The sequence below is a fragment of the Tachypleus tridentatus genome, chromosome 2, assembly GCF_004210375.1.
Source record: "Tachypleus tridentatus isolate NWPU-2018 chromosome 2, ASM421037v1, whole genome shotgun sequence".
NCBI classification, from domain to species: Eukaryota; Metazoa; Arthropoda; class Merostomata; order Xiphosura; family Limulidae; genus Tachypleus; species Tachypleus tridentatus.
This window is the reverse complement of record NC_134826.1, coordinates 82226875-82497437: the sequence shown is the minus strand read 5'-3', so window position 1 is coordinate 82497437 and position 270563 is coordinate 82226875. Positions and strand designations below refer to the sequence as shown.

Sequence of the window (270563 nt, the reverse complement as noted above, 5' to 3'; positions counted from 1 at the left end):
TCTCACGTCCTAATCCTTGCAAATGAACTGTAGCAGATTAGGTAAAGATAGTGGTTAATTCGCCGAATAAATTAGATTTCAAATCAAAGATACTTAATAGAACAGAAACTTTCCACCATAGAATAAAACGTATTCTATTAACGTAAGTAGGATGCGCATACCACCCAAGAGGTTAAAAACATAAACAGAAGGATTACGTGAGGTTCATCTCAATAATCCTTTCAGCTGGAATAAAAACAAACCGTCATCAGGTAGTTTATCTTCCCTCATAGATTAAATATATGATATAACTAACTGAGAAGTGTTATGTTATTAAAATCCCAAGTGTGATTTTGTCAGGGTTAAAAACGGGTTTTCATAAATAGGGCTATGCTCATACATTGGGGCTGTGTGGTGGGGAGTGGGGTTTTTGATTCTAATATAAATTGGTTTCATTTCGACCTTTTGGGAAGAAGTATGATGTCCCCCCTCTACATTTCCATCTCTGATTTCTATACTATGTAACGATCCTCTCCTGATATAATACCTGTAAAGAGTGGCGTATTTTGACGAGGTGGTGTACCTGTATCTTATAACAGATGATAATGGTGTACTTGTATCTTATAACAAATGATAATGGTGTATCTGTATCTTATAACAGATGATAATGATGTACCTGTATCTTATACAGATGATAATGATGTACCTGTATCTTATAACAAATGATAATGGTGTACCTGTATCTTATAACAGATGATAATGGTGTATCTGTATCTTATAACAGATGATAATGGTGTACCTGTATCTTATAACATACGATAATGTGTACCTGTATCTAATAATAGATGGTTATGGTGTACATGAACGTATGTTTTATGTATAGACTTAAATAAGACACTAGGGAAGTACATCTAACATCATTTGTTTATCGTATGGAAATAAGGTTTATCTTATTTGTATTTGTTCCTGCGCACAGCTCAACGAAGTGCTATCTGCTTTGAATCCTCTGAAGGGCCTTAACCACGAATGTTAGGGTTATAGTATCTGAATCCTTCCGCTAACTCAGAGATGATAGAAAAAGTTTACCTAAGTATTAATTTTTTATCCGCTAACAAATTGTTTATCTCATTACATCACCCGTTAAAAATTATCTTAAATATCTGCATCTCCCGGATTTCAAATATAAACTTACTGACTTCTTTCGTTTGTCATAAGTTCACATTTTTTGCCTTTTCTAACTTTGGCTTTGTATTTTGCTAAAAGCTACTCTGGGGATCTCTACGCTAGCCATTTCTAATTTAGAAGTGATTGGCTCGAGGGCAGACACCTCGCCAACATCTTTCATCACCAGTTTGACCGTCGGTTTTATCAAGTATCTACGACCTCAAAGTGAGGATATCGGTTTTTGGGAGTGGGGGTGGTCATGATATAGCTTCAGCTTTATAGTTATGGAACGCTAACCTCAATTTTAATAATAAGACTTGTTTTTAAGACCCAGAATACAACTAAACATTGTCTTCAAAATATCAAAGCTGTATTCTTTTACTTTTTTTTCACAATCTTAACTTCGTGTTCCTTTTGGAAGAGTAAATCAAGCGTTGTCGGCGTGTCAAAGCTTTCGCATCGTTTAGATATTAGTAAAGGTAACGTGAGCCGTTGTCACCATAAACGCCGACAGAGCTAAAAATTTAAACATTTTTTTTGTCAGTTCTACTGTCAATATTCCATGGTCTGTCGAGTATACAACTCCAAAGTTACAATATAACTGAATTATCTAACACTTCGAGTTTTTAAATGTTCGATAGTCTTTGTTTGTTTTTTTAACACGATACGATAAAGGGTACCACTATTTTTTTTCTATTGTCGGGAAGAAACAGAGCTGTTAGTTTTTAAAAGCTTCGATTGTTTCTCTGTATTGTTTAACACTGAAAGCGGCGATTGTGTCGCTTCGTTACACGCCGTTTTCGTATGAAATACACTTCTTAGTGTATAATTATTGTTGTTGTAAACACAGATTCGTTTTGTTCTAAACAAGACACTTGCAAAGGGTAGCGAGTGTAGGAGGTGTGTAAATAGATTTAAACTTGTTTAATAGCAAAGGGTAGCGAGTGTAGGAAGTGTGTAAATAGATTTAAACTTGTTTAATAGCAAAGGGTAGCGAGTGTAGGAAGTGTGTAAATAGATTTAAACTTGTTTAATAGGAAAGGGTAGCGAGTGTAGGAAGTGTGTAAATAGATTTAAACTTGTTTAATAGGAAAGGGTAGCGAGTGTAGGAAGTGTGTAAATAGATTTAAACTTGTTTAATAGCAAAGGGTAGCGAGTGTAGGAGGTGTGTAAATATATAGATTTAAACTTGTTTAATATAAATGTTTGTTTGTTTGTTTTGGAATTTCGCACAAAGCTACTCGAGGGCTATCTGTGCTAGCCGTCCCTAATTTAGCAGTGCAAGACTAGAGGGAAGGCAGCTAGTCATCACCACCCACCGCCAACTCTTGGGCTACTCTTTTACCAACGAAAAGTGGAATTGACCGTCACATTATAACGCCCCCACGGCTGGGAGGGCGAGCATGTTTTGGCGCGACTCGGGCGCGAACCCGCGACCCTCAGATTACGAAGTGCACGCCTTAACGCGCTAGGCCAAATATAAATGTAATTTCCCCGGAGTTGGGGCCGAATGCAATATGAAACAAATGGTGTATCAAAAATAATGTATTTTAGAATAAAGATATAAATTATTTGGCCCGGCATGGCCAGGTGGTTAAAGCACTCGATTCATAATCCGAGGGTCCATGGGTTCGAATTCCCGTCACATCCAACATACTCGCCCTTTCAGCCGCGTGGGCGTTATAATGTGACGGTCAGTCCCACTATTCTTTGATAAAAGAGTAGCCCAAGAGTTGGCGGTGGGTGGTGCTAAACTAGGGACGGCTAGCGCAGATAGCCCTCGTGTAGCTTTGCGTGAAATTCAAAAACAAAGCAATTAATTATTTAATAATTTATTTAACGTAAGTTCTTTTGCACAGGCTATCCAGAAATTCAATATGTATAAATAAATAAATATATATACATACATAAATAACTGTGAATAACTTTAAATTTTTCTTTGATAATACAATTATAAAATAAAAAAATATATCGCGTACTTTCACTTTTAACAAGAAAAATCCACAATTTTTGCTTTTATACAACTTGACTTATTTCCCCCAATAAAGATTCGAGACCACCTGGAGGGATCACTTGTTTTAACGAGTCGCGTCAGTAGTTAATAGTCTGTCAGTCAGTCAGTGAGTAATAAAGTGACGTCACATAAGAAATGTTTTGCGTTGCAATTTGTACTGTCCTGACGTCAGTAAAACGTGCGCATGTCACAAATCATGAGAATTACCCACTCTGAAAGATATTGCACACCATAACGTATGAACTTCAAAATAAAGAAATAAAAGTAATTTTATTCTTAGCTTTGGTTTTATTTACTCTTAAAACAGAACACTTTCAGGAACCTTGCAGAAGTACATCTAGTTTAATATTTTCTGTTCACCCTTTTGTTTGTTTTATAGCACATACACATTTCTTAGACGGCGTAATTTTGCTTAGAAACTTAAAACTAATTATATATTAGCATATTTTAAGAATAAACATTAACACTATAATGTAATAAGTAAACGGAACAGCAAAGCTCTTGTTTTTTAACAGATATTCATATTGAATATTTGTGTTTTTTTCGTTATATTAACACTACAAAATAATCTATAAACATTTATTTCTGAACGAGGAACCTAACATGCTCGTCCTTTTATCCGTGGAGACGTTATATGTGACGATCAATTCCACTATTCGTTGGTAAAGAGTAGCCTAAAAGTTGGTGGGGGCTGCTGCTGGCCGTTGCTTTTCTTCCCTTTGGTTGGCAGTTCTTAATTAGGGACAACGGCAGATAACCTTAATAGCTTTGCCAGAGACAAACAAACAAGCCATTCGTAATTAACTTTGTATTTGTTAAGCCTAAGTAATGCGTTATTTACACTTTAATATTGATATTAGTAACGAGCGATAACGTTACAGAAAAGTGTAGTTATTAACGTCTACTCTCCGTGTGTGGTTGATGCATGGTCGCTTTCAAAAGTGGAATAAATAAATAAAAACAGTCAACGAAGTGTAGGACTTCAGTCAGTTTTCTGCGTCTAGATTTCATTTTGAAGTTATGACGAAGTTCGGTGCCACAGACATCCGCCGATTTCGTCATTTTCCAGCCTCCTAGTGAGATCTTGTGATGATAACTCTTTAAATCGTAAGACGTTTCGATTTCGACGTACTTGAGTGGTTTGTTTTAAATTTCACACAAAGCTACATAAAAGCTATCTTTGCTAGCCCTCCCTAATTTAGTAGTGATGAACTAGATGGGTGGTAACTAATCAACACCACCTACCGCCATTTCTTGTGCTACTTTTTCACCAACGAATATTGGCTTAAAAGAAGAGTATGTTCAATGAAGAAGATTCGAACCTGCGACTCTCAGACATACGTGAACTGAAAGATTTAAATAGGCCATAAAAGCATTGCCAAAACATCAAATGCACGTGAGGAGAGTGCGTATAATAACTGTCAAATTCGCTCCGTATAAATAAAATCGCATTATATTACTCTCATGGTTGATATGCTGAACATGTTCGGCGATGGGTATCGATCCCACAACCCCATGATTACAAAACCTATTTTTTTGAACCATCAGAATTCAATCTACGTACAAACGAGTTTAATAACTGTCTTTAACAAGTTGGTAAACACTTTGGCTAGTATGAAACAGTAACAGCCACATATCAAGTACATATAACTAATCTCATAATACACATTTATTTCTCTTGGCTGAAACTCATTTAAAAATCGAACAAATTATAGGTACTCATATGAATACTACTGCTACATGGAATAATTTAATACCTCAATATGTTTTGAAAGTATGAAAATATCTTATATCGAAACCATCAGAATACATTATTAACTTATGCTTGTGTGATGAAGTGTTCCCAAATAAATCAAGAAAAGCAGTTTTTATTCCTATTTATGAAACTGGTAATACATCGCACATGAATAAATATCTAAAAAATTTGTTGTTGAATGTTTTGTTGTTTTTTTTTCAAAAATAATGAAAGAATGATTAATTATTTATAAAATTACAATATTCTCTCTCATAATGAGTTTGGTGTTAGGGAATTGCACTAGTTTGGCAATTAATAAATTAATTAATACTTTTTAAGAAGAATTCAATAGTAATCTTAAAATTATAGGTGTGATTTTAGGCTTAGCTAAGGCCTTTGATAATGTTTCTCATAAATTGTTGTTTAAATTAAGAGCTATTGGTACTCGAAACGTTGTACTGAAATTATTGACAAGTTAGCTTGCGAAAAAAATCAGAAAACACGGATTAACAATAAACTTAATGTATAAATAAAAAAATTATTGTGGTGTTCTAAGAGGACTTTTCTTAGGCCTATTTGCGTTCCTTATTTACATAATAACGTTGGTAAGTAACGCAAATACAGCTACGTTTGCGATTGATGCTGCATATTGTTGTAAAGTATACTTGGGATGGTGTATTTCAAAAACATCTCAGGAATTTTAAAAAAATAAGGTTTGTTTGAATAATAATAATTTAACTTTGAATTCATGAAAAAATACATCATCCTTTCGTGTTACGTAATTAAAAAAACTGAATAAAAAATTAAGCATATACACTCTGTGTAATTCAGTGAAACATATTGCAATTTTCCCAGTTTATGTGTAATGATGAAAATTAGCGAACACGGACCGTGAATCCGAATTTTCGTGGTTAGCCAAAAATGCTCTACATACTTTGATGTCGTGTGTGCGCTATAAAAGTATGAGTCAAACCCCACTATTTGATCAAAGAATAACTTAATGGACAGAATAAGCGCTGTTAACCTATGAGTTCCAAATTAGGATGCACTAGGAGTGAGGGTAATATGGTTCGCTTCACTTTGTTTCTTCTTTGTGGGTATTTGGGTATGTTGGATTTTTGATACCCAGGAGGGTCAGGTGCACAAGACACCTTCCTCCATCTACAACTATGTTGTTGTAGTAGTGCTTTTGGACCAGAGTAACCCACAGTACTCGGGCTCTTTTCAGGGTAATGTCCATGTATTGTGTTGAGTTTTTTTTTCTTCTTTTATATATATACATTTTCCATTATTACTTTTATTTATTTTTATCTTATTTTATTTTTTAAAATCTCCCCTCCCCCCAGTGGCTCAGCGGTATATTTGTGGACTTACAACGCTAAAAACCAGGTTTCGATACCTGTAGTGGGCAGAGCACAGATAGCCTATTGCGTAGCTTTGTGCTTAATTCAAAACAACAACAATCTAAGTCTATTTATATATATATTTAACGGGAAAAAAGAGAAAGAAAGAAAAAGGAAGAGAAAAAATAATACAAAATAAACAGTATGAATATTATACTAGTTTTAAGCGTCTAGTCACTCTAGTGCCTGGTGGCCAGCTTGATTTATATTTCTTAAATATATATTCATAGGAGAGAGGTACTTAGGACTATGTTCATCATGTACGTAGTATCTGTCGAGATCACACGATAAATCATTTTTATGCCAATTCTTGTTAAAATAATTTAGTGCATTATGCGAGAGTCTTACAGATATTGTTTCTATGTTTGTATACTTGTGTATGAATGTGGATGAAGTACTACGTGGTACTTTGTAAGCTAAAGTTAAGACTGAATTTTGTATTTTTTGTAGTTTGTGTAATTGTTTTTGTGTTATGTTTATCCAGACAGGAAATGCGTATTCTATTATAGGTCTAACGTATGTTCTGTAGATTTTTGTTATATTATCGGGGTGATGTTAGTATAATTCTCTGGGTTTGGTTTGTTTTGAATTTCGCCCAAAGTAACTTGAGGGCTATCAGCACTGGCCGTCCCTAATTTAGACTAGAGGGAAGGCAGCTAGTCATCACCACTCACCGCCAACTGTTTGACTACTCTTTTACCAACGAATAGTGGGATTGACAGTCACATTATAACGCCCCCACGAGTGAAAGGGCGAGCATGTTTGATGTAACACGTATTCGAACCAGCGACCCTCAAATTACGAGTCGAATGCCTTAACCAACCATCTGGTCATGCCGAACCTCGTTGGACTGCCTCGTAGTGGAAGATTAGAAATTTGAGGCTGGAGCGCACCATGATGTTGTGTCGCCGAAGAAGGCATTTTACCACAACTTTTCTAGTCTATTCAGCATTGTGACGGGTACCAACTGTTAGCTAGGGGCTGATGGACTGGCATCCTGTTTTGGGGAGGGGATGTTAACATTCTCATTCCCTTGTGCTAATTAAGCCGAGGTTCAACCACTCCGGCAAGGAAGGGATTTGACCTTGACCTTGATGGCCAAGAAGTTCTTCATGCAGTTTTGAGAAACTTCTGAAATAAAAACAACAATTGATATTCAAAATGCTGTTAATCACAGACTGACATTTCCTCTTTTGGGAGCTGCAGAGATTTTGCACAAAGTTATATTTTCTATTAAAAAAAAAGCTCGAATAAAAGGCGACAAAAATTATAAACGACCATGAAATTGGCAAACTACAAGACCGCGGAAAGAACGCGTGCATAATTGTTTGATTTTTTTAAATTACGCGCAAAGTTACACGAGGGCCATCTGCGCTAGCCGTCCCTAATTTAGCAGTGTAAGACTAGAGGGAAGGCAGCTAGTCGTCACCACCCACCGCCAACTCTTGGACTACTCTTAATGAATAGTGGGATTGACCGTCACATTATAACGCCTCCACGGCTGAAAGGGTAAGTATGTTTGGTGCGATGGGGAGTCGAACCCGCAACCCTCAGATTACGAGTCGAACGCCTGGCCATGCGGGCCTAGTTAGGTCAGACAAAATGCCATACTGAATTTTAATAGCTTGAAATTAGTTTAAAGCTTTGCTAAGCTATGATAAAAGGACTTAAGAAACATAATTTCTGTTATTAATGTGCTCAGTAATTTTGATTAATGGAAATAAACTGTTATGCATTAACTTATACAACGAGTTATTTTGCTGCGACTACTGCTTGCATCGGACCCTGATTTTTCGCGAAATAAGCCCTCAAGCTTACCGTTGACCCACCGGAAGCATTTCTGGAAAACAGACGGCCGAAAGTAGCCTTTCAGCAGAGGAAGTATAGAAGTGGCGTGACCACATTTGCCCCTAAAAAAACAACAAAAAAACTTGAATTTTCTCATCACAAAGTTTTCCAACAGTTTTTGTTTGTTTGTTTCGTTTTCTCTTACTTTTTCCGTGAGTAAAAGTCATATAACACCAACAAAGGGTGATTTGTTGTCGAGGTCACAGAAAATGACGTAATGGTGCACGTGCAAGTTTTGCTATAGCTATGAAGAGAGTGTGCATAATTATGAATGCTCTTAACCGTAAGCGCTTTATGTTTTATGCATCGGAAAGCACGAGTACATCTGTCAGCGTATGTATACATTCTTACTTATTTACCATTTACCTTGACACACTTGTGAATCATTCAAAATTATTCTCTGTGACAGAGAAGACGAAGTGTTATTCTTAATTTAGTATAATTTTAATACTGAAGACCTAATTTCGCTATTCTTTTTTACTCTCCAACTCATTTTATTACTACGTTGCGCTTGTGTAGAAGGGACAGACAGAGAAATACAACACATAATTATTAGCGCGAGAAAAATAAGTGAGTTATCCAATGGACGTGACAAGTTTTGAAGAAAGAATGTATCCCAATACAACAGAAACATAAAATCTCTACATTATTTATATAATTAGTTATTTAGTAAAATAAAGTAGAGAAAGAGGCTGAAAGTAGTTAAACAAGTATTCTCTGACTTTATTTTTATAGTTTTGTTGTTGTTTATTATTATTAAGCACAAAACTACATGCCCACCATGGTTATCAAAACTCTGGTTCTTGTTGTATGGATTCGCAGACATCACTAAGGCACTGGTGGTGGGGTCTTATTTATACTAAGATGTAAAATTCAAGACAAATAATTGACCATTCACCACTAGTTAATATTTTGTGTCAGTCTCAGTTTCAAACATCAGCTTTGCCTCGTTTTTTGTGTTATTTTCTTTTCTTTGTGTTTTAGGAAGCAGTTACTTTCTGTGTTTTAAGTACCACTCGAAACGTAACTCTTTTTAAAAGTCTCGAAATAACACTGTGGTATTATACGTACTGATCCAATTGTAAACAACGTAAAAAGCCACCTGCAATCACTTATTGGAGTCTTGATATATATTACACAGCTGGACTGTTTGCAGAAAGCTTCAGTGTCTTTCTTTTGTTCTCACTTTGCTATAACACATTTGCTGATTACACACCCAGTGACACACTGTACCGAGTGTGTCAAATAAAATCAGTGTATAAGTAAACAAATGTAATAGTGTTTTACTGATCTGAATGTTCTGAAATAACTGAAATCTCAAACTGGACTGGGAAACCTCGAGCTATTCAGAGGCCTGGTTAGCAGGCAGCAACTGAAACATGTATATAGCGTGTGGAAAACACGTCACTAAAATTAGCTTGGTTCCTTTCGCGCGGATTTTTCTTTAAAATACTTCATGAGCTAAATCCGACAAAAATTTTCATTCACGGAAACTATTTCAATGCAATAAATATGTGATTATGCCGTTTTAAAAATTATATATATATAGTGCTATTATGAACTTTTCTGTCTTTTGTTGTTATCGAACATGGAAGAGATTTTATTTTTTTAAAGGATTTTTGAGTCGGAATGGAAGAATGGAACCATTGTCAATGGAGACGACAAACAACTTTAGACAAATGTTTATTGTGCAGATTAACCCTCGTGTAGCTTTGCGCGAAATTCAAACTAAACCAGATGTTTATTATTATTATTATTCCCTGCGTTTAGTAACTTGTGACGTTTGTAGACTTTTCAAAATGTCGTAAGTCGAAACGTCAGGTGGTATACTAAAAACATTTATCGCAAGTTATTCTGTTGTCTTCTTTGAAAATGGAAGGGTTTTGACTGCATCAAAATTTTGAAACATCAGAGTCTGAATAAATCAGTATTCTGTAGCTATTTTGGTCACATCAGTCAGTATATTTCAAGTGTTTTAGAAATTACTTTGTTACAGATCCTCAGATCGTGCTGGTTGTGACTAAAAACCAACCTGCCCAGTAATAAATCGCATATTCTAACGTTGTCGACACGTTTCTTGAGTTATGGGCCAAACAAAACATATTAAATCTAGTGTCATCTGTTATCAGAGACTACAACCTAACTACCATTGTTAACGATGAAATATTAAAGATATAATATGCAATGTGTGTATATATATATACAGATTTTTACAAATCATGGTCAACCATCAGAAAATGAACATCGTAATTAAGGTGGTAGCGCCCCCTAGTGGCACAGCGGAATGGCTTCAGACTTACAATGCTGGAAACTGGGTTTCGATATACGTGGTGAGCAGAGCACAGGTAGCCCATGGTGTAGCCTTGTGCTTTACTACAAACAAAGAAACCTAATTCCAGTATTTTGTTTTTATTTCAAATAAGTTGATCAGTATAAAAATGTCACATAAGTATAGGATAGATTGTAGCTTAATTTATATTCTCATAAAAGACGTTTCCAGAAAATAGGTGTGAAGGTAGACTATATATCAGAATTTAATTTCTATTTACGGGTCTGATACAGGAAATGATATTGGAAGTGGAATATTATAAGTGGAAGAGGACTTTGAAGCCAACATCATCCCAAATTTATACTAGCATGTATCATGTGTAGACGGTTGTCAAATGATAGTTACTCCAAATTTAACAAAGAACTATCCTGTGAAGCCAGTTGTGAAATGACAGTTACTCCTAGTTTAACAGATAACTATCGTGTGCAGCCGGTTGTGAGTCGATAGTTGAGAGAGAGCAGTAAAACCAAAATTAAGCTACTCGAGTGAAAATGGTATAATTTGTTGTTTAACTGTATCGTAGCTAATACAAAGAAAATGTATTTTCAGAAACACTATATATATATATATTTGTTTTCTGAACGTAAAACTAAAAGTAGCTCAGAATGGAATTTTTTAGAATTTAATAACACACATCCTTTCGATCAGTTAACTCGTCACGAACATCACTTTGACCGGTTAACTCGTCACGCACATCCTTTTGATCAGTTAAATCGTCACGCATATCACTTTGACCGGTTAACTCGTCACGCACATCATTTCGACCGGTTAAATCGTCACGAACATCACTTTGACAGGTTAACTCGTCACGCACATCCTTTTGATCAGTTAAATCGTCACGCACATCACTTTGACCGGTTAACTCGTCACGCACCTAATTTCGACCGGTTAAATCGTCACCAGATGTGAAAAGTTATTAAAACTGTGTTTCACCAAACTGCCTGTTTTTCAGGGAATAGTGAATGCTGAATTTATCTATTATACGAAAATATTTGCAAAACATATTTCAACCGATGAATATTTTTCTTGGGTGTTTTGCATTACATGGGCGGATATTGTAATTAGGTATTTCTTAACCTAGTAAAATGTAAGTAGCAGCTTTCTATACATATATACAGGGTTAAAATTTCGCTTTCTTTTTCCAAGAAAAAATTAAAACCGAATTCCAACTCACTGAATGTCACTTGAATTATAGGTTAAATGTATGTAAATACAGTGTAGCAGGGTTATCTTGTCATATATACATATATATATAAATTTATTGGACTGGGATATATATATATTGGAGCAGGATTACTTGTTTATTGGAGTGGTGTAGTTACGTATATATATATATATATAGTTGAGCGGGGATACCTTATCATATATACATATATATATATATATATATATATAAGTTTTTTAGAGTGGGGTGGCTATCTCTTGCACCAACTTTCCAAAACAAAATCATTAGTTTCGAAAAAGCGAATGGAGCGTATAAGAATGATAAGTCTTTTTATGAAACTTACTTTGTCAACAAAATTCAATAGGAAGTCTTTGGTCCAATTCTTTGAAGAAGTCCTCATTTGTTCTCTTTGTGTATCCTCCCTTTTCAAGTTGAGCTTTTAACTTGTGTAGGGAAAAATATTAAGTTTAGGGACCGTCTATAAAAGTACGACCACCAGAGTGTTTGTGTCATACGAACAAAGACAGTTCCAAACTCTGTTCAGAAGCGTGAAGGGTTGTCGAGTAGACCCATTGTGTGTATTTGTCCATCATGCATGATGGTTATCTTTCTAAATTTACTGGTGAAACACCTGCAGATGGGGCTAACAAACAGTTGTGAGGTCAGTAGCATGTCCTTGAGGACTGAGTAACTCATGAAAAAAACCTGCTATCAAAGATTTCCGCACTTTGGCAATAAAGTTAAAATAAAAAAAGTTTTACTCTCCACACACTAAAAAAAATTTTTAGGCAATGTTTCACCATTACGGCTTCATCAGGGGTAGTAGTAGAAAAGGACTTCATCAGGGGTAGCTGAACAAGAACTATACAACTAGTTCTGATGAAGTTTCAATGGCGAAACTTTGACTGAAACAGAAAGGTTTATTATTATTGTTATTTGGAGAGAAGTTATTTTCCTTAATTAATTTTATTACCATAATGTCTGAATCTATCCAGCATACACTATCCAGTATACACATTTTCCAGTATACATTATCCAGTATAGACTAGAAATTATGAAAACGCTAATTTACATCAACTCATAAAAGTAGAGAGGTTTCATACTAATTAAACAGATGAGTGCAGATTTTTTTAATCTTACACACGTTAATTCATGCAAATTCACCCAGCTATGACCATTATCCTAATATAATAAACACATTACTGAGAATGTTTTAAACAAAATTCTGTTAACCATCAGAAAATGGACATCGTAGCGAAGTTGGCGACGCCCCTAGTGGCACAGCGGGATGTCTGAAGATTCACAATGCTAGAAACCGGGTTTCGATAGCTGTGATTGGCATAGCACAGATAGCCTATGGTGTAGCTTTGTGTATAACGTCAAAAAACAACATTAGGCGGTGGATACCATGAGTTTGTCTTCTTCGGGTATACCTTTTCACAAAGAAACTTGTGACCTTTTTCTATAATCCAGGAGCTTATGTCGAAATATATTATGTGATTTCGTAATAAGTGAAAGTGAATAATTAAGAAACGTTACCAGTTAATTGTCTAATTAATAAAATACTTCAATATTTAATTTTTTGTCACTTTACTCATTTATATAAATATTTCTTGCTACCTCATAGTAAATCAACTTCATAAAATAGCATAAAGATTGGATAGATTTCACATCTGTAAACAGAATAAAATTCACCTTATTATCTTGTAGCTATTGGCCCGGCGTGACCAGGTGGGTTAAGACGTTCAACTCGTAATCTGAGGGTCGCGGGTTCGAATCTCCGTTGCACCAAACATGCTCTCCCTTTCAACATTATAACGTGATGGTCAATCCCACTATTTGTTGGTAAAAGAGTAGCCCAAGAGTTGGCGATGACTAGCTGCCTTCCCTCTGATCTTACACTGCTAAATTAGGGACGGCGAATTAGGCCCTCGAGTAGCTTTGCACGAAATTCAAACCAAAACCAAACCTAACTCTCCTTGGATTTCACATTTGTGTCTTTGGGATGCTGCTATCCTCACTTTTTGACTGTTAAAACATCTTAGCGATTTTGTTGTTTTGTTGATTCACCGGAACTTGAATGACTTGTTGTTTTTTCAAAACTATAGGGTTTACGTTCGAATCGGATTTCCATAGAAGTCTTCTGTATTTTTACATTTTTTTCATTTTGTGATGGCCCGGCATGGCCAAGCGTGTTAAGGCGTGCGGCTCGTAATCTGAGGGTCGCGGGTTCACATCCCCCTCGCGCTAAACATGCTCGTGGGGGCGTTATAATGTGACGATCAATCCCACTATTCGTTGGTAAAGGAGTAGCCCAAGAGTTGGCGGTGGGTGGTGATGACTAGCTGCCTTCCCTCTAGTCTTACACTGCTACATTAAGGACGGCTAGCATAGATAGCCTTCGAGTAGCTTTGTGCAAAATTCAAAAACAAACATTTTGTGATGGGGGTTGGGGTGAGGCTGAATATCTTAGAAGGAAGTTTTATATTTTTATAATTTTGCTTGCTTTTCAGCAAGTCACAAAGTTTCTTGGAATGTTTGAACACTGGTCAACTAGATATTATTCACTGTAGAGCAATAATTGTCATTGGTATGACCACAGGAAACATTGGTTGGTGAAGACGTGGTAATTGTCAATTTCGTCAAGAAGTTCTACATCTAATTAGAGCACTTATTATTACTATTCGTGATAAAAACACCTCACAGCCTCGTAATGGCGTGGTAGACGACCAGAGCCGTTGTTCAATGTTCAGCATGACGAAGTGCTAGAGCATCATGACATCATTACTAACTTTAGCTGTCACCATAGTAATAAAACAAATAAGTTTGCAATCCGACAGCAAGTAGCCATTTTGAATATAGAAAAAACTTTGTTAAGTTATCTATCATGTCATTTCAAGTCTGCAAATTACCATTAACATCAAAAATAGCCATACAAAGTGTATTTAGAACTCTCTATTGAAAACTTCCGGTGACCACGTGTTCGTTAATGTTCCTTGTGGTTTTATTGGTACCTGAGTTAAAAAGAACATTATGATAATTTAATAATAAGAAATTCGGAAAGCACGGCTTATAAACTTGTTGAAGTGTTTATTTGGTTTGTGGGGGCATACTATAGGTTTCGACAGAACATTGGTTTCATTGGTGTTTTCACCAAAACATATTACGCTATGACGAATGATACACATTTATCAGTGTTCGATAATTTCAAGTTTTAAAACATATCTGTTCCTCTAAAGATGGGTATATCTGCATGCAGTATAAAAAATATTTTCAGTTCCGATTCTGACATCACAAAACTAGGGTTAAACATGATAAACTTCGATGTTATGAATGACAACACAACTGGTTTATTTTAAATCCATGAGAAGAATCTATTTACTAAACTATATTAGCCATTCGTTACATAGGAATTGTCATTATCTTAGCGAACTCTGATTAAATGTGGCTAAAACAAGACATACAAGTTTTCCTTTAAACAAAGACATTGACCAAGTTGGTATAATTTTAGTTCCACAAGGTTGTTGTTCGGTATTATAATAAAATAATTTTAATCGAAGTAATAAGAAATATGACACATTTTTGGCATAAATGAGGGGAAAAAACCCTAAAGAAAAGATTGTATCTATTTTTTAAAATAACAAATGATTTATCGTCTTTGTTTCATACACTGATTAATGTCCGCTTGTTGTGTTTGCGAGATAAATAGTAATGTCGTAGCCATTGGCTTATAGTTCCCAGCAAATTGTTAGGCTTGTGTGAAGTTATATCAAGATATACATACACCTGTGTAAATTTGAGATGTACTTTCCACATCAAAAACTTATTGACTGTTGGTCTAACTAGTTTCTGCATGGCCATAGGAACGTCGAACTCTTCCTCTGGTGCTCATTTAAATTATTTCAAATCTTTCTTTTTTAATGAAAACTTTGTCTACCAGCAACATCGAGTCAGTGGTACCCTGTAAAAGTGTCAAGTAGATCTGAAAGTAAGTATTCATGAATAGTAACTCATAGGTTGATTATATTCGCTGAGGGATGTGAAAAAGGAAGAGAGATGAAAAGTATCAGGTAAAGATAGCTTAAGCCTATAAAACATGGTGAACTAATTCACGTCAGTGAAATCAGTCGTATCAGCTGTAATCCTTTCGTTATTTCTGGCCACTTTCCAAGTTTTTCTTAACAAGCACAAATTCACTGACAGCTTGAGCGAATATGCGGTAAACATATCTACATGTTTATGTTACATCTGCAGATCTTTTATCAAGCCAGTACATCCACAAAGTTCCTAGCGACGTGAAACTGTATTTTGTGTTTCCTATTTTTTAATGCATGTCCAATGTGTTATTAAAACAGTGCTGTCCGTACTGTTGTGAAACTATATTTTGTTTCACTTCGGAATTTTTATTTATTTAATTAGCTAAGTAAATGAAGTCGCAGATCGAACTATATGAGTCTTTCAAACATTTCCCACGCACAAAAAAAAAGCAAAATAAAATACAAGTACAGTTGCGTATATTATCAGATATAGGAACAATAGCTTTTATCTTCATTTAGAATAGATACATTTCTTTTCTCTATGATAAATAATTACAAAGGACAAAAAATACTTCCATAAAACAGTTCGTGAAATTACAAAGCTATTTTTAAATATAAATTATATATTATACTTCGTATATATAAAAATAATTTTTGTTATGTTTGTATTATGGCATTTGTAATACATTTTTCATTATATATTAAGGCCCGGCATGGCCAGCTGGTTAAGGCACTCGACTCGCAATCTGATGGTCACGGATTCGAATCCCCGTCGCACCAAACATGCTCGCCCTTTCAGCGGTTGGGGCGTTATAATGTTATAGTTAATCCCACCTTTCGTTGGTAAAAGAGTACCCCAAGAGTTGGCGGTGGGTGGTGACAACTAATTGCCTTTCATCTAGTCTTACACTGCTAAATTAGGGACGGCTAGCACAGATAGCCCTCGTGTAGCTTTGCGTGAATCTCAAAATCAAACAAATCATTGTACAGGGTGGCTCGTAAGTCCCTACCCATCCATATATCTTATGTATCCAGTATATCTGTGTGGAGTCAACAGTATTATTGCGCTCATGTACCCATGTACTTGTCACAATACGCTCTTTAAGTGTAAATGGGCTTACATCGGACATATTTCTCTGAATAAAAAGAAACAAATTTATAATACATGCGTAATTGAATATAACATAATAACATATGGATGGGTAAGGACTTACGAGCTACCCTGTATGCTTTATTTATGTTATTATCTATGCATGTGCTGCCCTCTTTTATCTGCTGTTTTAAATATAAATTTGATTTCATTTATACTATTATCAGTTCTCAGTGGTACAGCGGCACGTCTGAAGGCTTGTAATGCTGAAACCAGAGTTACAATACTTGTAATGGACACGGAAGAGAAAGCCCATTGTGTTGCTTTTTTAACAACAAATACACTATTATTGTCAACTGGTTACGAAAAGAAAGCAATTATTTCAATTTATAGAATACATCGCTTTGCGCATTTATTTATTTGCGTCATGATTTAAAATGTGTCATTACTTCGTTTAGACAACTGTATCAGTCCATGTTTTGAACTATATACTTTGATAAGGATTAATTGTGATATTGTGTTATTGGCCTTTGAAATAATTTTTTGTTATGACGATCATTTTCAAGTTGTAAACTTATTAGGATAAACAAGAAAGTAATTAGCGTGTAAAGGGTGAAACTGCACCCCTACCATTGACTATCAGGCCTACTTTTCGATTTCAGGAATTGGTATGTAATATTGTCGATGTCGGTGTTTTTCGCGTAATTTTATTCATTTTGTTGATATATATGCCTGAAAGTTATTTATTTATTTATTGTTACATTTATTTACGTTTGGCTTCTGAATTTCGCGCAAAGCTACATGAGGGCTATCTGTCCTAGCCATTCATGATTTAGCACTGTAAGACTAGAGGGAACTCAGCTAGTCATCACCACCCACTGCTACCTCTTGGACTACTCTTTTACCAACAAATAGTGAAATTGATTGTAAAATTATAACGCCTCCACGGCTGAAAGAACGAGGGTGTTTGGTGTAAAGGAGATTCGAACTCGCGACCCTCAGAGTACGAGTTGAGTGCTACAACCATCTGGTTTCTTTATGTTTCATTTTTCACAGTCCTTAATTTTTATGTTAGCGTCATAAAGTCGATGAGCTAAATCCCACTCAAGCTCAGTTTTTACACATAATACTTTAAGAATATTTATATAACAATTTTGTTCATGGAAGGAGTATAATTTATTAAAAGTTCCAACTTTAACCACTCGCTTATTGAACTGTAAATAAATGTGTATAATGGGTAGAACATTATTTTAAAGAAATTTCAAATCGTATGAAAAGTGCAAATTAACAATTAATAATGTTTTAATTCGCATCCGCGCATAATGTACAATTATTTTATTTTGTGTTTAAAATGAAAAATGATAGTTTAAAAGGATTTGTAAAAATTAAATACGTTAAATAGATACTTGCAGATACAATGTAAGTCTTTTATCGAGGGAGGTAAAGGGGGCGTCGATATGAAGTTTCAGTGCAACATGGTTTTGCGTTCCATTTGTTCGAAATGTTTCAGAGTTTGAAGTGAAATTGTGTAAAGTTGGTCCTCAGAATATCACGACTGTTATGTGTGGCTTTTAAAATTACAGTATTTTAATGAAATCGTACATAAAATATACTTCTTCATTTTTGAAAGTTTTAGGGTATTTTTTAATATTAAGTTCTTAAATCCTAGTATTCAAAAATTAGTTCAATGCTAGTTATCTCTGCAGAATTCTCTTAGTTTTGTAGTAATTTAGTAGATTTATTTAGGCTAAGCTTGAGTTGAAGTAACATAACAGTTTAGTACTAATAGAAAAAAAAATAGGAACAATAGTCTAAGATGTAAGAATATAAATGAACAAACTTATGTGTCACCATTAGTATTGTTTGTATTACGCAGTATTATGGTTTTGACTTACCTCATGATTATATATTCACCTTTCGGGACTTTACCTTTATAATTGTATCTTTAAATTCATTTTAACAAAAATCGATTTATCCCATAATCTAAAGAGCATGTTTAATATTTATTTCAAAGAGATAATAAGGGGTCATTTGATCTGTCTAGGCCTTTCCATTTTTTACTTATGCTATCATCCTATTTATTCTGAGTTATATAACAAAAATTATTTGTCTGTATCCAGTTCAGTTCTCTAAAAGTAAAATGCCCAGTCTCCTTCTAAATTCTTCCATAAATTAACTACCCTGTTAAGGAAATAGAACTTCCACAGATGTCGTTTCTGTGTTGTATTCATAGAGATCGTGTAAATGTTATTGCGTCAGTGTTCTATGATTTTCTCTGCTTCTACGTTTATAGCATAGAATGATTATGCCCTATTATACTGTTAGTATATGACTGTTTGATGGCTGACCTATTAAATTTTCTCATGTTTTCATAATATTTCTGTCCTTCATGATTCTAACACAGGTTAAGCCTCACATGGGATATTGTGTACAATTTTAGCTTCCTTGAAAGGGAAAGAGTTTGGACTAAGACTGGTGCTAAGTTGATTCTTAGTGTAGGATAATCATCGTTAGAGATAAGTTAGGATATCTTTAGTTATTTATCTTGAGAAGATAAAAGTAAGGATTCATGTACTGAAGTTTTAAAATAAAAATAATATTGTGCTAATTTGTATCCAGGTTATCTTTTTTTTTTTTCCAGGTTTTAGATTTGTGCCCTCTTGTCCAATTATCTTTGGAATAAGCACAAAGAAATTGAAGGACTTTCTGTATCCTATCAGTTTTCCAGGTAATTTTACAAGCTTTACTAATATCATGTTTTATTTTTCTTTTGTCAAGAGAGTTTTTGACCTATACTTTTAAAGTAAACCTTCCATCTACTAAATCTTCCCAGTTGCCCTCTTCCAAACAGTTAAGTTTTTGTCAAGTTAATATCCTTTCCTAGTTAAGAACAACAAGTGTCAATGGTATTCCAAGAGAGTCTAAGTAGTAATTTGTATTAATAAATAATTACCTATGATTTGTAATTAATTTTCTTATAAATATGCACTAAAAATTAACTACTAGCAATGGTTTGATGGCATGAGTAACATATACATGATGTGCCAAAATCTCTCATTACTCATGTTAAAATAGACTTCAATACCTGTTGTAATTACCCTTTTACAATGCACTGACATGTACACAGTACACTGTTATGAATTTTTAATGTTATATGATATGGTAGCATTTAACAAAAGTTTAAATTATTAACAAAAAAACAAAGGGTAGTTTTGAATTTTTATTTTTGTCAAGAAGTGGTTTACATATGGGAGCTGATAACTGTATAATTAGGTATGAACTTTTATTTGTTTGGATCAAAATTCATTATATTTTAGTCCCTCCCTTTATAATAAGTAGCTACTATACTATCAGAAAGTCTGTTTTGGGTAAAGTAGTATAGGCCATTGAATTGAGATGTCTGTCTGAAGTGTAAAATCAGATTATGGGAAGTAAGAATGTGGATTAGTAACAAAAAAAGAACAAATGCTTCTTTTGTCTTTATCCAACACGGACCCCTAAGACACTCCTCCAATCTATCCTTCAGTGTTACAGCTTTTACCATAATTCATGGAAACTTATTTAACAGACAGACCATCCTGAAAGTAAAGTAATACTGTTAATGTGTGTTAAATATGCATCTTAATTTCTGGAGAGCTTAAAAACTCATTTGTATGCAGGTATTCCAGTCATTTAATCATCTGAATCTCACATTCAAGGATTAAGTGACTAGAATACCTGCATACAAATGAGTTTTTAAGCTCTCCAGAAATTAAGATGCATGTTTAACACACATTAACAGTATTACTTTACTTTCAGGATGGTCTGTCTGTTAAATAAGTTTCCATGAATTATGGTAAAAGCTGTAACACTGAAGGATAGATTGGAGGAGTGTCTTAGGGGTCCGTGTTGGATAAAGACAAAAGTTTATGATTTGCTATAACTTTTTAGTAGAAAATTGGAGATCCTAAATGGACGAACTGTTATCCCTTGGATGTAAGTACAAAGTAACTTGAATGAAATTGTTTCTAGTCCAGTTAAACTCATTTTGTCATAATTGATTTACCACATCTGAGTTTGGAAAAGCTTGTTCTAAATTAGTGGTGATTGACAAAGTCATACTTTTTTAATAAAACAAGTGTTAGGTGACAACACTTCTGGTGTGTTCTTGTTTCTGTATTTATTCCAATGTGCATTTTAGTCATTTTTCACAAGAGGGCCTGTAATTTACCATCAATTAAAACAACTTGAAAATCCACAGTTTCAGTAAGTCCCTTAAACTCACTGTTGATAACTTATCAGTACATTATGGGAAAATGAACAGTGTGTTCCTGTTGCTTGAACCACTCATCTATAATTCAATGGCTGTGAGAAAATATTTATTTTAAAAATGATCATAAAGTTTTATAAAATACACAATGTAACACAAATTTTGTTCCTGGATAGTATGTGTTATTTCTTAATTGCTTATGTTATAAAAATACAGAAAATGGCCATTATTCCCTTCAAACTTTGCTTTTGTAACCTGGATAATGAAATTTAGAAATTAACCTTTTTACTATGTAAAAACTGACAAATTCACACATTTTCATTTACATAAGGTCTGAATAAAACAGATTATAAATCAAGATTTACATGTATTTATACTAAAGTTGTACAAAAATGTTTAGAAGTGAGTAGTTTTTTGAGTTTTGCCTCTGTAATGTAAATCACTTTCACGTATCAGCCCCCAAATATAGTCTCCCATCATGTTTTTTGTTATACACTCCCAGGTCACAAAAGCAAAGTTTGAAGAGAAAAATAGGTCTTTTCCATTTACTTTAGGTATAAGCAGTTGGAATATAACACTTTCTGCCCAGGAACAAGAAAAAGTAAACATTTTGTTACAGTGTTATCAAGGATAGGTTTACCAGAGTTTTGAAAACTGTACCATTTTTTTGAAAAATCAGACCTGCTTGTTTTAAAAAGATACCAATGATCTTCATCTTTTCTGCAACCTCCCTTACATCTACCAGTACCTTTACAAAGCCTTTTCATAAATCATGTAGTTGTGAATGAGATCTTGATTTTGTAACTATAGAATAGCTCACTCTGATAAGATATTTACAACCACTTGTTGGCAAGGTTGATATTGCAAAGCAAGTAATTTTATGCCAAAAATCTGATACTTAATATCTTGGCAGCAGTTGTAAAAGCTTTGTCTTCAGCAGTGGAAACCAAACCGTTGTAGATCTCTCTGTTGTTATCAGACTGCACAAATGGCAAAAGCTCCATTTTCCCATTGCTTGTAATTAAAAGCTGCTAAGATAACTGGAAAAAATATAGCAGTGTATAACTCAATGAGTTGAAGCAGAAAATTAACTGTTCATGCCACTATACAGTAGTGTGTCTGTCTGTTAGTCAGTTAGTAGACACTAAAATGTTATAAAGTTTGCTCAATATTGCAGGTTGTATTGTTATGTGCATGCCACAAACCATGAGAAGAATTGTGCACTCTGTAGGTTACAAAACAACATGACATATGAACTTCAAAAGCAAGAAATAAAAATATTTGTTACTATTAATTTTGGTTTCATTTACTCTTGAAACAGAACACTTTTAGGGACCCTGCAAAAGTTCACTTTGTATAAATACCAGGGGTGTAGATTCTGGAGGGGATGGAGGGTATACATCCCCTTTCATTTTAGGTGGGGGGTATGGTGAATACAATCATCCACCCCTACAGTTTGGTCTGTTGAATTGTTTTATTGCATCACAGGCCTACAAATTGTGTGTTTGTTCTTCTGATTCTCGTGTTCTTACCAATTGATTTACATAATTAGGACTAGATGTAGGCTTTTTCAGTAGCTGAAATGTATATCTTTAATATAGGCGTGCTTCTAAGCTTTTTGATCTAAGCAATAGTTCATAAGTATCAGTCAGTAGGCCTAAGTATACATGCAAGTATCATGGCAACAAGATTACTCTGTGACTGCATGTTTACAGCTTTCAGGTTCACGTAATCAGAGATTACCAATTTGCAAATGGAACAGTCCACATAAGTAGTTGCAAAAATCATCCCATCGGTTATAAAAAAAATCTACGCCCCTGATAAATACACAGTGTGAATCAAATAAAAGAGTGTCACTGCCTTCATGCAACATTTGGTTGAATTATTTAAGATGTTGTACATGGAATAAAGTTTTGGATTTGGAAACCGACCACTCTTCTTGACACTTTTTTGTTCTCTTATCCTATCAAGGTTTCATAATTCTTTCAGTGTATTAAAACAGCTTTGATCACACTGGTTTGTCCCTGTGTCTTTCACTAATGAATATCTGAGGAAATTCTGATTGATGTTGGTCTCCCCTTCTTTAGTCACTTCAGTGTCTGTGCCATCCTGGATTATTATTGTAGTTCTGTGTTCCATTTAACTTGTATCTGGAATGTGGATGAGCTCACTTGAGTAACATTTCTAGCAACAGTCAACTCACGAGTCTGGGTTCTTTTGAGAGTTATTCAGTCAACTTATTTTTGATGTACTTTCTCTGTTAGTGATTTATGGATTTGTTAAATAATGGTTATTGTAATGTATTTTTGCTGTGACAAAGTGAACCATGGTTTAATATTCAAATTTCCAAACTTGTCATTATTCCAAAAAGAGCAGTATTTTGATTTTTACAGGTTATTTCCAAAGCAATAATTTGTTTCAATTATAGCTAACAAGTGGGTCAGTGATAAGTTTGAAGACTTGTAATGCTGAAAACTGGGTTTTTGTACCTGTGGTGGTTGCAACAAAGGCAACTCATTGCATAACTTTACACTTCACAACAAGTAAATTTTCAACACAGCTTGTGTGAACTACAGGAGAAGTTTCATACTTTATTATTTTGGTTTTGGCTGATGTTTCATTTGAGATTCTGATTCTGTCCACTCTTAAAGAGCCCCCAGACAATCTGCTGGCTTCCTCTGAGGTTTTTCCAGTGGTCTTCCCTTTGCTAACAATGAAGAGGTTGCTATGCCAGAAACCTTGCATTGAAAACAAATCAGAATTGTGTGTTGAACAGTAGCACCCATTGTTGAAGTGATCATTGTTGTAACTTTCATTTTTATGAACTTAAAACGCATTGTGTGCAAACATTTTTATGCTGCAAAGTTGAAAACAAAATTATAGATCTTTGAGCTTGTGTCTTGCTTATATATAGTTCTGTGTAATATTTTTCAGAATTTTGTAGACATTTAGAGCTAGTCTTTTTTTTTTAATATTGACATTTCTTTAAACATCTTGAAAAAAAACATTTCTATTGTATAGAGAGGGCTCAATCCTTGATCTGCCATTGGTTAAATTACACTGAATCTCATCTTCTAAGACAAAATATGTTTAAGCATCTTTGTTTTCTGTATACTAAAACCTTTGGAAATTTGTTTAAAATTATCTTAGAAGTATGTTCCAAAAAAAACTTAAAAAATGTGTAGTGAACAATATAATCATAAAATTGTTGAATAATTACATTATTTGCTATCAAATAAACCTGATAATACTGTATTCCTTCTTGTCCATATTTTTTTTATAGTTTACATAAAATAAGGAGATCTAGGCTGGTGACAAAAACATTGGTGTATCTAGTATGTGAGACATTCTTTAAAATTTGTGATCCTTAATCAGTAAAGACTAATTGAAACTCTTAAGCCTGTTATTTGAATTTTAGAAAAAAAGTTATAAGAACCTTGAGCTACTTCATTGTCCATGTTATCCCAGTTAGTAAATTAATTTTCCAAGAAATAAACATGAAAAATAAGATAAGAGTTTAAAGGAAACAAAAACTAGTTTAAATATAAGTTTCAAAGAAACATAAAAAAAACTTTTGGTGAGAAAGACTTCAACACACAGTTTTAATTCTTTTTTTCTTTCCTGCTGATTTTACTAAAAATTCACTTTGGGCAATTTTTACTACACCTACATAAGTTTAGTTTTTGTTTTTTGCCTTTTAATTTTTGGCATAAGTCTGTCCTGTGGTAGAGCCCTAGATTTCAAGAGTTGACAAACCAAGTTTAAATCCATGTGATACCATAGAATGTGGGTATGTTATAAAAGTGACAGTCACTCTATTAGTGTTGATGGTTGCCTTCCTTATAGTCAGTAGTTCACATTTAGGGATGGCAGCAGGTAGCTTTATTAGCTGTGCCATAAATACAAGTAGTTTTCTGTCTTTTTACTTTTTTCTTAGCAAAAAGATGTAAAAAATGCAAGTTTTCAGATTGTAGCCAAGCGTAATAAAAATCAGTCTTTTTACTACAAAGAAACTTTTGTTAATTATCTAAAGCCTCACATTAATGAAGTGTAGATTATCTATGAAACTTCGTAAAATATTTTCCAAAAGAAATATTTGAAAATTATTTAAGTCTTATGTTGGTATTTGAATTTTTCCTGTAAACTAACAAGACTTCTGATTCTATTTTGACAGTCATGGAAGACTACAAATTTCTTTTCAAGGTGGTCCTGATAGGAAATGCAGGAGTTGGAAAAACATGTATAGTACGTCGGTTTACACAGGTAAATTAAATGGCACCTGATAAAAGGTTTGGTTTTACAGCATCCATTTGTACATTTACATGTTCATGCCTAGATGTTTTATGCATTTTGAGGGTTTTATTTGCCAGATAACTTTGGTGTGAAAGGCTGTTTATCCTTAAGCTATACTATTGTAGCCATCCTTGTAAAAAAAATACATAAGAAATGTAACCAGACCATGCTTACAGACATACTGTGCCTTTCCCTGAATTCCCCATACTATATTTGTTGCCAAGTAAAATCTCCTCCCCTAATGGTGGCCCTCTGCTGGTACAGTGGTAACTCTACGGATTTATAACTCTAAAATCAGGGGCTCAATTCCTCTCCGTGGACTCAGCAGATAGCCCTATGTGGCTTTGCTATAAGAAAACACACCTTCCCTTAATGGTCTCCTAAAACATGAGACACTACCAAGTTATTTATTCTTTATAAAAAATATTTTCTAAAGATTTTTTATTACCAAATCTTTTTCATTAGCATCTAGATCTGAATGTTTTATTTTTGTACTTTTTTAAATTTACTCTTATGAATCAGCATACTGGATGTGGTTTTTTGTTTTGTTTTTCAGTATTTTGTAGAATTTTGATAAATAGTGTTTTTGCTGGTAACGGATTCTCTTTTATTTTATTTCATAAACTTTGAACAATATTGAAAGACAAACAAAACACCTTGGTGTTTAAAATGTTCAATAATATTTGTTAATGACCAAGGATCATCTGAATTTGCTAAAATATTTTAATCTGATTCTGATTACAGCTGTTGTTTCAAAAGGAATTAAAGTAGTTTTTCTTCCATAGTTTAAGCTACAAAAAAAACTTCATGTGTGTTAGTTTTTGATCATTTGATAATTCTGTAGTAGCTATATGCATGAAACCTTTAATTAAATATTAAAATAATGCATTAAAGATAAACAGCAAAAAGTATAAATTGATATTTTAACATAATGCCACCAGGTTACATAGTTATGTGAATTTAACACTTGCATTCATATGAATGTTTCATTTAAACTTGGGAGATGTAAGAAAACGAGTCAATTTGTTCATCCAAATACTATTGGACCAATTCATGCTTACAAGGAACATACTAAGTGGGGGGACTTTTTAGTTTTCTTACATAACTTCTCAGCTACTTTTAGCATATTATATATAGAATAGAAAACAAATCTTACTGTATGTGAAATTTCAAATAAAAATTGAGTACTTTTGTCAATGAAATATAGAGTTAGATAGTCCTGAAGCAATCACATAGGAATTTGTAAAGCTTGGTAAACTTGGAAAAATTAAGGGTTCAAATTTCCAGATTTTGGCCTTTTTAACATCATATGAAAGTTTAATTTAGCATTCATGTGTTAGTTTTTCTTCATTCATAAGAGTTGTGCCACAAAGGTAACATAGTAGAGCACTTAAGCTTGAGTCCCATTAGAATGATGCAACTGTTCTAGATATACAAGAATCAACATGACAAAAAGTGTCATCACTTACTTCTCTGTACAGGGTCTTTTCCCCCCTGGACAAGGAGCCACAATTGGTGTTGATTTCCTTATCAAGACTGTGCAGGTGGATGGAGAAAAAGTTAAGGTATTGTAAGGAAATGTGATTCTTATTAAAGTTGTAAACTTATCTGTGGTCTGTGTTGACTGTAGTTGTTGGCCACCAGGTGAGTTTAGACTGCACACTATTGAGTTTCAGTTATATATTTGTCAAGTTTTAAGAAAACTTCAACTTGTGCATATGTGTATAAATAAAGAAGTAAGCACTTCAGTATTGTAATGTTATCTAGTGGCACAGCTGTAAGTCTGTAGGCTTATGTTGTCAAAAATTGGGCTTTTGATACCAATGGTAGACAGAGTACAAGTAACTCCTTGTGTGGCTAGCTTTATGCTTCACAAAAAACAAGCTAGTATATGTCTTAATAACCTTAAAAATATGTAATTACATGTTTGTTCCACCTCCTACTCCTCCCCCCCCCCCAAAAAAAAAAAAAAAGTGATGTAACACAGTATACTTCTGGTGGGGATTATTCAAGGTAATTAAGTAGAATTAATGGAGGAAGGAAACTTGGTGGGTTCAAGGGCCATCCTCAGAGTTTGTTGTCCAAGCCTCAAAAATCTTCTCTTCCATACTAGTAATGTCCGAAAATGAAATACATTATCTACTTCTTGGTCAACAAGTTCAAAATCTCAATATATATATTTAGAATTATAGAACTTGTACAACCGAAAAGTCTTGGAGAGTGCTTATAAGCTAATTAGAAGTACAATGTTAACCCTAAGATATCACTTAACCCTAGAATTATTGATGGAATCCATATGGATCTCATCAGAGTTTTAAACACATTTTTCTAAACTATTTAGCCACCAAGTTGCTTGTGGTTTTGTGACAATGTTAGTGACACCAGCTACATGTGAATCTTATTTTTGAAAAAAATTATACAGAATTACGTCAATACAATAATCAGTACCAACAATTACAGTTGGGCTTCCTTGGGTATTTAGAAAAAAAATGAGTGCTTTTATTTCTGAACAGTTGTTTACACTAAGTAGCAGGATAACCAAAAGTTTCAAATTACTCTACGATACAGACCTCACCTTAATAAAAAGTATAGAAAATAAGTCAGTAATATAGGGATTAAATAGCAGTATAGTTTTCAACTGTTTTTTATATTTATCTTCTGAATATATTAATTCATTGAGTGGATAAGTAAGTTTTGGATAGGTTCTTGAAAAAGTGTCAATTAGCTACTAAAAATGAAATTTATTATTCAACCTAGTTGCACTTTTGCTCAGTGCACTGTACTAAAACAGGAAATTGAAGAATGTGTGATTATCACAGAATGAAGAACATTTTTTGCACTGAACTTATAAATGTGAAGCCAGATAAATCTGATTATAGCATCTACTGGTTTAATTATAATTTGTACTTTATACATGATATAATTAAACTGTTATTCACACGTAAGAAATGATAGTTATATGTAAAAAATCTTTAATTCCTTAGTCTTATTTTAATTAAAGTATTTGTGGTGAAAATATTAGTAAACATGGAGGGTGAAAACACGTATAATTTACTGATTGATTTTAGTGAATTAAAGATAATACACTGTTATATGTAAATTACTTGTAAAGAAATGTACAAGTTAATGTGAAAATTGTCATTTTCATTATAATAGTTCATTGTATGAAAATCTTTATTGTAAGTTATAATGTGTATTCCTCTTAGAGACGTTGCACAAATATATATTTGTGGCTAAGATCCAAGTGTTATATCAAGATCATCTGTGTATGTACATTTCCTTGTACTTTTTAGCTTCAAATCTGGGACACAGCAGGTCAAGAAAGGTTTCGTTCCATCACGCAGAGCTATTACCGCAGCGCTCATGCCTTGATTTTAGTTTACGAAATCTCATCACATTTAACTTTTGATTGTCTACACAGGTGGTTAAAAGAAATAGAGCAGTTTGCAAATCCTAAAGTACTGAGAATTTTAGTTGGTAAGTACATCTGTTAATTTTCATTTATCTTGTGTTTTTATTATGGGTGCAGATAAAACATAATTCAGTAGTAACACCAACTTATTATATAATTTCTTTCTCACTTAATCCACACTGTACACTGTAATCTATAACTCTTCTCCCCAAAGTTTTCATCTCTAACTTGCCCCATCCTACCAGAAGGTTTTCAAAATGTTTGGTTGCTCACTAGTCTTGTATCAGTTGTCTTTTTCTCTCTCTGTCACTAATCCTCAAATTTTAGTTTCAGCCATTATAGCTGTTTTAATCAAGCTCTCTTGCCTGGTTGGTCTCAGTTTGATGACCTAAGAATTTACTGTACATTAAAGAATAGCAAGGTGATGGTTACATCAGTAGTATTTTTCTGTACTAAACCTTCTTAGTGATTTAGTTTTTTGTAGTATTCAGTTATTTAATTCCAAACAATTTGTGGGAATTGGTCTTATTTCTTCAGGTTTTTTGATGGTTCATCTTTTATCTTATGAACAATGAAGTAATTTTTCACAAAAAGTCTAGTCATACCAAGTTTATGTTAAAAATAAATCAGGCTACAAATTAATATCAACAGAAGTGAAAACTATTCACAAGTAAGGTGCCACTAGAACAACTTTGTCTAAACTAAAATACAAGTAAGAATTTGCTTGTTATAGGCTTGGTAAGATATAAGTATATACAATGTTGATTCCCCAGACTAAATGTGTTCAATGTTGATTCCCATCTGATGTATTGGATTAAAATATACAGAGAAGAATGTGAATATATATTTAGTGCTCATTTTTAAATATTTCAGTTCCTCATTTTTGTTAAATGAAATGTCATTTCAAATGTTAAAGCAGATTCACACTACATAGTTTTTCTCTTCAAACTAGAAAGAACTCTTCCTGTTCTGTGCCTTTAAGTGGAAACAAAAACAGTTTTAAAACATGAAATTTAAGTATTTCATGTTACTAATATCTGTTAAAAGAACCAAGAGTATCTGTAAGCATCAAGTGTTCTTCACTGCTAGCTTCTACCACAAAACCTAACCATGAGTAGACATGTTCCATCCTCTTCTCATTTCATTCTCAAATTACAAGCCTTCTGATTTACTGCTGAAAACCATATTTGATACCTGTGTTGAGCACAGCACAGATAGCCCATTGTATAGCTTTGTGCTTAACAATAACAAAAAAACAAACATTAATGTGCACACAGTATTTCTGTAATCTAAAGTTACACCCGTATGTATGTATGTATATATATTTTCTACATTCTTCATCCAAATGAGATTTTTAAAATCACTAGTCCCTACTGGATCTGATGTCACAATTTATGGGGTTTGAGAGTGTTAAGTCACTTGGGGCTACTAAGTGTGATACTTGTTTATTGTGGTATAATTTGGATGATGGAAAAAAGAAAGTGTTCCACTTTTCTGACTGGTAATCTTAGCTCATCTACATCAGTCTCTTTTTATACAAGAATTGACAAGTTCCAGAAGTTCAAAAATATATCTTTCTACATAGATTGTCACATGTTGAGACAGACCATAATTTTCTATTTTTGGTTTTCTCTTCTTTCTTTTTTTTTTGACATTGTGCAGGATTTTAATCGTCAAAGTTAGAATTTCTTTACAAAGCCCATATTTTTGACCATTCTAAATGCCGTGTCATTATTTTGGCAGAATTAAATATATCTTTGTAAAACTTGATAACTTTGCAAATGTAATTATTTCAGATGAGAGTACTCTTTACTTTTGTTATTTTTTTACAGTAACTTAAGTGAGTTTCAGGATGATACATTAACCTGGATAAGAGTATTATAGTACTTTTTACACTGCTGTCTAGAAGTTAGAACATAGAAGGATGAGAACTTCTCTTTAGTAACCCGTTTTGTGCCTTCTTGGCCTATTGACCATTCGTGAAATCAACACAAACGTGTTGATAAATAACTAGAAATATTAATTTTGCATGAATTTCTGAATATTATGACTTAAAATGTATTACATTTTCTACCCTTCTCTGCCTCTACTTCCAAACACTGTTGCTGACTGGGGACACTGTTGTACTTTACATAAACTTTCAGATTTATTTTTCATCCAGACCTATTCTTATCCCTCAACTAGGATGAAATAAGCAAGTTAATTTTCTAGTAAATAAAGTGAAGTGTGTTAGTCACTAAACAGATGGAACACATTAAAATAAAGTGAAATGTGTTAGTCACTAAACAGATGGAACACGTTAAAATAAAGTGAAGTGTGTTAGTCACTAAACAGATGAAACACGTTAAAATAAAGTGAAGTGTGTTAGTCACTAAACAGATGAAACACGTTAAAATAAAGTGAAGTGTGTTAGTCACTAAACAGATGAAACACGTTAAAATAAAGTGAAGTGTGTTAGTCACTAAACAGATGGAACACGTTAAAATAAAGTGAAGTGTGTTAGTCACTAAACAGATGGAACACGTTAAAATAAAGTGAAGTGTGTTAGTCACTAAACAGATGGAACACGTTAAAATAAAGTGAAGTGTGTTAGTCACTAAACAGATGAAACACGTTAAAATAAAGTGAAGTGTGTTAGTCACTAAACAGATGAAACACGTTAAAATAAAGTCAAATGTGTTAGTCACTAAACAGATGAAACACGTTAAAATAGTCAAATGTGTTAGTCACTAAACAGATGGAACACGTTAAAATAAAGTGAAGTGTGTTAGTCACTAAACAGATGGAACACGTTAAAATAAAGTGAAGTGTGTTAGTCACTAAACAGATGGAACATGTTAAAATAAAGTGAAGTGTGTTAGTCACTAAACAGATGGAACATGTTAAAATAAAGTGAAGTGTGTTAGTCACTAAACAGATGGAACACGTTAAAATAAAGTGAAGTGTGTTAGTCACTAAACAGATGGAACACGTTAAAATAAAGTGAAGTGTGTTAGTCACTAAACAGATGAAACACGTTAAAATAAAGTGAAGTGTGTTAGTCACTAAACAGATGAAACACGTTAAAATAAAGTGAAGTGTGTTAGTCACTAAACAGATGAAACACGTTAAAATAAAGTGAAGTGTGTTAGTCACTAAACAGATGAAACACGTTAAAATAAAGTCAAATGTGTTAGTCACTAAACAGATGAAACACGTTAAAATAAAGTCAAATGTGTTAGTCACTAAACAGATGGAACACGTTAAAATAAAGTCAAATGTGTTAGTCACTAAACAGATGGAACACGTTAAAATAAAGTGAAGTGTGTTGGTCACTAAACAGATGGAACACGTTAAAATAAAGTGAAGTGTGTTGGTCACTAAACAGATGGAACATGTTAAAATAAAGTGAAGTGTGTTAGTCACTAAACAGATGGAACACGTTAAAATAAAGTGAAGTGTGTTAGTCACTAAACAGATGGAACACGTTAAAATAAAGTGAAGTGTGTTAGTCACTAAACAGATGGAACACGTTAAAATAAAGTGAAGTGTGTTAGTCACTAAACAGATGGAACACGTTAAAATAAAGTCAAAATGTTAGTCACTAAACAGATGGAAACACGTTAAAATAAAGTGAAGTGTGTTAGTCACTAAACAGATGGAACACGTTAAAATAAAGTGAAGTGTGTTAGTCACTAAACAGATGGAACACGTTAAAATAAAGTGAAGTGTGTTAGTCACTAAACAGATGGAACACGTTAAAATAAAGCCAAATGTGTTAGCCACTAAACAGGTGGAACACGTTAAAATAAAGCCAAATGTGTTAGTCACTAAACAGATGGAACACGTTAAAATAAAGTGAAGTGTGTTAGTCACTAAACAGATGGAACACGTTAAAATAAAGTGAAGTGTGTTAGTCACTAAACAGATGAAACACGTTAAAATAAAGTGAAGTGTGTTAGTCACTAAACAGATGAAACACGTTAAAATAAAGTGAAGTGTGTTAGTCACTAAACAGATGAAACACGTTAAAATAAAGTGAAGTGTGTTAGTCACTAAACAGATGAAACACGTTAAAATAAAGTCAAATGTGTTAGTCACTAAACAGATGGAACACGTTAAAATAAAGTCAAATGTGTTGGTCACTAAACAGATGGAACACATTAAAATAAAGTCAAATGTGTTGGTCACTAAACAGATGGAACACGTTAAAATAAAGTCAAATGTGTTGGTCACTAAACAGATGGAACACGTTAAAATAAAGCGAAGTGTGTTGGTCACTAAACAGATGGAACACGTTAAAATAAAGCGAAGTGTGTTGGTCACTAAACAGATGGAACACGTTAAAATAAAGCGAAGTGTGTTAGTCACTAAACAGATGGAACACGTTAAAATAAAGTCAAGTGTGTTAGTCACTAAACAGATGGAACACGTTAAAATAAAGTCAAATGTGTTAGTCACTAAACAGATGGAACACGTTAAAATAAAGTCAAATGTGTTGGTCACTAAACAGATGGAACACGTTAAAATAAAGTGAAGTGTGTTGGTCACTAAACAGATGGAACACGTTAAAATAAAGTGAAGTGTGTTGGTCACTAAACAGATGGAACACGTTAAAATAAAGCGAAGTGTGTTGGTCACTAAACAGATGGAACACGTTAAAATAAAGCGAAGTGTGTTGGTCACTAAACAGATGGAACACGTTAAAATAAAGCGAAGTGTGTTAGTCACTAAACAGATGGAACACGTTAAAATAAAGCGAAGTGTGTTAGTCACTAAACAGATGGAACACGTTAAAATAAAGCGAAGTGTGTTAGTCACTAAACAGGTGGAACACGTTAAAATAAAGCCAAATGTGTTAGCCACTAAACAGGTGGAACACGTTAAAATAAAGCCAAATGTGTTAGTCACTAAACAGATGGAACACGTTAAAATAAAGTCAAATGTGTTAGCCACTTAACAGATGGAACACATTAAAATTATCATGCATTTAAAATAAATGCTCAAAACTGAAGTCACAACTTTGACCAAGATGTCTAATGAAATGAAAGCATAAAACAATAGTACAATAGCTGTGAAACTAAAGTGTATATTATTCTATTTTTTTCTTAACTTCAGGAAATAAAACTGATAGGAAGGATAGAGAAGTCCCAAACCAAATTGGAGAAGAATTTGCAAAAGCTCATAATATGTATTTTATTGAAACATCAGCCAAAGATTCGGACAATGTAGAAAAACTCTTTCTAGAAATTGCAGCTCAACTAACTCGAGAGGCAAAGGCTACCAGGGCTCAGTTCAATAATTCTGAACTGATTCAATCATTTGGAAAGGAAAGGGAAAAGACAGAACATCACTGTTGTAAGTTTTCATGAGAATGTGTGATTACAGCTGTTGTGAATGTTGATAAAGATTTATATATATTTATATAAACTGTCTAGTAGTCAACTGTAAATAAAGATGGCCAAGTATTTATCTGAATAGAAGGTTAAATGTTCCTAGTATTAGCATAACCAGTAAAATTTCAGGAAGAAACTAATTGGAAGTGATTGTATTTTCATCATTCATCAGAAATATTCAAAGAATGCAAGACCTTTCTGTAAGTGAGGATTTGTAGGTTTACAGAAACCATATAGATGAGGTTTTAGAATTGTTAGATGCTCTGCAGTGAAGAAGGTTGTGTAATGTAGAATACAGTACTACGTAAAGCTATATTTGACAGACATTTTGATACAAAGTGTAGCATTATGTAGATTTTACCAGTTTTGGTTTAAATGTAGCAGAAGCAGTTATTTAATTGATGGTGAAATTGTGCAGCTAAGTGACAGTTAATGAAACTAGAAATGGTTGTTAGTGGAAACCAAAAGAAACTTTTTCTAAAAGATATTGAGGTGATTAATAATTATTTTGTACTTGACAAAATTAGAAAAATAATTCCATCATATACATTCTTAATATGAACAGTTTACATATGAATTGTATCTAGGTAGATCTGGATAAGTGCTATATTGAATTTTCTTGATACTGTAAAGGTTTTTATCACTAAGAATGTTTTCTCAACCAGATCATGCTGATAATGTAATCCAGTATTTCAGGTATTTATTTTTTCACATTCTTTGTTCAGTATTATAGTGAATTGAGTACAACTTAGTTATTATTTTACCTTCCTTTATATTTTTATAATTGATTTTTTCTTAATTGTTTAAAGCTAAGTCTTGTAGCATTATGATTTTTACTGTTGTGTCTCTTAACACCAACAAATTAATGTGGAATTTGATATTAGGTAGCGTGTAGAAGAACAACAAAAAAGAGGCTATTGTCTATTACATAGTTTCAGATGAAAGTTAATTCTTCATTGAATACAATGTGTGTTGCTCACTGGGTGAGATTCCAACATTTCTTCAAGTTTTGTTTCATCACTTCATTCTATAAATTTATTCTGCTAAGAGATTGTTTCAAATATGGTTTAAAAATGCTTATACATGTACTTACTATGCACACTCTGTTCAACGTCTTCTAGTGTGTTGAACGTATATTTTTACAGTGACTAAAACTTGTTACAAACATGAAAGATATCTAAATTTCTCATCTTTCATTAAACACAAGTGAACTGTTTTTTGGTTCTCAATTTTTGACTACTTATTTAAAGGACTTTGCAAAGCATTAGTCTATGTCAAATTAGGTATAATCAGAAGTAATTCTGTACTCCAGTAACCTATATTTTTCTTTTACATACTTGTATGTAGAAAAATATTTTTTAGACTTGGAATTGAGACAACAGTTTTAGTGGATCAATATTTTCTGGTGCCACGTACCTGTCATTTAGCTTTAAAACAAAAAATCATCAGTTGAAAATCATGCTTTGACAACTAATCATACTCATCTAATTAAGAAATATTCAAAAGTTAGGTTTTTGTATACAGTTGAGAAGGTTGATGAAATCCTTATAAAATAATTCTCGTTAAGTCAGGTGACTGACTCGACTCTGTCCATGAGAGTGAATTTATTCAAAGGTATCAGGATAACAAACAGCTTATCACAACTGTATGTTTCACTGTACTTCACAAAAGGAAAAATGTATATACATTTCAAAATTGACCCTTTGTGTTACTGTTCATAATGGGATTTGACCAAGGTTATTAAGAAAAGTATATTAATTTTTGGAAGATAAACATTAGCTAGCCACCTGTTGCAGATAAAGGCTAGTTCTGTAGAATGAGGTGAAGGTGGTGTTTTCTTTTGTAGTGCTGTATGTATTGATTCTATACCAAGTATTGCATGTGGAAAGTATTTGTTTCTCCAGGTCACTTACACTGTTATATTTTTACTTTATAATACACATTTTTTGTTTTTTTTTCAACTATAATTATTCAGTGCTTCAGGATTTCCAAACTAAAGCTACATGTGAAACTTACAAACTGTATTTTTTTGTTAAGATTCACAAGGTATGTTAATGACCAGCTAATCAACTATGTATGTATGTGTGTGTGTGAAAGGCATTGCCAGAAAACTTAGCATCACTGTTATACTTTTCCTATGTGAACGTGCACTGTAATACAGTCCAGCAATTACTGCATTTTTATTTTAGAAAAATTAAATTTTAAATTGTTGCTGTTACTGATTATAACTATGTAATACATTATATTTAAAGTACACGTTACCATAATGAGGACCAAGTGTCTGCCATAAAAACACAGAGCAAGAATTGAATTTACCGTAAACACATACATAGTTGACATACATGCTGCTACTTGTAAACACGCACACAGTGAATATATCTGTTGTAAACATTTCTTAAATAGTAAATCTTATGACATACGTTTATTTCAAGACGTGTAAAACTTGACGACTGTACTGCAGTTTTTCTTTTTAAGTTTATTGATATGTTTATAAGACAGAGCTAAACCCAAAGAATAAGAAAGTTACAGTAACACTTAGAGAGACCATGTTTAATGTTTGCTGTCTTCAACCTCTGTTCCATAAAACATTTGTAAGATACATCAAATTTAGCAACTTGTTGATATATATTTGCTTTCAGTGGGGTCCACATACTGTATTGTATTAGCTAATTTTATGTTTTGCCTGTCAGAACACAAACTGCAAAGAACTGACCAAAAAAGCTGAATGAAATATATGTAAGAAAGATATCAAAATATAGCAGTGATTAATGGAAATAATTATAGTATTTGGTGGTACTTTTGCTTGCATTATTAGGGACCTCCAACCATCAAAAAATGGACCAACAACTTGTTGCATAAACAGTTAAGCAAAGTTGTTTAACTTTTTCTTCATTTCTTGATGTAGATGATTAAACATCTACTAGTTGAAGTAATTAGGTGGATATGCATTGTATATTGACTTGGTCTGTAATGTACGTGTTTGTTGCTTGTGATCATATCGCAAAGAAATAGCTTTAAGACTTCTGTTCTGTATAGTACTGAGATGAAACATTTTAAGTTGTAAAGATAAATATTTGTTGTTGTTTTTAATTGAGCTTGTGTAAAGTTAAAACCATTCTGTTCGACTAGGAAACTTCTTAGCTGATGTACAACAATCAATAATTTAGAAAATGTACATTTCCTTTACATGATTGGAGCCAGTAATGCTTGACTAAGTTTCCTTTCTGTGTACTGGAGAAATTAAATAACCTTATAATGAAAATTAAGTATGTATAATCCAGATTCATGTTTATACAATACATCAATACTAGTGTATTTGGCATATGACCGTCTATGAATACCTCCTCGTGTTTATTTGATTAATATCTTAATATGGCTACTTAACTTTCTATATATGGTAATGGTAGAGGTGTATTGTAAATTTATACAGCAGCACATCGAGGTTGAACGTCAAGGCTGCATTTACTTGTTAATTTGATTTACTGTACAACATTCCACTGGAAAAATCAATTATAAGATTATTTATAGCTATACAGAATGTTATTTTAGTTTATATGAAATAAAAGATGCTTTTTGGTGTATTGGTGAACTTATCAAAAAGTAGAACCACATTTCATACATCTGATTAATTCTTGTGAGCATGTCCAACTCTGACAAAAAATAGTTAGAATCCAACTTCACATATAAATGGTGCACTGAATTTCTGAGCATCTCTTTAAAAGTGTTTTGATATTCAGAAGACAAAAGTTAAATTCTAAAATTAATACACGTCAAAAATTAGTATTTGGATACAAGCAACTACAACAATTATTAAAGTTCATAGTTTGATTCCAATGAATCAATTTTTAAGTATTGTGTTAACAAATTTATAGTAAGGTGGCAATGTGAATGGCTATTCTTTTAACAATTAGTGGGATTGAACATAACTATATAACATCCCCACAGCTGAAAGGGCATGTTTTGTACACTGGGAATTTGAACCCTACTTGTAGTAAAAACATGCAGAATAAAATATCTAGTCATACAATCATAGTCTCATTGTTAACTTAGCATCCAGCCAAGCAATATTTACTTTGATTTTTTTTTACTAAATTTACTTTATTTAATCAATTTCAAACATTACAATTTGAAGAAATGGTTGTACATTGTTTACAGTATGTCAGTAAAACTCTAAAGTATGTGAATAAATTGTAAAAAATAAATTCTAGTTGTAACATCCATCATGAATTGGAAGCTCATTCTATTTTAAATATTTGACTTTTGGTTCTCTATCAAATTAGCTAGTAAAACAGACGTACATACTTGTGTATGTGTGCATGTAATAAAAAAAAACTAATAAACACAAGCCTAATTGAATAAACAGATCATTAGTTACAGCCTGTATACACTTGATATTTTGCTACAACTAACTGTTGTGTAATAAGGAGGCACTTATTTGCAGAATATTTATTCAAACTACCAAATCTTAGTTATTGTTGGATCAAAGTTCCATAAATATCTTAAACTACAAAAATGTATAATGTGAAAAACTTGGAATAAATAGAAAAAATATTACTGAGTTCTATTACAGTATCGCAGATCTTGAGTGACACTAAAACATGTGATCACATCCCTGGTTAAAGCCAGCCAGAATACTTGACTAAGTGAATCAAATAACAAAGTTTACATAAAAAGTTACTTGTATTCTTAAACGTTCTTTATCAATAATTTCCACACAAATTCCTGAACTTCTCGCAGTGATTGTGAAAGTTGAGTAAAACATTTTAAAGGATAAAAATATTTGTTGTTAATTTACAGAAAATATATTAAAATCAAAGTTGTTATTCTGGCTGTCCAGTGACTGTTGGAATGCCTTTGATTAACATTGAGATCTTCCATGATTACATTAGGAATGAGATTGAAAGGAAAATAATGCACAAAAATTAACACACTTTTAGATTATTTACCATAATATATGTTCAAAAAACTACAAGAATAAGGAAACCAAATTAGAATAGTAATTGCTATATGTTCCTTAATTGTGTTGTACAGCTCAAGATGTTAACCAAGCTTCAAGAAAGTTCTAATTTAAACGTTAAAATCTTACATCATAAAAAGCAATTCACAAACATCATGGGACTTCTACAGCGGTAGCAATTTGTTTGGAAATCCCCTAAACCAATCAATTCAAAATGAGACAAATTACAAAACTCCAAATGTTGATACTATCTCTGAACCAGTTAAGAAAAGTTTGTTAATAAAATTATACCAGATGATCAACTGATTTGGTTATGTACTTGAAATTAATTTATCTCACGTTTTCAATTACAATCATGTACATGATGTTAAGTAAAGCATATTTAAGTTTACAAAATCCAAATTAATCATTTTTGTGCCAATTTTCATTGAGGTCAAAGGATCGGGAGTGAATGAAATCCACAGCAGTGAACTAATGAATACTTGATAAAGACCTTAAGATCCAAGAGTCTTTTTGAATTAATTTTGTTTAACAAGGATCAATAACTGCAATGAATATTTCAACACAAAATTGTTCTAAACAAAATACTGGATAAAATGTTGGTTTCAACTGCATTAGGGTTATTTTCAATGATCTGGTCACAGGAGTGAAATTGCCATCAATAAGCCTTGTAGGCCATCTTATCTTTCTAATAGCTTTTTTTACATGTTAAACACATTCTGACAAATACAATATGCTCTTTCAAGTATGTTAAGTAATGTGTCCACCATATCCTTTCAGAACATCTACTATTATAATACATATTTCATTCTAATCACACTTTGAACGTTAGTGCAAAATAATGAAACCTACCCAAAAAGGTTAACAACAGCTATTCATATGGACTTAAAAATGAATCATATAGTACATGTGTATTAGACAATTACATATGTTACTCTGCTTTTCTAATCTCTCAAGGAATACAACCTGCTTTTCTGTACAACACATACACTACCAGATTTAAACCAGTCAATATAAAATAACACTTTGTTAATTTTCTCATTAGTGATACAGAGCTTCATTTCATGTCAATGAACACCTCTTGGTTATTGGCAGAGTAAAAAATACAAGAACTTTTAAACAGGTTACCTTAAAAAAGGTCACATTAAAAAGTAATATGAACAACAAGTCTACAATTTTCCATAATATTTGTGTTTAAGTACAAGATAAAGTCTCTCTATATTTATATTATCTAGTTTTAGTGAAAGCATTCATTGTACATGTGTTTGGACATTACATTAAGGGTGAATTAAATTGGGTTACAGCTTGTTCATCATGATTCCACTGCCAGACTTTTGAAATACTTTATAAGTGTCCACATACTGGCAAAACATCACAGAAATGCATCAGGGTACATAAAAATGAACATTTTAGGATTTTTTTTTTTACTGACCCGCATTCAAAATTTGATTAAGTTGCCTTGTACAAGTATAATTCATTTATTAACCTTCTTTTAATGTAACAGGTTATACTGAAACCAATCCTCATTCTTGATAAGCCTAACCTAAAACTAACTTGCCACAAAATCTAAACAAATGTTTCACTACAATTTGAGGATTTTAAGCCTCTTAGCAGGCACACCATACTTCCTCTTCATATGGAGAATGAGTTGGTGCTGAATATTTATGTGCACAGTGAGACTTCTTAACAGGAATAGTAAAATTTGATGTACCATTACCACCCACGACCTGCTTATATGGTGATGGTGGCATCAGTAGCCTTGAATTTTTTAATTTCTGAGCCAAGGTCATAAAAATTGCCTCTACATGGTCTGCCCCACTGTCATCTTTTGCAGAGGTTTCAAAGACTGGCATGCTGTGGAAATCAGCAAATTTCTGGGCCATATTTAGGTTGACTACTACCTGCTCTTTGCAATCACATTTATTTCCAACAATAATACGGGGAATACTGTCATTCAACTGATTCTCCTCACATTCCTTTATCCAGTGTGGTAAGCTCTCAAATGTGGCAATTTTAGTAACATCGTACACAAACACAACAGCATGAACATTCCGATAGTAATGCTGAACCATGCTTTTTCTGAATCTCTCCTGGCCTGCAGTATCCCACAGCTGCAACTGCAAAAAACATGAAATACATAAATTACATTTTCTCAATGGGTTCTTACATTAATTATTTAACGTGACAAAATATTTGCAATGAGAAAGAGACAAAAAAGAAAAAGAGCCTTCATGGTTTTTGTTTCAAATGCAGTGTTTAAATTTTTCTGAAACTTGTTCATGACATATTGGTCACCATAAGTCAGGGATCTCAAAAACTGGTAATTCACAACATGTAAACAGAATAAGCTGAGAACACACACACACACTGGATTTAAAAGTACACTAATCCACCTACCCTAAATCAAAACAACCCTATAAGCTTTCTCATCAAAAGTTATAATGGATTACTTAACATATGCACTTTTAAATCTCAATGACCATGAAAATATTTACCCTTGCCCTGTGAGGGTATTGTAAATGGATCCAGGTGTATTTATTTGTGTTTCTACGAGAGTATCTCAAAAACAGAGAGACTGATATGAATTACAAGACATTATTAAGTACAGAAAGATCAACTGATTTACTCAAACACGTAATATTTTTATAAGTATCTATTGGGGAGATCTCCTCCTATAATACATGTACAAAATACCTAAATTGTGTACACAAAAAACACAAAACAAAACATCATAAAAGGTGCAGGGTACTTAACTGCAACACACATAAGTACTGTAAGATATCAACATAGCAGGTACAAACACTACACACAAAACTATGGAAATAAATATATGGGTTATGGATACTCAGTTCTGTTGAAATAAAGTAATAAAAGGCATAAAACAAACTTAAACATAATTTAAAAAAACATGCTAAAACCTTCAAATATAAAAAAACAACTTAGTTTATGTTTCTGGGTAAATCAGATCTCTATGGAACAACTGTATCAGACATCTACACCAAATTAGTAGAGTAGGCATTAACAAATGATTGTTTTTATGACATTAATTTAGTAAATCATAATTCTGATTAAAGTGTTATACTTTTTACACACCAATCAGTATATCTAATGCTTACAGTTAATTAATTATATTAATTGAAATAACCATCCAGCTCAATTTACTACTGCTATGATGATACATGTATTACAACTTTAATGAATTGGCACTACCAGGTGGTAAGATCTAATACAACCCGTGTGAACATCTACTTCCAGATAGTATCATCTGACACAGCCTGTGTGAAGTCTACTACCAGATGGTAGCATTTGACACAACCAGTGTGAACACCTACTACCAGATGGTTGTACTTGATGAAACTTGTATGAAAGTTTACAATAAAATGGTAGCATCTGGAACAATTTGCATGAACAGCTGCTACAAGATACCACTAATATTAATAAAAATGGTTGCTGATGTATAAAGCTCACATCAAAAGCACATTCAACATGAACCTTTGAGGTAATTATCAATAAATAAATCTTAAAACCAGCCCCTTAACATTCCTATACTTACCAAGTTTTTACTTATTTAAATTTACTGTCTATACAACATCTGAATGCAATCCATTTCAAAATTAAACCACCCTAATAGAAAAATAAAACTGTCTTAGTTGAAGATGACAGTTTTAATTTGACAAAATTTATAATTTTATTCTCTAATCCTATTATTTTCATTGTTTAATATGAAAATATATGATTAATTATCACTATCAAGTTCCTCTACAGTCTTAAAAACCTCAATCAGATCTCTTCGAACTTCTTTCAAGAGAAAACAATTTGAGAGATTTCAACCTCTCCTCATATGACAAGCCCTCCAATCCAGGCACCATTATAGTAACCGTTCTCTGAACCCTTTCCAAGATTTGATATCTTTCCTTAGGTAAGGAACCAAAGAACTGAACACAGTATTCTAATTGCGGCCTCACCAGTGACCTGTGCATTGAAATTATAATCTCTCTAGACTTTAATTCAATATTTCGATAAATACAACCCATAATCTTATTTGCCTTACCACCAGCAACAGCACACTGCTTGGATGGCTTTAGAAACTGAAGAAGTGTTACACTAAGATTCCTTTCTTTCTTAACATTGTTAAGGTTATTCTCATTCAAATTATAATAACCCACATGCAATATCTCGCATTTATTATAATTAAAACCCATCCACCATTTATTTGCCAAACTTAATACGTGATCTACACCCTTTTGTAATTCAGCAGCATCCTCTTCACAGCCAGCAACACCCAAGACCTTAATTTCAGCAATTTATTTAGCATTTCTTCATCTATATCACTGATAATAAATCAAAAAGAGCAAAGATCTTAAGACTGAACTGCATTTGTAACAACCCTCTAATTTCTTCCATCCAGCCATTTTTCTATCAAATTTGCTGATTTATCCCCTACTTCTGTTGAGAAAAATATTTTTACAAGCCTTTCACATGGCAACTTGTCAAATGCTTTCTCAAAATCCAGACAAACCAAATCTAGACCATCTACATAATCAGTAGCCTCTTTAAAGAATGTCAAAAGATTTGTAATGTAGGATTTTCCATTAATGAAACTATATTGATTATCCAATAAAATTCTAAAATGTATTAAATGATTTTACAAAGCATCTCTTTGTGGACTTTTCAAAACATTATCCACAACTGATGTAATACTAATGAATCTGTAATTACTGGGACAATTTTTATTATCTCCCTTTTAAATAGGAGTGACATAAGGAAACTTCCAATTTTCTTCTACCTGCCCACTGTTCAAGGACTGCAAAAAAAATTATTAAGTGACTCGCATTTCTAATCTTTAACCACCTTCAAATCTCTTGGGGAAACATTATCTGGCTCAAGAGTTTTATTGTTTTCTTAACCAGCTCAGATCTAATGCAGTCATCTTGTTTGATCTCATTTCTATTTATCAACTGTTCAAGATGTGGAATAATGCTTAAACCTTCATGAGCAAAATTTAATAACCCAGCCATCTCATAATCATCACATACTGGCCTTTCTTTATCATCTCTTAAGGGTTTTACCCAATCTTAACATTTTGTGTACCCTTAATGCATTTAAATAAATCCTTGCTGTTAATTTTGACATTTTCAGCCAACCTTTTCTCATACATCATTTTTGATGTTTAATTTTCTGTTTCACCAAGTTTCTTTATATTTTACAATCTTCTATGTCTCTTGTCATACCAGTCAATTTAAATTTTCTTATATTTATGTTGCTTTTCTTCAATTTTATCTCGAACTATTTGTGAGCCAACCTGAATTATTACTTGCTGATACACTTTTCTTTCTATAAGAAATATGTTTTCCTTGACTATTTAAAAATTTGTCATTAAAAGTTTTTGACATTTGATCAGTTTCTCCAAATAACCCAGCTTCCCAATTCACAACAGATAATTATTGTCACATCCCTTCCAAATATGTAACCAATCTATAATTATTCCCAATTTACACATACAGTAAAACATCGAAGCTAATGAATCAATGATCACTTGCACCCAGATGTTCCCCAGTTTCTACCCTCTTGATCATTTCCAAATTTGAAATTGACAATAACTCTAAAATAGCATTGTTTTCAGTAGTAACCTTGACTAATTGGTGAAAAAAGCCATTCTGAACAGTTTTGAAAATCATTTTTCCTCATCATTTGACTGTAGTATTTCCCAATCTGTATGCCTGAAATTACAGTCTTCCATAATTGTGACTTTATAAACAGGTAATATCTTACTTTCATTATAAAATTTTTTGCTAATTTCTCATGGTCATGCTGATTATCAGTGACTGGTCATTTTGAAAGGTGCAACAATTGTTGCAGTCAGTTGTTTACCACCTTACAAACAGTTTGCTTGATGACTCATTTGAAGTTGTGTTTCTTGAAAACAAGCTGGTTGATAATTTGATTAAAGAGGTGTTCTGTTGATTGCAAACTCTGTAGGTTTTAAAGCTGGACTAATTAGATATAACATCTTGGCAATAAATATGCAGATCAGTCCAATAGAACTCTCATTTCATTGATTGTTGTATGCAGAAGCATTTCTGAAACTGAATGCCCTGGACAATATAGGAATCAGTAAGCTGTTGTAAGGAGGTCACAATATAATAATAAACTTTGTACAGAAATTTCCTTGAGTAATTGGTTAAAAAAAACATTCTGAAGAGTTTTGAAAAACCTTTTTCCCTCATGGTTTGACTCTAACATTTCCCAGTCCATATGTCCAAAATTAAAATCATCCATAATTAAGACTTCATTAACAGCTGAAATCTTAATCTCACAGTAAAGTTTCTCACCAAGTTCATCAATATCATTTGATGTTCTGTAACTAATTCCCACTAAAAATCTTTTTTTTCTCTCTTATATTTGCTAACAGAAGCCCAAATAGAATCAATCTCCTTGCTGTTATCCTTGATATCCTTAATTTCTTCAGAATATAACTCACACTTTGCATATAAAGATCCACTTTCCTCCCTTAATACTCTATCCTAATTAGATATCCTGTAACTCTGTATTTCAAAGAATGTTCTGTCATTAAAATCATCTACATTTAACTATGTTTGAGTTATTCCTATTAAATCAAAATCCTCCATTCCTATCAGTGCCCTAAAATCATCTATTTCTTCTAGCGTTACAACAGTGACAATTCAGCCTACCCTTATAACTACTGCTGTACTCATTTCCTCTGCTAAACTTTTCTATGCCTTTTAAATCTTTTTGTATTTAGTTTTTCCAGCCCTCACCATTGTCCAGTGTTATTTTAAAACTCTCCTTACATCTGAGTTAATAGCCTTAACAAACAAGCCAGCATTTACTCTATTTAAATGTAAACCATCGATTCCAAAAAGCTCCCATCTACCAATAAATTCACAAAAGTCAACCAGCCAATCTGCTCATCCTTACTCATTAAACCTAAACCTAGAATTTAGCCCTAGTGTCTTACTTATAACTTCACCTCAACACTTAATCCTGGGTAGTATATCTGACAGTATTGAGTTATGGCCCGTTTGTTTAAATCCATTTACTGACCCTTTGCACATATTAATTAGACCCTCTGACCTTACATCATTAGCCTCTGGAAGCACCATAAAAACTTAATCACTGCTGTTCCTCTTCATATCCTTTGTTTAAAAGTTAATGAATGAGCCAAAAGGGCAAAATTATCTTTTGTTACCCACCATTTCTTCCTTATTTTTATGATAAAGAAGGTTTTATGTACTTAAGTTACCTTAATTTCCTCTCCTTCAACTTCAACAATTCTTTCTCTGAAGTCAACTCCAATGGTTGCTTCCGTTTTGGCCGGAAACATGCCGCTACAGAATCGATATGTTAAGCATGTTTTTCCAATACCTGAATCTCCGATAACAATAATTTTAAAAATTTGCTTCTCCTTTTTCCTGCTGACCATCATTTGAGAGGTTGGTTTTTGTCTTGCAGCCTTACTCATGTTGGTGGACATAAGTTGAGCTTTATATTCCAAAATAAGAAAATACTGTTCAATATCAAATTAATTATTAAGTGATCTTCTATATTTAATAACATATAGTTACTATATTTCATCTTACATAAAAAAACACTGCATATGAATTTCATGGTATGCTTTCTTTAATGTACTTCTTTTTCAACACTAAAAGTTTCCTACAAAACTGAGATTAAAACACATATTGATAAAAACATGAAAGAAAACAGAATAAATTTATTTCATTTTCAAGACTTACACTTACTGATTAATGGAACATTACGATTTAATCAAATTAACATGTGATGTATGAGCAGAATATTAATTTAGCTGGTAAAATTACTTTTTCTTTCTTGTACCACCAGTTCCATTCTTTTGTTAATTTCACTTTGATTTTATTTAATCCAGTTTTTACTTTTAACTACTTTGATAGTCTGCATGAGACCTGTTTGTGTGACAGAATTAAATAAACAGAAACGCAAACTTTGAATCTTACTATAACCTTTTGTAGTTTCAATGTAACTATATTCTTTGAAATATATTTACTGTTGAGCCAACCTGAATGAACCTTTTCTACTCATTCATCAACATTTACAAAGGAATGAATAAAGAAGTTAATCAGTATATTTCTGAGGGAGGTGTAGTTAGTTTGTTTTGACTGTGGATGGAACACTTTATGGCACTCAAATAAGGAGAGAGGAGATTAGTCAGAGTAGTGTAGTTCAAGGTTCTGGATAATGTAGAATCTTAAGTATTTCACATACATTTCTATTTATGCTTGTGAAAGAGATGCATACATTTTAGTATTATAATTTTAATGCTGTTCCTGACTTAATAGGAATTAGTGATATGAAACATAGTTATGTGTCAAGGCAAATGTTATACATGTACATTTTGTATATGTGTATCAGGTCATCCCATAATAATTTGTCCAACAATTTAATACAAAGGCACATCATCATTTCTGTCTTTGTAGAAGGCTTTAATGACTAAAATATGTAGTAGGACATATATAAAAATATTCAGACAAATAAAAGAAACTAACCCAATTCCACTTTTTCAGATCATTAATCAAATAAACCCTTTAGAAGATGGATACGTCTAATGAGCACATTAGGCAAATAATGCTTTATGAATTTAAAAAGGCAATAGTGCAGCAGAAACTACACGAAACATTCAAGGTATTTATGCTGCAGAATCTCTCAATGAAAGGAAATGTCAAAGGTGGTTTCAGATGTTCAGATCAGGTGACTACAGCTTAAATGATGTGCCATGTTCATGTCATCTTGTTAAGTTTAATGATGACTTGCTGCTGGCTGCACTTTATGAAGATTGTGCTATAACAGTTGCAGAACTAGCACAGAAGCTTAATTCAACCAATTCAACAGTTCACTGTTATCTGCAACAGCTTGGAAAAGTGTCAAAACTTGGGAAAATGGGTCCTCCATCATTTGACAGAAGCCAACCTAAGAGCAAAAGTGGACTTTTGCACTCTTCTGAACATAACTCGTATTTTTTGGACAGGTTAGTGACTGGATATGAAAAATAGGTATTTTATAAAAATGTTAAGTGCTGCAAACAATGGCTCAGTGCAGGTAGCCTGGCTAAAGCTCAGTCCAAAATGGACCTCCACCCCAGGAAAGTCTTGTTAAGCATTTGGTAGGATATTGTTAGTGTGACCCACTTTGAGTTGCTGCCAATCAATATAACAATTACATCAGACTTCTACTGTCGATAGTTAAAGAGCCTGAATGTTTCACTGAAAGAAAAGGGTCCTACTTTGATCAGTCATAAAGATCTTGTGTTACATCAGGATAATGCACGGCCCCATACAGCAAGGATCATATCTGTAAAGATTAAAGAGCCAGACTGGGAAAAACTTCCACATCCTCCTCATTCTCCAGACTTTGCCCCATCTAATTATCATCTATTCTAAAGTTTACAGAACAATCTTGATGGAAAAGAGTTTGGAACAATGAAGATGTCAAACCTACCCTCTCTACATTCTTTTCCTCCAAACCCCAAGAATTGTATAGAAGTGGCATTCAGAAGCTTGTGAATCATTGATAGGAAGTATTTAATAATAGTGAAACATACATTATTGAGTAACTAGCATTAAAAGCATTTGAAATCCTTTCTCTTTTCCTGAACCTAAAATTGGACATTACTTAAGGGATGGCCTAATATATTACAAATTGGGTTTATCCTGTAAATGAAAGTTTTTCAAACTCTTTTTGTTAATTTTGTTGGTCACCCTTTGAAAATATTTAAGGCTGTAAGGACCCCCACCACAGGATGATAACAAATTTCTGTACAAAGTTTATTATTATATTGTGACCTCCTCACAACAGCTTGCTGATTCCTATATTGTTCAGGGCATTCAGTTTCAGAAATGCTTCTGCATACAACAATCAATGAAATGAGAGTTCTACTGGACTGATCTGCATATTTATTGCCAAGATGTTATATATAATTAGTCTAGCTTTAAAACCTACAGAGTTTGCAATCAACAGAACACCTCTTTAATCAAATTATCAACCAGCTTGTTTTCAAGAAACACAACTTCAAATGAGTCATCAAGCAAACTGTTTGTAAGGTGGTAAACAACTGACTGAGTTATTTGTTGCACCTTTCAAAATGACCAGTCACTGATAATCAGCATGACCATGAGAAATTAGCAAAAAATTTTATAATGAAAGTAAGATATTACCTGTTTATAAAGTCACAATTATGGAAGACTGTAATTTCAGGCATACAGATTGGGAAATACTACAGTCAACTGATGAGGAAAAATGATTTTCAAAACTGTTCAGAATGGCTTTTTTCACCAATTAGTCAAGGTAACTACTGTAAACAATGCTATTTTAGAGTTATTGTCAATTTCAAATTTGGAAATGATCAAGAGGGTAGAAACTGGGGAACATCTGGGTGCAAGTGATCATTGATTCATTAGCTTCGATGTTTTACTGTATGTGTAAATTGGGAATAATTATAGATTGGTTACATATTTGGAAGGGATGTGACAATAATTATCTGTTGTGAATTGGGAAGCTGGGTTATTTGGAAAAACTGATCAGATGTCAAAAACTTTTAATGACAAATTTTTAAATAGTCAAGGAAAACATTTCTTATAGAAAGAAAAGTGTATCAGCAAGTAATAATTCAGGTTGGCTCACAAATAGTTCGAGATAAAATTGAAGAAAAGCAACATAAATATAAGAAAATTTAAATTGACTGTTATGACAAGAGACATAGAAGATTGTAAAATATAAAGAAACTTGGTGAAACAGAAAATTAAACATCAAAAATGATGTATGAGAAAAGGTTGGCTGAAAATGTCAAAATTAACAGCAAGGATTTATTTAAACGCATTAAGGGTACACAAAATGTTAGGATTGGGTAAACCCTTAAGAGATGATAAAGAAAGGCCAGTATGTGATGATTATGAGATGGCTGGGTTATTAAATTTTGCTCATGAAGGTTTAAGCATTATTCCACATCTTGAACAGTTGATAAATAGAAATGAGATCAAACAGGATGACTGCATTAGATCTGAGCTGATTAAGAAAACATTGGGAAGTTTAGAAAACAATAAAACTCTTGAGCCAGATAATGTTTCCCCAAGAGATTTGAAGGTGGTTAAAGATTAGAAATGCGAGTCACTTAATAATTTTTTTTGCAGTCCTTGAACAGTGGGCAGGTAGAAGAAAATTGGAAGTTTCCTTATGTCACTCCTATTTAAAAGGGAGATAATAAAAATTGTCCCAGTAATTACAGAATCATTAGTATTACATCAGTTGTGGATAATGTTTTGTAAAGTCCACAAAGAGATGCTTTGTAAAATCATTTAATACATTTTAGAATTTTATTGGATAATCAATATAGTTTCATTAATGGAAAATCCTACATTACAAATCTTTTGACATTCTTTAAAGAGGCTACTGATTATGTAGATGGTCTAGATTTGGTTCGTCTGGATTTTGAGAAAGCATTTGACAAGTTGCCATGTGAAAGGCTTGTAAAAATATTTTTCTCAACAGAAGTAGGGGATAAATCAGCAAATTTGATAGAAAAATGGCTGGATGGAAGAAATTAGAGGGTTGTTACAAATGCAGTTCAGTCTTAAGATCTTTGCTCTTTTTGATTTATTATCAGTGATATAGATGAAGAAATGCTAAATAAATTGCTGAAATTAAGGTCTTGGGTGTTGCTGGCTGTGAAGAGGATGCTGCTGAATTACAAAAGGGTGTAGATCACTTATTAAGTTTGGCAAATAAATGGTGGATGGGTTTTAATTATAATAAATGCGAGATATTGCATGTGGGTTAGCATAATTTAAATAGGAATAACCTTAACAGTGTTATGAAAGAAAAGGTTCTTGGTGAAACAGCTGATCAGTCACTAAAGCCTTCCGAGCAGTGTGCTGTTGTAAGTGGTAGGGCAAATAGGATTTTACATTGTATCTACAAAAGTATCGAATACGAGTCTAAAGACAATAGAATTTCCTTTTACAGGTCACTGGTTAGGCCACAGTCAGAATTTTGTGTTCAATAATGGAGTCCTTACCTAGAAAAAGCATCTAACTGTTTGAAAGGATTCAGAGAAGAGTTATTTTAATGGTGCCTGGAATAGAGGGGTTGTCATATGAGGTGAGGTTGAAATCTTTCAAACTGTTTTCCTTTGAAAAAAGAAGAGTTAGGATGAATTCGTTTGAGGTGTTTAATGTAAAGGGAATTGATAGTGTTGATGTACCCTTTTTTTTCATATTTAATACTGCAAACAGTAGTACTAGGGGATACATCTTTACCTTTTTGATAGGGTAGGAGTCATTTTCAACTAAACAAGTTTTATTTTTCTAATAGGGTGGTCAGTCTTTAGAATTGTTTGTCTTCAGATGTTATAGAGACATTAAACTTAAGTTTGTTTTCTTTTAGATAAAACTTTATAAGTATACGAATGATAATGATTGGCTTTATGTATTCCTAAAATTATCTTAGTTTAGAATGTGGAACAGCCGAGATGGGCCAAGACGTCCCATGTTCTCCCAAAATGTTAACTAACACAGAACACTTCATTACTCGTGTTTCTTAAACTCCAAACTGAAGTAATATCGAAATTAATTGAAACTTATAGAACTCACATTACTAACAGAAAACAAGTAATGATACTACTATTAATATTAACAATAACACTAACAGTAACATTTCTAACTAATGTAAGTTTGAAAATAAATTAAACATATAATTTCAAACTTTACAGAAGTACTAACTTTAGTTCTAAAGTTCGCATATATTACAGTTTCTAAATTGTAATTTTTAGACCAGAAATGGGGTTGGTAACATCTTGCAATCCCATATACATTGATTTTCAACTTACAATGCAATAAACAGAAAAACTCTGGCCTATATCAAACTTTGTTATACGATTTTATCAATCCTGCATTTATTCATGGTTAATACTGTCAACTATTTCTGACACACGTAAACAGATCAACGTCAACCACGTTAGAAGTTTTTAACGCCCTCTGTCGTTTTAATGTTGTTAACTATATTAACTATCGTGGGCAATTACAATGAAAAGGGTGTATATTATTTATTTTTTTAATATGATATTGCACTGTTCTTTATACCTACGTATGCATAAACCACTTTCTATTTTTTTTTAAATATATGCTATCAATTAAAGGATATTTGTGAATTTCCTTATTATTTCTCTATCGAAATCGGACACACCAAAAATACTGGAAATGTAAAAATATATATAACTTTGAATTCTTTAGAAAATAAAATGAAAACAGACGGTAAATAAGTTACAACTGAACACGACAGTGTAAATGAGCGAAATGTTTAATTATATAATTCAGTTGTAACTCACTAGTCCGTTTCTGTTCTTGTTTGAAGTCCACAGCTGGCTCGGACACCAGGTGGTAAGAGATAAAACGTACACACAGGACAAACACAAAAACAAGTATCGTGAAATATCACACTAGTAAGACAGACCACGCCGTATTGCGGTACACAACAATCTTTAGATTTCCTACGTCAGCATATTTTCCAATAAACATATTCAAAGAAAATAAATCCTGATTCTTACTAACTGTATAATATTTTGTATCTCTCACAACAAATATGACGCAGAAGACGTGGCACAAAAACAGGGCCAAGCAAATATAATTTAACGAAACAATCATTTTATGCGTAACCTCTGTATAGCCAGGTGGGTTAAGGCGTTCAACTCGTCATCTGAGGGTCACGGGTTCGAATCCCCGTCGCACCAAATATGCTCGTCCTTTCAGCCATGGAGGCGTTATAATGTGACGGTCAATTCGACTAATTATTGGTGAAAGAGTAGCCCAAGGGTTGGAGGTGAATGGTGATGACTTGCTACCTTCCTTCTAATCTTACAGCCCCCCGCTAGTACAGCGGTATGTCTCCGGATTTACAACACTAAAATCAGGGGTTCGATTCCCCTCGGTGGGCTGAGCAGATAGCCTTTGTGGCTTTGCTAAAAGAAAAACACACACTCTAATCTTACACTCCTAAATTAGGAACAGTTAGCGCAGATAGCCCTCGTGTAGCTTTACGAGAACTTAAAAAAAAAACCAAACAAACAAGCTCTGTGAAAACGTAGAATGTTAATTGAATATTGCTACAGATATATATCACAAGTATAACACCATTTGATTATATTTTAAAACGCAACCCAGAAATGCGCAAAAACAAAAAATGCCGTTAAAAACATATATAGTCACGAACGTTGTATAATTATATACTAGCATTCGTACAATGTTGAATATAACCCATGTCTTCTGTATCTCAGGTGAGAATGTGATCTTTGAGTCTTTGAACTCATAATGGACTGAACCAAACTACGTATTCACTAACTGAATGCTGCTATTGGATGGTAGTGATAAAATTAAATAAATACCATACAACAAAACCACAGGTAAACCAACGTAATTCAGAATACTATTACTAATAGCAGAGAAATAATGTATAAGGTATGAAAGTAATATATATATGGAAATAAATAAATAAGTAAAAATAATTATGTTCCCCAACTGTACATAATGAAAAACAATCTATTATCTTCCCTCTGATGCAAAGTGCAAAGGTTTGTTTGATTTGTTTTGAGTATCGCACGAAGCTACATGAGGGCTATTTGCGCAAACCGTCTCTAATTTTGCAGTGAAAGGCTAAAGGAAAGGCAGCTTGTCATCACCACCTACCGTCCACTTTTTGGTCTACTCTTTTATCAACGAATAGCGGGAATGAATATCACATATAATACCCTCACGGGTGAAAAAGTGGGCATTTTCAGTGGTTGTTGTTTAGAATTAAGCACAAAGCTACACAATGGGCTATCTTTGCTCTGCACACCACGGGTATCGAAACCCGGATTTTAGCGTTGTAAGTCCGCAGACATACCGCTGAGCTACTGGGGGGGGGCATTTTAGGTGGAAAAGGAATTCTAACCTCAGATCCTCAAATTACAAGTCAAGCTCCCTAACCACCTGGTCATGCCGGGTCAGCTGCAAAGGAAGGCGCCAAAGAAAGGGCGCCATGTAACTTATCACAGAAAGAAAATCTCTTAAAATACTACAAGTTTAAGAAAGGTTTAGCAAGTATAGGCAGACTAAAATAATCTTCATTATTTTAAAAGCTTTTTCTGTCACACTTAGTTATATTAGAAAATAAAACAAGTATAAAAATAAATTTGAAAGAAAGATAAATAGAGAAAGCGCTCACGCCTGTTCTTAAGGATATCAAGCTGAGAAAATTAATTGAACGCTGGAGCGAGAGACGAAGTCACATGGTAATGTCCACATGGTTTTCAAATGTGACGATTAATGTGACAGAAGGCAAACAAGTTCAAAAACAAGAATAACTTTCTTTACTGGCAAAAAATCATATTTTCGAAATTAATTGGAACGAGTTTATTTAGTGTAATGCTATATTTGTTGGAAATAATCTGTATATTTTAATTATAATGGGAAAAATATAGGAGTTAGGTTTGAGTTTTTCAGTTAATAGTTTGGCATGGAATGAAAAATATTGAAATGTATTAGAAACGAGTATTAACCTGTTCGATTGTGAAATAATTACATCTTGAATGAGTATTAAAGATTACAACAATTCAAAAAATGTCAAGTTGACGTTTCATTAGACATTTCAGGTTCCACGTGGAAAAGACTGTTCTTTCAAGTTCTGCACTATTGAAATAAATTAGATTATCTATATTCTTTCATAGATTGTTTAGGCAGAGTATTCTTGTTGAAACTTTATAGAATGGACGGCAATATATTGATAAGCAGAATTATACTGAACCGGGTTTAGTGATTGTCGAATGAACTTTTCTGTGTTTATTTTCTACGGAAGAGCTCTGGTTGGAACGAAACGCGTCATCAGTATTGAATATGTGAAATATAATGTTTTTTTAAAATATTATTACACACTATTTTAATTCTTTTAACTCCTTAAGGGACTAGATTAAGAATGTAGTGTTTCAATTTGTAATGTTTTATGACACGTATATTGTAGTCGTTCTACGACGGATTGTAAAAGGCATACAAACACTGTAACAATTATTTTATCAAGTGGCTTTATAAATAAGTGTTTGGTGCACTCACCCTAGCCCGAAGACTTCTTGGTTGAGAGAAACACGTCGTCGGCAATGGATATGAAAACTATAATATGGGTGGAGTACTATTATTATACATTTAAAAACGTAATAGGGCTAATACTAATGTCTTAGAACTAAATTTGTTTATTCTGCTCTTCATCATTATAAATTTCTAGTGCAACAAATCTTGATCGAAGTATGCACTCTTCTCTAAGTAAAAGTACGTTACATCTAGATATATTGCCTTGTTAAAGGTGAATTTTACAGAAAAAAGAAAACTTTGCAGTCAAAAGAACTACTCAAACTGATTAATTTTGCAGGTCCACATTTTTTATGAAACATATGTGCTAATAAATGAAACATAGAACTTGGTGCAGAAAAGCCCTTTCCCAGCGACAATTCGAACGTTTTAGTTTTTATGTTTGACGCCAGGAAAAAGTACTGTGACGTAATAGTTGCCAAACAAACCTCCAACGCCAGCGCGTTGAATATAAATAAAAACATGACCAGTGCATACGGAGAAACAGAGGCGGAGTCTGTTTTGACTTTGTGTTCTAAACAGTGTCGAGAAGCGCCATATCAATTCGGAACTGTGAGTCATACTGATAGCGCCCATGCCGGTTGCGAGTCGGTCATACCTCCAGTGGAAGAATGGTAAGCCTAAGTCATGACAACAAATATGGTCTGTATTATTTCACGTGCAATTTTAAGCATCTCAAAACCTGTCTGGTGTTTATAAGTTATTGGTATCACAGACTGGGTTTTATTTGTTTATACTTTGCCGACTATGATAACTAATACTCGGCCCTTCCACAATCATTGTACCTGGTATTTATGATTCATAACAAAATGAATTTCAATTATACATCACAATTCTGTCTATAAAATCAAACTAGATGTAGCAGTCTGAATAGTTAATTTATCTTGAAATGTTAAATTTGAAAAATGAAATTCTTCAAACTTTTCCATGTATAAAAATGACACAAAAACATCTACAGAATAATCTACCAACTTTTAAACTTGGAATATACTCTATTTGGGATAGATTTGTCCACTGTTTAGACAAGGAAATCAAGGTTTCACTGACTTTCAGGTGCCACAAATGTAAAACACGCTGATGAATGTGAAATGTGTATGTCTAGTTGCATTCTTCAAAAAGTTTTACTTTTTAAATTATTATATTATACTAGTTATTGTTTATGGCTTTAAACTGCACACATACCTTTAAGCTTGTTCTTTTCGTGATGGCAAGGGATGGCTTCAGAGGGGTGGAACCTGTACGCTGCAGGCTGAGATCATTCCTCAGCTCTACACAAGGAAAGATGGTGGAGACAATCTTGTCTACTACCGATGGTTTATCAGTCTCAACCTGCCTGGCTTGAAAACCACGGAATCCAAAACAGTGGGATCCGACACAAAACATGAGCGTTCAAAGTGATCTTGACAAAGCTTTGCATGGTGTGAAGGAGTCCAGTTCTTCTTATTGACCATCCGCACCCACTGTCGCCACCTTGCCGGTTCCTTCTCCTTGAACGGAAACGAAAAGAAGCTTTTGCCCGATACCAAACCGTTTTTACAAACATAAGCAACGCAGTAAACCATGTTATCATAAAATAAACATAAAGTAGCAATATCAAGACAAAAAATAGTCTCACAAAGTATGTAACCCGAAAAAAGTACCGATAGATTTACATAAAACACCAGCATTGAAAGGAACACAATGGTCGGCGCGCAACGAAGCGTGTTTGGCAACTATTACGCATATTTTGTTTCATTTTTTACTCAAAAACTAAAGTGTTTAAAAATATGGCAACCACACAGGAATTATATCTAACCAAAGTACAGTTTCTAAGGCAATTATTAAATTTATTGAAAATTCACCTTTAAAGCTGACCTCGCGCTGTAAGTAGGCTAGTTTCTGAAGGCGTTAAAGAAAAAAAAAAGAAAATTTTCACCTACGATTTGAAATTATTAACGTATTTTATTCGTACAAAAAGCCATGTTTCATTATTTTCCAAGTACTGTGACAACTTTTTAAAGTTATACCTTCTATAGAAAGCATTTACGAATTTATTTTGTTTTGCGTACATTATACCCTTAGCCTAAATTTAGTTTGACTCTATGACTCATCGGTGACTTAAACCTAAAGGTTTATATTTATAATACTGAAAACCAAGTTGGCACAGCAAACATTGCCTACTGTGTAGTTTAGCGCTTAACAACAAGTGTTAAGGTTAATAATACGCATTTTATTTTTAATACGTCCCTCAGGAGTCAAGAGGTGTCTTTACACTACAAGTTGTTGAATAGCAAAAGTAAGTTCAATTTGGAAACACCTAAAGAAAGTTGTTTTAAATGCATCTTTTCAAGACAATTTCGAGACAAGTTTTTGTTTATTAACAGCTAAATTTTAAAGTGAAATATAGCATCCTTAAATCTCCATGCTAACTAGTACTAATGTCTACTTGCTGGGAGTAAATTCAGTGTATATCAATAAAGCCACATTCTCAGCATAATTTATTAAGTAATTGTCAACCTTTAATGCTTCTGTTATCACCTTTTTATGTTTAGCTTTCAACTGAGATACGAACTATTTTGACTGCGTTTTGGTAGGGAAGATCGAGACTTCAAGATAGTCAGCAGTAGGATGAGCAGACAGGAACATTAAAAGCAGCTACAAGCATAATACTGTATCCAGTTTATGTAAATATCTAGCAAGGTGGTTCTAAACGATTCTTCAATATCTCTACATACTATTTGGAGATTCCATACTTCTTGTGCTTGACCTTTAACCTCTTGATGCACTGACAGATTTTAATAATTTTACCACTTCAATCACTTTTCACAGCCCTAAAGTTAAAATAATGCGGGAAACTCGTTACTTTTAGTTAATAAACACGTGCAAAAATATTATTACAAGTTAAGAAACTCGTTACTTTTAGTTAATAAACACGTGCAAAAATATTATTACAAGTTAAGAAACTCGTTACTTTTAGTTAATAAACACGTGCAAAAATATTATTACAAGTTAAGAAAATCGGGATTGAGTAGTTTTCGTTTGTTTGTTGTTGTTTTTTCAACAAAAATGTTCCTTTCTGACTTGGGAGCAGCTTGTTAAAAATATTTCACAAAAACTCTAAAGGTATATCATATTTTATATCTAAGTCTAATGCTATAATCTATACGACTTAGATGTATAATTTAGTTCAATGGCTAAATAATATATCATGTTAAAAATAAGTATTTATTATTTTATATGAGTTGTATGAGATGAAGCCCGAGATTTCTTTTACATCAATACCAACATAAGTACTTGGCAATACCAGCTTAAAAAGTAATACTACAATTGGAAAAGTGGGCTGCTGAACTCCTTACTCAGAATCACCCTCATTCACGAGACTATAAATTTCAAATGTCTTCCAAAATCGAACCATTTGGAGGAAGAGGTTGAAAATGCACCTGCCTCTCCTATGTTCTCAACGACCTAAAAACCTGGTGCCGAACGAACAATTCTTGACATGACCCTGAAAAGGCGAAAACTTGAATCAGTGTTTTGTATTAGAATACTGACAACTGCATTTGGCAGTTTTTAAATCATTGATTCAGGAAGAAAGAAGGGGTAGAAATTGTATCTGACCCTTCAAGGTCTTGAAGAACTAAAACTCCATTGTCTAACGTGATGATTTAACTGCTCATTTATTTAACTCATTATTTGAAGAGAAGGTTAGTTGATTACCTTTACCGACATTCGATGGGATTGGTTGAAAAAAATCTTCTGATCATAACTTGTGGTCACAGATAGATGGACAGAAAATCTCGCTTTTTTAATATATAGTTTTCTTAATTACTTGCCAATTCAAATTAAATTAATAGCATTTTCACCCACCACGCTTCACCATTTTATTGTATTGTGTCTTTACCAGAGGAAACTGTTGAAAGACAACGGCAGTCGATGATGTTTTATTTTAATACAAAATGTGTTTCTATCTTATTCTAATATTAAAGTATTTATTCTGAACTTATTCTTTCTTTTGTATATGTGCAGTTTTCGTGTATTGCATGGCCAAAACAATCATTAACTTGATTTCATTCTAAAGCTTCCTTTGTTGTTTTTGGAAGTGGATAATACCTATCACTGTTCTAGTAAGATATTGGTTAATACAACACGTTGTATAAGAATGTTCTTCAACTGTTGTACATGTGATATATAGAGATTAATTCTCAAGGAACATTACATTTAGTCAATCTTATCTCGAACATAGTCTAGTGGGTCTTGAACTTCAGCCTACTGAAGTCATGTGGTCCAACAAAGGAGACCATCTAATGTAAGTAACAGCAAGATACACACCGTGTTTTGTGTTGAATAAAGATTTTTTTTATTTTGTATCTCACGTTGTTTCAAGTCTCATTGCTTTATTTAAGTTCACGCGATTAGCAAGAGCTTTAGTTCTACTCAATAATCAATATTTTGAGTGAATCCTGTGTTATCTAGTAGACTTACATAGATCTAGTAGACCTATTCGATATAATTCTGAAGTTTAGTCAGTTTATCCCAATATTAGTGAATGAATAAACACGCTCCTTAAATATTAAAAGCGAGTTGTTAGTTTTATTATTAACGTTAGGTTTGTATCTTATACGTTTACGGTATGTTTACTACTGTTTTCCATTTGTAAGATTTAAGAATAACATTTATATCAAGTCATGTAGATTCTGAAACGAAATAAACTTTAATACGCAGTTTATATTTATGGCAAAGTTCTTTAGGAAATCTTTCTGCCACCTTAATTTCAAGCGAATGACCAGAGGGAATTAGTAACACTCGACCATCCACACAGAGGAATGTATTCTAAATCTTAATATTATTGACCGATCTAGTTTATTTATTAGTGTTATTCATTTTTATGCAAAAATACTCGAGAATTATTTGACGTAGCTGTCCACAGTTTTAAAGATGTGTACTAGAGGGATGTCAGCTGACCAACGCTCCCCACCAATAACTCTTGGGCTACTCTTTTATCAAACGAAAAGTGAGATTGGCAGTTACATTTTAATGCTAAAAGAGCGAGCATGTTACATCGACTGATATAACCATTGAAAAGCTATGTTTGGAAACATTCAGGGTTTTTGGCCCCAGGAAGTGCAGATTTTCAGACACCAACATGGAGTTGAAGGCACAAGCAATAGTTGTAAGAGGAATAGGCTGAATACAGACACTAATTGGCACCTTGTCTGATGGATGCTCATCCAGCACAGTCCAACATATTTCATACGGTCACTAGCTAAAACAGCTTTGCCGTGGGCTGGACATATGCTACTTCTATAACAATCCCTCCAAATCTTGTCAGAAATGCAGTGATACCCCCCCCACACACACTGTTTGATTGCCTAAAGCAGAATCCTGAAGAGTGAAAAACTGAAGTCGAGCTCCCCACTCCTATTACTAAAACTGTCCTTGACACAGAATGGCCAAAGAATTAAATCCCCAGCATATTTAACGTCACAAATAAATTTAGAATTATAGTCATGTAGTCTACACGAAACTTATACCAGTCAAAGTGGATGTAGTTAATATGAAGTGATTTATGACTTTGTTCAAAGATAATACTGAGAACTTGACTGAGTCACATGACTTTCTAACATCTCAGTTACTTAAACTGAAATATATTTTTTCACCAACACTAGTGAACAGTAAAAGGTCCACCAGGTTTTCTTCTGGTTTTGTGTACACGCTGTAGCAGCTCCCTGTCTTTTAATAATAAATCACACATGTATATTGTAATTTTGGAACAAATTATATATTCATGTATATATATATATTCTTTACCTCCATCGATAAATATACGGTAGGCTATGTTTTGTACGTAGTTTTCTATCAGATGTGTCACGCCTCAATATTTCAAGTTACAATTCTTTATTGGCCTGAAACTATGTACTCTTAAATATATCACATTTGTTTATATAATTAAATATACACAAATTATTTTAATATGCAATGGCAAACGCCTGGTGTTGTCGCACTAAGGAATCCCTCATCACTTAAAATGTATCTCAAGACGGATGGTATGGGTATTAACACTTTTACTAATAAAGCAGAGAACAACGTTTCGACCTTTGTAGGTCATTTTCAGGTTAACAAAGAGAGAGTTTACAATTGACCGTTGCCGGGTACATATCATAGGGGCGAGAGTGCAAATGGGTACAGTATTGTAGGGAGTGTTGCAGGTAGATGTTAGCTTATTAATTAGTATAGGTATAAGGGTGTTCCTTTATAGTGGTTTAATTTTGGATTTAGTTGTTGTATAAGTAGGCTTCTTTGATTTTGCGTTTGTTTATATTTGTTTCCCTACTTGGTATCTGAGTGTTGTACTTATTTGAACTGCAGTGTTCAAAAATGCGTTAAGATGTTTTTTTTGTGTGTGTGTTCTTTGAATGTGGTTTCCATTTTTCTACTTGTTTCTCCAATATAAAAGTTGTGGCAGTTGTTGGATTGTATTTTATAAATTATGTTGGTTTTGTGTATGTCAGTGTAGTTTTTACATATTATGGGCTTTAGTTTTGTACCAGTTTTTTGAATAAACTTGGTGTTTACTGGAATGTTGTATTTTGTTGTAAATTTTTTTCCAAATATTGGTTATTTTTCGCTGATGTTGGGAACATATGGTATGCAGCAGTAAAAGGTTTTGTAGTTTGTTGTATCTTGGGATTTATTGTTGTTTGTTTATTATTGGTCTAGGTGTGTGTGTATAATTTTTTCCATGGTTTTTTGAGGAAATTTGTTGATGTTGATGAAATGTTGTTTTGTTTTGTCGATTTCATCGTTAATTTTATCAGGTGAACATAGTTTTGTGGCTGTGTTTATTTAGTTTCTTAATATGTTGAGTTTTTGTTTTGTTTCATGTGCTGAGTCCCAGGGAATGTAATAATCCAGTATGGGTGATTTTTCCATGGATTTCTATTTTGAATTGAGTATCGATTCTTGTGATCCTGAGTGAAATGATATTTGGTTAGTTTGTTTGATTTTTTGTCTGTTCACAGGTGAACTTAATGTTGGGGTGTATAGGGTTAACGTGGCTGAAAAAACTAAGTGTGTCTTCTGTAGATGTGAATCCAACAATTGTATCATCAACATACCTGTACCAGTATTGTGGTATGTGTAAGGCTGAATTGATCGTCTGAGACTCAATCTGTGTCATAAAAACGTTGACTAGAACTGGTGACACAGGATTCCCCATACTTTGTATGTAGATTTGGTCATTGAATATAAAGTTAGTTTTGGCGGTGGTGAATTCTATAAGGTTTGCTAATTTTGTTGCTGGGGTGTGTATCAATGGGTTGGGGTTTTGGATATAAAGTCCTAAAGCTATCTTGCAGGTTTTTTTTTGTTGTTGTTGTTGCTAACCTGAAGATGACCTAAGAAGGTCAAAACGTTGTTCTCTGCTTTATTAGTAAAAATGTTAATAACCCATACCAGCCGTCCTAAGATACAATCAACATCACTGTCAGTCACGTTTTCCACATGCGCCCAAAACTGCCAATCACCGCTTTACAAAGTTTGGATATGTCCAAATTGAACAAAGGTAAAAGTAATCATGGATGTGAATAAAAATAAACTGACTGTTCGGCAATAAACATCCACTTAGAACGCAATTCATGTCGTCAGCTGCAAAATGTACGAATGCACACCCAGTCAAATTGAGTACGTGCAGAAAGAGTCATAACAAAGATACTTCCACCATCAGAACATAACAATAAGCCTAAATCGCGATGGTTATTCCGATATTACTGGCATCTAGAAGTTGCTACGTTAGATAAACAAGAAAAACAACTGACACAGAAATCTATTTAAAATTATACATAACTAATTTTTTGTTCTGTGTTAGTTAGAACAAGTATAATTTTCTTCACTTCAGGAAGACTGATGAATACCACCCACAGTATCAGGTACAATCTGGCATAAGACACAACACAAAGTTCCAGTAACTTATGCTAAATATCGAAACTTTAATACAGGCAAACATCCACCAACATTAGCCTTTAATGATTGCAGAAATATTTCAGTGTGTTTGTTTGTCAGAATGTCCAACCATTATCCATTGTCACTTTTCTATGACTTAACGAGTTTTGTGCACTTTGCTCCAAAGTTATTTCTTTACAATTCCCTAGGTAGATAAAATGATTATTGCAAAACATTATACTAACATTCCTCATTATACTAACATAACCTCATAATATAACGTATGTATAACCTCATAATATAACGTATGTATCGTGCCATGAACATTACTCTATAGCTCAATAAACTAGGAATGCCATTTACTTACACTCATCGGTTTTTCAGTCAATTGACTGTTATAGTTTATTCTGTTGCTACTTTTCCATTCCCTCCGCCATTAAGGTTTACTTGTTTTACAACCTTGTCATAACTAATTGGTGGTGTAGTCAGCTCCTTTCCGTCAGCTGATACACAGCTGTGCAGCTAAGAAGCTTTGTCCATTAAAGGAGGTCCCCGTCTTCTTTTGAAGGTCTACAGAGGTGTTCATCTTTACAAATACAGCATCATCGAGCCGAGGTCATGGTGGGATGACCTTGTATGTTTGCAACAGTTTGAAATTACATCCCAAATTGCTCTTGGTTACCATATGAGGTCTCAAAGCTGAAGATTTAGAGACACACTCATTTATAGAAATAGATCGCCTATGGGCTAAGGTCACATTGGGATGACTTGGCTTGCAGTAACACATGCTATTGTTCGCATTAAGATAATGTAGTACGTGACACCACAAATATATTTTTGTCATATTCTGTCATTTTCTCAACCATTGGACGTCTTTTTGGAGAAGTTTCAATTTGCTTCTCCAATTTGGCAAACTCTTGACCAACTCTAATCCAACTGGATTGTTGCAAGATGTCACCTGATTTGACTGATGATGATGGGATAAAGTGCACCGATCTTCTTTCAGTGTGTGCATCTCATTAATCTTCTCAGACAAGGCTTGAGTGGGCGTCTTGCATTTTTCAGGCTCACTACCTTGGTATCTCACTGAAAACGTTGTAGCAATAGACTAGAGGGAAGGCAGACAGTCAACACATTGTCTTAGACCACTCTTGTAAGGCCAAATAGTGGTATTTTACAGTAATTCTTATAACCCACCTACTGTCCCAAAGTCATAGTGTTATTTGGGGGAGGGGAAACGGATAAAACCATGTAGCCTCAGATCCACAATCTTGCATTCTAACCACTTAGCTATGCCCACCTCAATAGAAAAAGAAACACCTACTAATAATAAATCATTATTTTTAATGCTATTTTTAAAACTTATATGTTGGATATCAGAAGACGTGACATAAATAGACGACTTTGGTATGTTCAAATTCACATATTTCTTCCAGAATGAACCATAGGATAACTGGAGACTTTCCAGGACTTCAGCTGAGTTGACTTAAAACAAGAAACTGACAACTATGTACATAGTAAAACAGTTTTTATTCAAATCATCCAGATATCAAATTAAAAGAGTGTGAGACACTTTTATAGTAGAAAATATGTGGAGTTAATTAAAATCTCTTAAAAGTAAGGTTAAAAGAAGTTCTCCTTGATTGGGAAAACATTACATATATATATAATCAATGTAATTCTTCTCAGGCCACAAGCGATACCCACTTGACTGACAATCATTCTCACAGCAAAACAAGGGCTATGACAAAGTTGGAACATCACCAACCTTGCCAGTGAAAAGATCATTGTCATTTTCTATATCACAGCAATTTTTCATACTAGAGAGTACAAGTGACACCTTTGTTGACTGACCTAGTTCTGTGAATAACTAGGACGAGAGGAGCTAAACTTGGGTGACATTCCGTTAGAACAAACTCCTCGATATATACATAGGAATTCTGATCTATTTAATACACAACCAAGCCTTTAGGAAACGCATGATACTCCTTCGTAACACACCACCATTACCTAAAAAAAATCTGCAAGTAAACAAGAAAAGTATTGTTCGCTGGCTTTTAAAACTGACAACTTCATTATTTTGTTATTGTTAACATTTCATTACAAGTCTTTGTTAACACACAGTCAAAAATGTAATTTTAATAGTCTTTATAGACGTCTTATGAGATTCAGCTAAGTAAAATTTATCCAGTTTTCTAATAAGGCACCTCTATAATCCCGAAATTAAAGTCTATGACTAATATCACGATGACTAGCTATATTATGGTGAAGGTCAAGCTAACAGTACAGTAATAGAATTGAGTTATTGCACTACAAAAATAGTTATTTTATCTTTATTTACTAGAAAATGTCAACCGTTTTATATAAGTGCAAAGTTCTTCTATAATTTATTTACATTTAACTAAAAAGAAACTGCAGATAAGACTGAAATATCTGTCACACTGCTAAGAGAAACAGTTGATCATCAGCTTGAAAACTTTGTCAAACCTATATTTTAAACAATATATTTTTTAAATTACAAACAAAATATTTCTCTGATTCTTTTTTTTTAAATCTATGAAACACAGTCAATTCGTTGTAATCATAGAATGCTTTAGACATATAGCTATAAGGAATGAAAGACTGGCAGTAAGGCATCTGCAGATTGGTTCTTAATCTTTGGACTCAGGCCATGAATATTTGTTTGTTTGTTTGTTTTTAAATTTCGCACAAAGCTACTCGAGGGCTATCTGTGCTAGCCGTCCCTAATTTAGCAGCGTAAGACTAGAGAAAAGGCAGCTAGTCATCACCACCCACCGCTAACTCTTGGGCTACTCTTTTACCAACGAATAGTGGGATTGACCGTCACATTATAACGCCCCCACGGCTGAAAGGGCGAGCATGTTTGGCGCGACGGGGATGCGAACCCGCGACTCTCAGATTACGAGTCGCACGCCTTAACACGCTTGGCCATGCCGGGCCAGGCCATGAATATGAAACAGTAACAGCAGCGAGAATGACAGGTTCAGATAAATGTTAGTTATTGAAGGCAGAGCAAGAAAAGATAAAGAGAGAGTTTGTTCGTGTGTTTATTTAGTTTCGCGTAAAGCTACACGAGGGCTATCTGCGCTAGCCGTCCCCATTTAGCAGTGTGAGACTAGAGGAAAGACAGCTAGTCATCACCACTCACCGCCATCTATTGGGCTATACTTTTACGAATGAATAGTGGGATTGAGCAAAACATAATAACGCCCTCGTGGCTAAAAGGTCAAGCATGTTTGGTATGCTATTGATTCGTACCCGCGACCCTCATATGACGACTCGAGTGCCCCAATCATCTAGCATGTCCGGGCCAGAAAGAGAAAAAAAGTAGTTGTGTTTGAGAAGTTTGGATTTTTTCTATAGATAACGCATGCTGTACTTAGTAAGTTTAGGAAATCTAATACTGACTAAAGGTAAGACACTTGTATGATGTTGGTTTCTGCTATTTTTGTGCACGAAAGGAACAAAAGAGGACGCTTTTGTAGTTGTACTACTTTTTCTGAACACTCCGAGTCATTCACCCCTGTTAGTGAACTTGGTCATGTATTATACATTTACTTTGCCATCTGTATTTAGAATCTGTTAGCTGCTCGTATATTTGTAGCTTGATAAACATTATGTGTGACGCTTCGCAAATTAATTAATTCCTTTATCGAGAATAGAATTGTGGTACTTAGCTGAAATTTAGCTCAGCTCGGTAGTCAGGTTGAACATTTATATAAACTCCTGTGCAGTAGAGGTTTATGGTGCATTGTTTCCTGATGTGAGGTTGTGGGATCACGTACAACAATTATAAATAAATAATAGCTTAAGCTATGAAATAATTTTTTTCTAGGTAAATGAACCATTATTATAATTTCTTTATATGTTTTGGATTGGTAAAGCTTGAATTTAATCAGACACTGAATCTATATAAATATAATAGTATTGCCTGTTGTCTGCTCACGTAACTACTTCCCACGGTGTGGATGAATCTTTACAAAAATTGGTATAGAGATTCATTAGGTCCGTGAAGGGGGTTGGGGTGGATACACAAACTTTCAGTTTTACATTTTACGTTTCACGGTATTTTTGGGCGTGTCCTACAAGTGCATCCCCTCTTGTGGATGGATTTTCCTCAAATTTCTCATGAAGATTAGTTGGACCCATGCAGTGACACGTGACGTCTTTTGAGATTGAACGTAAGAAATATTTTATACGCAGTTATAGGTAGTGATCGTGTTTCAAGAAACAAATATTTAACAGCTTTTATCGATTTCTCTTTCCATACACTGTTTATCTGCATGAAAATATACTCCCTTGTTTCTATGTAACAATATCCTCATAATTACGGCGCAATAACTTTAACAGTTGAGGTAAATAAACATATCCACACATCTCTGGGGTAAACCTAAGTCACATAACCTTATTCTAAATGTCATGATCCGTTCATTCTAGTTGCCTTAGTGTGTTTTTTTCTTGTAGCAAAACCACATCGGGCTATCTGGTGAGTCCACCGAGGGGAATCCAATCTCTGATTTTAGCGTTGTAAATCCATAGACCTACCGCTGTCCCAGTTGGGAACAGTTGTTTTAGTTGTTCGTACTCATGACGACAAGATTGAACCTAACGACACACACGTTCGATTAATTTCCGAAACTAGCACGACTAAACCTTAGGGCTCTGCATGGCAAGGTGGGTTAAGGCGTTCGACCGTAATCTGAGGGTCACGGGTTCGAGCTCCAGTCGCACCAAACAAGCTCGCCCTTTCAGCCGTGTGGGCGTTATAATGTGACGGTAAATCCCACTTTTCGTTGGTAAAAGAGTAGCCCAAGAGTTGGCGGTGGGTGGTGATGACTAGGTGCCTTCCCTCTAGTTTTACACTGCTAAATTATGGACGGCTAGCGCAGATAGCCCTCGTGTAGCTTTGCGCGAAATTAAAAACAAACAAACTAACTAAAACTTATTATGCTTCCCGAAGAAATTCATGTGTTGAACTTTATTTGGGCAGTTGTAAAGCTAAAGAAAGTAACTGGATTGTGTTTGCATATTTATCTTCGAAACTCGTCACAACATACTTTGTAAAGTGCAATTGCGTAAGGAAAACACCACAGCTAATGGAAATAATTGCACTTAGTAAGTGCAACCAGTCTTTGACATTTCTATAAGTTGGTCAAGAAGAGAATTCACAAAGGTTTCACTTAAAGAAACTCGTTTACTGTGAATCGTTTACGAAATTTACTTCTGTGATACGTAACGGTAAAAAGACATAAATTGAGTTTTGCGTTTCGTTTCTTAGAACAACAAAATAAGAGACGTAATTATGTTTAGAAAATAACGTCTACTTGATGGACATGTTTTACCTTTTTTGCAGTTCTGGTCTGATTCACTTACACCCATTTTCAAGCAGGTAGATAGAAGTTTAACGTGTTTGCATATAAATCAATTATTTAATGACACATTTTAAAACAAGTTATACATTTTATTCATAACAAGAAAATTACTAGAACACTTATCAGAATAATAATTATACACGTACGTTGGAAGAAAAAGAAAACAAAGACATCGATTACTTCAAAAATACCATTTTCTCCTCCCTCCCCCCTTTCCAAGGAGAAATGTTCAGTCACGCCTACTTGGAGTTTTTTTTCTTGCACGGGTATTAAATGGCAGCGAAAATATTGGCACACTTACCACCAAAAGAGAAAGTACTGGAAAAATTAAACTAATTTTAAAGTAAAAAATCCAATAATCAAAAGATCTTGGGTTATCATATTTCTTATTTTGTGATACGTCTAAGTGATTAAAATAGTATGTCAAGCTTAAATAACTTTTAACTTCTAATGTCTCAGTGCTAAGGTAAATTAGTGGGTTTTGATACCTGCAGTAGTCTGAGCACATATAGACCATTGTGTATCTTTGTGCTTTACAACAAAGTGACTTTTAAGGCAGCGGGTATATTTATGTTGAATTTGAATACCTAAACCAAAAGCGCTTCTGTTTTTATATTCGAATAGCAACTGAAATAAATAGTTGTCGTTTTAAACAGTTTCTATCTTTTTCTTTCTTTCTAAATCTTTCGCAAAGCTATAAAATGGCTACATGTCCAACAGCCATCACGGATATTGAAACCTGGTTTTTAGCATTATATGCCTTCAGACTTAGTGCTGAGTCACTGGGGATGGGGTGTACACGTAACCGTTTCTAATTTTAGACCATTAGATGAGATTAAAAGCAGATATCCATTGGAACCAACCACCACCTGTTAGAGAACACTAATCTGATCGAATAATGAGATTTAACCGCCACGTTTGTGTAATACATACACAGGGCAGAGTATGTTTTTCAGACAACAGTTAGGAAACTCTGATACCTGGGATTCATAGTCTGATTACGTTAACCACGGAAAACGTCCATTCTATGTTTTCTTTAAATAAAGACTGTGCAATTATTTTATATTATAGTGGTTTATTTCAAACAGGTAAGAATAATTACTTACTAAAAAATAAAATTATTTAAGAAAACGATAATTTTTAATTTTCTCAAAATTATAATTATTTATTATTTGCCAATAATATATTAAATAAATAACACTACTGTTTCAAGTGATTACTTATATAATATATATATATATGTGTATATACATATATATACTTTGGTAAACAATGCTTTTCTGCGTTATCAGCAATGCAGAGATTTCTAGGCCACACATACATCCCAGTACTCTAGTACGGACTTAAGGCCTCATGATAGTTTTAACTACAAAGGACGGTAGAAAATAAATCCTTCTTCCTTATCCTCATCATTATTATTGAAAAAATCTGAAAAGTTCAGTTGTACGGGTTTGAAAGGTTCTTGCTCATCTTCAATGATTCCTCGGGTGTCAAGAGTATCATCTTGTTCGTACACACCACCATGAAAGATGAGAAATCTATTTCGAGGAATGTTTTCAGGATCCAACGAGTCACCCTTTTCCAAGTTTTCAATTAGTCCATTTTTCTTATCGCGGTCGAACTCCACGATGTTTATTCGTTTTTCATTAAACTTGAAAACCTTTGGGTATTCATCAACGTTTTCATTACTCCCGAAGATGTTGGACGTTGTAAGATACTCCAGAAGTGGAGAAGACAGTCTTTGGCTTTGTTTACCATTATTTTGTTGAAAGCCAGGTGAAAGCGGTGCTTTCTGTCTGAATGAGTCAGTTTGTTTAGGTGGAGATTTATTTGCGTGTCTTCGAGGAATGTGATAAATCGGTATTACAGCTGGCTCATATGGATTTTGTGGATCTTCCCTGACATCCAAATGTTTCCTAATATAAGGGCTGTTATCGCTATGCGCAGAGTTTCTATTTTGTATTAACCAATTTTTATTGTTTTGGTTAGGATTTTGGAGTCCGTATTCTAGTATGCTGCTTTTGAACCTATTATTCTTATTTTCGTATCTTTCACGGCTGTTTGCATACTGTGGTGAGTTGTACACAAGAGGGCGACGTATGGCTGTTGAAGGGTTAAATTTGTATGAGCGTGGAGTTGAATTAGGCCTAACAGGTTGAGACGGTTGAAATTTAAATATTTCTTCAAAACTGGAGTGCTTGGGAAAATCTGAAAAATCTTTTAAAAAAGATGAGAATCCTTTGCCCGGTTCCGCTAAGTTTTTCCTTGGTTCAAACGTTCTACGATACTGAAATCTATTTGGACTCGGGTTAGTAAGAAACAAAATTCCTTTATTTCTGTTACTAGCCTGCGGTTGCTCTTGTTGACTGATATGGTCATCGTCCGCTTTGGTTTGAGTTTCACTAGGCTTTGGATTTGAAGTTTCAGTCAGACCTTCGCTTAGCACAGTTAGTATTACCAGAAACGATACCTGCAAAGAGTGAAATAAAATCATAAATTAAAGTTAAAGATCCGTTTTTGTCCAAGAATAAGTCAATTAAATTTAAATTATTGAAGATAATTTCAATTTCTTTTTTAATTTTTAGGCAAGTACATTTTATGTAAAATCGTGAAGTAATAGTAATATATCTGAAATATGTGTTAATATATGGCCCGGCATGGCCAGGTGAGTTAAGGCATTCGACTCGTAATCCGACGGTCGCGGGTTTGAATCCTCATCGCACCAAACATGCTCGCCCTTTCAGCGGTGGGGCGTTATAACGTTCAGTCAATCCCACTATTCGTTGGTAAAAGAGTAGCTCAAGAGATAGCGGTAAGTGGTGATGACTAGCTGCCTCCCCTCAAGTCTAACACAAGTAAATTAGGTACGGCTAGCGCAGATAAACCTCGAGTAGCTTTGCGCGAAATTCAAAACAAACCAAAACCTTGTGGCTGTCACGAAAATGTTCGCGCACTTTACTATCTAAATGCGCAAGCGCGGGCATTTTATTTCAATGGACGTAGACAAACGACAGATGTAGGTATAATTTTGTAAATATTTTATACAACATATAAGTTTATCAAAGTTTGTAAAAGGTGTAACGTTAGGCCGTACAATAACATTATAAGTTCATTTATTACTAATATTAAGTATGGTAAAGTTTAGTCCTAAGTAACTAAATAAAAAAACGTACACAAGTTAGTGTTAATTTATTTCTATATCGAATATAAGCTGTACTACTTAACAACCTTTACCAACGTTAAGCCTTAGACAAGTGTACTTACAGATTTCAGTATCTGCAATTTTAAGTATTTTCACGCTTAAAACAAGTGTACTTATACATTTCGGTATCTGCAGTTAGAATTGTTTTGTATTATTCTACAAATCCTATATTTAAAGAAGTATTGTTGCAGTAGACATACTAATTTGACCGCAGATGTTTTACAGAACTCTGCTAGTACATAAATACAATTATTCTTCCATTATAGTAAGATATTGACAAAAAAACAGACAGTAAACGCAATACAGTGCCTTCTATTTATAGTGAATATGTATTTTATTTACTTCTCATATATAGTTAATTGTTAATTTCAAATGAAATGTGTACAAAAGCAGTGTTTTTAAGAACTACATGTTCTGTGGCAAAAGCCATCCTTCAGAAGGTATTTTAACAGCAATACGTACCGTAAATGGTACATATAGCCGTGTTAAGCTGTTAAATGTCTAACATAAATAAAGCTTCTTAGACGTCATAAATTTAATGAAACATGACGCAGGATTGCAGATATAATTAATTCCAGAAGGGAGTTGTTCGATTGTTTTCTAATTCCATCATCTCTACCAACATACTGGGAAGTTTACCTGTTTCATCCAAATACACTGTGGAAACCTAAAGGGAAAAAAACCAAAAACACTTCAACTAAGACTGGAATATTCTTAATCCCCTCCTCACTGTAAAGAGGGGGATGAGGTCCTATTGTTATGAAAATGTTTTACCTTTGATGAAACACAAACGGACTTCCTTGCCATTTCTATCGCAGTATTAACATTAGAGCACCATCTGGAACGACTAGGAAGTCTGTATTAACATATGGGCGCCATCTGGGATGATTAGAAAGTCTGTATTTACGAGAAATTGTAGATCTTTTACGTTAATGTCTGTTGAGAGATTGAAGCTCAAATATCATTTAAAGTTGGAAATATGTTGTTTCAATGTTCCAGCTAAGATGGACATAACCTATGTTGTAAAAATAAAAATAAAATGAGATACTATATTAGATGTTATAATGAGACCTATACGAAGACAGACAAACTATACAAATACTGTACAGCAACAATAAACATCTTCTCCATAGCGAGTGAAGTGAGATGATACAATTAAAGATATGTGTTTGAAAAGAAAGGTTTTTATTTTTCATCAGTTTTTGAGATGTTATATCCTGCCATTAATTACATTAAATAAGGTATTTGTTTCACGTTTTCTTTTAAACCAAAGCATTCAACTGTCAATCTGAAGGTCGTGGGCTCGAATCCACGTCAAACTAAACGTGCTCGCCCTCTCAGCCGTGATGACGTTCTAATGTTACGATCAATCCCACTATTCATTGGTAAAGAGCATCCAAAGAGTTGACAGTGGATAATGATGACTAGCTGCCTTCCCTCTAGTCTTATACTGGTAAATTAGGGAAGGCTAGTGCAGATAGCTTTTGTGTAGCTTTACACGAAATTCAAAAACCAAACCACACTATGTATTACTGAGTAATGCCGTGAAATCTCCCTTACAAAATGTTTATATAACTCATAGCTGGCTAGGAATTAAATATTTTCTGATGCGAAATAAGGCTGCTTCAGTTTTCTTACGTCAGCCTTCCTTTTTTAGTTTTTACTAAATTATTCTCTGTATAGTTTATATTTTCTAGTTAAGTGAAGCCTCCAGCAACAGACCAGCAGTAACAAAATATTTAAAGCTGTATTTGTGCGCACTGTTTATTTCTAAGTTTATTTTGTGTGTTCTCATTTTAGTTTATACTTTCCTGGAATATAATTATAAAAAACAAAATAGAAATAAATCTTCTTTTCTTCGTCGCTGTTTCCTCCTCGTATTTAATAAAAGAGCACAATATAGGACAATGTGTTTTTATTGTATCTGACAAACAGGTACCACCGATAAATTACGATGTGATTATTCTAAGTTGAATATTCACGTTCGTCAGAATAGGATAAACATCGATGGAACTATTCCAGCTAATTGTTTATTAATTAGTATTGTAACTTCGACATAGCATTGTGATTTTAGAACGACATAATAATCTGTTGCTATTCATGTTTGATTCAAACAATGCAACCCAAGATGATAACAATCTCTTTTTATTAATTTTTTTTATTTTTGTCGAGGAAAGAGATTCTTGATTTTTCTAACCAATAATCACTTTAAATTACCAATAATTAAGTTGTTTGTTAATTTTGTTTTCATCATAAGTCTATTTGAAATGTTTGATTAAGTGAATCCGTTTAAGTCAAATATTGATTGAGAAACTTATCATTAAACATACAAATAATTACTGCTATACATCATTTCAGCACATTCGTCATGGATTTCGAGCAACATTCCATGGTCGTAGAGCGACCCCTACAATTAAAAACCTGCTTCTACTCACTCATTAACCTTTTTCATTCTTGGAAGTTTTACGTATGGAGACATATGATTTGAATTGTTCAGAAATTACTTCCACATGTCTGCTCATGCCGTTTTACACTGCACGGTTTAATAGTGTAAATTATAGCTCATAATAACCAAAAGTGGCGTTCTAACTTAGTATTCCAGTACTTATCAAAAGACGTCAGAGAAAGATAACTTCGAGGAAATCTACTTTTGAGCATATGCACTATCTACACGCTCTGGTTCATCTGAGACAAAGCTTTTCCTCTAAACTGGCATTCTTGTAGTATATTGTCTTTATGTTTTTATAACTAAGAAAAAGAAAAGGCAGCAACCTCGTTACTAAAAACCAGTTTTCCCACGTTTGTTTTGTTCCACTGGAAATTCAGTTGTCTTGGTACAGTGTTATACAGGTCTGCTATTCGACTTAAAATCTTTCAATACTTCTCACAACGATAGGCATCTTTCATTCATGGGTGTGTTAAGTCTTATCTGGAAAATATAACTTTTCTAACGTAAAGTGAGAAAAGTAGGATTTACCTTGTCCAAATAAGTTCTAGAACATCCAGTAATTGCTTTTTATCCAGTAATCTGCCTCTTCATGGTAATGAGGAAGATATAATTGGTGATTTCAAAACGATAGCAGTTAATGTCTGCCTTCCTACACAATCTGAACCGGTCTTTGATCGAAAAAGTGAAATAAAAGTTGAACTTGTTGATGGAGGAAGTTAAATAGACATATGGCTTGTTAGTTGAAGAAGTGAAGTCAAAGAATTGTCAATTGAGAAATTTACTTAAAAGTAGGACTTGTTAAATCCGTCTGTTGGGCTTTCAAAAAGTAAACTTTTATGCATAAAGAATATTACGTAATTGTTTGTTTTGAATTTTGCGCAAAGCTACACGAGGGCCATTTGCGCTAGCTCTCCATAATTTATCACTGAAAGGCCAGAGGGAAGGCAGCTAGTCATCACTACCCACCGCCAACTCTTGGACTACTCTTTTACTGACGAAAAGTGGGATTGGCCATCATATAGTAACGCCTCTACGGCTAAAAGATCAAACACGTTTGGTGTGTTTCGTATCCGCAACCCTCAAAATACGAGTAGGACGCCCTACCCACCTGGCCATGAGAGGCCATGTTGAGTAATGTCAGGTGGTTTTATTGTCCATTGTATGTGCTTGACTTCCTAAAATATTTTTGACAAATCCAGAAAAAAAAAGAAGATATTATATATAATTTTATCATGTTTAGTTTTTACAAAATAAAACATAAATTTTGTAACAATCAGAAACAAAAGCAGACAGAGAAATTCTATACCCTCGCCCAGTCGCACTTTTCCCTGATTGCACACATTTATATTGGATAACGTAAAACTTCATCTTCGACAACTCGGAAAATCTTTCTCATATCCAGAATGATCAACAATCCAAATTTTATTTGTCCTATGATGTGGAGTCATAACTTTAACGTGTCCATAAAATTTGGTACACATTTGATTACACTTTACAGTTATTAACCGAAAACTATAAAAAGTGTTCTAAAGTAGTCCAGGATCCAGATTCGGACCAAGTTTGGCGAGGACAAAACGTAATTTAAAATATCATTTAGCAGAACGTAAAGGACGTGTATGAAATAAGAAAAAATTAGCATTCAACCATACTAGAAAATGTACCAAAAAAAAAAGAAAAGTTTGAATTTCGCACAAAGCTACACGAGGGCTATCTGTGCTGTCCGTCCCTAATATAGCAGTGTAAGACTAGACGGAAGGCAGCTAGTCATCACCACCCACCACCAACTCTTGGGCTACTCTTTTACCAAAGAATAGTGGGATTGACCGTCACGTTATACCACTTCCACAGTGAAAGGATAAGCATGTTTAGTGCGACGAAGATTCGAACCCGCGACCCTCAGATTACAAGTCAAGTGCCTTAACCATCTGGCCATGCCGAGCCTAAGAAGAAGAGAGAGAACATAAAATATTGTGAAAAAAAAACTAATATTAGTTCAGTCTAAGGGTATTGGAGCAAATAAAATCCGTGAATATTTAGAAATAATAAAGGTTTAGAAAAAGATATTGCGTGATTAAATAAAGACAAAGGTCCGGCGAATATCTGTCAGAGATATGCAGAAATGTTACTAGACCTATCTAAGAATGAATAAACATAGCGTTTATGTCTTTCTTGCACGTTCACTCGAGATGATGACATGATAAACGTTGAAACATGTAAGAGTCCACATTTTAAGTTTTTAATATTGTATCGAAATTAACGTTGCGTGTTTTTTTTATTTATTAAATTCACATTACACGCAAGTACCAAGAAAATGATATCTGTCTCATAGTGTGGTGTATAAAATATTAACTTTTGTATGTGGGTGTACCAGTTTTTAAGATGGCCGTGGAAACAGGTGTATGTATACACACACGCAGATCTGATTGTAATACTCTCACCCAGCGAGGATAAAAACACGAGGATAGGCATTACAAACACTTAGAGAACTACGCAGTAATTTCTAAACAGTGAGTATTATAAAATGCAAGTGGACAACTAGTTGTGTTACAAACATAGGGTAAAAAAGAAACTACATTATGAACAGTAGGTAGCTGAACAGCGAGGAACGTAGAATTGTGTTATAAACAACGAGTACGTGTAGAAAGAAGTGTTATAAACTGTGTGCACTGGAAGACTGAATAGTGAGTAACTGAAGAATAACATTATAAACAGTGAACACTTGATGAACTGCATTATAAACTACTAACACTTAAGGGACTCCTTCATAAGCAACGAGTACTTGAGGAGTACTTTATTTTCAATAAAAAATTTAACGAATGTGTTAGAAAAGTGATTTTTAATATAGGTGACCACATTTTGTGAGAGAAAATTGTGTTTTACCTTATACAAACTATACTGTTATTCTAATGGTCATTACTGCCCTAGCGCAGACGGTAAATCATAAGGTAGACACACCACCAATATGAAATACAATGAGTGAAGGTCACAGAATATTTAACAGTTGTTCTAATGCTATAACGTAAAAGACCTGATCAAGGTAGCAGTTCTTCTAATGTTCTAACCAAAAAGGCCTGATAAAGGTAACTGTTGTTCTAATGCTATAACCAAAAACACCTGATCAAGGTAGCAGTTTTTCTAATGCTATAACTTAAAATGCCTGATGAAGGTAGCTTTTGTTCTAATACTAACTTAAAAACGTGATAACAGTAGCAGCTACTCTAATACTATAACTTAAAAAACCTGACGAAGGTAGCAGTTGTTCTCATGTTATAGCCACAAAGATCTGATCAAGGTAGCACTTGTTCTAATACTAACTTCAAAACTTGATCACGGTGGCAGTTGTTCTAATATTAACTTAAAAAACCTGGTCACGGTATCAGCTGTTCTCATGCTATAAAGAAAAAGGCCTGATCAAGGTAGCAGTTGTTCTAATATTATTTTAAAAGACCTGATCACGGTTGCAATTGTTCTAATGCTATAATCTGAAAATAAATCTATATCTATTTAAATATCTTTTAGTCCTTAAAAACACGAATCTTATCTTTATTAAAAAAACTTCGTTATCACATAAAAATATTCAATGAAATATCCCTTTTTCACACTAGCAGCACAAGAGAGTTTGATTCAAAACTTCTCGGTGAAACGCATAGCATGCTGTGTTCACTGCGTGAAAAGATTTACTTTATTTGTATGAGCAGAACTTGTGATCATGCATTCAGTGTACCTCGAACATTTGTCTCTTAGAACAGCGATAAACAACCGTTCAATGTAGTGTTTATTCTATGTGTTGGCAGTAAAGCTGTTTTTCTGAGCCACGTATAAACCCGTAGAACCAGTGCAATGAGAGAAAAATGAGTGTATTATCTACCGACAGGGGTCTCGTGTATCTCATTTTTTGTTCCTGCACCCGTTATGCTTTCATTAACCTCATAATGCGAGTATTTCTTAAGTTCACCTACTTTGCAATGTCATTGGAAGGTTAAAAATAATTCTAAATACAGACATATGGGTCTTTTGAACACGCATATACGCATGCCCCTGTTTCTATAAACCCCTATACAGTTTATAAAATATCAAAATTTTTCTATTGAGCAGTTAATTCATGAAGTTTTTATTGCATCACATTCTTAACATGATTATTGAATGTTGGATTAACTGAAAAATATTATCTGCTTCAATATTACGTGCACTACACGCTTCGAGCAAAAAGTACAACTTGTAACTACAACGTTTCAGAATTCTATTTATCTTTCGGTTTGTACCTAACTTGGCCTTTATGACTTTATATATCTTCCTTCGTACGTTTCTGTCATTGTATATGTACATCCATCTGGTTTGTCCGTATAATGTGTTTTTCAACAAGATTCGAAACATATTAATTGTAACAAGAAACAAAGTTGGCCACTTGAAGAAGGATATTTGCGAGGCAAAAACCATTCGCAATTCGAAATACATTTAAATCGCAAATGGTCCACACTAAACCTGTTTTTGTTCTTTTTTTTAGAGAGAGTAAACAATACATTTCTATTAATATAAGTATCAGGCTCGAGATTACAGGTACGACACCTTCACTTACCACGTAATGTGCTCCTGCCATGTTTTTCCTCCACCTAAAAGAACCACATGTGGCGAAAGAGAAGATTATAACACAGCAACGTGTGATTTGTACTGTTTAATTCTCCGGTAGAATTTACATCAAGAATATCCACATTGTGCACTACCACAGACATGGTACGAGTCTCAGGAAATGAGTTTCCATAGTATTTTAATTTTACAAGTAACTCATAGCGACGTAACTGGACTGGTCTTTATCGACGTGATGTTTCCACAACACTACAGCAATACTCATAACTTCGTGTGAGTCTCTTATAATGCTACTTGTGCTGTGTCCTAGTGTTGACGGTGGTCAGGTGATCGTCGTGATATATATACATATATATTGTTGTTTTTTTCCTCTTCACTGTAAGGGATTAACAATACTAATTTTAGTGGTGCTCACGAGACTTCCATCGTGCCGCGTACTACTTGTTTGGTAAATTTACAACACGTCCGTAGCAAGCAGTCTGGTCTTTAAATTACCTGTCTAGTTATTGGTTCAAAGCCAGCCGAATATCCTACTTCATTGGCTGGAAAGAAAAAAACAACCGAAGAAACACGGTTTTACTTATATAGGTTAGTGGCTATTAACGTTTTGTGATCTATGCGTCACGATAAAAACCAAAGAGTGAACGACGGGAGAAAATTGAAATTGTAGCTAGAAGGTAATGGTTTCAGTCTGAAATACATTTTGTATATAAATTGTAGCTAGACTGTAATGGTTTCAGTCTGAAATACATTTTGTATATAAATTGTAGCTAGAAGGTAATGGTTTCAGTCTGAAATACATTTTGTATATAAATTGTAACTAGAAGGTAATGGTTTCAGTCTGAAATACATTTTGTATATAAGATGAGAACACGCTTTCCTTAAAGAAGATATTACCTTAGTAATAAAACACACCTACATCCTTTGTTGCTGACAATAAAGATAGTTCAATCTTAATAAACCAAATACTTATACCTCTTGTTGCTGACAACAGAAATAGTAAAGCCATAATGAAACACACCTACATCTCTTGTTGCTGACAACAGAAATAGTAAAGCCATAATGAAACACACCTACATCCCTTGTTACTGACAACAGAAATAGTAAAGCCATAATGAAACACACCTACATCCCTTGTTGCTGACAACAGAAATAGTAAAGCCATAATGAAACACACCTACATCCCTTGTTACTGACAACAGAAATAGTAAAGCCATAATGAAACACACCTACATCCCTTGTTACTGACAACAGAAATAGTAAAGCCATAATGAAACACACCTACATCCCTTGTTGCTGACAACAGAAATAGTAAAGCCATAATGAAACACACCTACATCCCTTGTTGCTGACAACAGAAATAGTAAAGCCATAATGAAACACACCTACATCTCTTGTTGCTGACAACAGAAATAGTAAAGCCATAATGAAACACACCTACATCCCTTGTTGCTGACAACAGAAATAGTAAAGCCATAATGAAACACACCTACATCCCTTGTTGCTGACAAGAGTAACATTATAGACATAATGAAACACACCTACATCCCTTGTTGCTGACAACAGAAATAGTAAAGCCATAATGAAACACACCTACATCCCTTGTTGCTGACAACAGAAATAGTGAAGCCATAATGAAACACACCTACATCTCTTGTTGCTAACAACAGAAATAGTAAAGCCATAATGAAACACACCTACATCCCTTGTTGCTGACAAGAGTAACATTATAGACATAATGAAACACACCTACATCCCTTGTTGCTGACAACAGAAATAGTAAAGCCATAATGAAACACACCTACATCCCTTGTTACTGACAACAGAATCATTACAGTCATAATGAAACACACCTACATCTCTTGTTACTGACAACAGAATCATTACAGTCATAATAAAACACTTATAACCCTTAATCCTCGCTGATACAGTAGACTTCCATTAACAACTGTGATGAGTGGCTAGCGGGTTGCAGGCCATCGGTAAAAAAACACAAGCCTGGCGCTCCTTGTATGCAGTGGAAGTGTGGGCCTTCATCCCGAACTCACTTAAAGTTCTGGGTGATAGGTTTAATGTCTGGGGTGTATTTTGTTTCCAAAGATGTTTCAAAATTCGCACGGTTAAAGGACCCAGTGACGTGACTGAAAAGTTCCTAAAACTAACTAGATTTATGCTTTCATTCTTTTCATTTCTCATGGTATGAACTCCTTTCACAAGCTGGCGAAACCTGATTATAATTAATTATACTTGACATAAGTTATTATGTTAGGGATTATAATTAATTATACTTGACATAAGTTATTATGTTAGGTCTTTAGGGATTTTCGAGAATTAGAAAAGTGTACAGTAATAGGTTTTCAATCGCACTATATTCACCATATCCATATAAATTATTGTTCTAACAAATGGCCTATATAGATAGCGTTCCAACGACTAGTGACCTTAATCTCAGATAGTCTGGGGTCGGCCGGTATTTTTGTAAACCAATGATTTTTTCTCATAGGTGGCTGACCCAGTCAGCAGTCATAAGGGATAAGTATGTTTCACGACGGAAATTTTAATTCGCGATTATCAGACTGAGAGTCCCAACCATCAGGTCATGCGGGGTCCGAGATTAAGAACGAGAACATTAAATCAGCTGTAATAAATATGTTTTCTATTCTGACGTATCATGAAAAGTACACTCCTTACACGGCCCGGCATGGCCAGGTGGGTTAAAGCGTGCGACTCGTAATCTGAGGTTCGCGGGTTCGCATCCCCGTCGCACTAAACATGCTCGCTCTTTCAGCCGTGGGAGCGTTATAATGTTACAGTCAATCCCACTATTCGTTGGTAAAAGAGTAGCCCAAGAGTTGGCGGTGGGTGGTGATGATTTGCTGCCTTCCCTCTAGTCTTACACTGCTAAATTAGGGACGGCTAGCGCAGATAGCCCTCGTGTAGCTTTGAGCGAAATTCAAAAAAACAAACAAACACTCCTCACATTTCGAGTTTCTGTTCTGAAGCTGTGATATCACCAGTTCACTGTGAACAGGGGTGTCGCTAATAGTCTGCACCCTCAATGTTCAACTTGGTACAATCTTGTGAAAACACTGTTAATTCCTGACATCCATTCGTTCACGAATTCCCCCCCCCCCAGTGGTATAGCGGTATGTCTGCAGACTTATAACGTTGGAAACCAGATTTCAATAATCGTGGTGGGTGGAGCACAGATAACTCATTGTGTAACTTTGTGCTTGGTTAAAAATAAACATTTGTTTTTGTATTTTGTGATCCTTACGAAGCCACATTTATACGTCAGAGTTATATGCACATATGAAAATGGTCGATTTGTATTCTTGGGGTGTCTCTTTACTTATTTGAAAGCTACATATATATATTGGTTTGGTTTGTTTTGAATTTCGTACAAAGCTACACGAGGGCTATCTGCGCTAGCCATCCATAATTTAGCAGTGTAAGACTGGAGGGAAGGCAGCTAATCATCACCACCCACATCCAACTCTTGGGCTACTCTTTCACCAACGAATAGTGGGATTGAGCGTCACATTATAACGTACCCACGTTAAATGGCGTTTCAGGGCGAGCATGTTTGGTGTGACGGGGATGCGAACCCATATATACATAATTATGATAATAACAAAACTTCATACCTAGTCCTTCTTTTTCCTTTTAATGCCACCCATTGGAAGGGGTTATCCAATAAGAACAATACAACCTAACCTATACTGGGTTTGAACTTCCTTCAGCTTGTCTTTTTAGTTTAGATTTTATTTAATCACTTTCGATTTTTTTATTGATTATCTTGTTTTCCACCCACAACCTCGGTACATGGTCCCTCTACGTCGTTTTGAGGGTACAAAGAAGTTTCACTCCTGGCCATCTTTTGACATAGTTTCGATGATACCTAGGAATGTCGCTCATAATATCTTTTTGTCCAAATACAGGTCATTCGCTATAATAATTACAGTAATAAATATTTACAGTTTATAAACGTAAGTACTTTTTTTTAATATTCACTATCTTCAGGAACAAACAAAAAAGTTACATTTTATGAAACAGTTCTGACACTGCATTTAATTTCTATCATTAAAATTGTGTAAGTAAAAAAGCAGAACAGTATATTGTACGTCAGATAAACATACAGTATCAAGCTAATATCGACAGTGAAATCTGATTTCTTTGTTTCTGATCCTGAGTCCGTGCTGTCACGCATGGAACGCACAGCTGATCTCACGAGGCCTATATTTGAGTCGCTTATTAGATGTTTTTAATATTAGGGTTAATCGAACATTAACAGCTATATATATATTTTTATTATTGTCTTAATGGTTTGATAGTCAAAGTGAATGGATTGATATTGTTTAAATAATTTAAAAAATGATATATTTCATACTTAAGATATTTTGCTACGTTTTATATAATTACGTTCAACAATTATTTGACTTATATACTGCAAACAATGCAAAGCAGTAACGTATCCTTACTCTCGTACACAATATAACTGCAAGGAAACGGGTCAGGTTAACTAAGAAACTAAACACCATTCGTATACTTTCACACCCATGTTATGGGTGTTGTTTGCAGCTATGTTTAAGACAAAAGAATGAAGGGTGTGATACCGAATGAGGGAAAATGAGTGCAACGTGCAAAAAAGAACAAAACACGAGTGCGCGCAAAAGTGCACGCGCAGTCTGCTTGAACTGTTTTGACGGAGTAAGAGATCGCAAACTGAGGTCATATAATTAAAGTAATTGTTGATAACAAGGGCTATATGAATGTTTTAAATATTATAAAAACAGAAATAAAGAAGGAAATTAATGTATTAAAACAAAACGTGCTGATGAATGGAGGTAAATGTAAACGAGAAGAAGAAACGAACACGAGTTTAAATAAAGCGTTGTTTTTGTGTAAAGCCATATAATGGGCTAGGCATGCTCTGTGCATTGCGGAAATCGTACCCCAGATTTTAGCGTTTAAAATTTATAAACCTGCCGCTGACCCCCCAGATAACTACGACTGGAAAGTTTCTTTGCATATATTCACATTGTTTGTCTTTCCGGATTCCTAGATTTACGTATACGAAACAACTTAAACTTAGCATCTAGTTTTAATAAAAAATGAACATGGTGAAGCGTTAAACAGGTACACGTTAGAGACATATCAAAGTTTTACATTATTTGAACTTTTCAAGACACAATATTCGGTGAGGTTTAATTCACATTACAAGGTAACTGACTAGTACAACTGACGAGTACTAATAGAAACTTTTGCAGAGCTCAAGGTATTAACAAAAGAAAAGCTCTATTAAGTTTAACACTTATCACATTGTTGAAGTTAGACGATTTTTGTTCACTTTTTACTGGGTTACGGTTGTTATTTCTGAGGCTTTGTACCGGTAAATTAAATAAGAACTATATTATTTAGATTTTGATCTATATATATGTTTAAAAAACGAAGGACGTTTTACAAGCTTGAGCTATGACGCGCTGGTCAACATTTTTGAGGAACGTGTGAGAATGTTCCTACCCTAAAGATAATAACATGTAATTGAGTCGAGCGCGAGTTTTAAACACGACCAAATATTTCACCTGTTTCTAGGAAATTAGAACACAGTATTTTATTTACTATTCTGCTGATTTTCAGTCAGCCTATTTACTATATATAGTGGTCACACTATACTTACCACTTTAGAGCTAGCCACAGAGACTAAACTACTACAAGTTGTTTAAAAACTAGGATTAGGCCTCAAATAAGACATTCGAACATTTAACGTAGGTTCAGAGTCATGGGAAGAATGGAAGCCGACCAATCACAGCTTGGCTATAACTGACTCTCAAGTGTCATCAATTGAATGTGGAACTGCTTTGAAACCAAGTTAATTAACAATGTATTTGTGATATTAAAAAATTGTATACTTTTCGTATTTTTTTCATATATCTCTTTCCATTTTCTTCGAGGTTTTATTTGTTCATTTATTTGTAGTTAAGCCCTAAGCTGCACAATGCCCAACCCGGTTTCTAGCGTTATAAGGCTGCAGTCATACCGCTATGTCACTAGGAGGCTCTTCACGATTTAAAGCTGGTTATTCTTTTAAAGTAAATTACTTTATTAGTTTATTATTTATTCCACGACAGAAATGAATTCGCGGTTCGTTGCAGCAAAACGCGGTTTGCATTTACAGTAATTGTCTAAGTTATAAGGGTGGCAGTCAAATTTTACTATTCGAACACACCGGGCCAAAACTTATTATTAGCTACTTTTATTAACTACTTTCCTTCTAGTCTATCAACTCCTTTCTGTAGTATCCAAAATAAACAAACCTATTCGGTATCGTTAAGAAGTCAGAATACCACCTGATCATTCTGTTAAATCACACGCTCTGACGTTTGGAAGGGTAATCCGTTAGGCTAAATACTACATGTTTTTGTCGTTGAATACCTGTCTTACATTTATGTAAGTCTAATTAGGTGGTGATCTGCCATGGTCTGTTCACAGGAGCATTATAATGTCACAGCCAATTCCACTATTTCTTTGGTAAGTAGCCCAAAGGTTGGCGGCGGGTGTTGTTGTCTTAGTTACATTTCTTCTAGTCTTTTACTCCTAATTTAAAAACAGCTATCTGGAGAGGATATGGGCTCCGCCAGTTGGCCTCGGCACTAAATATATATATATATATGTGTGTGTGGTCTAGATTTTTAAAACCATTTTAATTTTCGAGTGTGTTTTTTTTAAGAGCATAAGAAAGCGAGCCGAAATTTAATGATCCACTCAGTTTTATTTTGGCTAGCTACGAACCAGTTGTATGGAATGGTTTTGTTAAATTATTACAGCTAACTAGTTGATTCGAAATAAGAACGAATGGTCTCGAATCGGTTTAATTTTGCTTAACTAAGCGATAAGTCTTAGGGCTTATAACGCTAAAATGGGATTTCGATACTCATGGTGAGCATAGTACATATAACCCCTTGTGTTCACCAATAAACAAACACAAGTTTCTGCAAGTTTTTATTTCTGATGACATATTATGTTTGTTAAACCAACACTTCACTTGTTTGGCATGTGAGACTAGATATGCACACTTCACTTCGAGGTTGAATTTCGTATTGAAAACCACTCGTTCTTGAGATTGTTGAAATGAAAGATAAGTGTATTCAATAGATTTGGCGCTTACTGCACACTTACACTGTAAAACGAGGAATATTCCACCATTACAGAAAATAGAGACAAGATTTTTTTATTCTTTTCGTGGCCTTGTACTCTGGGCGCTTTAGTCGCAATCTGCGGGTCACAAGTTTGTATTCAATCACTGAACATGCTCGAACATTACAAACCATTTAACTTCAGCAAATTAACTTCGGACGTTAATATTTCTATGAAGACATTGTATAACTTTAGCTATGAAAACTCAATTGTGATCAGAAGAGCCAGCTAGCTCCCCGTTGAGTGAAGTGTACCTGTGTATTAATTCAGAATTAATTTGCTAATTGTAAACTGTCGATAAAATATTCAGTTTCAGACCAGATACAAGACTCAGTACTGTTTGTAATACTTTTGTACATAAATCATTATTCGCAATAACCGTTATTATAAATTGTATTATTGTTGGTATATTAAAATATATTTGTATTAAGAAAGAAAACTTTGTGTATTTATCTTGTTAGCAAATATCATAAATTTGATACATATTGACATTTAATTAATTTATAAGTTAACATTTAACCCAGTTTCATGTTATTTTAAATCATAATACCAAACATAATAAATTAGAGGTTCGTCCGAGATAAATTATAATGCATAACACCTCGTCTTCATTTTGTCTTCTTCTGAAAAAGATATATACGATTGTCTAAGGTATGTGAAGTTAGAAAGGTGTATTTTTCACAAGCAGTAATGCGACCTTTGGAGTTAATCACCTCCCTTGTATTTCATTAGGTAAGGACTATTCACCAGGACTTCTAGCAGTCCTATAAAATGTGTTAAGTTGATTTTGTATTTTTTAAGGCATTAAAAATCTTAAACTCACGTGTTTTGGCTTTTGAGGTCTTAAAAAATTCTTAAATTTAATTTTTGTTGGTATTGATGCTATACTTTTCGTAACTTTGGTTTGTTCCACGCTGCACCTATGATTAAGAACCTTACAGTACGTTCCATTCGTTCCCTCTATGCCTATGCGAAACTAGGAGCACAAAATCGAGTTTTGCTTGTTTTGATAAACGTACGCAGTGCTTCTTATGCAAATGGAGGGACTAGGCCTATCGTGCTTAATACATATCCAGCTTGATGTGTTGTTGTATAAGTCTTGAAATTTCAATGGAAGAAGATGAAGCAAAATTCAACATAATAAATAAGTAAATTCTCAATTATGAAGTATTTTTATTAATATTTCTCTTGTAATATTGTGGGATCCAATAAATAGCATACAAATACATGTCTATAGGTTTTTAATTTGTCTTTAGCCTGGTCTTAAAAGTTCTAAAAAGGTCTTAAATTTAATTATATCAAACTGCTCGGAATCTTGTTTCTCTGGGTAAGTCGGACATTCAACAATTGAAGTAGCTAACGTGAGTCTTATTCAGTTTTGTGTACGATCTCAGTTGAGATCTCAGGAGGATATAGAATGTGATAAAATACAGTTTAGATTTTTAAGACCATCAAGTTAGCATTAATTCTGAAGTAGAAGCAACTGTACATTGTGACAAGCTAGGTATGCATTTTCACTTTATTTACCTTAAACTTCGATTGTTAACTTTCTCAACACTTCAGTTAGTCCAAGAACACAGAATTATTTCATGGTAAATATCTTTTCGAACTTTCCGTTATTCACGGACCTCTCTTGTCACTTTGAGTGGAATCAATCTTACTTGAAAGTACCACACGTACACCGTCTTCTTTTTTTATCTCCATTTAATGTATGTGTCCAGCCGTAATTTAAAACATGACCAAGGAAAAAACAAATTGATTCTCAAGGTTTTCTAATTGTTGTCAATTTCAAAAAGAAGTGTTCAGCAAAATAAGAGAAGATAGTTTGATACAAGTAACAAAATGAGCGCGGAAAGAGATATTCAGAATATTTTTACAAGTTCTGTACCATTCTGTCAAAAGAAAGATTGTAAATACTCTACTGTTTCATCAAGAGAAAGGTATTGTAATAAACAGAAACAAAGACCACTGATAACGATAAACTGATTTCGCCAAATCTTTGTGTTGTTTTGAATAGCTATAAGAAACTGGGTTTTCGGGTTAGACTTGTTGTTCCAGATAATTCTGTTGGCTGTGAGTCAGTGCCACAAAGTTGTTTTTGTGATAAGTTTACTGTCTTGTAAATACAAGAAGACAACTTGTATGAAAATTTTCCTTCAAGTACAATAAACCAATAACCTCATACATGGTTACATCTTTTCAAACTTGCTCATCAGCTCTTTCTGTGTGTTTTCCTTTTATTTTTTTGCTGACATACGTTTGTATTATCATTTCTTTACCCATTTCAAAGATTCAGTATGTGTTTCTAAGTTTATGATTAGTGCGCAAATAGTATTAACCTTTCTTACGATTGGGGAGAATAATTGTTGGTGGTGTTTGTTTTTGTTTTGTTTGTTGTACATCGCAAAATGCTCTACTTGCTGCAAGTATCGAAATCCAATTTTTAATGTCGTAAAATCATTGAAATTACCACTAAGAAACGGGTGGGGGCAGAAATTTGGAGGAAAAGTTCGTTTTCATCTTGGAGTTAATATTGTATGTTCTAATAAGATTCACTTGAAGGCCTCATCACAAAAACACTCCTCATTCCGGACGCAAAACTAGTGCAGGAATGGTAATCCGTGTATTTGGGTTTTTGTCAGTTCTATTTTTGGAAATTTTTGAAATAATAAAAATAAAAAGTAGGTTGAAGAAAAATGAAATATGTGTGTGTGTACTACACTCGTTTTCAGGAAACCTACAAACATTGAGAAATAAAATAATTGAAATAAAAGATTGACAACATCAAAGACAACATTAATGACGTTGTTTGTCGGTAAGTTTGTGGATATCAAGCTTTGTTTTGTCTGTTTCTGAAGATATGGCACTTGAACTTAGCAGATTTCCGGACAGACCGAGATACTTGTAAAGTAATTCGTAGTACGGGCCGGGCATGGCCAGGTGGTTAGGGAATCCTCATCACACCAAACATGCTTGTCCTTTCAGCCGTGGGAGCGTTGTAATGTGACCGTCATTCCCATCATTTATTACTAAAAAGAGTGGCCCAAGAGTTAGCGGTGTGTGGTGGTAACTAGCTGCCTTCTCCCTAGTCTTACACTGCTAAATTAGGGACGGCTGGCGAAGAAAGTCCTCGTGTAGCTTTGCACGAAATTCAAAACAAGCAAGTCGTAGCACGCATAACCTTCAACCGCAGAAGCACCAGCAACTAGGTCTATCACTTTGACTTCAAATAATGCGATTTGAAATATGGAAGTACAAAGACAAGAGTAGTGTTTAACAGCGGTCTGTTGTGCGACACAAACACAACACGGTTTTACCAACTAATTCTAAACCTGCTACAGTGGTCAACAACCTTTTCTATATGGGCCTTTCAAAGCAAGTTCACTATGTTTCGGAATAAGTTCTTTCAAGTTCCAATCCAACGCAAACATTTTTTTTTTTATTTGTGCTAAAATCAAGTGTACTGGTGATTCGAAACTACATTTTGGTATTACTGAGGATCGTTTAGAAGCTTTTGTTTGTTTGTTTTGAATTTCGCGCAAAGCTACACGAAAGTTATCAGCGTTAGTCGTTCCTAATTTAGCAGTGTAAGACTAGATGGAAGGCAGCTAGTCATCACCACCTACCGTCAACTCTTGGGCTACTCTTTAACCAACGAATAGTAGGATTGACCGTTAAATTATAACGCCCCCACGGGTGAAAGGGACAACATGTTATGTTTGGTGTAAAAGAGGTTCGAACCCGGACCCTCAGATCCGTTTAGAAACAATTATAAAATAATAATTAGAACATGAATCAATATATAAAATTTTAACGTGTGGGAAAAGTATAGATAAAGTTCTGAATCAACTATGTTAGAAATAAAGTCACAACAATTATTACAGAATAATTATGAAAATAAAATGCAAAAACTAGCTTAACGGTTTGTGTGTCGTTGAGCACAGAGCAACACAAAGTGCTGTCTCTGATCTGCACACCACGAGTATCGAAACCCAGTTTCTAGCAGTAAGAGTCTGCAGACGCTACTTCTGTGCCACTGGGGGGGGCCTCAGCGGTAAAAATAAAATCTACTTAAGAAGAATGGATATGTAGAAGCACGTGGATTTAAACAATGGTGCGAGAAGTACAGCATGTTAAGGGTTAACAACTTATACATAAAAAATAAAGAACATTAGAACACTCTTAAGAGTTAACAGATGACTCTGAGACAATACTGAGAGGAATTAGAACAGAATAACAGTCAATGAGCAGTTCTGAAACGATACTGGGTGACGTCAGAACACTGTAACAGTTAACAGGTATTCGTGAAACAGTACTGGGAGAATTTAAACACTGAGTCGATAAGCAGTACAATACTGGGAGAATTTAGAACTGGAAACGTCAGCAGAAGGTTTTGATGAAACATACGGCGTAATGAGAACACTGTAAAAGTTTACAGGTAATTCTGAAGCAATGATAGAATAAATAGAACACTAAAAATAAAGTGGTTGTTCAAAAACATTGATATGAAAAAGTAGAAAAATTTAAGACCGAGTTAAAATGGGTGATCTCTCGGATTTAGAGATTAGTTTCACAGCCATTTTATTTTTCATTATATTAGGTCGATTTCAAACGGAAATGACACTTGATGCCACGCGCAGCACTTTGATTGTGTGATAGAACCATCTCATTTTCGCTATTTTGTTACAGCCTACTTCCCAAACTCTGACCGCTCTTATTAAGTAGACCTATGTGACGAATGACAAACTCACACACTGTCCATGACGAAATACACACGTATATATTAAAATTAACTAATTAATAATGATCAGCTCCTTTATCAAAAATACACTGAGTTGCATTGGAGGAAAACGTACCAACAGAGACATTATAAGATATTTTAGTTTTTAGAAGCCTAATCAATAGGCCCTCTAGTGCTGTGCTTCCGAAAGAGATTTGTCGCGGAATTTTTGCAATTATTAAGTGCCCAGCATGGCTAGGTGGTTAAGGCGCTCACTCGTAATCTAAGAGTCGTGGGTTGGCATCCCCATCGCACCAAACGCTGTGAGGGCATTATAATGTAACCATCAATCCCACTATTTGTTAGTAAAAGAGTAGCCTAAGAGTTGGTGGTGGGTGGTGATGACTAGCTGCCTTCCCTCCAGTCTTATACTGCTAATTAGAGACAGCTAATTTTATATTACTTAATAATTATTAATATTATAATATTAATATTATTAAGTAATATAAACTTATTATCAGGTCAATATCTTTTAAGATTACAAATTTGTTTTATTTTTCTCCCTTGTACATAGTATAACAATGATTTCTGCCTGTTTTAGTCAGGGGGTGGGGGATCCCTCTAGGCCTACCATAAGGACTAATTTGCAGGGGATGCCTTTAGGCCTGCCATAAGGACTAATTTACAGGGGATGCCTCTAGGCCTGCCATAAGGACTAATTTACAGGGGATGCCTCTAGACCTGCTATAAGGACTAATTTACATGCGACGTATAAAATTTGGGACAATAAGTGTGCCGCGAGATGAAAAACGTTTGAGAATTACTGGTATAATGATTCATCATTAAGTTTGTTTTGTCTTGAAACAAAAGCCACAGTGAGCTAGCTGCTGTGTCCCGTGTCCACGACGGCGAATCAAACCTCGGATTTTAGCATTCCAAATCCAAAAGCTTACCGCTGTCCCCCAGGAGGATTCTCGCAGGTACGTCTGAAGGCTCACAATGCTAAAAACTAGATTTTGTTACTCGTGGTGGGCACAGTACTGATATTCCTCTGTGCCGCTTTGTGCTTTGTTACAAAGCAAACAAAAAGTCAAGCAATGTAACATACCAGATTTAGAGACCGTGTTTAAAAAAGACGTTTAACAGAGAGACTCTGACCTATCGTTCCATTCATAACAGGAAGCGTATTAAAGACAGACACTGTATACTACAAGACAAACTCTGTGAAAATAAGCTGTTCTGGGTTATTAAAAAAAGTTCTTTCTCTGCCCCAAATGGAAGTTATTTTATTTTTAAAAATTAAAGCTCTTTTATTACGTGTCATCATTTTTAGCACAGTAAGTTTATACGCTAAGTGGTTTTCAGGGGGAGGGTCGTATTTACAATGGCGGATCCAGTAAACAGTTCAGGAGAGTTCGAACCACCCATTCTGAAAGCAGCGTCCTCTTTTCAAATACATTTAAGAACATAATGACGATCCTAATCCTTGTGGAATATATTCATCAAATGTTTGTTTGGAATTAAGCACAAAACTATACAATGGGATATCAATGCTGTGAACACTGCTGGTATCGAAACCCGGTTTCAAGCAATGTAAATTCATAGACACACTGCTGTCCCGATGTCGGGTGTCGTCAAATGATAAACGTGCCCTCTTTCTCGAAATCCTAGATCTGTCACCCTTTAGATGTAAATTACTAATGTTTTCAGAATTTGAAGTTTGTTACAGGAGGTGTTTAAGCAGCGTACTGTGAGAATATCATGGCCGATAAGACATTCTCAGTTATCTGTGACGTCTACATGCACGTGCCATATTCACACGTGTGGGGTCAGTGCTCTACTCTTCTTCGAACGTTAACTCACCGTATGGGAGCCATTACTTGCGTTCCTTTAAACGGAGAAAAAAACCTGAAAAATCACGGTTATCTGTGAATTGAATAAATAATAATAATTGTATAAACAGGGAAGACATTTTAGAAAAACACCAGGTTGTGCTACAACAAGCATAAAGTAGGTCTTAACTTTGGAGACTTGACGGATTTGATGTATGGTTTACACGTAAAGATGTAATTAACAAAAACTTGTGTCCCACAGTTAATACAAATTAAGATATGTCCTTTTATTTTTGTTAAGAAACGGCTGCATTTATTTTGAATTCCACATGGTGGATCAGCGGTGAGTTTAGGACTTCAATCGTTAATATCCGTAATTTGTTTGTTATTAAGCTTAAAGCTACGCAGAGGATTCTTCGTGTTCTGCTCACCACGGGTATCGAAATTCGGTTTCTGCAGATATACCATTGTGCCACTAGGGGGCCGGCTGAGTATCCGTAAGGGGCATAGCACGGATAGTACTAACATAGTTTTGCACTATAAAACAACTTAAAGAAATAATTTCATTTTTCATACCGAAATAATAGCAGTAAGTCTTACTGTAAATATTTTGTACAAACAAGGAATGTTGAAACTTAATTAAAACAGTATAAGCAATCACTTATTTCAAAGTAATAACTTGAACGTAAACTTTTTGTCAATTATTTAAAATTATAATAAAGTTACTTCACAAATAACATTTACAGTTTATTTTCCATCCACTAAAAATTACAGATTTTGGGTTGATCCCACCCTTGGATGCTCTACATCTCAGTGACCATGAGAAAAGCATGGTTATTTCATAAACAGTCCAGCAACCTTTATACTTTGAACTTGAATTCCTGTAGAATATTTAACTTTGTCTAAAGCTAACCTTACAAGATTGTTTGAGGTTGACTCAATAGGCTAGGAATAGTAATAGGTCATAGTTCATAAGGTTTACATACAAATTTTGGTTGAGATTGACGTTCGGAGGAATTAGCGTTTAAACAAACACACATACATACATTGAATGTAACGAACAATTTAAAACCTTTAACTAAGAAATGGATTTATTTATAACCAGTAACCACGTGTGTTTCTGGGATGGTAATAGCTACAAAGCTATACTAGGGCTGTCTACGTTAGCCGCCCACCCACCGCCAATTCTTGAGCTACTCTGTTACCTGAGAATAGTGGGAGTGGCCGTCATATTATAACATACCCATGGCTGAAAAGGCAATCATGTTTGATGTGACGGGAATTCTAACCCGCGACCCGTAGATTGCGAGTCGGGCGCCCTCTAACCACCAGGCCACTTTTGTTTTTTCATTCTTACTTGTTTACGCTTGCTTACAGACACAGACAGGCTGAGTGTAACCAAATGGTTATCATGCCCAGACTAAAATCGAGAATTTAAGGTTCATGCCCCATACTTTAAAGTCGTGGGTGCGTTATAAGAGTGATGATCAAATCTCACTATTCGTCCAAAGAAGTCAAGCTCAAGAGGTGGCGTTGCGCAAGATTAAATGACTTTCTGTCTAGTCTGTTAAATCAAAATTATAGATAGCAAAGAGTACATAACCGTTGGTCTGAGAATAACCAAAATAACCGTCTTTTAGCTCTGCACTCTTTATGATAAACACGAATATTAATTCTTTAATGTTCTGTGTTCCAGGTTTTATGTACAATAAAATATTTCAAATCACTAGTAATAGAGAAAAAACTATCCACACAAATATCGTTTTTCTTTAACGCTCCATCTAATTCACTTAAACGGATATGTGCAAGTACCTTCCCTTTTAAAATTTATACAATAAATCAATGTTTCAGTTAATTTGGAAAGTAGAAAGACATTTATTAATATTTTATTTGTCTGATTTATCACAAATTAAACTATATATGCTCTGCTCACCCTAAGGAATCGAAATTTGGATTTTAGTGTCGTAAGTTCGTAAACTTACGGTTGATCCACTGGGGTTGGTGTACTAAGCCACAGTAATATAAAGATAAACGATAGATAATTTTTAATGTATGAAAATCTTTAACATTATTAGTTGCATAAGTAGTCATGTTAAAAAGAAAGATACCTTGTTGTTGAGCCACGTTGCAAATAAAATGCTGCATAAAACAAATGACTGTTCTTTGAGATATTTTGGGATATGATAGAAGTCGTAAAACACTGCCATCTAGTATACGTTACAGAAAGCTAAAATTTAAAAAATATATGTATATTTTAAATTATGATACTAATATCGGCATTTTCATTATTTACTGATATGACAATACTAGAAACAATACAACTGTGTTGAATTAGGTCTTCCGGTTTATGTTAGTAAATTCATCTGGACATTTGAAACCTACCTGTGTTAATAACAATGTGTTCCCGAATTTAGGACTGTACTACAAGCAACGATATGGACTGACAATTGGAAAATCTAGTATTTCCGAAACAATCCAATCTTTTTCTTTAATATCTTATGACTGAATTATTTCCATTTACAACGCGTTTACTCCAAGGACGGATTAAGGTGTAGAGGTCGCCTAGGTCAAAGTAATATTTGGAAATAGTTTGGTTTGTTTTGGAATTTCGCACAAAGCTACTGGAGGGCTATCTACGCTAGCCGTCCCTAATTTAGCAGTGTAAGAGTAGAGGGAAGGCAGCTAGTCATCACCACCAACCGCCAACTATAGGGTTACTCTTTTACCAACGAATAGTGGGATTGACCGTCACACTATATAACGCCCCTGCGGCTGAAAGGACAGGCATGTTTAATGCGACGGGGATTCAACCCCCGACCCTCGGATTACGATACGAGTGCCGTAACCACCTGGCTATGCTGTGGCAGTTGAGAATAATAACTGTTTGTTTGTTTGTAGTTAACCACAAAACTCTGCCCTTGACAGGTCTCGAAGCCCGGTTTCTAGCAGCATGATTTCGCAGAAAAATAGAAATTAAAAAGTGCTATATATATAGAAAACTCTGACCACCCCATAAACTGGAAACAGCGACTTAGTGAAGTGGGTGCCCGGTGCCCCTCTCTCCAATATTCTATTTTTCAGTAGAAATCTAACTTTTCTCTGAGATATGTCGGCAAACATATTTATGTTTTCCTTTGATATATATATATATATAGGGGAAAAGTTTCTTTATGCCACAAATGACAAAAAATTCGGTAAAAGGAGATAAAATTCCTAAATGGATTATTTGAATTTAATATTTAGTACATAGTATTGAGCCCAAATCTCTAAAGAAAGTTAATTTTTCTAATACAATATTTTGTTACTAGATGGTAGCACATTATTTATGATCGGTGTTTATGGCGATTTAGAAAATATACACGATATTCTAGGATGATTTTACTTTTAAATTCTACTATATTCGCTCAAAAACAGTTAATCATTTTTTTTAGTGTTAAGTTCTCTAAGGGAATAATTTCAAATTGTTCTGTTTTTAATAAAATATTTGTACTGTTGTTTACCCAAATAAGCATATATTCAAAGTAACAGAAAATAATAACATTTATTAGCGTTAATTTTAGAATACGTATTTTATCAGAATCTTCAAACGTAAGGTTTACTTTGTGTGCTTGTGTTATTGTTTTTTTACGTTGTATTTGATAAGCATTGTTTTCCAGGCAAGTGGAACAGTCAGAAGTTCAATAAATGAACTGAGTATTAAAATCAGAAGGGAGCATTTCCAGATGTTCCACAGAAGAGTGCACCAAGTGATCCAGGTTTCCGACGTGATTGTTTTCTTGGAATAGTAATAGTAAGGACACCAAATGATCCAGGTTTCTCGAGTGATTGTTTTCTTGGAATAGTAAGGCTGCCAAATTATCCAGATTCCAGTGTAATTACTTTCTTGGATTAATGAGTCCTTAAGATAAGCTGTGGTTTACAGTGTGAATATTTTATTTTAACAGAATATTATTGCCGGTAAAATGGCATTTTCTGTCAGATCATTCAGCTAGGCCTACTAATTGGAGGCTTGAAGAATACCAACCTACAAAACGATAGGCCTGGCATAGCCAGATGGTTAAGGCACTCGACTCGTAACCTGAGGGTCGCGGGTTCAAATCCCCGTTACACCAAACATGCTCAGCTTATAATGAGGCGGTCAATCCATTATTCGTTGGTAAAAGTGTAGCCCAAGAGTTGGCGGTGGGTGATGATGACTAACTGCCTTCCCTCTAATCTTACACTGCTAAATTAGGTACGGCTAGCGCAGATAGCCCTCGTGTAGCTTTGTGCGAAATTCAAAACAAACAAAAGGATAATGTTCTTCCGATTTGTAGTGAAGTCGTGACAAGATTTTTACACAATCACTCAGGGTAAGTGTCCAACTTGTTGAACTTGTAAGCAAATCAAGACTTTATTACACAGTGTATTTCTGCCTGTAAGTTAGTATCAACCATAACCTAAAAGTAGAAGTTACTGTTTAAATTAAAACAATATATATTCTATCTAAACCATGTAATCAAGCACAAAAACACGCTGCCACGAAGTTTAGAGCTGCAAATAGTTGTTTAAAATCTTGACTATTCTGAAAATCGTAAATATCCTCTGTAACCTCAAAAATCATTACTAGATTTCTTGTGTAAATTCCTCAATAGCAAACATGTTTTTTAATACAAAACAAAACCGTAGTTATGCATGAAATAGCCTTTTTTGGCCAGATGGTTATGGTGCTTGACTGAAGGTTGTAGGTTCGAATCCCCGTCATACCTAACATGCTCTCCTTTTCAGATGTGGGGACGTTATAATGTAACGGTCAATCTCACTATTCGTTAGTAAAAGAGTAGCCCAAGAGTTGTTGGCGGGTGGTGATGACTAGCTGCCTTCTCTATAGTTTTACACTGCTAAATTAAGGCCGGCTAGCACAGATAGCTCTCATGTAACTTTGCGCAAAATTCAAAACAAACACATGAAATGCACCTTCCTTATAGGATCTGTGTCCACTTTATTTAAGTTCTAGAACGCAGTTGCTCATGATCCCTACCCGATTCATTGCTAAGATATACATCTTTTTATTGCTGAACGTCACTTGACATTTTCCCCGTAAGAGAAGCCTGTTAGATGTCAATTAGCGAACGTACATTTTTGCATGCTTTTAAAAAAAAAAATTAAAATACTACTTGATCGAAATACAGCGTTCAAACTGAGAACACTGAAAAGCATCTAACAGTTTTGGGAGAAATGATTACGTATTAACAAAGGGGACAAGAGACACCTAGTTTCATCCTGTACTACAATACCAAATGATCCAGAATTTTGGATGCAAGTTTGCATGTGATTCGTGTTTGTTTTGTTTTTTGTAGTAGGGGAGAGTCACCACATGATCCAGATTCTTGGATTAGTGAGGCCATGAAATTATTGAACTTTCTAGTGTGATTCTTTTCTTTTAATGTTCTGAAGACTTACAATGCTATAAACAGGGTTTCGATACCCGCAGTGGGCAGAGTGCAGATAATCTATTATGTATGTTTGTGCTTAACTTAAACATTGTTAATGTACCTTGTCTCAAGAAGACTTGTCTAATAACCCCTTGTTTCAAGAATGTTTAATGTTGTGTAGATTAGCAGTTAATACAGTTAATAATATGGTGTGTTAAAATTTGCTTATCTATCACAACGTATTATTATTTAGTGATAGGAAATTATTAATTTATTGTAAAGTTCTTTTGAATTCTGTAACCACAAAGCTACACAACGAACTATCGTGCTGTATCCATAGCAACTATTGAAACCCCGTATTTTAGAGCTCTAAGCCTTCAGACTTATCCTACAACTTTGCCATTCAGCCCAACAGAATTACTACAGAAAAGTGAGATCTATATCAACTTTGTCAGCCGATGCCACTTGAACAAACAGCCATATATTTATGGTTGTTCCTTCCCAATATCATAGTTCTTTGAAATACCGAGATAAATACCTGCACATGGGCAAGTTCAGAGTACAATTTATCTCAGTGACGTATAGCGAAAAAAAACTGGTATACGAAATAACAGATAATTTATATCAATATTTTCTAACAAGTTTACAAAAAAATAATTACAAAGTTTCTGTAGATAAGTAAACGTCTCGAACATTTCTTAGTGTTAAACTTTAAGGTTTATAATGCTAAAATTCTGGGTTCTATCCTGTGTAAGTTTGAATTAGCAACAAAAATTAAACGCGTTAAAACTGACGGTACAAAGATACTATCGTATTTTTAAAATATATTATACTGTTATTTTTATTGCAAAATAAATACGCCATGAAAATAGCGTATATCTTGAATTTACATTGCTTACACATACAAAGGGTATTGAACTAAAATAACTATATTAATAGAAGATTTAGGGTGGAAGAAAAATATGTCATCCCGTTCTTGTACTTTCTGAAACAGAAGTTATTTTTCTAATGTTAATCGACGGGATATATTATATATAGGTTATATCTAAAGATATAACCTATATAAAGAAAATTAGAGAGATATCTCGTGAATATGAACACTAGAATTCCCATGTAAGTATGATTAATTAGAACATAATAATAAATGATAATGATGTAGCTTTAAACTGTAACATCTTTTAAACGTTTAAAGAATGAACATACAACTACAATGGATTTCGAAATATATATTAAGTACATTATGTTACGTATTACGATTTCTAGTTGCTAAAAATTTGAATTTACAAGTTAAGTGAATGTCGATATGTATCAGATTTATGATATCTGCCAGCAAGGTTGATAAACACAATTTTCTGTCTTAACACTACTATATATTTTAATATTTAAATAAAATACAATTAATAATAACGGTTATTACAAATAATTATTTATGTAGGAAAGCTTTACAAACTTACAAACAGTTTTAGTGAGTATTCTATCTGGTCTGAAATTGAATATTTTATTGACGGTTTATGATGAACAAATTAATTATAGGTTGACATACAGGTACATTTCACTTGATGGGAAGCTAGCTAGCTGTATTCTAAACTGACCTCACGCCGTTTACAAGCTGATTTTTTACCGCGGAAGATATCTAATGTTCTCTAATATCCTCTAATAGATATCTAATTACTAAATATTATCTATATTAAACTGAAACAAACATAGGTATTAAAATAAATACATAATAGTAAATCCATTACAACTAACAATATAAAGAGCATTAATTTTTTTTTGTCTAGTCATAGGGTTCATATCTTTCCATTTACTGTGTTCTAAACACTTTAGTTAATGTGTTTCGTTCTGTCATAGGGTTCATATCTTTCCATTTACTGTGTTCTAAACACTTTAGTTACTGTGTTTCATTCAGTCATAGGGTTCATATCTTTCCATTTACTGTGTTCTAAACACTTTAGTTAATGTGTTTCATTCAGTCATAGGGTTTGTCCTTAAACAGTTTAGTAAGTTCAATACACATTGTATTTGTTTTATGATAAGAACTTTATCATAGCTGTACAATACTGTGTATCTATACAATACTGTGTATCTATACAATAATGTGTATCTATACAATAATGTATAATCTTTTTTCTGGAAGTCAAAATCCACCGAAAGAATTACGTTTATGACGCGAAATAATTGTTTACTCATAATGAAAACAAAAATGCTTTGGCCTTATCTAAGCTACTACTAGCTCTGTAACACATACAGGCATCAAACACTAGATTTCACTCTTTCTTAAACTTCGCTGTTACCGCAAATACACTCCTTTGTTGTTGTTTTATATTTAACAAGAAAACGAAAATAGTGTTATATTGCCCTGTTTAAGCCTCATTGTGATATCCGGCTAAAATGATCAACCTTAGACCCTAGTTAATAGTGCATTCTATGTACGTTACAGAAGCAATTTAAAACCACTTTATGAATAAACGCAGCAATATGGAAAAGGAAGGGAGAGGTAATACTGATTGTTAAAACCAACTTTTTCGTTCGTATTCTGATTGAACTAAAGGAAGGCTAGTATGGCCTGTTCCACGTTGCACAACGATCATGCCACTGACCCGCCTGGCGTTCATTGGAATAAAAATACTGTATGGTATATACGCACGTTCAGCTTTTGCTAAGTAAAACAAAAGAATGTGTTTCATGTGTTATTGAAAGAGTTTTTCACGCGCAGTGAAATGAGGTCTGACGAATCACTGCTAAATTTGTGCCTGAACTTACTCCACGGTTCACGAACCCTAGTGGACTCGAATAAATCACGCTCTTTTTAAATATGCATAATTTATAATAAAGAACGCTAAACTATATGTATTTTACTCATTCAATTTTAAACATTAATTTTGCTAGAGGGACTGGAGTTCCATCAGAAAAACAGTAGGAGATTTATAATGGACCGTAAACGCGTACTAATTCAGTCGACATTTAGACGGTTCGATGCAATAAATTCTAGCGCGTTAAACGACTTAAGCAAATTAGTATAGACTACGCCATTATCTTTTTTGTTATCAGAATATGACTGCATTATTTTCTTTATGTGTTATTATGACTACATTACCTTCTCTTTTATAACATTATGATTAGATTACTTCAACTTGTGTTGTTAGTACTATATTGCTTTGCTTTGTGTTTTCTTGACTGGATTAATTTCCTTGTGTGTTGTAAGGGTTGCATTACTTCACTTTGTGTTGTCAGAATTGTATTACTGTCCTTTCGAGTTATTGTTGTTTTGGTGTAATGATGACTCTTACTTCGCTTTGTGTTACATTTCAACTTTCCCTTTTGTATTGTTTTAGTGTTATCGCAATTCAGTTAATATCTTTGGTGTTAGAATGACTGAATGAAGTATTGTGTTTCCAAGCCTATATTAATTACACGATGTAACATTTTTTTTTTTTTTTACTTTTTCTTGTTCCTGGGCAGAAAGTGTTATTTCCCAATTGCTTATGCCTAAAGTAAATGGAAAAGACGTATTTTTCTCTTCAAACTTTGCTTTTGTGACCTGGGAGTGTATAACAAAAACATAATGGAAGACTATATTTGAGGGCTGATACGTGAAAGTGATTTACATTACAGTCGCAAATCTCGAAAATCTATTCACTTCTAAACATTTTTGTATAACTTTAGTATAAATACATGTAAAACTTGATTCATATGTTGTTTTATTCAGACCTTATGTAAATGAAAATTTGCCCATTTTTACATAGAAAATATGATAATTTCTAAATTTCATTATCCAGGTCACAAAAACAACGTTTGAAGGGAATAATGCCCATTTTCTGTATTTTTACAACATAAGCAATTAATAAATAACACATACTATCCAGGAACAAAATTTGTGTTTCATAGTGTTATCTTTGTATTACAGTGCCTGCATTTTTTATTTTGTATAAAATATACCTAGTTATTATATTTTGAGAACAAAATATGTATTTTCTTATCCAGTGAAGTATTTATGAGAAAAATATGGAATATTAATAAATATACTATCTCTGCGAAATTCAAGAAAACAAACAAACAAACAATGCATATCTCATAGGATGTGTTAACCGTTATTCCATAGAAATAGTGATAATTACTGCTTGTTACTCGATATTATTCTGTAACATATGTTTAAAGATTCCAAATAATAGAGCTTATTTTCTGTTCATCATAAGAATTATTCTTCTGTATAATAATTGCTTATTCTCATTTGCAACATTCGTTACCCGTGCATTCAAAGATCTCTTTGACGCACGCACATTGCAAGGAGTCCACCTAGCTACAGCGTCTATGACGTCACAGATGCACCAGCCTACTGGCACCACCTGTTGAGCACTTCTGATGTGAAGTATATACGAATCGAACTCGTGTGCCCTGAAAGTTTGTTGACTGTTAACGTAGCGAATTCGTCTTTCAGTAGTTTGATTCTAACTATTTTACATCGAAACGTATCACATATTGTGGCGCACGAATTTCAGCACGATTTCTTTATTATTGGTTTTCTTCTGATCTGTACTAAAGTGCGGATATTCATGGAAACTTTGTCAAGAAAAACTGGTTCGAAATTTGTCCTCTGAAAACAAGGTGAGTAAAAACGACTCATTAAAATCTTGGGCTTAAATTAAACTAGGGATTACGATAAATCTTCCTCTTATGATGAAAGTAGAGAGGAACTTCAGGTTTTTATGTTTTCTTACCAGTTTTCCTAAAAGACCCTAAACTTAAATACCAAGTATCTATATTGCTAAAAGACCCTAACCTTAAATACCAAGTATCTATACCCACCCACCGACCCTCCCCGTAAAATCAAATACACAAGGAAATAATTCACACAACACACAATTTTCAAATCAAACAGTTGTATTGCAAACAATGTGTTGATCCTCGTTATAACGAAAACAATAAGGAAATTCCAATTTAGTATACGCAGGAGTTGTAATTATTAAAAAAAAAAAAAACACGTCTGATCCACTTTAGCGGCCCCCAGTAGCACAGCAACAATTCTAAGGACTTGTAACACTAAAAACTGGGTTTAAATACCTGTGGTATCGAAACTACAAACAAACCTTTTTAACGTAACTTGTAAGTTGTGACGTATATCTCTGGGTTTTTATACTACATTATAAAACAGTGAATTATATTTCTAATGTATTAGTGTTACGTTACCGATATTTTAATGTTATAATATCGTACGTTGTGTAAGGATATTTAATATTTATTTAACCCTTTCAGGACTGCCTGTTAAACTATTAATTATACTTCATCACATAATTTGGATTTTGTGTGCAAAAGCCGTGTAATGTTTTCTAAAGTCTACCAGATTTTATGATTTTTACTTAATATATTAAAAGTTAGTAGTATGTAAACCGTAACGAGTACACATGATTACGACGTTGGTCATACTGACCTAGGCAGTGCTCAAAAGGTGAATCAGCTCTTTGTATGCGTAGTTATTTCATATTTCCCTGTACTATATAATTCATGCGTGTATGGAGTCGTGAAATTGGCAAACAGTTAAAGAAAAAACAACCAAAAAACAAACAAACTAGACGTATACGTTATCTTTACAATTAAAATTTATTTATCGCCATGATTTATATTTTTGAAAATTACCACGAATTCTATTTTAAGCCAACTTTGAGTTGTATTTCCCATGTCTAATCAAAATAATTTACAATATTATGCACACATTGCGTTTTTTATTATTATTTTGACTACTGTTTGCTTTGCTATTAGAATTATCCATTCAATTAAGTAATGCATATATTTTTTCTTTATCTCAAGTAGTTTGTTTTTTTTAATTTTGCGGAAAACCACATAAATGCTATCTGCGCTAGTCGTCCATAATTTAGCAGTATAAGACTAGAGGGAGGATAACTAGTCATCACCACAAACCGCCAACTTTTGGGCTACTCTTTTACTAAAGAATAGTAGGATTGATTGTGACATTATAATGCCCTCACGACTGAAATGGCGAGGATGTTTGGTATGGTTTGTTTTGAATTTCGCGCAGTTACACAGGGCATTCTGCGTTAGCCGTTCCTAATTTAGCAGTGTAAAACCAGAGGGAAGGCAGCTAGTCAACACCACCCACCGCCAACTTTTAGGATACTCTTTTACGAATGGTGGGATTGATAGTAACATTATAACGCCTCCACGGCTAAAACGGCGAGCATATTTGGTGCGACGGGGATTCAAACCCGCGACCCTCAGATTACGACTCGAGTACCTTAACCACGTGGCCATTGCTGGGCCATTTCAAACAGCCTTCAGCCTTTAAAAACAACCACAATCATTTATAAATGTAAATATATTTCAATATGCCGTAAGAATTTTCTGCGGAAATATTAATATCGGGAGTATTTACGTAAAATATTTAAATTTACCCCTTTTATTTATTATTATTAAGTCTCAGGTAAGAACGCGGTAAATGCCACGCGAGAAGAACATTTTCGGAAGTTTTGTGCTATTAATTCAGTACCAACAATTTAGCAGCTTTGGTCACACTTTATTTTTTGTGAGTATCGATAATATTGGCCTGGCATGGTCAGGTGTTTTAAGGCGTTCGACTTGTAATTTAAAGGTCGTGGGTTTGAATCCCAGTCAAACCAAACATGCTCGCCCTTTCAGCCGTGGGGGCGTTATAATGTGTCGATCAATCCCACTATTCGTTGGTAAAAGAGTAGCCCAAGAGTTGGCGGTGGGTGGTGATGACTAGCTGCCTTCCCTCTAGTCTTACACTGCTAAATTAGGGACGGCTAGCACAGATAGCCCTCGAGTAGCTTTGTGCGAAATTCAAAAACAAACAAACAAAGCTAGTGCAGATAGCCCTCATGTAGCTTTGCGCGAAATTCAAACCAAACCACTCGATATATATTCACTAAAACGCCCCCCGCTAGAACAGCGGTAAGCCTACGGATTTACAACGCTAAAATCAAGGGTTCGATTCCCCTCGGTGGGATCAGCAGATAGCCGGATGTGGCTTTGCTAAAAGGTAAACACACAAACACTAAACCAAAAATAGAATTGAAGTATTTTCATTAAATTTAAATTATTATGTGTAAATAGCATACAGATTTTATCAAACATTCTGAAACAATAACTGTGATGCATATAACGTAATTGATAAATAAAGATTGACATTTTTCCTTTTTTGATATTAAGAAAAAGTAATATTTATGTGTCAGATTTTTTTTCTTTCATATCTTTCTCAACAACATATAACGAGAGCACTTGTATTAAACTCACGTTTGAATTTCACGTTTAAAAATATATTAAAAACCTTCCGGCTAAAATGACTGTTACTTTCTTACTATGTGAGTTATTTTTAGTACTTGTACATTAATTTAGTTTTATTAAATTATATGACCTACTTCGTGTTAAAATATTAATTTTTAAAATATCCCCTGAGGTCGCTTTCTCTGCTCAGTTTGCAGTAAATTTCTATTGCTACTAGTACGGTCGTGTGCTTTCTTTAGATCTTGAATTATATTGTGCATAGTATTTTCAGTCTTTATATTATTAATAGGTTACGTAAAAATACGCCTAAATAATTAAAATATTTTAAAAATATGACTAAATTTTCTACTAAGCTTAAGAATTCTACTGAAACTGCTAGGCCTGAAAGGGATGTTACGGGTCGACGAACTTGTGTTCCTCATGGCTCATTTGGCCGGTATCGTAATGGTTTACTGCTGCGAATAGTTGAACTTAATTGAGCCTATGCATCCCAGATTAAATATTAGCGAGTTTTCACAGGATGAGAGAAGTCTTATTGGTAAGCAAAGTCCTGACAATCGGCTACAGATGTTCAGCTGTATTTCTGAGGTCATTGCGCGTTTTTCAAACCACATAGGAAAAACTAGGTCTTCACGCATGCTCATGTACATGTTTCCATTTTCTGCGACGTAGAGTTTGAATAACGTAATTTACCTTTAGATTTTCTACAGTTTTTGTAACTTTCACGAACAGTATTGAAATTCTGTAGATTTAATGAGTATTTTTATTTCTAGTTGTAAGTGATGGATTTATGCCCATTCGTATGATCAATATACTTTCGTTTTTATAAACCCCATAATTTTTTCCTTATAAATTAAATGCATGTAAACGTTAGGTTTGGTCAAGTAAATCAACATATCTCTTGAATAGTGTAATATATGTAATTGCTTCTTAACTGTACATTATGTACTGTGCATTAGTATTACGTATTAATAAATTTTGTTGTAGAAAGTAATATATAATAATGTAATATTTTTGAGAGGAGTATTAAATCTAATAAAAAATGTCAGAAGAGAGTTGTAATTAATATAAATTTGTTTGTGTACATAACGTAAAATAATTTATGATTTAGGCTACTGTAAGCTTCACATACTGATAAGGGTAGTTATAACCAAGAGATCGTTTATCATAATATAGTCAGAAGTTCCATTATAGTGGAACAAATTACCTATGTTAATAGCCGGAACTTTAACAAGTTTTTCTACTAAATGGTCGAATATACATTGAGTGAGTTATATGAATCATAGTTGATGGTACTTCTATAACAAACAAATATTTATTCTTTATTAAGTTAGCGATTTCTATGTTCATCCCACCTGTAATAACATATAATTGTTACATTGGAGGAATACGTAATCACAGCATCGAGTTTAAAACTGATAATGATCGAATACAGACGATTTTAATTTATTTATTTTTATGGTTAAATGGTTAACACTTCTAATATTTCGATGGTTGGAGACGTTACAAAGTAATTAAGTATTTATAAAAGTTGACAACAAAATAGTTGACATATTTACACGTGTTGAATGGTAACAAGTATAATTATTTTATTTTATAAATAATATAATTTAGATACGACATATTAAATTATCAACACAATCTGGTATTATCATTAGTTCGAAAAAAATAACAACATATCTGCGTTCCACCATTGCCCAACATGTAGTGGCACATCAGGTAGCACTGGTATTTAAAAGTCGCTTCGCTTGCAAAATATACACATTATCCACATAGAAAATAACTATAAAGTGCGCCCCCTAGTGGCACAGCGGCATATCTGCCGACTCCGCCGCTAGAAACCGGGTTTCGTTATTCGTAGTGGGCAGAGCACATATAGCTCATTGTGTAACTTCGTGCTTAACTCTGAACAAACAAACCATAAATTGCATAACCTAACCCCTATTGTTAAAAAATATTTATTTTCACTCAATAACGATATACAATAAAGAAGTTCGGTAACTTTATCAAGCACAAACAAGTATATATGTGAGGATAGTAATGAATTCATTCACATTTAATTAAATAAAACTCAGTTTTTGAAAGCTGTTAATCCATATAAAAAACAAAACTAGATAATGGTTGTAAACCTTTCAACCACGGGAATTAATTAATTAATTACATCCTAATAGGTCCCACCATGTATTTGAGTCATGTGACACGTCCTACAATTACTAAATAATTTATAATATAAATAATGTGTAATTACAGAAAACGACACAAGCACATTATTATTCTGAAAACGTGTTAATGTATTTAGAAAAATATTTGGATACTTTAAGTATAGGTTTCTTTCATTGTTTGGGTAGATTAGATTTATACGTACAGACTTTATCAACGTGTTTCAGTAAAATAAATTCATGGACTTACATCGCTGTAAACGCGGATTCGATTCCCTGAGGTGGACAAATCAGATATTCCAACGAGTACCTCTGCGCTAAAACGAATGACCGTTTCACTTGACCCATATATTTACCCTGTTGCTGAAGCCGTCGTTTCAGTCGATCATCGACTAATTCTGTTGTCATAACCTCGTTCCCTAATTGGCTGATGGGTAAACTGAAAAGTCGGATGAATATAGTACCAATTGTGTGTGTAAGCCCTTTTCGTTGTACGTGAATGCTCACATATCAAACATTCTTCGTGGTGCACGAAAAGTTTTGGGGACCAAAAGGTGTATAGCATCCTTAGTTAACAAACTGTAGCCCTACAAGCCATCTTGAAGCCCCAAAATAACTCCAGTATAAAAGTTACAGAACCGCGTCACGAGACACTGATATTATCCACACAGCTAACGCCCCTACAGTAATACCAATATAAAAGTTATACAACCATCCCACAATACACTGACACTATCAGCCCGTTTGCGCCCCTGTAATATCATCGATATGATATTTTTTGGCACGATTTCCTATTCTTATCTTCTTTCTCATTCACCCATCACACGAATGCAGTCACGCGCATTTAGACATCTGAAGGGGGTGAATAATGGCTATTATCACGTTTAAGAAAATAGTTCCAGCCATCGGTCATGTATAATGAAGTATTTTTGTACCGTGTCCTGAATGTACGTGGTCCTCCGAAATTTCTAGTACTACAGTTTTAGATGTTTTTTTCTATCTCATGACACGTACCTCGTTTTCGGTTGATCTCGCATAAATGGAATATACAATACATTAATATTTATAACGATTCCTCAGTTTTCAATGGTCTTGTGCTTTAAAGTTCGAATTAAAACGTTTCTTATAAAACAATTCAGAAGTGGTAGTTAGTCGCCGCGGATAAATAGCACGTGGTTTTAATTAACTTTAACAGCGATATTCTCGCTAGTTGCGTGATCACGCGGTAGGTGTATTGCTAACATTTCCACGCGCCACGCAACATGCGTCGTAATGTTAGTTCCTAGCGAGTGTTTCGAAACGAGTTAATTCTTGATGAATTTAAATTTTAACAATTCCAAGAACTGTTTAAAATGAATAACAATCAAATACAAGCAATAGGAAGAACCTTATGAATATTGTTAACCCTGACAGTATGAAATATGAATGAACGATGTTGTTTTGTTTTTGAACAATACCACAGGCTGTCTACTGTGCCTACCGCGGGGAATCGAACCACGGATTTTAGCGTTGCAAGTTCGTAAGCTTACCGCTGTTCAGCAGAGGTGTCGATGGCGTCCTTCGATTCTATGTATATTTAATATAATTAATCTATGGTTGATGAGAGGCAAGGTAAATGTCGGCAGTTGCTCCGGGACCCGGCAGTGGGATATCACAAAGTTCACTAAAAATGCATACTATTCAATGAGCTAAAATGGCTACTGCTTTTTCGTGAATTAATGAATAAATTTGTCACCTTAATTTATTTTTATGAAAAATCGGCAAAAGTTAAATATAATGAAAGAGAGGCTCAATGATATTACTGACCTCAAGATCCAGACTGGGTCTCGACGCCTCTGCGTTAATCACATACGCTCTCACCCCCCCCCCCTGTCTTGTTGACCACTTTTGGAATGTCGTCGGAGGACGATACGTTTAAATGTCGAGACCGAATAAAATTCGCGCACGTGATCGTTGTAAATGTCTCAATTACTCTATGAACAACTACATCAAGCAGTATTATACATGTATATTAGAAAATAAATAATCTCTGTAACATGATAAAAATAAAAGGTCGCAGAAGCACCATGGGTCAAATAAATAACCTTAAGGTAATATTTTTACAGTGTATCGTAATGTTATTTGTATTATCTTTATTTTTTTAACATTTCATGATTTAGTGTTTAATTTATTCATCACTTACAATAAGTCCGAAAATACTGTTTGTAACGCTTCTTGGTTTGGTTTGTTTTGATTTTCGCGCATAGCCACTCAAGGGCTATCTGCGGTAGCCGTCCCTAATTTAGCAGTTGATACTAGAGGGAAGGCAACTAGTCATCATCATACACCGCCAAATCTTGGGTTATTCTTTTACCAACGAATAGTGAAATTGACCACAGATTTATAACGCCCCCACGGCTGAAAGAGCGAACATGTTTGGTGCGACGGGGGTTCGAACTCGCGACCCTCAGATTACGAGTCGAACGCCTTAACCTACCTGGCGATGCTGGGCCGTAACGATTCTTACTGTATTGTTAAATTTTAGCTGTTTTATTCTACTAATATGTTCAAATCCTTGCCACGAACACACCCTTTCAGCCTTACGAGCGTTATAACTCTATAGTTAATCTCACTATTCGTTGTTAAAAGAGAAGCCTCAAAGTTGGCGGCGGGTAACCTTTACTAGCTGCCTTCTCTCTCGTCTATCGCTACTAAATTAGGGACGGCTAGCGCAGATAGTCCTAGTATAGCTTTGCGCGAAATTAAAAACAAACGAAACCAACTTACTCTTGCAATCATCAAATGTCCTTGTAACGTAGGTAATGTTAAGAGTAGCAAATGTTTTTATTTACTTTTGAAACAGAACACTTTCGGGGACCCTGCGAAAGTACGTCTATTATATATAAAAAATGAAAAAAAAAATTTGAAAAATTGCACTCGTTCATATTCTAGAAAGCTCGATAATACTCGTACACGAATTTTATTAAGTTGAGATATATTATCTTAAGGACAAACAAATTAGTCACGCTAGGTGAAGAGAATCTATATGATGGTAAATTCCAAAGAGGCAGCAACATATTACGGTTTCAGTTATGACAATAACCTTACCCCTCATCTCACCCTAAAGAATGTGCAGACACCAGGTTTGATACTGAATGGACAACAAAGGTTTAATAAGCATTCTGTCACATTTGAGTTGAATAATTTAGGCCTATCAACCGGAGTCTTGGTATCCACAAAGAGCGGTCTGTGGTGTGCGAAAACCTACTGTTTAATTTGCTCGCTCACCCTCAATAGTGACCATTTTTATACAAGTTTAAGTAGAAATGTTCCTCTGACATCCCGGTAACTGCTGACCGAGAGCTTGGCAGTTGCTGTTTTTTTTGTTTTTTTTTAACTAAATCGATTTGTTCATTCGTTGTACGTGGGTTGGGTCACATCAAATATGTCCAATCGCTTTTGGTGGTACAAATTTCGGTTGACAAACGCGACTGTAAGAGCTCTTTGCATTCGCTTATAGCTCTTACGTCCAACAAGCGTCAAAAACAGAATATAAGCTGTTGGAACTATAACAGTTTCTAATTTAGTTGCTTATTCTGTTTTAACATCGCATCGTGATAGTATGAAGTTACTTTAACCTAAAACAGGGTTAGCTAAATCCAAGAGTTTCCACGTGTGCTGCTCAACCACATATATGTATGATCAAATTTTAATTCTTAGGAAAATTACATATTGACACATATAATGTTTAAAAAGTTTATTAATGATTCGCTGTCCGTTGTTACTATAAAACAAAAAAAAACGTTTTGTACTTAGAGGTAGTGGGTTGAGTTAGAAAGGTGACAGCCAGAACCCACTTTTCGTCATACAAAAGTAACCCAAAAGTTGGCGGTGACTGGTGTTGAATGGCTATCTTCTTTCTTGAGTACCATTTCAAAAATTAGGTACGGATATGCGCAGATAGCCATTTCCGGAGCGTTCCGCAAAACGTGTGAAGGTTGTTGTTGTTGTTTTGAATTAAGCACAAAGCTACATAATGAACTATCTGTGCTCTGCCCACCACGGGTATCGAAACCCGGTTTTTAGCGTTGTAAGTCCGCAGACATGCCGCTGATCCACTGGGGGGGGCCACGTCTAAAGGAAATATACAAAAATGTATTATAATTTATACTGGCATCGTATAATAGTCACTGAAAACGTAATTAAATTTTTAGAGATAGAAGTTGATTAAATAATTACATGGAAGAAACTATGATAAATTTAGAATACAAATAATCGGGTTTCGATACCCGTTGTGAACAGAGCACAAGTAGCTCAAATTAATGAGAGTGAATGTATAACTTGCTCTAAAGTTATGTCAGTATTTTCTTCATAGGAACCACTTTGGCCGACAGTGAAGTAAATATAATATCATTTAAATGTATGATGTTATCTTTTATTTTCCTTTTTTTTATCGTTAATCGAGAGAACGTGGCAACGCCTATACAGGCGCTGTCATCTGTTGACCAATTTTAAAATATTATTTATTGTATTCTATGCTTGTGCGTGTTTCACTCAACAAACCACAAAGGAAATGTTTACGTCAAGAATGGGAATGTAAGGCAAACAGTTAGTCATTTTGTTGAATTAAAGGGTAAACATTTGTGGTTGAAAATACAGTAGTCCCCCCTGTAGATCTGCAGTAACTTTGTGGATATAAAATGCTAAAGCCTGAGGAACGATACAGTGGTCTCCCGCCGCAGGTATCGAAACCCGAATTAAAGCGTTGTAAGTACGCAGACATGCCACCGTGCCACGGGGGACAAACTCCTGTAGCGGGAATTGGGTTACGTTAGCGAAAGGTCAGTTGTATTTTCTTAAAATACGCTTGTCACAAAAGTCACTTATGCTAATATTAGTTAATTGAATGTCGCGCAAATCTATCCGAGAACTACCTGTCATTAACTTAGAGGTTATAAACTAGAATAAAAGCAGCTAGTCAACACCACCAACCTTTTTGCTGTTCTAATTTAATAGTGGTATTGACCATCACAATATAACGTTTCCATGACTAAAATGGCGAACACGATTGGTGACGAGATTTGAACCAGAGATTCGAGCGCCATAATAACCAAGCCATGCCAGGGTGATCATTGATCAAACGACAACGTTCAGAAACCCAATGGACACAGTATGTTGTAAAATTAGGCATGTAGACCACTTCACATATTTGAAAGACAACGTATACGTAACCATTGCCTCTGGGTGTGGATTCCTGCACGTGGTGAGGGGACCTCCCAGGGGAGGTTCAGTTCTTTCAGTTAACCTTCTCTGGGCTCTAAACATCCACACACGTGTCTGCCGTGCGTGGTGGCCCGTGAAGGTGAGGAGAGGATCCTTTGGTCTTGAATTCCTGTAGACGGGCGGCCTTGAGGTGGCTCCCTAGGGTCAATCGGCTGGTCCACTTAGGCCAGGGTCAACCAAGTACCAGTGTTGGATACCCTCAACAGGTGTTGTGGACAGTGTATTTGATGCTGGTGTGTGGGTATAGTGCTCACGAAATTCTGGCATTGCTGCAGTGTCCTTGTTTGGCATTGTAGTACGTCCTAATGGTGGATGAGGTCAGTGGGTGCTGAAACATTCTTTTTTTTTTATTATAGATTTCCCAAATAGAAACTTAAAAAAAATAGTGAAAAAACAGTCCACAGGTAAACGACCATGTCTTGAAGATACTGAGCAGCAATCTTCAACATCTGTAAAGCCTATACCTTATTTTCTTATATTACATTTTCTTTCAGACAAATCTTTAGGGCAGATGTCTCTCTTTTTTATTCAGAAGTGACTAGAAGGACTTGCTGGCTCTCCAAAGTCAGTCAGAAAGAATCGCTGTGGTGACATATTGGTAGAAACATCCACATCTAAACACAATGAATGTGGATTACATTCTAAGGCGATTGGGGACATGCCCATTCAGGTTACGCCCCATGCTACTTTGAATTCGTCACGTGAAGTTATTGTTGAGAGGGTTTTGAAGAACATCACCGAGTCGAAGATTCTCGCTGGTTTCTCCGTCCAAGGAGTTTCTGCTTTAAGGCGTATCTCCACTCGCAAAGATGAAATTATGATGCAGACCAGTGTCCTCATTTTGACATGTACATCACCGTGTTCACCTGTCACTATCAAGGCAGGTTATCTTAATTGCAAGGTACGGCCATACATTTCAATCCCTATCAGATGTTTCCTGTATCAGGGGTTCGGTCACTCGAAGACATGATGTCATGGGTCCTTCACGTGTGCTTGTTGCGGTGGCAAAGACCACGATGCCTATGACTGTGAAACGGTCCCTCATTGCGTTAATTGCGATGGCTCTCACCCATTCTACTTTCGTTTATGCCTAAGTGGTTATAAGAAAAAGAGGTGCAGCGTTTGAAGACGATTCAAAACATTTCTTATCCTGAGACTCGAAAGTAACTGTTCACCACTTCATCTCAGATATATGCTGCTGCACTTCCTTCCATTACTACAGTGGAAGTGCAGATGGATCTTTCTGTGCCTCCAAAAGAATCATTCTCAAATCATATGAAAAGTATTTTGACCTCCATGGTAAAAAAGTTGATGAATCAACATCAACACCCATCTCTGTCCCTAACATTCATTCCAGCAAATTCCAAAATCCACTTCCTTTGGTTCCGGATATGAGAATTTCCTCAGGTACATATTCTTCTCGCACCCTAAGAGGAAAAACTATCATTCGTTCACGTCCTTAGTCGCTGGAGTCCTCTTCCAACGACAAAGACCTGCTGCCTAATTGACACAGGGCAGGATTCATGGAGGTCGACAGACCTCCCTCGAATAAAGAAAAAAGACGTGGTCAAAAACAAAAGGGCTCTCTACTCAATTCGCCTATACATAAATAAAAATGGCAACTTTGATACAATGAAATTGTCGAGGTTTACGTTCTGTTCTGGATGACAAAGCACTGATTGCTTCCTACCATCCTGTATGTCTTTCCTTACAGGAAAGTTTTCTGAAACCTGCCGACACAGTCACCTTTCAGAAATGACAAGTTGTGTGATGGACGAGTGCATTGAGGGGTTGCACTGTTGGTTGATCACCATGTGCCAACCCTGTCTTTTCCACTCAACACACCCTTGGAGATTGTAGCCATCCGTGTTTCCTTTGGTCGTACTATCATCACTCTTTGTTCTCTCTACCTGTCTCCTGAAGACACTTATGATCAATGAGACTGTTGCTGTCGTTGAACAGTTACCATCTCTCTTTTTAATCCTGGGGGCTTTAATGAACATAATCCCCTCAAGGGAGGTAACTATATTGATGGGAGGGGTCGCTTTGTAAAGCGTATGCTCTCAGATTACAATATTTCTCTTTTCAGTACTGGTTCTTATACTTATTTTCATGCACCTAGTCTGTCCTAATCTGTTAGTTTGCTCCCCTTTACTGTTCTCCCACTTTTCATGGTGGGTTGACAATAACCCACGAGGCGGTGATAATTTTCCTATAATTTTGAGAAAGACTGGCCGTGGTCGATGCCACCCGACCCGCATGCCCTGATGGAAGCTGGATCAAGCCAGCTGACCCTCTCATTGCTCTCGCAGAATTTGATCTTGCCAACGTCTGTAAGCCATCAATAGACGACTGTGTGGCAGCAATGACTGACTGTATCATACAGTTTTTCACGATATCCTCGTCTATGGTAGAATCCTGCCTGCCACATGACACGGAAGGCTAAAAAACAGGCCACAATCAACATTTCTTTTACCTCCAGTTCCAAAGTCACATGGAATAAGATTCGAAAGGTCAATGGGCAATATAATCCTGTCCCCCTCTTGATCTTGCTCTCTGACGGCCACGAAGTAGCTGTGACTCGGAGCATCGCCGATACTCTAGGTGAAAGTTTTGCCACGTATCTAGACTTCTGCTTCATCATCCACCTTCTTAGCCATCAAGACTCAGTTAGAGTGATCACCTCTTGCCTTTCGAGCTGATTATCTCTATGACTATAATCTCCCCTTTACACTGTTGAAACTCAAAGTGACCCTTCATCAGTCTGGCAGTACATACATTGGACCTGATGATATACACTACAAGATGCTGCGCCATCTATCTCCTGCTTCTTTTGCTATTCTTCTGATTGTTTTTAACCGGATCTGGCAGGAGAATGTTTTTCTTGGTGCCAGGCTATTGTCCAACCTTTCTTTAAGCCTGGGAAGGATCCCAAGATTCCTTCAAGCTGCCGTCAAATTGCTTTGACGAGCTGTCTCTGTAAGACCTCAGAGAGGATGGTTAATACTCATCTTATTTGGTTCCTCGAATCAAAGAGTGTGGGTTCCGACGACAGTGCTCCACCATGGACCACCTGATTCGACTTGAAACGTCAATCATAGAAGCTTTTCTCAAATGACAACATCTTGTATTCATATTCTTTGACGTTGAGAAGGCTTATGATACAAAATGGAGGTATGGCATATTTCGAAAACTCCTTTTATATGGGTTGCGTGGTCATTTGCCTATTTTTATTAAAATTTTTAATGGACAGGCGATTCCAAGACCGTGTGGGTTCGACACTTTTCAGTGTAAAAATTAATGCCATCACTGGATAACTCCCTCTTACTGTTGCAAATGGGCTCTATGTCGACGAATTTCACATCTCATGTGAATCTGAAGTGGACTACAGCAAACGGTTTTAACTTCTCTCTCTGTAAAACCGTTTGAATGCACTTTTGCCGCTAATGGAGTATTTACCCTGATCCTGAACTCCATATCGGTGAAGTTGTGCTGCCTGTGGTCCCTGAGACAAAGCTCTTGGGGTTTATCTTTTATCATAAGCTGACCTTTATACCACACATATCAAGCAGCTACGAGTCAAATGTACAATAGCACTTGAACATCCTCTATGTCCTTTCTTCCACCACTTGGGGAGTGGATTGATGTTCTATGTTAAGGATATAGACTATGGGTCATGCCAGGACCTCGGCCTGGAATATAGTGGACCCCATTCATCATCAGGGGCTTTCTGCACTTCCCCAGTCCAGATCTTATACACAGAGTCTCATGAACCTCCTGTACACCTCCACCTTTTGCAACTGTCTTTACTGTATACTTCGAAACTCCAATCCTTATCACAGCATCCCTCCTGGGGTTATGTTTTCCTTCCTCAGTAAGCCATACTTTTTCAGAACAGACGATCTGCCATTGTTCCTTTTGGCCTTCCTATCCATGCACGGTTGGATGAATTGGGTCTCTCTTCGGATAACATTGCTGTATCCACTGGTAAGCCCAGCCTACCCTGGCTTATTACAATTCCCAAATGTGACCTTTTTCTTAAGTCGTCTGAGAAAAGCTGATACTCCCAATTGGAAGTACCGTCTTTTATTTGCTGAACATCTTTCGAACCATCTTTCGTTGCGCACAAGATCCCCTCTACATTTTCCGTGTTCACTGCTGAAGTGTACGCCATTTCTCTTGCCCTGGATCACGTAGAAACTAAGCAGTACTCAATTTGCATTATTTATACTAACTCGCTTAGTTCTCTACTGGCCCTGGAATCGCTTCACGTTAGGTCACATCATGTTATCGCCGATATTCATAATCGAATGGTCCATTTCTCTTTAACATCTACTTCAATCCAGTTTTTCTGGATACCGGGCCACGTTGGCATTCGCGGGAACGAGTTCGCCGACACCGCAGCTAAATCTCTCTACTCTGGCACTATCACTGCTGTGTGTGTTCCATAGATGGACTATGGTCCTGTATTTAAGGCTCGGCTCCGTGCCAGTTGGCAGTCGACTTGGAGTGAGCAACGTAAAAACAAGCTTTTCCAAATAAAATATTTTATTGGACTTTGACCGTCTTGCTTGCGTAAGGATCGGAAAGAGGAAATTGTCCTAACTAGACTACACATTGGTCACAGTTTTTAACTCATCGTTTTCATTTATTTGGGACTGATACACCAGTGTGTTGTCTGTGTAGCACTCAGATCACAATTAGCCACATTTTACTGTCTTACCATCGTTACGACTATCAACGAAGGCACCATTCTAAACATGTTCTGTCCTAAGGTTTATCCAGAACGTTAGACAGTGTTATTGGCGATGGTGACACTGTCCACCTTAGAAATGTTTTTAGTTTTCAAAGGTCATTAATCAAATACTGCCATTTAAGTTTTTGATTTACAAATTAGACCTTTTTTTAAATTTGATTCCTTTTTTAAGAATTAAAGTACATCTAGTTCGATTTGAAATTATAAAATGGCCGTAACGTTAAATAACTCGAAACCAGGACTAGAAAGACCAAGTTCAGTTGTCTGACTTTTATGGTTGAACTTACCCGTTAGACATCCTGGCGAGTTATGATAATTAAAAGTATGCTACAGAAAAGTCCTTTACAACTTGTATTACTGTAGTTTCTCTCTGACTGCTATAAACTAGATATAAAAATTGGATTTAACGCTATTTATGTTTTTAATTTAAAAATTAAACTTTGTTTCGTTTTACCTTAATTTCTTTTTCTGAATTTTAATAATTTTACTTTAATTTTAGCTTTTTACCGGATATTTGGCGTAGATAGCCTAGTTGCTTTGCGCCATAAAACGCCAAACCAACCAACCAACATAACCATTGTAAAACTACTATGTTTGAGAACCATAACAAAGGAATATGAATGAATTTGGGGTGACTAGGGCCATCCAGAAAAAGAGACCTGTAACAAGTCATACTTCAAGCATATTAAGTAAAAAGTGCAGCGTCTTGTAATACGCGAGAATCCTCGAACACAAAGGTAAGTGGCAAAAGCAGTTTAAGTTGTCCAGGCAACAGGACGTAATATAATTAACAATAATCTCCATTTAGAAAGCGACAAGTCACGTGCTACGTGTTGCTTTCTATACGTCGCTGCTCGACTGTCTTTTAATAATGGAAACTACGTTTAGGGCTATCGTCAAAATGCATATACGTCAGATAGAGCATGACTGGACATGGCGACACGTAATATAACGCCGTGGTTAGGTTCCAAGACAGTTTTAATAGATCTTACTCAGCCTCTATATATCTATGCACTAAATAAGCACAAAGTAGTAAACAGAATTTTGAACCTGTACTATTTTAGGGTTAACATTGAAAGGTACTGGCGTTGACCATCTTACGAAAGCGTATGAAACAAGTTGACAAATATTAAACAAGTTATGATTTTCATTAACGTATCCAATTGTCTTATCCTAAGTTTAAGCCCTATTCTTACCCAGCTATTTGTTCTATTAGCATTAAAATGGAAAGAGAAGAGTAACAGGTTCGTCCAATCAGTTGAAAGTTTTCAGAAAATATGCAAAAGTTATTTTTCAGCTTAGGATTAGTTTGACCTCTTTGGAAATTTGCTCAAAGCTGCAGGAGAGCTATCTGGGCTAGCCGCCCCTAATTTAGCAATGAAAGACTAGAAGGCACCAAATCAACACCACCCACCGTCAACTTTTGAATTACTTTTTTGCCAACGAATACTGCACCTGTGTAGCTTTCATTTATATCAAAGGATGCTTGAAGCTGCAAGAGAGAGGCTTTAAAAGCAATGTCCATAATGTTTGTTGTCTCATAGTGGTTTAGCAGTAAGTCTATGGGTTTATAATGCTAAAATGTGGGTACCGATACTTTTGGTGGGCACAGCACAGTTAGCCCCTTGTCTGTCATGGCCTAGTGGTTAGGACTCCCGACTCGTAATTTTTAGGTTGCGGGTTCGAATCCTCGTCACTGAACATGTTTGTCCTTTCAGCCATGGGAACGTTATACAACGAAAAGGTTCATCGCGTACTAATTGTTGGTAAAAGAGTAGCCCAAGAGTTGGCGGTGGGTTGTGATGACTATCTGCTTTCCTCTAGTCTATTATTGATATATTAGGGACGGCTAGAGCAGATACCCATCGAGTAGTTTTGCGTGAACTGTTTTGTTTGGAATTTCGCACAAAGTTACTCGAGGGCTATCTGTGCTAGCCGTCCCTAATTTAGCAGTGTAAGGCTAGAGGGAAGGCAGCTAGTCATCACCACCCACCGCCAACCCTTGGGCTACTCTTTTACCAACGAAACGTGGGATTGACCGTCACATTATAACGCCCCCACGGCTGGGAGAGCGAACATGTTTTGGCGCGACTCGGGCGCGAACCCGCGACCCTCAGATTACGAAGTGCACGTCTTAACGCGCTAGGCCATGCCAGGCCCTTTGCGTGAACTTCAAAACAAACAAACCCACTGTGCCAAGTAACAAAGAAAAACCCATAATGCCATAAACATTTTCCACGGCCCTCAGCTTATATTCCTTTGCCACTATGTTTCATAGACAAAGGCACAAACAGAAATAATACATATTATATAATGGCTGTAATATAATTTCTGCAGGATAAGTAGACTTTTTTTTAATTTATGATCTTTAGAATTTTTTTACTAATAACATGAGGCGATGTGGTCACAAAGTGAATGTTGTCCACATCTCATTCCAAGTATCTTATTCTTAAGTTATACAAATAACACGAGGCTAAGATTGCCACTGGAGCATGAAAATTCTAAAATTTTAGTTACTTTCGCTCTCGCCTCATTCAGTGGACTTATGACGCTAAAATTCCGGTTTCGATACCCTCGTTGAGCACAACGCAAATTCCCCGTTTTATAGCTTTGTGCTCAACAACAACACAAATAACAGCAGATTAACAGTCGGTACTTTCAGGGATGTTTTGATACATTTGTTTCTAGTGTTTATATTTTGATAGTTTCGATGTTGTTGCAAAAACCACATCGATTTAATGCTTTTTTAACTGAAAGAAGCGTTTTACTAGCTTGTCATATCATTCCAGTTAACAATCATAATCATTCCAGTTAACAAAGCACACAAAATATATATTTCCAATTTTATTTATTGCCATCGAACCTCAAGTGGCTTATTAAGAGTCAAACTTCACTGTGGATCATGGAGAGAGGTAAGAACAAAGACTCTAAAGACTCATAAATGGAAGCAAAGGTGACTGATTGTGTTATAAATAGTCAACCACATTGTACCTGCCATATCCAGTGCCGACGAGGCCTTTCTTTTAACACCAGGGTTCATTAGGCTGGCTGAGGCACAACTGGCATAGTAGTAGTGTAGACGCCATATATGTTGTGAACCGAATTAGACAAGTGAATTGTAATAAATAAAACTAATAATAAAGGCATTTACAAATGATATTTTAGGGTAAAAAAGTGGCAAAACATTATTATCTGTATATTGTATATTTATATGTGTGGGTAATATGTTTTTGTTGTTGGTTTTTTTTCATTTCTAAACATAAAATTTTTCTTTCAACCTTTACGTGTGTCATTACCTTGTTCTTTAACAAAGACTTTTCTCACAACACGCACCCAGTGGTTCAATGGTAAGTCTGCAAGTTTACGATGCAAAAAAAATTGGGTTTCGATCCCGTGGTGGGTAAATCACAGATAGTCCATTGTGTATCTTTGCACTAAACAACATCGAAAACCAAACCAAATACTTAAAGCAGTGTTTGTAAACTGTTGTTTATTGTTGTTATTCATTTCATTTTATGTGTCCAGATATAAACTACATGTGTTTGCGTTTAAAGTGACTGTTGGTCGCCAATTTTATGGTAAGTACGAAACAAAATATGGCCAGTATAATGTGTGACATTTATTGACGCAGAACTAGAGAGTTTCAAAAGATCTGAAATGTTCGCATTCAGTTTATAGTAATGCTCCAGCAGAGCACGTTCCGTGACACAGACATGATGTACACCCTTGTGACGCTATACATTTAATGAGTAAAAACTCTTTGTTTACAGGAATGCTGGCGCCACGTGCGACATTAAACTCCGTGTATTTTATCAAGTGCTATAAACCTGTGTGAGGTCAGTAGAAATAAATATCTACTTGTCATAAAAGGTCATGTTTTAGGAGTGATGTGCAATGTGATTAGTTTATGTGTTTGCCTTTTAACGTGATGAAGGAAGTGATAAACAAGTATTTATAACTTAGAAAAATGAAATCTCTTTATTCAGCTATACTCATATCAATTTTACAAAATTTCACAGCAGGTTAGCTGTGCTTTGTTCAACAGTTACATGAACGGTTGTGAACGAGGCTTATCTCGTCCTCAGGACGTCACACAGCGTCATTATCTGTAAGTGGCCAAGCACTAATGCATTTTTCACGATTTTTAACGTCATTCACATGTGCGTAATGAGATATATAAGAAAACTGTAATATTTTATTATACGACTATCTCCTGATGTATGCTCACGGCGAGTTGGTTTATTTTTTTCGTAAATTTAGCTAATAAAATATAATATTTTATTTGGTGCGAATCACTTTTTTATTATTGTCCAGGTTAGAATTTTCGTTGTTTATTTCGAGTTGAGTAATTTTGAGCCTTGTTGTTTTGTGTTTACAGAGAAGACAGTCACTGCTAAGAAGATCCTTAGATATCACGAGTTGTTATTTTAAAATAGTGTTTGGGTTTGTTTCGAAGTGAAACAAACATGTTAGTATTTTCTTGTGGTTAATAACATTCTCTAATTGGATGTGGAAGAGTCGTAAACATGTAGACGTTTAACTTAGGTAAAGGTTGCATATATTAGTGGCTACAATCTCGTACCAGGGTGGCACAGATACTTTTACAAATTAGTATCATTTAGGGATATTTCTCCTCAATAATTGTTACTTAGAAAAGCCAATGAAGTATGCATGACTTGAGTAACCAGAAAATGATCATTTTAAGTATTTTGAGAGAACATTTGCAAATAAAGTTTGTTGGTTCGTAAAATCTTTGCTGTTCGAATTCGAAATTATACTCTACAGTACCTGATCGCTTCTGAAACACCCCTTACAATAACAGCACGATAACCTGACGAGTCATACACTCGAAAAACCTTTGAACACATCAGAATATATGGAGTAAATTTAAAATATGAAACAGAAAACGGAAAGCTTCATGAAGCAATTAAGTGAATAAAATACATTCACTGTATATTAAACTAAAACAAGTATCGTATTTAACGTGAACTTGTGTACAATTCACAAACCAAGAGATAAACTTAAGAACAGTGATAAAAAACAAAAGTGAATTAAAAGGTGATACAACATAACAGGAAAACAGTGCAAATAAAATAATCCCTTAAAATAGTACGAAAACCGAGACAACAAAATGTAATATACAAGGCTCATCTCAAAATACATTAATATCATTTTAAATATTAGATATTGTTAAGTAACTTTATCAGGGCAATTGGCCCAGCATGGCCATGTGGTTAAGGCACTCGACTCGTAATTTGAAGGTCGCGGGTTCGAATCCCCATCACACCAAACATGCTTGCCCTTTCAACCGTGGGGGCGTTATAATATGACGGTCAATCCTACTATTTGTTAGTAAAAGAGTAGTCCAAAAGTTAGCGGTAGGTGTTGATGACTAGCTGCCTTCCCTCTATTCTTTCACTCTTGAATTATGGACGGCTAGCGCAGATAACCCTCGCGTTCAAAAACAAATAAACTCTTTCTTTATATTAGTACTTCAAACGGATACTAACGACTCCATCCACACTTTGAGATGAAGGGGGCAAACCTTCCTGTATGTATATACATGTCTGTAACTAGACGATGTTTAGAATATTTGTTATCAACAGTTGTACTAAACGTGAGACTACTTTGTTACTCTGTTGTTCAGGTATGCTTCAGCTGATAATAAAAACGTTTTAAGACATGTGAGATTATTGCCAGCTGGTGGTGGATGGTGATGACTAGCTGCCTTCCCTCTAGTCTTATACTGTTAAGTTATGGACGGCTAGCGCAGATAGCCTTCGTGTAGCTTTGCGCGAAATTCAAAACAGAACAAATAAACAAACCAGGGCAATTTACAGTAAAATAATGAAGGCGTGAATATTGGAAACTGATCAATAGCACGCATGTACCAACCCACAAACGCATACATATATATACACACACACATACATACATGCATACACACACTGCTGGCCAAAATCTTAAGGCCAATGAACATAAAGAAAAATATGCATTTTGCATTGTTAGACTCAACCACTTATTTGAGTAGAACTTCGAAAGATGACAATAAGAAAAGAGGGGGGAAAAAAGCATTCAATAGAGAAAATGTGAACACTATGAAATTAGCCTAAATACTAGTTGGTCAAAAGTTTAAGACCATACTGAAACGAAACGTTAATCGGTAAACACATAACGAAATTTAGTGAGATCGAGCGTAGTAAAACTGCTGTTGCAAATTTCTTAAAAGACCCTGAGGGACACGGAAGGAGAATTTTAAGTGGTCGACCCAAGAAAATTTCACCAGCGTTGAGCAGGAGGATTCGACGGGTTGTCCGACAAGACACCAGCCGATCGTCGAACCAAATTCAGGCCCTTACGGATGCAGAATGCAGCTCAAGAACAATAAGACGGCATCTACGAGAGAAAGGCTTTAAAAACTAAACGTCTTCAAAGTCTTCGTCTCCTTCTACACCACGAAACAGATCGGTTAAACTTTGCTGAGAAGCACCAAACGTGGGACGTAGAAAAGTGGAAGAAGGTTTTTGTTCTCTGATAAGAAAAAAATTAATCTGGATGGTCCAGATTGCTTTCAACGTTACTGGCACGATAAGGATATCCAACCGGAGACATTTTCTACGCGACACAGTGGAGGAGGTTCCATCATGGTCTGGGGTGCTTTCTCCTTCCATGGAACAATGGAACTTCAGGTTATACATGGGCGTCAAACAGCAGCTGACTACATTGGCATGTTGGAGAGAGCATCCTTATTGACTGAAAGTCCTCGCCTGTGTGGAAATGTCTGGATCTTTCAGCAGGACAATGCTGCAATCTGCAATGCCCGCAGAACAAAGGACTTTTTCATGGCGAATAACGTGATTCTTTTGGACCATCCAGCGTGTTCGCCCAAATTGAACCCCATTGAAAATGTTTGGGAGTGGGTGGCAAGGGAAATCTGTAGAAATGGATGTCATTTCAAAACAGTGCATGATCTACGTGAAGCCATCTTCACCACTTGGAATAACATTCCAGCCAGCCTTCTGCACACGCTTAAATCGACCATCCCAAAGCAAATGTTTGAAGTTATTCGCAATGACGGCCGTATAACTTAGAACTGAGACTTCTTGCTGGGCATTTCCTACCCTGTTTAGGACTTCTTTTTGCTATGGCCTTAAACTTTTCACCAGCTAGTATTTAGGCTAATTTCATAGTGTATACATTTTCCCTATTAAATGCTAAAAAAGTTTTTATTTTTATTTTCCCTTTTCTTATTTCCATCTTTCGAAGCTCTACTCAAATAAGTGGTTGAGTCTAACAACGTAAAATGCATATTTTTTCTTTATGTTCATTAGCCTTAAGATTTTGACCAGCAATGTATATACAGGTGTATAACTCACGTTTGGTTTTTGAATCCCTGTGGACCGACTTTTGATATAGATGGTGTAGGTTATATCTCTTTATGAAGACGGTGGTTATGGACCATTAGACTAAACAATCAATGGTTTACAAAGTCACCTTTCAACTTGACCTTGAGTGTCAAGCAGATAAACAAAACATAGTTATGCCATGTATCTGTGTGATGTCAACATGTGACAATGGCCACGTGAAAAGGGACCACCTACAGCTCGTAGCCATGAGCTTTTGTTACACCACACTTACTTTGTGTCAGACACATTATCAGCTATGCTGAATCCTGATATGGTTAGCAGCTTCATAACAAAAATATTTACTGCACCCTCCCCATGTAGGTATAACGGTTAGTCTGTGTTTTATCGCTTTATCATTCGTACAAATACAGGATGGTAAAAAGGGGAAAAACAGTGTTGTATACAATACTTTACTGACACGTTCTGATGCACACAAACCAAGAAAATTACAAAGATTTATCTATAACAAAACTTATTCTTGAAATAACCAAAAACATTACAGTTTGTAACCTTGACATAACCTGACCTGGTGGTTAGAGTGATTGTTTCGCAAAGTGTGGACCACGGGATCGAGGTCTGTTACCAAACATATTTGCCATTTCATTTCATTTGATAGCCTACCTGCTTTGTGCCATAAAACACCAAATCAACCAACCAACTATTTCTAGGAGGGGTTATAACGTAATACTTTATTCCACTATAGACGTCAAAATTTACTGTCCGCTATCTTAGATGAGAGATAATATCGAGCCACGCATCGATCAGTGATTGATCATACATGCTTATTAAATAGTATTGATATAGCAACAATTACCTATTTTGTGTGTGCTGGTAAACTGTTCAAACACGGGTTATATGAATAAAGAAAAGGTAATTTTTCCGCTTGCTGAGGCTGGTCAGGACTCAAAGTTACCAAGAGGTCAACAAGATAAATGGATAGTAGTAGTACTAGTACACATCGCCAGGACCGGTAGTAAATACAGTAGTGTAAACTACATTAGAGAATGTTCTAACCAATTCATTGTTGGTAAGTTTTAAAATCGGTTTAAGCGTAAACAGTTTTAAGTTTTTTGCTTCAGTTATCAGAAGCGGGAGTGTTGTAATGTTTAAGTAACTGATGGCGGGAGTGTTTACCAACACGTAAAGCTTGATTTGTGTTAAGTTTTCAAGATTACTACTGATAATTACATTTAGGTTAGGCCTAAATTATTATATTATGCACCAACGGAAAACTGGCCAACTTACAATTCTTTTTACAAGTGATATAGATTTATAAAAAACAACACACATCTATTGCAATCATTCACGTGGAAACAATGTGATTAAATCTGTGGTTTTACAATACAGGTAATAAAATGGTAAAATTATTATCTAACTTAGCGAAATCACGTTTCATAGGCCTTCATGTCACCCCGCTCTTAAATAAATGTCAACACATTTATATTCGCTACAACATGGCCTTTATTTTATTTTTACTGTAATCGAACTCAGCTAGAGACCAGGTAACTGTAAACCTCTGCACTTTTGTAAGTTCTCAACTCCTCTAGCGTATGAGAAATTGCAGAATATATATCAGATATGTAATGATATCTGTGGGTCTCATATCTGGTAATAGTTTTACATCACTACTCCATCCGTTTAGCAGTTAGTAGAGAGCATATCTCCGCCAAGCAGCGTTAATCATATTTGTCTTAAAAAAAAAAAAATACGAAAATGTGTTCATTGTTATCAGCGGATACGTACCACTTTTGGCAGGATGTATATGCATCAAAGTTTCATCAAAATCAGATAATTGTTTCACTCGGTTATAGAGCAAAAATATTGTAAAAATTGGTCCCCATGTTAGCAGATAAGAATTTTCTTAACCTTGTTGTAACCTTTATTCTCCAAAAATAATCAGTCCTAAGTTAGGTCAAAATCCAAACGTATACCAACTTTCGTCCAAATATATTCAACCTTTTTCGAGAAATCTTGCTGTCAAAGACACACATACAAGGATGAAAACATAATTCTTGTCACTTTCGGTGGCGGAGGTGACAAAGGGGTCAACGAACTTTTTTTGAAAGGAAAAGTAACCAACTTCTGATCGATTGAACGAAAGAGGGGACAACACTAACCTTCACATAAACATCTTATTGACAAGGCAGTACTGGATAAAGCCAGATCTGTTTACTGAATAAAATGTGATTACGATAAACTTGAACTTAAATAATTTACAGGTTACTCTTGTTATCGTCATCAAAAGTTGTCCTTCTCGACAGACCGGAGTTACTTTCGTAACTCCAACTGTATCTTAACTCGGCCATTAACGTACAGAATTCTAGGAATGTGGTTATATATCAATTTCAGTAACAGTAGTAGTTCGTATTGGCCACCGTACAAGTACCTCATATGATGGTGAGTACTTATGTTAAGTTCTGTCATAGAAACTAGTCTACAGCTAAATAAATTATTTGCTGGTTTAGAATGAAGACTCTGAAAAGGTTATATTGTTTTTGTTCCTCGAATGAAAGTACAAAGATGTTATATTGGATACTTACTTATCACACGGATGCTCATTGGAAATTCGTGTCACGTGATCCGTGTGTAATCATTTAATTGGTTTATACTGGTGTATTTCAAACAAAGGATTTGCCAATCATATAATCGAAAAGTTATTAATATTTATCTGACATTAAATGTAGCATTAGGAATCAATATCACAATCTTAACACGTTTTATACGTTACAAATCATAGGTGACATCAATTTTAAGGTGTAGTATAAAAACATATTTTGTTTTGGAATACTGTGATGTAATAGTAACAACATGAACATAGCTTTGAGCTGGTTCATGTTTTTGTTAAAGGATACAGTGCAGCCTATCGGTAAATGACGTACTTCGTTACCTAGAATGTTTGCTCTGTGTTCTCTATGTTGTTACCCATCTATGATAGTTTTCTTTTAATAGTTGTTCGTCATTAATTTTGACCATCCCTAGCATGGGTTAATGCATGAAACTACTGTATAGACTGAGGATCAACATACGGGCCAGTACATGAAAACCACTATACGGATGTGATATCGGGCTAAACAGATTTGGTTAAATGTTCTCTTTGAGGTTTATCAAAAGTTGATACGTTCACTTGAATAACACTACCTATTTATTATTTTATCTTTGATAATTAAGCCTAGCATGGCCTGTTGGTTAAAGTGCTCGACTCGCAATCTGAGGGACGTGGATTTGAATCTCCGTCACGAAGAAGCTCGCTCTTACAGCTGTACGGACGTTATAAGATCATGGTCAATCCATCTGTTTGTTTATAAAAGAGTAACAAAGGAGTTGAAACTGGATGGTGTTGATTAGCTGTCTTATCTCCAGTCTGTCACTGCTATCATGCAGCTTTTGCGAAATTCAAACCAATCCTTGATAATTCGCGTGCACATCTGCAGTTGAAATTATTACATTGAACGACACCTTATGTTCATACAGGCTGAACGGTCAGATCGGAAATCTGTAGGTTTCAAGTACAGCAGACCCTCATTTTGAACTACTGACCAGAAAAAACGATTTTATTTGTTTTGGAATTTCGCACAAAGCTATACGAGGACTATCTACGCTAGCCGTCCATAATTTAGCAGAATAAGAGTAAAGTAAAGGCAGCTAGTCATCATCACCCATCGCCAACTCTTGGGCTACTCTTTTACTAACGAATAGTGGAATTGACCATCAAATTATAACGCTCCTATGGCTAAAAGGGCGAACACGTTTGGTGCGACGGGATTCGAACTCGCGACCCTCAGATTATGAGTCAAGCGCCCTAACCACCTGGACATGCTGGGCCTAAGAAAACGGATCTATCACTCAACACGCTCACAGAATGAAACTGCATAGCGTATTTCGAAATTCAGACCTACCGTAAAACAATCCAAGACGTTAACCATTATTCACGCTTGGTCGATGATTTTAAAATAATAATATTTATATAAAATTTATAGTGCAAAAAGAAAACGCTCTTTTACACTTCTCCTCTTTAGAGGTGGCAGCGACATCTGAAAGAAATATGGTTCCAATTTTTTATGTATCTACCAAACTCATACCAATTTTGATAACGATTTTTTTGTATTTCCCACATACGACCGACCTGAAGAATGTTTTTAGTAAAGCAGCTGAATTAGTAACAAAATAATTTATAGGTTTTACTCATTCAATTCACAGAACTTTGTATGGTAATAGCTCGTTTTAAATTTCATGAAATTAATTTATTAGAATTTTTTGAACGTTCCGGAATTTTAGCGCAAAGTTACACCAAGGTTATCTGCGCTTATTCGTCCCTAAATTTCAAGTGATAATCTAGAAGGAAGGAAGCTAGTCAACAGCACCTATGCTAACTTGTCCAATACAATAGTGGGGTTTAACCACCAGTCTTATAGTATATTCGCGGCCTCAAAGTGCGGAGCGTGTTTTTACGGCAATGCGTCGCTAACCACTGTTGTAGATTTATTCCCTTATCAGAATAGGTAGTTTGTTTTTTGAATTTCGCGCGAAGCTACACGAGGGCTACCTGCGCTAGCCGTCCCTAATTTAGCAATGTAAGTCACTTACTGCCATCTTTTGGGCTACTCTTTTACCAACGAATAGTGAGATTGATTGTAACTTCATAACGCTCCAACGGCTGAAAGGGCGAGCATATTTGATAGGACGGGGATTCGAACCCGTAGACTGCGAGTCGAGTGCCATAACCACGAGGCCATGGCGGGCCTTATTAGACGATTATTTTTCATGGTTTTCAAATATTTGAAATTAACGATTAGCAACTCATGATGTTACACCTTTTTTTATGGTCTGATGCGCGTTACGCAAACAACGCTATATATCGTTTAGTTCTGACTGACTCGTTGATAAGACATGTAAAAAAAATACTGAATTATGATGAAAATAAATGTGAAAGTAGTTGTCGGAGTATAACATTCTATTTCCATGTTAAGAACCAAACCAGCTGCCATTACAATAGTTTTAAATCTCTGTAGCTCTTAAAATATAACATCTCTATTTACTTACTAAAGACGTATATATTTAATCGGAATTGTAGTTATAACCAGAAGCAAATCAGGGTATTTGACTTAGAAAAATACGTTATTGATTACTACTGGAACGCCAATATATTTTTATGAAATCGCGTGTGTATATAATAAAACAACAAACCACCTTTCAATTCTGTGTCTTTGCTAGGAAAACAAACAGTTGTGAATTACAATAATTCTCTCCAGATGATTAACGTTTTGGCTGGAATTACAGTTTACTAATGTCTTATTAGCAAGTGTACGTGTTTAGAATACTACAAATAAGGTTTCGATACCCGTTGTGGGCAGAGCACAGATCTCCCACTGTCTATAACTTTGCGCTTAACAAGAATCCAACCAAACCAGTCAACTGACAGTTGAATTTTGTTTGATTACTGGGAGATAATTTGAGAACCCGTGCAAAAAAACATGGAACCGTCTTGTGTGAAAAGTAGGTTAATCTATTGATTTCACTTCGTACTGCTATCGCTGAGGGCTAAAACGTGTTTCCAAACTTTATCAGATCAGTAGAACCGAGTTTTACTTTGATTTTGTCGAGCAGCTCTAGATATATTTATAGAAACCGAAAATACAATACCGCTCACGACGTGTCCTACTTGGGCATTCTAATGAAAGCGACATAGTAGTACACCTGTAGAAAGTGTGTGACATGACCACGTGCTTTGAAATTGACAACAAGCTTTACAGGAAAAAATTAGACCAATGTCCGCAAGTACTTCTCCCAGAGGCTAAAAGCGCGAGAGACTCCTTCGCTTTCCCTCCGTCTCATTCGCCATGTTCGCACAGAATTATCATAAATTGGGCTTAATATAAATTCGCGTGTAGTGTGAACCGACAGAATATTGTTTCAAGTGTTTGTAGCATGTAATATCCTTTTCGGACGTCAGTAACTAAATCAAAACAAACAACAACAAAAACTACCGTTCGTGCTAACTTTCATCTGCTTAGCTAGGTGGATGGTAGGAAACTTCTAATGGATACGTGTCAAACATTATATCATCTCAACGTTTCGCTGCGACTTTCGTTACTGTTTAGCCTTGCGACTTCTTCAATAGCTTAACACCGTAATTTTTAAATAATTATAACCTTTCAGTATAAAGTATATTATTCTTCCAACTTATGTTTGTTATAAGAAATACAGCCTCGAGAAACGTATAGTTCGAACTTCTGGTAATTTATTTAATGTTTATGAAAAAAATTACACATCCGGCATTCTACAAAAATCCGGAGTTTTTAGATTATAAATTCTCGATAAACATTTTTCTTGTAAGATCAGAATCTAAGAGTTAACTGTATCTTAATTAACTATTTTAAACTGGATTTTTCTTTTACGTATAAAATACGTTGACGGTTAAAATTGTTCGAAATTCTTACGTAATTAACGTAACAAATACAATAATAATAAACGCATCTTGATTGCTGAACGATATTTTACTATTTTTGTAATGTAGTTTTTCTTTTAAAAAAGTTACGTACAATACTGCATAAGTTTACTTCCCATTTCACACAATAGAAAAAAAAAATCAAACACATAGGGCTGGAAGCGTAACGAACCAATAACAAACAGTTTAGACACAGGGTTAATTAATGCGTTTTCTTGAAAGGCGTGTCGGTTAACTGCATTGGAATTATTATTATTCATATATGTTTCACAGAAAATAATACTCACGTATTAAAATTATTGTAAATCTAATTTTTAGGAGCCAGTGATCACATTTTAAATATTATGAACTAGAACTGTTGATAGTGGACGCTACTAGCTTCAACATGAACACATTGAATACCTGTTTAAACTCGCACTAATATTAAATATTTCTTGATGTTAATACACTTCGTCTTATTTCCTATACAATACAACAGTTACACTTTTCTTGTTATTACTAACTCCCATTCAGCTGACCAATTCTGATAATAGTTAACACAGAATTAATCTCCAAAAATACATAACTTCTGGAAATTGCAATTTTATTTCAAAGACAGTTTTCTCTCGAAATAACAAAAAGGAAGCTGTCAAGCAAAACACTACGTAACTAAAATATTAGTTTTTAATAGTTTTCTCTCACTCGTGCCTATCTTGTAACTTACTCACACTGGTCTAATGTCCAACGATTTCAGAAGAAGGTTTTAAAAGGGTCCAGTTACATCAGATTAGAAGGACTAACAAAAGGAAATTTTTAATTTGCTGTCAGTTTAAATATAGACTTTCATGTACACAAACTTTAATTACAATATCTCATTTTTAATATTAATTAAACTGTGATTAGTAGTACTATTATAAAAATATTTCTAAGCTATAATTAGTTGTTAAATTATCACACAGACTCGAACACAATTTTCTGAAAATATTGTATATCGATATATCTTCTATTTATAGCGAGAAGAGTTAATAACAAAGTAAATAAGGTACTAAATAATTAATTCTTTCCTAATTTCAGGTAAAATTATTGTGATCGGGAGTACATATTGTGTAAGATACCACATTACATATTGTGTAAGATACCAGATTTTTTACTTCTGAATTGTCTTAACCATTATCGTTTTATTGTTATTAATTGTAATAATGTGTTTGCAATCATTCTGCCAATTTATAAATAGTTTTTCTTGCTAATAATTAGCAACCAACTGCAAACAAACAATTATGATAGCCCCGAGGTATTTTCTTGGTTTAAGGACCTCACGACTGGTTTCACTTGTTCTAGATGGAGTAGCTAAAAACAAATTTGTTTGAGGGATATCGCGCAAAGCTCCACTAGGGCTATATGCGCTCGCTGTCCCAAATTTTGAAGTGATAGATTGGATGGATATCAGTCAGTCAGTCAGTCGACGCCACCCGCTAACAACTCTTGCCAACTGAGTAATGGGATATAACCGTCGCGACCCCAAAGTTTGGAATGCGATTTGGTGGTAGAAGTGGATCGCGAACCACGGAATGTCGGATCCACAGTGTAATCGAAACATATATAACTGCACTGAAGATATATAAGTCTATACTCAACTCACAGTTTTAACTTTTACACTACTCTTAATTAGTTATAATACTACTAGATGTACTTTTGCTGGATCCCCGAAAGTGTTATGCTTTTGGTTTTATTTACTCGTGAAGCATAACACTTTCAGGGATCCTGAAAAAGTACATCTAGCAGTATTCTTCTCGTGATTCATGGCATGCGCACGTTTAACTGACGTCACGGTAGTGAAAATCGTAATATTAAGCATTCCTTATGTGATGTCATTTTAATGTCTACTGATTGACGGACAACACAATACTGTATAATGGTGCGAGTGTTTAAAACAGGTGACCTCTTCAGGTGGCCTACAACTTATTACCTTAAACATTATTCAACATACGATATTTGATTTTCCAGTGTTTCTATTTTATCGGTATTTAGATCCTTTGAATTGACCTGGGAGGGTCAAGTACAATCTTGACCTATTCCTTCCACATTTATGGTGTTATTAATAACTTTATGGTGGGCAATTGTTAAATGTTGAACTGTTAAATGTTAAATGTAAAAGCGGGTATTGCGTTCACAAATTCCCATTTATATCAATACAAAACCCCAGCGCGGAATGTCCAGATAGTTAAGGCGCTCGACTCGTAATCTTACGGTTGCGGCTTCAAATCCCCATCATACCAAACATGTTCGCCCCTTTCAACTGCTGGGGGATGGGGGAGCATTATTATGTGACGGTCAGTCCCACTTTTCATTGGTGAAAGAGTAGCCTAAGAGTTTGGCGGTAGGTGGTGATAACTAACTGCCTTTCCTCTAGTCTTACACTGCTAAATTAAGGAATGTTAGTACATATAGCCCTCCTGTAGCTTTGCAAGAAATTCAATAAAACAAACAAATAATACAAAACCCCTATCAAGACCATACCATTTATGCTCTGACATTCATCATTCACCCTGGAACACACTCGCTACATGCAGTCTATATAATATTTTTTCATATTATTGGCTTATTCTAAGTGTATTTACATAAATGCTCTTTTATTACACTATATAATACACAAGAAGCTTATGATTTATGTAGATCTAGCAATAAGTGTCATATACTTATAGTATAGTATATATACATATATAAGGGTGAGAGGTAATTAGGTCTATTTTCATCATGTATGACACAGGAAGCTAATGTGCATAACATTTCATTTTTATGAAAGTTTTTCTTAAAGTATGTGAATGATCTGCTTAGAAGTCTATCATGGAGTGAGGTTGTATGTTTGCATATATATGTAGGAAGTATAAGTTTGTTGAGTGGAAACTCTATATACACTAGTGGGTATTGCATTTTGTTGGTTTTGTAGCTGAATTTTAATTTTCTTGGGTGCAACACTGATCCAGGCTGGACAGTGTGTTCAGTTATATTATTGGTTGTTTTTATTGCTCGTATATTTTTAATATATTAGTTGCAGTTGTTCCTATATTATTTACTGACAGACTTCTAATTTGATTTATACTTTTCCAGATTTTGTTTGAAATTTCATTTATATATTTTTTGCCAAGTTAATTTTGTGTTGAAGTTAAGAGCAAGAAATTTTGCTGATGTAGCTGGTTGTTTGGAGAGGTTTTCTATAACAACATAGTTTGGGGGTGGTTAATTTTCATTAGTTTCTTTAGTTTTGCCAGTACTGAGGTTTGTGGTTTTGGTATATTAAATTTTATTCATTATTTAACAAAGGCTATAAATGCGTGGCTGCTGTTGATGATGTTTTGAAACTCTTCTTGATAGCTTCCTCATCTGCAAGTTGTGAAGTGAAGCAGAAATTTTGGTCATTTAATGGCATGATGAAGAGTACGGGGCTAACTATCCCTCCTTGAGGTAACCCAGCCTCAGAAGTAGAATACTTCCAATAGGTGCCCTCAATATTTAATGGCATGATGAAGAGTACGGGGCTAACTATCCCTCCTTGAGGTAACCCAGCCTCAGAAGTAGAATACTTCCAATAGGTGCCCTCAATATTTAATGGCATGATGAAGAGTACAGGGCTAACTATCCCTCCTTGAGGTAACCCAGCCTCAGAAGTAGAATACTTCCAATAGGTGCCCTCAATATTTAATGGCATGATGAAGAGTACGGGGCTAATTATCCCTCCTTGAGGTAACCCAGCCTCAGAAGTAGAATACTTCCAATAAGTGCCCTCAATATTTAATGGCATGATGAAGAGTAGGGGCTAACTATCCCTCCTTGAGGTAACCCAGCCTCAGAAGTAGAATACTTCCAATAGGTGCCCTCAATATTTAATGGCATGATGAAGAGTACGGGGCTAACTATCCCTCCTTGAGGTAACCCAGCCTCAGAAGTAGAATACTTCCAATAGGTGCCCTCAATATTTACCCATCATTTTTGATTTGCTAGAAAGTTTGATAACCAGCAAATAAATCCTCATGGTAGTTCCATCACTAACATCCTGACCCTTAGGCCTGAGTGCCAGATTATATTGAAAAACCTTCTTTAAATCGAGAAGACAATAACTGTACACTCCCTCTTGTTAATGCAATGTATTATGGTTTCAGTCAATCTAACTAAATGATCTGTTGCTCACCAAAATTTTCTGAAACCAATTTGTATTTCCAGTAATTTTGAATTGTGTTCTAGGTAATGATTTAATCTTTCACTTATTATTCTTTCTAAAAATGTTTATGAGGCTGGTCCAGCTGATTGGTCTGTAGCTTATTTGCTGGTTTTCCTTCCTTTAAAAATATGAGAATATTTGCCTGCTTCAATTTGATTTTTACACAGTTGATCAACTGATTATTTAGAATTAAGCACATGGCTACATAATGGGCTATCTGCCTTCTGCCTACCATGGATATCAAAACCCGGTTTCTAGCACTGTGACAATGGGGAGCAAGTCAGTTTGGTTTGATTTTCACATAAAGTTACATGAGGGTTATCATCATTAGCCATCCCTAATTTAGTACTGTTTGACTAGAGGGATGGCAGGTAGTCAACACCATCCACCACCAACTCTTGCGATACTCTTTAAGCAACAAATACCAAGTTTAACTAGGACATTATAACACTCCTATGGGAAAGCCAAAAGGGTGTGTTTAGTGACGGGGATTCAAACACATAAGTAGAATAAAATTAAACATCAAATCATGAAGGGTAAAACAAATAAAACAGATTTTGGATTTACATGTAAAAAGTCACAGGTTTGAATTCATCTAATTAATACATCTAAAGCATTTAAAAAGTACATTAAATTTGTAACTTACAGAAACCTGTAACAAATAAAATGGAGTCTTTTATTCTACACATTTACCTTTTTTTTTTTGTACACAGTTTTAAAATTATATATAAACCTATATGAAGTTTAGACTTGTTCTTATTTTGCAAGGGATTATGCAATAAAATTTATGTTATAAAAATATAACCCAAATTAAAACTGAAATCAGAGACCACACACAAAATAAGTATGTTCAAATGGTATTTCAGGAAATATGTAGGTGGTAGGTGACATTTGTAGTGATGCGTCACCAGACTGATCTCTACTTGATGTGTTGCATACCAATTTGTGCTTTAATTGTAACTTTCCAAATCATTACTGTTAACTTGGTTGAAGATTTTTTGGATATATTTTATTTCTACTCGTACTTTGTTAACCATGTTATTATGCTGTTCTTAGTTTATGAGGTCTATCCAGACTGTTATATTATTGTATGTATGGGGGATTACATTTTGATGCCTGGAAGTCATTTAAATTGTGTTATACAAAGGAATATTGCACATGAATAATTCACAGTTTAATTACTTTCTATACATAAAAAAATTCTTGTTATGAACAAAGATCGTTCAAAATCCAACAGTGTTAAAAATTGGAAGAATCGTAAGTCAGTAAAGAAGGAATTTGAATATACCTAGAGGGGGTCTCAAAAATTTTAGAAATCCCAGGTCCTCATCAAAGTTTATCCACCCTTATCTCTAGTTATGTACGAGTCTCATAAAAGTATTAAGAAATATATATATCTGTACTGAACAGATTTAATCTCTTTAATTACTGCAGGGTTTGGGTTTCAGATTCTGGGTTTTATGTAGAAAGTGTGCAATTCCCCACATCTGTTTGTGTTCAGTTCTTTTACAAGTGAGAAAAGTATAAAAATATTCCTCAGTATGTAGACCTTGCTGGTAGTTAACACCATTAAAATAGTTTTGTAATAAAAATGTCAACAATGGCAGAGTTTATCAATAACTAGATAAACTTCTACAGAGTCCTCAGCAGGGTTCTGCTTCTAGCATAAATATAGTTTATCAATAACTAGATAAACTTCTACAGGGTCCTCAGCAGGGTTCTGCTTCTAGCATAAATATAGTTTATCAATAACTAGATAAACTTCTGCAGGGTCCTCAGCATGGTTCTGCTTCTAGCATAAATATAGTTTATCAATAACTAGATAAACTTCTACAGGGTCCTCAGCAGGGTTCTGCTTCTAGCATAAATATAGTTTATCAATAACTAGATAAACTTCTGCAGGGTCCTCAGCATGGTTCTGCTTCTAGCATAAATAAAACCAAAATTTAAGAGTTGCAAATATCCTTATTCTTTGCTCTTGTAATTCGTGTGTCAAGTTCTGTTGTAGCTTACAGAGTGCATAATTCTTCTCATGATTCATAGCATGCACACTTTTACTGATATCATGAAGTACAAACTATAATATTAAGCACCACTTATATGGCATCATTTTAATATCTACTGACTGTGACTGACTAACAATACATAACTATATAGTGGTATGATTAGTTAAAACAGGCGATCCTTCCAGGGAACCTTTGACTCCTTTTTGGGGAAGGTTAGTATTCCTATATTACACCTTTAATTTTTTTAAATGAACAGTGTTTCTAAAATTACTATATTTTAGGTTTTATCAACATTTCGTAATTGTGAAATTATACTTTTCATCACATCTCAAAGCTTAATATTTTGGTATCTTGGTTTATTTGAACTTAAAATTTATTCAAAAACCCATAAAATGTTTTATAACTTACAACCAAAATTTTTTCCTTAAACAAGTTGTTCATAAATAAGCATTTTAGTTAGTATCTTTCACATGTACAGGGTCTTTCTTGGGGTTTCATTTATAGCTACTGTTGAAAATTCAGAAATGCATAAATATATAGGTAAATCATTACTAACATATGGACTAATTGGTCCCAATTTTTCATATTTTTTAATAAAGCTTCAGGTTTAATATTTATTCATAAATAATTTTATATAATGAATCTATGAGCAGTAAATAATGTAATAAATATCTTTATTTAAATTTAATTAATTACTTTATCCTTTTGACTTAAAACATTATACAGTCCTTATTTATGGAAAAGGAAACACATTACTTAATACAAAACATAAATCATGTTGGTCATACATGCTTCTTTGATATGTTGACAAGTTAAATAATTTCAACACTTAACCATCTTTAGGATTTAATACATTTCAATGAAAAGAATCATATAGTTTTGATGTTCTTTTACTAATAACTTACCTACAGATGAAACACAAGATGTCAACACAAAATGATTCTATCCTGACATGAAAGATTAATTGTATTCTTTTTCCATGTTTTAAATATCAAGAGAAAACCTTATCTATAGAAACTAGTTTACTTTCTTTTATTCTGTGAATTTGAAATAATATAAATGATTAATTTACAAGTTTGACAGATTATGAATCTTATATTTTTTTAAAACAACAATAGACTCAAAATTCATGCTGAAGAAACATGTTAATATCAGTGAGTAAATCAAGTGACAGGGTTTCAACAGCTCCCCCCTTCCAAATCAGATTAAAGTGTGTGTTTACTTTTCCAAGTAAAGGGAAATCATGTTACTGGAAGGTTATGACATCATAGCTAAAAACTGTTCAAAGGGGTGGACCTCTAAGCTGCACTTGAGCTATATCCACTGGAACATCACTTATTTATTCATATTCATGAGCATTATTACTGGTGGTTACTATCACATTATTCTGTTATGAAATTATGCTTTTAAAGTCTGGGTGAAGCTATACAACCACTTTTGAAACAAGGACAATGCTTGGATTTCATTAAAAATATTCATTACTCTATTTCTGTTGAATTATGTGTTATTAACTAGATATTTTTTCATGGAAAATTTTCTATTTTAGTAGTTTTTATTTTACCAAATAATTAGCAAATTCCTGAAGCAATTATTTTCATGGGAATCTAGTTGTTTTTTTCTGTTTTACTAATGTAGTTTCTTAGCTGAACATGTTATATCCAAAACACAAACCTTCTCCACATGCTGAAAAATAATAGTTAAAGCTGAAAAAATAAATTTCAGTTTGTCATTAGAATAGATAATGTATGAAACTGTATTGTGCCTATGTCTTTAACATCCCTCTGTAAGTGTGTTTATATCCACCCAGCAATATTTCTAGCCTGTTTAACTAGGAGTTAAGAATGAACATGGTTAATAGTCATCTTCGGCAAAGTCCACTAGTTAACATTTTTTGTGGTTCATTGATCAGAAGATTGAGAGCTTTGGCTCAAAAGTCCAAAAGTTAACTAATAAACCAGAAAGTTCAAATAATCAAATACAATTACATTGATTAATAAAAACCAAAATTACAATTCTGTGCAAAGTTACATGGAGTTGCAACATAAATATGTATTGTATTATAATACAACATTTTTTTCATGAAAACTTATTATATAAACAACATGTAGACCAATGCCATGTCTGTCACACCCCATAATAATCCCTGGTATTGAGGGAAGGCCTCGGCAGCACTGGATACAGGACATGCAGTGCAGTTGACACTGAACATATTTTTCTTATTTTTGTTCCAGAGTTCTTAGAACTGGTTATTAAAACACTTATGTCTTCAAACATAAAATTTTAACCATTAAACGTTTCCATCATTTATTCATCAGAAATAAATTTAACCCTTAATGTCATATCCTCTCATCACAGTTTCCACCTTACTCATACTACCTGGAAGAAAACAGTTGTGTTCTGTCAAACTGGCTATCCTTACTCATACTACCTGGAAGAAAACAGTTGTGTTCTGTCAAACTGGCTATATATTTAGGCAATTGACAACAAAGACCTCTTAACACTTGAAAAACAGTACTTGAACTTGTGAATTTGAAGCTGTGTCACCAAAAGTTTTACCATTTCAACTGAAGTGGTTCGTTTTCAAATTATTGTTATTCTACCTCAAATAAGGCTTTCCTACTCTGACTGTTCTTCAACTTTTATCAACAACACATTTTGTTTCCAGTTTGCTACTTTCATCCATATTCAATGAACTTTCTTCTCTTAACCCTCAGTAAATGGCTTTACATAACATAGTTCTATCATGACTTTCAACCATGGTATGTAATGTTAGTAGAGTCTTTAATTTATTATACAGTAAACAATGACAACAGAGGTTCTTCGTTGACTTATGTTGTCTTTCAAACTACTCCAAGATATTCTGGATCTGGAGTGGTAAACTTTCTTACATATTTTAAGGACGTTATTGCATTACATGTTTAAAACAAGAAGGGGTGTAACGTTTACACGGGCTGAATAACAGAACAAAGGGTCGCATTAACAAGCAAGGAACACTTTGGTTTAACCTGTGCTGAGTAAGATAGTAAATTCTAGTAAAGCTACATGTGTGTGTGTGTGTGTGTGTGTGTGTGTGTGTGTGTGTGTGTGTAGAAAACCTCTTTCTTTCTTCTGTTGCCCTTGGAGTTAGTTCTCCTGAAATAATGCTAGATGGCAGTGATTTGAAGTAGGAATATAGTTTAGTATATTGTTTAATGGAAGTTATTGGTATTTTTGTCGTGAGTATAAAAGTAGTTCTTTAGCTGCTAATATTGGTACTTACTTATCTTTCATTAGTCCAATACCTTGACCACAATTTCCATGGATTAGAAACCGTACTAATAGTACATTACAAATTAATAGTAGTACACCATTACTTAACACATCCTTATTTAACACCTTCTTACCATCTATATTGTTTCTAAAATTATCTTGTATCTGAATGCTCACCACATAGTCATAAAAGCACATAGCTAAATGAAGTCAATTCAGAACCAGTTAAGAATAAAACTGAGTTACAAGCACTCTGAGAAAAATATTCATTAGCAAATGAATAAACAGTTAACTCCAAGAAGCTAAAATATTAAGAGAAGTGGAAATGAAAACCAGAAAATTTTTGTTGTTGTTGTATTTTTTGAAACTTAAACAAAAGGACATGATAAAAGACATAATTTATGAAAACATGTAGAACTAATAAAATCATGAACCACACACTTAAAATTATCAGATGCTTGCCTCTTAAAACAAAATCTTATTGAAGAGGAACAGAGATAGTGTCTCAATGGGCCTTTCTCGTTCTTTTAGTTTTAGTACAGTTGTCGACATTAAAAATTAAACAGGATTAATAAAAATAATCATAATAATAAGTAAGATACTAAATTTTCTGACAGATACATTATCTGTTAACCCATAAAAAACATTGAAAAAATACAGAAAATAGTTAGTTACGGGAAGAAGACCAAATGTCAAAACATTGAAGCTAACTAGTAAGTGTTCCTTGTACATAAGGCAGGGAAGAGAGAAGTTAAAATTTTGAAAATAAAAACAAGCTTTCCTCCAATTAAGTTTTATTTTAATAACAAGGTGATTGGCTTATAGAATACGTTTCTGTCAATAGTTTTGTGAAATACGTTTTAAAAGAATTTAAGAAAGGGAAGAGGGAGCTGAAGAGTTTCTAAAAACTAAAGGTCAGTTTTAAATCTTATCTCAGAGGTGGGAGGGTCTGCAAGCTACTTGTTAAGGTTATTTAGGGAACAAAACAAATAATTATAGACTATACATCATTATACAAAGGAAAATTAAACATCTCATTGATACAAAAATACTGTATTTGAAAAACAACAAACAGTTTGTTTCAGGTTATACACAAATGTTACCTGCACCAGTTATCTCTCTGTAGTAGTGATAGGCTAGAGGGAAAGAAGCTAGTCAACACCACTAACTACCGAGCTACTTTTTTAATGACTAATAGTGAGACTAACCATCACATTATAACACTCCTATAGCCGAGCATGTTTGGCAATGGGGATTTGAATCTGCAACCCAAAGATTGAGAATCAAGCATCCTAAGCACTAGACTTAAGAAAACATATAATTACTTTTACAGAATGTTTAATATTGTTTGTCTATGCTTCATTTTGCCCAATACTTTCTCAGTTGAAAACAATGATATCTTATGAAAAAATTTTTGGTTACAAAGAAATGCAACAATGAATATAAATTAAAGCAGGTTAAATACACACACACACACACCAGTTTTTGCTGCTTAAATATAAGGATGCTTCACTAATATATTTCTTTTGCAAAACAGAGTTCCTCACTGTCCAATGCCCCATAATAAGTCAATGGTAAACTTACAGGGCTGAAATAAACTGATATAACTTAGGTTAAACAGAAAGTATCAAACACTGAGAGATTTAGTTTTTGTTTATTTCTCAAACTCAAAAGTAAGACTAGGATAAATAAAAATCCTTGAATGCTTCAATAAATTTTACTTAAAATAGGGAACAATTAAAAAATGTACAGAAAAACGCACATTTTGGATTTATATAAACTGTTTGTGGATGGTCTACACCCAATGTACCTTAAACAGAAAAAAACAACTTCATATTATTAAGTATGGTTGTACTTCATAGTAAGAAACAACAAGGTTTCTATGCGTCAACAAACCTACCTGTTGTATTCCTAAGCAAAAAACTTATCATTCAATGTATTGGTTACCATACACTATGTACATATATACTAAAAAGGTCTTTAACATTTCAGATATAAATATTTAAAAATTTCTAAAACAGCAACTTTTTTTTCTTGTATCTAACTACCTGATTATGTCAGGGTGGCTAGCACCTAGATGGCTTTGACCATTATTACAAGATTTCTGTAGCTCATGTGACTGGTTTGTGGGTATCTGCTTTCGATATTCCAATAAATATATAGATAGTTTTTAATATATAGTGAACCTGTCACGCACATAATATCTTTTCAACCCAACAGATGGCTGTACGTACCAATGGATACACACCTAACAGTTTCTAAAGGTAAAGTATATACCTTATAGAGGTGTAAACATAAAAAGTAGCCAAGAGTATTAAACAGTATTATTTTTAAAATAAAGTAGGATCCTGCTGCAAGAAGTAATGAAACAAGAATTAAAACTACAATAACAAATTTACAAAATATAATCCACACTTTGGTAGCTTTATACATTTCCTGTAGACCAAAGTAAGAATTGCATTTTATAAATTTATAATTGTGTTTCTAATTCTTGTAAAATTTATAGTTATCAAAGATACAGTTATACTGAAAGTTTATAAATGTTGTGTCCTTTCCATGGACATAACAAAACCGAATGAGTAAATAGAAAACAAAATTAAGGCTCCTTAGTTATTCGTCGAATTGCTATGAGAAGTATCCAAAATAAATGCTGCAATAAAAAGTTCACAAATAAGTAACGTGATAGATAGTTTGATAGATTTTTAAATGATTTTGAATCCTAACTTTGGTTGGCAAATTTAGACTGCTTTATTTAGCTACATGAATAACCAACGATTTCCGTGAAACTGTTTTTTTTTATTTACAAAAATGGAAGTATACAGATCAGAACTAAAAAGTAACTTTTCAATAAAGTAAGAAAGCCAGTTCAATATTAAAATGCTCACTAGAAATACTTTAACCTATCAAACTCAATGTTCAAGGAAATTACAACATATAATTTATAATTATATCACAATTACAATACACTGATTCATATGGACGTTAATACAAAGTATCTGGTGAAAGACATTCAATCTATGTTTCACGTAACTTTATTTTCTCTTTAAGGTTTAAACGTTTTCAGAAGCTCAAATGCTGTACTTACCTGTAGGCTACTTTTTCAAATAATTGTAATTGAATTACGCTAACGTAAAACAGATCAACTTGTACAAAGTAACCCATTAACTGAATAAAACAACATCTAACACTCTTACTAATGCACTTTATCGGTAAAAAAAGCTTTCTAAACCTTATATTTGTAATCTACCTTCGAACTAGAAGCTACTAGAAAAAACATTAAATCTATAATTATTTCTAAGCCTATGTCAGAGATGCCAACTATTTCAAACGACTGAGCGTAATGATTTGTAGACAGAGCCCTTTATCATTTGCGGCTACTTGGCCTGACCAATGTTTCTAAGCTGGTTATTATTATAACTATTATTATTTATTACTATTATAGAGATACAAATATTTTTTATTATTTCAAGCACAAACATGATTATTGCAAGTAGCCATTTGGACTATGTCTTTTATTTATTATCAACATTTATTTGTATCTCACTAGAAATTTTCTTTTCACCCCTTTCAAGCCCTGGGGGAACAATTTATCAGTTTATTGTATAGGCCTATATAATATATAATAATTTGGGAGTTGGAACAACTCGTAATATTTGTCTGTATGAGCGTATAGTAGTAATGTATAGACCAAAATCGTAATGGTTGGCATCTCTGCTATGTTATTAAACTTTCTAACCCCAATATTGTCTTTATGGTTCCGTGACTCCCTCTAGTGAACATTACAACTTACAACACTAAAAATGCAGCTGAAAACAACATTAAAACTAATAATGAAGCTATAGAGCATAATTCCAGTATTATCTCACGAGGTTCAGTCAGCGCAGAAAATTTACATTAGTCCCAAATCGATTAGAAAGTTAAATTATTTTAAATAAACAATATAGTCATAGTAAACTTACTACACATTGTTACAAAAGAAAATTAACTGTGGTGGCGTTATAAATAATGGTGACTCCCACTTTTCGTTGGTCAAAGGATAACCTAAGAGTTGGAGATGAATGGTGTGATTACCTGCCTTCCACTCAATCCATAACTTCCAAATTAAGGACGACTAGCGCTGATAGCCCTAGAGTATCTATACGTAGAATTCCAAAACAAACGATCAAATTAATATAAAGAAATATAGTCTTAAAAATGCATAGTAACACCAATCTTATGTTCCCAAGAACCGCCCAGTTTTATATTCATAATATACAAAACCTTAACATACCTGCAAGTAGCATTCATGCGTTTTCAGTAACATACATCCAACAGGAAATCCTGGTGGTAGAAACTAGGTACTATTCAGAAAATTAAGTCAATGTTCTCTCAGTAACCGCTATATAAAGAAAGTGTATTTGGGGTGGTAGGGGTGGAAAATAAAAGTAAGCTTGCTTATTTATTGTTCAGCACAAAATTTATACAAAGGGTCATCTATATTCCTCCCACCGCAGGTATCAAAACCCGAATACTTCAAGGTTATAAACCTACAGATTTACCGCTGAGTAACCAGAATGAATGAGGGGGTGGGAGTAAATATCTAAAGCGCCTCATGCAAAAAAGAGAGTTGAGCTACTATTTCTTAGGGAGAAAACTAAGAAATAAGAACACACATGTGAATTATTATTATTACTAATATAGTAAAATGTTAGGGTGGTTAAGGCGCTCGACTCGTAATCCGAGGGTCGCGAGTTCGAATCCCCATTACATCAAACATGCTAGCCGTTTCTGCCGTGGGGGCGTTATAACCTTCGGTCAATCCCACTATTCGTTGTTTTAAGAGTAGCCCAAGAGTTGGCGGTGGGTGGTGATTACTAGCTTCCTTCCCTCTTGTCTTACACTGCTAAATTAGGGACAGCTAATGCACATAGCCCTCGTGTAGCTTTAGGCGAAACTCAAAAAACGAAAACAGACGATAAAATATAGAATAATATCTGCAGTTATATAATAACTAAAATCGAGATTTAGAAAGTAAGCCATTCAGTACACGGTTTTTATGGATTATTCATGTAAGTAAGATAATTGAGACGAAACTAATTCTAGTTTTAAAATAGATGAATTGGTTTAAGTAGTTTATTTTCTAACTTTATCAAGTAGTTAAATTTAAAGCTCTGAACCTGACGATGACCGAAGAAGGTCGAAACGTTGTTCGCTCTTCTATGTAAAATATTTTCTCAACCCAAACGAGCCGTATTTGCATATAAAAAGCTCTGAACATTTAATAGTAAAAATCTACATACGTATCATAACTACTATATTTCCCTTTTCTTCTTATATTTTGTGTATAAGCTTCTTAGTAAAGTATTATCATTTGACATAATATTTCGAAAAAGTTCTATCAAGTTTTACCGTAGTAACAGCTTAATTAAACTTTAGTTTTTCTGTTAAGTAACATGACTTTACAATCAAACGAGCCATGAACTTTTTTGTGAGATATCAAATAGACCAATCGAGATACACTTTCCGCTCAACCTTTTTTTTTTTTTTTTTACTGTCTTTAAACGTTTACGGTTTTTGTGAGGTTGTGAAACTTTAATAATGAAATAGTACACACATATATTTATACATGTTGGTTGTCAAAGGGTAGGAATGAGTAATTATTGCTTACGAAGGCTATAAATGATGTGTATTATTGTACAGGACAGATCAGCTAGCTCACGAAGGAACAATGGTTAATTGTTTTTAGTACACGGACGACACTATCCTCGTTTGTATTTCTTTATACAATGTGAAATCAGTAGCTTTTATGACGCCCATGCGCAATAGCGGGTAATATGGAATCAAACCAACCTCCTAAATAGCACCCGTTTATGTACAAAATATTCAGTGTCTTACATCAAACAGCTAAGATCAAAATGCACCACTTTGAGTGAAATTTAAAATTTTGATTTCAAAGAGGCAATACCCCCGGAACATGCACTATAACTTAATAACACGTTTTGTTTCCTTCAGAAGAAGCACTTTCCACCCCACCCATACTATATTTCTTCCTTAGCCCCTGAACTTTAATATTTTTATTTAACTTTGATGTAAAATAATATGGTTTAATGTCTATACGAGGCTATTTAGTTAGTTCATGGTTCTTATTACTTTCGTGTGTGGCCCGATATCGTCAGGTAGTTAAGGCACTCGACTCCTAATATTAGGGTCGTGGATTTGAATCTCCGTCACACCAAACATGCTCGCCCTTTCAGCCGTTGGTAAAAGAGTAACCCAAGAGTTGGCGGTGGGTAGTGATGACTAGCTGCTTTCCCTCCAGTCTTACACTGCTAAATTAGGGGCAGCTAACGCAGATAGTCTTAGTGTAACTTTGCGTGAAATTCAAAAGAAACCAAAGCGAAACTAATTTGCATTAGTTAACTAAATCTCAACTAATTGCCCTAGATATGATGTCAATATTTGATATAAGCTCTTATCATAAGATTAATTATTTTTAAACTGGATGAATATTATATAGAGGTTTCTCTGTCAGTTTTATGGATGTTCACTAATTACTTGAGTTTATTTTACTAGCAATAAAAAATGTTATCTGTATAAATAATAAATAATTGTTTGGAATGTAATTTATAAAAACCAGTGCAACGATACAATTTCTGAGAGCTCTAATTAGAAGGATATGTTCAACATGGTGGGAAAACTGCCTTATTTATGGGCTGTAAATAGTGTTTTTCATTGCTAAGAGCTCACATTGTTGGATCTCGAATTTAATTATAAAATAGGTATTAAACCAACGCAAATATAAGAAGTTACTTTAACATAGTACTGGACGTGTTTATTTGTTTAAAAAGGAAGGGGGTAGAGATATTTAAATAAAAAATTAAGCACAAACTTACGATAAATCGAGAAGCTACTTATATAGGAAAATTTCGCTTAGAAGTTTCAACGTTAGGGTATATGCGCTTAGATAGTCTACTATTACACAGAATTGAAGTATCAACCACGTAGATCAAGTGATAGATGCTGATTGATTTAACGGGAGCCTGCTTCGTCATCTATGCCGTCGAGGACTTACACGTGTATACTATGTTACCGTGTTATAGCTATCTCCTGATGTCTAGCGGAAGGCTAGTCTGGCAACGTTGCATTAGGAGCCTTCGTGAAGCTGATTTTACACAGCCTCACGAGATAACTTACACGTACACTCGATTTTCAAGGTCGGGTAGAATGGAACAGAAGTGTTTAAGTATTCACAAGTGAAAGCTACAATATCAGTCAGGACTGTATTGAAGGAAATTTAAAGAACGGATAATAAATCCAAAGTAAGCCTAGACTGTAAGATTTCATTCTGTGAAAAATGTTTTATTTCTGTGAGATTTATTAACGTGCTTTAGGATTGTATGTACATAATACTTTACAAATGTTACCTTCGCCTCACGTGACGCGTTGATGCGGAAGTGTGTCTGCTTCCTTAGTTTTGGCGTCTTGTACGTAAAGGGTTAGGCCTAGTGTATGATTGTTTTGCGAAAGCGCCTGAACAAAACGTTGTTATTGTGCTAGAAGTTAAACTTCAGTTTAAAAGCAAGCGTAGGCGAGAAAAATGATGAAATAAAAAAGTTTTGTTTATTTATTAAAATTTTAATATTTATAGAGAAAATAGTACACGTAACTAATATCATAAATCGTATAGTTCTTATGTTTTTATATATATATTAATTGAGTCAGTAAAACTTTTGCAATATTTGTCTTTTGTCTGTATATTTATTAGTAGTTGTATCTGTATGGTACTTGATGTTTTAAAGTCGCCTGTTTGTTTATTATTGTTTTATTCTCTAAAGCAATTTTTTTCTGTACCTCTCTCTATCCTTCTACTTTTCTCTAAAAGCTCACTTCGCATTTGTAGTAACTTTCTGTTAATTACACTCTACGTTCTCATTTATTATTAAACTCAGGACAAAGTTACACCGCGAATATCAGTAACCAATTTATAACTTTACAAGCCCACTAACTTATCACGGTGCCACCGAGAAAGGATGTTGTGACAGGGTTTCCATTAGACGTATTTTAAAATGCCACGACCTCTTTGACGTGTTTTTTTTTTTGACGAACTTTAAAACTCATTAATATTTTTAATGCTCTGTTTAAGTTTCACTTCACTATTCAAGTCTTTATGTTTACTGAACTGTTTTTAATTTTTTCCATATGGAAAAAAATCAGATGTTACGTTCTGTAATAAAAATATTAGGTTGTTTTGGTTCTATAAACATAAAAGATATTCTTGTGACCGTTTCGTTTGTTGGAGGGCCTGGCATGGCCAGATGGTTAAGGCACTCGACGGCGTGTCATGGTCAGGTGGTTAAGGCACTGGACTCGTAATCTTAGGGTCGCGAGTTCGAATCCCCATAACTCCAAACATGCTCGCCCTTTCAGCCGTGGGGGCGTTATAATTTGGTGGTCAATCCTACCATTTGTTGGTAAAAGAGTAGCCCAATAGTTGGTGGTGAGAGGTGATGACTAGCTGCCTTCCCTCTAGTCTTACACTGCTAAATTAGGGATGGCTAGCGCAGATAGCCCTCGTGTAACTTTATGAGAAATTCAAAACAAGCAAGATCGTTTGTTGAGCGTGTTCTGTTAGATTATTTCGTGTTGGTAGTATAAAGTCAAGGCCAGTTAATCGTAACGGAAACCTTTTATAGAAATTATATTTATTTAGTACACGCGGTACTTCTAATTCCATAATTACTTCGTTGTTGTTTTTATGTTATTGGCACAAAGTTGCAATATGAGCCATCTGCACTCTATCCACTGCGAAAAATCAAACTCCGGATTTTAGCATTGTAACATTGTAAACGTGAGGCTAAACTTCCTTGTGAACAAAATCAAAGTTTAGGGATCTGAACTAACTAACTGGTTGACTCAGTAATTAATTAACAGTCTAATTTAGTCTCAACTAACACGCATTGTATATATTTTAAATCGTTTCTAATTTTCTAAGAAAGTTCTGATTCCTAAGTCATGCACTGATCACGTGACGTAAAACTAACTGTTGCCAACAGCGATACAAACGTCTAAATTTAGAATATAAATCTTAAAACACTACCTCTTCCTGAATTGTGCTCCCCACCCCCTCAGTGGCACAGCAGTATATCTACGGAGTTATAACGCTAAAATTTGGGTTTTGTTACCTGTGGTGGGTAGAGCTTATTCTGTAATTTTGTGCTTAACTACAAACGAACAATCCTAAATTGTGAAATCCTATTACACAAAGAAAACAAATAGTATATTAAGCAATAGCAAATAACAAAATTATTCACAATAAACTATATTAATATTCACAAAAACAGGCATTGAAATTATTGCATATTTAATTGTTGAAACACTATACAATATAAAGTAATGAGCAATAAAACAACCTTTTTTCTTTGAGGAATTATTCTTTGAAGCTCCCCAGTTAACCATTCTTCCCACTGACGTGCTTCTTAAGACGATCACTATGGTAACCTTGGATTTGAACCACTTGTCTTTCTGGACTTTGTTGCCTTTGAGGTTGGTTGTCTTTTACTATCGTGAACTTTCATCCTTGTTGTTACTGAAATATAAATTTCAAAGTTCCGTATTTCTCATGTTTTGGTAAGGATTATATTGGTTTTAGTCTGTGAAACTACCTGGAGGGATTATATCTTTACATTTGTGTTTCTGTTATGAAGTCAATTTCCAATATGCACATTTTCTCAAAGCCATCTATCCACACATTGTGTAATGTGTAGAAGCTTCCTACAATGACAGGGAATTCAAACTTTCCTCTAGCTGGAAAGTTTGTTCATCTTTTGATCATTCAACTCATCTTTCTGAAGACAAACTTACATTACGTGATCAAGGCTTCCCATGAGTTAGCCCATTTATTCCATTGGTATTTTTCACTAATGCATTTTGTATATCTTCAATGGAACAGATGAAGTATTCTACTATTCCTGGTATAATCACCTGGACTTATTATGAATGGTTGATTTTAAATTCTCAAATGTAATAATATTCACTTTTCTACACTTAGAGTAGTATTATTTTTCTATTATCTTTTGGGGAAAAGCGTTTCCTAAAGGCTTTCGTCTTCAGTCCTTTGCAGTAAGTCCCTTTAAGTTGCATTTGAAATGCCTTTCAGTAGTATAGCGATAACTCTTAAGAATTATAACGCAAAACATCGTTTTTAGATACCCGTAGTGGGTAAAGCGCAGATCACCGATTGTGTATCTTTACGACGACAAACAAACAGACAAAATACATTTGAAACCCTCTGTGTTACGATTTCCTTCCTACGTAATCGTTTGTTTGTTTGTTTGTTTTAGAATTTCGCGCAAAGCTACACTTGGGCTATCTGCGCTAGCCGTCCCTAACTTAGCAGTGTAAGACAAGAGGGAAGGCAGCTAGTTATCACCATCCACCGCCAACTCTTGGGCTATTCTTCTACCAACGAATAGTGGGATTGATCGTAACATTATAGCGCTCCCACGGCTGAAAGGGCGAACATGTTTGGAGTTATGGGGATTCGAATCCACGACACTGGGATTATAATTCGAGTGCCTTAACCACCTGGCCATGCCGGGCCACGTAATCTTGAGTGGACAGTTTTTAATCACAAACTTTTGTTTGTAGTACCAGATAATATGTTCTTTTAATATACATTTGGAACTTCTACTGTGATGTGGCTTATTTCTTCCCTTCTGAGTTAACATTTGTTTAATTATTATTGAAATTCGTTCAAGCTGTCGTCAAAGAGATGTAACATATGACCAGATAGTTTAATAATTATGGGTAATATTTGGTTTATTTATCTGAATCATAAATTAATTAAAGTTCCATTCACAACTGAGCAGCTTTTTTATTTTATTCAAAGTTGTACATGTACTGTGCTTTTAACCTGATTCACTCTGTCCTCATTCGAATGTTTATGGCCGAATGTATCATTCCACTGATGACACAGTGCGTTCTAGTCATTGATAATATAGCGCGAACGTTACATTTAATTAGCTATGCTCATTACTAGGCATGTATCAGTTCTGATCTATAAAGATGGCTTGGTTTGATCAGAAGTTACTATTAATTTTGTATGGATTGTTTGTGTACTAACAAGTTCATCGTTTCGCATGGATAACTGAATAAGTCCACATTTCCAGTTAGGATTCGATCTCCATCTTACTCCGTTCCTAAAGTTTGCTTTAGAACTTCCTTCTGGTGTGTCACTCCATGTATGATGTCTGATCGTTGTTACGACTTTTAGTGGGAAGGTTGCTCGAAGTAATTAAAACTGTCCCTTTTAAATCGGAGCTGGATGAACAACTTGTTCTCCACTTCTCAACTTAAACATTTTGAAAATGATTTCAAACTGTGCTTCTTATGCCTTCTGTGTTACTTTCTCGTCATATAATCTGTGGTTTCTCAACTGGATGATGTTATTGAACCGATCTTCTAAATTCCTTTACTTGATGAATTAGTGGTGGAGCTGTAACAGCACGTGAATTTTATACAATCGAAAATGGTAAGTCAGAAACTGTGATACTGTAAACCACGTGGGTTTACGTATTGCATTGTTAATCGTCTTTGAAGCTGGAAGTCTTGAGGAGGTATATAGAGGTGTGACTAAACTTTTAATCTGTTCATTGTAAACATTCTAACTGGTCCTTAACTGCTCTAACTGTATATTTCAAGAACACGTATATACTTGTGTTGACTTCATTTTATCAATTACTTTGAGTTTTATTGTTTTGAGAAACATCAACGGTGTCGTCAGGTATGGCAACGTGTAGAAAATAGTGGCTGTTCAGTGTTCATCGGATAAGGCAATGTGTAGAAAATAGTGGCTGTTCGTTAGGGATAGTTATTGGCGACAACGATCTGGATAAACAATACTGATGCTGAGTGCTGTTTGAATAGACATTAGAAGTACAAAGATTATAACTGGTGATTATTGTCTAGTAATAACTTTAAATCTAGGCTTAGCGTTTGGTCAAACAACGTGGGGCCACACTCTAAAGTAGGTTTGGTCAAACAACGTGGGGCCACACTTAAAGTAGGTTTGGTCAAACAACGTGGGGCCACACTCTAAAGTAGGTTTGGTCAAACAACGTGGGGCCACACTCTAAAGTAGGTTTGGTCAAACAACGTGGGGCCACACTCTAAAGTAGGTTTGGTCAAACAACGTGGGGCCACACTTAAAGTAGGTTTGGTCAAACAACGTGGGGCCACACTCTAAAGTAGGTTTGGTCAAACAACGTGGGGCCACACTTAAAGTAGGTTTGGTCAAACAACGTGGGCCACACTTAAAGTAGGTTTGGTCAAACAACGTAAGCCACACTCAGTACGTAAAGCAACGTGGGGCCACACTTAAAGTAGGTTTGGTCAAACAACGTGGGGCCACACGGTCAAACAACGTGGGCCACACTAAAGTAGGTTTGGTCAAACAACGGGCCACACTCTAAAGTAGGTTTGGTCAAACAACGTGGGGCCACACTCTAAAGTAGGTTTGGTCAAACAACGTGGGGCCACACTCTAAAGTAGGTTTGGTCAAACAACGTGGGCCACACTCTAAAGTAGGTTTGGTCAAAAAGTAGGTTTGGTCAAACAACTAAAGTAGGTTTGGTCAAACAACGGGGTCACACTTAAAGTAGGTTTGGTCAAACAACGTGGGGGCCACACTCTAAAGTAGGTTTGGTCAAACAACGTGGGGCCACACTCTAAAGTAGGTTTGGTCAAACAACGTGGGGCCACACTCTAAAGTAGGTTTGGTCAAACAACGTGGGGCCACACTCTAAAGTAGGTTTGGTCAAACAACGTGGGGCCACACTCTAAAGTAGGTTTGGTCAAACAACGTGGGGCCACACTTAAAGTAGGTTTGGTCAAACAACGTGGGGCCACACTTAAAGTAGGTTTGGTCAAACAACGTGGGGCCACACTTAAAGTAGGTTTGGTCAAACAACGTGGGGCCACACTCTAAAGTAGGTTTGGTCAAACAACGTGGGGCCACACTCTAAAGTAGGTTTGGTCAAACAACGTGGGGCCACACTTAAAGTAGGTTTGGTCAAACAACGTGGGGCCACACTTAAAGTAGGTTTGGTCAAACAACGTGGGGCCACACTCTAAAGTAGGTTTGGTCAAACAACGTGGGGCCACACTTAAAGTAGGTTTGGTCAAACAACGTGGGGCCACACTCTAAAGTAGGTTTGGTCAAACAACGTGGGGCCACACTTAAAGTAGGTTTGGTCAAACAACGTGGGGCCACACTCTAAAGTAGGTTTGGTCAAACAACACACTCTAAAGTAGGTTTGGTCAAACACACTAAAGTAGGTTTGGTCAAACAACGTGGGGCCACACTCTAAAGTAGGTTTGGTCAAACAACGTGGGGCCACACTCTAAAGTAGGTTTGGTCAAACAACGGGGCCACACTCTAAAGTAGGTTTGGTCAAACAACGTGGGGCCACACTTAAAGTAGGTTTGGTCAAACAACGTGGGGCACACACTAAAGTAGGTTTGGTCAAACAACGTGGGGCCACACTCTAAAGTAGGTTTGGTCAAACAACGTGGGGCCACACTCTAAAGTAGGTTTGGTCAAACAACGTGGGGCCACACTCTAAAGTAGGTTTGGTCAAACAACGTGGGGCCACACTCTAAAGTAGGTTTGGTCAAACAACGTGGGGCCACACTCTAAAGTAGGTTTGGTCAAACAACGTGGGGCCACACTCTAAAGTAGGTTTGGTCAAACAACGTGGGGCACACAGGTTTGGTCAAACAACGGGCCACACTTAAAGTAGGTTTGGTCAAACAACGTGGGGCCACACTCTAAAGTAGGTTTGGTCAAACAACGTGGGGCCACACTCTAAAGTAGGTTTGGTCAAACAACGTGGGGCCACACTTAAAGTAGGTTTGGTCAAACAACGTGGGGCCACACTCTAAAGTAGGTTTGGTCAAACAACGTGGGGCCACACTCTAAAGTAGGTTTGGTCAAACAACGTGGGGCCACACTAAAGTAGGTTTGGTCAAACAACGTGGGGCCACACTCTAAAGTAGGTTTGGTCAAACAACGTGGGGCCACACTCTAAAGTAGGTTTGGTCAAACAACGTGGGGCCACACTCTAAAGTAGGTTTGGTCAAACAACGTGGGGCCACACTCTAAAGTAGGTTTGGTCAAACAACGTGGGGCCACACTCTAAAGTAGGTTTGGTCAAACAACGTGGGGCCACACTCTAAAGTAGGTTTGGTCAAACAACGTGGGGCCACACTCTAAAGTAGGTTTGGTCAAACAACGTGGGGCCACACTCTAAAGTAGGTTTGGTCAAACAACGTGGGGCCACACTCTAAAGTAGGTTTGGTCAAACAACGTGGGGCCACACTCTAAAGTAGGTTTGGTCAAACAACGTGGGGCCACACTCTAAAGTAGGTTTGGTCAAACAACGTGGGGCCACACTCTAAAGTAGGTTTGGTCAAACAACGTGGGGCCACACTCTAAAGTAGGTTTGGTCAAACAACGTGGGGCCACACTCTAAAGTAGGTTTGGTCAAACAACGTGGGGCCACACTCTAAAGTAGGTTTGGTCAAACAACGTGGGGCCACACTCTAAAGTAGGTTTGGTCAAACAACGTGGGGCCACACTTAAAGTAGGTTTGGTCAAACAACGTGGGGCCACACTCTAAAGTAGGTTTGGTCAAACAACGTGGGGCCACACTCTAAAGTAGGTTTGGTCAAACAACGTGGGGCCACACTCTAAAGTAGGTTTGGTCAAACAACGTGGGGCCACACTCTAAAGTAGGTTTGGTCAAACAACGTGGGGCCACAGGTTTGGTCAAAAAGTAGGTTTGGTCAAACAACGTGGGGCCACACTCTAAAGTAGGTTTGGTCAAACAACGTAGGGGCCACACTCTAAAGTAGGTTTGGTCAAACAACGTGGGGCCACACTTAAAGTAGGTTTGGTCAAACAACGTGGGGCCACACTTAAAGTAGGTTTGGTCAAACAACGTGGGGCCACACTCTAAAGTAGGTTTGGTCAAACAACGTGGGGCCACACTCTAAAGTAGGTTTGGTCAAACAACGTGGGGCCACACTCTAAAGTAGGTTTGGTCAAACAACGTGGGGCTAAAGTAGGTTTTCAAACAACACTCTAAAGTAGGTTTGGTCAAACAACGTGGGGCCACACTCTAAAGTAGGTTTGGTCAAACAACGTGGGGCCACACTCTAAAGTAGGTTTGGTCAAACAACGTGGGGCCACACTCTAAAGTAGGTTTGGTCAAACAACGTGGGGCTAAAGTAGGTTTGGTCAAACAACGTGGGGCCACACTAAAGTAGGTTTGGTTGGGGCACACACTCTAAAGTAGGTTTGGTCAAACAACGTGGGGCCACACTCTAAAGTAGGTTTGGTCAAACAACGTGGGGCCACACTCTAAAGTAGGTTTGGTCAAACAACGTGGGGCCACACTCTAAAGTAGGTTTGGTCAAACAACGTGGGGCCACACTCTAAAGTAGGTTTGGTCAAACAACGTAGGGGCAAACACACTCTAAAGTAGGTTTGGTCAAACAACGTGGGGCCACACTCTAAAGTAGGTTTGGTCAAACACGTGGGGCCACACTTAAAGTAGGTTTGGTCAAACAACGTGGGGCCACACTCTAAAGTAGGTTTGGTCAAACAACGTGGGGCCACACTCTAAAGTAGGTTTGGTCAAACAACGTGGGGCCACACTCTAAAGTAGGTTTGGTCAAACAACGTGGGGCCACACTCTAAAGTAGGTTTGGTCAAACAACGTGGGGCCACACTCTAAAGTAGGTTTGGTCAAACAACGTGGGGCCACACTCTAAAGTAGGTTTGGTCAAACAACGTGGGGCACACACTAAAGTAGGTTTGGTCAAACAACGTGGGGCCACACTCTAAAGTAGGTTTGGTCAAACAACGTGGGGCCACACTCTAAAGTAGGTTTGGTCAAACAACGTGGGGCCACACTCTAAAGTAGGTTTGGTCAAACAACGTGGGGCCACACTCTAAAGTAGGTTTGGTCAAACAACGTGGGGCCACACTCTAAAGTAGGTTTGGTCAAACAACGTGGGGCCACACTCTAAAGTAGGTTTGGTCAAACAACGTGGGGCCACACTCTAAAGTAGGTTTGGTCAAACAACGTGGGGCCACACTCAAACAACTAAAGTAGGTTTGGTCAAACAACGTGGGGCCACACTTAAAGTAGGTTTGGTCAAACAACGTGCCACACTCTAAAGTAGGTTTGGTCAAACAACGTGGGGCCACACTCTGAAGTAGGGGGCCACACTCTAAAGTAGGTTTGGTCAAACAACGTGGGGCCACACTCTAAAGTAGGTTTGGTCAAACAACGTGGGGCCACACTCTAAAGTAGGTTTGGTCAAACAACGTGGGGCCACACTCTAAAGTAGGTTTGGTCAAACAACGTGGGGCCAAACACGTGGGGCCACACTAAAGTAGGTTTGGTCAAACAACGTGGGGCCACACTCTAAAGTAGGTTTGGTCAAACAACGTGGGGCCACACTCTAAAGTAGGTTTGGTCAAACAACGTGGGGCCACACTCTAAAGTAGGTTTGGTCAAACAACGTGGGGCCACACTCTAAAGTAGGTTTGGTCAAACAACGTGGGGCCACACTCTAAAGTAGGTTTGGTCAAACAACGTGGGGCCACACTCTAAAGTAGGTTTGGTCAAACAACGTGGGGCCACACTCTAAAGTAGGTTTGGTCAAACAACGTGGGGCCACACTTAAAGTAGGTTTGGTCAAACAACGTGGGGCCACACTCTAAAGTAGGTTTGGTCAAACAACGTGGGGCCACACTTAAAGTAGGTTTGGTCAAACAACGTGGGGCCACACTCTAAAGTAGGTTTGGTCAAACAACGTGGGGCCACACTCTAAAGTAGGTTTGGTCAAACAACGTGGGGCCACACTTAAAGTAGGTTTGGTCAAACAACGTGGGGCCACACTCTAAAAAGTAGGTTTGGTCAAACAACGTGGGGCCACACTCTAAAGTAGGTTTGGTCAAACAACGTGGGGCCACACTTAAAGTAGGTTTGGTCAAACAACGTGGGGCCACACTCTAAAGTAGGTTTGGTCAAACAACGTGGGGCCACACTCTAAAGTAGGTTTGGTCAAACAACGTGGGGCCACACTTAAAGTAGGTTTGGTCAAACAACGTGGGGCCACACTTAAAGTAGGTTTGGTCAAACAACGTGGGCCACACTCTAAAGTAGGTTTGGTCAAACACACGTGGGGCCACAAAGTAGGTTTGGTCAAACAACGTGGGGCCACACTTAAAGTAGGTTTGGTCAAACAACGTGGGGCCACACTCTAAAGTAGGTTTGGTCAAACAACGTGGGGCCACACTTAAAGTAGGTTTGGTCAAACAACGTGGGGCCACACTTAAAGTAGGTTTGGTCAAACAACGTGGGGCCACACTCTAAAGTAGGTTTGGTCAAACAACGTGGGGCCACACTCTAAAGTAGGTTTGGTCAAACAACGTGGGGCCACACTTAAAGTAGGTTTGGTCAAACAACGTGGGGCCACACTCTAAAGTAGGTTTGGTCAAACAACGTGGGGCCACACTCTAAAGTAGGTTTGGTCAAACAACGTGGGGCCACACTCTAAAGTAGGTTTGGTCAAACAACGTGGGGCCACACTCAAACAACTAAAGTAGGTTTGGTCAAACAACGTGGGGCCACACTCTAAAGTAGGTTTGGTCAAACAACGTGGGGCCACACTCTAAAGTAGGTTTGGTCAAACAACGTGGGGCCACACTCTAAAGTAGGTTTGGTCAAACAACGTGGGGCCACACTCTAAAGTAGGTTTGGTCAAACAACGTGGGGCCACACTCTAAAGTAGGTTTGGTCAAACAACGTGGGGCCACACTCTAAAGTAGGTTTGGTCAAACAACGTGGGGCCACACTCTAAAGTAGGTTTGGTCAAACAACGTGGGGCCACACTCTAAAGTAGGTTTGGTCAAACAACGTGGGGCCACACTCTAAAGTAGGTTTGGTCAAACAACGTGGGGCCACACTCTAAAGTAGGTTTGGTCAAACAACGTGGGGCCACACTCTAAAGTAGGTTTGGTCAAACAACGTGGGGCCACACAACGTAAAGTAGGTTTGGTCAAACAACGTGGGGCCACACTCTAAAGTAGGTTTGGTCAAACAACGTGGGGCCACACTTAAAGTAGGTTTGGTCAAACAACGTGGGGCCACACTCTAAAGTAGGTTTGGTCAAACAACGTGGGGCCACACTTAAAGTAGGTTTGGTCAAACAACGTGGGGCCACACTCTAAAGTAGGTTTGGTCAAACAACGTGGGGCCACACTCTAAAGTAGGTTTGGTCAAACAACGTGGGGCCACACTCTAAAGTAGGTTTGGTCAAACAACGTGGGGCCACACTCTAAAGTAGGTTTGGTCAAACAACGTGGGGCCACACTCTAAAGTAGGTTTGGTCAAACAACGTGGGGCCACACTTAAAGTAGGTTTGGTCAAACAACGTGGGGCCACACTCTAAAGTAGGTTTGGTCAAACAACGTGGGGCCACACTCTGAAGTAGGTTTGGTCAAACAACGTGGGGCCACACTTAAAGTAGGTTTGGTCAAACAACGTGGGGCCACACTCTGAAGTAGGTTTGGTCAAACAACGTGGGGCCACACTCTGAAGTAGGTTTGGTCAAACAACGTGGGGCCACACTTAAAGTAGGTTTGGTCAAACAACGTGGGGCCACACTTAAAGTAGGTTTGGTCAAACAACGTGGGGCCACACTTAAAGTAGGTTTGGTCAAACAACGTGGGGCCACACTCTAAAGTAGGTTTGGTCAAACAACGTGGGGCCACACTTAAAGTAGGTTTGGTCAAACAACGTGGGGCCACACTCTAAAGTAGGTTTGGGTCTATAAGACTAATTCATATCATATTTGGCAGAATAACTTTCTCTTCAAAAATGAAAAGTAAAGAGAAAAGTTCTTTTCCTGTAATGTCTTTAACCAAGCAGAAGAATATTGAGAAGAACTGTTATATAGTCTGTTGTATTACTAATTGTATTTACACTGCTAAATTAGGGACGGCTAGCGCATATAACCCTCCTGTAGTTTTGCGCGAATTTCAAACCAAACCAAACCAATGATATCTTGAATAAAGTTCACCACTGAAGGTGTTCAATTAACAACACTAATAGTATTTTTAATGCTTTTTGGTGAGTCTTAAAACATTCCTCATCAACCGGATATTACTTTTTCTTCTTGACATTATAACTTTAGCGTCGATTATGGTTGAGAATCTCTGGTAAACATACTGGTAGTGGTGCCCAATTTTGTTACCAAGTGTGAGTGGAGGACACGTTTGGAAATTCCATTTTGGGTCACATGTAATGTGACAACTGACAACTAAAAGAAATGCTTTTTTTAGCGTTGAAAATCAGAGACATCTAATAGAATCAAATGTTATCGTGATGTAAATAAATTATTATCGCTTGAAATTCGTCGAAAGTTTGTGTTGATGGGCGAAACAGCACTGATATGAAAGCGAATACAATTGTTTTGATAAATAAAGTTGTTTAGAAAGAAACACGAAACACTCGTCGCTCATAATTGAGCTGTGAACGGCCTAGATAGGCCTAAAGTGAATGGGGAATGAGAACTGACTTATATTTAAAATTTTGAGAACTACACTCTTGAGGCAGCCAAATACCTCCTAATCTAATTAGTGACCCGCATGAATGGATTAACGACATTCCCCTATGTACTATTTAGCGAACCACAGCCGAGAGAACGGGCTTGTGTATTTAAAGAGAGTTTGAATCATTGTGGTACCATTCTACGTTTATTCAGGTGTCTCTGAATTATGATACTAGGACTCAGTGATGTCGAGAAAACCCACTTGTAGAGAAATATATATGTAAAAACGGCTCGTTTGGGTAAAATATTTTCTCAATCCAAAGGAGCCGTTTTTACATATATGATACTAGGACTCGTTCATTGTTTAAAGAAATCAAAGATTGTTTCGATGATACGTCTCGACTTTTGACGTCACATGTGAGATATTATATGCGTGTGTACGTTCATTCCACAGTCTTTCACACGGAAGCTACGAATGAGAATGTTAACATTCATTTCATTTAAAAAAAAAAAAAAAATCAACACATGTGGCGCCCCTGGTGGTTTAGCGATAAGTGAGAGGTCTTGTTACAATAAAGAAAAGATTTCAAATGTGGCAGTTTTATGGTAAAAACAACAACAAAAATTACACAATTCTCTCTCTATATATACACGTTTTATGGAAGCGTATTCGCTTATTAACCGTGAATTTTGTCAAACGTTCGGATTAATTTTTTTTTCATGCTCTGAACTTGGGCCCGGCATGGCCAGGTGGTTAAGGCACTGAACTCGTAATATGAGGGTCGCGTGTTCGAATCCCCGTCACACCAAACATGCTCACCCTTTCAGCCGTGGGGGCGTTATGTGACGGTCAATCCCATTCTTCGTTGGTAAAAGAGTAACCCAAGAGATGGCGGTGATGATTAGTTGTGGTTCGAATTCAATTGCTGAATATGCTCGCCTTTTCAACCGTGAGCAACTTATAATGTGACGGTCAAACCAACTCTTCGTTGATAAAACTGTAGCCCAAGAGATGGCAGTGGGTGGTGATGACTAGCTGCCTTCCCTCCAGTCTTACACTGCTAATTAGGGACGGTTAGCACAGATAGACCTCGAGTAGCTTTGTGCGAAATTCAAAACAAAAACAAAAACTCTGAACTTGATGGGATGTTTTGACATTTCCGTTAATATTGCGGCTTTCTTTCGTGCTGCCATCGAAAATTTTGTAATCCGTAAACTGTATAAACTACAGAACGCAAGGAATTAAGGTAGAGGGGGAAAATATAATGCATTACTTTTCATTCAACTTTATTATTATACAAATAATGGCGGCTTTGTATTTTCGCAAATTATTAAGAAAAGCAAGTTGAAGGTCGATTAAAAATACTTTGTTTCACGTTTGTAATCTCATTCATCCTGAAATGATTCAGGCTTAGAGTACATTATAGTGAGCGTCTGCGCATGTTATGAAGATGACGTTATATTTGTTTAAAAACATCGCAGCGCATATTTGTTTATAAATGCCCCCCCCCGCTAGTACAGCGGTATGTCTCCAGATTTACAACGGTAAAATCAGGGGTTCGATTCCCCTCGGTGGGCTGAGCAGAGAGCCCTTCGTGGCTTTGCTATACGAAAAACACACACATACACACATTGTTTATAAATACTAAACTGCACTCGGCAAGTTGAGGACACCATCTTCAAATACAAGAGATAAAGAAACCAGTATATATGATATATGTGGCGCCATCTGTTACCAAACTCAGTCAACGTAATAATCGTTTGGCTTCGATTAAACAATGTAACGGTAATAACTGAAAAATATCATACTAGTCGGAAGGGAAACAACCAATATATTTAGGTACAGAGTTTCGAGACCATTAAATGTTTGTTTTTGTTTAGAATTTATGAGTAAATCTCTTTAAATGTATGTGTATGTTTCAATTTAATTGATTTATGCTGTTTATACATATCATTCATAAAAAAAATGAACACATTTAATACTTTGTTGTTCGATATTTCTTTTTAAATAAGTTAGTGAAGAATCACTCTTTATACTGGGTCGGTATATGTAGGATACAGCAAGACGTATTATTTGCTGAAACGGGTCAGACTGAGTGACTTATCTGGTTTATATATTTATATCCAAGTCAGGTTGAGTAACTTATCCAGTTTATATATACCTATATACAACTCAGGTCGAGTGACTTATCCATCTATTAACAAGTCAGGCTGAGTGACTTACAGTATGCAATGTATATATTTATATTTAAGGTTTCATCCACTAACGAGACTTATCAAAATCAGTGATCAAAATTCAATATCAGAATTAGTATTCAAGTGTCATCTGCTTTATTTTCGCTTATTTTTAATGTTTTTTTAGGGATAATAATAATGTTAATGAACTATTTTTTTTATATCTTTTAGCATAAGTAAGTCGAATAGGTATAATTATTTATATTATTTACAATCATGGAAAACATAAAACCTTTATTTCTCAAGCCTCATGAAAGCTGGATTTGAATAGTTTAGGCTCGAATTAAGTCTGATTCTCGAGGGTACTAGGAAATTTAACTGTTGTGAAAATGAAAGTAAATATTTCAGTATCGTGTCATCAAAAATGTGAATTCAACAAGCATGTTTGTAGTCTTGTTTCCACATAATCATTTGTTTACAGATATGGTTATCATAAATTTCGTGGTTTTGCTGGTGCAGGTCAACCATTCATAAAGGTAACTTCTTCTGATGGTAACTCGTGATTAGGCTGGTGCAGGTCAATATTTCGTAAAGATAATTTAAATAATGAAAGGTGACTAATCAATAAAAAAGAAGTTTCAAGTGACGTATATATTCTTATAATTTAGTGAAGCTCAGGGTTGAGAGACACAAGTAGTAAGGATGTTGAGTTTTAAGAAACTTTTTCTCCCAGTTTTTCGTGAGAATTAGTACACGTTTCAGGCTTTATATTTATGTGAGTTTATGTATTTATATGTATGTGAATGTCTACACGTTTCGAGTATATTGATGAATAACGCTTACTTAGAAGAACCGTTTTTTCTTCCTCATCGGTAATCGGTCTATGTTCTTGACCGTTGACCTCGTCCTCCTTGTCTGGAATCGTTATTTTGGTTACACTGTTACTGAACCCTAGGTAACAACTTTCGTTAAATTGTGTCCGTAGTTTTAATTTATGGGATAATATTAACCAGTGTATTTACACAAGCTTCACTTATGTATGATTTCTCTATTAGTGCGTGTCCACAATACAGTTCCGTTTAGCAGTTGTATAGAAATACAAACGTAACCTTATTTTTACATACCAAACCCTTTGAAAATAGAGCTACGTTTGTGTAAAGGATTTAGTTGTGGCGGGAGAGAGATTGTGTAAATTATGTGTGAAACATTGTAACCTACCTGATAAACAAGTTATTTTTAACGGGAGAGAGATTGTGTAAACTATGTGTGAAACATTGTAACCTACCTGATAAACAAGTTATTTTTAACGGGAGAGAGATTGTGTAGATTATGTGTGAAACATTGTAACCTACCTGATAAACAAGTTATTTTTAACGGGAGAGAGATTGTGTAAACTATGTGTGAAACGCTGTAACCTACCTGATAAACAAGTTAGTTCTAACGGGAGAGTGGTTGTGTAAATAAAACTTTGCTCTTCCAAATCTCCACAAGAAACGAAGGAAAATTACAAAATGCGATTTTTTTATACGTAGTATTTTTGACCTGGTGTATTTGGAGTAATAGGAAAAATCTGATGGTCATGAGTGACCTCTTTTACATGTTAACTATACTGTAAAAAAAACAACCTGAAATTAAGTGGACGCATATCTCAGTTCTTGTAACATACACGTTACAGTTATATTACTACATACAATTACATTATTGACACAAAGAGTAAAGCTCTGGCATGGCCTGGTGGTTAGGGTGCTCGACTGATAATCTCCGGTCACTGGTTTGAATCCATATTCCACCAAACGTAGCATCAGGGTATTATAATGTTACGGTCGATCCTAGTATTCGATAATAAAAGATTAGTCTAAGAGTTGGCGGTGGGTGGTGTTGACTAGCAGCCTTCCTTCTGGTCTACCTCTACTAAATTATTAACGGCTAGCGGAGGTAGCACTCGTGTAAACCAAACAGATGTTTACATATAGGCCCATCGAAAAAGCGGAAGAGCTGTGGAGACACCCCTGCGTAATGGTAGTAGTGTAGCTATGTAACAATTAGTGAATTTACACGAACAATCTGTGCTGTATTGTTGGTTTTTATTTTCTACTGAGGGCTGTACCTCGGGTCCCATCCAAGCTTTCAATGATGATCTTTACATAGGGATAAAACAACAACAAGCAAACAGCCATTCTACACAAATGTATGCAGTATCACAATGTTTGTTATAAGTGTATGTTCCTGCGTGTGTTTTAAACAAGTCTGTTGGTGCATACATATGTATACTGATAGAATGTTGTTATGGTTACTGTCACAGATTAGAGGAAGCCAAACGTTGGTCCAGAGATGCCTTTCGTCGATATTGATCTGTTTTGGTGTGCGGACGTCGATGGAAGAATGGTGGACCTGTCATGCTTGGTAATTATTATTATTATTATTATTGTTTACGAACTTGATCAAACTCTTTATAGTGTATATATAACATATTATGACTGAATTCTAAAGAGACTTGCTTTTTGTACGTATTATCCAGTACTTTCTATTGTCTCTCTCTCTCAGGGTTTGGGTATGATATGTTCGTACCCTGGAGGGTCAGGTTCTCTTTGACCTCTTCTTCCTCCCCGTACTTATGTGGTCTTGCAGTATTTCATATTGATAGTTACTTCATTTTTGGGTCAGTTCGAACTGAATTTTTCTCCGACCCTTTTCAGGGCAATGTCCATGTATTTTGTTACATATATGGATATTATTTTGCCCTATTAGCAAGATGTCAAGTTCGTTGGTGGCACATATTTTTTAATTCATTATATATATATATATATATATTTTAATCATTTATTTATTTACTTTTTTATTTTTATTTATTTATATTTATTATTATCTATAATTTTTTTATGTTTAAAATATAAATTAACTGAGGAGAGATATTTAGGACTAACTTTATCATGTATGAGGTACCTATCTAGTTCACATAGTAATTCGTTTTTCATCCAATTTTTATCTAATGTATGTCTTGTAAATTTTTAGTGTGTTATCTGTAGATAACAAGGAAGCAAGCGACAGTACATTCATTTTTATTGAAGCTATCTATTATGGTTTCGGTTAATCTGATTAAGTGATCTGTCGTTTGTCTAAACTTCCTGAATCCATTTTGTTCTTTTGGTAATTTTGATGTTATCTCCAAGAATGTGGAAAGTCTATTATTGATTATTTTTTCAAGAATTTTGCCTACACAGCTGGTCAGGCTGATTGGTCGGTAGCTATTAGGTTTATTTGCTGGCTTTTCTTCCTTATGGAACATTAATATGTTAGCAAGCTTATAAGAAACTGGGATGTATCCTGAGGATAGAGATAGATTAAAAAGTGTTTTTAGGTGGTCAAACAATTTCGGAGTGCCCTTTTTTAGAAGGATGTCTTGTATTTCATCTTCACCTGGAGATTTGTTTTTTGTGTGTTTTTATTGCTACAATAAGTTCTTGTAGGGATATTTCTTTCGTTAGTATCGTGTCTTCGTAGTTTTCATGGTTTGTGATGTGTCTTGTGTGTGTCTCAGATATGCTTATGGTTCAAAATGTTTTTTATTGTTTAGTGTATGGTTGGTGACTTTATTGTAGAAATATGTATTCATATCTGGATTAGAGTGAGTTTTAAATGTATTTTGAAGTTGAGCTTTGAAAGATTCAGCTTTTTCTTTGTTTGTGAGTACTATTGTATTATTGTGTTCAAGTGTAGGATATTGTATATTGTATATATTGTATTATTGTGTTTAGTAGTTTCTATTGCCGTTGTGTGCGTTTGTTCGTTTGAAATTAAGCACAAAGCTATGCAATGTGCTATGTTCCCCCCATGAGGGCCTAAATCCGGTTTGTAACGTTGTAAGTCTGTAGACATGCCGCGATGCCACGAGGGGGGGGGGCGTTGTGTTAGTTACTCATTTTTGTTCTCCAGTGGCACGAAGGAATATCTGCGGACTTACAGCACAAGAAACCGGTTTTCGATACTCGTGGTTGGTAGAGCACAGATAGCCAATTGTGTAGCTTTGTGCTTACCTACAAACAAATAAACGAATATAATCAATATGTTATTAATTTAAAAAAAAGTTAGATTTAAACTGATCCTTTGGTTTTTAGTGCACATTCCCACAGTGGTAAAGCGGAACGTTTGAAGGCTTATAGCGCTGAAAACTGGATTTCAATACCCGTGGTGGGCACAGCAGAGATAGTCCATTATGTAGCTTTGCGCTTAACACACAAACACATAAAACAACAGAAAACGATCTTTATTGTGCTCAGAAATTTTGTTTGCTTCACAACCAAATACTTTTAGGTATCAACGTTTTTTATTTCCTTATTCCTTGCAGGACAGTGGACCAAACGTCATTGTCCAGCGACAACAGGAAGACCTTCAAGAATTATCCAGTTGTAATCTTCAAACTGTAGAACCAAGGCTGGAGGAAGAGGATCAAGAAACGATTTTGCGCCAACTTTCTGATCCAGGATTAGATCTGGATCACGTTTTCGGAAATATTGACATTAAAGTTGAACCTTTCGGTAATTCGTGCAAGTATTCTGGCACTGTGTGCGAAGTCACTTCATCCAACAAGAAAAGAAAGCGACAACAAAACGACGACGGTAAATTTGTTCCATCCCATTATCCTTTACCTCCATCTGGGTTTTCAGAAACGTCTTCCTTAGCAGTAACCAATTCTACAGAAGGATTTCCGATGGCACCTTCTAATCAGTCTGGCTCTTCTTTCGCTCTTGATACATCAACCAATCAGCTTCGTCCATTGCAAATAGTAACCAATCTCTCAATGTCCGAGTCTGACATAGTGACGAAGAATTGCCAAGAAGGTTCAGGATGTAACGATACAAAATATGGTAAGTCCTAAAATCGTGTTCCGTTCCGTAATTCGTTGTTTGTTGAACTGTTGTCATCAAACTACGGATAATAGCCAAAATTAACGTGATTTCTATGACAATCCGTTTTACTCCATTTTGTAGAAATGTACTTGATTTACTCATTCATTCGCTACAACAAGTTACGGATGAGCCATTTAAAATTTTATCATAATTTTTCAACTACGCATTTGATGTCAAAACCAGAAAACTATTGATCCGAGTAATATAAAATGAAAGAAAGGTTCTTTCAAATTGTTGGCTTAAATGAACTTACTTTAATACACTAGCAATATATTTCAGGATATCTACAGAAATTTGTTTTGTTTTTGAATTTCGCACAAAGCTACTCGAGGGCTATCTGTGCTAGCCGTCCCTAATTTAACAGTGTAAGACTAGAGGGAAGGCAGCTAGTCATCACCACCCACCGCCAACTCTTGGGCTACTCTTTTACCAATGAATAGCGGGATTGACCGTAACATTATACGCCCCCACGGCTGGGAGGGCGAGCATATTTAGAGCGACGCGGGCGCGAACCCGCAACCCTCGGATTACGAGTCGCACGCCTTACGCGCTTGGCCATGCCGGGCCCATCTACAGAAATAAGGTTATGTAATAATTATAAAGTTTATATTATAAAACACACTGTGGATCTATGAGCTCCGTACAAATGTGTATTCGTAATAAACTCCATAGAAATATATCGTGTAGTAGTTATAGATAGCTGAGATATAGCAGTTAACCAGATTTTTATGGAAATAATGTCCATATAAAATTTGTAATTAATGAAAATTTTGGATAATATTTAATTTTAAAACAAGATGTCTGTGTTGCCATCTGTCCTTCAGATTAAATATTACAATTAAAATACCTAGTTTCTCTAATGATCGCTAGATGGCAAACGCTGTGCGAAGGGCATTATTTTTTGATTAAACTATATTTCAAGACGTTCACCTAAATATAATTTTAAGAAATTAAAACTTTAGACTAAAAGCAACTCCTAATCGTATTAGGTGCATTTATTTGTAAATTGTGGAAAATGTAACGATTACATGTTAGATTGATTATCTGGAATTAAATGAGGTGCTTTTTATTTGGGGGGGGAAAGTGGTGGTGGTGTTCGTTTTGAATTGTCGCGCGAAGTTACACGAGGGCTATCTGCACTAGTCTTCACTAATTTAGTGGTGTAGAGAGACTAGATAGAAAGCAGCTAGTCATCACCACTCATCGTCAACTCTTGGGCTGTCTTTTTTATCAACGAATAGTGGGAGTGACCGTCACATTATAATTCCCCCATGGCTGAAAGAGCGATCATGTTTGATGTGATTTGTATTCGAATTTTTGACTCTCAGATTATGAGTTGAGCGCCCTAACCACCTGGCCACGCCGGACTTTGGGGGATTCATGTTTTTGTTGAAGCAGACTTTTTTGATAGCTCATATCCTGATTTATTTGTCTACACGATAAGAATAAGTAATAATAATAACGTATTTTCTTGGGTAGGGTAAACATGACTTGATGCACTGATGGACAGTAGCCATCTTGGACTTCTTTGGGGAAAAGTGTTTGCGAACGTTCCTGGTAGCCATCGTTTCATACGATGTTTTTCGCAACTAACAAGTTGTATTAGAGCCACAGTACAGATTCAGTGAAGTTGCTTGTAATGTAGACAACCTGTATATAAATATATATTTCTTTGCAGTTATTTTTATATATAAGCGCATATATTACCATCTGACCACGCCAACTGCACTTTATATATAAATGTATAAATCCAAGTGGTTAGAGCGCTTTGCTCGTAATCTGAGGGTCGCGCGTTCGAATCCCCGTCATATAAAGCATGATAACCCTTTCGTTACTAAACAAGTAGCCCAAGAGTTAGCAGTGGGTGGTAATGCTTGTTTTTGTTTTCGAATTTCAAGCAAAGCTACACGAGGGCTATCTGCGCTAGCCGTCCCTAATTTAGCAGTGTAAGACTTAGAGTGAAGGTAGTTTCATCACCACCCACCGCCAACTCTTGGGCTACTCTTTTTACCAACGAATAGTGGGAGTGACTGTAACTTTATAATGCCCCCACGACTGAAAGGGCGAGCATGTATAGTGCAACGGGAATTCGAATCCGCGACCCTCAGATTACGAGTCGAACGCCTTAACTCACCTGGCCATTTTTGGCTGCCTTCCCTTTAGTCTTACACTGCTAAATTAGGGACGGCTAGCGTAGACAGCCCTCGTGTAGCTTTGCGTGAAATTGAAAAGAAACAGTGAAACAAACAACATTTGTTACTAATGTGGATATTTGTTGAATTTCAGATTTATTCTGTTGGAGTTAAAAAACCTGAACTCAATACCCTTGATAAACACGAAGACAAACAGTTGTAGTTATTACTTTCAAATAGTTGAGCTAAATTTGTCACACTGGGTTACGTAGTGTGTCCACTGTGGGTTCGGATTTTAGTGATGACAGTCGAAGCAAAGAACATGTAGCGAATGGAAACTGTTTGAATATAGTTTTTAATAATGACAGAAAAATGGTCCGTCAGAGCTGAGAAGCGTGTATGTATTGAAAAAGAATCACACATAACCGTATTCGTCTTAATTAACTCAAAATTATTACGTTTTATTCTATTTTTTCTTATAGTTAGACAATACAGTATCGTGAGAATTACTTCTTGTATATTCAATAACGTTCAAAGAAGCCTGACATGTCCTGACGGTTTGAGGGCGCTCGATTCGCAGTCTACGAGTGTGCTAGCCCTTTCAGCCGAACCCGGCATGACCAAATGGTTCGGACGCTTGACTCGTAATTTGAGGGTCATGGGTTCGAATTCCTGTCACACCAAACATGCTTGCCTTTTCAGCCGTGGGGACGTTATAATGTGACGATCAATCCCATTATTCATTGGCCTAAGAGTTGGCGGTGGTTGTTGATGACTAGCTCCCTTTTCGCTAATCTTACATTGCTAAATTATGGATGGCTAGCGCAGATAGTCCTGGTGTACCTTTGTGTGAAAGTTTAAAAGCAAAACTCACCTTTCAGCCACGGGGATGTTATAATGTGGCAGTCAAAATAAAAACAAACAAACAAATGTACAAAGATTATTCGAGAGTTAAAGACGATCACAAAATGGTCAAATTTTAGGCTGACCACACGCTTCATTGGTTATTCAAATAAAATAGTTCATTACTCATAAGAACACGTACAACACAAAATGTAATAAACAGTGAAGAACAGTGACGTACCTTACTATAAATAACATCAGATTCAGATATTATTTACTGTTGGGGTATTTTCAACCCTGATCGACACCGTCATAGATAAAGGTGTCAAAACGACCAAATCGGAAACGCAAAAGTTCAAGCACAGCTGTCACTAATTTCGAATTAATGACCAGAGAGAGAAAGAAAAAGAGAAGGTAACCAATCAGTGGCACCCGTGTTGCTTATGTTTCTATTCTTAACAATATGAATATTGGGATTGACTCTTACTGTTGTAGCGCTATCACGCCCAAAAGTGCGGAGCTTGCTCAGCTGTTTATCGCTGTTTGAACCTTTGCCTTTTGAATGCGTGGATCGAAATTATTACGAACTCTGTATCTTAAAACAATCTTAGGTCGAAACATTGTTCTCCACTTTATTTTAGTAAAAATTTTAATACCCATACAAACGATTTTGAGATATATTTTTACTTTAAGTTGGTTTATCGTCATCGCGTATTACGCACTCTTAGTAGTACTATTCGATGATAGATGGCAGGCCTCTAGTGTTATTTAAACCTTAAAGCACATTGCTCTGTCACAGCATCAGGTAAACCACTGTAGTTACGGTTTGCCATAATTCATGGCAATGTGCAATAAAGTTGTATTGGTGATACATGTTTTCAGTAAGGATATAATAGTGATATACAATTTTAACAAATATATACTGCTGATATAATCATTACACAAAGATATACTGTGATATACCTTTATGTACCATGAGCAAAAAGACAAATTTCTAATATGGGGTTGTCAAAAAGGAATTTATGGATTCTTCTCGGTGAGATATCCCCCAAAAACATTCCTTTAATGCAACTTTTCTTAGTTACTTTACTCTGAATGGCTGAGAAAAGACCACCTATTCCAGGATAGATTAGATTATTCTATTCTTTTCTCTTAGTCTTTCTTTTGGCCCACTATGACTCAACAGATGGTTAGGGCGCTTCACTCGCCATCTGAGAACCGTGGATTCGATTCCCTGTTCCGCCAAACGTTCTCGCTCTTTCAGCCGGGGGGGGGCGTTATAATATGACGGTCAATCTTACTATTTGTTGGTAAAAGAGTAGTCCAAAAGTTAGCGGTAGGTGTTGATGACTAGCTGCCTTCCCTCTAGTCTTTCACTCTTGAATTATGGACGGCTAGCGCAGATAACCCTCGCGTTCAAAAACAAATAAACTCTTTCTTTATATTAGTACTTCAAACGGATACTAACGACTCCATCCACACTTTGAGATGAAGGGGGCAAACCTTCCTGTATGTATATACATGTCTGTAACTAGACGATGTTTAGAATATTTGTTATCAACAGTTGTACTAAACGTGAGACTACTTTGTTACTCTGTTGTTCAGGTATGTTTCAGCTGATAATTAAGACGTTTTAAGACATGTGAGATTATTGCTAATTGATTCTGCAATGGTTATAGTTAAAATACAGTTGTTATGTGAAGATTATTACTCTCTTTCCCACCCTCCGGGTCCGTGTGTGTGCGTGTGTGTCTATCTGTCTTTGTATGTTTGCGAACGCGCGTATTCTGAAAACGAATGCACCGGTGTACACGAAAGTTTTATACAAGATGGGATGTCAGTATGGGACAGTCCCTCTCAGACTTGGTTAGGATCCAATTCCGAATCTCTATGAAGCATTTAGTTTTCAGTTTTTGGTTTATAAATCCTTACTAAACTGTAATGAGATTTGCACCAAAGTTCATGAACACGATAGGTTAAGACTTCTCATCTCAAAACAAGAAATGATCCGGATCGTTGATCGTTCCTGATCTGAGAAGGGTTTTCTGAGTTATCTAAGATGACATTTTACGTTATCCAATGTAAAACTCTTACAGTCTGGAAAGAGAGTGTCGGCGCGAGGCATGGAATCTCTCTGATCGTTTTTCTTTGTAATACATTTAAACTCTTCAGAAACGAACACTAAATTCTCTGACTAAAAGACGCAACTGAGTGATAAAAACTATTAAAGTAATACCTCCCTTTCCGGATGGAAACCATCTCATCGCAGTGACTATGCCATGCGGGTTGTATCCGCCATAAATAGGACATGGACCCCTTACAAAGAAACTCTGCAAGGGGTTTTGTGGTTTTTCACATCTACAGTGGTGTATTAACCGAAAACACGAATGTTTCTTACATAAAAACCACACCCAGGTCTTATCTTCCAGCTTCATGTATTTTGAGACTTCATAATGAACTACGACTAAACACGAACTTTCAATTCAATGAAACTTGTCTGTCGATGAGGTAGAGAAAAATGTATTTTGTTTTTCCAGTGATTCAGAGCCAAGGTGGTGACATGTCAGTTATTGTTCTGCAGCCGAATGGGTGTAGTGGATATTTATAGGCTGTGAAAAATGGTGAGCAGTTTGTCCACCACATGCATACGACTCTTTCAGTCCGACGGGACACAACTCTTACAATTTGATGGAACGCGAGTCTTACGGTCTGATTATATGTCAGTTATTAAAACCCTTCAAAGCTAATCGCAATTTTTGTTAATCAAGTGGATGTATTTTTCATTACGTAGGTGTTGTCATTAACATAATGGGCTTTCTTATTTTAGGTGTTTTCTTTAAAAAACAAAAAGCGGATGGTTCCAATATCTTATAATACCTGCTACAGTTCCAGTAATGTGTACACGCGAATGTCCCAAAATATTGCAATATCTGCTACAGTCCCATAATATTTACAAGCGGATTGTTCCAAAACCACGTATCACCTGCTACAGTTCTAGTAATATTTACACGCGAATTCTCCTAAAATATTGTAATACCTCCTACAGTCCCATAATTTCTAATAGCGGATTGTCCCAATATCATGTAACTTCTGCTACAGTCCCATAATGTTTATAAGCGGATTGTCCCAATATCATGTAACATCTGCTACAGTCCTATAATGTTGACAAGCGGATTGTCCCAAAACCACATAGCACCTGCTACAGTCCCAGCAGTGTTTTCACGCGAATTGTTCTAAAATATTGTAACACCTGCTACAGTCCCATAATGTTTAATAGCGGATTGTTCCAATATTCTGTAACGCCTGCTACAGTCCCAGCAGTATTTACTTGTCTTTGTATTCTTTATGCTTACCTTTCTTCAAACATTAATTCGGAAAAGTCCCAAATGTTACCTAAGTTTCTCCAACCACGACATTTGTGGAATTCAAACCTTCAAAGTGCACGTGCGTTTCTATTTCTCTGTTTCCTCTTGTATTAATAGTATTATTTAAAAACCTTTTATAACGCTTCATCTTCAAACAGCTCTAATAAAGTGTCGAAGTTCATTCTCGACAGTGACTTAAAGTCTCTAAAACACATGAGTTAATACATTCTAGAGGCAGTTTGTTTGACACTAAGTTTCACCAATGATAGACAGTAACAACCATTTTCAAGGATAGTTGAAATAAACAGATGTTGATAGGTCTCAAGAGTGAGGGCCATATGGAAACTTTACGAAACACTTTGCGTCACGCGCATGTAATTAAAAACAATGCAGATGTGGAATGTCTTCTGTATCTACTTTACATGTTTTAATTAATTAAGAACGTCGGTAGTTCGAGAAAAAAAAAGGTGGCGTGCTAACTGTAAAAACAAATTTATATATTGATATATCACTAAATTATGATTTTTACTCATTATTTCTTGCATAATAAATTTATTGGAACCATAACAATTCATTGCTCCCAGAAATTAGCATAAAAATAGCAGGTCATTCACCTTTAACAAATTTTGAATGAACATTTGACTGTCGATTTATTTAATTTTTTTTTGGCGTTTAAAAATATTCGTCTGTGCGAGAGAGAAAAACCGTCTTTTTGTATTCCTTTGTGTCGCGAACACAATCATCTGAAAGCAATTGCACGCTAGGCATTTACGTCACACGTGCAGTTGCAGGATCACGTTTCTCTGCTATATGTGTGGTGATTCAGATAGAAGAACCCCCTATCCACACGAACCTAGTGTCACCTGAAACCATGAGAAAGAACCACGCCGAGACAGTTTTTATAACCCACTCCCATTATCCCCAAAGGGGTGGGTGCCTGATCTCCAGCTGGCAAGGGTAGGTCTCCGAACAAAGTTTTTGTACAAATGTGATAACGAACTCTGGTACTTACCTCCTGTGAAGGTAATGTTTTTCTTAAAATAATTCTATCTTTGAGATGAATACACATTTGGCTGTTAAGCCTTTTAAACTTGATGGTTAGAGAAACCTGGCCTATAACATTATTAACCCTTGTAACAAGACCTAGTCCACCAGGATTTTGTATTCTCCTTGAGTACATACGTTCAACTTCTGTTTTCCGGAATTAACACAAAAATAAAAAGTTTTAGAAGTTTGAACCACCACTATAAATGTAATTTTAGCTTTATTTTTAATACCAAACATAACCCCCATGTAACTAAACATCAAAATGCAACTAAAATTAGTTAATTATTTGTGTATTTAAATATTTATCATATTCTTGCCTAATTAGAATGGTGTCAGTCGAAATAAATGGTACTTGTATGTATGGTACGGTACAATACCTCGTAAAAATATGTCATTGAAACAAAAGGAAACGGAGAGCTTGCCCTTAGGGAATCGCCATCTTCGTGTTTCTTCTTCAGAGCAGTGTGGTTTGTTTGTTTTAAATTTTCGCACAAAGCTACACGAAGGCTATTTGCGCTAGCCGTATCTAATTTAGCAGTGTAAGACTAGAGGGAAGGCAGCTAGTCATCAACACCCACCGTCAACTCTTGGGCTACTCTTTTTGCTAACGAATAGTGGGATTGATCGTAACATTATAACGCTCCCATGGCTGAAAGGGCTAGCATATTTAATGTGACAGGGATTCAAACCCGCGATCGTCGGATTACGAGTCGAGTGCCTTAACCACCTGACCATGCTGGGGCACACATCAGTTTGATTGGGCACCTCTTCGAAATGAGAGACCAACTGATCAATATGGATTTTGTAGTTCAGGACATAATTTTCCAATTTTACTGCACGTAGTAATGAACATCGCTTAAAAAACAACTGCTAATTCATAAACACAATAAAATGACTTCAAAACCTTATCAAAAGAACCAAACTAATTTCATTTTGGACCCATTGAAGCTCAATACCAAATTTGGTTAAGATCATCCATGGTTATGTAAGTTGTGAAGTAATTCTTAAAAAAAAACAAAAAACAAAAACAACCTTATAAACTACAAAAACAAAACTGAAAGTTTTTGTGTACCCCGTATGGACATAATACATACCAATTTAATTGACACACACTCTCTGAAGTAATCGTATGAACATAGAACAGACAGTACAGTTATATTTATATAGATTGAACCCTTGCGAGTGCGATAATTTATTTCTTATATTCTACCATTGTGTATGTGTGATCATTGTATTTTTTACATTATACCCTTGTTTGTGCGATCATTGTATTTCTTATATTGTGCTTTTGTTTGGATGTGATCATTATATTTCTTATATTGTACCCTTGTTTGTGTGCGATCAATGTACTTCTTATATTGTACCCTTGTTTGTGTGCGATCAATGTATTTCTTATATTGTACCCTTGTTTGTGTGCGATCAATGTATTTCTTATATTGTACCCTTGTTTGTGTGCGATCAATGTATTTCTTATATTGTACCCTTGTTTGTGTGCGATCAATGTATTTCTTGTATTGTACCCTTGTTTGTGTGCGATCATTGTATTTCTTGTATTGTACCCTTGTTTGTGTGCGATCATTGTATTTCTTGTATTGTACCCTTGTTTGTGTGCGATCATTGTATTTCTTGTATTGTACCCTTGTTTGTGTGCGATCAATGTATTTCTTATATTGTACCCTTGTTTGTGCGATCATTGTATTTCTTGTATTGTACCCTTGTTTGTGTGCGATCATTGTATTTCTTATATTGTACCCTTGTTTGTGTGCGATCAATGTATTTATTATATTGTATCCTTGTTTGTGTGCGATCAATGTATTTCTTATATTGTACCCTTGTTTGTGTGCGATCAATGTATTTCTTATATTGTACCCTTGTTTGTGTGCGATCAATGTATTTCTTATATTGTACCCTTGTTTGTGTGCGATCAATGTATTTCTTATATTGTACCCTTGTTTGTGTGCGATCAATGTATTTCTTATCTTATACTCTTATTTGTGTGGTCTTTTATCTTCAGTCTTTGGAGCGAACAATTAAAATGAGCTTATTGTTGGATAAACTGAGAAAACGTCTCCATAGAATGTGCTTCTCAGAATTCTATGGAGAAATGTGTTGAAAGCTGTTATTTTGTGTCATGAAAAATGGTTCAGTTTGGAAAAGGATAATTTTCGGGCTTTATCTAATTGCTAAAATATACCTTGTCAATAAATTGGTGATTAGAAATTTGTTATAACATAATATTTTCATTCATATCAAAACCAGTAACTATGGAAATCTGGTCGACAGCACCCAGTTCTTGAATTTGAGATTCGATTAAAATGAGTGACTATTGAGATGGGGCGGGATTCGAAACCATGATTATACTTCTAATCATAAGAAGTAAGCTCTATAGATAACTAAGCTACAACAACTGAAATTCCGCTGTTCTAAGTTTTCTGTTCATTGGACGGAATTTGTCAAGACTCACTAATTAAACTCAGTTGGGCCTTAAAGTTAATGATACGTCTGTTATTTGATTAGTTTTATATCAGCCGATTTATATAACTCGGATGACTTGCCGATATCTGACCTTTGAACTAATATAAATTTAACATAGGAGTCACCATAAGAGTTTGTTATATCATCTGTGTGTTGGGAAAAGTCTTGGGTTCGAATTTTGTTTGGTTTTCAGTTTTTAATACCACTATGAATAACTTAACATATGCTTTCTCCAAACAATATTGAATGGACTGAATAGGGTTATAAAACACATAAATACAATTGAATTTTATTTCTCCAAACCTCTTGTTCTTAACAGTTAATAGTAGTAATGTTAGGCGTAACAAAAATGGCGTTTATTCATGTATTAGTGCCTCCGCCCACCCTCAAGTCTAACACTTCTTGCTTCGCGAATAAGTTCATTTTTGCGAGAAAAACACGACTTCCTTCTTAGTTCGTATTATTATAACGTTTCCAGAATCTTCAGCCTTAAGAAACAAAAGAGTTTTTGTAAATGTTTGTGCTCAGTTGAAATAAGTTCGAGTTTGGTGAGAATCGGGTGTGGTCTAGTGGCTAGCGTACGTGAACTACTAAATCAAACATTCATGGCTCGCAACCCGTTGTCTAAACAACGAGCTCCGACGTAAGACGCCTGTTATGACGTTATAACATGTGAAGTCCGACTGTTAGTTCAGATAGGAGTTGGCAGTGGGCGCGTTAAAATTGTTACCTTCCTTTTATTTTCTCGGTTGAGAATTCGAGACGGCTCTGTATTGTTAGCCATTTGTGAAGCTTTGGTGCAATATCTTTGAAATAAAACAATTTTTGAAGTAGACAATTTCATAAGTGAAATTACTCATGTTAGTAAATTATATCATATACATAACTAAAATTATTTTTGGTTTAAAGATAATGCGACGTATCAAAATATATATAAAAATTGTTTTCAGCGTTATTCATTATTTTCATCTGATTTTAATTATTAATAACTCTGATATATTAGACTTTCGATTCGCAGTTTCATGAGCAAAACTATCCGTCCCCAGTGGCGGGAAACGTTTAAGTTAATATATATCAAATTAAGATATTTTATGGCCTTCAAAAAGGTCAGCTGTATTACACTTTTGGTTTCAGATACAACCAAATTCTCTGAGCTACTCAGACTGCTCGTGGTAAAAATAATTGTTGAACATTTCAGTTATGTTAAGAACCACTCGACAATAACATACGGTAGCTCAACATTTCTATTGCTTGAGTTGCGTCACACTTTGAAATGTGAACAATAGTATAATTAATTCGTAACAGTTTAGTGTAGAATATCCTGGTGGCGAAATAAAATTTGCCGGCAGCATTATTGGATAGACACCAGGGTTCGCTGTATATAAGATAACAGACTTCGAAGAAAAGATGAGAAACGTCACGATCTTAAGATTGAGAGTAAAACAACTTGCATCATTCGTTGATGAAAATAATGTCAGTCAAAAGTACAAAAGGTACGTAGCACTTTAGTCGGAAATAAAACAAATTAGTTAAGCGTAATCAGGATTAATTTTAAGATTAATCGGAAACGGGTACAATTTCAGTACCTGAAAACTGGCACATATGAAGAAAAAACAGCATAAAAAACTGTTGAAATTAATCTAATTTTCTTTTATGAAGTTATAATAAAATTTTGAGAACTAACGTTGACATTTTGTGTATAAATAATTTAAGAAATATATATGTGTGTGTATGCGCGCCTAGGTTTGAAATCAATAGGAGACACAAATCATTGAATGACTATAGAAACATTGTTAATTAGACTTACTTTTCATTAATAGAAAATCTGAAAGAAAATTGTAGTTGTTTCAATACATTTTGAACAGTTTTAAGCCGGAAATAGTTTTACTTTATATATATATATGTGTGTGTACGAAAAAATTACTGGCACAAGTAACAGTCGAGATAGAAATGAATAAAAACAGTTGAACTGGATAAGTGAGTGTTTGAATGATTCAGATATAAAAATAGATGTTTTAATACATATGTGATTACATAAAACTATTTGATTTGCTCTAAAAGTAATTGCTTCTTTCTAAGATTCGAGATTTTTCATATTCAGTCTATTATAAAAAGTTGTTTGGTTTGTTTTTGAATTTTGCACATAGTTACGCGAGACCTATATGCGCTAGCCATCCCTAATTTAGCAGTATAAGACTAGATAAAAGGTAGCTAGTTATCACCACCCACCGCCAACTCTTTGGATACTCCTTTACCAACAAATAGTGGGATTGACTGATACATTATAACGTCCCCACAACTGAAAGAGCGAGCATGTTGAGTGTGATAGGGATGTGAACCAAAGACCCTCAGAGTGCGAGTCGAGCGTTTTTTGTAGTTACAGCACCAAGTAATACGTAGAAACTGACGTGCAACTGTGGTAACAACTGAACCAAAATATCTTAGCATCCATCAGTCATGAACAAATACATCTTTTACGTTCTGCAGTGTTCCATCAGCTCTACATCAGTGAATCCACCTTGCAACAAATATTCGATAAGTATTGCACTTATTGCCTATGGGAGTCTGGGCACCACTACGCATATTGGGGGGAGAGAACCCTACGCACTCGGTGCCTATGAACTAATAAATATATTTTCAGTAATACGCTTTGTTATTTTAAGATGAAAGGTTTTAAAGCCACATCTATAATTGAAAATTTTAGTTATTTTTAAAGCGCTTTTACCTAATGGATTTTTTTTTGTAATTTCGCACACACGTTAGGAACTAAAAAAAAAAGGTTCCATAGATACGATACTTATAACTACTCTTAACTTCACTTTCGTACATCATTTTAACAACTGTTCGTAATTTACTTAAGAAGCAAAGCACCGTTAAGTAGTAACATAATTAAACAGCGAGACTTAATCATGTCTTAAGCTAAGTATGGTAATTATGATTTCAGTTTATTACTTCGTCAACTAACATTGTTCGTTGAAAAATAATTACATTTCAAAGGTCACCTTTCTAGCATAATACGCAAGGGCTTTATTGGCGCCAATCCAACTTTCTTTTCTTTTTTCATTTCCCTCATCTGTTGTTGATCTTCTCGCTGTCATTACTCTAGAGTTAGGTCATTCAAGCTCTCTTGATTGCTAGAAAATCAGTAGCCTTGGCAAGCCCGCTCACCATGTCCTCCTACATTGTCTGGGCAAGCACCCATATCTGCCCAATGCTGTGTTAATGTACCTGGTAGCTAAAGGGTTAATAACATTCCTGACAGCGCGTGCTGGGTGGAGTCCTGTACACTCGCAGCGCCCTCTCATCTGTTGTGACATATGGCCCATTTTTTTTATATATATATATATATATATATATATGGTAAAACATATACTGGAATAGACGTCACAACAACTATAGAGCATTCAAAGAAGGTTTATTGGGAAATTCACAAAACACGTTTGTAACGCAAACTTTGTTCATCCATAGCTAAGCCTGACAACTAGAACAAGTATTTGTTTTACAACTCTTTGTTGCATACTTTAATTTTAACAGCCATTTAGATTCAACCGAATCAAGTACTAGAAATCAGAAATTGAGGAGGGACAGAGAGGGGACTGGTTTCCCTTCATAATAGAAAGAGGGAAAAAGTATTCCTTTTGATATACATATAATTACTGAATTTGGATTCAAAAGGGAAGTGAATACATTTAAGAGTTTCCCTTGTTAACTTTGACTGTTTCAGCTATAACGGATTCTGTTAAAAAGCAAACGAACATAATGGTATTTTACTAGGAAATTTTAAACCGTTTAACCAGTTTTTACGCCACGTTTCGTCACACTTGTCACGCAGGAACCAGTAATACACTGTATACTTTGATATTATCTATATACTCCAAACTTTTATGTATATACATATGTAGAATTTATATCTTTCTTACCTTTCTATAAATTTGTTACTAAAATTCAGATTTGTTTATTTTTTATCGAGTTCTGTTTAGGGAAAGACCGGTTTAGCTTATTCCACATCACTGACAGAAAGGAGTTTCACACTTCTGTAGTTACTATCAGTGTTGGGGCCCAGCATTCCAGGTGGTTAGGGCGCTCGACTCGCAATTTCAGGGTCGCATGTTCGAATCTCCATCACACTAAATATGCTCGCCCTTTCAGCCGTGGGTGCGGGCGTTATAATGTGACGGTTAATCCCACTATTTGTTGGTAAAAATTGGCTGTGGGTGGTGATGGCTAGCTGCCTTTCTTCTAGTCTTATACTGCTAAATTAAGAGACAACTAGCGCAGATAGCCCTCTTCTAGCTTTGCGCGAAATTAACAAAAACAATCTCAAGTCAGTAAAGAATAATTCCAGACTAGGAGGCCCGGCACGGCCAGATGGTTAGGGCGCGTAACACACAGTTTGAGGGTCGCGGATTCGAATCTCCCTCTCAACAAACATGCTCCTCCTTTCCGCCGTAGGGGCGTTATAATACAAGGGTAAATCCCAATGTTTGTTGGTAAAAAGAGTAGCCCACAAGAGTTGGCGGTGGGTGTTGATGATTAGCTGCCTTCCATCTAGTCTTACACTGCTAAATTAGGGACAGCTTGCGCAGATAGCCCTCGTCTAGCTATGCGCGAAAGTCAAAACAAACCAGACACAGAACTCTAGTGTCGAGTGTTCGAACTATTCATGTGTATTTGTTAGTAATTTGAAATGTAGTTCAAGCTTTAGTTCTCAAATTAAGGCCTGATTTATATGTCCTGAACAAATAGTTGCACATGTTGCATCATACTGAGTAATGCTATAATCACAAAAGCTCCCCTTCCCACAAATTAAAAACACATACACAAGAGCTGTAGCGATTCGGAATAAACCCACGTGACCTTGTAGTTTGAGGAACTTGCACTTTTATCGCGTGGTTGATTTACCATTTGTTATCACGCTATTCTTATTACTAGTTTAACAATATTTGGTTAGGTTTAACAATCTCACATTTATTAGGACTGCTGTATATAATATCTCTTGAAACTTGTTTAGCAACACCCGTGTTTTTTCCTCAGATTTATCAATACACACAGCGGAGTTCATCTTACCCACGTGTATGTATGTGGTTTTATTTTAGAAGAGTCATGTTGATAGTAGGGGACGGTGGCTACGGTGATGAGAACGTTTGCCAACATTTAGGGGGCGAGTGATAAAAGTTGAAACCCTATCATTTGTAGTTGTTTTGTTTTATTCACTCTCCTAGTGTTTCATACCTACAACCTGCTTTAAATGTGGCCAAAACAAGCATGAAATTAACTGAGCTGAATCCTTGTCGCACCAAACATACTCGCCCTTACAGCCATAGGGGCGTTATAATGTGACGGTCAATCCCACAATTCGTTGGTAAAAAAGTAGCCCAAGAGTTGGCGGTGGGTGATGATGACTAGCTGCCTTCCCTCTAGTCTTACACTGCTAAATTAGGTACGGCTAGCGCAGATAGCCCTCGTGTAGCTTTGCGTGAAATTCAAAAACAAAAACCAAATTGAGTTGAATATAAAATCATACTGATGTTTCACCCCTTAATCAAAGTAAGAATTCACGTTGTCAACAGTATTAATTCGTAAACGTGTTTTGGCCTTGTACTATACTGTCCGTGTCATAATGAAAAATTTAGAGATTTTATTGTAAGTTTAGCTGGGATACCAGTCCCCAGAACAGAAGTTATGTAACTTCAGTTCAATGGAAGGCCTTCTTGGGACGTGGCTTCCTTTATATCTAATTCTAAAAACCGCAAAACGCAAAATATAAACCTGCAAGTTTGTACGTATCTGCGCTTGGATTCAATGAACCCTTAAACCAACTTTGGTAAAGATCCATTTACAGGAGACAAAGTAGTGGTATTTCTGTGTATCTCCTCATGGACCCAATGAACATTTATATAAATTTTGGCGAAGATCCATCCATACCATGCGAAGTAGTTACATAGACATATAACACACAGTACTGTTAGATTTTTAGATTTTTTTCAATATACGGTGTTGTAACTTTATGTTTTGTGTATAACGTTATATATCCTACATAAAGTTATATTTGTCAATGTTTACGTAAATAAACGAGGTCCGACATGGCCAGATAGTTAGATTCGTAATCTGAGGGTCGCAGGTTCGATACCCCGTCACTCCAAACGTGCTCGTCATTTTAGCCGTGGGGGCGTTACAAAGTTATGTTCAATCCCACTGTTAGTTGGGAAAAAGAGTTAGCAGTGGGTGGTGATGACTAGATATCTTCCCGCTAGCCTTACACTGCTAAATTAGAGACAGCTATTGCAAATAACGCTCGTGTAGCTTTGCGTGAAATCATAAACAGGCACATGGACATAGAAGTTTTTGTTGTTGTAGTTGTTTCAGCGCATATAGCTGCATAATGAACAATCCGCAGTTTGTTTCATCTATGGGATTCGAGCCTTGAATTTAAGATGATAAAAAAGGATATTTTTTAAGACAACAAAGTTATTGTGAGGCACACACAGATATTTCGTCGAAAACAAAATACCCGATAAATACGGATAAACTAAGTGAAGAACACACAGATTTTATTATATAAATAAGGCAAAATGATGAGAAAACAAAACAAAACAGGAGAGAAACAAACATGTAAGAGATTTAAAGAGTTAGGAGTGTTTAAAAATAATAAGAAAAAATCACAAGTTTCCGTTTCCTCGTTTGTCTCCTGGAAACCGCTAAAGCGGAACTACTAGCAATTTATTCGCCGGATTTAGCGCCATTATTCATGACAACCGTTTATCGAACAGCGAACACAATAATGTGCATATCTGGGTTACTGTACGTCTAGTGACGTCCGTTGATAAGAGAGAATGAACATAGAAACTGTTGTGGCAGTTCGTGTAACAATATTAAATATTTTATTGTTTGTCAATCCTACCTCGGCTGGCTATATAACACAACAATAAAAAACTTCGCCGTTATTGAACTTTGTATTGAGTGACACAATCATTGCCCTGACCTTCAATGTGTTTTTAGAGACCCTCATGAGATGGCGTTGCGGTGTTCTTCAATAAATCACAATATAACTCCCTGCCACTTTACTTCTCTCCGTCATGTGTAGGCCTATATTATGTGACTTGTAATATTATTATTATATCTGTTGGTGAAAACTTTTCTGACTTGTAACTTGTTAGTGCTGTATTCTACACACGAAACGTATTTCGTTTAATCACGAAATATATACTTATAAAAACAACAGAAATACCTTGATAATCGTTTTGGTTATTTTTTGCAAGGCTAACAATAGATGGCTCTGTTTTTCTCTCAGTCATATCTGATAACTTCTTATAAAAATGTATTGTTGTTACATCCGATCGTAACGTTAATACTTTTATTAGCATATAAGTTAAACCAGTCCGCACAGTAAAACAACGATATCTTTGTTTGAAATAAATATATGTTTTATTACCATTTGTTATTAACTTACAAGCAACGACTCTTCCTTACTGTTTGTTTAGAATTAAGCACAAAGCTACAGAATGGGTTATCTGTGCTCTGCCCATCGCGGGTATCGAAACCGGATTTTAGCGGTGTTAGCCCGCGGACATGCCGCTGTACCAATAGGGGCCTCTACAATTTTTAGTATCGATCCAAGGCTAGACAATAGGACTAAAGAAGACAAACTTACTTTCACTCTTTGTGATACTCAACCGAGCTAAATATGAGTATTAAAAGAAAAGCATCGCCCCGTTCTCCGAGTTGCCCTTGGCAAAAATATTCGTAAGTCTGTTTTGATTTTTCTGCTTAATAAAATCGCGTAAAAAAAACATAAATGCGTTCAAGTTTGTTTTCACGTTTCGTTCTTTCTGTAAGAAAAAGAAGATTCAATTCTGCGTTTTAAGCATAAAAACGACTAGTCCCCCGCTGGGACAGCGGTAAATCTACGTATTTACAACGTTAAAATCGAAGGTTCGATTCCCCTCGGTGGATTCAGCAGATAGCCCTACATGGCTTTGCTAGAAGAAAACAGACAGATAGACAGACAAAACGTTCAACAATGATCCCTCAACAAGTTAGGTGAAATTTTATGAATGTTACATATTTAAATATTATATGAATCAGTATCATCAAATCAAAAACACTGATATGAAACACACTGTATTTCACATTTCTCCACTGGCTTTTTAAACCCGGTAATCTGTTACTTTCTAAATAGTTATAAAGTGAGCATTTTTATTTAAATTTAATTTTTGGTGATACATTTTATTGACTCGTTTTGTATAGATACTTTGTGTGAAGATTTATTGACTCGTTTTGTATAGATACTTTGTGTGAAGATTTATTGACTCGTTTTGTATAGATACTTTTTGTGGAGATTTATTGACTCGTTTTGTCTAGATACTTTGTGTGAAGATTTATTGACTCGTTTTGTATAGATACTTTTTGTGGAGATTTATTGACTCGTTTTGTCTAGATACTTTGTGTGAAGATTTATTGACTCGTTTTGTATAGATACTTTGTGTGAAGATTTATTGACTCGTTTTGTATAGATACTTTGTGTGAAGATTTATTGACTCGTTTTGTCTAGATACTTTGTGTGAAGATTTATTGACTCGTTTTGACTAGATACTTTGTGTGAAGATTTATTGACTCGTTTTGTATAGATACTTTGTGTGGAGATTTATTATAAATTTCGTGTGTATTATCACTGGTCATCTTTCACGTCACGGCGGCTCAACGCTAAGTCCTGGGGCTTATAACGTTAAAACATGAGCTACGATACCCGTGGTGCTTTGCACACATATAGCCAGCTCGTTATGTAGCTTTGTGCTAAAATACGAAGAAACAGTCATTTGTAGTTCTTAGAATAATTATGATTCATAAACCCGTAATATCTTAGGTTGCGCCTCACCGTGGTTCCTTATAACGCTAAAAATGTTTTTGTTTATCGGAAAAACAAAATATATGTTAAAAGTTTACCTTCGGTTATGCTACAACCACATATATCGAGTTTTAACGCGTATGATTGTCATGTTAAATGAGACAAAACGAGTTGGTTGTTTTGGTTTCAAATTTTGGCACAAAGGGCATATCCGTCTTCAATTTTGAACTGCGTGACTAAGAGACCGTGTAGAAGGTAGCTGATTAACCGCACTTTCTGCCATCTCTTTCTTACAGAGCAATGAGATATCATTGTCAATCGTATTATTGTACTCAAAAGCAGAAACAGTTGACAGCTTTTCTGAAGCAACTGGTTGCGAACAGTAAGGGTACAGTAATTACTGGGTTATGGTTGGATCTGGTGAAACACACTTGAGCCAGTTGACCGGTTGTAAAAGAATGAACGGAACAGCGAACCATTCCCAGTCTTTCTATGATATGTGGTCCGATATAATCATGAGGTGAGGAGGCGCTCGACTTGTAACCTGAGGGTCGGGGCTTCGGATTTCCGTCACACCAAACATACTCGCCCCTTTCACCCATGGGGGCTTTCTAATGTCGTGGTCAATCCCACTATTCGTTGGTAAAACAGTAACCCAAGAAGTGACGATGATTAGCTAGCTGCCTTCCCTCTAGTTTTGTCCCTCGCTGGTACAGCGGTAAGTCTACGGATTTACAACGTTAAAATCAGGGATTTGATTCTCTCGGTGAACTCAGCAGATAGCCCCATATGACTTTGTTCTTAGAAAACACACAGACGCTATAGTCTTACACTGCTAAATTAGGGAGTGCTAACGCAGATAATACTCGTGTATCTTCGCGCGAAATTCAAAACAAATCAAACAAACTTTCATACCTTGCATCATGAGGATGATAGATTGTTTTTCATTATGTACAGTTGGGAAACATAATCCTTTTTACTTATTTATTTTCCATATATGTTACTTTCGTATCTTATACATTATTTCTCTTTTAGATATTTTAGCAAAACTTGTGCAAGACAGTCGTGTGAAAACAAATATTTACAAAATATATCCAAAATAGTTTATTGTTAGATCTAATATATTATTTAAATAGCAACAATGGAAAATAGATACAAAAATATAATATATATTTTTAAAAATAAATAATAACTGCTTGAGTCTTTAAGGTGTTTTTTTTTTTTTTTTTAATTTAACGGCTAAAAGTTTGCACGTGTCAGAAAGTAAAGGTGCCGCAAAGTATATGGTAATTTAATTGACTGTTTCTGAGGAATATTTCAACTACACAGTGTTACGTCGTGACTTTAAGTTAAAGACTATCCATACTTACAAAAATCTGGGTCTGTATCGATGTGATGCAAGGTTTAATAATTCCTTAATGCACAGTTACGCAGTCTCGCCCTTAATTGTGTGTGTGTTTTCTTATAGCAAAGCCACATCGGGCTATCTGCTGAGTCCACCGAGGGGCCCTTAATTGTATCTGACGTTCCATGATGGACAGCCGACAACAGTGCTACGTTCTCTTCCTTCGTAATGGGCCCGGCATGACCAGGTGGTTACGGCACTCGACTCGTAATTTGAGGGTCGCGGGTTCGAATCCTCTTCACAACAAATGTGCTCGCCCTTTCAGCCGTGGTGGCGTTATAATGTGACTGTTAATCCCACTATTCGTTGGTAAAAGAGTAGCTCAAGAGTTGGTGGTGGGTGATAATGATTAATTTGCCTTCTCTCTAGTCTTACACTGCTAAATTAGGGACGGCTAGTGCAGATAACCTTCGTGTAGCTTTGCGCGAAATTAAAAAACAAACAAACAATCGTTTGTAATATTTACTAAGCGTTTTTATTTCTCGCGCGTAACTTAAAATGTTCCCGGTGTCTGTCTTTGTTTTGTATGACACGTGGTTAGAACGTGCCTCTCGTATACGACGTTTCTCTTGTATGACGTTTTTCTCATTTCGAAATATATGAATAATTCGTTTTGGTGATAATATCCATTTGAAGGTCTAAGGGGTTTGGTCATCATAATTATCATAATAACTACAGGTTTTTATTTGTTGGTAACTAGAAATCTGCAGCAGGGGCCACCTGTGTTCTGCTCACGGTTGGTATCGAAACTCTTATTGTAAACGTTATAAATCCTCATACTTACCACTAAACCACAGTGAGAAGAGCATTAACTGATAAATAATGTTTAAACGTTAATTATTTCTTTGTTTATTTGTTGTTAAGCACGAAGTTACACAGTGGTCTATTTTTGTTGTACGGGTATCGAACCGGGATTTTTATCATTGTAGTGACGTAGTCGACATAAGTGTTGTTGAAAGTCACATATTTTGTTTGTTTTTTTAATTTATATATATATATATATTATTATAAAATTCGACAAGACACTTAAGTATATTCCTCATTAAAATTATTAATACATTTTGTTTAGGCTTTATTAATTATCATCTGGCCCGGCATGACCAGGCGGTTAAGGCGCTTGACTCGTAATCTTAGGGTCTCTGGTTCGAATCCGCCAATGAGATGGGGTGAGAGATTTTGATCTTTTTCGGAACTCACGACCATCATCATACGGCAATCACGAAGATACACCAATAAGCATCGTTCTTATTTCTGTTGTAAGAATTTTCCAAACCTGTTCTGAATAAAAGACTAAATTTTGTTCTCATTATAAAGCGAGTTGCACACGAACTCGAACTTTTCTTTTTCTCGTAATTTACATCTCATGGCGCATTTCAACTACAGGACAGAAAAGAACAGAGCTGAATAAATCAGTTAACACGTGGGAATAATCATCATTAGGGACGTTTCTATCGCTTGGTTACTATGTTGAGAAGTTTGTTTGTTTTTGAGTTTCGCGCAAAGCTACACGAGGGTTATCTACACTAGCCGTCCCTAATTTAAGTGTAAGACTAGAGGAAAGGCAGCTAGTCATTACCACCCACCGCCAACACTTGGGCTACCCTTTTACCAATGAATAGTGGGATTGATCGTAACATTATAACACCCCCAAGGCTGAAAAGGCGAGCATGTTTGGCGCGACGGGGATTCGAACCTGCGAATGTTGAGAAGTGTCGAAAGGAAATAACTTGGATTTTATACCAACTATATGTTTTAGAAGCGTCAGTAAATTCGAAGAAACTGCTTAACACAAAATTCATTGTCATGACGACATTGTAGTAAAACAAGTGGAAAAAATAACTTTGTGTTTTAGGAAACTCACCAACAACTGTCGGACCAATCGTCCAATGCTATCTGTACTAACAACCTTCGTGACGAATACCAATAGACTGTACGTGGCATAATAGAACCAATTATAAGAAATATTAAATTTCCATTATAAACTAAGAATTTAATTATAAAGTACCCTAGCCTTTCCGTATTCTATCTTCTTCCTAAGATATATAAGCCAGACAATCCTGGTAGACTTGTAGTTTAAACATGCAGCTACCGAAACGAACTCGTTTCTAGTTACCTCGATTCCATCTATTTCATCATCTCCCTGCGTAAATTCAGGATACCAATGACGCCCTAGAAAAGAAATTTGAATTTTGATTCAGAATTAGATTCTATTATTTCATTCACACTTGACATAACATCATTTATGCACCTCTAATCCACACGAAGATGGATTAAAAGTCCTAAATCACTATCTTGACCAGAGGGATCTCGTACATCCACCCACTGAATCCCGGTCAGATTAGTCAAAACAGTTATACTGTTGAATGTCTTTCATTTTAACAAGAAGCTCTATGAACAAGTGAAGGGTGTCGTCATTGTAACCGAAGTTGGTCCCTCCTCTGGTAACCTCTTTGTTGGTTACATCGAAGACTGCATGTTTTCTAACTACACAGATACCAACCCTGCCTTATATTTATGATGTTTTTGGTATAGCTACATATAACAAAGATGATTTTTGTCTTCAGTTCTTTAAATTCTTTAACCCATATTTTCTTCAATTTCCCACCAAGTCACCTTATTTCTTGACATAAATATTTACGTGATTGATGACGGCCATCTCACGACGTCTGTACATTGCAAACGGAATGGACACACATAGCTGCTAAGGTATTTTTACTCCAGTCATTCCGGAGAAACATTCCCAAATCGCAACTCACGTTCTGCAGTAACTTCCAGGATAACAATAACAAATACATCGATATCTCCAGTACTTCTCTTCGTCACACTAGAAATAATCTGTATATAAAACAAGCTTTGAACCTCAACGCTCCCATACGTAATTAAACAGTATCGGTAATTGCAACATCAAGACGTTGGACAATGTAAATGTCAATAACACTTCACTTCAACCTACATATTACCCATTGAACACGTAAACAACTCGTAACTTCCACATCGTAGCACAGGACGTTACCATTGGTCAGTATGTTTCTAATAAATGAGAAGCAGTGAGTTAGTCTTCCATAGTCAACATTTGATCACGCTCCGGCATGGCCAGGTGGTTGAGGCACTCGACTCGTAATCCGAGGGTCGTGGGTTCGAATCCCCGTCACACCAAACATGATCGCCCTTTCAGCCGGGGGGCGTTATAATGTTAGGTCAATCCCACTATTCGTTGGTAAAAAAGTAGCCCAAGAGTTGGCGGTAGGTGGTGATGACTAGCTGCCTTCCCTCTAGTCTTACCATGCTGAATTAAGGACGGAGAGCGCAGATAGCCCTCGTGTAGCTTTGCGCGAAATTCATAACAAACAAACAACATTTAACCGTCACATGATACTAAGATAAGTACTGTTGTTAGAGAAGAGATGTAATACCTGCCCTCTTATTAATCACAAACATCTGTTAAGGCCCCGAATTCAGGCTATCCTGTCAGTAATCGTTTCACCTGTACATTTAAATGTTTAACTTTAACATATCTTGTTATTTCTTACAACTGCAACCAGAAACTAGCCATACGCTCGGTTAATACTCACGATAATACTTTCGTAACGGGCCCGACATGGCCAAGCGTGTTAAGGCGTGCGACTCGTAATCTGACGGTCGCGGGTTCGCATTCCCGTCGCGCCAAACATGCTCGCCCTTTCAGCCGTGGGGGCGTTATAATGTTACGGTCAATCCCACTATTCGTTGGTAAAAGAGTAGCCCAAGAGTTGGCGGTGGGTGGTGATGACTAGCTTCTCTCTAGTCTTACATTGCTAAATTAGGGGCGGCTAGCACAGATGGCCCTCGAGTAGCTTTGTGCGAAATTAAAAAACAACAACAAACTTATGTAACGTGTCTGTTAACGATCGAAATAAACCTGTACAATTGACACTTCAACAAAGATGGGCGGGCATTCGTGATGACGAGAAACTCACGTGCAGAAAAAATGTATCTCAGGACGGGTGGTATGGGTATTAACACTTTTTACTAACAAAGCAGAGAACAACGTTACGACCTTCTCAAGTCATTATCAGGTGAGTAAAACAAAATTTAGACGTTCATACCAGCCATCCTGAGATACAATGACGAGTATTACATGGAGAACATTTTAAAGTATTGGATCTACGACATAGGTTTTATAAGTTATTTTCGAGTAATAACGAACGATTCAGTTTTTTTAATAATCTGTAAAATAACATTCTTTTCACGTTTTTTAAAAAAAACTCATTTATTTAAATGTGTTTATATTTCTAGTCGTTCTTATTACATTATTTGCAGTCAGTCACTTAGGATTTGTGATATTGTGAACACTGTATTGTTACAAACAGAATGGCTACATTAGCATTAAGCCTCATACATTTTGAAACATTATGTGAACACTGTATTGTTACAAACAGAATGGCTACATTAGCATTAAGCCTCATACATTTTGAAACATTATGTGAACACTGTATTGTTACAAACAGAATGGCTACATTAGCATTAAGCCTCATACATTTTGAAACACTATGTTTCAATCACACTATAGTTTTCATATTCATTGCTAAACGACTCTAACAATTTCGAAGATTCATTACAAGTTTACATGTCATAAGACACTATTTTTAGGTCTATTATATTTTTGAACTCGTATTTTAAAAGTGTAATAGGCCTAGAACGAACGACATTTCGCTTCTTTCTGTATCGGGTGTTTGGTCTGAATGACCAGGGAGGGTCACATGGATCTCTTCCTCTATTACGACAGTTAAAATTGTTACTGACTTCTGGCGCGTAGGGATAGAAGTTCACAGTTTTCTAGTGTACTTACTTTCGGAATTTTCTCTACGCTCGAAGCGTCGCCAACAAAATAATATATATACTCTTCAAAAAAAGAAACGCAAAAGGCAAAATTTGAGACATATTGTTAACAAGTTTATTCCGGGTAGTTCTGTATGACATGTGTGAAACTTTGCACATTCACTCCTGAACATCAAAAGTCTGCAAAGGCGAAGTCCACGCTCACTAGTTGAAGTTTAACGTCACTCAACGTCAATAACGACTATGCTCCCGTGAGCATCAATAACTGCTTGGCATCTCCTGCCCATGGAAGCGATGAGATGACGAATCATAATCCTGTGAAATGGCTGTCCACTCAGCCTGCAAAGCTGCTGCAAGCTGAGGTAGAGTCTGCGGTTGAGGTTGTCGCCGTCGCAGACGTCGGTCCAGCTCGTCCCAAAGATGTTCGATGGGGTTTAAATCTGGTGATCTGGAGGGCCAGGGAAGAACGTTGATGTTGTGGTGTCTCAAGAAGACAGTGGTGAGTCGGGCTGTGTGAGGACGGGCGTTGTCATATTGATAAACATCGTTGACGTTCACCATGATGGGTTGCGCATGGGGCCTAAGAATCTCGTCGACGGTTGTGTACGGTCTGATCGGAAATCCTACGCAGTCCTGGTATGGTTGAGGCAGTAGACTTCGCAGTAGTGGTCCTATCCCGAAGGTGACGTAACCAGAAGTAGCGATCTTGTGCGGGCGTGGTCACACGAAGTCTGCCAGATCGTGGACGGTCACGAGTTGATCCATGTTGTTGGTGACGAATCCATAGCCTTGTGATGGTGCTTGGGTGGACATTCACAGCTCTGGCAACATCTGATCGAGATTCGCCTTTCAAACCACCAATGGCGTTGTTGCGTTGTGCTTCAGTCAGTCTTGGCGTAACTGTATTGCGTGTCGGTGGCTTAACACGGAGCTATGGAAACCGAGAACCCGTCACTTTTATAGGGATTTTGCACATGTTGCACTTGCAGAACATGCAGATCTCTCAAACAAATTTATTGGACACGAATGCGTTTTGGCGAAAAATCCGATGTTTTCCTCCGTTTTCAAAGTGCACAACTTTTATTGTCGTTTTGGTCTGACAATCAGTGCCTTAACACGTGTAACATCACATACTCTGAGCTTGTAACGTTATTACATATATTTCTCTTTAAAATAACAAAAATATCCCTTTTGCGTTTCTTTTGTTGAAGAGTATATTTTAGGTGATGTTTCACGAAAGGTATAGTTCTTTGTTTTATCACCTTCGTATTTTTACTGTTTATGCGCGTACGTGTCTTTTATCCTCAAAAATCAAATGAAGTATTTTTATGATAAAGTATCTTTCTACATAAAGTAATAATGTTGAACAGAAAACATTCAGTTACGAATGGATCTTCAGAACAAGCACAGCAACATTGGTTTTTGAGTAGAATGTATCGTTATTTTTTGTAAAACGTTTAACGTATTACAGTTTGTTTCGAATTTCGCACAAAGCTGGACAACGGCTACATGCCGTCCCTAATTTAACAGTGTAAGGCTAGAAGGAAGGCACTTAGTCATCACTATCCACCGCCAACTCTTGAGATACTTTTCTTAATCAAAGAATAGTGGTACTGATCGTCATATTATAACGCCCCCACGGCTGAAAGGGGGAGCATGTTTGGTGTGAGGGGGATTTGAAACCGCGACCCTCAGATTTTGATTTGAGCGCCCCAAACCACCTAGCCCAAATTTAAATGGAAGAATACTTAGAAATAATAACGTAAATAATATTATTAAAACAGGAATATTGCACTGGAAAAAATAGAACACCATTGTTTTAAAGTTTTAAAATGTTTTCTCTAGCAAATAAAAATTAAAGTAACAAAGCTTACAGTTCTATCCAGTTTTGTCGGTTCTTGTATCAGGGATGTGTAACGTATCGGGAATTTATTTTGGTTTCAGTAGTTTAGTCTTAATTTTACCCAGTACATGATCGGTTTGGTTTGTTTCGAATTTCTCGCAAAGCTACACGAGGGCTATCTGCGCTAGCCGTCCCTAATTTAGCAGTTTAAGACAAGAGAGAAGGCAAATAGTCATCATCACCCACCGCCAACTCTTGGGCTACTCTTTTACCAACGAATAGTGGGATTGACCGTCTCATTATAACGTCCCACGGCTGAAAGGGCGAGCATGTTTGGTATGACGAGGATTCGAAAAGACTAGAGGGAAGGCAGCTAGTCATCACCAACCACCGCCAACTCTTGGGCTACTCTTTTACCAACGAATAGTGGGATTGACCGTCACATTATAACGCCCCCATGGATGAAAGTGCGAGCATGCATGATGTAAAGGGGATTCGAACCCGCGACTCTTGGATTACAAGTCGAGTGCCTTAACCACCTGGCCATGCTGGGCTTCCCCAGTAGATGGACCTGTTTAACTAAAGTTGATCATTTTTGTTCTGCCCCAAAAACGATTAAAAGGGGTAATAATACCCAACTAGTTTCGGAAAACGTAAGGTCTTGCCGTAAGCATTCAGGCTCTTAGGGGCTTTTATTTTGTGATTCATCTCATTTTTTACAACGTATTTCTTTCTTCTTTTATTTTAATTAGATAAGAAGCAGCGACATCTCACTTGCTTCATCTGGTTATTACTTTTTATCGGCTAAAATAGGAATACCACGGTAGATATATATATATATTTAAACATGACAGTATCTTTTTTTCACATGTTTTTTAATCGCAAATCTAAAATGTAAGATTCGATCCTCCGCAGTGGACAAAGAAAATACATAAGAGAAGTTTTATATTAATATAAAACAAACAATGCAAATGCCATGTGTTTGTGTTTGTCTTTTCAGTGTATATGACACTTTTCTTGTTAAAATTCACGATACATGTATACAATTGTAATGTGTACCGTGCAGGATAATGAACATTACTTTATATCGCGAAGTTTACGAAAAGTGGCTTTCATCCTGCTTTTCTAGCCTTCCGTTTTTAAATAATAGCTTGTTACAGGTTTCTAACCCCACCTTCCACTCACCTCTTCCCTTGAATACTTAAATCCGTAATCTTTTTCCCACCTCCCCGACACACCTAGGCTTGAAGACACTAACCTTTAACCCGCCATTGTTTGGTTGGCCAGGAACGGGTTCAAAGACCGAAAATGGCGGGCAAGCATAAGAGGGCATCTTCACGGTCAAGTGATGCACACTCATAAACACTGAAAACTTACAAGAGTGACTCCGTTCTAGAAAATACTGTTTTAAACACACCACTTCTACTCTGTCTGATCTGAATTACATGTAGTGCCACCTGTTGTCGTTTGAGTTAAAGAGATGTAATGTATACAAACACATACAGATATGTGTGAAAATTCTATATATGGATAAAATTTACACATACACGCATATATATATATATATTATCTGCGTATGTTTGTTTGAGTGTTAAATGTCACAATAAAGAACGCAAGGCTAGCTGTCCCTAATTTTGCAACGCCACCTATTATCAACTCTTAGGGTTATTTTTGTCCGATTTTACCGTTACTCATATAAAACAAAGAGTTTAGCACAATATGTTGTGGGCGGTAACTGGACTCCAACCATGGTACTTAAGTTTCAGAATTGCGGCACACTGGCTACCAGGGCACACTCAGCCAACATATAAAATGATAAGAATATTATTAGCCATTCTTCTAAATAAGTAAGCGAAACGTAAAAAAGGCAATAGCCTTTTATTCTACATTGTGTACCACACTTATGTGGTATTGTACCACAGAGCTGAAAAACAGCAATTGAAAAACTACAAAAATTGTACCTAGTACCACAGGACTGAAGAATAACTATCGTAAGGCTACAGAACTGGTACGTAGTACCACAGGACTGAATAATAGCAATTGTTAAGGCTACAAAACTGGTACCTTGGTCATTTTTTAATATGTTACTACATTTTCAGCAACACTTTTATCTAGCTTCGAGCTAGTGTGAGTTTGACTTTCAAAACAATCCCACTTTGATCTGTCTATAATATTTTTAGTGTTATAAATAAAAAATAAAAGACTAGTCCATTTATTGTTTATGAATGCGTGTTATTTATTCAAATATGGATTCTATATTCACATTGTTTCAAGAACTAACGGTGGGCTTAATTTCGTAAAAACGCCTCTAGATTTTTTCGTTATTAAGATACTTTTTATTATTGTTATTTCTTCGTCAAAACACAAATTAAATAGTAAAGAAATTACAGTAGCAAGAAAACCGGCTTACAAAATCGCTAGTCATGATTAATAAATCGATGTTCTGTTTTTGTTCGTTTATAATTAAGCGCAAAGCTACACATTGGGTTATCTGCGATGTCCAGGTTGCTAGGGTGCTCGACTCACAATTTAAGGGTCGCAGGTTCGAATCGCCGTCACACCAAATATGCTCGCTTTTTCAGTCATGAGGTCGTTATAATGTTACAACCAATCCCATTATGCGTTGGTAAAATAGTAGTCCAAGGGTTGGCGGTGGGTGATGATATCAAACTAGCTACCTTCCTCCTCTAATCTTACACTGCTAAATTAGGGATTACTAGATCTGATAGCCCTCGTGTAACTTTGTGCAAAATTCAAAATTGAGAAGCAATCTGCATTCTGCCCATCACGGGTATCGAAAACTAATTTCTAGCGCGTAAATCCACAGACTGTGCCACTGAAGGGGTGCAAAAATCGATGTCATAGGCATACTAATCCATAAAAAATGTTTTAGTCTAACGTGCAGCTAAATCATAGATGATTTACAAGTGTTACAATAATATTTATAGTTATTAAATTATGACTCTCTGCGGACTCATACTGCTGAAAACCGGGTTTCGATTCATGTAATGAGCAAAGCACAGATAGTCCATTGTGTTACTTTGTGCTTAGTAACGAAACAAGCAACAACTCATTAAATCACACGTTTATTGCGCGATGTTAAAGAGTTCCACGAGCAATATTGATACATATGTATCTATATACAGATCTCTAAATTAAAAAAAACACATAAAAAATTAACCTATGAGAATACGTAATGTCACGTGTTAAGCATGGGAAGCAAAGTTGTCAAGTTAAAGTTACCGCTTAAGAAATTAAAAATTATAAGATTAAAAAAAAAGGGGGGGCAGGTGTTTCAGTTGTTATTGGCGTCCGTTTCTTAGATAGGAGGACATTCAGTTTATTAAAACAACATTTGTTTTGAGTAACATCAGAAGCGTCATTTCACAGAGGAGAGGAAAGGAGGGGGCAAAGAAATCTGATCTCACGTGGGACTACCAGTTCAGCTGGGGGTCCGTGGTGTAATCTGTGTATATGGGTTGATCTAACCAGATGAGAAGTGTCTCGCAGAAACTGCCAGTTGGGCCCCCTAGAGCTTGGGGAGTGCGATTGGCACGTTTTATCTCCTCTCCTTCCCTAAAAAAAAAACGACCCTCCCGAACAAGATATTTGTCAGTAGGTTTTGTTAACACGTTTCCTGTATATGACGTTATTTTGAATGACAGTAAATTGTCGTGTCGTAAGGCTCTTTATTGAAGTTAAATACCTGAACATGTAGAGATGATCCCTTGGTGTGAGTGATAATTGGCAGTGCCTTCGGATACATGTGTTTCTGACAGAATAAACTAGCTCGTTAATGCAGTAACAGAATTCCATCTGGTGCAATTATTATAATTTTAGTCGAGGGAGGAGATACAATCATTGTTAAGCGCCACGTCTGTGCCCAGCGGGTGTCGAAACCCAGTTATTAGCGTTGAAAGCATACAGAGGTTTGTAATGATACTCACTAATCGCTTTTAGCTGTGGTGGCGTTGTTATGGTATAGTCATTCTCACTATTCTTTCGGAAAAGAATAGCCCATGAGTTGGGTGGCGATGACTAGCTGCTTTCCCTCTAGTCTTACACTGCAAAATTATGGACGGCTAGCACAGATAGCCGTCGTGTAGCTTTGCGCGAAATTCAAAGAAACTCTTCTGCGAGGGTGTAAAACTAAAAGTATGCGGATTTACAAAGCTAGAAACTAGGTTTCGATACCTTTTATGGGCAGAGCACAGATAACCCATTGTGTTGCTTTGTGCTAACTTAAAAAAAAGCGTAAAAATTAGTAGAATTTTTTTTCTTTTTTATATTTCATAATAATGCAATAAATATATTTATAATGAATCACGTAAAAATAAAACGCGATTTTGAAAAGCTGTAACGAGCCAGGCCCAGCATGAATCAGGTGGTTAAGACACTCGACTTGTAATTTGAGGGTCGCGGGTTCGATTCCGTGTCACACCAAACTTGCTCACCTTTTCAGCCGTGGGAGCGTTACAATGTTACAGTCAATCCCATTATTCGTTGGTAAAAGAGTAATCCAAGAGTTGGTGGTGGGTGGTGATGACTAGCTCCCTTCCCTCTGGTCTTACATTTTTAAATAAGGGGCGGCTAGCGCAGAAACCCCTCTTGTAGTTTTGTGCGAAATATAAAAAAAAATGCAAAAAGTAGGAAAGAAACAAATTTGTTAGAGTACTTACATTTTAAGTGCGATTTAAGCAAGTTTAAGAAATATTGATAAAACTTTCACAAAAATATGTCATATGCAACCATGTAGAGAATTCGCCGGACAAATCAGTGTCTTAAATTGATTTTTCGGATTAATGTTAAAGTTTAATTAACATAATTTTTTTGGAAAACAGATAGGGGGCATTATTTCGTAAAGGTTTTGAAAATTTCAAATTGTTGCTTAAGGTTAAACCTAATCGTACTTTTCACATTTTTCCTACCCACGCAAAACAACTTGTTTTAATGAAGTAAAATAAACACAGTGAAGTACTTTACTAACATAATATTTTACTTTTATTCTGTACGTTGTTGTTTGTATCACCTATGCCCCCTGGCAGTATCTATCGGTACGTTAAACTCTTTGGCTCTATTCAACACCTGTTACTATAATTTGTTTTTTCGTCTTATCTGCACTGGGAAAATAAGATGGCACTGTAAGCCTTAATTGTGTACAGACTTTGTAGTCCCTCCCGGTACTCTCTTCCCCTTTAATTATTTCATGTACTTACTGCCAATGTCCGCTTTCAATGCCATCGAGAACTAGTGTCAACTTTTAGATTGGTTTAATACCATGTCCATCTGAAGTATAGTGGCGCTCTCTGTTAACATAATAAGTCATCTATTTCGATGTATTGAATTAACTACGTTAAAAAATACAAAACTTGGCTTAGTTCCAGCTAAAAGTTTCATATTTTCACCCGGTTACAATGTTTAAGTCATTGAAAACATTTTGCTTTCTTAGTTTCTTTTCGTCTAATCAAAAATCCTAAGTTGGTTTTTCATCATTATTTAAGATCAAACGTGACTTTTGATAGTTTTCCGCATTTTGTTTCTATAAATATTTTTGAACTACTAAAAATTATCATTAGATGTTTTACACCTATAATCAGTCATTATCATATCAGTAATTAATCATAAAGTCATATTTGAAGACTTGCCCCACAGTCTTCCTGAGAATCATTAATGTCACTTCTTAACCCTTACTTACTCAACGATGTTCGTACATTGCGCATGTTATTTTTACCCTCAGTCAACAGTGTTCCAGAGAACCACTAGGCATGCCATTTTTAAACCTTTACTTTCTGATTCCAGAGAACCACTAAGCATGTCGTTTTATTGATCGGATAATTTAGTTTCTTCATTGCGGTTGCCAATTCAGTTTTTGTTTTATTGTTGAGTTGATTTTGTTTTATAGTTTATGGAATTTTCCTATAATCGTCCTTATGTACAAGGAATTTCAATGAAGTAGTTTACAATTTCGTTGTTATGACCTTTCTATGGCTTTATAAACTCCAGTCTGGATGATTGATTTTTATCTGGTATTTGGTTAAAATCACTTTTGTTTATATTTCTTCCATGAATCTTACATATCATACTTGTAATTCCTTTTTAAACTTGCCGTCTTTCTTTTCTCCATCTTTTAAGTTTCTTATTCTTTTTTCCATACCACCTTTTGAAATTTGTTTGTTTGTTTATTATTTATCTTTTTTCCGCTGTGTATCATTATTTCCAGCACATTTTCAGTCTCGATTCAAACACCAACACATTTCCATTCCTGGCAGCATCTTATTGTTTCCTGTTATTGGGTGAGATGTCTTTGGATTATTTAGTAGAAAGAGTCATCCAAGCTCCCGTCCACTAAGTGATCATCCAAGCTCCCGTCCACTAAGTGATCTTTAGTAGAAAGAGTCATCCAAGCTCCCGTCCACTAAGTGATCATCCAAGCTCCCGTCCACTAAGTGATCTTTAGTAGAAAGAGTCATCCAAGCTCCCGTCCACTAAGTGATCTTTAGTAGAAAGAGTCATCCAAGCTCCCGTCCACTAAGTGATCATCCAAGCTCCCGTCCACTAAGTGATCATCCAAGCTCCCGTCCACTAAGTGATCATTAATGAAAGCATTTTATTTATGGAACCTCGGGCTGACATTCAGATGTATTTCAGCAAAAATAATACTCATTTTAAGTACAACGAGCTTTTAGTTGGCTAGTTGGAGCAGTGACGTTTTCGTGGACTGTTTACATAGTGCAACTGTTGTATGCGGTATGTAAGACAGCTGATGTAGTAGGCAACTCGGGGTTGTGATGATTTCATGAACTGTTTACTTTGCATCTATTGTGTAAGGGTAACAGGCAAAGACATACAACTATGATAAAATATTTGCAATGTGTGGCCCTTATAGTGAACGATATAAAAACAAAATTGATAACTTAAGGGTTAAATAACAAGTTAATATTTTCACCATTGCATTGTAAGTTTTAACATTTTTTTTGCGTTTCTAATGTGTTTACGTTATTATTCCATTTAGATGATTAATTTTCGCCTTGGAAATTCAGTTTGTTAGGGTCTTTTTGACAGAAATAAAAATTATTTACCTGTAATATAGACAGAGCCAACTTTAGCTCCAGAGGGAGGCCCCCTGAAATGTCTCCCTCAAGTTAACGCCATTGGTTAATCTAATGTTAGAACTATTTTACATTTAGCCTTGTTATATGTGTCATTTGTGTTCCCCACTAGTACAGTGGTAAGTCTACGAATTTACAACGCTAAAATCAGCGGTTCGATTCCACTCAAGAGACTTAGCAGATAGCCCGATGTGGCTTTGCTATAAGAAAACACACACACATGTGTCATTTGCAACCTTTATCATTCCCAGTTAAGAAAAGCTGGAATTGAATATTGAGCTATAATGAAAAGGGTATACACTTACATACCTACCATGTTCTCTTTGGCCCAAAAACATGCTGTTACATAAAATGTAATAGATTGCTGGGCTTAGTTCAGAGTAATCGTGTGCATTATTTTTCAAATGTTTCATACTCTTTCAGCTTACGATAGTGAACATTCTTACTGTTATTGCACTAGCTTTATGCGTGATTTCTCAACTGTTAAGACATCGAGAACATAACGATTTTCATATTTGAAGTATTCTCCAATTTATTTCAGCATGTAAGGGTTACTGATTGCTTGATGTGTTAGGTTATTACTTGATCCGAATAAATATCTAAGCATATAATGGTTACTACAAAATAGTAAGTAAGAGTAAGGATCTAACTGACTTTCGAACGTGCATGCTTATAGGTGTTCGTCTGTCAAAATGGTCAACAAAGGCATTTGAAAAGGAAACTGATCGTCAACTGGTTATTACTAATCAGGGGTTAAAATTGATCCTAAGTGATCAGTTTATTCAAGATGTGTGATATGAACAGGAAAGCACGACTTCAGGGGTGCTTCGAGCTGTAACTAAGAATGTTTGAACGCTTTGTTGAGTTCCATTTTACCCTTTTCTACACTGGTAGTATAATAGAAATAAGGAGTTTGTTTGTTTGTTTTTGAATTTCGCACAAAGCTACTCGAGGGCTATCTGCGCTAGCCGTCCTTAATTTAGCAGTGTAAGACTAGAGGGAAGGCAGCTAGTCATCACCACCCACCGCCAATTCTTGGGCTACTCTTTTACCAACGAATAGTGACCATCACATTATAACGCTCCCACGGCTGCGAGGGCGAGCATGTTTGGCGCGACTCGGGCGCGAACCCGCGACCCTCAGATTACGAGGCGCACGCCTTAACACGCTTGGCCATGCCGGGCCCAGAAATAAGGAGAACATGACACAGTGTACCTGGTAACGTTATGCCGGGTCCAGAAATAAGGAGAACATGACACAGTGTACCTGGTGACGTTATGCCGTGTCCAGAAATAAGGAGAACATGACACAGTGTACCTGGTGACGTTATGCCGGGTCCAGAAATAAGGAGAACATGACACCTGGTGACGTTATGTCAGTGTAGGTAGTTCTATGTGTAAGAAACACCCTCCCGATTAGGGTTAGGTTATTTAGAACATCGAATAACATCAGCAATGTAAACAAACAGTTATCCACCATGTCCACTCTACAGTTTTAGATTTCCGCCGTGATGTACGATAATTTTTCAAAGATGACAAATGTTAAAATCCACCACATTTATTTTATTTGAAAGTAAAATAATGTGAATTTAATTTGATGCAACATTTTTGGAACGAACTTCAACATTTATTCGCTCTCTTAATCTTCAGCTCATATTTGTGCACTGACGTCATATCATTCTCCTCAAAAAATGGTCTACAATTAAAAAGACGTTGATCTTTTGGTACTTCCAAAATCTGTAACACTTTCTCTGACCTGGCATGGCCAGTTGGTTAGGGTGGCCAACTCGTAATCGCGGGCTCGAATCCCTATCACACCAAACATGCTCGCCCTTACAGCCGTGGGGGCATTATAAGCAATCTCACTATTTGTTGGTAATAGTTAGTAAAGAGTTAGCGGTCGGTGATTGTGACTAGCTACCTTCTCTTTAGTCATACACTGCCAAATTTGGGACGGTTAACGCTAATAACCCTCGTGTAGCTTTGCGCGAAATTTATAAACAAACACCTTCTCCAAGTCACTATCGGATTTAATTAGGGATTGTAATAAGGATGCTTGGTCAATATACATTACACAGTAGTATGATCTCATATCTGAACGCCAAGAAGAAATAAACTATGGGAATTTGAATACTAATGTTTATTTATTTTTTAATCGGAAGAATTATCAGTTTGAAGGAGTTGATACTGTTCTTCCATACGTAGCTCTGAACATGTTTTAGGATCATTCTGGTCACCCTTCTTCTAAGACTCTACAATTGGACACACGATTCTGTTTAATTAGCAGTAGTAGCTCCACTATTAGATAAGCCTATATGAGAGTCTACACAGTGTTCCATTAAGTTTCCTTAGCTCATTTTCAACAGTGCACAACAGAAAACATAACAATGTATCTTAGAACGGTTTGTATTAACACTTTCACTGATAAAGTAGAGAACAACGTTTTGACCTTCTTATGTCATCTTCAGGAACGTAGCATCCAGAGCTATGTATCTGAGGTATCGTGGCTCGCGTTGCGTTACCGGAACAAAATTATTAATCTTCGAACTCTGGAGGTGGGGGTGCGTTATAAGAGTGATGGTCAGTTTCTACTATAAAGTCTCACAAGAGTAGTTCAACAGTTGATGGTGGTCAATGTTGACTACCTGCTTTCCTTTTAGTCTGTTACCTCAAAAGTGTCGACAGCTTGTGCAATTAGCCCTCATATAGGTTTGCACAAGAACCCAAAAATTGAACAATGAATTGTTGAAACGCATCTTCCACATATTCAATGGATGTTTCGAAATCCTGTTAAAGGAACTGACTTTAAAATTTTGTCTTGGATCAAGGTTAGGCTCATCACAGTTTTCGTGTGAAGTTGTTTTTGTCACAACAAATGTGGTGCTCTTTCGGAACATTTCTCAGTGATTTCCGTTGGGTTTTTTGTAATCTAAGGGTCGCGGGTTCGTATTCTCATCACACCAAACATGCTCGCTCTTTCAGCCGTGGGGGCATTATGATTCGATGTTCAATCTCACTATTCGTTCATAAAAGAGTAGCCCAAGAGTTGGCGGTGGGTGGTGATGACTAGTTGCCTTCCCTCTAGTCTTGCACTGCTAAATTATGGACGGCTAACACAGATAGCCCTCGAGTAGCTTTGCGCGAAATTCAAAACAAACCAAACAATCTGTCAATATACAGAAACAGATGAGGCGAATAAAAAATTACAGATAAATGAAAATCATCTTTCAAGTATAATCTTTTACATTTACATTAAGTTTGGATACTTAAAAAAAGTTGGTAATGCTGAATTAAGGATAAAAAATAAACTGTATTTAGAGAAGCGAATATATTAGATCTCCAGGAAATACATTTTACTCCATGGTGTTTTACGTGACATCCTCTTCTAGAACTCGCAGCGTTTATAAGATTTGTCTCTTTGTAATTAAATACCAAGCCACACAATGGACTATCTGTGCTCTGCCCACTACTGGTATCGAAACACGGTTTCTAGCGTTGTATATTCTTGAAAGCTGCTCACATCAGGAGTGAATGAGAAAAAAATCGAGTGATAAAATAAAACGTATGTACCCATTCCCTTCCTCTGGTCACTCTAATTCCCAGAGTTCTTTTCACATAGCTTAGAGCTAAGAACGAGAGTATCATCCGTGTGTCACCGATGATTCTGGGTTTTTCATACCTTATTAATTTTAAACATAATTCACTCTTCCGTAACATGTGGTTGATGATGTATGTGATATTAACAATATTTTGATGTGGGTATTACCTTCTACTATGGGGCACTTCCTTTTAAAAGCTTAGTTAAAAACTAACGATTGCAGTTTATCTTAGGTTGAAATTGATCCAAACATTTTTGGACAAAGAAAGCTTCTTAGTTGAAACAACAGGTGATGTCTCACAAACACAGCAAGATAAAGCGTCCTTGCACAGATTTTATTTATGTGCTGTAACACTGGATTTACTTACCTTCAGTTCAACTCGTATTAATCTACCTCAGAATCGTCACTGAGTCACACTGAACAAAATGCGATGTGGTAAATTAGGAAATAAATTGAGTGTGCGGCCCCACCGGCCCATTCAGCTTTGTTTATTAAATGCGAGTTTGACGGACAAAAACTCCCAACCTCACGGACATGGCATCGCCAGGTGATTAGGGCAATCGACTCGTAATCTGAGCTCGGGGTTAGAATCTCCGTCACACCAAACATGTTCACCCTTTCAGCCATGAGGACGTTGTAACATCACTGTCAATCCCACTATTCGTTGGTAAAATAGTAGCCCAAGAGTTGGTTGGCGGTGGGTAATGATGTCTAGATGCCTCCTCAGAGTAATTAGATAGGTAGATAAGTTTCGATGGCAGAGGGAAGGACAAATATGAATTAAAATATGAGGATCTGGGCTAAAGGGAAGGGTTGGTTAGGTATTGATTCAATTTACTGAAAGATAGGTGGCATTTGGTGGACTAAACGAATTAATCGATTTTGTATTAGTCACTTAGAAATTGATTTTTTTCTTAAAGTGTAAAAATAAATGTGTTACGCTGTACATGTTTAGGAAATGTTTATAAGTCTGACTGGTGACAATATATCATACAAATGAAAAGACTGATTACAATGATCGTATGTTAAGAGCGCAAAATAATGAAAAAATAAAGCACTAACTTAGATATGGAAGTTTATTTAAAACTAGTAGTAAACCCGAAAAAAAAACACATGAATATCAAATTTAAATTAATGGGATTTTTTTTCACCACTTATATCATTTTTCACACTTAATTAAAAGGTTTCTCACTGACGACAGTACGCTTACCAACTTCGTCCTCACCCTGCTTGAGTTCTCCTATGCACTAGAACTAAGTTTAATTAAAAAAAAACCAACGATATTACTTGTTTATGGATAGAGAATATGACTGGCAAGAAGCCATTGAAAGTTCTTTTCAGTGGGTTAGTTTGATTAGGCATGCTATGAAAGTTGAGCTTGTCTGTGTGTTGAAACGTCCTCCGAATAGGGATCGTTTCAGTTACCAGTAGATGTCGAAAATAGCTGACAGAGAAATCGTAAGCTTCATCTGTAGACATCTGTAGGTGAGAAGAAGAATCCAACTGACTACTCAAAGGGAAATTAAAGCAGTAATAATAGTTGTCACCTCTGGAAAATCCAAACAGGAATCACTTGTATGTATGAAGAAAGGTCGAAGCAGAATTAATGCTAGGTACCTATGGACCTCCAGAAGGGTAAAAACGGGTATCACATAGTCATTTATTGTCTTCAAGAAGGATAGAAACGGGTGTTATATAGTCACCTATTGACCTCAAGAAACATAGAAACAGGAGTGACATAGTTACCTGTGGACCTTGAAAATTGTAGAAGCAGGGATATTTTGGCCATTTCTAGATATCTGTACAAATTAATAGGGCGCTGGACTAGCAGTCTTCAAATCGCGGGTTCGAAACCCCGTCACTGAACATGCTCATCCTGTCAGCTGTGAGGACGTTATAATATTATGGTCAATCCTACTATTCCTCTGTAAAATAGTGGCCCAAAGGTTGGCGATGGGTGATGTTGACTAGCCGCATTCCCTCTAGTCTATCGCTGCTAAAGTAGGGGTGGTTATCGCTGATAGCCCTCGCGTAGCTTTGTGTGAAATTAAAAACGAACCAAACCATCCTACTTTAACTCAAGTCATAAAATGTGTAGATAAAAAGCTATTTGCTAGTTATCAATGTAGTGTATGTCTAAGTGGAGTTCATGAAAAACGTTTAAAAGATGTACGAAGTGAAAACTTTGTTTATTTCAGTTACAATTTTTGTTTCAGTTCTTCTTTTTATGATTGGTTTATTAGTTTTTCGACCACATGATTACATGTACAGAACCCGTGTACGTATATAGTAAACCTGCTGTGGCTTTCTTGGTTATGGACAAACCCATATAATGTTCTAACTGTTCTTTGCTCTTCATGAGTATCGTTTGTTTGTTTTGTTTTTGAATTTCGCGCAAAGCTACTCGAGGGCTATCTGCGCTAGCCGTCCCTAATTTAGCGGTGTAAGACTAGAGGGAAGGCAGCTAGTCATCACCACCCACCGCCAACTCTTGGGGTACTCTATTACCAACGAATAGTGACCATCACATTATAACGTTCTCACGGCTGAAAGGGCGAGCATGTTTGGCGCGACCGGGATGCGAACCCGCGACCCTCAGATTACGTGTCGCACGCCTTAACACGCTTGGCCATGCCGGGCCCACGAGTATCGAAACCCGGGCTTAGCAGTGTGAACTCTGATACTTACCGCTGTGCCTCTAGGGAGCACTGTTATATCAAAGGGATCCCCCCTAACTTCCGGTTAGTCCCACTCTCAAGACCACCACATAACTTTCAGAATTATGCAATAAGAAATAAAAAGTAAATTATTTTGTCAAAGAAAGCAACAGAGTACTTGGCGAGTTTTCTCTCACATTTCAATATACATACAGTGGAGCGCCATTAAGCCGCGGACCAATAAACCGCGAAATCGCTTAAGCCGCTGTAGCAAGTCTTGTGAGCGATGTGAGCGAGGATTATCGCGGCTCACCGCTAATTTAAGAACGTGTAAAAACGCGGCTTACGAATTTAATCCTGGCTTTATAACTTCCAGGGGATATTTAAAAAGGATCTGCTTTAATTTGGGAAATAAATAAAATATATTACAATAGAAATCGACCGTTAATCTACTTTATCCGCTCTCTATGTCAGCTTTATGGAGGCCGCCATTGTTACCGAATCACACCTCTTCATACATTAAAGTTAATCCGCGGTAAATACGTGAAAAATGTGATCAATAATTAAAGTATTATTTTTAATTCGACAATCCAATATAATGATCACGCAATGGCCCGGATGAGGCTCCTCGGCGGAGCTGTTGGCGACTTCGGCTTTTCAGTCACAAAGGTTGAAGCCGCGGTTAAGCAGGTTGACCCCCCCCCCCCAAATACCGCAGCTTAACGGCGCTCCACTGTATAACCGGTTATAAGAATGAAAATGGATACTATTTGTTTATTCTCCGATAGGGACTGTCCATTTCTTTTGGAGGTGGGGAAGCACAGGGAAATGGAAGACCACCGCGGCTTTCTTCCAGTCTGTTCCATCAGGGAAAAAACAAAACAAAAAGAAGCCGTTTAAATTAACTTCCTGTCAAACCTTCTCTTTACATTTCAAATATTTAATTCAAGTTGCTTTTCACTGGGAGGAAAGATAAAGCTCACAGCTTTGAATGTGTTAACTTGTTTTGCTCCCCCTGGTAGCACAGCACAGTACAGATAATCCATTGTGTAGTTTCATGCTTAACAACAAACTTGTGTCAAGTGACTAGAAGGTATTAAGTCATAACATAATAGATTTTTTTTTCTATTCCAAGGTTTAACGTGTTTAACAGTTAACTGTTCTTTTCTATTCCAAGGTTTAACGTGTTTAACAGTTAACAGCTCAGTTTCCAATCCTTAATGGAGTCAAGCAGTTATTTAAACTAGCACAGTTGGTGTTTAAACAAGTAGTTAGTCCAGTTGATTCTTGTCGTTGGACATTGTCTGATTATGTTGTTTTTTGATTAATAAAAGCAATTATAGAAGAAACTAAGGTAGAACTACCATGCTCATTGATTTTTGTCGTTGGTCATTGTGTGATTATGTTGTTTTTCGAAGCACACTATCATGAACACGATACCAGGGTAGTAACAACGTGAACAGCGACTGTCGTCGTTAAACACTGTTCAACAGTTTCGTTTGTTTTTCTAAGCAAACTTTGACAGGAGGCTAAGATACTCATCACTAATCTTAAGATATTTGACTGTTGTGTATATTTAATTCTAACTTGCTACAGAAACAGGATTGTTTTTGCTGCTTTTTTGTGACTATGACGAATTTGTGCAATGGGCTTTCCCCCCTTAAAAGGCACAGCATGGCCAGGTGGTTAAGACACTTGATTCGTAATCTGAGGATCGCGGGTTCGAATCCCGTCACACCAAACATAGCTCGCCCTTTCAGCCATGGGGGCGTTATAATGTGATGGTCAATCCCACTATTCTTTGGTAAAAGAATAACTCAAGAGTTGGTGGTGAAGACTAGATGCCTTCCCTATAGTCTTACACTACTAAATTAGGGATGGCTAGCGCATGTAGCCCTCGTGCAGCTTTGCGCAAAATTCAAAACAAACCAAACCAATTCACCCTAAAAATTAATTTTCAGAGAATTACTACCGCGCCATCTACATATTTAAATTTGCTTAACTAGTAATTGTAATCAAAAGTTGATTAAGGCTGAGCCAACGTTAAGCTGATTCTGCGTCTCTTGGCACTCTGAAATACATCCTTGTACAGAAATATTACGTTTATTACTAAAATACGAAATGGAAAAAGAATGTACCAATATCCGCCTTGCTGTGCTTCCATTGGTCGGTAACAGAAAACTCGCAACAATAGAAGGGACATTTCACTCACTCTCTTTTTGTCACCATATTGGAATTTCGCAGGGTTGAGCGAAAATTACCTGAAATGGGTTACATGATCAGCCATAAGTGAAAGTAGATGGCGAGAGGTCAAGAAGTTAGGCAGGTAACTCTCGAGTACTTCCAAAGAACACGCCTCCAAGCAAAAGGTTTCGTATTTTGACCAATAGAGGCCGCTTTTTATAGTTTAGAGAGACTGGCATTCGACGAAGACGAATACATTTAGCGTTTGGTTCGCACTGCCAGAAGCGTCGGATGTGTTTCTCGCTTCGCGTGGCCCGTGCATGTTTAACTCCTTGCCTACTGACCCGGTAACGCTACTCTCCACCCACTGGTATCCAGGTTACCACTTTCAATTGTGTTCTCGTTTCCAGATATCCAGCACCATTTCTAGAGCATGCACTGTCAGATAACTGGCTCAGCGGGTTGAGTATGTAATAGAATTGCACACGAACTTCGGGACTAGAACAAAGTGATTTTTGATATAAAAAGTTTCTGTCGTCTTTAGCACTCGCGGAAATATGGTGAATCGTACGTATCGTAAAGTCAGAAGTACACGCTAAATCCTGTACGTCGTCTAATCGCAACTTGCTGCACTGTAACCAAAAATATACGGATTTCCTCCACACTACCTGCCGCCTGAGTGTTATATACCTGAAGTTTTACATCACTCACAGAAGGATCGTAAGAAAACAGACATGCAACCAGAAGTCTTCCCTAAGCCTAAACAGTATGACACCTTTAAAAAGTCTTTAATGAAACGTTACCGTAAGTACATACAATTCTGCTAAGGCTATTTCGTAGATATGGTCGAATTGTTAGAACAAATTCGGTTATATAATTTTTAATGTTAATTTTTTTCGGGTATGGTTGATGAAAACAGTAAATAAAAACGATAGCTCTAATTATTTGTTTGTTTTGTTGCTGTTTTTGTCGGGGTACTCCATGAACTCCATGATTTAACGTTAACAATTACCACTCGCGTTTCTACAGGCTCTATATTTATCTGCTTCTGTCTAACTTTTTTTTTTATTAATAATGCGTGTTAGCCATATAGTAGAACTCTATATTTAGGAGCTGGCAAGCCGTCTTCAAATGTATGCAGCGTCACAGATTACTTCCAGAATTTTAAGCTGTAGGTATGCTATAAAAGTGACAGTCAATTTCTTAACATGGAGAGTGGGTGCAAACACAGACATTTGTAGATTAAAATTTTGTGCGAGTAATAGCACTTTTGTAGACTAGCCACTTTTGACAGTCTTTGATATTGTGATAATATAAATTGTAAAACATAAGTTAGATTTTGGAAAGTATATATTCTTGTCTAGATCCATTTGCCTTTTTAATGCCATTATATTATATCACGTGAATGTTCCGGGTTTTATACCCTGCTTTTGGTGCTTTTTAACTACATTACGTGATGTAGTTTGGTGTTACTCCAACCGTGTAATAAAGGAAGCTGTTGTTAAAGAAATTACTTAAAGAGACCACTTCGTGTGTTTAATGTAACTTTTTGTTAAAGCAAAATATAGGTTATGGAGTTGGATTGAAAGCACCTGTTTTACACAAAGATTGGCTATAAGGACTTAAATGTTTCTTTTCGTTTCCAAGCTTCCTTAAATCTAAGAACATGGCTGAAGATGTGTCACATGTACAAGTTTTTCTGAAATGTCGAGTGATACATGAAAGATCGTTTCCAGGGGAAACAAATTGACAAAGAGAAGAACAACGCCAAAATCAGGGGTTCGATTCCCATCGGTGGACTCAGCAGATAGCCCAATGTGGCTTTGCTGTAAGAAAACACACACACACAAAGAGAAAAGGGGCAGTTGTTAAGCGCCGTTGTAAATAAGTGTAAGTACAGTGACTAGTGACTCCTCTGTTAGAAACGTTTATTCTAGAGGACGGAAATGTTTTCTGATGACGTAAGTCCTATTTTATCTACAGCGACTCGCGATGTAACGTGAGCGAATGAGAGAACATTGGGAGAAAGGTATCACATTTTGAGACGTTTAAAACAAATCAACCATCTAACGATGAGGTCCATAGTCGAAGTGGAAAACGGGGAATTCACTAGGACATTTTAACCTATAATCAGAAGTATAGGCTTGGACATTATAAATACAACGTGAGAACAGTTCTTACGTCATCGTGGTCACACAGTGTATTTCAGTACGATAATATAAGATGTTTCGCGACACGTGAAGTCTGACACTACAGTTATACGTTATGTTTTTAAAAGATGAGGTGTTAAGTTTCTATCCGAACATTACTTGCTCCTAGAACGACATTGTCAGACTTGTACTGTTCATATATTCTTGACTGAATCTTTATAAATTTTTGAGATTTAAGCATTTGACTAAAAAAAGTTGAGTTTTATCATTCAAGAGGTATATTACGATAAAATTTCCGAGATGCGAGAAGTCGCTGTGTCGGATAATACTGTTTTGGGGGAAAAAATCCTAATTGGGAAGTTGTTTAGTTGTTTTGGTCAAAACTCGTATATTAGTCTCTGTTTTGTTCTAAAGACAGGTTGAGTTATGTGTAGTTATAATCAAACGATTAAGGCTTGTTTGGGTTATGTGTAGTTATAATGAGGTGAAGGTCAAAAGATTAAGACCCGTCTGAGTTATGTGTAGTTATAATGAGGTGAAGGTTAAACGATTAAGACTTGTCTGTGTTATATGTAGTTATAATGAGGTGGAGGTCAAACGATTAAGATCCGTCTGAGTTATGTGTAGTTATAATGAGGTGAAGGTCAAACGATTAAGATCCGTCTGAGTTATGTATAGTTATAATGAGGTGAAGGTCAAACGATTAAGGCACGTCTATGTTATGTGTAGTTATAATGAGGTGAATGTTAAACGATTAAGACCTGTCTGAGTTATGTGTAGTTATAATGAGGTGAATGTTAAACGATTAAGACCTGTCTGAGTTATGTGTAGTTATAATGAGGTGAAGGCCAAACGATTAAGGACTTCAACGAGACAGTGGTTAAATTTGAGGTTTAACGTTTAGAGTTTGTAGATAAACTTGTGTGTGTGTGTGTGTGTGTATATATACATATATTATGCTCTACAAGAAATGTAGCACGTAAGAAATTTAGGTGATAAATGGATATCATAGTTGTTTTCACAGGATTTGTGTATTCGGAGCTAATTCTTTTCACGTTTTATTGTATAAAGTTAAGTGATATATTGGCTTTCCAAAAGATATTTCCAGTGGATAACTAATCTTCAATAGCACGTTTTATGGCATTTCTTTGTTTGTCTTTGAATTTCCTGCAAAGCTACACGAGGGCTATCTGCGTTAATCGTCCTTAGTTTTGCAGCGTAAGACTAGAGGTAAGGCAGTTAGTTATCACCACCCACCACCAACTGTTGGGCTACTCTTTTGCCAGAGAATAGTGGGATTGACCGTAACATTATAACGCCCCCACGGCTGAAAGGACGAGCATGTTTTGTATAACGGGGATTCCAACTCGCGACCCACAGATTACGAGTCGAGCGCCTTAAACACCTGGTCATGTCGGACTTTTATGGCATTTATTGTTCACCCATTATACCTAGACATCTATTACCAAGTTAAAAAAAAAGTCATCATATATATAGATCTACAGTGTATTATTAACATCAGTGTTTATCTTCAGTTTTGCATGTGTTTTATGTTTATATGGCGTTCGTTTTCTACTTTATATTTTTACGGCACACCAGTTTTCGCGAATATCGTCACAAATTACGAAATATTCACCCCCTTTCTCTTTGCAGGAAACTGAAACAAAGCAGCTGGTATGGGTATTAACACTTTTAATGACAAGCAGAGAACAACATTTCGACCTTCCTATTTCATCTTCAGATTAACAAAGGAAACACCCTTGGTTAACATGAAGATGACCTAGGAAGGTCGAAACGTTGTTCTCTGCTTATCAATAAAAATGTTAATACCCACACTAGCCGTTCTTGAGATACATTTTTATTTCAATTGGGTTTCTCGTCATCAAGGATGAAACTAAGCAATAAACGTGTTGGATAAAAAACAAATCAGTTTCAAAAGCATCTGTGTTTTTAAACGTGAATACCAGGAGTCGTGAATGATAATATCGACTTAACATTTTGCGAATCTAACTCTCTCTTGAAGGTAAAATTAAACTGCATATAAGGAACCGATGACAGCTTTCTCTCGGTCATCGGTTCAGTGGCTCAAGGTCACGTTCGCCCCCTTCCCTCCAGCTGTCTCGATTCTATGCCTCCCCTCGTTTTCCCGTGATGTGCATGACTAAAATATTCACCATGGTTCACGGGCATGAAGTACGGTGGCGCTTCGAGAAGAGAATATTAACGAAGTTAGGCCTAAGACTGTGAATGTCATAGACGACACACGTGCTTGGATTTTAATATCTGTGTGGTGGTAAACTTCGACATTTTAACGGAATCCATAAATATTTTGATACTGACGTTTTCTACAATCCCGGAAATATACGATTGTCTCGCTGTTGGTAAACATTGATTTTATTTGTTCGTGAGAATTTGTTTGGTTGCGTGTTTGAAATTTAGCACAAAACTACACTGTGGTGGGCTATCTGTGCCCCGCCCACCACTGCAAATAACTTTCCGATAAAGGTAACACAGTAACTGATATTTGTATTTGTTTTATAATAATGTAGTTACTAAAAACTACAATATTACCTGTTAAACTATACATATTTAGAGACAGATAATTATGTTAAGAACTTAATGAGTGAAAGCAAAGAAAACGAAGGCAGACAGAGATATTTCATACCCAGCCGCACCTTTTCCAAAATGTATACGTTTTATATTGGGTAACGTAAAATTTCACCTTTCGTAAATTCAGGAAATTCTCCTCAAATCCAGAAAGATCAACGATTCAAATTATTTTTGTTCTATGATGTGGAGTCTGAATCTTAAAGTGTCCATAAAATGTTGTACATGTCTTATTACACTTTACAGAGTTATTAACCGAAAGTAAAAAAAAGCCCGATTCTCCCCCATTATATACAACAAAATGTTGCGTACTGCTTTTCCATCTCGTGTGTGTGTATATATATATATACTTATATATATATAAGTATATAAATATAACTCCTCAGTGGCGCAGTGGTATGTCTGCGGACTTGCACGTTAAAAACCGGGTTACGATACCCGTGGTGGGCAGAGCACAGATAGCCCATTGTGTAGCTTTGTGCTTAATTCTAAACAAACAAAAATTGTATAAAAATTTTCCTGTACAGCGTGTATTCGTTTTCAAGATAAGCGCATGGAAATAGACACACGAACGCGATTGTAATATCCTCGCAGGGTAATGGTAAATTTGTTATCCACCGTATAATGTTTTTGGGGACTTTAATTTTTCTTGTTGTTACTGCTTAATTTGTTGCAAATTCTCTTTTCACGATCGTGATTGGTTGAAAGGACCGTTCGGTGAACACAATACTCAACTTTCTCAACCTGTCCTTCAACTACAATACGACTCGAGTTCATTCCACGTGTTAAGAAGGTCGGTTGCATAATTAGGAAGGGAAGTGAGCAACTGGTTGATATGTGTAAAATAAACATCCCGCTATCTTATCGTTGTTACAATAATACTATACGAAGCGAGCCTGTATTTCCACGGACGTACACGTATTTTATTTAATTACAATAAAATAATTGTATCACTTGTTACAGTTTGTATTTAGGGTTTGCAATGGTCCGATACTTTGAAGAATTAGAATAGCAATGCCATTTCATTCCTGCCTCTGTCTGACTTCAGTTTCTTTGCATCCTTATTGGCTGAGCCTCAGTAGCACAGCGGATTTATACCGCTAGAAACCGGATTTCGATACCCGTGGTAGTCAGAGTGCAGATAAATTATTGTGAATTTTCGTGCTTAACTACAAAACATCTTTCTTCGCTCGAAATGAGTTATTTGTTAGTGTTATTGTAAGTTAGACTTTTTAACAAGCAGTCAGTTCTAATCAGGGTGCTTCTCATTTACTGTTTTATTATAATTAAATGTTGTACACAGCGTTGTTTATAGATCCATTTAAGATCGAACGAGCCATACAAAAAACCCAACAACTTGTGATTCAGTTCGTGTAATTTTTATGGCTTCATGATTTCAACAGACGTCTGAAAAACAAGGTAAACATATAACATTGATCTTTGTGTTTATGAGCCAGACTCTTACTGAAACCACTTATTTAAATAGATACTTTTCGGTGTAACGAGCTTTCTGCTAGTGTGACGTCACAGAGTGCATGCACTGAAATAGCAAACGATGTTCTAGTTGGTTGAATGAACTTGAACCATATTGTTTAATTGTGGTGTTCGATTATCGTCTGGTGTTTAGGGAGCGCTGTAATTTACAGTGCTCGTCCTTCGAATATGTGAGCTCGTGTCCCTGACTGTCATGCCGACAGTGAGCTAATAATAGATGAAACTTGTTACTTCGCCACGTGCCGAGGCTGAGCTTGTGAAAGATCGATTTATTTTGAATCGGGGTCGTCTACATTTTTGTCTTCCTGCATTGCCTGTGAGTAATTTTGCTCTCAATGAATGTGTGTGTGTGTGTATGTGTGTATATTAAATACCACATAACAGCCCTGAGTACAATTAACGACAAATAAGAGATATAAGAAAACGAAATCCCAGTTAGTTTATATTCTAATCAAATACCCACACTACAAAATAAGTAGCTTAGCTGTAATAAGTGCGGTAAATAAAGCTAGTTATTTATTTGTTTCTTGGAGGGGGGGTCGCTGATTATCATTCTATGTCAGAAGACGCCACTCGTGGAAAGAAATTATAAATATAATATTAGATCCAGATGTTGGCGCTTGGAAAGAAGTATAAGATATTGATAGCGAAGCCCACAACGTCACTTGTTTGCTTTACGGTTTAACCTTTAGAACACGTTGTGGAGAGGAAGCTACTTCTAATGAAGAAAATGTGAACATAATTATTAAACCTAACCCACGTAATTAGTTTAATAAGTTACTTAGAGTAGGCAGTGAATGGTAGTTTAGTTTGTCTACGAATGGAACTGATGCACTACGTCTCCCCTCACCCTTTGCCATGTGTCTTTAACTCTTACACCGTACTGTTGACGGTTAGAACCAGGTATTCCGAAGGGTCAAAGGTACGATATCCTGAAAATTGAACGTAACAGCAACTACACGTATAGGCCGCACTTTCATCCAGTTTGTTGTATTTCTATAAACAGTAGCACATGTATAAGGGTATATTAGAGACATAAAGAGAACTTTTTTTAGATGTATTTATAATCCAGATATCTGTGTTATTGTTACCCGTAATTAAAGGTTTCTAGTATTTGGAAAAATTATGGCAGAATAGTAGTAATAATGATAATAAAGCGACCTCTAGTGCTAGTGGTGGGAATCTTTCGGAATATCAGGCTGTCCTATTAACATATTTTATTCTAGTGCACGGGGTTTAAGGGGAACTAGCTTCCCCCAACCCTATTGGGGAAGAGCAGCCAAACACAGGATTGTTATCTCTTCTTTTGAAGTAGATTATTGCAAGGTTTAGTACTTCTTTGTAAGACGGTGAGATGATGTTCTAATTCACTTTTTATACAGTTGTGCTGCGTCCTGTTTCGACGTTACTTTGCATGCGCGTACGCTGCGTTTAATTCAAATTCACTTTGTTTTGAGCAGCGCTGTTCGATTGTATCTGTTCTTAAAACTCCGTATGACTGACTATACACGTATCCAGTGTGCAGTTGACAAACGACTGAAAATGCGAGAACCGAATAATCACGTTTACGTGTAAGTACACGTAAAGATAGATTTTCAGCTGTGTACGTGCAGCATCAGGACAAACATCTTCTATTTGCGATTATTACAAATACATTTGTGGATACGCAAATCATTGTAAAAGTGGCGTGACTGTATAGTTCTTTACGTGCGCGAAATTCGCCGTTGAAGATAGGTTAACGACATGTTTAGAGTATTGGAATCCAGTAGTACAATAATCAAGTTGAAATCAATGCATCATTGTGGATTTCACACAACTGAAACTGTCTACACGTGTGTGAAGATAACAAGAGCTGCTACTGTTTATTTACTCTACAAAGCTTGTGGAATACGTTTAGCTGTTATTTTAGAACAAACGAGTTCCGTTGTTTGTGTGGTTTCAAGTCCGGTCACAGACACGAGTAGACACCAAACATTCTTTTGAAAGGATAACTGAAACTAAATTGTTCGAACCTGAGAAAGGGGACTTTGATGAAGTGAAATGTGTTGACGAGTCTTGGTTATCTCGTCATGAAATAACGGTACTTCTGCATTAGAAGTAAAAACAAAACACAAAAACTGATAATCTCAATCGATTTCAATTTTGTACAAGTTTTAAATAATTTATGGATAAGACTGCTTGAATATAATTATTCTTTCATGTTTACTTGTACTCAGTAATATAACTTTGTTTTGAACCGTCAACTGCGTCGTTTTCTTGTTAGCAGCGTTTTCGGGCATAATCCCAGTAATATCTCGCAAGATATGATCAGTTTAGATGACTCTGTGTATTAAGCTAGCAGCGCAAAATAATTTTTACAAATAAAAAAAAAAGAAAAAATTATCGAGCATCATGTTAAACATTCTAATCATAAAGATTTTCATAAAGAAATGTAACATAACATAATGTTTAGGGACAACAAGGGACCTGTTGGTCCATCGCGGCTGTCCTATCATTTAAGCCAAACTAAAACTATTACACACAAAAAAAAATAATGCCAACCCTTATCATTCATATCTATCAAGCTTTCTTTTAAACTCAAATTTACTGCCTCCACAACGTATGAAGGTAACCCATTCCATAGGCCAACCACCCTATTTGAAAAATGAAACTTTATTAGTAGAAGACGTCTTTGCTTTAAATCTATACTTTTGTGTCCTCTAGTTCTATAATTCTCGCTATAAAGTATGAAAACAGAAGTGAAGAAGGTGATTACGCATAATTATTTATAAGATCACCCGTGTGAAAGTAAAGCAACGTGTTATAATAATATGCCAACCACACTATAACTCTATATCCCGAATCGAATAACAAAAACCATTCATGTATTTATCACAACGATGCACGTAAAACTGCATAAACTGATTGAAATTACAAAACAAAAGGTATAAACATAAATACTGTGGTGTTTAGGAAAAGTCGTCCTGTGCATACGTAAATACGTCGTACGCTTGCTTACGTAAACAACGTGTTCAGAAAATAGGCCAAGCTAGTTGTGAATACGTGACAGGAAGGCACTTGACACGCAAGATTTTCCCGGTCTGCCCTAGATCCATTATGTACACAATATGTCACTAATAGCGGAAAGTAGCGTATGAAATGGGTCATTGGAGTATGTGGAATAGAGTTAAATGATTTGTTGTTATTGATTATTATTATTTTATCGGAATAGCGGGGCTCGACACTGGAAAATATCGATCACAATTATATTGGTAGGGGGTGGGATCGAACGAAAATCTTAATATTTTAAAGACTAAAACGTTGGACTTTCATGTAAGTCATTCAGATACATTCTGTAGAAAAAATATCCACATTCTGGGGGCTGTTAGGCTTTGTAGGGCTGGCTACTCCCTTGAACGTCTATGTTAATTTATTAAACACACTAATAATTAAAGCCCGGCATGGCCAGGTGGGTTAAGGCGTTTGAGTCGTAATCTGAGGGTCGCGAGTTCGAACTCCCGTCGCACCAAACATGCTCACCCTTTCAGCCGTGGGTGTGTTATAATATGTGACGGTCAATTCCACAAAGAGCAGCCCAAGAGTTGGCGGTGAGTGATGATGACTAGTTGCCTTCCCTCTAGTCTTACACTGCTAAATTAGGGACAGCAAGCGTAGATAACCCTCGTGTAGCTTTGCGCGAAATTCAAAAAACAAACACTAAAATTTTTTGAAAGACTAAGGAAAACAAACGAGGCTGTGTTAGGTATTATTTAGAACAATGGTTCTTAAATACGTTTAGGTTTAGGCTCTCTTGATATGAATAAGAAAGGTTGTGCCTGTAACTTTAGCATGGTAATTAAAATACTGTATCACTTAACTCATAATTTTATCGGCTTACTGTGTACTTAGAATTAAAATTAATTCGACAATTTTGTTTTTCGGTCTATTTTGCCTCCTAATGGCATAGCGGTATGTTTTCACATTTACAACACCATAAACTGGATTTCCATCCCTGTGGTGGACAAATCTTTGTGCTTAATTACACACATTGTGAAAGTTTATGCCCACCCAGTGAAACAGTGGTATGTCTACGGATGTATACCACTAGAAACACGAAAGCTATCTGCGCTAGCCATCTCAAAGTTAACAGTGTGAGACTAGAAGGAAGGCGCTAGTCATTACCATCCACTGCCAACTCGTGGACTACTCTTTTACCAATGAATATTGGAATTGACCAGAACATTATAACGCCCCCATGGCTGAAAGGGCGAGCATGTTTGGTTCGACGGGGGTTACGATTTAAGCCACCTACCTGGCCATGCCGGGCCTATTCCTGAAAATAAAGGGTTGGTTTAAATTTTTATTTTTCCCGGGTGTCACTATGTTGGGACAACCTTTAAGGACCAAATGATCCCTCGTTGTTCGCGTGTAATTTTATTAATATAAACTTTTGATCAAAGCAACCTGTCTACATAAATAAGGAGTATGAGTCTAGCTAATTAAATATATTGTTCAGATTAGCTTACTTATAATTAGTAGAATGCATTATGTCATTCGTTGGGCAGTCTTGCCTTAATGATATTTTGATATTTACGTCTAAACATTTATTAGTTTGTAACCCTAGTATTTAACGGTGTGTGTGTATGTGTGTTTTTCTTATAGCAAAGCCTCATCGGGCTATCTGCTGAGTCCACCGAAGGGAATCGAACCCCTGATTTTAGCATTGTAAATCCGAAGACTTATCGCTGTTCTAGCGGAGGACCTTTAACGGTGTTCTCGTCTGTAGTTGTTATTAGTTGAACGCTCTCGTTGTTAATGATACTTTCATCTATAGTTTTATTTGTTTAGAACCCTAGCCTTTAGCGGTGTTCTCGTCCATACCAGCGCACTTCGAAGGTTTCGAAAGTAATTTCAATCAAGATAATAAGGTTGTCACACGCTAATAACGTTATAAAAGGCACTTTTGATGGCCACATTACGACAACCCTGTACTAATATTTCCTTTCTTGTATAGATTCTAAACTGTAATTACAAACTGGGGAGCCTGTGTAGAAGTATATCCTATCTGTATAATCTGTTTCCTGATCAAACCATAGATTTTCATGTGAGAGAAGGGGAGAGAGGTGGTATAACAAAATGCACCTAAACCTGATGCGTTATCAACATTGCATTCATTTGAATTACAGGAAGCGTATAGTGGCTTAATGGTTAGCGTATCGCACTGGGATGTGCCCACAAACAATATAATGCATTGTGTATTTTAAATCAGCTGGGTACGCTAGCTCTTAGTAATGTTTTCGACCGTAAACCCAACAATATCTTATGAATTATGGCCAGCTTAGTAGATTTAGGCGTCTTAATTTTGTATAATAAACCAATGACATCTATGATAACAATACACTTAAAAATATAATGTATAAAAAGTGATATATTTAACATTTTAACCAGTATTGTTAGTGAAAGTAACATTAGAGAAAGAATAGAATATGAAATACATAATAAACACACATAATTACTAATTATTTGGTTATAGTGATGTTATAAAGGTAATGTTTGAGCTATGGTCATCAGTATAAAAGTGACAACCTAGTGTGGAATAGATCTCTAACTTGGTCGTTTAACTCATTAAATGTATAAGATGTCATTCAGGTGAACACACTTTCTACAAACAGTGCGTAGACTGACTTAGTGTTAACGTGAATAAATACTAAGTTAGTAAAGTGCTTTAATAAATCGTGTCGGTAGAGTTGCTTTACTGTTTAGGCTTAAGCCATAATTATAAGTTTAAGGTATCTCATTTAATTAACACTACTACTCTGCGGAAGGGAAAACTTGGCATTATTTTTCAGTTCGCAAAGTGTACCATTCAATAAGTGTAAGTTTTGGTTTTATTCATATGTTAGTGTTATTTTAAAAAGGTACGTTTCTTGCGTCAGTCGTAAGTATTTCATCTGCCTAAATACGTTTTTTTTAATAGACAAAAAATATTTGTATAAATAATTTCATTATCCGGCACTGTTTTAATGGAAGAAAAATAAAATAGCGGCTGGAGATTAATTATATATGATAGTGAAAAACAGAAAAAGATTATGCGTCGAAAAAGTTGTGAACTAATGTGAAAAGCATTATGGCAAACAGCATGGACCTATAAAAAAACTTAAAAGGTACTAGCAGCTGTGCCCTTCACGGCACCGTTATACAGTCAGGGCCTAGGACTCATTCGCCGAGGATTATAGCCTTGAATGCACTAAGCCTCTTCGATCGACCGCAGAGCCGGCCGTTCACCCTTTTCTTCCCAGCATTGCGCCATGCACGCGCAATTGGTTTGGCCTTCACTGCGTGCACAGCGTTTCATTTCTTAGAAGAAAAAAAAAAAAATCGCTTATATAACTGTCGCCATCTAGCGGGATCTTTGTACAATGGTTAGAAATGTTTGTTTATGACGTATTTGAATACCTTGACCCTGGCAGTAGAAAGTGAGATAAATTAAAGAAAACTTAGTTTTTTCGTACAGACTTCACTTTATACATCAAGAAAACAAGAAAACGCTCTCTGGTAATAGACCGCATGCGTTAACTTCTGTAACTTGTTTGTAAACAAGATACATATGCTAAAGTAATGTGCAAAAGAAAATATTTGTTTTGTTCGTGCAACATTGGAACGTTTATCACACTATGTAACAATATTTTTACTTTTTCTTGTTCCTGGGCAGAAAGTGTTGTTTCCCAATTGCTTATGCCTAAAGTAAATGAAAAAGGCATATTTTTATCTTCAAATTTTGCTTTTGTGACCTGGGAGTGTATAACGAAAACATAATAGAAGACTATATTTGGGGGCTGATACGTGAAAGCGATTTACATTACAGTCGCAAATCTCGAAAAATTACTTACTTCTAACCATTTTTGTTCATTTTTGTATAACTTTAGTATAAATACATGTAAATCTTGATTCATATTTTGTTTCATTCAGACCTCGTGTAAATGAAAATGTGGAAAGTTGTCCGATTTTACATAGAAAATATGTCAATTTATAAATTTCATTATCCAGGTCATAAAAGCATAAAAGGGAATAATGGCCATTTTTTGTACTTTTGTATCATAAGCAATTAAGAAATAACACATACTACCTAGAAACAAAATTGTGTTACATAGTGTTATGAGTTACTCAACTGGTGGATTGAGTTGAGAGATTTTCCCAAGGATAATGCGTTGCACCGACTTTCCCATTATTATCAAAGAGGAACTATTTTTCAAAGTAATAATTTGACATAAAGTAATAATTATTTTATGTTTTATTAAGTTGGTTGAAAGACTAATATAAGATAATATAAACTAGAAGGAACAAGCATTTGATTCAACCATCCTACGTCAGTTACAAATATTAATGCAGCGTAATAAAAATTTTGATGTAGTTTAATACATGCTTGTCAGTATTGAGTCAACCTGATAGACGTTGATGTAATGTTTAATACATGCTTGTCAGTATTGAGTCAACCTGATAGATGTTGATGTAATGTTTAATACATGCTTGTCAGTATTGAGTCAACCTTGACAACGTACGTAAACCTCTTGACAAACTCGTTTTTCGTGAAACCAGATTCCAACCCCCCTCTCTCCCTCAACGCTCGAATTCTGTTTAATGACCTGTAATTTAGCTACAGAGGGTCGAGGTCTTGCACCTAGCAGATGAACCATTAAAGAAACAAAGTGGAAATTAAAACAGGAAGACTTGTACGCCACGATGATTCTCTTCAGATGTCAGTATGGGCTGAAATATATTAGGAAGGCAGAAACGGTCTTGAAACTGTTTTGACAACAGGTTTTGGCGGTGGTGTTTTTTTAATGTCGCGCAAAGCTGCACAAAGGCTATTTGCACGATCTTTCCCAAATTTACCGGTGATGGTTTAGAGGGAAGGCAGCAAGCCAACACCGCCCACCGCCAACTCTTGGGCTACTCTTTTACCAACGAATAGTGAGATTAAATGTCACATTTTAACGCCTCCACAGCTGGTAATGACGATGATGAGGATTGCAATCCGCGACTATATTGGGTGTCGAGCGCCCCCTAGCCATTGTGTCTTAATAGATGTACGAAGTACAGGGGAATTGTTTAATGCAAACTCTCTTTTGCTGTGCCCAATATCTTGCAATGACATTACAAAACATGGCCTTCACTTGAAGTGGATGGAGTGTTGCCAAGACGCGAGTTCAGAGACCCAGAATTCCTTGTGCCTTGCCTTACGAAATCGAGCTGCTTTTTGTTTTTGCGACCTTGCCTGTTGGAATGAAATCCGTTCTGTGCTAAATGTTGAAGTACCTTATCTTTCCTGTAAATTTCTTGAAACATGTCTGCTATTGATGGTCATTTTTTAAACAACAGGGTTCGCTCTCTGTCGAAGAAATAATGATTGAGGTTGTCTTGCACGTTCTAGCCAAAATGTTATGCCAGTTTGGCTAATTCAAAATACTGCCCACGTATAAGAATATATCAATTGAAATAAAATAAAGTGCGACATCTATTTTCAGAGGAATAGAAACATTTTTTTTGTGTTACACGGATAACATCATGCCTAACTATGACTCCCATGTTACACGCTGCACACAAGTTAGAATATGTTAATTCGAATGAAAACATAAAAAGGTATATTTTCGCAGTAGCAGAACCTTTTTTTTGTTACACGGATAACATTAGGCCTAACCATGACTTTCACATTACACGCTGCACACAAATAAAAATATGTTAATTCAAACGAAAATATAAAAAGGTAGATTTTCGCAATAGTAGTAGCATTTAATTTTCACAACAAGCACTGGATATAACCATAATTTTTTATGTTACATGCATCATTTGCCCTTGTATCTTTCTCACGTAGTTTTTACACTATTAATAATACACCTGCTATTAAATGCTAAAAAAGGTTTTATTTTCCCTTTTCTTATTTTCATCTTTCGAAGCTCTGCTCAAATAAGTGGTTGAGTCTAACAACGCAAAATGCATATTTTTTTCTTTGTTCATTGGCCTTAAGATTTTGGCGAGCAATGTGTATATATATATATATATATATATATATATGTATGTGTGTGTGTGTGTTTAAATATATCGCAAAGTTCATAACATAATATCCAAAAACATGAATTTCTGTGTGAAACTGAGTGAATATATAGAAACATTAAAATGTGTAAGAATTTTGGATAATTATTCACCCTTCTCGGGGACGAGGAATCACGTGGTTAAACTTTTTTTAGTGTATAGATGACATCTCTGTTTGACCATACATTGGTGTATGTATTTATTGCTTTAACCTGCTTTGTATATAAATTTATAAATATGCTAGGAAGAAACACGCAGTTTAAAAGGTTTTGATTGTTTTTGATAACAGAACTCAATATTTTTATTTGTATTAAAAGATTATTAATTAGCATATGAATACTTATTATTAGGTCTACTGTAGACATTGCTTTATCTCATTTGCAATTTGTTTTTGGCAGTGAACGGATGTGACAACGATAATTTGAACAACCAATCAAATCGAGAGTTGGAAACAGACGGATTATTCCACTCCAACTCTGGAACAGACACGAAAATCTTGCTTCAAAATATTCTTCAACAAGGACCTCAACAGCTTCAACTCTCCTTGTACTACAACCACCAGTCTCTCGTTTTATGTAACAGTACCCCAGGCAAGTAAAACAGTGATGAACTTATATCAGTCTTGAACATCCAGAAGAATTTGTAAGTTCAAAAACGGTGAATTAGTTCTAAGCTTTTTGAAAAAGTATTTTAACGAGAAAAGCAGAACACGAGAATTAAATATGTTTAATGTTTACATACTATGTTCTTGCTGTCGTTATGAATTTGCAAATTACAACAAAATTACTTCGACTTACTGATGTTTGAGATTATGCATTACAAGTTCGTTATAAACACTGGTGGAGTTAGATTGTCTCTCTCTTTCTCGGGGTTTGGGTATGATATGTTCGTACCATAAAGGGTCAGGTTCTCTTTGACTTCTTTTTCCTTCCCGTACTTATGTGGTCGTGCAGTATTTGATAATGGTAGTTACTGCATTTTTTGGATCGGAGAGAACTGAATTTACTCCAACACTTTTCAGGGTTAGATTGGAGCCATTATTTGTTTGTTTGTTTTTACATTTCGCACAAAACTGCACGAGGGCCATCTGCACCATCCGTCCCTAATTTAGCAGTGTAGGACTAGAGGGAAGGCACCTAGTCATTAACACCCACCGCCAACTCTTGGGCTACTCTTTTACCAACTTATGTGTAAGATACTAAACGAGAGGGCCCAGCATGGTCAGGTGATTAAGGCACTCGACTCGTAATCCGGATCGCGGGTTCAAATCCCGGTCACACCAAACATGCTCGCCCTTTCAGCTGTGGAGGCGTTATAATGTGACGGTTAATCCCTTTAATCGTTGGTAAAAGAGTAGCCCAAGATATGGCAGTGGGTTGTGATGACTCGCTGCCTCCCTCTAGTTTGGCACTGTTAAATTAGGGACGGTTAGTGTAGATAGTCCTCGTATATCTTTGCGCGAAATTCCAAAAGCAAAGAAACTAAACGATAGTTCTTGTAGCTTGTTACACGTATTCTTCGACATAAAGCTTTTATCGCGAATATTGTGCTTATTGGTTGTCAGCAGCTCGTCAGTTTTTCTGCATTTAACAGCGAAACCATAAAGCGCTTTAATTGGTCGAGTGATGCTTAAAAAACACCTGTTATCCGCTTAAGGTTCTGTAAAGTCAACTAAGCGTTTTGGTGACTTTCTCGTTTTCTAAAGATAGATTGTTATTGTATGTAGAATTCTGAGGAAGAAAAAAACATATTACGTTCAACTTCCTGACTTCATTAAGATATATAGAAAGTTAATAGAGTAATGTCAGTTAGAGACCATTTGCCAAAATTTTCTTTATCCGGAACAGATACCGTATGCAACTTGACGATGGTAATACTGTGCATACGCACTCTTTGTGATTTTTGTTACTTAATTTTTATTTTGTATAATTTTAATAATAAATTAATTAAATACAAGACATTACTCATTATCTAGATTTTGTGCAATAAAGAAATCATGTCTAATGTTCCTGTTAATTTTGTACTTTTTCTTGTGGAAATGTAATTAAAATTTGCTAGGACTATTTAAACAATTAATCAAATTAGAAAACCAGGCGCACCGAAACTTTGAATTATGTAGTGGTTAAACCACGTGGTATACTTGAGAAACTGTGTTGGTTGCGTATGTTTTTTATTGTTGTTTTTAAATTTCGCGCAAAGCTGCATGATGGCTATCTGCGATAGCCGTCCCTAACTTAGCAGTGTAAGACTAAAGGGAAGACAGCTTGTTATCGCCACCCACCACAAACTCTTGGGCTACTCTTTTACCAACGAATAGTGTGATTGACCGTAACATTATAACGCTCTCACGGCTGAAATGGCGAGCAGGCTTGGTGCGACGAGGATTCGAACCTGCGACCCTCAGATTACGAGTCGAATGTCTTAACTCATGCCTGGCCGTGTAAGTTACGTATTGCTTTCTTTGTTTTGTTGTATTTCACGCAAACCTACACAAGGATTATCTGCTCTAGTTCTTCCTAATTCTGGATGGAAGCTAGATGGAGGCAGCTAGTCAGCACAACCCACCATCAACTCGTAGGCTATTTTATTATTCTATTGAATAGTGGAATTTGACTGTCACTCTTATAACGCATTCACGGCCCCGATTTACGGACCGCAATGGTTTTTTTTTTTGGTTTTTGCGATAACAGGTGGCGAACAACGGAACCACAAGTCTACAGTCCGGGACGCAAGCAACTGGGCTTCGTTCAGCCAATTGTAGTTGATGAGTTGGGGTCATGGTATAGGTGAAACATTGGTGAGCGCTTCAGTTAACATAACTCCTAAGAAGTTGTCAGTGGAAGTAAAGTAAAAGGTGTTACATGGATACCACACAGATGGTAAAGCTAAAACGTTGGGAGAATTTGATTAGGGTCATGGTAAAGCTAAAAGGTAGGGAGACTTCGTTTAGGGTCAGAGTAATGATAAACGGTTGAGTGGCTTTGATTAGGGATATGGAAAAGTTAAAAGGTTTGGAGGCTTTGATAAGGGCTATGGTAATGATAAATGGTTTGGAGGCTTTGATAAGGGCTATGGTAATGACAAAATGTTGGGAGGCTTTGATTGGGACTATGGTAATGACAAAAGGTTTGGGAGGCTTTGATTGGGACTATGGTAATGACAAAAGGTTTGGGAGGCTTTGATTGGGACTATAGTAATGACAAAAGGTTTGGGAGGCTTTGATTGGGACTATAGTAATGACAAAAGGTTTGGGAGGCTTTGATTGGGACTATAGTAATGACAAAAGGTTTGGGAGGCTTTGATTGGGACTATCGTAATGACAAAAGGTTTGGGAGGCTTTGATTGGGACTATGGTAATGACAAAAGGTTTGGGAGGCTTTGATTGGGACTATGGTAATGACAAAAGGTTTGGGAGGCTTTGATTGGGACTATGGTAATGACAAACGGTTTGGGAGGCTTTTATTGGGGCTATGGTAATGACAAAAGGTTTGGGAGGCTTTGATTGGGACAATAGTAATGACAAAAGGTTTGGGAGGCTTTGATTGGGACTATGGTAATGACAAAAGGTTTGGGAGGCTTTGATTGGGACTATGGTAATGACAAACGGTTTGGGAGGCTTTGATTGGGACTATGGTAATGACAAACGGTTTGGGAGGCTTTGATTGGGGCTATGGTAATGACAAACGGTTTGGGAGGCTTTGATTGGGGCTATGGTAATGACAAACGGTTTGGGAGGCTTTGATTGGGGCTATGGTAATGACAAACGGTTTGGGAGGCTTTGATTGGGGCTATGGTAATGACAAAAGGTTTGGGAGGCTTTGATTGGGATTATGGTAATGACAAACGGTTTGGGAGGCTTTGATTGGGACTATAGTAATGACAAAAGGTTTGGGAGGCTTTGATTGGGACTATAGTAATGACAAAAGATTGAAAGTCTTCGAAGTTCATATGTTTCTACTTGCGTAATAAAAGTAAATAACGTTTGTTTTGGGACCATAACTTTCATTTTATTTGTTACGGCGAGTTTTAAGTAATTGTAATGGCGTTTTCAGATTTATCTATTTAGTCTAAAAGTTATTTCTTTGGAAGAGCAATTCTACTATTTCGTAAGTAGAAAGATTATTTTTAATTACCCGTGGCGCCAGTGCATTAGATCCGCGTGTGACATTCATGACATCATATTTGCTCCCTGAGAATGGAGAAAAATAAAGTTCTCTGTGACCGTAAACGGAAAAGAAAAGGGAAAATCGTAACCTTTATTTCAAGTTTAAATGCACACAGGATAAAAATTTCGCGAAATTGGGGGTTGTACATCACGAAATTTTTTTTTTTTTTTTTTCCAGTATCATATAAGCAAAAATTTCATTATGGTATGATGATACTGATGATAAAAGGTTGAAAGCTGTCGACTAGAGCCATGATCCGTGGCAAAGTTAGAAGCTCATTTTTAAACCTAATGTCTATAGTTTAATAACGAATATTTTCCAAAGCGTAATTCAAGGAAATTCAGATAATCTGTTACAAGCGTCACAAGCATCGTATAAAAATAGCTTTTTTTATGTATACCTATAAATTTGTATCCCACTGTAGTCATGGTCTAAAGAGCATATAGATCACGCTGTAATAGAATTTATCACTTCCTGTCTCCTGCTTCATTCCTCGTATAGATCAGTTGGGTAGGGGGCAATATGTATGTACGTGACTGTCTTTTTTTCTTAATTTAGAGAAGACTGATTTTTCGCTTTCCCAAATAGTACTAACTGACGTTTTTAAAATTCTTTTTAAATAAATTATGTATAGTCAGAACATAAATATGTGTGACCTAACTTAAATCGCGTGCAAAAATGGGCCTTACCAACTAACATTGATCTTCAAATACACAGCATGTTTCAAGTGTGATGTGTGGGGAAAGGTCTCGAGGTTTTGGCTAAAAACAACATCAAACAAACTTGGTAAAGTATAAGTACTTTTTTATTATTTAAACTTATCAGCCAATAAGATATTTTCCTATCAGTTATTCTTTATCTAGCGCGTTTAACTGTTTTAACAGGTAATGTTGTGGGTAGAAATGATATTCTGGCCTCGAGTTTAACTGTTTTAACTTGTAATGTCACGGGTTTAATCGCATTCTGGGCTCGAGTTTATCTGTGTTTACGAGTAATCTCGTGGGTTTATTTGCATTCTCACCTCGATTCCGTCTGTTTAATTATTACCAATTGTGTAAAACCTTCTACCTGAAAAGCTGCTAAAAACTAATAATTAGCCATAAATGTGTGTAATAAAAACCACTCCGTCTTCGGTCATCAGTTGGGCATCGTCGCTGATAGCGGTGTTTTCGACCCTTGACTGAAGAACGAATAACCAGGTTCGGCCTTCTTAGGGGTATTGGTAAGCATCGAAACTGAATTGACACCTGTTTTAACAGGTAACGTCGTGGGTATAATGGGGGACTTCTTAACGCTATCGCCAAATATCGAAGCAGAACTGACACGTGTGAAACTTTATTTACCAAACCTATCACATTTTGCCAAAATAGTTGCCCTCATTGGCTCACTTAAGTCTGAAGGCTTACAACTCCAAAATACAGGTTTCGATATTCATGCTGAGCAGAGCACAAGTAGCCAATTGTGTAGCTTTTATAATTAACAACAACCAGACCAAAGCCAGTGCAGTTATAACCATTTAAAGGAATCTTTTTAAAGTTTTATCTTGAATCGTATATAATAACTCAAGTGCAAACTGAATTAAATTTAATATTGTAAATTGGGGTAAGTTACAAAAACGCATATTAATGTACGTAACATGTTCCAGTTACATTTATACAGTACAGCCTGTATAAATATGTGACCTCTCGAGCATCTGGTCAGTGTTTCTAAAGACTTTTTGTGTAATAATGTATTAAACGAGTCACGGAACTTTTCAGTGATTGGTGGTGTTCACATTTCGAAAGTGTAGTAGTCCTATGTTCCCATAGTAACTAGAACAATGAGATCTGTCTAACCACAGCTCATGTAAGGTTATAACAACCATGTTTATTTTAGGTTCTCTACCACCAAGCCCATCTGATAGTGGAGTTTCAGACGTGGACAGTAGCAGCGGTCATGTCAGTACAGACGAATCCAAAACTATCTTGCAGCCAGTCTCAGGTACTTCAGCTTATTTCTAGTTTTGATTTTCGTATTTGTATTACTGGTTAATTAACCTTCGAGAATGTACCTTTGAAACTTATTATACATCCTCGGAGAATAAGGAATTGCTCAATTTAAAAATAATGTTTATCTTACATCTGTTTACATTATCCCTCCTCTATAATCTATTACACTAACTTCCTGTGTAGAAATGTAATGTGTTAAAATACTACTTCCCTTTGTATAAATATCTGTTTTATACTGTCTCTCCTTTACATACTTCCTACTTTGGTATGTAGGGCCATGATTTTTGTAAGTCATGTTTTTTTGTATGAAAACTTGACGGAATTTTTTACAGACCTACATTTAAAGATCGGCTCTGAACTGTGTATTGATAGTGGTTTTAATTATGTATTGTTAGACCTGAGTTTTATGCAAATACGCAACCGTATAATTTCGAATTTCAGTTTCTCCAAGAATATCAAAATCACCTTCCTCTGAAAATACACATTACTACAGCCAGGTGACGCTTCAACCTTATCAGTCCCCGTACAAGTATTCCCAATCAGAATGTAAGTAGACGTAACTATTGTAGTTTTCTGTTTCATTATATTGATAAAACTGTAAATGTTTTGTAATATTGTACTTCATTTTGGGGACGGAACAGTGAATATAAAGTTTTATCTTCATCACACGCGTGATTGAAGTTTTCAGCTCGGTAAGTAGTGTCCTCACAAGTGCTGTAATAATAAGTAATGCTGCTGGGCCACTTGGCTGTGTTAACATGCAGTGTCATTTATTTTTGTCGGATGGAACTACATTCTTGAGAAACTTTCGTTTTACACTTTGTGTTTTAAATCGTTGTTGATTCAAGCAATGTAAGGATCGTTCGCCCCCGTGATTCGTTCAGCTGTAAGTTTACAGACTCACAACGATAAAACCCAGGGTTCGATTCTCCGCGATTTATCCTATTTTCTATCTCAACGCTAAAAATACAAGGAACGACAACAAATCGTTTGAAAACCGCAAGTTATTTTAAACGAACGGAACCCCAATGGCACAGCGATGTTTCTGTGGACTTACTTATACAACTAGAAACCGGGTTTCGATACCTGTGGTGGACAGACCACAGATAGCCCTTTGTGTAACTTTGTGCTTAATAATAATCAACATCTAAAAGGAATGTTTGGATTTTGAAACTGGCTCTTCTGCACTTCTCGTGCATTTGTGCAACAAGATTGTGTGTAACATGACTCATCCTAAACAGTCAGTTAGAAATCACCTGAGGTTCACACTGAGGTAAAATGTTTCACCCAACCCCTTTACACCTCGGTCCTGAGGTTTACACTGAGGTAAAATGTTTCGCCCAACCCCTTTACACCTCGGTCCTGAGGTTCACACTGAGGTAAAATGTTTCACCCAACCCCTTTAGAAAACCGAATCACCTGAGGTTTACACTGAGGTAAAATGTTTCACCCAACCCCTTTAGAAAACCAGGATATTTTGCAAAAGCACTCTTATGGGGATTTCCCGAAAACGTACCCCAAATTTGGCATTGATTTACATTAGAGCAAGTAAGTAAGTAGGCCTAATAATTACCGCTTATAACCTGGTTAAATAAATTGATTTTTGCATTATACCGGTGATAATTATTAAGCAGAATAGTAGTTCAGGTATTACATTTGCACTATATAAGTCCTATAAATGTGGGCCATAGTCCCACAGATTCACTAGAACTTTTTTACGTTCTTGTCGTGTTTTCAACTTCGACTGCTTTGCCATCGTCATCGTGACGAAAGCACAAAGTTATTGCTCGTGGCCCATGCATGTTACGATCATTCATGAGCCCAACCACGTTTTATGGAAAATATAACAAGTAGTTTACAATCAGATCATATGTGTTATGTAACGAAAGCAATTTGAGTTTAATGAAAATATTACTTGTGTATTACGTAAAAGACTATCGCGATATTTTTGTTGCTTGTCATGTTATCCCGGAATCAACAACAAAAAAATGGATTGTAATGCACTTTTTTAATTTGTACATTTACGTCAGTGGTTCGCAACGTGCTTCAGAGCGCGTGCACGGTTCTCATTCTCCAGTTTTTAACTGATTTTATGCCATGACCCTTTTTCTTATATATATCTTTGGCCCAGTGGTTAGGGTGGTTGACTCACAATCAACGGGTAGCGGGTTCGAACATCGTCACCCGAACTTTCTCGCCCTTTTAGACATGGGAACGTTATAATGTCAAACCATTCCTACTATTCGTTAATGAAAGAGTAGCCCAAGAGTTGGCGGTGGGAGGTGTTGGCTAGATGACTTTCCTCTACTAGTCAGTCTATCGTCGCTAAATTATGGACGGCTAGCGTTGACGACCCACCTGTAGTTTCGCTCGAAATTCTTAATAAACAAAACTAATCGGAGTTCCTTGTGTACATTCTCAGTTATTTACATATTACGATGGTGAATTGAAAACTTAAAGTAGACGTTTGCGCAAAACGTTGTGTCAACAGAAAAGTCCATAAACGACTTCAGATAAGTTGTTGTCGTTTTAATACTTCACCCGTAAGGAACACAACGGTATGTCTGCGGACATACAACACTAGTAATCGGGTTTCGATACCCGTGTTGGGTATAACACAAATAACCCATTGTGTAGCTTTTATGCTTAATTCCAAAGAAGCAGTGATCTAGTGTTTGACCTCCATTGGCACAGTGGTATGTCTGCGGACTCACCACGCATAGAACCGGGTGTCGATACCTGTGGTGGGCAGATAACAATATCCCATTGTGTACCTTTATACTTCATTCCAAACAAACAAGTTTTAAGATTTCAATTTGGCGAATTTTGAATCTACGCGAGTGACAACTTCACTTTTTTGTCATTAACTAGTGTTTGTAGTTCACCAGAGTGCCGTTAGGATCCGTCGCTGGCTTGACTGAACCAGTTCAGGATTACTTCTTTGCTTTCACCAACTACGTCACGACAATTCTGCATTCACCTTTAGGAGTCAGTTTAAAATTGATTTACTTTTAGCATTTTACTTCCATTTTTTTCTCAGCTGGAACTTGTAGCCTATTTTAAGAATGGAGAATCTAGCTTGTTCGTTTCTTTGAGAATGTGCACAAAGTGCTACGGCCACCCCTTTATCCTGTGTCTACTGTTCCACCACTTTCAATCGTAAGTTTACAAACATACAGTACAAATTATCCGACTTATGTCATGCTCAAATTCCCAAAGTAGGGAGTGGATTTTATTATTTTATTTTTTTGTTGTCAACAGGCCATGGACTCTCGGATTCACAGCTCGTTCACGCTAAGGATTAGGCCATACCAGCCAGCCCCGATTCAACGTTAACATATTTTATATCAAAAAATTAGAAAATACAAATCCACGAAGGGAGGAAGGAAATAGGTGGTATATGTCTGTGTGTTTATTTTGAATTTGAAAGCTATACAAAAGCTGTTTGCGCTAGCCGTCGCAAATTTACCAGTATAAGACTAGAGGGAACGCAACTAGTCATCACCACCCACCACCGGCTCTTAGGCTACTCTTTTCCCAACGAATAGTGGAATTGACCGTAACTTGTAACACGCCCACAGCTTAAAAGGCGAGCTTGTTTAATGGGACAGAGATTCTAACCCGCGACCCTCAGATTACGAGTCGAGCGTGCCGGACCGTATCCTTGTTACGATAAAAGAGCTTTTTTTTCAATACTTAAGTGTTTGTCCGTCATTAATGTTCTGAAAGGAGAAAATCGATCAGGTGTCATAAGTAATGTGACAGAAACTGTACACACAACCTTCTTATCTCATCGTTAAAACTACATTAGCCCACGTTAACAACTTAGATTGGTTTGTAATTTACGTCTAATAACTTGGAAATTCTTCAGAAAGATTTCATAAATAGAAATTGTTCATTCGTGATGAACTGGTTGTTTTAGAGAGAGTGTTGAATAAAGAACGCAGTCGACCTATGCCGGATGTTTCTACGAATTGTTAACTAGGTGATTGCCCGTTTTCCACGCCAGGTTTTCACCAAGTTAATAAAGCTTGACGTTCATGTTTTTACTTACAAAACTATTTTGTTTTGTAATTACGCTCAAAGCAACATAATGGGCTGTCTGTGATGTGCCCATTGCCGATTTATTATTATTTTGTTTGCGCTATGTTGTTGTTGTTGTTGTTGTTTTAAATTAAGCCCAAAGCTACACAATGGGCTATCTGTGCTCTGCCCACCACAGGTATCGAAACCCGGTTTTTATCGTTGTAAGTCCACAGGCATACCGCTGAGCCATTGGGGAGGCTTGCGTTATGTACATTCCCACCTCCCGCTTATCCATCAGATAAAGTAAAAGTAAAATCCATTACATCGTGTTTTTGTTATATACTTTAATCATGAATAATCATGAACCACAGTAGTGGTTCATAATAGGGATCGACTATTATTTATTATTGTTCTACCAGTCTATAGCAAAAGGGCTATGATTAATGTAATAAAACCTGGATAGTATTACTAAACCATCTTTGCTCACTCTTTGGTTAGTTTTTAAGTTTATTTGAAAACCTAACAAATAACAGTGGCTGTATAACCATTGACACCCGGTCGTTTTAATGCAGTCTGTGGTTTATATGGAGCCTCATAATATGTGTGCAGGCCGTGGATGTAACTTAATATTTATATGGCGCATGTACAATAGCAGTTATTAATTTATAGTTGTAACTGTATTAGTATCCTGTATAATTTGTTTATGTAGAGGGTTCCTGCCTTTTTGTACATGACGCTGCTAACAGAATCAGTCCTTTTAACCCCGTGTGATCTTTATCGGCCATGTTACACAAACATCTAAAACATTATTGAAATGTCTAGACTGTTTCATACAGCACACATATTTAATCTATAGCTTAGTAAGTAGCACCAAGCTGAGTTTCGAGTATCGGATCACTAATCATGGTGATGGGTGATAGTAAGTATTGAAATATAGTCAATTTTGCGTGATTGCGAATTTTATAGATACAGTCGATAGAGTAGCCACTCTTGAGGCTGACTATAAGGACAAAGAATGGTGATTCTGCAAAAAAGTCAGGCAGAATTTTGTTACTATATATTTGATTTAGTAAACATTTAAAGTATGTAACAGTTATGGTCCACGATAGTTTAGGGTGGTCACAGTTAAAAAGGTTTGTAAAAGTGTCACGACTCATAAATAGGGGGAGGGTAGGGTATATTAATATAATCAATTAATAATTGTTAATTAACACAATTTCGACTTTGTAGTGTGTGTAGGATGTTATTCTAAGAGGAAATTTGGCCAGCTGCAGAAAACCCGTGACCTGCCTTAGTATGTTCAGCGGCAGGGAAATATAACAACTATAAAAAAAATGTTAAAAATGTTTACAACTTAAAAAAACAAACTATAAAGTCTGGATGTATATATACAAATATAAGTACTAGCCCACATGCATTTCATGTGTATACAGGTAAACAACTCAAGATGTGGTTACTAGATCTATTCCATACATCATTCCAGTATAGTTCAGTAATCCATCGAATCTAGTGTTTACAGAATCCCCATATAACTACAAAGTATAAATATAGTAGCTATGTATATTTTACAAACACATACATAACACATGGTGTGGTGATAACCATACATCATAGTGGTCACACATTCAATACCACGCCTCATACTGATAACATATTCAGTTAATACATCTGTTAGACATAGTCAAAATAAGAATTTGTAGGTTGTAGAAATGAAGTCCTCATATCTCAAACCTTAGACCTATTTGTTTACTGTTCTGATGATTTTCACTTTAAACAACCTATCTTCTTTCTGTGTGAGTGTTTCTATCTCTATTCTCTCTTTTTAAACTAGCAATTTAAAAAAAAGAAGTGACGTTTAGATTCCTATTATATCGTGACCGCCTACGATAACAACCAAATAAACTAACTACATATTGATTTAAGTAATAAAGCCACGACGACCCCAACTGATAAAGGTACAGCTATCGACAAAATACAATATTTACAATACACCGTTATTTTAACATGTTTGTGGATGACTAACCGTGTAAACTGCTGATAATTCTCTGGTACTCTTATCTATCTACACACACACACACACACACAGGAGTGAGGGTAACTTAGTGATAATTATTTATATTCATGGCTGACTTTACTCTCAATGTTTTTATTTATTTTTCGGTTTTCATTGGAGGAGGGATAGTTTTGTGGGGATATTAAGTTTTGTCACGAGAACAGAATCTAGTCAGTCCGGAAGTCCTGCACCTGCCTTACCAATACGTCATCCCGGGGATGACTCATCAAGGTCCTCTAAAGAACCACGTGACAAAAAATCCCTTGGGTACTGCGTGCTACGTATACGTTAGTGTGCGTGTAGAGAAGGGTACGAATGAGTTGTTCAGGGTCTTGCACGTGAAACTCCTTAAACATTTTCTAGGTTAAGACAGGTGCAATTCTGTGGTACAGGTGATATGTGTTGGTTGGTGATTAATGAGCAATTCCATTTCAACTATTTTTTTTTTTTTTTTTTACTGAAAACAACAACAACAAAAGTAGAAGCTGATTCACTTGCTATCACATTTAAAGCTGCACTGATCGCCACTAGTTTTAAACTACAGAAGACAACTTATCAACGAACACATACATACCGCCATCTTTGACCATCATTCTTAACCACATCCACTTTCCAAAAGTGTGAAACGCGCCTTTTTTGTTTCTAATTGTACGTGAAGAGTGACCATCCGATCCAAAGTTAGGCACACCAACCTTTAAGCCACGCCTGGTATGTATTAGATGAAGTGTCAGTCGTTATTTACGATAGGAATGACTAATGAAGATATTTAAAACATTTATTAAAAAAAATACAACACGAAACAACGCTTCGACCTAGTTGGGTCCGGCATGACCAGGTAGTTAGGGCGTTTGGCTCGCAATCTGAAGGTGGTGGATTCGAATCCCCGTCACATCAAACATGTTCGCCCTTTCAGCCTTGGGGGGATTATAATATACGTTCAATCCCACTATGCGTTGGTAAAAGAGTAGCCCAGCAGATGGCGGTAGGTGGTGATGACTAGCTCTTTTCCCTCTAAGTCTTACACTGCTAAATTAGGGACGGCTAAGGTAGGTAGCCCTCGTGTAGCTTTGCTCGAAATTCAAAACAAACAAACGACCCCACTAATTCATCATCAGGTTAAGATGACCTCATCCCCAGGAAGTTTCACTGTCACAGTCCTCCACTTCTGTAACTTTCTCACCAGGTCTTCATGTTTTACTATTTCAATCAACATTTGTTGTTCACTCTGTTGTTGGTCTTCACATATGTCTTTTCCCTTCTGTTTCACTCTCTGGAAGGACTCGCTGGATTTTGTCTCGTTTCAATGATGAGGCCAAATTTCCTCCTCTTGATGGTTGGTACAACGCATCTTTTCACATTCACAACATCGAGAACTTCTTCGTTCGTTATCTTGTCTGTTTTAGATATTTTAATAATCTTTCTGTACACCCACATCTCAAATGTTTCCAATTTGTTAACCAATGCTTGTGTCAAGGGTCATTTTTCACACCCAACATAAAATGACCGAAGGATATTAAAATGTTACTTGTTTTAAATAAGAGATTTTAGTATCCATGTCAACTGTTTATTCTGTATATATGTATTTACTTGAAATGGGTTACTCGCCATTATTAATATATCATTTGTTGTAATTCGTTGATCTTTAACAAAGACTGAAAGTAATAATAAATGTAACCATACCTAGTAGTATACCTATGCTCGTATACAAGCCTTTCCCCCACGCAGAACTTTATTGGTAGAAACGCACCATGTGTCGTGACGTAAGCGTTCGCTCGGTAGTGTTGCATGTAATGGTTGACTGTTCGGTTTTGACCTTCAAACACGGAGAAAAGTCACAGTGTCATTGAACCACTACTAACTCACTGGCATTGAAATCCAGTTTCACGAACGCCGCCGGATCTTCGTTTCCTTTTACGTATATGATTCTCTTCAGACCGCCGGGGGGCGTTCTACTTGACTACGTCTTGCGGCTGTGTTACAGTGTTGGTGATTCCACTCAGTATTGTATTGTTTCTTACTGACCACGTGTTGATATTCCTCACTTATTTGTTAGTTCGTGGAAAGTACATCAGCTATGCGTGAGGTGAAAAAGACAATTCATTCTACAGCGTTGTTTTCACACCTTTCAGTGTTAATAATTTAAACCTTAATTAATTCACGACTTGTAAACATAAGTGATAAATCATGAATGAGAAATTTAAGCGTTAAACATACATCGGCTTTGTAGAAATTTTTTTTATCAAGGTTTTTGAGAAACTCATCCATTTGATGTATTCTTACGCGAGTTATCTTTCAATAAACAGTTTTAGGAAAATATATTGTTTTTTTTAAATTTAAATAAGTGTTCCAGTCGTGCTAATATTATTCAGTTCACAATTTAGAGTATTTTAACAGTGTAGTTATAGTTTCTTATTGTTCAGATAGGGTGTGGGTTTTTATAATGCCACAGTCGTCTGCCTATCAAGTGGACAGCATGTCCCGGAATCAACCTATCGTTCAGCCTTGAACGATTCTTCGAAACTCGCGACTAACTCCCTGAGTGTGTTTACCTTATCCATTATCTCTCACTTTCTCTGTCTCTCAGAGTGCATCAAATACACGAGACCTGTCCGACCAGTTTCAGTCACGTGTATAGCGGAAGTACATACGCGTGGAGGTCCTGACTTTTCGGAAAAGCGGTATACTTGTCACGTGCATTTTTAATTTCCAACAAATCATTAAAAACAAACAAAAAACAAATCAGCATTACAGACCACATTAACTTACCTTTAAAACATTTGTCACTTGGAACAGAAACTACGTCACAATCTGTTGGTCTACGATAGGATATTAAACGGAAGGTTATATAATGGTAACTTTTTATGCCAGTTTTTAACTCAATAAAGCTATACCGGTATAACTATATCCCTTTATCTGCACTCAAACCATTTCAGTGAAAGAAGCCAAAAACAGGTGACGTATGAGGTCAACATTTCTAAATAAGACGCAATTTCTCATCTCGAATAACTGTCACAACGCGTTTCCAGATTTACTTTTGTCATATAGTAAATCTGCCCAACATGAACCGTAGTCTAAGAAACGTTTCGATTCTTGTTAAGGCGGCCAGGGACCTCCCAATTCCCGAAGACTGCCCCTGAATGAGGAAAGTCGCGCTGATTCGAGAAGTGTCCCCGATCTGAAAACACTGGTCCGAAACATTTCCTATGTTATGAAGCTCGCAACAACAACAAAACAACCAGTAAACATTCGGCCAATAATTATTAGCACTGTTTGCTTGTGTACATGTGACAACACATCCGGTCGCCATGGTAATGATCTTTTTTCTCTTTTAAAGCAATAAAATCCTAAAGCAAACTCACTCATCAAGGTAATACAAGTGACACTAAATCATACAAGATTCCCCAGGGTTGCTTTTATCTGGAATTCTGGTGACTGTAAATATACCTTTCCTTATTCGCTTTGTGTTTACAAATTATGGTCACCTTATTATATGAACATGATAGGTAGAGAAAGAAAGAAGAAATCAAAGAATGATAACAACACGAAACGTTTACTCTCGGAAAATAATGGTTATGTCTTTCTGAAGAAACGAGACTGTTGTATATGAAACAGAAAATGTAACGTACGTGTCTGTGGTGTTGCAGCTTTATACTGTACCTGAAAAAAATGTCCGATGCTTTTATCATCGTCTGTAAACATATATTTAAAAAATCTTAACAGCAATATTCTATATACTTAAATAACTTCCTTGTGTGATCAGTTTAATCAATGTTTCTCAGCAAACTTCACATTAAAGCACTTCAAGTCTAGAAAAACACATTCAACCGTTTTCGTTTTTTCATTAATATTTTTCTCGGAATCGGATCCACCTATGTTTGGCAATGTTCCAAGCGTCCACCTGAAGATCTTGTAAAGTTTGTAAAGACTGCGTTGGCGCCAAACTCTGAGCCGTTTGTTCTTATCGGACCAATGACACGCTTAACCTTGAACTTGTGCCCCTGCAACTTTCTACCTTCCTCTTCTGACCAATGAGGCCGTTGATATCATGAAAAGTGTTAATATCGTGTGCTGTTTTACAGTTCAAACTATTCCTAACTTCAGTTCATCAGAGGTGACCACTGGTTATGCTTGTATGGTGGTATACATCCCCCCCCCCTAAAAAAAAAAACCACCACGAAAATGAAAGAAGATGGCGCTGGACTTTGACACAAATCCAAAAGTACATCAGATATAGCGTATTTTACGCGTTGCATGACACGTTTTCCCTGAAAAATCGCCATGCGTCTTCCAAGACAAAAGTGATGTGTTAAGACAAGAGGTTAGCTTAGGGTTTACTCAAAACAGCCTCTCATACAGACCATTATCTTATTACTTAACAATTACAAGTATCTTCAATAACATAAAACATTCAGTTTAACTAATATTGTTGATATACTGTGAGGAATGTGATGTATTTGACTTATTTACTCAGTAGGTTGAAAAATAGTTAAGGTTGCATCAAGGTATTGGTTGCTGAGTCAAAATACTGTTTTCTTAGAATTGTCTTTCCAAAATTGGGGTGCGTATTCCACAGTGTAGCATCTTACAAGGCGTAAAATACGGTAACGTACGCTATTCGTGTCATGTCTGATTCATGGGGTAACATTAACGTATATGCTTTTAACTGCAGTGTTTATCCAAGAACTATACACCACAAAGAAACTCATTTAAATATAGATGAAATAATGTGTTGTGTGTCGTCGTGAACTATAAACTGCAAGCAGCCTTATTCAAATAAGGATTGGTTAAAGAACTCGACTCCTAATCTGAGGGTCACGAGTTCGAAGCCCCGTGACACCAAACATGCTCGCTCTTTCAGCTGTGGAGGCGTTATAATGTGACGATCAATCCCACTATTCGTTGGTAAAAGAGTAGCCCAAGAGTTTGTGGTGGGTGGTGGTAATTAGCTGCCTTCCCTCTAGTCTTACACTACTAAATTAGGGACGGCTAGCACAGATAGCTCTCGTGTAACTTTGCGCGAAATTTAGAAAAAATATCGTATAATCATTGAAAATGGCTACAAAAACGTGCAAAATTTCAGAACCTGCTAACAAAATTATGAAACGTAATAACTAGCCACCAAGTTTATTACTGGGGGAGATAAGGCCTCTTGCTTCTCCAGCGCATACCCCTGGATATTATCTATGATGAATCATCACTTATAAGAGCACCATATAATCCCTAAAATAATAACTTATAAGTCGAGTATGCCTTAGCGGTTAGCATACCGGGCTACTTATTAGAAGGTCTGGGGTTTGCGCCGCGATACTGCTGAACAGCTCTGCACTTTGAGTTTTTTCGTAATAGAAGTAAACGCCAATCCTGTTAATCAATATAAAGCACTTGTGGTGGCAGGTGCGCTGATGAGTGGCTGCTGTCTTTCTTCTAATAAGAAGATCCAATTAGGGAAGATCGTCCGTGAATCATAACCGAGAATCTCATACGTCCCTTATCTAGCCGTTCAGATAGGAAATACCGAAAAAAAACTTAACAAAAAACAGAGATAAAGCAGAAGGTATATATAAACAAAAGAAAATGGTAGAATAGTATGCAGAATTATAACCGAACTTAGCAAAATCCGTTTATGATTCTACATATTATTTTTACCTGCGTTACGAACCCTAAGCAACGATTGTACCAAAATAGTGTTAATATATTACTTAGTAGAACATCCAAAAATACTGTTTATTATTTAAACCAGTGACATAAATAACTGAACAAATACTTCAGTTGTGTACTTAAGTTTGTCTTCGAAGATTGTCCTTAACGCAAACTTATGTTTGTACCATGGAAAAGGATGTCCGTTTTAACAAACAGGATAGAACATTAATAGTATAGGTCATAATCTTTCCTATCAATTTAAACCTATGTAAGTAGCACAGAATATTCCAATTCTCGAACATTTCTCTGTGGATTCAGATCTCGTTTGAAACAAAGACCATAAATGGTTTATTCTGGAATGATTTTGTTTGTTTATTTTGAATTTCACGCAAAGCTACGCGAGGGCTATCTGCGCTAGCCGTCCCTAATTTAGCACTGTAAGACTAGAGGGAAGATAGCTAGTCATCACCGCCCACCGCCAACTCTTGGGCTACACTTTTACCAACGATTAGTGGGATTGGCTGTAGTATTATAACGCCCCCACGGCTGAATGGGCGAACATGTTTGGTGTGGATAATACGATAATATGGCATACTTTAAGATACTATTAGTAATTTAATGTTTGTTTTGTAACTATGGAATTTTTGTATCCGATATAAAATTGTGTGAACGTCCGCGTTATAACTCAATCAAAACCAACCAAACGTAGTTTAACAGGTAAATTTTATCATATCAATGCAAATTCCAAATATTGGAATTCTCACTTTTATCATTTCCGCTTTCAATCAACTAAGAATATTGTTGGAATTTAACTTACGTATCGTGCCTTCTCATATTTCCGCTTTTAAACAACTAGGAATATTTACGTGAGCTGGTATAATATTAGTTCCTTTTAAACTGCTGATTAGTCGAATCACGTACGCACCACACTTTTCCTTTTTAGTCACAGAAGATTACCTGAAATACCACGAAACATTTCGTACACCTGCCTGCCTTACAGGGGAAACCGTTGTAGTCAACATCAGGTCTTAAGATAGTTGGTACGAAGTCAATACACTTTCAAGGTTGTCGTTAGAGTCGTACACTCTAAACATTGCCATCTAGTGGCCAACATATCAACTGTGTTTTGTTCGCTTTGGAACGAAATCAGCTATTTTTCGTATTTTTCCTTGTTAGAAACAACTTAAATCTGATGTTTTTAGGCTTACTTGTAATTCTTTGTAGCATGATAATTATTTTTAATCGTTTTTTAGTATAATATATCAAACCTACATGGGCTTTCACAGTAATTTTTACAGGTGGGGTAGTTTGAAATTGGGAATCGAATATAAAAAAAAAATCATATACACATGCTTAATGTCGTAATCTGAGGGTCACGGGTTCGAATCCCCGTCGCACAAAATATGCCCGCCCTTTCAGCCGTGAGGGTGTTATAATGTCACGGTCAATCCCACTATTCTTTCGTAAAAGAGTAGCCCAAGAGTTGGCGGTAGGTGGTGATGACTACCTGCCTTCCCTCTAGTTTTACACTGCAAAATTAGGGACGGCTAGCGCAGATAGCCCTCGTGTAGCTTTGCGCGAAATTAAAAAACAACAAAACAACACATGCTTAATGAATAAAGAATAATATTTCTTATATTCCAGGTGTTGTAAAGTGCCTTCGTTTACCCCCACATTCTCTGTTGACACCAATTCTTTATATTTCAATTATAAAACTAAATTCTCAAAACTTACTCGTACACAAATACGGTGTAAAAAACAACCTAAAACCCAAGTTTTTGTTCCAGGAGAGAAATTAGCAATTTCGAATGAATGCCACGATCATCCTCATTTGTTTATTATTATAATATTTATTAACACATAGGTAAAGATGTAAACGGAAATTATACATTTGGAAAAAATATTTTTAAATAAAAATGATTCTTTTTTCTTTTGCCTGGCAGTATGCAGACAGTGGAAGGTACTCACTGTTGTACGTTCCGACTTATTAATTAGTGTGTTTATAATGTAGATTGATTTCTGTCACAGGAATTCCACGTAGATATCTTACTTAGGAATAACGAAAGATAGTAACTGTTTTATGCAAGGAACAAGATATTTAGATATAAAGGGGGCGCTGCACAGTCATCAACCTTAAAACCGGAAGTCACCCCCCACTTTTTCCCCTTCTCAGCAACCAACCAGCACCCTTTTAACGATAACTAAAAAAAATATCCTCGAACACTGTACAAGATAATTCTGGTTTATGAAATGAGTTTCTTGAAGTTTGTTATTTGAAGAGAATTTCAAGGTCAGGATGTGGTGAAAACTGAAAGTAGTTGCTAGGCAACGGGATCGCTGAACCCGAACTCCAGTTTGTATGACGTAGGCACTCTGTAGGGAGAAAGATATAATATCTGATTCGCTTGATCATAAAAATATTAATTTTGCAGTCAAAGTGCACGCCTCAAATTCATATATTTATTTCGATTTCACACGCCTTTCTCTTCTCTTCCTGCCAACACTCTGAAATCACTATGTAGTAAAGGGCACCTTTAAAAAGAAATTCTAATCGTTCTTTTGTTTTTTAAATAATGACTTGGACTCGTATGCTTCAATACCATTTAGTTCAGGTCATTTTAGGCGCCAGTCGCACTGCGGGTACTGTGGAAATATGTAAATTCACGGTCTATAACTTTAAGCCTATGTAAACAACCGTATCTAAAGTGCGTCTCCAGTATACTACAGACGTGGGAGAAATTGCTTGTTTTTTTAATTTCTCGCGAAGTTACACGAGGACTATATTCTCTAGCTATCCCTGATTTATCAGTGTTAGTTTAGAGAAAAAGCAGCTAGTCGTCACCACCCACCACCAACTCTTAGACTATTCTTTTACCAACCAATAGTCGGGATTGACTGTCACATTATAATGCCCCCACGGCTGAAAGGGGGAGGATGTTTGGTGTGACGGTGATTCGAATCCGAGACTCATAGAGTTCTAGTCGAGCTCCACTAACCACCTGGCCATGCCGGGCCTCATGGGAGAAATGTCTGTGAATCAGTTTAAATGCCTTTTAATTTGCAGTATTTCAAAGAAATCATGAAACATGTTTAAATGTATGTTTATACTATTATATTTCTATTTGTTTGTTATCTACCTTCCACCCCCGCCCACCAACAGTAGCTCAACAGGACGCTTGAAGGCTTATACGCTAAAAGTAAAGGTTCGATACCCGCGATGGGAACAGCGCACATGGCCAGTGTTATAGTTTTACACTTTAAAAAAAATTAAAAAGACAGCTTCTCGTCAATGCGGTTATCTATGGTATGTATGTTATATAGTATTTTCGTTTAATGATAATGTATTGTTTTTGTGTTTGTTTTTACTACAAATTTCATACATTCATACATACTTTCTTCTTATAGATTCTGGGTTCGTTTCTCGTCACTACTCAGAACCCCACTATAAACCACCACCTTCAACTCACAGCTATCTTGAGTCAGTTTCTCAACAGAATCCCCTCAGTCCTGGTACTCACTCCCCTCAGTATCTGAGGCAGCGTTTAGGACCTCCATCCCCACAGTCACCCTCTCATGGCCACGTTAGTAGCACGAGCCACCTACACTCCCTCTGTATTACAGAATCTTCAAACACTTCTCCTTCCACCTCTGGACTTCAGTCGTCACCAGGAGACGGAACTGGAAGACCACAAGCCATTCCAACTTCCGTTATTACCGCAGCTAATAGCAGCGTTTCCTTGGGTTCATCTTGTTACGTCGAGGATCTGTCCTTCCAGCCGAAACCTAAGAAAAAAGGTAGGAAGGACGAGAAACCATAAATACACGAATATCGGTAACGAAATGAAACAACTATAGATATAAGTTTTGTGAAGACTTTTTGTTTTTAGAGACAGAATAAATTTTCTGAAAGAATACTTTTATGCATGGTCTTGTTACAAAAATCCCTCTTTCCCCAATTTTGAAACCGAAGTTACGCCGCTGGAAATAATACTGAGTGATATCACTGAATGTGTAATAATGAGGGGAGTTTATAATTCGTTAGATATATGTTTCATGGGGGATATGTCCCCACAATTTTTTCTAAGACAATTTTTTGAAATAATTCTTTTATGTATATCATAGTTACAAAAACTGCCCCCCCCCAATAAAAAACTGAAACAGAAGTTACCTCATTGGAAACAGTCCAGGGTGATATCAGATAACGTAAAATAACTAGGGGTTTATCATTTGGTAGCTCTAAATGACATGTTATGTGAAGACGTCCATGTCCAATTTATTAGTTTTAACCCTTGATACTTTGATTACCGACATGGTCACATCGTGGTTCGATAATTTTTGTATCGTGTCAAAATTCTTTACTAAAATAAGTACATATTGGTTCACCACTTTCACCCTTCCAAAGGTGGCTTAGGGGTTCGTCAGTGGTCTTATAACGCTAAAAATCGCGTTTCGATACACGCACTGGGCAGAGCACAAATAGCTTATCGTGAGATTTGTGCTTTACAATAAACACAATCATTGTGATTCAACGCCTTATAATTATTAATTTAAATTATTTTCGCCACCCTTCACAATTTATTAATTAGACAATTCTAAAGTTATGACTTTATGTAATAGCATTAACGTTGGTAATATTTTGCTATGAATATCTGAAAGATAAGACTTGAATAGCACACTTCTGTTATCTTTGTTTTTTAAGTGAAAGGCCATATCCTTCAGTATTTTAAATAAAGTTTACTGAAAGGTCAAAGTTCAAATTAATAATCCACAAGTTAAACATCCTAAATATCTCTCTCCCGTTATTTGTGTATATATGTTTGTTTGTTTTTCTCTACATTTATTAGTACGGAGATCGAAAAATCCAGATGGCAGCACAACACCTTGTACGAAGCGGAAAAGTCGGGAAGGTAAAAATATTAAAAAATATGTTGCAATTTTTTTATCGTGTTTTTAGGAAGATAATGGTACAGGTATCAGATTTTGTTCATATTAAAATATTTTGTTGCATAAATTATTGTGTAATGTTAAATGGGTTTTATATGAGGTTCTTCCCCCACCTCCTTTTTTTTTTGACGTTTCGGTTTAGTAATTCTTTATGAAGAGAAACCCACTTGAAATAAGATCAAGTTGTTCTCTGCTTATCAATGAAAGTTACCGATAATACCAGACGTTCTGAGATACGTTTCGGTTTAGTTTAAGAATAATGGTAAATACGGATTAATTAATTCCAACAGCAAGATTGTACACGTAAGTAGTTTAATGATGCTGAGGGTAAATTTACAAATATATTGTTCTGGAAGTTGAAGTGAAATAGTTTTGGAAACTCTCATTTGTTAAATGCTAGCATTAAACTTCCACCGGTCAGTTGGCGGTAAGTTTTTGGACTATTAACTCTAGAGTACGGAGTTTGTTTCCCCGCGGTGATAAGCCCATCGTTAACTTTTGAGCTAGAAACAACAACTTTGCTAGCATCAACTGAACAGTTTATTTTCTGTATGTTTGTGTTAAAAGCAAGAACTTTGGTACTGCAAAGATAAAAACCGAACATAAGGTATGTTTGTGTCTCAAAACGGCTGGTATTGATAAGGAGAGAACAACGTTTCGACCTTCGTAGGTCATCTTCAGGTTAAGAAGGAGTTTGCAAATGACCGTTGCTAGACACACATCTTAGGGACGAGAGTATAAACGGCTACAGGATTGTAGGGAACAATGCAGTTGGATGTTAGGTTAGTAATTAGTATAGGCATAACATTTTTCTTTATATTGGTTTAACTTTGGTTTTAATTGCTATATAAGTAGGACTTTGATTTTGCGTTTGTTTATATTTGTTTCCCTACTATGTTCTTCTCCTGATAAATATTTGTTGAAATTTCTAATTAGACTGTTCTATTGAGTCTTGTTAAATTGTGAACAAAGTACGGACTTTACGTTTTTTATTTTAACGCCACTGGTGAATTGTTTGTTTTTAAATTCTGTTTTTGAACACACTTAATTATTATTCGTTCCTTTCGCATATTAAAAGGTTTTGTTTTAACCTGTATTTTTCAGGTTCAACCACATACCTTTGGGAATTTCTACTAAAGTTACTTCAAGACAGAAACTACTGTCCTCGCTACATTAAATGGGCAAACAGAGAAAAAGGGGTTTTCAAACTCGTCGACTCGAAGGCTGTATCAAAGCTTTGGGGGCTTCACAAAAACAAACCTGACATGAACTACGAGACAATGGGTCGAGCTCTGAGGTTTGCACGCTTTTAATAACCTGTTAGTTTCGTCACATGATTGTACTTTGAATTAAATTATCCAGGACTTTCCCATTAGAAAACTGATTTGATAATTTCATGGTTATTGATGTCTAACAGAATGTATTTTTATTGTTAAGCACACAAGGCTGCTTAGAAGGCTGTTTTGTTGTACCCATTGCATGGATTTAACTCCATATTCTAGTGCTATAAGCTCTCATGCTTACCACTATGCCCCTAGTGGCTCAGTGGTAAATCTGAAGGTTTGTAATGTTGAAAACCAGGTTTCGATACCCGTGAGTACAGCACGAATTAATCATTTTGTGTGGATTTGTGCTAAATATCAAACGTTTAAGCCCCCACCCCCAGTGGCTCAGCGGTAAGTCTTTGGATTTTTAACGCTAAAATTCGGTTTTCGACACTCGTGGTGGGCAAAGCACAGATAGCTCTTTGTATATTTTTACACCGAACAAATGAACCAAAAGTTACCATTGAGTCATCGTTGGGTGGAGTTTGGTTACATGGACGTAAATGATATCAGCTAACTTGGGTGTGCATATCTAACACCATCAGGGCCATAAGATGTGAGGTTGATCTTGTTGTTTTGAATTACGACTCCATCTACAATTTCAGCAATAGATTTAGTGTTCTGGGTTTCAGTTTCTGTTTCCAAGTGTTCGATTTGGTAAAAATGAGACAAATTCAGTCATATAAATATGCTTCAATCTTTTGTTACATTTTCTCGGGGACATACTTTAAAAGAACAATTTTGCCTCCCAGTAGCACAGTGTGCTACTGTCCATATCTATGAACTTATACTGCTAGAAACCGGGTTGCGATACATGTTGTGGGAAGAGCACAGATAGCCCTTTCTGCAGCTTTGTGCTTAATAACAAACAACAAAAAATCTAATGACAGTTTTCGTTAGTGTACTGAGAGCCTCGAGTCAAACAACAACAACAAACTAATGACAGTTTTCGTTAGTGTACTGAGAGCCTCGAGTCAAACAACAACAACAAACTAATGACAGTTTTCGTTAGTGTACTGAGAGCCTCGAGTCAAACAACAACAACAAACTAATGACAGTTTTCGTTAGTGTGCTGAGAGCCTCGAGTCAAACAACAACAACAAACTAATGACAGTTTTCGTTAGTGTGCTGAGAGCCTCGAGTCAAACAACAACAACAAACTAATGACAGTTTTCGTTAGTGTACTGAGAGCCTCGAGTCAAACAACAACAAACTAATGACAGTTTTCGTTAGTGTACTGAGAGCCTCGAGACAAACAACAACAACAACAAACTAATGACAGTTTTCGTTAGTGTACTGAGAGCCTCGAGTCAAACAACAACAAACTAATGACAGTTTTCGTTAGTGTACTGAGAGCCTCGAGTCAAACTAATGACAGTTTTCGTTAGTGTACTGAGAGCCTCGAGTCAAACTAATGACAGTTTTCGTTAGTGTACTGAGAACCTCGAGTCAAACAACAACAACAACAAACTAATGACAGTTTTCGTTAGTGTACTGAGAACCTCGAGTCAAACAACAACAACAAACTAACGACAGTTTTCGTTAGTGTACTGAGAACCTCGAGTCAAACAACAACAACAAACTAATGACAGTTTTCGTTAGTGTACTGAGAACCTCGAGTCAAACAACAACAACAAACTAATGACAGTTTTCGTTAGTGTGCTGAGAGCCTCGAGTCAAACAACAACAACAAACTAACGACAGTTTTCGTTAGTGTACTGAGAGCCTCGAGTCAAACAACAACAACAAACTAATGACAGTTTTCGTTAGTGTACTGAGAGCCTCGAGTCAAACAACAACAAACTAATGACAGTTTTCGTTAGTGTACTGAGAGCCTCGAGTCAAACAACAACAACAAACTAACGACAGTTTTCGTTAATGTACTGAGAGCCTCGAGTCAAACAACAACAACAAACTAATGACAATTTTCGTTAGTGTACTGAGAGCCACGAGTCAAACAACAACAAACTAATGACAGTTTTCGTTAGTGTACTGAGAGCCTCGAGTCAAACAACAACAAACTAATGACAGTTTTCGTTAGTGTACTGAGAGCCTCGAGTCAAACAACAACAACAAACTAATGACAGTTTTCGTTAGTGTACTGAGAGCCTCGAGTCTTTTTTTTTTTCCCATTTATCATTTTATTTCCTCTTTCTTAAAGCTTAACGTTAACAATGACACATTTAATGTAACTAATACAGTCTGATCATACTTACATTTCCGTTCGTTTCTCATCGATTTTAAAGGTATTACTATCAACGAGGAATCTTGGCTAAAGTTGATGGACAGAGGCTTGTGTACCAGTTTGTGGACGTACCAAAAGACATCGTGGAAATTGATTGTTCAGGAATGTAGGACTGAATGTCTAAAAATGTTAAACTGTGGTTGCCTTTGCCGAAGAGTGCTATGTCTGTGATGTGATTTTTAACAACGTTTCGAACTTTAACCTCGTTTCGAATTTTACTCTTGGATGAAGAAACTCCCCTGTTGCGAGGTGCACGTGTAAATGTATATTCTTGAATTGACTGAAGAAATATATTTTTGTATCAGGGAATCTCTATATGCTGTTATTAATCTAAAGTATCAAAAACGTACGTTTATTTATTTTTGTCTTATTAATAACCTGCGAGTTGTTGAGAATGTTATAGAAATCTTACTTATAAAGAATTTCTTTCATTCTGTGTGTGTGTGTATATATATATACAACACGTGGGTATAACAACAAAATATCATGATTTTTTTTTTTTTTTTTGGAGTTGAAAGCAGCCAATTGAAATGAAATTTCATTTGACGTATTTGGTGAAGTATATATACATAGAGTCACGCGTCTGTGTGCGCGATTTCGCGTCGTTTACACTGCTGCCATCTAGTATTTTTTATTGTAAACATATAAAAACGATGTTAATGAAGTAAATTACTATTTTCCTCAAAACCTTTCTTTACCCTAGGATATAACCTACCTGTGAACTAGTGCATTATGCTACAGCCTAAAGAAATTTTCTGTGAAATGAACTGTGTTTTTTGTATCCCTCTGTTTAACGTTACACTCGATGCGGAAGTACACAGTGTAACAGCTGATGTTGTAAACAATTTCATTTGCCAACATAACATATTAATTCGTCATTTTTGTGTTTCTTGTTAACATGCGCAGATAAAGGTTTAGGCTAATACATTTGTAGATGAGTTTATTCTACAAGCTGCAAGCAGCTTTGTGTCCGATTACATAGTTGCTGATATAGTTCGTTTTAATAATGTGGAGTCACTTTTCTATTTTAGTAGGTTGTCGATCGATATATTAAAATATTTTAAACACTTTTGAGCGAAGTGACAATTTCAGGGCGTTTTTTTATTTAGTATTTTCTTGTACTTAAAATAAAAACAACCTCATCCAAAGGTAAAGAAGTCAGAACAGGGGGCGCTGTAGCTTTCGCACTTTTACATATTTGACCTACATAGAAACTGTAGATTATAATATTAATTTTCGGGGGGGAGGGGAGGGCTGACTCCAGATCCACTCAGATCTCGCTGCTTTCATATTTCCATTATCTCATTGTAAAAATCTGCATGTCTAACTGAACACTCCAACACTATAGCCTTTCTAGCTTCCAAGCCCTAAATAAACACGTTAAATATAAAACTCAACACGTGCCTTTTAATTATACGCACTTTTATATACTTTATTTCTTTACTATAAGAGTGCGTTTTATAAGGTTGGATATGATTAAGAATATTCGATATTTTCTGCACACGAGATATGTTAACGTCATTCTAAAAATACGATATTGTCATCTGTTGCTAGGAGATGGAAAAATTCGTTGTTGAATGTAAAAGTTTCAAAAGTTAAAGCACGAGCTCTAAACGAGACTAGCCATTAAAAAAGATGTAACGGATGTCTATAGTAGGTGCAAGTAAGTCTAGATAAAGACTCGTAGAACGAAGTTGGCTACTGCCAAAATACTGAACTTTAGTGTGGATTTCTCTACCTAGGTGTCGGTTAGTTTTTGGTATAAGACAATGAATATCTAGTTCTTTATATTTCGATCAAAATTCTTATGGCACTAAATACAATAATGACATTAAGGCCATGTAAATAAGTGGGCGAAGTCACATCTTGTTTATTACTGGTCATGTTAGAATTAAATAAACCAATCGTTATAGATTGTACTTTCTTATGTGATACGAGCCCTTTTTTAATTATTATTTTTAACGTAAGCTTAAGTGGACTTTGTGTATTAAGAGTATTAAACTGTTCTATTGAAACATGTTTCGTGTTGTTATTGTTAACACTCGATTGTTTTCACTAGGTATATTTTGTACCGAGAGTGCAGTTTTAGGCTTAACATTAGTGTACGTTTGGCAGTGGTACTTTTCATTGGATACAATGCAAGATTGATTAAGACACTGATAAAGATTGTTTTGTATTTGATGTTATTAGAGTTTCGAACCGTTCGATAATGTCTATTTAAAATTAAAGGATCAGCCCCCAAAACAAACATGGGCGGAACGTTTTACAGGGGGTGAGGGTGGTGGGGTAAAGAAGTGCGAAATTGTGAATTGAATAATAAACTTCACATACACATACTGAAACAATTGTTTCTCATATTTATGGGGGAAGTGCCCCTACGGACCCCCATATGTTCTCACAACCGACTTCTCGTGATAGAGTGTGGCTTCAAGAGCTAATTAAGCAAAGTGTAGCTACTCACCTGGGTTAAGTTTAAAAAACAAAACAAAATACGTGTGGTTGGCACTAGGATAGGAATTATTAATACAACTGGTGGCAGCGAACGTTACTACAAACGTCACATTCAACTTGTTAGTTAGTCTGTCTGTTTTAGAGCAGAGCGACCTTAGGCTATCTGTTGTGTACACCGTAGGTAATCGAACCCCGGATTCTAGTGTTGTAAGTTCGTCAACTTACTGCTGTCCGAGCGGAGGGCGAACTTTCAGTTCAACCTCGTCCTTAATATTCAAGAAACGATTTTTTTCGCCCCCAAACTCCAGCTTTTGAACGGCCAGAGGTAATGAACACTTTTTTTAATGAACGTTTGATATATTCTTTTGACCCATTTTGTATTGGGCCTTTTGTGTAGAATACGCCTTTTAATGTAAAGTACGAGCGTTATGTAAATAGACTTATGTAAAAAATATATTTTCTTGTATAAATTAGCTTATTGTTCTACGACATTGAAAAATCACTGAATGCGGTGAAATTTTGTTTTAGTAGGGCGCTAACAAGACCTACGATAAAGGATTAGCTATAGAAATGCATTATTAAATGACGCCGCTTAGCGGTAAGAACTACTATGAGACCAAGTTAATTTAAATAATAGTTTTCATTCCTGCCTCGTGCACAATTATTTTTATCCGTTCCTAAATTATAAGTTTGCTATTTAATTGTCTTATATTTTAGAACCTGTTTAGTTTTGTTGTATTGGAAAAAATGCACGTGTTCTGTAAATATAAGCCTTGAAAATAAACATATTATGGGATACATAGTTTCATTTCTCAATAAATATTAAACTTCGATCACAAATTCCTGACAGGTGTTTACGTCAAATAAGTTTGTTTGAAATTGGGCAATATTTTTCGAAAAGTTAGGTACACACATTATGATATCTTGCACATGTTAGTTGAATGCTAAAATGTACAATGTGTATTTTACCTTTCGCTTTCTAGTTTTTTGAAAACCAGTAACTTCAAACATTTTAAAGAATTAATATATATTTACCGTAACGACTGTGCGCGATAAAGTCTTGGAGAATATTATTCACACCAGATGGCAGGTCAAGTTCCCTGATGATGTACAGTCTTTCGAGATGGTGGCGCTTTTCTACTCAGGATTCGGTATATACGAATTTTGATGAATCACATTAACAAATACCGTGTTTACTCGCTTATAAGACGGGGATTTTTCCTCGAGATTTCGGGCTCAAATTGGGGGGGCCCGTCTTATAGGCGAGGTCTACAGACATAGAAAATAAATTTAGTTCACTCAGAACTGTGCAGATATTTCAGACAGTGAAAATAGGGAAGTGAGCTATCTTGTTATTATTAGATCTGTGATTGTGGAGAACACGGAGGAATGTGACCTCTACGATGATGGATTGTCCGAGGAGCAGTTTTATGAACTGTTTGGAGATAGCGACAACGAATAATTTGAAGGCTTTTGAATTTCATAACTTGCATACTGATTTGCTGTGTTCTATTAAAGTGCAGTTTGCGTAAACTCTTTTAATACTTTGAAGAAATGTGGTTTAAAAGTTAGCATAAACGTACTTTGATACTGAAATATGTTGTGATAAGTTTTGTGCGTTAGATTGTTCTTTGTTATGTGTTTTAAATATGAATATTTATCATACAGTAAATAAAATAGTTGATGAAATTCCATTAAACGCTTGAACACCGAGTTTGGATTTATTCATTTATTTTCACTTTTCTATCTCTTCTATTTTTCTCCTTCTAATCTGAAATCGAAATATCGTATACGAAACCCAAAATTAGGTTTCTATTAATTTCCATTTTTTTCACTTTTCTCTCGTTACCTGCTTTCCTTCCTTCGTCTTATAAACGAGTCTAAACAGAATATCGACAATCTCTCAGGTGAAGCTGGGACCCGTCTTATAAGCGAATCGCCTTATAAACGAATAAAAACGGTATTAAATATTCTGTTCACTAATTAATATGTTCTACCTTCTTTATAATAAACAGCAGATATAACAGTTAAGGCACTCGACTCGTAATACGAGGGTCACGGGTTCGAATCCCCATCCCACCAAATATGCTCGCCCTTTCAGCCGTGGGGGCGTTATAAAGTTACGGTTACTCCCACTATTCGTTGGTAAAAGAGTAGCCCAAGAGTTGGCGGTGGGTGATGATGATTAGCTGCCTTCTATCTAGTCTTACACTGTTAAACGAGGGCCGGCTAGTGCAGATAGTCCTCGTGTAGCTTTGTGCGACATTCAAAACAAACAAAACCTTTTGATAACACAGAACTGCAAGTTTTTAACTTCATTAAAAGATGTTTTGGTTTTAGTAACGGATTTTCTATAATTCAGCTGCTCAGACTTCGAAAGCAATGTATTTATTTTTTTCCTCTTTCACCTAAGGAGATTTCACACATCGGAAGGAAAAACAAAAAATCTTACTCAGATCAAACTATCATTTCGTTTATCACAGTGAATATTTTTTATTAAGTTTGCTAACAAAAATGCAAACAAACTGAAACAAATGGACAAACACTGATACCAAACTAACATGTATCATCATGGTTTGTTTTGTGTGAAATCTACCACTTTTAACAGATATCAAAATTGTGTTGTGGCTTTTCTTTTATGTATTGGGTTATGATGTTTTGTGAAAAATCTGTACGTGGTGGAGAGAAATGGATATCACTTTCGAATTACTGTAAAACATGTAAAAATATAAACAATAAAACCATCGTTTATATACGGCAAACGACTCAAACTGGATCATTTGTGTTATTTATTTTCTTATAGCAAAACTACAGCGGGCTAGTTGCTGTGTTCACCGAAGGGAGTCGAGTCCCTGATTTTAGCGATATAAATCCTAAGACTTACCGCTGTCCCAGCGAGAAACAAACTGGGTTATAAAATTTATATACTGATTATTTTGACACGTTACAGAAGTCCAATAACAAGTGATTATCGCCAAGATTTTGCGGAGAGGAAAGCAAGGTGTCATCTGCTTGGAATGTCATTAGTGCAGTGGTTCTTAACTTGGGTTCAATCGAACCCCAGGGGTTCGGTGAGTCAGTCTCAAGGGTTCGGCGGAGGTCAAGACTCGTATGATTCGTGACGTCATGCTCCACTTGGCCATCATTGGCTGCGGCTGAACACGTCACATTTCTTGGCCTTAATATCTGTGCGCTTAGCAGTCGACTTGTGTCTGTAGTAATCGTGCATCATTTGTGATTTTTCTTTAATCTTTCAATCCCTTCATACTAACTATGCCGAGCAAAAACAGAAAGTGGTCCGACGAATATGTACAATATGGATTTACGTGTATAACGGAACATGATGGGAGTCAGCGTCCTCAATGCATGATTTGCAATGCCAAGTTGAGCAATTATAGTCCAGCAGTGGCAAAACTAAGAGAACACTCCCTAAAGCTGCATGAAGATGGGAAATACAAGAACACAACGCTTGCTGAATTCAAGGTAAAAGAGCCAGGTTCGATGAAAAGGCTACTTTGCCTGTTCTCTGCTTTGTACCCATCGACAAACCGATCCTCACAGCATCGTACGAAGTTGCGTACTTGAACGCAAAGCAGGGTAAACCACACACCATTGGTGAAGCACTCGTAAAATCAGCTGCGTTGAAGATGGCGAATATTATGCTGGGAAAAGCTGCTGAAAATAAGTTACCCCAAATTCCTCTTTCAAATGACACCATCAGCAGCAGAATAGATGACATGAGCGATGACATCTTGGCTCAAATAGTTGCAGATCTAATTTCAAGCCCAGCAAAATTCAGCTTTGAACTAGACGAGACCACCGACGTTTCCAATCTAAGCCAGCTTGTTGTCTTCATGCGCTATGTGAAGAACGACGAGATAAAAGAGTTTTTTATTTTGTAAGCCTCTTACAACAACAACTAAGGCAGCCGACGCGAAGAAACTTGTGGATTACTTCTTCAGAGACAACGATCATTCGTGGGATATTGTTTCTGAAGTTTGTTCGGACGGAGCTCCAGTCATTCTGAGACGAAACTCTGGTTTTAGTGAGGTGGTGAAAGTCGATGGTCCACACATCATTGTAACGCACTGTGTTCTGCACAGGCATGCGTTGGCAACAAAAACCTTGCCTTCAAAACTGGCAGAAGTATTAAAAATTGTAGTGGAATGTGTGAACATTGTTCAAAATAGTGCCCTGAAGCACCGCATCTTCAAAGAGCTGTGTAATAAAATGGGCTCTGAATACAAGGTACTTCTGTACCATTCTAACGTTCGGTGGTTATCCCGGGGAAAAGTGCTGAATCGTGTTTTTGCCATGCGTGTGGAATTAGCCCTGTTTTTGCGAGAGCACCAACATTGTCATGTGGATTGCTTTGAAAAATCTGAGTTTATTCTCATTTTGGCGTACATGGCCGATATCTTCAATGCTCTCAATCAACAGACGCAGGGAGGTGGAGTCAACATCATTGAAGCGGAAGAAAACCTGAAGGCTTTTTTAAAAAAAGCTACCGTTATGGAAACGACGAACAGAGAATGATAACTTTGCAAACTTTCCCCTGTTGGACGACTGTGTAAGTAAGATCGAAGATATGCCTGAAATCGGAGACATTTCTGTACCCGGGGTACTGAAGCAAGCAATTGCCATGCACTTAGACGAGCTCGCAAAGTCTCTCGACGGATACTTTCCCACCAGAGAGTCATATCCAGCATGGGTGAGACAGCCATTCACGTTTAGTGTTGCGACAGCAGATGTCAATGATGAATATCTCGACGAAATCATCGAACTTCAGCAGAGCCGGGTTCAACAGCAACTTTTCAGAACAACAATCTCTCAACGTTTTGGTGTCACCAAATCATAGCGTACCCTCTAATTGCTAAGAAAGTCCTTGAGATACTCATACCGTTTGTTACAATGTATCTTTGCGAGCAATCCTTTTCGAGGATGAAAGATATAAAAACGAAGAAAAGGAACAGACTTTGTTGCGAAAATGATATGAGAGTGGCACTTGCCAAGGTGAAGCCGCGCATTTCTGAACTTGTCTCTGAAAGGCAACAGCAAAAGTCACATTGCTTTGCAATAAATATTCATTGAGTTATGTTTTTGTTTGTGTGAAATTCATGTTTTGTTGGTTGTGTTCTTTGAACACAGTGATATTGTGTGCAACTGATGCATGGTTCATTTTGTGCACTAATAAAATATCTACTTATGTTTTGAATTTGAAAAAAATCATATTTTATTTTTCCAATTACGAAGGGTTCAGTGAATGCAAGTACGAAACTTCCGGGGTTCAGTACCTCCAACAAGGTTAAGAACCACTGCATTAGTGGTTATTGTTGCTGTTGTTTTACAGTTATTCTGGAGACTAGCTGCTCCAGAAGAAAAAAACAAAAACGATTTATTGTACACAACTACAAAATGAAAGTGTTCCCAATCTCACAAGTTAAGTAAAATATCAGATAAATTACTAAACGCGATAAAAGAAACTCTCGATTAGGCGAAAAGTAGCTTTGTACACTCAGCGTTTCGACATGTTGTATCGCGCCATCTGTGGAGCACTTATCCATTACAGCCAAATAGACTGACTGTTATTTTATTTTTCTGTTCAGTACATGTTATTTCTCTTCACCTATTCATATGTCATCATAATGCAGACAAATTGCTTTTTCTATTATTTCTTCCTCTTCCAAACTCTTTCCAATCGACCGCCATTTCTTTATTTCTTAGCGAACTGATTAGAAACTTGGTTCAGAACACATGGAAACTTTTCTTTTTCTTTTAGTTAGGCCTTTTTGTTAATGGTGTGAAAGGTCAAATAACCCAAAATACGTATATTTTGAGTTCCTGTGCGGTCATATTTACAGCAATGAAGATGAAATTTGGCACACATATACATTTTAATGCAGCCAAAATATAGACAAAGAAAACAAAAGTTGTATTTGCTCATCACAGCTCATAAAACCATAAATTTGGGGGATTTTGGTTAGTTACTCGGCCACAATTTGACCACTTTACTTGGGATTTTGTTCAAAAATACTTTTTTTGCAGATCTCAAACAACTTTGGATTTTGTCGATGTTTTTAATATCAAAATTGGCCATGTTTGGATTGTGTGACATGTTGCATTCATCCGTGGATATTGGCCTCTTGAGTTTATCTATGTATCCATGATAGTGTATTGGTTTACGATTTTTTTGTACAGTACCTTTTTTTTTATCCATAATGATGCAATATAACTGGCGTATTCCACAGAATACTTGCAAAACAAATACAATAAAGTTAATTATAACATGGAGCTACAAGGTGTTATGAAGATTTAGTTTTTATTTCTACATAAAACAAATCTAACAAGTTCAGAATGTTGTAACGATAAACGTTGTTAATTCTTGTAACTGTTTAAAGTAACGCGCCAATAGAACCAGGGTTTAAGAACAACAAAAATAATCTATTAAACTGTAACAACCTGAAAATAAAATTAAACCCTTCCATAAACACAGTTAATAAACACGTACATAACCAGAACTTGATACTAATGTTAGTAAATAATAATAAACACACGGTTAATAAACACGTACATAACCAGAACTTGATACTAATGTTAGTAAATAATAATAAAAACACGGTTAATAAACACGTACATAACCAGAACTTGATACTAATGTTAGTAAATAATATACAGCATAAATATCACTGGTAATTATTTCAAATAATTGAATCGGGAAAAGAACCAAAAAAAAAAAAAATTAAAAAAAGAACCACAAAACAATATTTCAAAATCAACTTTCCATATTAATAACAACTTGTAGCTGTAAACAGCAATAGTTAACTAACTATTTCGTGACTCAGTTTATGAAGCCTATTTGCTCCGTTTGGTCACGAGAGTACATTTCATGCGATCATAAATTTACATAATCTTTTGTTATACCAATAATATTTGTACATCACTGCTAGAAAGGCTTGTGTCAGTTTCTTAATACATAGATATTTATTAGAAAATAAACGTGACCAGGTAGAAAGTTAGTTAACGTTTTAATGCAACTAAAAACAACTACAGATCAACTAAACGATAGAGGGAATAATGATTAAACGATAAACAAAACCAAGACAAAAAATAGATTTTGCCATCTCACATGTTTCTTAAGAAATATGAAAATCATTACCATAAAGTTTGTTTTGTTATGAATTTCACGCAAAGCTACATGAGGGCTATCTGTGTTAGCTGTCTCTAATTTAGCAGTGTAAGACTAGAGGAAAGGTCATCATCACCCACTGCCAACTCTTGGACTACTCTTTTACCGATGAATGGTGGTATTGACCGCCACCATGGCTGAAAGGACGAGCATATCTGATGGGACGGGGATTCGAACCCGCGATCCTCAGATTGCGAGTCGAACTCCCCCTAACCACCTTGTTATGCCGTGCCCATTACCGTAAGAAAGTTTCTGTAATAATCCAACTAACAATTACATAGTTCTTTCAGATTATTCAGACATACGGATCGGTCACTTCGAATGTAGTGGATATTACTAATAGCATGCGTTATTGATTAATAAAAATTTCAGGGGTCAAACTTATCAATTTATAATTTTAAATGTCGTTAAGGATTATACAAGTTCTTTAATAAAATTAACATTATCTTCTTATAAAGTATCATTTTGTTCGAACCAGTGGCTTGCATATAGAATATTAAATGTATAGTACAAGTAGTGCTTTCTTGTAACGCGCTTTAATGATGCTCACATGTGAATATGTCTTTATTTTGAATCACCGTGACACTGATGACCTGCCTATATTTGTTATAGTTACTTGAAGTCGTCCAACTTGCCATAAACAGGTATCTACTAGCTATCGTATTTTTTTTGTGATCAGTAAATATTTGTTTCCAATTCTGACTCCTTCTTGACTCTTGTGCCCTCATGTACGGATTATTGAATCTTGTATCCGTTAAAATAAATAGCTGTTCGGATTTAGAATTAGATTACACGGATTATTGATTAAGTTCCGCGTTATGAATATTTATCTGTATTGTTTTGTTGAAAAACAAATAAACCCCAAAACATCAGGTTCAGTGATTGTGAAGTGCTGCCATCTATTGAAATAAAGATAACCTTGTTTACGGTTTCTTTATTTCAAACTTTCGCGTAAAGAAAGCTAAACGCGGGTTATCGCACATAGCCTTCTTTATTTTAGAAATACTTCTATTGCCGTCATGTATATGATATATTCTGTACGAAAATAGACTTAAATCTGATACTAGATTCTAACGAAATGAGTTATTTGACATGTGAAAAAGAAATCATGGCTTAACATGTTGGTTCATTAGACATGTTCTTTGTAACAATGCAGACGAGATGCTTTGTGCTTTGCTGTGAGGTGAATGAATTGTATATCATTGGATGGCTGGCATTCAAGTTTCCTTGTTTTCAACTGTCTGTACACCAACATGGTGGCAAATACGAATATCTTATTCAGTGTCGGAGCAGGTGCTCTATGATAACGAAGAACTAGAATCGACTGATAACTGACAACAGCATATTAAATAGGGAAACAAATACAAACAAACGCAAAATCAAAGAAGCTCAACTCCAAACAACATAAAGGACTCGTAATTCGAGGGTCGGGGATTCGAATCCCCGTTACACCAAAAATGCTCGCCCTTTCAGCCGTGGAGGCGTTATAATATTACGTTCAATCCCACTATTCATTGGTAAAAGAGTAGCCCAAGAGTTGGCGGTGGGTGGTGATGCCTAGCTGCCTTCTCTCTAGTCTTATACTGCTAAATTAGGGACGGATAGCGCAGATAGCCCTCATGTAGCTTTGCGCGAAATTCAAAACAAACCAAACCTACATAAAGGAACACCTTTTTACCTATATTAACTGATAACCTAACATCTAACTGCAACGACCTCTACAACCTTGTCTTCCAGTGAGCCAGCGGTACTGAAGACTTACGACGCTAAAATTCGGGATTCGATTCTGTGCGGTGAACGCAGCAGATATTCTAATGTGGCTTTTTGTCTAAAATAATTAAAATATTTCTAAACCTCGGACCGTAAATTACTTTATTCAACGTGATTACTTGAAAAAAAGGAAAACAAGGAATTTCAGTGGCTTCTTGTTAGTCATATCTCACATCAGTTTGTTCAACAGTGATTGTTTGTTTGTTTTTGAATTTCGCACAAAGCTACACGAGGACTATCTGCGCTAGCCGTCCCTAATTTTTTAGCGGTGTAAGACTAGAGGGAAGGCAGCTAGTCATCATCACCCACCGCTAACTCTTGTGCTACTCTTTTACCAACGGATAGTAAGATTGACCGTAACATTGCAACGCCTCCACGGCTGAAAGGGTGAGCATTTTTGGTGTAACAGGGCTTCGAACCCGCGATCCCCAAGTTATGAGCCGAGCGCCTTAAGCACCTGGCCATGCCGAACCCTCGCATCTGTAAAAAAAGTTATATTTAATCACTGACCACAGTAACGGTCTTAATACAGAAATTATAAAAAGAAAATAATGTTTAATGATTCTAATTCTTTCTTCTATTATCTTCTTTGGACATGATATTTACAATTATGTATGCTTGTTATTTAAATCTCTACATATATTTAGATTTACTGCCAGGGAAGCTGGGCGTGGCATAGTGTTTAAGGTGCTGGTCTCCGAAATCACGGGTTATGGTTCACGTCCCATTGTCACAAAATCGCTTTCCCAACATTGGAGCTATGAGTGTGTTATTAGTGCGACAGACAAATCCAACTATTTGTTCAGAGAAACGCAGGATTGGCGATGGGCGCTGTTGACTATCTACCTTACTTTTAGCTCATGAGCTCAAAACTAAGAAGGATTTGTGCAGGTACCCCTTGTGTAGCTTTAAGAAAATTTCGAAAACAGATAAACAAATAACAGAAAAACTTCTGTAGAGGTCACAGATAAGCTCAACTTACGTAGCATGCCTGAACTAACCATCTGAGAAGAACTTTCAATGGCTTCTTGCCAGTCCTATTCTCTATCCATAAAACAGTTATATCGTTTTTTTAAATTAATTTTAAATGAAACTTAGTCCTACTGAATAGTAAGGTGAGGATGAAATTGGTAAATGTACTGTCGTCAGTGGAAAAATGATATGCCTATGATTGTAAAAGTTTATAACACTAAAACCCGGGTTTCGAAGTTCGTGGTGGGGATAGCATAAATGGTCCATTGTGTAGCGAGATGCTAAACTACAGTTGCAAATTAAATAATAATAAACAAGATACATAGAGTACGGGATACCATAAAAATAAAATAACAACAAAAGCGGATATACATAGATACCGACGTCCTCCAGTCTAAAATAACCTGATCTGCATTCGAATCTGAGCACTAACCCGATAGGTTACGAGATATCAGACATGATTGGTTAGTACAGTTTACCGTATGATAAAGAAAACCTAAAAACTGCCATAAGTGTAAAGCTGATTCATGATATGAAGTCAAATCACTAACAAGATAACTTCACATAAGCATGATGTCATATACAAATCGAAATGTATGTCTGCCAACATCATAAAATAAACAAAAAAACATTTAACGATTATGTATGTGTGTGTTAAAGATGTATGTGTGTGTTAAAGATGTATTTTCTTTTTCACCAGAAGTAAAATTCATTTATTTGTTTGAATTACAAAGCTACATAATGGGGTATCTTTACTCCGCCCACTACGAGTATCGAAATCCGATTTCTAACGTTGTAAGTCTGCAGACATAATCAGTGCCACTTGAGATCTAACGTATTCTTTGATTGGCCTACAATCTACTGTGAAGAACAGTTTCGTTTATTCAAGGCTAATCAGTGCCGCGTGAGTCAACAAATCACAATAGTACCATTAGACCTCTTATGGACTATAAATCTCACATATAAAAATTAAAAAAACCAAACTGTTCTGTGCTCTAAGGTCCATCCCTTTAACACTAGTAAAATATTTATGATTACACGGTATCTTTAATCTTTCATATAACATTCCCACTCGTTTTATTTATTTTATTCTCAGGACTGCTCTGGATAGTCGGAGTATTAAAAACACTTTTCTGACAATATCCTGCATTCATGACTTAGGAAGTAATGGTAACTGATAAAATATAAATGTTTGTGCTAACTCTAACCGACTGTATTAACCCTAACCGGCTGTGATAACCTTAAATGATTAAATAAACCCTAACTGGCTATGCTAACCCTAACTGATTGTTTTATTTTTTTCTTTATTATTAAGAAGAAAAAAATACTTTTGTAGATATTCATAATGAATTTTGCGATTATTTTAAAACTTTCATACATCGTGCCTTTTGATATGACAAATTTTAATTGTTTTTATACTATCAACGACTACGAGTTGCCTGTCACATTTTTAAACAAAAATAATTTCAATGATAGACATGTATATTTTGATACGATTGTGATAAAAATTAAAATGACGGTTTGTTGCAGATCGAATAACGGACCTTAGATGCATTATTTTATGTACATATATATAAATATGTATATTGTTAAGTACAATTCCACTATGAATGAAAAGAATAGGTTAGATAATGTTCAAGACATAAAAACAGCTGATAAGGATTTGAAACTGAATATTTTTGTTTGTTTGGGAATTTCGCACAAAGCTACTCGAGGGCTATCTGTGCTAGCCGTCCCTAATTTAGCAGTGTAAGACTAGAGGGAAGGCAGCTAGTCATCACCACCCACCGCCAACTCTTGGGCTACTCTTTTACCAACGAATAGTGGGATTGATCGTCACATTATACACCCCCACGGCTGGGAGGGCAAGCATGTTTAGCGCGACGTGGACGCGAACCCGCGACCCTCGAATTACGAGTCGCACGCCTTACGCGCTAGGCCATGCCGGGCCAAAACTGAATAACTTACCTTATAAATAGTCTGGTAACAGTACTTCGCACTTTAAACTTGTTTTGCATGACCTTTTAAAGACCAATCAGATACAAAATACGCCTTAGGAATATATAAACAACAGTTTCAGTTTGATATTCAGTATAAACTACACAATGAGCTGTCAATCAGGATACGTCGTTGCCGCCATCTTCTGGTATGCTTAAATACAATCGATTTGGTAAAAATATACTTTTCCACCAAAACCCACGGGCAGTGATGACACCTGTTGGAAAATCAACACGACATACTTTATATAACAACGCTGAAAACAACAACCGCAAAAACAAAATAAACAGCTTTTACGTTTTTTTTTGAAGGTCGAAACGTTCTTCGCTCTTCTACGTAAAATATTTTCTCAACCCAAACGAGCCGATTTCACATATATATTTCTCTACAAGTGGGTTTTCTCGACATCACTGAAAATAAACAGCGATGCTCTTATACAATATAACGCTAAAACCGGGTTTCGATACTTGTGGTGGGTAAAACACAGATAGCATATTGTGTAACGTTGTTTTTAAACAACAAAAGAAACAAAGAAAAAGTAAGATGATAATTATAAAAACCAGGCCTGAACTTTTCGTCTAAATCAAAATTAAACCGTTTACATTTCAAGATCAACCAATTATAAAAATTAGGCTTAAGTTTCTCATATAAAGCGAAATTAGGTTGTATAGAGATCAAGCCCAAACTATGACATACATTAGGCGTTTAAAGTTAAGTTAGACGTTTGAACTGTAAGCTCCACCAGTTATAAAAATAGGCCTAAGTTTCTCACGCAACTTAAAATTACATCGTATAGAGTTCAAATTAAATATTTATAAAAAGCTAGGCCAAAGTTTCTCATCTATATCGAGATTGAATAGCTTAAAATTCAAGCTCATCCAGCTATAAAAAACAAACTCAAACTTCTCAATCTGAAGTGAAACTCGCCCACGTAAAATACGTTGTTTCATTTTTCTCTTCTTTTCTTTAACTTCACAATTTCGCAATTTCAGGTCGTATCCTAAAACTTCTTTTACGAACTTTGAAAGGAACTTCTAAACCAGTATTTGACCAAAGTCTATGTGTGTCTGCTAATGATTGGCCTATCACATATACCCTTAAAAATTCCAGGATGTGACATTGAGGTCAGTATTCGGTCCTATGCCCTAATGTCTTCCCTGATCGTTGAACGAATACGTCAGCTAGCACCCTTCAAAAGTTGTTAACATTCTTAATAGAAAATAAACGTAATAGACAAACATTTGGTAAGATACTGTGAATTGTTTGTTTTTAATTTCGCGCAAAGCTACACGAGGGCTATCTGCGCTCGCTGTCCCTAATTTAGTAGTGTAAAATTAGAAGGAAGGGACCGACCACAACTCTTGGGTTATCAACAAATAGTGGGTTTAATCGTCACATTATAGCGCTCCCACGGCTGAAAGGGCGAGTATGTTTGGTGCGAGGGGGATTCGAACCCGTGATCCGTAGATTACGAGTCGAACGCCTTAACCATCTAGCCCTGCCGGGCCGTCGATACTGTGAAGTTTTCAATCCTTGTACGCCTGTAAGTAATTAATTAACTCTGATTTAGAATAGTGCAATCATAAACGTTACTGGCCAAATATTGTTAACAATTAAAATTAAACTTTGTTCTCGTCAAAAGCGTCGATATTATACCAAAAATGATTTTATAGTACACGCCCCCCTTTTTTTTATACAAAATGAAGCCGACCATGGTGCAGATCGCTTTTGCGCGTGAGAAAAAAAAACCGCCTTCCTAATATTTATTGGGCCGAACGTGGCCTAGTAGTTTGCATGTCAGGCTGCAAATTAAGAGGTCCAAAGTTTGACTCAAGATTTATAATGGAACACGAACTCAATTTTCATCAACAAGAGACGTTATAAGCGTGACACCACTATATATCACTGAAAATGTCCTTCAGTTGTGATGTGGGGGTATAACCGTGACACTGTAACCTGCCCTTGAGTACTTTGTAAACCTTCAGCCGTGTGTGTGACTGAGGGGGACCCTAACCGTGACACTCAATCCTGTTACTGGTTGTCATCCATCTGTTTAGCAGTTTTAGATTAGAGAAGGATATGCTTGGACCTTGGGGTCCTTAAACTGGTCTTTTACCAAAGACCATGATTACCACGTGTTGAGAGTAAAAATACCAAATACTACAGACTTGTAACAATAACTTTCCGCTTCCCAGAGAATCGAATTACCAGCATTTAGTTGCACTTTACGAGAGCCCATCGAAAATGTAATTTTAAAATTACAAAAACAGGTTTTAGACAACATTAACAGTGTCGAACTGAACAAATACTGTCTCCTCAAAACGTTATTGTCTTTAATTACTTTGATATTTAATTACACTCAATATGCAATCGATAAAACATCTAATGTCAAATTGGATTAAAAAGAAAACAACATTCCTAATTAGTTCTGACAATGGTTTAAATAGGTACAGGGTTAATTATGTCATATTAAAACGATTTTGGATACATAAATCATCAAATCAGATGAGAATCACAGCTGGTATAAAGTTGTGGTGGAATGCATCAGAACTACATTTTTACTTGTTTTTCTCTAAGAGGTAGTGTGATGTAAGCGAGAATTAATTACTTTTGTGAAGGGTGAGTAGCAGTCAAATGTGAAGTAAAGCATTTATACACTTATATTATAAAGACATATTAAGATTGGGGTTTGAAATTTCCAAGAATAGATACCCATTATAGTTAAGCTATTGGTAATAAAAAAATATGCATGACGTTAGGGACCCAAAATCATCCAGGAGATCAGTAACAAACCATACACAAACTGTGTTTTGCAACATTACATCTTGGCTGTAGTTTTGGTTTTATATCATTTATATCTATAGACTTAGATGATCACCTGAACTCGTTTTGACATCATTTTGAAACAGATGAAAATCTACGAACAAAAGGGTCAGTGACAAAAGTCATCTATGTGACCCAGGCAACAGAACCTAACATAATCAAGAAGGATTTTTGTCTGGAAAAGCGATACAAGTCACGTATACGCAAATTGCTTCCAGTACACACCAGTTAAGCTGTTTCACACCTTAAGCAACCGTAGAATGAAACAGGTATTCACGTTATTTTAAATACATAAATAACGTTGAAGTCGCCTATGATTTCTGTGCAATCAGAGTATGGAAACAGGTACTGGGAAAAACCATCGGTCATGGAAAGCATCAGAGAGAAAAAACGTTATTAGGATATGACAGCCTCAAGACGAGACATTTTCAAAGAAAACTATTTTGAAGGATTATTTTTAAGACCAGGAAACACTCTGTCACTTGTCATCTTACTAGAGGGTCAGATGGTTAGGACGCCCGACTCGTAATATAAGGGTCGAAGGTTCGAATCCCTGTCACACCAAACATGCTCGTCCCTTCAACCGTGGGGGGGGGGGACAGAATAACGTGACGGTCAATCCCACTATTCTGTGGTAAAAGAGTAGCCCAAGAGTGGGTGGTGATGACTAGCTGTTTTCCTTCTAGTCTTACACTACTAATTTATAGACGGTTAACACAGATAATTCTCGTGTAGCTTTCCCGAAAATCGAAAACAAACAAACAAGTGTCTTAGTAAGACACCTAGTAGGTGTCCAGTTTTAGAGCAAAGAAAAGTTTTACTTTGTTTTTATCATTTTGACAGTTGTAGAGTATCCGATATATCCAGTACTGAAGAGGTCTTTCGTCGAATACCTTGTTTATCTTGTCATTTATACTAGGTTTATCTTGTCATATTGTAACAATATCTACCTTGTTTTTCTTGTAATACTATAACAATATATACCTCGTTTATCGTGTCATATATATATACTTGGTTTATCTCGTCATTTATAATAGGTTTATCTTGTTCTATATGTCTAGTTTATCTTGTAATACTGCAACATTATATTCCTGGTTTATCTTGACATATAATGACAAATTTAGTACTAAAATATTTTCCCGATATATAGATGGATAAACAAAGTTAACCAAATTCTTAATATAATGAAAGATAAAAATGGTTTTATGGAAAACAAAATCTGGTATATCTAAAGTATTATGTGAAGTGAAAAAGGTTTACATAGGACAAACTGGAAGAAATTTGAAACACAGAATGAATGAACGCAAAAGAAATGTTAAAAGCAGTAACATTAGCAGAACATATTGAAGAAATGAAACACACAATTCAATGAGGAAAACATTTTATCACAACCTGAAACTGTCCTTATCATAAGTCCTCTGCTAGGAAAGAGGTAAGGCGTCGGATCTAGAACTCTAAAATCAGGGGTTAGATTCCCCTCGGTGGACACAGCAGATAGCCTCATGTGGCTTTGGTATAAGAAAAACACATACACATTAGTACGAATATACCTGAATCTATTGAGATAAATAAATGTAATGAAAAGAAATTAAAAAGGGATGATTAACGTAATAAAAATGTTGACGGCAGATGGTGTGAAATTCTTTAACATGGAAATAAGTAAATTGTACTAGATGGCACTTCGGTGTAAAAGCATAAACGGAACTGTTGAGGATTTTTTAACTGTGTACAGTATTTTATTCTATTCTTAACACTGAAAATTGTCTAATTTTTATGGTTTTTTCTATAAGAAATCATTTCTTAAAAAATAGTGTTGACTATTAATACACGACTCCTAAAATGGTATATCTCTTATGCCCTCTGCAAATATCCATGTCCCAAGTGTACTCATATCTATATGGATATTACAATTCAGAAAATACGTAAAATATTATTTTATTACAAAAGTATCTAACCATCGTCTGCTATCGGTTAGGAGACTAAGTAAAACTAGAT

At 35.9% G+C, this 270563-nt stretch overlaps 4 protein-coding genes and 1 long non-coding RNA gene across 19 annotated transcripts; 2 read left to right on the top strand and 3 right to left on the bottom strand.

The window, feature by feature from the left end:
- The first annotated feature begins 17387 nt into the window (after positions 1 to 17387).
- On the top strand, positions 17388 to 42334 carry LOC143244369 (ras-related protein Rab-30-like). 10 transcript variants are annotated; one of them, XM_076488919.1, is made up of 7 exons: positions 17388 to 17432; positions 19406 to 19492; positions 25188 to 25276; positions 26788 to 26871; positions 28600 to 28783; positions 33816 to 34055; positions 34759 to 37674. In XM_076488919.1, exons 3-7 carry the CDS (start codon positions 25190 to 25192, stop codon positions 34824 to 34826), a joined length of 663 nt encoding a protein of 220 aa, XP_076345034.1. In that variant the 5' UTR covers positions 17388 to 17432; positions 19406 to 19492; positions 25188 to 25189; the 3' UTR covers positions 34827 to 37674. The 10 variants fall into 10 exon arrangements, with proteins under 10 accessions (XP_076345034.1, XP_076345031.1, XP_076345033.1 ...); XM_076488916.1 differs by lacking the exon at positions 17388 to 17432 and adding an exon at positions 18198 to 18292; XM_076488918.1 differs by lacking the exon at positions 17388 to 17432 and adding an exon at positions 18205 to 18297.
- LOC143244370 (putative Ras-related protein Rab-33) lies at positions 38171 to 54392 on the bottom strand. Of its 2 annotated transcripts, none has more exons than XM_076488921.1 (3): positions 54294 to 54392; positions 46315 to 46553; positions 38171 to 41167 (listed from the first exon to the last, which is right to left on the bottom strand). In XM_076488921.1, the coding sequence occupies exons 2-3, from the start codon at positions 46543 to 46545 to the stop codon at positions 40658 to 40660; spliced, it is 741 nt and encodes a 246-aa protein (XP_076345036.1). In that variant the 5' UTR covers positions 46546 to 46553; positions 54294 to 54392; the 3' UTR covers positions 38171 to 40657. The 2 variants fall into 2 exon arrangements, with proteins under 2 accessions (XP_076345036.1, XP_076345035.1); XM_076488920.1 differs by lacking the exon at positions 54294 to 54392 and adding an exon at positions 51922 to 52065.
- Positions 54393 to 68594: 14202 nt separating this feature from the next.
- On the bottom strand, positions 68595 to 108505 carry LOC143244366 (uncharacterized). Of its 4 annotated transcripts, none has more exons than XM_076488905.1 (3): positions 107585 to 108505; positions 72494 to 72734; positions 68595 to 70987 (listed from the first exon to the last, which is right to left on the bottom strand). In XM_076488905.1, the coding sequence occupies exons 2-3, from the start codon at positions 72524 to 72526 to the stop codon at positions 69884 to 69886; spliced, it is 1137 nt and encodes a 378-aa protein (XP_076345020.1). In that variant the 5' UTR covers positions 72527 to 72734; positions 107585 to 108505; the 3' UTR covers positions 68595 to 69883. The 4 variants fall into 4 exon arrangements, with proteins under 4 accessions (XP_076345020.1, XP_076345021.1, XP_076345019.1 ...); XM_076488906.1 differs by lacking the exon at positions 107585 to 108505 and adding an exon at positions 78745 to 79829; XM_076488904.1 differs by lacking the exons at positions 72494 to 72734; positions 107585 to 108505 and adding an exon at positions 94610 to 94728.
- On the top strand, positions 102292 to 253383 carry LOC143244365 (uncharacterized). 2 transcript variants are annotated; one of them, XM_076488902.1, is made up of 10 exons: positions 102292 to 102520; positions 164736 to 164836; positions 166779 to 167298; positions 225380 to 225571; positions 231023 to 231127; positions 231577 to 231681; positions 246260 to 246649; positions 247699 to 247761; positions 248903 to 249095; positions 251370 to 253383. In XM_076488902.1, exons 2-10 carry the CDS (start codon positions 164765 to 164767, stop codon positions 251476 to 251478), a joined length of 1749 nt encoding a protein of 582 aa, XP_076345017.1. In that variant the 5' UTR covers positions 102292 to 102520; positions 164736 to 164764; the 3' UTR covers positions 251479 to 253383. The 2 variants fall into 2 exon arrangements, with proteins under 2 accessions (XP_076345017.1, XP_076345018.1); XM_076488903.1 differs by lacking the exon at positions 102292 to 102520 and adding an exon at positions 147812 to 147951.
- Positions 166903 to 180597, bottom strand: LOC143244367 (uncharacterized). The gene is made up of 2 exons (XR_013025042.1): positions 180205 to 180597; positions 166903 to 167359 (listed from the first exon to the last, which is right to left on the bottom strand). It is a non-coding gene; the product is annotated as an uncharacterized LOC143244367 (long non-coding RNA).
- Positions 253384 to 270563: the final 17180 nt, after the last annotated feature.

Coding starts and splice junctions, on each gene's coding strand:
- LOC143244369 (XM_076488909.1), top strand. Junction 26,872..28,599: donor TGGATGGAGAAAAAGTTAAG/GTATTGTAAGGA, acceptor TGTACTTTTTAG/CTTCAAATCTGGGACACAGC. Junction 28,784..33,815: donor AGTACTGAGAATTTTAGTTG/GTAAGTACATCT, acceptor TCTTAACTTCAG/GAAATAAAACTGATAGGAAG.
- LOC143244370 (XM_076488921.1), bottom strand. CDS start 46,545: ATGTCCACCAACATGAGTAAGGCTGCAAGACAAAAACCAACCTCTCAA. Junction 41,168..46,314: donor TTGAAGGAGAGGAAATTAAG/GTAACTTAAGTA, acceptor TGTTTTTTGCAG/TTGCAGCTGTGGGATACTGC.
- LOC143244366 (XM_076488904.1), bottom strand. CDS start 94,708: ATGGCAGTGTTTTACGACTTCTATCATATCCCAAAATATCTCAAAGAA. Junction 70,988..94,609: donor CAACGTGGCTCAACAACAAG/GTATCTTTCTTT, acceptor CACTCTTTGCAG/GTATCGTTTCTGGTAATACT.
- LOC143244365 (XM_076488902.1), top strand. CDS start 164,765: ATGCCTTTCGTCGATATTGATCTGTTTTGGTGTGCGGACGTCGATGGA. Junction 225,572..231,022: donor TTTATGTAACAGTACCCCAG/GCAAGTAAAACA, acceptor TGTTTATTTTAG/GTTCTCTACCACCAAGCCCA. Junction 247,762..248,902: donor GAAGCGGAAAAGTCGGGAAG/GTAAAAATATTA, acceptor TGTATTTTTCAG/GTTCAACCACATACCTTTGG.